Genomic DNA, 288,358 nt, shown 5'->3' with positions numbered 1-288,358 from the left:
GGTAGAGCTGCACCCGAGGGGGCGCAGGGCCTGGGCCTCATGCCTCCCAGCCCAGGAGGCCCTTCCCTTGCCCCCACTTCACCCAGAGACCTTCTGAAGCAGAACCAGCCTTCAGGAAAATTCCTCTGGGCTTCGGGCAGGGGCCTGGGGCTGAGCCACGAAGCCACAGCTCCTCGCTGAGCCTCAGTTTCCCCTGAGGAAGTAGCCATCGAGGGCTCCTGGAGGATACACACGCTTTTGCAGTGCACTCTACAGAGGGGAGGCCATCAGAGGGGACACTTGCAGCTGAGAAACCCTGTGATGAGAGGAAGCCCCCACCTCCCCCACCCCCATGGGCTGCACACCAGTCTCCCTGGCCTCTGGGTGACAGGCAGGCAGGCGGGGCCAGTGCCTGCCCCAGAAGCAGGGAAACGGCTCAGGCCCCAGCCCCAGATCTGCTCTCCACCCGAGGTGATACCTGTGCCCACCCCATCCCCTAGGGTCGGAAGTCTGGTGGGGTGCAGCCCTGTGGCCACGTCCTCGGCTGGGTGGTGCTCGCATGTGAGTGTGCAGTGGCCACCAGCCCTCTGGTGTCTCACGGGTTGTACCCTGGGGCGTGGGCCACTGCAGGCACCCAAGCCCATGGGGCAGATGGTGGGGTCAGCAACTTGGGTGGAGGCGAGGCCGGGAAAGCCCCAGCGGCAGGGCTGGGTCAGTGACAGGCGGCCCAGCGCCCAGGCCGAGGACGGGACACTGTGTTTTTATTATTTCCAGTTTCCTGACCCCCAAGTAGTGATTTAATGTTCCTGTTTACTCCGAGGGTTAGAACAGAAGGCGGGACAGCTAAGCTGGCCTCTGCAGCCTCCCCTGGCGTCACCCCCAAATTCCCAGCAAGGAAGCAGTTGGAGGGAGCCCAGGGTCCCAGGGGCTGGTGCGAGCCCTCAGAGTGCATGGGGACCTCCCATGGGCTCAGGCTGGGCCTTGCACAAAGCAGGTCCTGTAGGGGGTTGAAGGGCATGGCCTGCCCACAGGAAGCATGGCTGAGTGACCCCCAGAGCTGGCCTGCTAGGCTGCCCGACTGTGGGGGTCAGTGTGCCCAGCTCCACCTGGTTAAGGGTGGATGTGTCCACATTCCTGGACCTCCCCGACATTATCCGGGGCTTGGACTTTGGCTGGGACCCTGTCCCCACTCAGAGTCTGAGTACATTTCAGGGACTGCTTGGCAGGAAGAGCCAGGAGCCTGTGGCCGGCTGGGAGGGACTCCAGAAGTCATAAGCCCAGCTCCTTGCTCCTGAGATCTTGGCACATGCGGGCCTGCTTGTAAAACCACTCAAAATATGGCCTTCCATAGCATCCTCTGAGGTTGCGGCTACACAGGGCAAAATGAAGGGTGTAAAGTTTTTTAAATTACAAGTAATCTGGGGTTTTTTGTTGAAATCAACAAAAGCTTACTCCATTTTTGACAAGAAAATTTAAGTGCCCGTTTATTTTCTGCACAGGGATGTCCTCACCTACAGCGTCCATTGCTTTATTCAAGAAGTGGCCACCTGCACCAGGCAGGGGCTGGGATCACGGGCAGCTGGCCAGAGGGAGATGCAAGCAAGGGTGGGGCCCTGCTGAGAGGCCCCAGAGTGCGGACCGGGGAGGGCACAGCGGGGAAGCCGTGCAGGAGTGATGGGCCGGGAGCAGGGAGCCCCGGGACACAGCCGCAGAGGCGTCAGCTTTCCCGCTGCATGGCTCCTGCTGCTCCCAGTAAGTCACAGAGGACACAGCAAGGTCACAGACTATAGAGGAGGGGCTCAGGGACCCCAGCATTCAGGGTCCCGATGGAATAACAGGGACTAGCGTTCCTGTGCCACTTCCAGCCTCCAGCTGGCCCTGGGCAGAGCCCGTGATGTCAGGGGCGAGGCCTCTGCCAGGTGCTGTCCTGGTGCTATCCTGGCAGAGGGGAGCACGGCCAGCCCCCTGCATTGCCCTGAAGATCACGCATATCCTGGGGCCCAGGAGACCACAGCCTGGCCCAGTCTCCACCTCGGATGACCTGTTTGACCTCGGACTCAGCTTTCTCCTTCTGAAACCAGATTTGAGCCCAGGGAGCCCTCAAGTGCCCCACCACAGTGGGGTCAGGTGGATGGTGGGGGAGCTCATTTCTGGGGCCTGGCCCCTCATGTTCTCTCTTGAACCCCAGTCCACAGGCTTGGCCTAGAGCCAGGGTCCTTTGGGCCTTCTTCACCCACCCAGCATTCACTCTGCCCTGGTGTCCAGTCCCTGCCCTCTGCTTAGCTGTGGGCCTTCAGGCAGGTGTTCTGACCTCTCCGAGCCAGAGTCCACGATGCCTGGAATGCAAGTGAGTCAGTACTGGGCATCTTGAGAAGTCGAGACAGCAGTGGGGTGTGGGTGGCTCTGAAGGACGTTGAGGCCATAAAGGACTGTGCCTCTGGGAAGACCACAACACTTCTCGGCCCGGTTCCACTCCCCCAAGCACTCGGGGCAGCAAGACAGGTTTGGGAGATGACAGATTCAGAGCTGAAGCCCATCCTGCCATCTGCCAATTGTTCTTCCTCTGAGGCGCCCTCAGGGGCTGACCTCTTGGGGGAGCATGAATGATAGAGGGGGTGCTTGGCCTGCACCGCACACAGCTGGTGCTCAGGAAACATCCTCATGTGCCTACACACTAGCAATGGATGACTCGAGAGTGGCTGAGCCCAGGGCCCAGAGGTCAGCAGTCACTGCCCATGACCCCACTTCAGGGTGACCCCAGCCACTGTTTGGTCTGGAAACCCTTGGTGGGAGCAGCTGGAGGCAGGGGGATGCTGTTTATGGAAAGAAGTGGAACAATTGAAGCCAGCTTGTTCCAAGTTAGAGTCCCTTTTTCCAGAGTGGTTGTTTAGAAGGGAAAAACATTGTCCAAAGCACAGCCGAGAAGACCTGCTATTGCCAGAGAAATGGGGTTAGTGGCCAAGGATTGCAACACAGCGGCCCTGGGGAGCCACCCATTGTGCCAAGCCCTGCAGAGCTGCAGCTCTGGGCATCTTCCCGGGTGCCAACATGGCTCAAGGCCCCGAACCCAGACCCCTCACTCCAGATGCCCAACCCCTCCCCAGGGGCAGCAGAAGATGCACCATAGTGGTCACAGGTCTTCACAGTTTGCAAAGGGAATCCTGTGAGGCTTTGGGGGAAGGGTCCTAAACCAGGAGGTGGGGAAAGGGGTTGGACAGGGGATGGTTGGGGTCCAGGGGTCCAGGATGGTGGGTGAGAAGCACACAGGACCTGGGATAGGGGGGGCTCCCCTGGTCGATGCCATAAGGAGAAGGGAAGAGCCAGTTGCTGCATCCATGGGAAAGGCACCCATATCCCCCATGCCCTCTATGCCCCTGAATCATGCCCCCCGACTCCAATGGCCCAGCCACCGCAGGACACCCTGGCCATCCTGAGCTATGCAGGGTCCTGCTTCCCAGCCAGGCTGGGTGAGGGGTCATTTCCTGGATCCACTAATCCACAAATCCAACTACAGCCCAGCCCCAGGCCCTGAGAGCCCTGGCAGCTCCTGCTCTCTGGGGTCTTCACCACGGATCTAGGGTTAAAAGAGGCCATCATAACCATTTGCTGCCCACCTACTGTGTGCTAGACTGGGAGAGCTCAGGGGAGAAGAAGGCATGTGCCCCGTGAGGACCCAGGACTCACACGGAGAGAAGGAGGCAGCCAGATGTGCCAACGTGCTGTGATAGCTCAACTCCCAGAAGGGCTGGTGCCCGTGGACCCACTCTGCCAGGGCCTCCCTCCTCACCCTGCATGCCCAATGCCCACCGCCTCCACAGAGAAGGTCCAGGAGGAGAAAGGAAAAAAGAGGCTGCTCATTCAGTGCCAGCACCAGCTCCCACCCATGCATACCTGTGGTTGTGGCCCACATCCCACAGCGGGTGAGTTCACAGGTAACCCATTCCTGGGACAAAGGGTGCAGCCTCAGCTGCCCGCCACGCCCAGTGCCCCCCAGCCTCTAGAGCGTGGCCTGAGAACCAGGGCTCCATTCTGAGCCTCCAGGTTGGGACAGTGTGCCCTGAGCAAGGTCTGAGGTACCATCCAGGCACAGACAGCGGGCACCATGGCAGGGCCTCTAGACGGCAAGCTCCTTACATCTGTCCCAGGCCCCTACCAGCCTCTGGACAGCTCAGCTTCCCAAAGGTGGTGCATCTGAGTGAGGCCTCTAGGCCAGCAGAGTCAAAGGGCATGGATTTCATTCCAGGTGGAGGGCACAGCATGGTGAAGGTGAGAACCAGTGACAGGCCTGTGTGATGGGCATGCAGGGGATGGCACTGTGTACAGTGCGGGCTGCTCAGGGAGATACTAGAATGCCTGCACCAGTCAGGAGGTGCCACCTTGAAAGCACAGCATTGGTGATAGGGCTCTCCTCCCTGCCAGGGTCCTGCACAAGTGTGCCCACTTTACAGAAAGGCACAGGGAGGCCTCAGTGAGACAATGCATTTCCCCAAGGCTACCCCGTTTGTTGATGCAGGGCTGGCCAGGCACGGTCCCCCAGGTGGACACAGCTGCCCCGTAACCCTGGCTATCCGCCTCAAGGGTTCTCCTGGGCAACAACTTGGTGTCCATATGGTACCCCTGTGGGAGTTAGAGCAGGTGTGCCTCTGGGTGGCGTCCACATGCGTCCAGCTCCCTGGCCCCTCGGTGAGGCCTTTTGCTTGGCACAGCCACTCCAGGAATAGCCCCGGTCACTGGGACTGCCATTTCTTAGCCTAGCTGTGTATGTCCCTGCACAGCCCACCAGGTGTCTGATCCCACTTTTGCAGGGGTGACTATTTGAGCAAAGTTTGTCTCCCCAACTGAATGGTAAGCAATGTGGGGGCAGAATCCATGTCTGCGTCACCCGCCAGCACTGCACCTGCCTCACAATAAATGCTCAGCAGAAATGTGTAGAATGAAGGGTCTCTTTTAACCAAACAACTCAACCCCATTTTACAGAGAGCCTGGACAGGTGATGCGTCTCGCCCGAGGTCACACAGCTAGAAGTGACGGACTGGGTAGGAACCAGGTCCCCAGAGTCTTTGGCCCTCCCTCCGCAGCCCTGCCTGCTCCAGGCCACCTGGGCCATTCCCCACATATCACATGCAGAACCCCCACGCTATGACCCAGGCTGAGATTCCTCTCCTGACTGGGGTGGCCTCCCAGCCAGCAGGAAAGACAGGCAGCCTTGGCAGGGAAAGAGACTGACGGGCTGGGGCTCAAGCCCTGCTCTGGAATTACTTGGGATGTCCCTGCTCTTCCCTCAGCCTCCATTTCCCCTCCCGTAACAGAAGGGGTTTGGACCCAAGATCCTTCCCTATCTGATAGTCTGCCAGCCACAGTCTAGAGCAGGATCACTGAATCTGAAGCACACAGGCTCCCACTTGTAATTTCTGCACTCATGGCAGACATCACTAATCAATCACTAATCAATCTTTCCCACTGAGTTCATATTGAACATTAGAATCCTTAACAGCACAGTACACAACGCATCCATTGGATCGAAACTGACAAGTAAGGTAATTTTTCATTCTCCCTGGTGTGGGGAGAAACGGGGCTGGGAGCAGGCCCTGAGGAGCAAGCCCCAGCCTATTATTATCAAACAGCTCTTGCCTTTCCAAGAGAAGCCGCCATGAATGGAGATCTCTGACCCGTGCTGGCAAGGAAGCAGTAGGCTTGCACTGTGTCTGTGACTGCCTCCCCCACAGACTGGCAGCCTGTCGACCCAGCCCCAAACCCAGGCCGGGCCAGGTCAGTCCCTAAATGCACCATCAGCAGGGTTTGCCTTTCCTTGACGCGTCCTTATTTCTGAGCTTGTTTCATGCCAAGCCTCCTTAAGCCTCTGCTCAGAGCTCCTCTCCTCAAGAAACATCCCTCCAATTTTCCCTCCCGTTCAAGTTCAGGATTCCTGCAATGCTTCTACCATTTATGCACTTCATTAGTCATTCAACAAACACACCGTGTTGTATTTGCCTCTGCGTCTGTAAAGCTGCAGCCCCAACTCCAGGCCCGCCCGCTGGGACAGAGCACCAGTAAGCGAGCCTGCAATGAATGGGTAGTGATTTGACAAGTATGCGTCATTCATTCCCTTGCTCACTTAACAGGTGCCTTGTGCTGGGGCACAGGGCAGGTGCCATCCTCACCCTCCAGAGCTTACATTTTGGAGAGGAAAAGAGACATTTAAAACACAGTTATCATATTATTAAATGGCAATAAGCAAGAGACCGTTTAAAAAGGGGGGCTTACAGGGGGCTCCTCTAGGTGCTCAGGTGGGTCCCCCTGTGAGCAGAGCTGCAGGAGGGAGGCAGGGCAGGTGGGCACGACGACCGTGGGCTGCCCTGCCTGCCGTCTCTCGTGCACCTTCTCGTCCACCACTCTGCAGGGGTGGAATGGAGCCCTGAGGGACATGACCAGCCCGGGCCCCCAGTCAGGAGTAGACGCTGACACCCTCACCCAGCTGCCCCAGTGGCCGGATCCCAGGCTCCCCACCCACGGGAAGCAGCCAACCTCCAGCCAGGCCCTTCTGGGTCACTGCCAGCCAAGGTGAGGCCAGGAGGCCACCCATGGGAAGCTGCTGTCCTGGGGGCTCTGTGGGCCCCAGGCTGCCTGGGCTGGTGGCCAAGCTGGTCTCCTGGGGGAGGGGTGACTTTCACTGGCTGGGAAGGGTAGCAAAGAGGGCAGGGTCTGGGCGGGACCCGGACCCATCCCCCACCCCAGCCCATCCCCCACCCTGGCCAGCCTCGCCAGTGCACAGACTTAAGGGAGAAGCCACCAGACCACTTCCACCTGGGGTTCGCTCCTCCGTCGCTGACGGGCAGTGAGGGAGGCTCACAGTACCCACACCCATCCCCCTACCAAATTGTCCTTAATTATAATGGTAAACGATGGCAATCGTGGAGCATGACCAACCCTCCACACCGCGGGGCCGACGAGCTCCACTACGCCCCACCCCCAGTCCCCGGCAGGCTGAGGGGTCATCCCAGGCCACAGGCGGCCCCCACGCTGGCCCAGCCAGACCCCCCAGCCAGCTCACTGGTGGTGCTGCTGGACAGGGCCCGAGGCCCACAGCCACCGGAAACCTGGACCTGAACTCTGGCCCCTCCCACGTCCCCTGGTGTCCTTCCGTGTCAACTGCTCATGTAGCAAAGCATGAAAACCACAGCCCAGTACCCTGCAGGGAGGAGATGGCAAACGCGCCCGGCAGCCACCTTCTCCCTGGAGAAGCATCTAGAATCACGACTCCAGCCACGCCACCCCCGCAAGCGCTACCAGCCGCCCAGGAGAGTCTGCAAGGATCCAGGAAGGCTCCGTGACTGGGAGGCCTGGAGGGGTCAGTCAGGGCCAGCCGAACAGCCCCCCAGGGTGGGCGAGGCCAGGCTATGGAAAGCCAGGGGCTCCTCTCCCCACCCCAGCCAGCCTTCCTCACTCAACTGGGGAGCATAGCGTCAGTGGCACAGAGACAGGAAGACTGATGTCCCCTGAGAGGTCCCTGATCCCAATTCCAGCATTACAAGGGGGAGCCCTCTCCATAATCACCTCCACAGACAGCGTGCCAGACCCTGGTCCTGCGGTGTGGCCTTAAAATGAGCCGCAGGGCCAGAGCTCTGTCGGGGTCATGCCCCCTGAGTTCGCCCTGCTCCGTCTGCATGGGTGAGCGAGCAGAGCCAGAGAGACAGTGACAATGACAGCCGCTCTGACAGCCTCATGCGGAGATGTGAGAGGCCCTGCCAGCAGGGAGAGGAAGGGTGACCCCGGCAGAGGGACCACATGTAAAAGCCCCCAGGGTCAGACACCTGCGCTTGGATGGAAGGGAAAGCTGGGAGTGGCAGCGCCCAGCTGGCAGGGTGGGGTGACCCTGGGAAGGCCACGCTGCCCGCTGGGTGGCAGGATGATGGAAGGGGGGCCAGCCTGGGCGCAGAGGCCAGGAAGAGCTGCCTCTCTGCAGGGGACAGACAGGACTGGGACGGCAATGGCAGGAGCACATGGTGGGCAAGAGGGGCCAGCTGAGAAGTGTTCGGAGGTGCGACTTGATGGGACTTGATGACAGAGGAAGTCATGGCAGGGGAGAAATCTGGTTTGCACGACTTGAGATGGGGACAGCTGGGTCAGCAGGTGTTTGGGGCGTGTTTCCCCGGGGTGTCCCAGCTCAGGCGTCCATGTGGGTCACTGGGTCCAGGGAACATCTGGGCTCAGCACAGAGATGTTGGCAGTCAGCAGCGTCTAGCATCCACGGATACTTAGGCATAGGAAAGATGGCCCACGCAGGGGAGAGGTGGCCCTGGAGGAACCAGAGGAGGGGTGCAGAGCTGCAGCTTAGAGCCAGACGGTAGAGGTAGGGGGAGAGGCCTTGAAAGGAATAGTGTCTGGGTTCAGGGGTGCAGACAGCCCACAGTCCTGGCATGGAGGATGCCAGAAAATCAGTACCCCCAACGCACTCTGCTCCTGCCCTCCACCTCCTGCTGGTGTACCTGGAGACAAATCCAGGTGGAAGCCAGTGCACCTCGGAGCACCCTGTTCATGCGGCCCGCCTGGATGCACACCCCAGGACACAGAGCAGAGGGAGGGTAGGCATGGGGACACGGGGCACCTGGGAGGGCAGCTGCAGAGAAGAGGGGAGTGGAAGCCTGCTGTGGGGGCAGGTGGCAAACGCAGACACCCTTCAACAGGTTTTTGCACAAGTGGGAGTTGCTAGGGCAGGAGCCGGGCAGGTCGGGAATTGAGGGCAGGTTTGCTTTTGTTTCTAAGAGCTTCAAGCTGAGCCATCGATCCAGGAGTGTGAGGGAGAGAAGAGGGTGCCGGGAAGAAGGATGAAGGAGAGGGGGATGCAGGGGGGTGCAGGACAAGGAGCGGGAAGCAGTGCGGGGGACAGCGTGGTGGAGCAAGCCCGTGAACAGGCGGGTCTGAGCCCAGTGAGCTGTGGGCAGGCCCCAGGAGGCTGTGAAGTCTGGTGGCAGGACGGTGGCTTCCGCCTCCTCGGTGCACAGAGGCTGGAAACACAGGGATAGCTTCTGACCAGAGGGGCGGCTTGCTCGAGTGTGCAGGGCCTCGGGTGGCCCAGGGTTCGGGTCTGGCCAGGTGGGCAGGAAGGAGGGGCTTGAGTGCTCTGGGGGAGATGACCGGGGAGTGGATGCTCGGGGTGCAGCACTGCAGAAGCAGAGCAAGTGGGTGTTGATGGGGTCTGGGGCCATGGGAGTGGGGAGGGATGGTCGGGTGGGGGAGGATGGGGAGGCTAGGGTGGTGCCTGGGGCGCCCTCGGATGTGGGACCTGGGGTGGGGTGGGAAGGCTATCCAAAGCAGGGCTGGGGAAGGGCGAGGGGAAGAGGCCCGTCATGGCGCCTTATGGTGGGCACACCAGGCTCCCTTGGCACCACCAGCCTATTGCATAGATGGAGAGACAGGCCAGAGGCACTGGGGGGCCCGACCCCAAAGCTGGGACCTACAGGACCCAGAAGGGCCTCTCTGGGGCCTTTTCATGCCCCCTAATCTAGGGGGCTCATTTTGGGGGTGCAGAGAGGGTTCATGGGGGCAGATGGGCTGCCAGGGCCCATGGGAATGCAGGCTCTGGTTGTGCCCCGCCCACTGGGCCATGTGCAAGGGCTGGAGGTGAGGGGCATGTCTGGCTGGGGGCACTTCCCCTGTGCAGAGCTAGTTGCCGTGCTCACCATGTGGGTGATGTGACCACAGAGGCACCAGGGGTCGACAGGGAGAGCCGATGCCATTGTGTCCCCGGGCGATGTCGGTGGCAGGAGGCATGGGGCAGGCGGCCATCTGCAGAGGGTGTGGAGGGGTTTGGGTGGATCTGGGGCTGCAGGGTGCCATGGGGGCACAGCTGCAGTGTGCACATGCACCTGTGTGTGGCAGGTGGGAGGGTGTGGGTGGGTAGGAGCTCATTAGCTGGAGCCTGGTCTCTGCACAGAGCCTGGGCGCACGCCGTGTCTGGCAGCCTCATCTCCGCCCGCACCAGCACCCCATCTCACTGTGGCTCCCCATCTGCCCCAGAACCCCCAGCTGCCCACCAGGGATGGCCAGGCAGTCCTACTCAGAGTCCTCCAACACTGTCAGCTGGGTGGGATGGCGGTAAGCACAGAAAGCCGTCGGGGAGGGGAAGAGACGCTTCTGTTTTATATCCGAGGTTCCCACCCTGTGCCGGCTCCTACAGGGTACAGGAGGGCCTTGCAACCCAGCCCACGACGGTCTGTACAGGCAGCCGAGGCCCAGCGGCATGGCAAGGGCCAGCCTGGATCACTGCGCAGGTGGGAAGAGAACCAGTTCTCCAGCCCACCTCGCCCACCCATTCCGGCTCTGGCTGAAGCCCTGGGCAGCAGCTGGCCTCTCTGCCTCAGGGTGACCCTCTGCTCCTGAGAGGAAGTACATCTCTGCTGCCCCTCCCGTCAGTCCCAACAACCAGCCCCACAGCCAAGCTCCCAGGCCTACCAGCATGCTGAGCCAGGCGCTCGGCCGAATGCCCACCTGGCCCCGGGAAACGGGCCCACCTCTACAGGCTGCCGGGAGTGAGAGGGCAGCTGTCCCTGCTCCACCCCTGGCTCCCGATTGTCCCAGTGGCCTGGGTTGGCCCAGAGGTTAAGCTGGGACCTGGGAAGGACTAACAGCTGCTCACACCCCTCTACTCCTGTCCTTTCCATCTCACTTGATTAATAGTAACTCAAAAGCTGTTTGATGCAAAAGCTAAGAGCACCTCCAGAAACCCCTCTGTCCTCTGTTCATGCATCCGTCATCATCTTTCCATCTGCCCATTTATCCCTACATTCCTCAGTCTGTCGATCCATTGACCCAGTAAGCTTACTACATCCACCAGTGTGTCCAATTGTACATCTCCACCCATCCTCCCATCCATCTACTCATGTACCCTTCTACCCATTCACTGGTCCATCCAGCCACCTGTCATCCCATCCAGTCATCTATGGACTCACGGACCCGTCGATTCACCATCCACCATTCCCACATAGTTCACTCAGCCAGCCAGCCATCTGCAGACCCAGCCACCCACGTGCCCTCCATCAGACCATTCACCCATCCACTCACTGCTGATGCAGCTATCCACCCACTTGTGTCCTCACCCATCCATGTACCCACCAGCTCATCATTACAATCAAGCACTTTGGACCCTTCAGAAGTTCAAGGATGACCAAATCCCACATCCTCCCCAGCTTTTTGCTGACTCAACTGTGTGTCCTTTCCCTCTGCACCCAGGACCTGCTCTCTGTGCAGAGGGTGTTCCACAGGGCAGTCCTGGCTTCTTCTCCGGGTCCACCACCAGGGTCAGGAGGAGCTGGGCGCAGACAGAAGCCAAGAACAATGAGTGGCCCCACAGCTGCTCCCAGTGAAGGTGTTGATCCTGCCCCACCCCAGGTCCCTAGACCATACCTGTGCTCACTAAGCAGGAACCCCACTTCCTTGAAGAGCCTCCTCCACCTTTTCTGCCCACGCTGTGGCTCCTACGGTAATAGTATCAAGGCATGGACAGCAATCACCCTCGTGTACGTGGCCCTGGGGGCCAGGGCCGGCTCTAAGCACTCTACAGATACCGATTCACTTGGCCCTTGCCATCATCCAGTCATCCTACGAGGCCAGGGGTACTACTACACCCATTTTACAGATGAGGCACAGAGAGGCCAAGAGGCGACCACAGAAGCTAGCGTTGAGTGGGCCCTGCCTACAAACCCAGTATGCGCTTCACATTCATCAGCCATTTAAACCTTGTCACAATGGAAATCCCTACCCTCATCCCCACTTCACAGCCGGCTTCACTGAGGTCCAGTGACTCACGGTCACAGAGCTGGGAGGTGGAAGCACTGGGATTTAAATGCAGTGTTCTGACCCCAGAGCGTGTGCTCCTGGCCACCCAGGTTTCTGCTGGCAATGCTGTGGCCAGGCGGACCCTAGACCTGGTGTGGGTGGTGGTGGCCCAGAGCCTAGGCACAGATGAGCTCCAAGAACCTGCCCATTCCACCTGCAAGGAGCAGAATGGGTCCCTCCGAACCAGCACAGGGGAGTGGCGAGGAAGGGCTGGGGCCCAACAGGGTCAAAGCAGGGAAGGGAAGCCAAGAGGAAGGGAGACAAGACATGCCCAGAGACCAGGGCAGTGGGAAGGCCACGGTCAGGAGTGGGTGGGCACCAGGCATGGGAGCTGCCCGGGCGATAGGCACAAGGCTGGAAAGAGAGCCCCTCGTGGGGTTGGACTGCCAGAACTGACTGTGGTTAGAGGTTTAGGACAGGAATGAGGAGCGGGCTGGGCATTTTTGAAAAGTGCTCCAGGCCTGAGCACAGTTTGTGAGGTCCCACGGCAAACCCGACCTCAGGAGCTGAGGCAGCTGAGATGCTTCCCACGGCATTCGGTGGGTGTTCAGTGGATGCTGGGTACCCCCGGGCCTGAACCCCCCGGGTACAGTAACACTGTCGAAAGTTCGGGGAATAGGAAGGAGGTAAAGTCACCTGTGAATTGCCTCTGGGAAACCACTGTCGGCAGAGAACACCAAGAGCACCTCAGAGTGCCTGCGCAGGGTGGCTGGGAGGCAGGGCTGGGCCAGGTGGCTGTGCGGGGTGGCTGCATTTCTCCCGTGGCACCAGTGAAGCTCTGCCCACTCGTCAGACAAAGTGTGCAGAGACCTGCCACAAGAGGCCTCTGGTTTCGCTGTTCACCCACTCCTCAGCAAACATTTATTAAGCACACACCTGTTGTGCCAGGGGCCAGGGAGGTCCATGGCGGCCAGGCTTTGTGGTGAACCACAGCCCCACAGAAACCCAGCCCCAGTCCCTGGAACCTGTGGGTGTTCCCTTACATGGCAAAGATTTTGCACATGTCGTTGAGTCAATGACCTTGAGATGAGGAGATGACCATGGATCATGCAGGTGGGCCCCAAAAGCTGTCACGGGGGTCCTTATAAGACAGAGGCACAGGGAGATCAGGCATGCAGAAGGAGAGGACAAGAGATGCGAACTCGGACGCAGACACTGGAGGGACGAGGCCACAAGCCACATGCTGGCAGCACCAGAAAATGCAAGAGGCCAGGGATGGGTTCTCCCTTACAGCCCCCAGAGGCAGGGCGGCCCAGTCCAGGAAACTGATTTTGGACCTCTGACCTCCACAGCTGTAAGAGTACATTTCTGCTGTTTGAAGACACCAAGCTTGTGGAGAAATGTTGCAGCAGCCGTATAGGCTGTAGATAAAGACAGAAAGAGATTGGCTCGCACAGCTACTGGGGTGGGCCAGTCCCCGGGTCTGCAGGGCGAGTGGCAGCTGGAGGAGCCAGCGGGAGGAGCCAGTGGGAGGAGCCAGCGGGACGTCCGGTCTGTCCTGGTCTGTGTGGGCCGCTATAACAAAACACCACTAACTGGGGTGCTTATAAACAATAGAAACGGATTTCTCACCATTCCAGAAACTGGAAGTCTGGGATCAGCGTGTGACGTGGTCGGCTGAGGACCCTTCACTGTGTCCTTACGTGAGGGAGCCCTCGGGGCCTCTTTTGAGGGCACCAGTCCCATCCCTCCCAAAGGCCCCACCTCCTACACCAGCACCTACGCCTACACCTACACCAGTTTGGGAGACACACATTCAGCCCACGGCGTCCAAGACTGAAGGCCAGGGGTGCCGATGGCACCCTTCCATCCAGAGGCCAGAGGCTCAAGGCCCTGGAAGAACTGATACTTTGAGTTCAAAGCAGGATAAAGAGCCAATGTCCAAGTTCAAAGGCAGCCACCCAAGAAGCCTGTGTTGGGGAAGGTTGGCCTTTCCTCACTCAACAGGCCTTCAGTTGACCAGAGAAGGCCCGCCCACATCGGGGAGGGCAGTCTGCTTTACCCAGCCTACCGATTTAAATGTTCGTCTCACCCAGAACACCTTCCCAGAAACGAGCGTAATAATGTTTGAGCAGACATCTGGGCACTCCGAGGCCCAGTTAGGTTGGCATAAAACTAACCATGACAGCCACCATAGGCAAGAGCCAGTGTCAGGGTAAAGAGCTGCCTTGGTCCTGAGGGCGATGAGGAGCCATAGAAGGATGCTGAGCAGGAAGCATTGAGGTCAGACTGTCTGGGAGAAAGAGCTTGTGCCAGGACTGGAGGGGAGACCAAGGAGGCCAGGGCAGGGCTGCAAAGAGGGAGAGTTGGGGGTGTGTTTGGGAGGGGGATAAACAGGTCCAGGTGGGAAACAGGAGGCCTGGGGGTGGGCACAAAATGCGGGCGGCAGTGGGGTGGCCCGGGTGGGGCCGCCTTTGCGCCCTCTGACCTCAGCTGCATGCATGCCCATTGTTCTGACGGCGGCAGTGGCTGGCTGCCCGGGAGTGTGGCCGCAAGGAGACGAGGTCTGTGTCCCCACACGGGACTGCAACCCTGCAGGCCCCAGCCCAGCTCATGACCCTGTGGGTCTCCCTTAAACCCTGGCCTTATGGGGGCATGGAAAGCATACTTTTTACTGAAAAATAAACGGGAAACCTCACCTCACCTCAACTGTAATACACTAATTTTCTCTTCTAAATGGGGCATAATCAAATTCAGCCCCATAGTCTCATTTCCAGGCAACTTTATTCATTGTTATTTTTATTCCAAGAACTCCTTGGCATTTTCTGGGAGCCACTGAAGTGTTTAATAGCTGCCTAAGTAACAAAGTATCCCGTCCGGAGCAGCAGCCAGGAGCGAACAGTCAGAACTGGAGGCTTTCCTAGGAGGGCACGTTAGGTCAACAGGCCCCAGCACGGGACCGAGGGCCACCTGGCTGCTGGGCCGGCAGAATTCAGGCTGGGACAGGGCCTCCGGCTCAGCGGGCAGGGTGACAGTTCTAAAAGGCCTGGAAGCCCCAGCGGAGGAAACAGTCAGGGGCCTCCAGTTCGGTGGGAGCATACGGCAGAGCCGTCCTTCCTGAGAGACGGGTGGGGGCTTGACTCCTTCAGTGCCTCCCGCCTTCTACAGCAACAGGGCCCCGGAGAACGTGGGCCTGTGTCTGCAGCTCCGCCTCCCCGCCAAGCAGTGATCTGCGTCCTCTGGCTCCCCAGGCTGGCCCCACACCCAGCAATGCCCAGAGGTACCCAGCCTCTACCACATTTTCTTGGGGTCAAGGCAGAGGATACCTGCACCCAAGGGAGAGTCTGCATCCCTTTGTGCCCAGCATGGGACCCTGAGGCAGCACCTAGGGACCAGGAATGACCAGACGGAAGAGAGAGCAGCGAGGGGCCGGCAAGAAGACTGCCACCACAGCAGAGCAAGACCAGGGCTGGGTTCCGAGGACAGAGGGCCCACGGGACGGCCACACAGGCAGTGTCCACCAGGCTGAGGGGCCGTTGGGGTGCAGGAGGTTTAGACACAGGACTGGGTGTGAGGCTGGTAGTGGGCTGCTGGGGTGGAATGGGAGGCTGGGCACTGGGGGTGTCAGTCCAGAGAACTGCAGCAGTCACTTGGGGTGTTTGGAGGAATCTGGGGTGAGGACAGAGGTCGGGGTGGGAAGTCACACTCACCTGGGGGCTGCCCCGGCCACTCCCCAGCCCTGGGTCTCCTGAGAGCCCCCTCTTCCGCCTGCATCCCACCAAAGTGCTCCAGGCCCTCAGGACTATTTTTAGCTTCTCTGGGTCACCTCAGTCCACATAGACCATGGCCACCAAGTCCTTCCCGGCTTTGTGATTATTTGCAAGTGTTCAAGGAGGTCAGGCCAGTATGTTTCCCATTCATGTTACTTAAATCATTAAATGGCTCTTTTGTAACAATCATTTGACGTTCAGGAAGTCTTTTGATGCCTTTCAAAGGGCTTTTTAATAAGTGTTTCTAATCCTTTTCTCTTAAAAACAGGAAGTTACACTTTGCCAACCGTAAACACCAGAAGGTCCGCGTTTGGTTGGCGATGCAGAACCCACAGACTCCCGATGGGGCCATTAAACCAGCCCTGCCTCGCCAGGGCCGGGCGCCCAGGGAGCGTTTGGGCTGAGGACCGAGCCGGCAGCCACATGGAGACTCGAGCGGAAAGGGCTGGGCCGCAGATCCCCGCCACGGATGAGCCCTGCCCTGGGGAGGACGTGCCACACGCATGACCCACACCTGCCCTTCCCAGGGGCCCCTCCTCGGAGAGTGGCCCCACCATTTCCGACACCAGGAACCTGGGAGCCCCCTCAGCAGCCCCTCTTCCTCAGCCCCGCCCGCCTTTACCCCCTTCCTACTGTCTAGATCTGGCCCCACCTCCCCCCTGCAGAGACCTCCCCTGGCTGTCCCACCCTAGAGAGGTGCTTCATTTTGGGGGTGCGGGTGGGAGAGTAGGGGGGGAACCAGCATCTTCCCCCTCTTCCTGCCCCTCACTCCACTCCAACACCACCACAACCTGTAATCTCTTAACTACACAGCACCTTTGCACATGCTGTTTCCTCTGACTGGAAAACCCTCCTTCCATTTTCCCAGACAGCAAACTCCTACCCACCCTTCAGTGTCCCTCCTCTCTGAAGTCTTTCCTGGCACGCTAAGCAAACTTTGTCCTTGGATCCTCGGATCCTAGAGCCCACATGCCCGGCTTCAAGCCTCCGGTGCTCCCAGCACACACTGCAGGTATAGCAAAAGTACTGATACAGTTGTCACCCCACTAAACGGAGAACCCCTCAGAGGCGGGACTGTGTCCTTTTGACTCTCTCTGCGCCTGCGCGCAGCAGTCCCCAGCCAGCAGAGTCCCCGGGCCATCTGTCAGGGGGCTGTCCTTGGGCTCAGGACGCAGGCTCCGACTCCAGCCGCAGCCGCAGGCCTGGGCCTCCTCGGGAAGGGGCGGGGTCTGCACCCGCCAGGCCAGTGGCACAGCCCGGCCTCTCCTGGTCTTACCTCTCCTCTCAACTGTCTGCAGGATCCAGGCAAGGAAACCTTTCCCTTCCTCCTTTCTAGGATCTTTGGCTGGTCTAATAATCAAATTGACATAAGCCAGCTTAACAGAAAAGAAACACAAATTTAATTTCAGACACACAGAAACCCCTAAGATATGAGACTCAAAAAAGTGACCAAAGCTCGCAGCTTTTATGCTGTTTGGACAAAGCAACAAGACATTTGTGAAGAATTGATAAAACCAACGGATCGGGACCTGAGGTAACTAGTGAGCGAAGAAGTAACACGGTCTGTCTACACAGCTCCCCTGTCCCCGGCGGTACCCTCCCCCGCCTGGGGCCAGGAGGGGCCTCACAGCGCAGGTTTGCCTCCTGCTTGCGGGGCACAAAGGTGGTCAGCGTGTCCTTCTGGCACTTACTGTTCCTGAAATAGCTTAAATTCAAAATAATTGATATGCCGAAGTGGCATATTTGGAGGTAGCATATTTTGTTCCCCTTCAGGGGACTGAAGCAACTGGCTTGACTCATGAATTTTGGCAGGAAACAATTTCACCAAAGACTTACTAGGCCACGCCCACACCACCACTGCTCCCGGAGGCCAGGGCTCTTGGCCCCATTACCCTCTTGGCCCCGTGGCCAGGCCTGCTGCAGCCCCCGCTCTGTGGCAGCAAGAACCCACCTCTGACCCGGGGGAGCCAGCCCTCTCTCCCCAGTGCAGGAGGCCGGCAGGTGCTGGGGCCTGGAGGTGAGGTGAGCCGGCAGGGAAAGGGGCTGGAGGAGGGAGGGGAAGGGTGGTCCTGCCCTGTGCCTCAGGAGCCCTAGCTCGCGGCTGGATGGGCAGACCCCTCAGCAACCTTAGAACTCAGGTACTGATCACTCTTCATTCATTCAACAAGGACACTCATCCCCCCGTACCTGGGTGCTGGGGGTACAGAGGGGAACCAGGGACAGCCCTGCCCTCCAGGAGCCCCAAGCCCCTGGGCAGACGCATCCAGAAACAGGCAGTCCTACTCACTCACGGGGCTGAGGAGCACCCTGCAGACTGGGGCTGGGGCAGTGGCCCCGAGGACAGCGTCAGGGCTGGGAGGCAGGCAGGGTGGGAGCAGACCTCAGGGGCTGAGAACTGAGCCAGCAGCGATGGTCCGGAAGGCCCGGGAGAGTGTGGACAGAAGGGAGGCAGGGGTGCTGACCACTGGGCCCTAAGGACAGCCGGCCCTCAGCGGAGCAGGCAAGGCCAGGTGCACAGCTGGGGACACTGAGCCCCGGGCCCCTCCCAGAGGCCACCTGGGGAGGGGAGGGACTCCAGACCATGTCTTAGCCAGGATGTTCACATTCAGAGTGCTGACTCCAAGTGGGACCCTGTACAAAGTCTTCGTCTCCATGATTGTATTTGGCCCCCCAACAATCTATACTGCAGAAGAAAAAACTGAGGCCCAGAGAGGTGCCGGCTGTTTCCCGTAGGCAGCAAGGGAGCCTCCCCCAGGTGGCTGGTACATGACAAACTTCCCCACCCCTCTTTCCAAGACTAGAAAGCAGGGGCTCAGAGAGACAGGCTTTGTTCAAGGTCAATGCCCCGGGTCAGTTCTGTGCCAGTGCTGAGCCCAGTTCCAAGGCCACCTTCCTCCACAGTGGACCTATCCTTGTGCTGTGTGGCTGCCCCCAGTGAGCAGGAGAGCAGAGCAGACTGGGCTGCAGGAGCTCTCAGGGAGCCACTGGGCTCGAAACCCCACAGGGGGTTCATTCGGGCAACTGAGGACTGGGCAGGGGATCCCTTACCCACCTTCTCCCCTCTTCGTTGCTCCACTCTCCTCCTGCCAACACCTCCATAACCTGGGCCCCCCTTCACCCCTGCCCATGCAACTCTGGGGGCCCCACTGGGCCACTGGCTCCAGTTCCTGGAAAGGCTGCAAGTGAGAACGGCTGCCGCCCCGGCCCAGGCCACCAGACAGTGCGCCGAGGTCAAACCAGCACCCCAGGGCCCTCTGGGATCCCTCACATTTCCAGGAAAATTGCAAAACACTTGAAGAACAACTGGTCAGTTCCTCACAGCCCTTCCCATTGTCCTGAAAAGAGTGTTTTTCGGAGGGGGCTGCAGAAGAAAACGCCAGGGGAGGGCCTCCTGCTCCCCCAGCCACACCCGTCCCCAGGCAGCCTTGCAGGGCAGGGATGGCCACAGCATCAGGACGGCAAGGGTGGAAGCAGCCAGTGTCCGGGACGTGGGCATCCCTGAGGATCAGACAGCGCAGAACTGGGGGTTTCAGAACCCCCTGGCAGCTCTTGCCCAGAGCCTCTTACTACTCTGCTTTCACCACTCCACGTCGCAGCCCAGCCACAGCCCAGCTTCAAAGGACAGGAGCCAGGACAACCGCTTCCATTTGCCCCACGGCAGGGAGGGCAGGGGGTCAGATTTCAGGATGGCCCTTCCCAGTGTTCACCCCCTGTGGCCTCCCCTCCCTTTAAGTGTAGGCTGGAACCCGTGACTCCTTCGTAAAGCGATGAGACATCACTCTCACGCTTAGAGCATGAAAGGGTGGGACTTCCATCTCCCTGGCCGCCGCGGACTTGCAGGCTTCCGTGAAGCAAGCTGTGGTGGAGGGGCCCGTGTGGCCAGGAACTAAGGGCAGCCTCCAGCCATCAGCCAGCAAGGAGTCCTGCCAACCACTGCCTGAGGGAGCGTGGAAGTGACCCTTCCCAGCCGGGCCTCCAGATCAGTGCAGCCCTGGATGGTGCTTCGTTTCCAGCCCAAGACAGCCCCTGACCTGGGGCCCCGTTAAGTGATGCCCAAGGTGCTGAACCACAGAAACTGTGAGATCATGAATGCTGTTTTCAGCCATGAAGTTCTGGGATACTTTGTTACACAGCGATAGGTAACTAATAATACAGATAGCATCAGACCAGGCAGGCAGAACACTGCCTTTGTGTTCTTCCTGCTACCCAGTGACCTTAGAGTCACTGAGCAGCTTCCTCCTCTGCTGACTGGAAACAGCAATGCCTCTTCCCCACTGGATGCCGCCAATGACAATAACCATGATGTAGCTTGAGCACCCAGCGCAGCATGGGGTGAATAATGCAAATGTTCTGTATGTCCTCCTCCTCCGGGCAGCCCTCCCCAGTCTCCCAGCAGGGATCATACCTTCCCTCCCGGGGGCACCCCAGTGAAATGGCCTCTGTCTGGATACTGAAAGCTTTTCTTTCTGCTGCTGAGCAGTCCTCCAAGTCCAGGACTGGTACCCCAACACTCCAGTCCCACCCCTGGAGTTGACTTGATTCTTCCCAGAACAGCAAAAACATGCTGCAGGTCCCACAGCAGGTGCCCAGCCAAAGCTTGCTGAGGAAAAAAGGTAAAGGCATCCCTGTAGGTGAGACAGGACCTGGGACAGTGACCAGGACAGGCTGGGCTGGAGGACATGAAGTCCCTCTGCTCAGTCACTCCATCCCTGAGCCCCTCCTCCAAGCCCAGCCTTGCAGGCCTACAGGGTCCCAAAGCTGAGGGCAAAGGTGGTGAGGCCAGAGTGGTCAGGCAGGCCAACCAGGCCACAGCAAACACATCCCGAGGCTAGCCTGCCACAGAAGGACTCGGCAAACCCTCAGGATGGGAGGCAGCTGGCCAGTGCAGGCTGGAAGCTGGGCCAGTGGATGTCACTTCTCAGCAAATCACTTCTGCCCCTGAAATGTTTACCCAGAAGGCAAAACGCAGACACTTAGAAGGCAGGCAGACGCCCTGAGCCACTGACTCTCAGATGCTGGACCACTGGGCAGCTGGACCACTGACTCTGATGCACAGGCTCATCACCTCCCCTCACAAAGCCTCAGTTTCCCCAACCACGTAGTTCAGAGTTTCTCAAAGGGAGGTAATAAGGGATTTAAAATTTTCTATTTTAATAATTACTTATTTATCTCTGCATGTATTGAGAAATATATATATAACTAGCTTATCAAGCCCAGAGTTTTAGGTCCTGTTGTTTAGGTTATGACCATTTAAGGTTAAAAGGCAAGTTGATCTAAATAAAAAAATTAAGTAAATAATAAAACTGATGATACAAGGATATGACATAAATCATGTTGTGAGATTCTCTTGACCCATATTTCATGACCAAGAAATAAATTCCTCCTACATCTAAGCCATTGTTACCTTGGGTCTTGTCATGGCAGCCACTCATGCCAGAAGCCATGTAGCTAAGGAAAGACATTCAAGGTGGAGAAACTAGCAGGTGCAAAAGTCCTGGGATAGGAACAAGGTTGGTTCCCAGCTCTGGGTTTCAGGGGCTTCACACTTGCCAGAAATGCTTCCCTGTGGTAGAATGAGTGGAATACCTTGGAGCAGAGCAGCCCAACTGAGCCCAGCTGGAGCCGAGGGTCTGGACCCCAACAGCCTGGTCCATCCCCTCTCTGGGGTGGCCCATGAAGGCAGTCATCCACTGTGGGACACTGTCTGTGTCTGCAGGCGCAGGGGGCTCCCCAAAGGCAAACTCTGTGTTATCCGTGTGTCTCAGTACCCAGCCCCCACCCAGCAGAAAAGGTCTCAATGGGAGTTGCTGAATAAACAAAGGAGGGGCTCTGGAGACCTATGACCTCTGCATCCAACACCCAGTAGACAGAGGGCAGAGCCAGGAGTGGGGGCCAGGGAGGCACTAGGGTCTCCACCCCAGAGATGGGGAGCAGGGCTGCCAGGGGGCAGGACTGGGAGGCTGAGGGCAGTGAGTGCCAGCACAGGGAGGGACAGATCACAGGGGGAGGGGCAGGGCCCCCAGCAGGGCAAGTCTGGGGCAAAGGATCTGCCATTATCAGCCCAGTGGGAGGAGAGGCCAGAGAATTCCCTCTCCACAGCTGCCATGGCCTCCGGGGCCACAGGCTGGTTCAGCTAGGGTCAAACCCCACAGCTGGGAATGAGCAGAGCCGACTTCCTCTCAGCTGGCACACCTTGGCCCCGATGGCCTCGGGGGACCCCTGTGCCCAACCCAGGCCTGGCCTGGCAATACTCTCTACCAGTGATCCTAAGAAAATTGCCATCTTCAGTCTGCAGGAGGCCACTTGGGCCTCCCTTCACCAATGGGTTCAAGTCTAGCCCCCCAAGTGGGGTCTCTGGGGCCCTCCTGGCATGCTGGCAGCCCCCCACTCACTCCCAACCCCCACTCCACTCTGACAAGCCCAGATGGTCAGAGGTTCTCAGGGCTGCCTGAGGCAGGCCCAGCACGGAGGAGCTCACACTACCTCGGACACAGCCTATGCTTTAAACTACACTGCAGGGCAGGCAGCAGGGCCATGGGCACAGAAGACAGGCCTGAGCTGGGCCTTGAAGGAGGAGCCTTACTCTCCCAGGAGGAGCAGTGGGGAAGCGAGAGGAAAGGGTCTAGAGAGATGCTCCATGTTGTGGAACATTCCTGAAGTGCACAGCTGTTCAGGGAGGCCTGGGGACACAGGCTCGCGGGTACAGAGGACAGATGCACGGCTGCCCTCTGATGACACTGGTCCCCTCTGGGCTCCAGCACCCGCCCTCCTCCCCACTCTCCTGTGAACTCTCCTTTCCAGGGCCTGACACACCTGTCCCTGCTCCCAATCCCACAGAGCCGTCTGATTGGCTTAACTCAGTCTGACACCCTATTGGACAAAGCACAGTGGGCCAGCCCCCCTAGGCAGAGACCCAGCCTATGGCTGTCCAGCCTGCAGATCAGGCGTCCACCTTATCCAATCAGAGGCCTTCTCTAGCTCCTGGCTGAGCCTGAGCCTCGCACCTGAGACAGGGCAGGGCACTGGACGGGTGAGGGTATGGAGGGCATGGCGAGCTGGACCAGCACTGATAGAGTGTGATTGTTAACATGTGACATGCCCCACAGTGGTTAGGGCCGGAGCTTGGGGAAGACTCTGGGGCACCTTTCAATCCCTCCGCTCAGTTGCAGAGTGTTCCTGGGCCTTAGGAGCACAGCCCCTGGTCCTGAGCCCCTAACTCCTCCCCGGCAGCCCTTCCCCTCCTGCCCCTCCCAGCCTCCTCCCTTCCCCACTCCGGTCCCTTCTCTACGCTCCATTCAGTATTTTCCTTCATTCTATGATCAGTGACTTGCAGGCACTCCGGGGCGCTGGGTTTCGGCCGTGAAGGAGCAGACGCCTCCCGGGGGGAGCCTCTGCGGCAGCCTCACGCTGAGCCCGTCAGTCTCCACCGCAGCAGCGGCCTGGCATGGGGATGTTCCTCAAACCTGCATCTGACTGCGGCCTCCCTCTAACACCTTCAGTGGCTCCCCATCACCCTCCGGAAAAGGTCAGACCCCCAAAGATAATGGCTCCATCCTGATGCTGGGAACGTGGGTCTGTTACCTTCCTTGGCAGAAGGGAGCTCGCCGGGGAGACTCAGGGAGACAGGAGATGACCCTGCATGATCTGGGCAGGCCCAGCATCACCACGAGCGTCCTTCGAGTGTGCACGAGGGAGGCACGGGAGGCTGAGCCAGAGGGACACGATGTGACGGGAAGTCGGGGATCCAGGAGTCAGAGCAGGCAGCCTCTGGAAGCTGGAAAAGGCAGGGAAACAGGTTCTCCCTGAAACCTCCAGAAGGAACCAGCCCTGCTGGCCCCAGAGCTATAACATGGTGAACCTGGGCTGTTTGAAGGCACTGTTACAGCGGCAGTAAGAAACTCATCGGCCCCAACCCGACCCCCACCTCCCCGGGGCACAGCCTACCGGGAAGCCCTCCCCTCCCCACGCCCCGTGGCCTTCCCTCAGGCTGCGCCCTCTGCCCGGTGAGATCCCCCTTCCCCAGGGCCTCGCCAGCAGCTCCTCCCCTACACAGCCCTCTTCCAAAGGCCCCTGCCTCAGTGGAGCCTTCCAGATGCTCAGGATTCTCTACCTGGAGCAAATGAGGAATTTGTCAGAAGGTAGAGGAGTAGACCATGACCCCCGGATCTTGAAAGGGAAGGATCTGGGCTTTCTAACGTCCTGAGCCTCAGGAATGAAAGACAGTCCCTGGAGGGCGTCACCAGGTATCTTAGCAGTGACCATTCCCTGGCCTTGGGTCCTACCCCTCAAGACCCAAGTTCTGGTTTATCCTGGGCGGTAAACCCACCTGGGGTCAAGATGGAGCCGGGCACTTACCTGAGGGTCCCCTCCGATCTGAGGGCCACAGGAAGGGCTGGAATGCAGAATCAGCAGGTGTCCCTGCCCCATCCCGGTCCACCTCCTACAGCTGACTCACCCTCATCACAGTATGCCTCACACTGGCACCCCTGGGCTCCCTAATTACGGCCATGATTCCCTCAAGGGCACATAGCCAAGTGCCTATTCTCTGCTTAGATCCCTCACTGGGCAGGTGGCCCCGCACCTCGCTGAGCCAGCCTGATGGGGCGGCACCAGATGTGGGTGCTGGAGGAGAACGTGCTCCGGGAATCGCCACCTGTGTCTGCAAGGTGCTCAGAGGCTGACAGCTCTCAGGAAGGGCAGCAGCCTCCCCACAGGAGGACGCAGTCCTGCAGAGCGGACAGGGGAGCCCAGGGACCCAGACTCCCTGTGCATCAACACCCCAGACCCACAAGCAGCCTTGAGACCAGTCCCTCCCCTCTCTACATCTCAGGTCATCTGTAAAACGGGTGGCTTTGAGCACCTCACATCCATTACGATGGCTACTATAAAATTAAATTAAATCTTAAAAGAAAAAGAAAAGAATGAGTGTGGTAAGGATGTGAAGAAATAGGAACCCCTATGCACTACTGGTGAGAATGCAAAATGGTGTGGCCAAGGCAGAGAAAAGTGCCGAGGGTCCTCAAAAAGGTAAACATAGAACAACCATACGATCAGCAATTGCACATCTGGGTGCACACCCAAAAGAAATGAAAGCTACGTCTTGATGGGGTATGTGCACGCCCATGCTCACTGCAGCATTATTCACAGTAATCAAAAGGCGGAAGCAACATGAGCGTCCTCAGCGGATGAATGGTAAGCAAAACATGGTCTAGCCCATCAGGGACTGTCATCTAGCCATAAGGGTGAAGGGAATCCTGGCACGTTCTATGCCAGGGCTGGACCTTGAGGACATCATGCTGAGGGAGATAAGCCATCGCAGAAGGACAAATGCTGTGTGAGTCCACTCATATCAGGTTCCTAGAGTGGGCAGAGCCATAGAGACAGAGTATCGAGTAGGTGGGGTGCGGGCAGTGGGGGGGGCAGGGGGAGGGGAGATAGGGTTTAATGGGAACAGAGGTTCAGGTTGGAAAGATGATGAAGGTCTGGAGACGGATGGTGGTGATGGCTACATGACAATGTGAATGTGCTTAATGCCCCTGAACTGTGCACTTTAAGATGGTTGAGGTGATAAACTTTGTTATGTGTATTTTACCACAATTAAAAGTGTTTAGAAGGGGCTGTCTTGGAACTGCACTCTCTACTCTCAAAACTACTTTTTTATAGTCATGAAACCTTTGGCACCATACTGAAGCCAAAAGGTAAACCCTGTCCCTAAAGCAGAGAGGGCAGGACTGCCCAGTTTGACATGGAGGTGGGACCCCAGACCCTGTTTCTCAGACCCCCACCCTCAGCATCAGCACTGCAGGGAGCCCCCGGAACTCGAAACTCCCAGCTCAGGGCCCCTCTCAGGCTGGTAGGTAGGTCTTGGGGTCCGGGGCTCCAAAGGTGGGAACAGGGCTGGTCAGAGTTTCAGTGGTCCTTTATTCTCACCTGGAGGTTTCTGAGGGACAAGGGGTGACCTGCAGGGCACTGGGTGGCCAGGGACATGTGCGCAGAGGGCTCTGGGGAAAGCGAGCCTCCTCCAAAGGATCAAGGCCGGGTGGCTTAGAATGGAGCACAAGGGGGTGGAGGAACACATGGGAAAACTTTGGGGCTTGTGATTCCTCAAGATTAAAAACACCTTCTGGAAAGAAATTCCCCTTTCTTTTTTCTGCAGACATTTCCAGAGATTCTGAGATCATTAATTTAAATGCAGGAAAAATCCTGATGGAAAATGATCATTGTTACAAGCTGAATGTTTTCAGGTGGGCTTATTAAATCCGCAAGCCCCCACTACCCAGGAAAGGTGAGGGTGCAGGGGAAAGGAGGGAGGAGGAATAGGCAGCCCCTTTAAATAGGAAGGGGAAGGGGAGCAAGAAGAGGGGTGACCCCTCAGCTCTCACTAATGTGGGATCAGCCCTGGAAAGGGAACAACGCACACGAGCCTCTGAAATCAGGCCCTGTAAACGCACGGTCTCATCTGAGCTGCATGTGGGTGGCTGTCGCCCACGTGTCACAAAAGAGGCATCTGAGCTGCTGACCCACTGTGTGGCTTGCCCAGAGAGCCACAATCACAGTGTGGCAGAGTCAGCACTCAAAGCCATGGACACCCCCGTCTGTGACCCCAGAGACCAACGGCTCTGAAAAGCAGTCTTCAGGCTGCGGTTCGCTCACCGGCCACCGACTTAGTCATTCTGCAGTTGATCAACTTCTCTGTCTGGAGCTGTACTAATTAGGATACATTTTGGCTGCTGTAACAAATGCCAAATACCACTAGATTCAACCAGTTAGAAGGGTGATTTTCCCCCCTTTCTCATGTAACAGCCTGAGCTTCAGCCATCTGGGCTGATGTGGTGGCCACCCAGGTTCTTCCGAACTTACTGCTCTGTGACCCTCAGCACCCAGCTTCCATCCCATAATCAACAGGTCTGCTCCGGCACCTGCTGTCGTATGTGTCATCTAGCAGTGGGAACAGGGAGAAGGAAAAAGGGAAGCCACCTGTCTTCCCTGCAGGGGCAGGACCCAGCAGTTTCGCAGGTCACTTCTTACATGTCATTGGCAAGAATCTGGTCAAATAGCTACATGTGCTGCCAGGGAGGCTGAGAACGTGAATGGACAGCTATGTGCCCAGCTCAAATTTGGAGCTTCTTTTACTTTAGGAAGAGAATAGAATGAATATTGGGGGCAATTAGCAATCTCTATCACTGAACACCATCTCCCCCGCCTCCCAGAACCATGGTGACCCAAACGTGGTAAAAAGCAAGGGCAAACTGGGGGTGGCGGGGGGCGGGCAACATCAGGCCAAGCCTTGAAGGACTGCTAGGTTTGGGAAGGCGACGTGGAAAGCAGCTCCCAAAGAAGGGAAACTTGCAGGTGGTGCACTTGTGGAGAAATTGTGGTTCCACATGACAAGTTCCACGTGAACTTGGGGGCAGAGGGTCTGAGTCCCTGACATTGATTCAGCCCAGAGTGGCATCTGTTCCCCTTAGCACTGGTCAACGCCTTTGTCGAAAGGCTAAGGGTGTCTGTCATGCCGCCCTGGCTCTTGGCAGGGTCCCGCCACAATGTTTCTGGGGTGCAGCATTGGGTTGGTGCAGGCAGGAGCAGGAGACGGAACTGAGAAGGGGAGCCGAGGTCCGCCTGGAGGCCGACCAGTTTGGACATCACTCAGAAGCCGTGGGCAGCTGGGAGCAGCTTTTCAAATGTCACTCTGGGAGGAAATGAGGCAGGGAGAGTGGAAGCGCAGAAACCCACGAGGAGGCAGCTTCCAAGTCCCCGGGGAGAGAGAGCACGGTGTGGCCGCTGAAGCCAGGAGCTTCTACCCTGACTGCTTTGGGAGGACTGCCCGGGGGAGGCAGCCCGACCCTTTGTCAGCCAGATGGGTGAGGGAGGGAGGCTTGCCCTGGAGCGCCAAGGCCGGGCCACCCCCAGGGCAGACAGGCCCTGCCGCCACCTAGAGATGCCCCGCCCCGCACTCAGGGCGCCCCCGGGCGCAGGCACTACACCTGGCCCTCCGCCGCGTCCCCGCTGAGGCTCCCGGGGACCTCGCAGGGTGGACATCCGCACTCCCGATTCACCAAAGAGGAAACGGGAGCCCAGAGAAGGTCGATCACTTCACTGAGACCACATAGCAAGGGTCTGGGGCAACCAGCAATTGTCAGGACCCAAGGGCCCCACGCTGCTGGCCCTTCCCGTCGCCCCGGGATGTCCTTCAGGAACACTGACGTCGTCACCCTGGACTGGGGGCTGCTTTTCATCCTGCCGGCGAGGTGAAGACCAAGAGCTGCTTTGCCACCACACATCCAAGGGATCCCTTAGGAAGCAGGAAGAGGGTCCCCCACTGAACAGGGAGACACACTGAGGCCAGGGAGGGGCGGTGGTGCCCGCTCGCACAGCCAGCGGCGGCGGGCATCGGGGTCGCTCTGGTGCCCGCGGATCCCCGCCCCCCCGGCCCACTGGCTCCGCCCCCCACCCCTCCCCCGGCTCCCCCGCCGCCTTCCTGGCTCTCTCGGGGAAGGGAACAAGCCTGAGTCTCTGTTTCCCTGGGAGAAATCCATTTTCAGAATCTGGAGGTGTTGAAATGTGTTCTTTTTTCCTCTCCAAAGAGCCCTTCTTGAGGACAGAGGTGCCCCGAGAATCCCTCCGAGGCCACCACCAGCCAGGCAGAGCCAGGGCTGCCTACGGGCGCTGGGGGTCACGACCTGCGGGGTGTGGCCCGTGCAGGATCTTGGGGAGGTGCCCATGTCCATCCTGGGACGATGGGCTTCTGGGCCCGCAACCTCCGAAGGCCCTGGTCGGCAGTCCCGCCCTGGCGCAGCCGTCGTAGGGCTCCCGGGTGCAGCACGTTGGAGCCCATTGGCCCGGAGGGAGTTCCAGGCTGTCTCCCCCAAGTCTCCCTCTCCGGGACAGCTGTGCCCACGCTGGTCGTAGAAGTGCCCTGCTATAAAGGCGCAGGCGTCGTCACTGTGCGCATGTTCTAGCCCCCGGGACAGCCCCAGGGAACAGGGCCGTGGGTGCAGGACTGCCCACCCCACCGAGTGAGAGGAAGGGAGGGGCAGGTGTGGAGGGGATGCAGGAGGGGAAGAAGGAGAGGGAGGGGAGCTGGGGAAAGGGGAGGAGGTGGCCGGCAGAGGACGGAGGGAGGGCGGGGAGGGGCCTGGTGGCCTCCCACGGGGCGCCTCTGCCTTCAGGCCCTCTGTCCCAACACACTCACCTATACCTACCCAAACCCGTCCCAGCCCGTCCCCTTCAAAATCTGCTCCAGAATGAGGATCTGGCATCTCCCTCCCCACACTGGTCTCAGCCCATCCATAGGCACCCCTGACCACAGCTTCCTGTGGCGGGTCCCGGCCTCCTGGGCTTCCAGTCCCTCCCATGGGGGCGTTGTGTCTCAGGTGGGCCCCCACCTTCCAGCCACTCCCACCTATGGGTACCCATGGCAGGCTTGGGGGTCTTGGGTTCCTAGGGTCCATGTCTCAGAATTATGGACACATCAACCCCCAAGCTTGCACCTGGAAGGGCCTGGCAAGGCCAAGCTGTCCATGGCCCTCCCTCCAAGGCCCCATGGCACCCCCAGGAGAAGTTTCCAACCTAGGACATCACTGGACACCAGGGTGAGGATGTTTAGGGACCTGCCCTGTGAGAACCTCCCCACAGGGCAGCCACCTGGTCACTCTGTCTGTCCCCCTCCACTCCAGCTCAACCTGAACACATAGTACCTCTTACATCCCCAAACGATTTGCTCTGAAATTCAGCAGTTTGTTCACTGTGAGTCGTAGAAGGACTCATAGGAGGCCATGCCCCTGCAGACTGGGGTCTCTTCTCTGCCGTCAGCATTGGCATCTTGTCCTGCTGGCCACAAGGTAGGGAAGAAACAGGCCTTCCACAGGTTTGTAAGGACAGTCAACCTGAGACGTGACCACCGGTCATCTCTGCAGCACCCGCCCCAGGCCAACAGCCACGACCCCTGGTGTTCCAGCACTTGCTTCTCTGAGACCCAGAGCCCCTCCAGGATGGAAAGCTGAAGCACCGCGGGTGCTGAGCGGCTGCACAGATGAAGGGACAGATGCCCTGCCACACCACCTCGTGCCTGGACTTGGTGTGGACACTCTCGCAGAGCTCCCGCTCGAGGGCTGTGCAAACGACAGAGATTCCTACCACAGGACGAACATGTGAAAACGCTTTGCTCAGTCCTTGGCGCACAGGAGGGACTTGACTGAAGTACTGAAGCGCCCCTCACCCTCCGTCCACTAGGCAGAGTAACCAACACAGCTATTGCTCTGTGCCAGAAAAACAGCTCATACTTCCCATAGTCACCCGGGGTGACTTATGTCTAACATGTGGAATGGCTTCACCATAACAGGCTGAGGATGAGGGGCACGCGGAGCAGAGTGGGGCGGCCACCATCCCGGCTGGGGCCGTCCTTAGTAAGCCGATACCAGCCAACCCCCTGGAATGCCGGTCAGGGTCCAGCTGACTCGGTCCAGCTGAATGCCACAGCAGGTGAGAACCACGTGCTTATTGCTGCGTGGTTATTTGTTACCCAGCAGGACTGTGGCAGTAGATGGCCACAGGCTTAGCTGACTTCTCACCCGGTGGAGGCGCTGTGGGGTCCCTAAATCGCCGGTAACACTGCCTGATCTGAAAAGTGCCACACATCCCTCTGAGCAGTTGAGGTGCAGAACACCCAAGGGCTTGTCTGAGGTCATCCTGAGGGTGGGTGCAGATCCAAAAGCTATCCTGGAACCCCCCACCACTGGCAGACAGGGAGCCCATGGCCAGTGAGTGAGCCACAGGCATTTGGGAATGCCAGGAGTGGGGGCAGCTGTGCCAAGGCCTCAAGGATGAGACTGATTTCCACAGCTGGCGAATGAGGAAGCAGGGAGACCTTCTTGGCGGAGGAATCAGTGGGCTCAAGGAAGGACTCTCTTAGTCCACTCTGGCCACATGGCCACTACCACACCCCCCACTCACAGGTGTAGGTGACACCCTGTGGGGGAATTTCCCCCTCCCATCAGATCACAGACATGGCAAATGAAATGCAGTCAGACACAGACAGCTGCTGCTCCCCAGCCCCTGCACACCACCATAGAGAGGGCACCAGCACCCTCCTTCACAGATGAGTGGCCACAGCCAAGAGAGGTTCAGACACGTGCCCAAGGCCACCCACCTGTAGGAGGCAGTCACAATTATCTGAATCAAGTCTGTGAGATTCCCAACGTCAAGAGTCCCCTCATAAGGGAAGACCTAGTCCTTCCAGGATGGCCTCGACTGATTGGCACTCAAGGGTCCTGAATGCCATCCTCAGAGAAGTATTTGCACTGAAATGCTGAAACTGCCAGGGAGCTGCAAAGGCTTAGCCCCCGTGGCCAGGTCATGGAGGCCACGGGCTTAGCTGGCTTCTCCACCCGGTGGTTTGCCCTCCTGCTTGTCAGCAGCCATCTCACCACCCGACACCATGAAACTCCTCAAGGAGGGCAAGCAAGGCCCTTACCATTCCTGATGGGCTCACACCCCTGCCTGCCGATCCTGGGCATCTCCTCGGGCACATCCGACTCAGCGCACCCCCAAGGAGCTCAGCAGCCTTCCCAACAGACCTCCTCTTCCCTGGGGCCCCTGCCCTGTTGAAAGGCCAGTAACCACACCCCCTCCTCCCGGCCACCCCATTCCCACTCTCCCTCTTAAGTGGGACCCCCTGTCCCCAGAATACCCTGACCAAACATGTCCCATAAACTAGCAAGTGTGTGAGTTTTGGAGTTAGACATTAGCTATGTGTCTTTAGGCAATCACTTCACCTCTCTGATCTCTGGAATGGGTGTAACAAAAATACCTACCTCTTTAAAAGATAGAATTATGCGGCACACACTGTAACCGCTCAAGAAATAACAGCTGATACTGTTCTCATTAGCCTTGCAGTTAGGGAGGTCAGTGCATCCATATCAGCCAGCACCTCTCCCCACCCCTCCCCACCCCGAATGATCCACGCAGTTCACGTGAGAATGATGGGCGTGGAACCAGATATGAGCAAAGATGGCTGACCCCCCCCCCCCCAACGAGACACCTGGCATGGATAAATTATGCTCTCTCCTTTCAGGATGGCTAGGACGTGTGCTGCAACGACCCCAAGAGTTGGAGCTCCTGGGACCACCTTGCCAACATGGGAGAGGGATCCACTGGGAACAAAGCTGGTACATCAGAGACACAAGCTGAGAGCCTGAGGAGGCAGGGCTCTGGCAGCATCTGCCAAGGAGCTGGATACAGCTGTGCCTGAAGGTGTAGCTTCAGAACTTTTCACTGACTGGAACCAATAAATTCCTTCTTAGCTCAACTTAGTTTGGATTGAGATTCTGCCATGTGCAAACCTAAAGGTTCCTATCAAATCACAATTACTAGAGACAGAGACAGGAAGGTGTCTGATACCCAAAAAGCCTCACAGAAATAGACCCCCTGCTTAATGACCTGTCAGAGCCTCAGCAGGACCTTTTGTGGAAAAGGAGTGGACCCAGCTGGTGGGCTCCTGGACAGATGCTCCAGAAGCACCCAAGAGCAGGTGTTCCCAGGACAGCCCCAAGAGTAGGATTATAACATTAGCTCACAGTGCCAGTTGACACTATTATTTACACGGCATTGTCTCGCACTGGACTCCAATCCAGGGGCTGTGCATGCATGACCAAGCTTTTCTTCACAGTTATCTCCCTGCAAGGTGGGGATGAATGTTCTGCCAGATCACAGATGACAAGATGAAGGCACAGGGAGTTAGGTGACTTGCCCAAGACCACACGCTTGCCCACAGCAGACAGAGTGTAAAGGCAGTGCTGTGTCCTGGGGTGACACACAGAGCCGCATCCACACAGCCTGTCCACCTACTCCAGAGGGCCCTGGGGAAGAATACGACCCTCCAGGGCATGAGGAGAGAGGCCCAGAGCACTTCTGCCTCAGTGCATCAGCCCTGCCCCACCACGCCTGACTCCCGCTGTGCCCAGGACCCCTCCAGGAGGCTGGCATGGACCAGGGCTTTGGGGGACAGTAGGCTCCCAAAAGGACAGATGGCAGAGGGGGACGCTGTCACCATAAAACAGTCCCAGGCTGCGCTAAGCCTCCCTGCAAGCACCGCCCACCAGCACCCTGCGTTCCCAGACCTCAGCAACACCGCGCAAGGCCCCTCCTCTGAGCGCACTCCTCACCACTGCTGCCGGCAGCCTCGCCTCATCTCTTCTGATTCACACACAGCCCCAGGGCACCAGCCCCAAGAGTAGGATTATAACATCCCCATGGGCCCTGGGCCCTTACCTAATTTTTCACCTGTTCTTCTCATAGGGGGTACCCTGGTGCTCCACAGCTTCCTTCAAGAGGCCTGAAATGCTCTTGGGAGCAAGGCTGGGTGTAAATGGACGGGGACATACACACCCACACATGCACCTTGCATTGCCCTGCAGGACATGGTGAACACAACACATTTACGTCAGGCTCATCTCTTTGTTGAGGAAACTGAGTCCTGGAGAAGCAAAAGGGCTTTGAATACCTGCCTGCTGGTTGATTGTATCCCAGCTTTTTCCAGAGAAAGTAACAGATGGACAGGCCAGATGCCCCAGCCCCCCAGCCAGCCTCAGAGCAGGGCCTGTCATGGCCCAGCATCCCAAGGCAGAATGCAGGCACCCACAGGCAGCACCTGGAAGAGGCCCCAGGCAGGGCACCAGCCCACTTCCAGAGGGGTCTGGCTGAACCAAGGGCCATGGTGGATGCTGAGTTGTGTCTGACCTGGGGCAGTAACAAGTAAGTCAGAGCCCAGATGGGTCTACGGGGTGGGGATGGGCCAAAACAGGGGGCACCAGAGCTGTGCTGGGAACGGGGCAGGCAAGAGGGTGGGGAGCGCAGAATGAGGACACAGACAGAGGTGCCTTCTGCCCTCAGGTGAGGATCTCACCAGCCCCAGGGCAGCATGCAGAGGCAGGGCACATCCTACAGAACTTCGTAGAATATTTCAGAGTTACAGAGGGACAGCACGGAAAGGCATTAGAAAGCAGCCACCCACTCCCCATGTAACATAGACAAGGCCCAAGAGAGGGACAGGATGTGCCCAGGTCACACATGGCAGGTAGCCAGGGTATCACTTCCCAGGAATCCTCTTCCCCTTGACCAGGAGCCCCAGGCCTTCTCCCAGCCTGAACACTGCTCCATCTGGGCCCTGGGGCCCCAGTAGGCTCTCCTGGCCTGGCTCCCACTCTGTCTCTCCCACTCCCAGGAGAATGGAAGGATGCCCAGCTGGGGTCTGTCATCTGAGGAGGAACGGAGGCCTGCTGTCTTGAGAACACCTCCAACGACAGACCATTGAACCTTCAGCCACCGCCCCCTGCAGGGTGTCCACCTGTTCAGCCTAGCCAAGGTGACGGCAGGAGAGAGAGAAGGGAGTTTGGAAAGAAGAAATTATTCTTGAAGCATGACAAGTGTGAGCACATCAAGGGGGCCCGGGTACTCGTGGGCAGATCTGCTTATCCCAGGGATGGAGACAGATCAGCCCCATGGCTAGTGGAGGGGTTCCTTAGACCGCACACCTGAAGGAGACTTCCCGAGGATTGTGTGCTCATGGCCACAGGTCCTGTAAGACCGCAGTCAGCCTTGACTGCAGACACACCTACTTCGCCCACTGCTGCCAGTGTGCAACAGAACACAACAAAATACCTTGAAATCCTCGGGAAACGAGTTTTCAGTAAGTCCACACTGCACTCAGCGACTCATTTCACAAAGGTTTATTGGGCCTGTCCCGGGTGCCAGGTTCATGGTAGTCACTGCATAGGGTCCCAGCTGGGGAGAAGCAGGGCCTGAGCAGCAGGGGCACAGAAACCAATGGTGAAACACACCCCTGCCGGGGCTGTAGCAGCAGAGGGAGGCTGACGTCCGGCTGAGAGCACAGGAGGGCACACAAGGCTCAGCTCCTTCTGGAAGGTGGGGCAGGCTGGGCCCTGGTGGAGATGAAGGTGGTGGAGCAGGAGGAATGAGAGTAGCCAGGCAGAGGGCAGAGGGAATGGCATGAGTGACGGCTCAGAGGCCGGACAGTGCCCGGGAATTCCCAGAGCATCAGGAGGTCGGCAGAGGGGGAGAAAGCAAAGGGTGTGTGCCCAAGAAGGCCTGAGGTCCCAGGCAGCCAGGTCACAGTGGTGCTGGGCAGGGGCACAGACAGACAGCACACACCCACAGCTCTCCAGGTTTGCCAGGGGCAGCTGGCCCCTCCCCTCCCCACAGCCTCAGGAGGCACCCCTGCAGGGCAGCCCAACCCCCATGGGAAGTCTCAGCATCAGCCTCCCCTGGCGATGGGAGCTGCTCCCCTGGGAAGGAGACAGAGGCTGTGCCCCTGCACACCCACCCACCCAGCCCCACACAGGGCAGTGGGGAAAGGGGCCAGAGCCTGGGCAAGCCCCGCATGGGGATGCAGCCCCATGAGTACGGTGGAGGAAGCCAGGAGGAAGCCAGGAGGCTCCCCAACCACCCCCCGCTGAGCCAGGGCCCTGGCCGCTGCCCCTCCCCCTGCCCCAAGTTGCTTCCAGACACCAAATGGACCCAGTTAACTTGTGCTTCCTTTCCTTTCCCCTGCCCGCCCCCTGCTGGAGCTGTGAGGGGGCAGGCAGGAGGGGGGCAGGCATAGCCAGGCCCAGGGGCATGAGGAACAGCCCCAGCTCCACTCTGGTCCTCCCAGGGCTAAGCCAGCAGGCCCACCAATGCCTAGCCTCCGGGCAAGGTCTGGCATTCCCCCAAGTCCCAGGTGGGTCTTGGCCTTGGACCAGCGCTTTGACCGCTGACCCCTGGGACAGGTCAGGATAGGATGGGCAGCTGGGAGGAAGCACCAGGTCTAAGTGAGCTGGGCTCTGCTGGGGTGGAGGACCCAGGGGCTGCTTGGGGAGGAGAAGGGGCTTAGGAGAGGCAGAAGGTCAGGGAGGAGGGAGATGGTGGTGGCGGGAGGGTCACCAAGCTGGGGCCTGCGTCCTGGAGGCCAGTTCACACCAGGACTTTGGCTCTGTCCTTACCTGCACAAGGGACTGTGGGACCCAGAGGGGCCTGAGAGCCTTGTCTGATGTTCTGGAATCCTGAGGTGTGGGGTGCAACCTGTTGGCCCAAGTATCAGAAGCAGGTTCCCCAGGGCAGATGGGGACAAGCGTGGCTGTTGGGCCTCGGCAGGGCCAGGTTGGGTGCAGCTGCTTCTGCTGGGCAGGCTGGTGGAGGGACCAGAGGGGCCGGTCTTACAGCCCTCCCAGACCACCCCTCCCACACACACCCCACCTCCACTGCCACCACCATCACCCCAGATCCCAGGTTGCAGCAAAGTTCCCAGCTCAAGGTGGCTTTTTGATTTTCTGAGACTATAAAGGGGTGGCGAGGCCTGCGCCATGGCCCTGTCCCAGCTCCTGTGTGGGTCGGGACAGGGCACACAGGTCCTATAGACTGGTACCCCGCAAAAATCAAGGAATCAGGGCTTGAAAGTTCAACAAAAGCTGGGTCCCCACGTTGCCCCTGCCCAGGAGGGGTGACCACAAGCCCCCAAGCCTCCTCTCAGAGACATGCCAAGTAGGAGGCTTCTCTCCCCACCACCCAACCTCCAAAAAAGAGGCAAGGCAAGGCAAGGCAACCATTTGCTAACTCAGAGGTGCCCTGTGGGACCCCTGCCCTGCCATGTTTGGCTCAGGGAAAATTCCTGAACCCACGGGAATATCCTTACCCAGGATGGGGCGGGGCAGCGTGGGAGCCTAAGAGCCCGGGGCTCCGGCTGGCTTTCCTCTGGGTGGGGAGTTCCTGGGCTGTGCAGCCCCCGACGCCCCCGCCCCCGGCATCACAGCAATCGTGTGGCTGGGAGAGAGAAAAGAGGATACCTTCCTGCGTCCCCAGCCCCCTAAATCCCTCCTCTCATTTTCTACTCTCTTCGGGGTCTTGACCTGCTGAAGCCACGGGACCAGAAGCGAGCTTAGTGAGCAGAAGCTCCCGCCAGGGCCGCGAAAACCGGAGAGGAGAACCTCCACCCACGGCGGGCACCTACTCGCGCGCCCGCTGGGGGCTGGGTTCTGGTTGGGGGCTTCTTGCCCTAAGGTTGATTCCTGCGGACTTGTTTATTCGTCTCCGGGGCAGCAGAGAGCGATTTGCCCTCGCCTTACCCACCCAGCGAGCCGCCCCCTCGGCCCGCGGCGCGAGCGCCGGCGCTGTCCCGTGAAGAAGTTAGGTTGCTGGCCCCCACGGCGGGCGGCGCACGGGAACCGCCACCCGGGACAAGTCCCCACCACCACGAGGGCATCCCGGGCAGCTTGACTACGCAGACAGGGGACAAATCACTCGCCACTGGGCCCAGGCCGCCCCGGAGGGCAACGCAGACCGAGGTGAAGCGGAACTTGCTCCTGGCTTCGGCTTCGGGGACCCCAGGTAAACTCACTTCCCCGCCCCGCCGCCCCCGAGCTCCAGCCGCCGGTCCCGCGCAGCACTCAGCTAGGAATCCGAAGGTGTCAGACGCGGCGGCAGGGCCGACCAGGGCCCCCACGGACTCGGGGAGTTGGCCCGCACCCCTAAAAGCCTCAGCGCACATTCCCGGTTGAAAGCGCGCACTTGATGCGTCCGGGCGCCTCCGCAGTGAGTCGGCTGCAGCGCTCGGGGTCGGCGAAGGTAGCTCAGCTCGGGCGCTCCAGTCTCGACGTTCCCCGGGCAGAGAGCAACGTCCGGGGACGCACGGGACGGGTGCGCCCGGCGGCCGGGGCTGAGCCGGGCGAGGCAGGCGGCGAGAGGGGAGCGCTCCGGCGTTCAGGCAACAGCTACCCCTAGTGGGAGAGCCGCCCGGGGCCGCCGCGCCCCGCGCCCCGCGCCCCGCGCCCGCGGCGCCCCTTACCCGAAGCGCTCGCGGGCTTGGCTGGGACGCAGAGACGGCGCTGCTCTCCCCAGCCCTCCCAGCCTCCGGGGCCGGTCGCTAACCGCCCGCCGGCCCTGCCCTCCGCACCTCCCGCTGCGCCCCGGAGGCCGCTGACCCGTGCACCGCGGCGCCGAACACGGACGAGATGGGACGGGGCGGGCGCGGCCCGGGCTGGGCCGGTACGCGGCGGCCTCGAACAGCTGCTGGGGGCGCAAAGCGCGGTGTGCGTGGCGGTGCGGTGCGGGGGGCGGCCGTGTGCGAGGCGCGAGTGTGAGCGCGCGCGGGAGGCGAGCGGGCAGGCGGGCTCCGGGAAGAGAGCGGCGCCCGCGGGCGAACCGGGAAGGCGGCGGGGGCCCAAAGTTGCCTCCGCGCCGACCCGCGTCCCCGGCGGGGCGGGAGCCGGGGTCAGTGAAGCGGCGGCCGCGGACCCGGGCTCCCGCGGCACCTGGGCAGCGGCCCCGCACGAGCAGCAGCGGCGGGGGCGGCGTTGGCGGCGGCGCGCGGGAAGCTAACCGGAGCTCCGGCTCCGCGCGGCGGCCGCCGGGGAGCTCCGCTCAGGTGCGCGGCGAGAGGGGCGCGGGCCGGGACCAGGCGGCGGGCTCAGGGCTGCACGCGCGCAGCGGCAGGATCTCCGCTGCGGACGCCTGGGTCCCGGGGCCAGCAACGCGTCCGAGGCTGCAGCAGCGGCCGCGGTCCCCCGCCCCCGAGAGCTGGCCTCGCGGCTGGGCCCCGCCCCTCCGACCCCGGGCCCGGCCGCCCCTCCCTCCGGCCGCAGGCACCCGCCCTCGGCCTGCGATTTCTAAGGCATTGGCCGCGCCGCGGGGCGATCCCTCCGGGCTCAAGTTGCAAGGGGGCGTGCCGGGGCCGGAGGTGGAGTCTCCCGCCAATACAAGCCTCGGCTATAAATCGAGCTTCCCGCACGACCGAAACGCAGATGCCTCGCCAGGCCGCCCGGCCCAGCGTGGCGGGAGAAGGCAGCGGGTCCCGGGGGGCTTCGGGGGCCGCAGCCACCATGCTCCGCTCCCTGCTGCTTCACTCCCTGAGGCTGTGCGCCCAGACCGCCTCGTGCCTCGTGCTCTTCCCGCGCTTCCTCGGCACGGCCTTCATGCTCTGGCTGCTCGACTTCTTGTGCATCCGCAAGCATCTCCTGGGTCGCGGCCACCGGGGGCAGCCCGAACCTGAAGTGGAGCTCACCGGTGATGGCGAGGAGGTTCCTCCCGACGACCCGCCCGTCTGCGTGTCCGACGACAACCGCCTGTGCACCCTGGCGTCGCTGAAGGCCGTGTGGCACGGCCAGAAGTTGGATTTCTTCAAGCAGGCGCATGAGGGCGGTCCCGCACCCAACTCCGAAGTGGTCCTGCCCGAGGGCTTCCGGAGCCAGCACATCCTCGACTACGCGCGAGGAACCCGCCCACTGGTGCTCAATTTTGGCAGCTGCACCTGACCACCGTTCATGGCGCGAATGAGCGCCTTCCAGCGCCTGGTTACCAAGTACCAGCACGACGTCGACTTCCTCATTATCTACATTGAGGAAGCGCACCCCTCCGATGGCTGGGTGACCACAGACTCCCCTTACAGCATCCCGCAGCACAGAAACCTGGAGGACCGGGTCATCGCAGCACGGGTACTGCAGCAAGGTGCACCCAGCTGCTCTCTCGTCCTAGACACCATGGCCAACTCCAGCAGCTCGGCCTATGGCGCCTACTTCGAGCGCCTCTACGTTGTCCAGAGTGGCACCATTATGTACCAGGGCGGCCGTGGCCCCGACGGCTATCAGGTCTCCGAGCTGCGTTTCTGGCTGGAGCGCTATGATGAGCAACTGCGCAGCGCACAGCCCCGTCGAGTGTAAATAACCAACAAACGATTGACTGAACTTGACAGCCATGCCTTCGAATCTTTGAAGACCACGTGCAAATGTCCCAAAGGAAGTCAGGCTGGCAAAGGCCCAATGACACAGCTGTGCTGAGCCACAGGTGACAGGCTGAGTCTGTGCCCTCTCAGCCAAACCACTTGAAGACTTTCCCCTTCCTCCCAGGACCCTGCTTCTGTGACCGTCCCTCTCGTGTACCTGTGTGGCTGGCTTCAAGTCCCTTTCTGAATGTGGATGGGGCACCACCCTTGCCTGTGTGCCCCTGGACTTGTCCCTACAGAACCCCTGCCATGCTGTCACACACACACACACACACACACACACACACACCCTTTCAGTCAGGCATGGCAGCCTGGGCAGAGACTTTGGCCAAGCCTGCCCTCCTGAGCGCAGCTGGGCTCCAAGGGCATTTTAGACTTCCCCTAGTCGCCTGGCACCCACACCTGTCGCTCACCAGGAGGGGACGCCCTGCTGCTTTTGTGTCTATTTCTTGTCCCTGAGTTGAGGGAGAAACCTTGGGGTGGGGAAGAGTGAGCAGGGTTGTTTCCCCGCATTTTTGGGTGTTCACGAGCCCCACTGCTGATGACGAACAGTCTCTAACTGGTCTTGACCACGAGCTGGTTCTGAATTGCAGGGGCTTGCAGCGGCGCCTAAAACGAGAGGGGGAAAGGGCTCTGAGTGTCTGTGAGGGAACAAGTGTAACTGGGGAGGGAGAGGGAGGTTTGGGGACGGTTGCCTAACCAGAGAAAACGGTTTGAGAGCCATTGGCCGGGTTCGCAGCTCCCCCAGATAGAAGGATGAGGCTGGAGCTCCTGGGAAACGGGGGGTAGGGGGCTGGAGAGCGGGACGGGATATTGAGTGATGGAGTCCGGGGGCAGGGAAATGGGGGAGAGCCCGGAGATGCTGAGTAAGGGGCCTCTAGGCAGAGCTGCCGCTTGTGGGGCCGGGAGGTGTGGGACCCCTGATTCAAAGGTGAGTGTTTTGCTGGAAATACTCCCTGTATATGAACTTCAGTTACGCTGCGTTAATAAAGGTTGGAAGTAAACTGCTCTCGGGTTGCCTTTGGTCCCTCTATTTTTTCATGATTCTGAATAGAGGCAGGAATTAAACACAACCCTCTCCCTCGCGTCCCCATAGTGACCCGGGGGGAAGGGTGGCTGGAAGGAGCTGACGCTGGCAGGAATGGCGGGAGTGCAAAGAGGGAGCCGTACACATGCGGGCACCCACGCGGCGTAGGGAACGTGGGGTCGGAAGAGGAGCGCAGAAGCCGAGCGCGGCGGACTCCTGGTGGGGGGGAGGGGGCAGGAGAAACCGGGGGCCCTCACAAGCAGCTGCGCGCGCAGGCATACAAACCCAGGGACAGCCCCCCTGCAGCCGCGCGTCTAACTTCTCCCAGCGTTCGGCCAGGTGGGGGAGGGGGCGGGACGGGACACGAGGGGGCGTTGCACCAGGCAGGGCTGGGCTCCCCGCTGCGGCGCCCCTGCACACCTGGCTCCTCCCTAGCCCCCTTTCCGCACCCGGAATGTCTTCCCCTCCACCCGCCAATCCCCGCCTGACTGCTGGGGTCCTCGGGAGGCGCGACCGGTAAAGCGCACGGCAGCGGATGGATGGCAGGCACGCAGCGCCATCACTCCAGCAGCAGGTCCTACAGCCGGGCGGAGTCGGTGCAGAGGGCGCCCCCCGGCCCCGGACACCCCCTCCTCCTGCCGCTCCCCTGCCTCCCCGAGTCACAGCCACCACCGTCGCCACCACCCACACCCACACCCACACCCACCACCACCACACGCCCGGGGCCCGGAAGCCGAGAAGAGCAGCCAGGTGGGGGAGCAGAGAGACGACAGAAAGGGGGCCGGCCGGTGCCGGGAGGGGAGGGGGCCTTGGCGTTTGGCGCCGATCCCCGCCGACAGTCCCGGCCGGCGCTGCCGCGCGTCCCCGCCCTCCCTCTCTCTCCTGCCGCTCCCCGAGTGAGGACGACGCCAGGATCACCCGGCGAGCGCTGTCCTCACCACCTCCCTCTGCTAGTGACACCTCGAGCAGAAATGTGGGTGGCGGGAGGCAGAGGGAAGGGCGCGGAGGCGGAGGTCCGCGGACTGCAAGTCGGGGTGGGGGGGTGCGGGGGAGTGGGGCAGCCGAACCTCCCTGGCCCGGGGACCCGGGACCGTCCGGGTCACCGAGTGGCACTCGCGTGCGTTTCGGGGAGCGCCTGGGTGCGCGCGCTCACGAGGGCTCCGCGGGAGGCCGGGAGGGGGGGTGGAGCAGCAGGCGGGGTGGTCGGAGGGCCCCCTGCCGCACCACCCGCTCTCGCGGCCCGGCCCCTCGCCGCCCCGCTCTGAAAACTTTTTAGGACTGACTCCCTGAGCTGGGATTTTATTATTTTCTTTTTTTCTCCTTGCTCTATAACTATTTAAATTGAAAAATAACTTATGGGAAAATTTGCACAGATGGTATTTCTGCGTCTGCTCCCCCCGACCTGGCGCTACTTGTCACCCTGAGAGCCCCCGCCCCCCACCCCACCCCTGGGAAGGACGCGGAGCAGCAGGGACCGCACCGACCCCGGTGCGGGCTCGGTGGCCCTCGGGAAGCTGCCGGCCCAGCCCCCCGGGGAGCCCCACGCGGTGCTTCGGCCGCTCCGGTGCTGGCACGCCGCGGGAGGCCCGGTGGGACGTGCAGAGCGGCCGCCCTCCCCGCGGAGTCCGCGCCCTTGGGCCTCCCGCACACGACCCGCGGCGCTCCGCCTGGGTCCGCGCCCCCCGCCGCGGCCTCCGCGCCAGGTGGTTCCTTCTCTCCCCCCTCTCGCCCTTCTTCCCTTCATCTCTGTTTCTTTCTCTTCCTTTTCCCTCCTTGTTTCTTCCTTTCTTCTTTTTCTTTCTCTTTTCCTTTAAACTCTTTCCTTCTATTAAAATAATGGGTGTTCATCGAGCCATAAGCGAGAAAAGTCCAGAGAATAAACCATCTCAAAGTGACCTCCAGGTGTGTGCACTTTCAAACACCTCCCCTCACTCATGAATAGATGTTTTAAAAAAACAAGAGCAGGACAATCCTTTTGCAGCCTGACACTAACTTTGGTTTCCTGGCACCCCTCTTTCCTTGCCCCCCTCTTTCCCTGCCCCCCTCTTCCCACGCAGTAATCTAGAATGGCGCCCCTGCCACACTGCCAAATAAACGGCCGGGGAAGGCTCCACCGGTGCCCCAGGTGTGAGGGGTCTCATTATTATAAACAAAGTCGGGCTGAGCATCCCGTGCACAGAGCCCCTCCCCCTTACCCACCTCCACACCCCCAGCACGTTTCTTAAAGTGAAATTCCTGAGTCAGAATACATGCACCTCTATAAACATGTCTATTTTGCCCTATTTTGTTAAACTGCTTTCCAGAAGTCTATTTGATTTTTTGAGCCTTGTATTTTCCGAATGCCCTCTCTTGTCTTTATTTCTAAGTGAAACATATGAAGATAGCACATAATCTATTCCCAACACTACATTGTAAATATAGAAGAATATAGAGCAGAAAGGGCAAGCTTTGCTTAGAGCAGGAATTTTCAAACTGCAAGTCAAGACTGGGGTCATGAAATGCACTGATCATATCAAGTCAAGCATTGGGAAGGACTGAAATAGAACAAATACTATGTAAATACCAGCACACATATATGAATAAGTATTGTTTCTTGAAGCATGTGCTTGGGGTCAGGGGAGATGTCTGGATATCAGATGGCTGATGTGAAGTGTATTTCTCCTCAGGGAGGGATCAAGAATGTTTGGAATGTCAGAAAGCTACCACAGAAGAGTCCCCATCCTTCCCTCATCCAGGAGAGCCCCTGTGAACTGTGGGTGTTTCCTTCCAGGCTTGACTTCACCTCTTGACATTCGTATATGAGCACATTCCCAGATGCAGCTTCCAGAGTGAGGCTCGCGCTGCACATGTTTGATGGTCACCCCCACCCACCACACAGACCTTGCTCGTACCATTCCCCATCCCAGCACCCTTCACCCATCCATACACCCAGGCCATGCAGGTCTGTGCCTGCAGACATCGGATGTCTGAGTCCCCACTCCCAGCCCAGGAGGAACTCATTTCTGCCCTCAAGGAGTGCTTGGCTCAGTGGGGAGGATGGGTGAGGAAGCCATCCTTCTCACTGTCACCATCACCAGCCTTGTCATTAATTGGTATTTTGAAGGTCCACCATCGGGTTAGTACTCGGTTTAGCCTTAAGCAGGGAGAGGGGGAGGGGCATTAACAGAGTTTATAGAGAAGGCCTTATTTGCAGCTTGACCACACAGGTGCCTCTCCAGGAAGTCATGGAGGGAAAGGCATCCTTCGTGGGGGGCACAGCCAGAGCAAAGCCATGGGGGCCTGAAAGGACAAGTTGTGTTCAGAAAGCAGTGAGCCCCCAGCATGGCTACAAAGCAGGAGGTGGTGAGCGGGAGGAGGAGAAGCAGAGAGGTGAGTGGGGCCCGCTGGGGTCCTTGGGCAAGCCCCAGGCATCTGCTGAGCTTCTGTCATGTGAGCTGCAGACAGAACAACAGAGCAGTCAGAGGGAGAGGGAGAGGGTTTAGATGCCTGGAGCGGTGGGTGGACTCCACATCCATCTGCCACTGACCGACAGGTGGGTGCTTTCAGTGGGCAGACAGGCATCTCTGCCTTTCACCCAGCTACTATTCTCTAGTTTTCCACCTGAAAGAAATAAACTATTGGGCAAAGATAAAGGCAGATACCAAAAGACCATGGCCTCCCCTTCATATTTTCCATACTTTACAGCTGCAAAGAAGTAATGCTCCAATCCATGGGAACTTCCCACACATGCAGCAGTAAGAAATGACACCTGAGAGTTTGCTCGGGGCCAGGCACTGAGCAGAGGGCTTTATTGGGATTGTTTGCCACTAGATGAAGGAAATCATTACCCCGTTTCATTGATGAAGAAACTGAGGCTTGGCATGGTCAGAGTAAACTGGGATGAGTGTTATGGGCTGAACTGCATCCTCCTCCAGAATTCATATATGGCTGTCCTAACTCCTGGTACATCCAAATGTGACCTTATTTGGAGATAGGATCTTTAAAGAGATGCTTAAGTTAGGATGAGATCACTAGGGTGGCCCTGATGCAATCTGACTGGTGTCCATAATAAGAAGAGGACATCAGGAGAGACACACACAGAGACATCCATGAGAAGACGCAGGGGAAGATGGCCATCAGCAAACCAGAGAGAGAGGCTTCCGGAGAACCAGCCCTGCTGACGCCTTGATCTCAGACTTGCCTCCAGGACTGTAAGGAAATAATTTTCTGTTGTTTAAGCCCCTGTCTTGTCAGTGGGTTTCAGCCCTGAGCAAGTTCACCATGGTTTCAGTGTGACCAAAGAAATGACAGTAGAACGTTCTTGGGGTGAAAGGGTTATACCCAACTTTATTTCCACAGTGGCAGGTCAGTCACTAAAATCCCATCCACTCAGAGCGAGTCTGCACGCAGTAAGCCAGGCTCTGACTCTGGGCCTCTCTGCCCGCACAGCCTGTCCTCGGCGCTGCCACCACTCCAGCCACTGCTCTGCTCTCCTGCAGCCCTGCAGCCGTGCCCCCATGTCGCCAGAGTACTGGGCAGAGTTCTTTATATAGAGTTAATAACGTCGTATTGCCCACACCTGCGTAGTGAGCTAACCGACCAGGACCAGGTGAGAATCCTGGCCACAGGAACTTCCACTTTATCCACACCGGGCCCCTCCAAGATTCTCCCCTCTCAATCTATGTGCCCTCAGTCCTCTGCAATGGTCCCTGTGCAAGAAAGTTGGAGCATTGTAACCAAATCCCATACTAACAACAGAGGCTACAACAATATACAAATAACAAAAATTACAGCAAATTATAAAGCCCTCAAACCTGAGGAGATCCATTGCCACCAAGTGGTCATCCTGGCTGTATTCAAACCAATTCTACTCAAAGGAGTTAACCAAAAGGACCGAGGGTGGGCCTTACAGTGCCCACCTTCTCCAGCCTCTCCAGCAGAAAGTCTTGCAGACACACAGGCCGATCTTGTTGCTTCATCTCTGCCTCTGCTTCGTCCTCAGCCGGAACCGCTGCTCCGGTCTCAGTTGTCGCCACAGCCAATTTCTCTCTGTCTGCTCCTGCCTTTTCAAGCTAACCCACATCTGGGTCCTCGCGACCTTCAAGGGGCCCTTTAAATTCTTCCTCCGAGAAGCGGACCGTATTTCCTTTTGTGCTTGAGCCCGAGGATAGAAGCAGAGCGCGGAGCGCCCCACAGCCTGCGGAGGGGCTGCAGCGCCTCTCCTGGAAGGACCCGCGGTTGCCGAGTCCTCCTGGCTTCCCACCAGCTTCCCACCAGGCGGGGTCTCCACCGAGGAGGGGCCGATGCCTCCCGCACAGGCAGGTCCTCCACCCCAACCTGTTCGTCAAACCTCCGCTCCTCCATTTCTGGGGCTGACGGCCCCACTGCATCCCTCGCCTGCCCCACGGCACCTGGCGGCCTGCGTGCTGCTCTTTCTCGTGCTGCTGCTGCTCAGGCTGCCATGACATCCTTTACCATTTCCACAGCGCTTCGCAGTGATGCCATCCCAGTCTGCAACGAATTTTCTTTCTCTTGGGGTGGACCCTAGCCCTCCACCCCTTCCCAGCACCACACGTCCACCAGGGAACACTCGAATGTCTCCCTGTCCACAGGTGCAGCCTGCTGAACACTCCTCCCACGAGGGCAGCCTGTTCTTTTCCTTGGTCACCAATGAATCCTGCTGACGTCACCAATTGTCTTGCCAGTGGGTTTCAGCCCTGGGCAAGTTTGCTATGGATTCAATATGACCAAAGAAATGACAGTAGAACGTTCTTGGGGTGAAAGGGTTATACCCAACTTTATTTCCATGGTGGCAGGTCAGTCACTAGAATCCCGTCCACTCAGAGCGAATCTGCATGCAGCAAGCCGGTCTCTGCCTCTGGGCCTCTGTACCCGCACTGTCGTCCTCTGGGCCTCTCTACCTGCACAGCCGACTCAGTGTCTGTCCTCGGTGCTGCCACCACTCCAGCCTCTGCTCTCCTGGCCTTGCAGCTGTGCCACCGTGTCGCCCAGAGCACTGGGCGGAGCTCTTTATAGAGTCTATAACGACGTATTGCCCACACATGTGTAGTGAGCTAGCCAGCCAGGGCCAGGTGAGAATCCTGGCCACAGGAACGTTCATTTTATCCACAGCCCCCCAGTCTGCAGCACTTTGTTAGGGCAGCCCTAGCAGACAGGTGCGCAAGGCCCTGGTCTAGAAAGCAGATTTGACCACAGGTCTCTCTGGCCTAGGGCTTGGGCTTAACATCAGGCTTCCAGCATCCCCCTCATTGGCTAAAATGAATCAGGGCACTTGAATCAGGACCAGCACAGCCCAGGTCCCCTCTATAGCAACATGAAAATACAGCTTATAACGCAGCAAGTCTGAACTGGGCAGTGAGTGCATGCACTCTTTTTTAGTCTCTGCAAAGACACACACACATGCAGCTCTAGAAAAATCCACCCCAAAGAATTAAGAATTCACAGTAGCTGTTTCTGTGTGGGCAGAATTCTGAGTGTTTTCTTACCTTCTTCTTGTTGCTTGTCTGTAGCCTATGATTTTTCTGTAGTTAATGTGTATTGTTCTTAGGACAGAAAAATAAATCTAAAACCAGCAAAAACTGTGGCTCTGGCGAACAGAAGCCTGGAGGCAGATAGGCCAGGGCCCATGGAAGCTCCTGCTGAAGAGGATGGATTCCAGACCAGGCTGGCGGTGGGGGGCAGCAGTACTGAGATGAGACACATTTGGAAGGGAGAAAGGACGAAGGGCTGCTGAATAAAATACAGGGCACCTAGTGAAATCTGAATGTCAGATTAACAACAAAGAGTTTTTTTTAGTGTAAGTATGTCCTAAATATTGCATGGAAAATACACTAAAAAAGATTGTTTTATTCATAGTTTATATTAAATTCAAATTTAATTGGATATCCTGGGTTGTTCATTTTTCTGAATTTGACTATCCTAAGCAGGAACGGACAAGAGTGAAAGCTGAGGAAGTGGCTAGAGGCAGCCTCCGAGCTCAAAGCACTGTGGGTGGGAAAGATGAAGCCAGAGTCGCCAGATCTTCAGTTCCATGGCCCAGAGAAGACTGGGCCCCTGTGGCCAGACAGAGGCCCCCCAAACTCCTCAGAGAGAGCATTTGGTGACCTGGAGCTACATAATTTGCAAGGTCTGGTACAAAATGAAAATGCAAGTCCCTTTGCTCAAAATCAGGAGAAAAGATGCCATTAAGGGTACAAAATATAAATCCTTTTCCTTTCTCCCATGGTACCCCAGCTTGACATGGCTCTTATTTGCTATTTAATGTCATTATAAAGAAAACTTAACATTTTAAATTATGTATTAGTCTGGGTTCTCCTGAGAAACAGACCCAATAGGATATATGAAGAAAGATTTTCTGTAGGGAATTGACTCACATGATTATGGAGGCTGAGAAGTCCGAGGTCTGCAGCATGCGGCTGGCAAGCCAGGGACTAAGGAGAGCTGCTGATGTGAGCTCCAGTGTAAGTGTGAAGGCCTGAGACCCAAGAAGGGCACAGGTGTAGGTTCTGGTCTGAGTCTGAGTCTAAAGGCAGGAGAAGACAGAAGCCTCACCTCCAAGACAGGCAGGCAGAGAGAGCGGATGCTCCCTTATTCCACCTTTTATGCTATGTAGGCCTTCAACTGATTGAGCAAGGCCCGCCCATGCTGGGGAGGGCAATCTGCTCTACTCAGGCCACTGATTTAAACGTTACTCCCATCCAGAGACACACTTACAGACACACCCAGAAAAATATAGAGGCTCCCCTTGGTCCAATCACGTTGACACATAAAATTAACCATTACAAATTATTAGCATGAGTTTCACCATTTCAGTTTTAAAGGTAAGTATAAGAGCATTAATCCATATATGGAATGACTGAAGTTACACGATTTGTATTTCTCACTGGTACCTGAACATCATTCCATCCTTACCAGAATAGCAGTGGTGCTGCCCAAAATTGCCTCAGCTGCTCTCATTCCACTTCTTGGTACATGCACATTTTACCAACCCTCTCTGCCTCAACTTTCTCATGAGGAAGGAAGGACTGAATGAAAAGGAACCATGGGATGCCCTGTGCCATCATTCGCAGAAGCGGTTGACAGCCTGCAGACATTCTCACCTTGGACTCACTCTGAGTCCTGTGGAACTTGCACATGTTGTGGGTCCACAGACATCCTGTGCTCATGGGGCACTGCAGATGCTGTGTGCAAATGGGGTGGCCAGGATCAGGGCTGGGCACATCACCCTATCTCCTCTGCTCACAGGCATGCTCCGCGGTCCCAACCATTTCACTTACAAAGCACAATACAACGACTATAACTGTTAGGCAGGAAGCCAGAGGTAAGCAGGAGAAGAGGTCAGGTTGACCACAGAGAGGTCGAGATGACGGAGGGCTTCCACAAATTAGAAAATCCCCAGCAGGAGGGGTAAAACCACAGAGACATTACACAACCTACGGTCCAACTGGGCATGCTCCTGGGGTGCCCTAGAGTGACCTGTCCTCATTATAAATTCATTAAAATAAATCTGCATTGCAGTTTAGTCCCCCTTAGTGGGTAATCAGACAGAATTCTAGAAAAGAGCATGCATAGTAAAAACTAGCTTACATCATTGCTAGCCCGTCAATGAACACTTGTTTGCATAACACCACCCCTCCTAAAAACCCCTTGCAAACCCCATAGAAAGGAACGCTCCTGAAATACTTTGCACCCATCATCAGGTTGGCCCACTCTATTACAAAGTGTAATAAGCTTGCTTACTTTAACTTCCTTGACTTTAGCTTCGCTCTGTTCAGCTTCCCCGCTTCACCAAACCAAACTCCTTCCTAACATAAGAAGTTCAGGTTAGTGACAATGGAAGCCAAGCCTGGGGCCCTCTGGCCAAGCACCCTGTACAACCCAACTGCCCAGGAAGCGCACCCATGAGCCTCCAGACCGCCGGTCCAGGGGCCCTCAGATGCTCTCCACACACATGCCCTGACACACACGTGTGAGCACAGGGAGTGGGGCGGCTCCCCAGTGAGCACAGCACACCATGTTATGGTTGCTCCCAGCTCTGGGAAGGAGGGTGACGCTCATCAACATTAGCTAACGTTCCCAGAACACGCTTTCAGGGCCCAAAGTCACGCCCTCAGCTTTTCCCACTGCACTCGGCTGCCTCTTGGAGACAACACTTTACTAACTACTTGCCTGCGCTAGGCAGGGCACTGGGAAAATGGCTGATGGGCTCGTGCCATCATAGCACGTTAGTACTCAGCGGGATTGGAGAGGCTGTGGCCAGAGGCAGAGCCGGGGGTGGGTAGGGCAAGGTGCCGGGTAGAGGGAGGGATGTGAGCAAAAGCCAAGAACACAGCTCATCATTCAGCCACAGATGCAGTACAGGTGTGTGTGTGGTGAGTGTGTGAGCGTGCATGAGAGTGCACCATATAAGTTCACTCTCCACCCCCTTTCCGAGCCCACAGTGCCCACCGGGACCTGGTCCCAGCCTCACAGGGCAATGCAGGTGATTTAAGAGACAGAAACCAACGATGCAGAAGGCCCAGGAAGTGGGGAACACAAGGCCAGAGGTCAGGGAGGGCTTCCCAGAGGAGGTGTGCCATGAAGGCTTGGGAGCTCAGGCAGGAGGGGCCTTAGGGATGGAAAGAATGACGTGTGTGCAGCCTTGGCAGTGACGACATCCTGGCAAGTTTGAGCAATGGCAGTAAAGTTCATGAGGTCCGGGAGGGGGCAGGTAGGGAAAAAAGGTGAGGCTGGAAGGTCCCTTGTGGAGGTGACCTTGGAGGCCCTGGGGGGAGGCCATGAAGCACCATGGAGTGAGCAGAGGGCTTAGGGGGAACAAACCTTGGTCCAGGGTGGCTGTCCCTTGCGGTAGCCTGACCACCTGAAGGAAGATGCTGGGCTCCAGCCCCATCCTGGCCACACCCCTGCCCCTCTGGCCTGAGCTTCCTCCTTCGGCGCACCCCACCCCAGCCCAGCCCCAGGACAGCTGGACCCACCAGTCTGCTCTGGGCAGACCCAGGACTGCCAAGCTCAGTGGCGAGAGCATCCCGAGCCCCCGGCTCCAATGCCCCCTTCCCAGAGGAGGCGCCCAGCCCTCTCCAGCCCCACCTGCCTGGGTTTGCACCCCGACCCTGACAGCAGGATGGAGACTGTAAAGCACCCGCTTACTCAGAACACACCGAGCTCTGGAGAGGCGCCACTTAAAGAAATGTTCTGCTGGGGGCAAGACTGTGGGTGCCCTGGGTCTTCCCAGATTCGTCTGTGAACCAGTGCCATGCCATTCCACCCGAAACGCCCCAAGGGTTGCTCCCAGGTTTCTGCTGGCCTCTCAGGGAGGTGTGGGACTGGGGTTGGCCCCAGAATGCTTGAAGGTGGGAGAACTGGGAGAGGCAGCCTGCATCCATTCATTCCTCTGACGAGTGTGTGCCTCAGGCTTGGACTGAGCCAGCCTCGGTTCCTGCTTCACGGAAACAGAGCCAGCGGAGTCCTGCCCGAAGGGAGCCCACACTCAGGCTTGGGCACATTCATGAACAGGTGCACTTTGAACAGTAATGACCACCACGGCAACACTGAATAGTAAAAAGTGCTACTAAGAAAATAAGGTGAGCATTCGCTTATGCACTGCCGGGTAAAGGGCCACCCCAAATCTGAGGGGCCTACAGCAACCTAATGCTCTCACCCCTTCTTGAGATGCCGGAGGGGGGCTGAGCTCTGCTGGGCAGCTCTCCCCCATGGCCTCTCCGGCAGCTGCAGCCAGATGGGCGCTGGGGCTGCTGTCCTCTTGAAGGCCTCCTTACCTTTCCAGGGGCAACCACCACTGCCAGCTGAGACTGCCTGGGCCTGCGGCGGAAACACCTATATGGGGTCCCTCCATGTGACCAGGGCTCCGTCACACTGTGTCTGCTGGGCTCCAAGAGCGTGCATTCCCACAGAAAAGGCAGAAGTGCTTGGCATTTTTATGACTCAGGAAGTTCATAGCAGCACTTCAGCAAAAACTCTGTCTAGTCAGTCACAGAAGGCCGTCTGCTGGAGGGGAGGGGGCACAGGCGCCACTGTTGGTGGAAGGCAGGTCAGTGTCACTGGGAGCATGCCATCTTTGAGAGAAAAACATCCCACCACAGCGAGGAGCAGGGACTAAAGCAATTTACAAAGTGGTAAGAAACTAAGGGAACAGCCTGGGATGGACACACAGACCACAGAACAGAGCAGAGAGCCCAGACAGAGGCCATGCCCGTGGGGAGACACCGTGGGTGATTAAGGACACTGGCTGGCTGTGGGCCAGCAAGGAGGAAATCACACTGTCTCCCTGTCACACACAAGATACAACAATAAATTGCCAGTGGGATAAAGATTTAAATATGGAAAGCAACTGTTACATCTTCTAGAAGTTGTAGAATATCTCTGTGACACAAGGAGTCATCACTGCACACCCATCAGGATGGCTGCTATCCAATTAAAAAAAGCAGCAGAAAATAGCAAGTGTTGTCAAGGATGTGGAGAAATTCGAACACTTGTGCACTGTTGGTGGGAATATAAACTGGTACAGCCACTGTGGAAAACAGTATGGCATTTCCTCAAAAAATTCAACATAAAATTACCATTTGATCCAGCGGTTCCTCGCCTGGGTACCCTCCCCAAAGAACCGAGAGCCGGGAATCAGAGAGACACTCACACACCTGTGTTCACGGCAGCATGAGTCACAATAGCCAAGAGGTGGGGGCCACCTAAGGGTCCACTGGGGGACGGATGGTCACCCATAAACAAAAGTGAGGCATCCACACAACGCGAGATTATCCAGCCTTAGAAAGGAAGGCGATTCTGACACAGGCTACCACGTGGGTGACCCTTGTGGACATCATGCTGAGTGAGGTACGCCGGTCACACAAGCACACGTCCTGTATGATCCCCGCTGTCCCAGGTCCCTGGGGAAGTCAGGTTCACAGAGACAGAAAGCAGGTGGTGGATGCCGGGGGCTGGGGAGGGGTGAGGAGATGGTGCTCACTGGGGACAGAGTTTCAGTTTTGCAAAAGGAAAAAAAGTCCAAAGCTGGATGGTGGGGATGGCTGCACAGTATGAATGTGCTTAATGCCACTGAATTGGACACTTAAAAATTGTTCAGAGGGTGAACTTTATACCTCAGGTATTTCACCACAATTAAAATGTATGTACATGCATGCACACTCACACACAAAAATGTCTCTCTGGCCTTAGGATAGGGACATTTTCCTACTTAAAACAGAAAAAGCAAACAAAGGAAAATTGTATATGACAAAATTAAAAGTGTCTCATAACCAAAGGTGCTCTAAACACGGCTGAGTCTGTCCCAGTGTTCACACCTATCCCTTCAGCCCCATCACCTCCCTGCAGCCCGTCTGTGGGGTGAGCTTGACCAGCCGGAGGCAGGTGCTGGAGGCAGGAGGAGGCTGAGGCCGTAAGAGTTATTCCCAGATCCCTGCGGCCTCATGTGGGCTGTGGGTATAAGACCACAGCTCCTGTCGGGGGCCCCTGTCTCCTGGCCCTTAGGGCCTAGGGTGGCAGTGGCTCCCCACGTTGCCAGCCTGGGGTCCTGCCCTCTCTCTTCTTGTTTCTGTGTCCCTAGCAAATTGTCCTTTTGCTGAACTCTCCACAAATCCTAGATTTGAGGGAGCCTGCTGTTCCCTGCCAGCACCCTGGTTCTTACAGAAAGTTGAAGCAGGGACTGGAAGCAGGTCTGAGGCACAGATAATCAAGAGAAGAAAGAGGACAGCAAGGCGTTAGACAGTAGTGAGCTGGACAAGCAAAGCAGTGATCTCCCAAAGCAGGAAGGCGGACAGCAACAGATGTGAGGCCACCCACCCTCCCCACTGGGCAGAACAATGGCCCCCAGAGATGTCCTCCATCCTGACCCCCAGACCCTGTGGGTCTATCACCTTACATGGCAATGGGGACCTTGCAGATGTGACAACATGAAGGATCTTAGGATGGGAGGCAGGCCTGAATTCTCCCCGCAGGCCCCATGTCACCCCAAGGTCCTTGTGAGAGGGAGACTGGAAGATGCCACACTGCTGGGCTTTATGAGGCAGAAAGGGCCACACGCCAAGGGATGCAGGTGTCTCTAGAGGCTGGAAGAGAGAACAAAGGAAAGGATTCTCCCTGGAGCCTCCAGAAAGGGCACAGCCCTGCCACCCCTTGCATTCAGCCCACTGAGACCTGTGTCAGACTTCTGACCCCCAGAGTCGCAAGAAAGTAAATCTGTGTAGTTTTAAGCCACTAATTTGCAGCAATTTGTTTCAGCAGCAATAGGAAACAATTACCCCTTCACTAGGCATCCAGGAGATGCAGACTGAAACAGCAATGCCATACCCCTTCTCGGCTAGATGGGCATCGCGGCAGGGTGCAGACACAGAGAACCTGGGCACCGGCCCTCTGCCCCAACAGCGGCTCCACCCTGGGTAGAGGTTTGGGAGACTCAATCACATCCCAGGAAACTGAGTGTGCGTATACCCATGACTCGGGGAAGCCTCCTTGAGCCCCACACCCAGGGATGGCCCCCAAGGACTGCCGCTCCTGGTGTGGGCCCCCCCACACTCTGGCTCGCGGCTGGCTGGCCCTGGCTTTAGACTGCAAAAGGGACATTCTGGGCATCTGGGTCCAGGACTGAAAAAGAACTGGCAGCTTCTGTTTCTGTGCTTTTTGGGGTCCAGAGCCACCATGCAAGGGGTGGGCTCCATGCAAAGGGAGCCACCATGCAAAGGGAGAGAGACCTGGCCATCCCAGTGTCCCATGAGCCACTGTGACTGCAAGAGACTTTAACAAGATGAGGGGAGGCCTGCCTGGCTGAGCCCAGTCCAGCCCCAGAAGCAGACAGTGAACAATAAGGAAGCAGTTGTTTTAAGCACTCTGCTCTGGGTGGTCTGTCCTCCAGAACTAGGTAAGGAGGTCACCTGGGCTAGGACCCTCTGCAGGAGTGCAGAAAAGTCCCCCAGCTGGTGAGGCGTGGCAATGACATGCAGGAGGGGCGTGGGGGGGATCCTTGGAGCCACAGACCCCTCACACAGCTGGAATCTACACGTCTTACCCCAGCCGAACCTCAGAAACATGACACAGATGTTCTGTGGGACTCAGTAGGAAATGCGCAGAAGAGACAGAGGTTGGGGAGGTGCCTGGCAGAGGGCCAGCAGGGAGCAGCCGCTGAAGGGTGCCGGGTCTCCACTGAGGCCATGAAAAGTTTTAGAACTAGATGGAGGCCACGGCTGTGTGGCAGCACTGAATGTCACCAAGGGTGCACTTTAGAAGGTTGATTTTGTGTTATGTTACTTTTACTTCAATAAAAGAAAATTACATGGTGTGGAGAAAGTAAGCTGCAGACGGATGTATACAGAACACACCGTGCTTGTGAAAAGTGCACAAACTATGTAAAATATGTTTACGGAAATGTACACATAGACACATGTAAAAAGCATGTAAAAGCAAGCAGGAGAGATAGAGCCACCCCAAAAAGCTGTCTTCTTGGGAGTGGAGGGGTGAAGGAGGACAGGGGGGCTCCAGTCATATTAACGTTTATCTCATGTGCAAAATCAAAAGTGAATGTCGCTGTGCTTTGATCTGCATGGCAGTCCTGGACCTGGTGAGACCTCTGCATTCATCTGTATGTGGGAAATGTTCATAATTTAACATGAAAAAAGTGCGCTCGCGCTCTGCCACCCCACTTCACCTCCCAGAAAGGAGAAAAAGTCCTCGGCGTCCTGGAGGCCCTTAGGTGGCCGCCAGTCACACAGGGTGCACGTCCCAGGCACCCTCCTGAGCTGGGGCTGGGAGCACCGTAGGCCTGCTGGGGGTGTGGCACCCGTGGCCGCGCAGCCTGCCTCCTGACAGGTCCGGGCATCAGCGCCACGGCCCGCTTGCCGCCCCAGCCAGGCAGCAGCCAAGATAGCTGCGCTGTCCTCCCACTGCTTCGGCCTCTGCCAGGCGCAGATGCCGCCCCCGGGATCCACCCGAGGAGAGAGACCAGCTAGGCACTGAGTGGTGGCCAGGAGTGGTATTTCTAGGTACAGCAGTAAAGCAGGGCTCAGCGGCCACGAAGCAGCAGAGGTGGGACGTGAACCCAGGGGCTGTGGAACAGTGAAGCCCAGCCCTCTCCCTGCCGAGGGAAAGAACACAGACAGCACCACCCCCAGCCCCTGGGCCAGGCTGCCCTGGCTGGACCCCCGCCCTGCCTCGTAAGGAACTGTGTGATGGAGGACAGGTCCTTACCGCCTCCCTGGGCCTCAGTGGCCTCCTTTGTGAGGACTGGGGAGGCCAACACAGCGCAGGGTGCCTGGCGGTGCCTGGGCGCAGAGCACAGGACAGATGTGGGCCGGCGCTGCTGCCACACCACCCACACAGAGTCCTACCGCCCCCCAGAAGAACCTCATACCTCTTCAGTGAGACCCAATCTGAACAATACCGCTCAGGCCTAAAAGCCTCCAAGCATCGGAAGTGACTTACGATTGTCACTGCACGCCTAGAAAACAAATCGTTTACAGGAAGAGGCTTTTTCATCGCCTTCCATTCTTTTCAGATATTACACAGGCCACTTGAGAAAGAAAAGCAGCCAGTGGTTTCAACAGATAATCCCTGAGTTATAAATAGCCTCTGGGCACCTGAGCAGACAGGGGCTTGGAGGGCAATTTACCCAAACCCCTCAGCTTCCAGGTGACGCCCCTTGTCTGAGTGCTGAGGGTCACCAGCCCCATGGTGCTTCTCTCCCTCCCTCCAGGACAGATAAAGTGGTTTTCTTTACATCCATGACTTGTCCGTCTTCATGAAAAATGTACCTCCTGTCAATAAACTGGTAAGCCTGGGAGCTTCTGAGGCTCCTAGACACCCGGGTCGAATAGCAAGGCCCAGGGAAGGCTGCAGAGCGCATGGCGTCCGGGGCATGAAGGTGGATGCGAGCCCCGCCCTAGAGGGCCCAGCTTCTAGCTCTTGAGTATTTCTCTGTCCACATGCATTACCCAGGACCAGTCCAGTCCTGCCTGGGTCTCCAGTTGCCTGTGCCTGGCCCGGGGCTGGTTGTTGGCCTGGCTGAGTCAGGCTGGAGGAGCTACTGTGGAAGGCTCCCTTAGGTGGAGACACACAGAGGTGCCTCGGTCAGGTCGGTCTTCCCTGGGGGCCCAGGTGGGCCAGTGCAAGATGGCTTCATCACATGGGACAGTCAGGGAATGCTTCTCTGAGATGTGGAAGGAATAGGGAGGGCAAGAAACAGGGTGGCAGTGTGGAGGCACATTTTGAGTTGGTAAGGAGGTGGGGGGTGCCCATATATAGGTGTTTGAGAGCCCAGACTGCGGAGTCAATTCAAAATCTTTGCTCCATGCTTGTAGTTCTGCGGCCTTGGGCAAGCAACTTAACCTCTCTGTGCTTTGATTTCTTCTCTGAAAAAATAGGGTTGAAAGTGTCCCCTAGCTAGCTGCTAAGGTGGTTATGAGTATTCATGGTATGTGTGGTTCACATACCAAACGCTCACCAAAGATTGTCCGCTCCTACTACAGTGCAGGGCCTGCCCTGGCCTTTCAGCAAGATGTCCCAACGTCAAAATAAGGTTTTAGCAAGACCCATTAGAGGGCTTATTCTTGCTGCAGGTGGGGAAGGCAGATGGCAGTCTGTGGCAGGTATCTGGCATCTGCTCGGAGACCCATGTACCCAGCCACCAGCAGTCTGGGCCCACTAAGTCAGGGGAGCCAGGGAGCCAAGAGAACCATGGGAAATAAGGTGGGGTTTGTGGGGTCCCTGGGGATGGGGGATCCCCAGGACCCAGGGTGGGGGACCAGGAGGCAGATGCCTCCCTGTGCCTCATCCTCCCCATCTCCTCTCCCTCCTCTCAGCCTCTGGAAGGAGCCTGGGGAGTAACTGGGTGCAGTGACTGCATCCCGAACGCAGAGTGACTCCCACCTGCCCCTTTTTGAGAGTTGCCAGAAGTTGGGGTGAGGGTGAGGAGATACGTGTTCCTTGACAAGAGGCAAAAATGCTGCACTCCCTTGGAATAGCCTGAGCCAAGTCTGAGCCCCTGTTCCCCAATCGGACCCCTCAGCTCCCAAAGTCCCCCACCTCTCCAACCATCCAGAACCCACCCACTCACCCGTCCTCCAGCCAGCCACTCACCCACCCAGCCAGCCACCCACCACCCATTCAATTCAACAATCTGCTTGGCTGCGCTGGGGAAGATAATCCGCTCAACAAACAGTACAGTGGCCCCTTGCTCTGGGCTAGGCCCGGGGCCTGAAATCGCTGAGAAGACCAAAGTGGTAAGTCCCCTTGCCCAACCCTCAGATGTCACCCAGCCTCTTGGTCTCCCCTGAGCTTAAAGAGTTCAGAGCCCTGGAGAACGGTTAAATGATTTCCACTAGGCCCGCTGATCTCTGCATCTGCGAAATTCTATGAAAGTCCGTAAGGAAATGGGATTCCTTTTACATAAATATGATTTACACATCTCGGGGACCCCATCTGGGCAGCAAAACCCCTCCTTTACCCAGGCTGTGGGGTGGGGCCCGTGTACAGCCCCCATCCCCAGAGAAACACTTTTATAACTTCCGGAAATGAGATAGAGCTGTCAAAAGCTCATGAACTCGGCTAGTAAATTGTGAAACATGAGTCTCGGTTCTGTTCAGTGCCGCAGAAGACACAACAGCTGTTACCAATTAGAGCAGTTCCTGCCTCCAGTCTCGGTGGACTGAGTCAAACGGGTTTCCTGATGGCTAGCCAGGAGCCGGGAGGGCACCAGGCGAGCACCGGCTCCCTCCCTCTCCCCGCTGACCCCTCAGAGCTAGTGGGGAGATGGCAGCTGCCATCCTGTGTGGCATGCAGGCCCTATGCTGCCCAGAGAAGAAGAGAAAGTCTCTCTCCCTCGGGACTCTGGGAGGCAGGGGAAATTTCCCAGAAGCTCCCAGCAGAACTGGGTCATGTGACTCTTCACAACCACCTGCAGACAGGTTGGGACGTTGGGATGGTGAGATGGCAGTGACTCACTTTGTGGGGTGAGGATGGATTTGGGGGCCCCCCTACAGACCCCTCAGAGACATAGAGCTGCTACCCCATCCCAATAATCTGCGCCCTACATGCCACATTTTAACCAACGCACAGGAAGTGCACAGGGCTCTCACTGTGTCCAGCACCCCTCCCCTTCTTCAATAATGAACCCCCTTTCCTGCAGGAGAAGCAGTCAGTGTGGTTCAAGAGGGCTGAGCCTAGCCAGCCATGGGACAAGGCCCAAGACCGAGGCTGGCCTTATCAGACTTCCTGGAGATTTGCTCTATGGACCCGTGGGAGGTCTCTCCGCTTTGGCTGTGATCATACGCTAAAATACAGCCTCGAGGCCTTCTTACCCTCTGTTCAGAGGAGGCTGAGAGACAGGAGAGAGGCAGGTAGGAAGATGGAAGAGAGAAACTGTGTCTCAGGGCCATGGCTGGGCTCCTGGATTCAGCTCTTCCTGAAGTCAGAGGGGCACGCAGGCTTCCCAGTTTGGGAAGCCCTTTTGTTTTTTAGCTTCATCTAGTCTGAGTTGTGTTTATTTGCAATAAAGAGTCTGTCTGACACTTTATGGCTATGTTTACTCAGTCAATAGACATTTATCAATGCCCACAGCCAAGGTCCATGCTTTGGGCACGGAGGCAGACAGGTGAGTGAAACCCACTTCACCCAGTGTGAACAACTGCATACTTTTCATAAGAAGAGAAGCTAAGGGCTATGGCACCTATTCTGTACAGAGTTATTCTTGATATTTTTTATACACTTTCTCCCCTATTTGTTACAGTGCCACAGCTGGACGTCCCCTAGCCCGTGAGCCCACAGTCCAGTCGGGTGGAGGGGCAGACATGTAAACCAGCAGCGGGACCGCCTCACACATGATGAGCAGTGATCACACCGTCTCTGCAGGGCCAGCCCGAGAGGACAGTTTCAGACAGGACAGTGTGGATGGATGGCAGGAGGGACGTCAAAGAAGTGGGTATCCAAGACAAAGAGAAAGTAGAACCAGAAATGGTGCTACACCAGACCCGGGGGGATGGGTCAGTGAGCCCCCCAGGTGCCCTGCTAATAACACCCAAGGGGAAGTGTTATGCTGAGCCGTAGAAGCAACTGGAAACAGAGTGAAGGCCGGGGGCTGGAGGGCTGGTGTGAGCCTGCCTGGGCCCCTCCGGGAACCGCGGGCCTGGGGCGTATGTGGGGGCCACAGGGCTGGGGGAGAGGCAGTGACAGCCCAAAGACCTGGGCCAGTGTGGGGTCTTCACTACCCTGGTGATGACCTTGGACGAATCCTTGTAGACAACAGCAGCTTGGAAACAGGCCTGGAGGAGCCAAGGCAGGCGGCCAGGGCAGCGTGAGCTCGGAAGAATCCGCAGAGATTATCCAGATGGGCCGGGGGCTGGGCTCCGTCATGTGGCTGCTTCCAGTGATGGGCATTTGCCATTTCCCCAGAATGCTAATAGGATAACCACTCTCGTGGCTAAACCTGTTCTCCATGCTGTCGAACTGTCCTTAGAGGACGCCAGAGGCCTTGAGGCGGGCACAGCGTTTCAGGGCTGCTCTAAATACCCATTGTCCCTGTACAGTGAGCCACACAGGACAACACGGTGTGCGTTGTCAGGCTTCGGTGGTGTGCTGATTGCTTAGATTCAAATGAACGCTCAGCTCGGAGGGGCTCAGGTAGGACTTGGAGGCGGCAGAGGTGGCCAGGGTTTCGTGCAAGGGCTGCCAGCTGGGCAGCTGTGGGCATGCCACATCACCTGCATCACGAGAGCTCCATGGCCTCCTGCCCCTGTTGATGTGCAGCCTTGAGTGACCTCACCCACCCAGGCCTCAGCTTCCCCTTCTGTAAAATGGGGGCAGTCATCAAAATAAAAGTCCCTGTTCTTAGAGATGGGGACACAAAGGGAAACAGCCAGTGCAAACAGCCAGGCACCGCCCCAGTTCACAGCCATGCTCGCCACAGGCCGGCCGCAGCCCCGGGCACAGTCTCGGGACCTCTCTTGCTGCCCACACAGGGCAGCCCTGCCAGCGTGATGAGGCCGCTCTGGGCGCACATGCTCCTTCAGGCCGCGTCTCTGTTTTGTCTGCGTGTCGTTTCCATTTACATAAACAGCGTGTGTAGGAGCTCACATGCTTTCTCTTACTTTTCCCACTCAGCTCACTGTTAAGTCCATCTGTGTTGCTGTGTCTATTTGGTTCCAGCGGCTGCTCAGTTTCCATGGGGCACCTGCCCACCTCTTACCAACCCTCGCCCACCCCCTCTACCACCCCTGAGACGGATGTCCCGGCACATCACCCTTGAGGGGCAGCTCAGAGCGCCGTCGGGATATTCCAGGAGTCAGTCGCTGACACAGGGCAACCACACAGGCCATTCAGCCGATGTGTCTGCAGAACGGCTGTGCCCATCTGCTTGCCCACCAGGAGGCTGGGAGCAGTCCTGTGTCGCCCGTCTCCACTAAAGCTGGCCTTCCTTCTACAAAAGGGACCAGTGCAGTTATGACAAAGGTCACTCACTGACAGCTTACTGTGTGCCAGGCATTGGCTCATCTTATCAGCCCTGCTGCCCTAGAAGGCAGGCAATCTCAGGACTTCATGTAGATCTCATGGCTCCTCAGGGGCCTTCTCAGGTGCTTCCAACCCTCTCTCCCACTTCCCCGGGTAGCCAGTCAGAGAAGATGAGGAAATGAGGGCCTGGGAGAAGTGACTTGCCCAAGGCCCCCAGTGTGCTAGCCCCACAGCTAGGACAGCATCCTGTGGCCGCCTGCCTGCCCACCCTGGGACAATCACCGCTGCTCTGGGCCAAGAACTCAGGCCTCAGGAGGGTAAAGGGGGCGTTCTACAGCCTATAGAGGGCAGCTCTTAACCCGAGGTGCAGAGGCTTTGAAGTGGGGCTTCAGCCTCTGTGGCAGGCTCCTGTCTGCCCCTGCCCCCTCCAAAAGCAGGGACCCAGTGTTCACACCCTCCCCAGCTTCAGGACAAAAAGAAGTTACCCACCTCCCCTGCAAACCACTTTCCCATGCCAAGAACTGGATCCTTTTCCCTCATTCAAGGGGGAAGCTCACAGCTCTGGCACCAACCTTGTCCTGCCAATCATCTTGACACTTTTCAAGCATTTTCTCAGTGGCATGAGCCCAGTTCACAGATGAGGCTGCAGAGACTGAAGGGGGCAGGGTACATCCTGGGTCTGCCCATGGTCTCATAGGAAGGGAGCCGAGGACCTGGGAGGGTTGGCAGTGGGCTTGGGAGCCCCTGAAACCAGCTGGCATGCCTTCCCTTAGGAACCCGAACCGGTTAGACAAGGCACAGTGGCCTGGGAAAGAAGCACTTTGCATCAGAGACCATCGACTACTGGGGGTCAAGTGGGAGGTAATGACTGACCCAGGAAAGAAGGTCAGGCCTCAGGTCGGCTCCACCAGGGGCCACATCAGGGGACACAGAGGCCAGCCCCCCACACAGGCTATTAGACCTCCATCAAATCCTCCACCCTTTGGAAAATCCAGCACATGCTCCCAGAGGCGACAATATTCCAGCATTCAGGCAGCAGCCCCCAGCCCCCAGACACCTTCATATCCTGACAGAGGCCCAAACACCTCCATGGGAGGCTTTTAACCCAAAGTAGGGAGGCTCTGAAGTGGGGAGTCCAGGGACAAAGTCGATTTGAGGGTCTATCAGAGATAGTCTGAAGCTGAGGCTTGGATTGGATGCCTGGACACAGGGATGTGACAGGGACATGGCAGTGCCATCTGCAGAGAGAGGACCAGGGAGCCTGCGGAGAGGGCCTTGGCCCTCCCAGTCAGAACTGAGGGCCAGGACATGGCAGAGGGCTGTTCCCCCCACCAGGGCAGCCTGTGGTCCCCTTGGGATGCCCCACCATTGCCCAACCCCTCTGGCGAGGGTCAGGGACGTGTTGGGCCTGGTAAGGGAGGAAGGGGAGTGTACTCCCAGGGGGCCACAGGATGCTGTCAGCAGGCACCGACAGAGTCCCCGTGGGACTGCTGTTTGCTCATGTGGACCCAGAACTGTCTGGGAGGAGTTTGATGACCTGGTAACACTCACGAGACACAGGATCAATTCCCAGGGAGGACCCAGGAGATGGTGCCGACTCACCATCAGGTGCCTCCTGGGAGCCGAGTCAGCACTGGCCACTCCAGGTGGAGCCAACGCCAGGGACCCATGGCAAATGGTGATGACAGGCCTCCAGGGCCCAGGGCAATAGGCTCCTGCCCCAGGAAGAGGCCCAGAGGACACAGCACCCACAGAGAGTTGAACTGCACCTGCAGCAACAAGCGCTCATGGGGCCGTCCTCAGGAAGGAGGCCAGGGACAGTGGCAGGAAAGGCTGCACCAGATGCCACAGAGCCTGGCCGATGACAGCAGCGGGCCACAGGGCCCCAGCAGTGGAGGCCAGGTGGTGGCACTTATGCACGGGAGCCAGGCTGGAGGGCAGCCACAGAAGCCTGGCCTGCAGAGAGCCGGGACTGAGGGCCAGAGCAGATGACTGGACGAGGTGTTCCCCAGCTTGTGCCAGCAGAAGATGCTAAGTGCAGGTGCAGAAGGGCCAAGGGAGACCCCAGCAATACAAAGTCACCTGCCTTGCCCAACTCCCATCTCCAAAGCAATGTTTGGAGGCAGAACTCGCTGAAGTGGCTGGGTCCCAAGGAAGAGGGTCTCTGCCGTATAACAGCACATATACTCAGTAATATTTCCCTCCGTGTTTCCTCCAAGGGGACCTACAGCCACTTACTCAGCTAATGCAGTGAGGAGTGGGGTCACCCAAACGTTTGAGGGCTGTGGGACCCAGGGCCTGAGCTGACTTTGGTTCTGGGGACATGAAGGGTCATCATGTCATACAGCAGGGACCTGTGGAGGCCAGGTGCTTAATGAGTCCTGCCCAGGGTCTGCCTTCCTGTGAGGCCAGGGGTCTGCACACCCACCTGGAAGTGATCTCCTTGATCCCCAAATGAACAGTTGGAACTGGGATACTTAGCACCCGGTACCATGCCCACAGTGGGTCCTTGGTCTGTGGGGTAAGAGCTATTGGAATAGAGAAAACCGAAGGGAAGCCTTGGAAACTAACCCCTCCTTGGCCAACATAATAAAGCAGAAACCATGTCATATCCCAGAGAAGAGAATGACCGAGCAGTGCCGCCTTGCAGGAGATAAAGGATGTAGGTTTTGGTCCACATCCTGCCTGTGGTTAATTCACCCATCTGGCCCCTGCAGAAACTCCAAAGATCCGGAAGGGTGATGTAAGTGGCCCCAGCCCCACTAAGGAGCACCCAGACCATGCCACTGTGCCGGAGATGGTGTCTGCTAGAGCAGCTGATAGGGCAGCCACTGACTTGGCAAATGCATTCTTTTCTCTCCCAGACAGAAAGGAGGATCAGAAGTAGTGGACATTCACAAGGAATGAACAAGACCATACACCTGCAGCTCCCCAGGATGGTGCAACGTCTCCTGCCCTTTGTCATTAGGTAGACCAAAGGGTCTGGACTGTCTGGTCCCACAGACAATCATAGTGATCGGTTTCATCAATGGGGTCATGTTGATTCGACCAGATAAGCAAGAAAGAGCCAGACCCCTGACAGCTTTGGTAATATACATATGCCCAGAGGGCAGGAGAAAAATCCTGTGACATCTCAGGGACTCTCATTTCCTTATTCTTTTTAGGGTGTAGCAGTCAGGGGCATTCAAAGTAAAAGACAAACTGGGTCACCTTGCACTTCCTACCGTGTAGAAGGGAGCAGAGAGCCTTGGGTTCCTGAGGCAGCACACACCACGCTGAGAGCTGCCACTCCAGCCGCATCCCGGATATAAAAGGCCTGAGTAGGGCCCAGATCAGGAGCAGGTTCTGCTGCCGGCCTGGCGTGCATCGTGGGCTGTAGGGTCCAGCAGACTCACTGGGGTGGACGTGTCCATGGCAGGAAAAGATGTCACTGGAGTTTGTGGCCAGCTGCAGTGAGACCATGAGAGCGGCCCCTGAGCTTCTGGAGCAAAGCCACGTCATCTGTAATAGCAAGTTACGCTTTCGAAAAATAACTCTGGAGTGCTGTTTGTTCCCCCTAGAGACAGGATGTCTGACCACGGACACAGCGGCCATGCCCCTTCAATGCTTATCATCAGTTCTATCAGACCCAAAACCATCCGACTGAATGGGCCAAGCCCAGTGGGTCATCCCATGGGAATGGGGCTCACGGGCCAAGTGCCACGGGGCCAGAGGGCACAGGCTGTGGGCCCAGGAAGCCCACGTGAAGGAGCAAACACCTGAATGCGGCTTCTGAGCAGATCACTCCACATGTGAGCGCAAGCCCAAAACAGATGACAGTGACACTAGCCCTCGCTCAAGGCTGGCCTCAAAATGAGTAGGTGGCCATTGACTTTACGAGGAGTGAGAAGCAGCCAAAGGTCACAATATAAATATGGGCTTGTGGGTAGTGAGCCACAAGAGGCCAGGCTGCTTATCAGGACCCTGAACGGAAAAAAGGAAACAAGAGGATGATAAGGGCGAGAAATTTCGAGGCAGAGACATAATCCATCAGGGCACGGACACAGAGGGTGACACCGGGAAACAGCCCTCAGTTACCATGTAGACAAGATGGTCCAGCCAACCTCCACCAAGGGCCACCCTGGCGCTGGCACAATGGGCACCTGAATGCAGTGACCATGGCGGCTGAAACGCAGGGTGCACATGGTCTCCAAGTATCTAACCTGGTAGAGCCATTGGCACCACGGAACACCCAACATGACAGCAACAGAGACCATCGTTGACCCCCAATATGGCACCATCCTTAGAGGAAACCCACAGCCACTTGCTGGCACCTGATTGCCCTGGCCACTTCCCCTATTCTGGGTAGGGGTCTGCCTTCCCTGCCCTCAGGGCCTCAGTCCGCAGCACTGATCGAGGGCTGGCCGAGTGTTTGACCCACCTGCACGGGATTGGCCCAGGGGAACCATTTCACAGCCAGAGTTGGAGGCAAGGGTTCACAGTGACAGGGCCTGCTGGTCACATCACAGCACACCCTCTGGAGGCTGCAGCCTGACAGCACTGGCACTGCCCATGAAAGGCACCCCTGCTGCCCCAGCACGGATGCAGGACTGTGAGGATGGGGGCTGCTCTCCAGAGCAAGGCTGTGCGCTGTACCCACTCAACAGGCACAGCAAATGCATGGGGCCAGCAGCCAAGGGACGGAAGCAGAAGGGGCCCAGTGACCACTGGGAACGTTGTGCTTCCTGTTTGCACACCTCTGGGCTCACTCCCCAAAAAGACAGCCTTTCTCCAGGGGACACAAAAAGAGTCCTATTGGATTATGGGCTATGGCTGTCACCTAGGGGTTGACCATCTCAGATCCACAGGCAGCCAGGCAAGAATTACCTGCCTCAGCAGGAGTGACTCTGATAGAGAGGAAGGGGCAGGGCTGCTAGACACATGGGATTGGGTGGAACCCAGGGGTATCTCTTGGCACCCCCTTGCCAGCTGTGACTATAAGTGAATAAACGCCAAGAGTCCTGGTCCTCAGAAGGCTCTCTGACAGGGGCCCAGGCCCTCTGTGAAGGAGGGTCCAGGAAGCACAGGGCTCCCAGAGGGCCGCTGGGCCCCTCCTGCTTCCATTCTGGGAAGGAGGGAGAAGAGAAGGGGGTCAGAGAGAACCTCAAGGGGCTGCAGCATGTGTGGCGTGAGTCTGGGAAGAATTTCTGTTCCTACCAGACCCTGACTGGTGGGCGTAAGGCACAGCCACACTCAGACTGGCTGAACCCTGCATCACTCATTCGACATGCAATGAGATGGTGCCTGCTGTGCGCCAGCACCGCCAGCCCAGGTGAGTTGCACCTGAGAATTGGAAGCAGCTTAGTGGCCCCCCTTCTCAGAGGCCAGAGCTCAGCCATGTGGATCCACAGATTCCCACATCCCAGAACACAGCCCTTTCCTCCTCCAAGAAACCACAGCTTTGGGGTTTTCTGTGTTTGTGGACACCCTGAGGTCTTTCAGAAGTAGAGGAAGGAAAGAGTTTACCATGCCCCACCTCCATAAAACAAGATGCATATGATCGGGGAAATTACAGATGCCAGGACACCCCAGTCTTTCCAGAAATTTGGGTGGCCCCCATTTCCTGGGTCCCGAGGGCATCCACTGGGGGAAGAGGTTGTGTGGAGGCCTGGGTGGGGGCCCAATGGTCAGCACCCTGGAGGAAAAAGGGGATCTGGGGTGAGGAACACTGCTCCTGGTCCCACCGCTATGTGTGGGACCTGGACCAGCCATCCCAGAGCCGGCTCCATCTCTAAGAGCTGCCGATGCCCACCCTGGAGGCCGCCCGACGAGAGGGCACAGCCCGAACGTTGCTTTACCAAATCCATGCTTGCTGCAGCATCAGTGCTGCACCCACTGGCCAGCTGCCTCTGCACCGACCCTCCTTTCCTATAACCCCCAGAAAAACCTAAGGGGGTGAAATTTCCCCATCTTGAATACAAGCCAGTCTGAGGCTCTCCTAGTATGTTCCCAAGCACTTATGAAGTCAGAAGTGGCATAATAAGAATAAAGATGTAGATAAAGAAATAAAGGTAGAAAGTCAATAAGAATATTCCTAAAACCAGGCTCCAGTTTGGGCACTGAGCTCTCTGCAGCCAAGCTAAAACAGGTGTAAAACAGGACTCCCGCTGTCCACAGGACGGAGCCACGTCAAAGTCTCAGGAGAAGCCCGAGTCTATGACTTGCCCGTGGTGCCCCAGCCCCAGAGTGTGGGGAAGGGACAGAGATCCACATCTCAGGGAGCCAGGCACTTGCTGGCTGCTTTGCTGAGCCACTCCACTGTGTCAGACTCTGTACTGCTACAGGTGAGTCAAGAAAACACCTTGTTCTCCTACACACGCCCTGGCTACCCTCCCGTCACCTGGAGAACAGCATCCCAGCTATTGGATGCACCAAGTGTGTGGACATTTCCCTGTTGGAACAGAAAAAGGAAAAAGCTGTGCTCAGCAATGAAGGGAGTCCTACAGCCCTGTCTGCTGTGGATCGAGGGTCTCCAGGTGTGAAGCCCCCTGGAGCTGATGGGCAGCAGAGGACCCAGGGTTCCTTGGCAGCCACTTCACTCCATGGGGCATCAGGCAGTTAACTTAAGCCTGGCACTATCTGCCCTGCTTTGGGGACTCTGCTCCAGGAAATTACCCCGTAAAGGAGAAAAAAATCACCGGCCACAGGACAGGACAGGAGCATGGCTCACCACCAAGTAACCAGGAAGTTACTCGGGGAAAAACCCAGAGCCAGGGGACACCAAGTAAGCCCTGGGTTCCCACCTGGAGAGTGGCTCGTGGGTGGGGCTCACGTGTCCCCGGTGAAAATATCTATGTGTAGAAAAGGGGAAAGGGCAACACAGGAGTGGGCACACAATGGTGCAACCCCAGAGACCTTGGGAGTGAATTATCTCCTCGCCAAATAAACGTAAGGTCCCCACCCTCGCCACCCCAATCTGCTACCCCTCCCGTAGTCTCTGGCTCTGGCAGAGATTTCCGGTTCTCTTTTTCCCCCAGGGTAACAGAATGCCCAATTTTTGCTGGGCACATGGCCACCCAGAATAAAGACTGCATTTCCCAGCGTTCCTTGCAGCCAGGTATGACCATGTGACTGAGCTCAGGCCAATGGGATGTGAGTGCGAGTGGTTCCCCGTCCCGAACGGGAGTCGCGCCCATTAAGGCGAGTGGGGTGAGTCTGCTCCCTGCTCTGCTCATCCCCCAACCCCGGGAAGCAGAACCAGTGGGAGCAGCCCCTGCAGATGAGGATGTGGCACTGGGGTGGTGCCCAACCTGGGCTTCCTGGGAAGGTAATAGGGCTGCCTACACCACCCGCACATATGACACCAGCCCAAGCTGTGTCCCAGCCACACGCCATCACACTGAGGGCCACCGGGCCCCTCATCCCCCAGGTGAGAGGCCCCAACCATTAAAATAACTGCAGCTGCCCCTGTCTGGGCATCTGTGGCACACACTGAGCGCCCACCTGCGTGTCTTTGCAGCCCATGAAGACGTCGCGAGTCCAGGGCACAGCTGGACGAGGCTGAGGCTCAACTTCCAGCGTCACACAGCTAGTAACCAACAGGGCCACTGCTCATAGATCAGGCTGGACGCCCTCTCTCCTAGCGCCTCCCCTCTGCGTCTCCCTCAAAGCCACTCCCGCCCCTCTGTCCCCCGCCACCTGGGCACTGCCCAGGGCCTGGCCACCTCGGTCCCTTCCCATCTCACAGCCTGCTCTCTCTCATCCCAGCAATGCAGCCTCCACATCTCAGGCAGAGTGGCCCTTCAAGAGCAAGCTGAGGGCATCGCCACCCTGCTAAGCCTTCTGTGGCTCCCCTTTGCCCCGGGGAAAAGGCAGCGCACCCCCCCCCCCCCACCGTCTCACTGTGACCTTTAAGGCCCCTGGTAGTCTGGCCCAGACTCGCCCCCCCACAGCCACCCTGACCCAAGCTGACTTCCCTCCCCAACCCCTGCCACGTTCCCCCACGGTCTCAGCGATGTGCTGGGCCTCTGCCAGACACCAAGAGCCTACCCCATGCAGGGCCCTCCCATCCTAACCCCTGCCTTAGGGCTGGTCCTCCCAACGGGGTTCTTCGGCCTGGTCCGTGGGGTGTGCTGGTGGGAACTGAAGCCTGGGTCACTGGGCAGAAATGGGGCGAACAGGGAGAGGTGGAGGAGGGGGTGGAGTTGGGGAGCCCATATGGAGAGCAGCCAGAGGGCCAGGCCCAAAGCAGACCCCCCACTCCCACGGGCCTGCCCTGAAGGGATCCCCAAGACTCTCTGAACTTTGTTCTCACACCACACGCTTCCCGGAGCCCTCCCTCCCCAGGATGGAGCTCCGCTGCGCTCCTCAGCCTTCAGCCCCTCTCAGGAGAGGCCTGGCCACTTCCCTTCTCTTCACTCCTAGAGGGCGGGGAGGTTCCCTACTGACCAGGGCAGGTCACCTGGGGCCTGCTGAGTGTCCCCTGTACCCTGCTCCCCAGCTCCCATCCCAACCCCCAAATAGATGTTGCTGGGGTGGGGTTGCAAACCACACTTGTGATAGGGAAGTTCCTATCCAATGGCTGCTCTGTCTTTTGCCTGGCCAGGCCCCTGGGGAGGCAGGAGCATAAATCGGTGCTCTAGGAACTCCATATTCTGGGCTCAATGCCTGAGATCAGCCATATCCAACTGTCCATCCATCCATCATCTACCAATCCATCCATCCATGTGTTGAATCAATAAATATTGTTTAAGTACCTGCTTTTGCCGAACCGTCCTGGCCCAGCAGCTTTGGGGCACCAGAGACACGCAGAGAAGTATTAGCATGGTCCTTCTCTGATAACAGACACATCAGCACATAATGACAACATAGGGCAAAGCCTGCTGTAGGGGAGCTGCATACCCAGTGTAAGGGGATCTCAGGGGAAGAATGAAAAATACTGCCTAGGAGCCAGAGAAGGCATACCAGAGAGGGAGAAACCAAGCTGGGCTTTGAAGGATCTGTTGGAGTTCACTCAGTAGGCAGAATGGGACAGGATGTTTGAAGTGGAAAGGTGTAAAGGATGATAAGGAAGGACAGCTTTGGTAAGGCTGGATGGTCAGGCTGGGCACAGAGAGAATGGGGGCAGGACGGGCCTTCAGCCACTGGGCCCAGACAGGGAAAAGCCTTTACCCTGGGCTGTCTCTGAAGTACAGGGTTCACCAAGGAGCCTTGTAGAGGGGGTGGCCTGTGGGAAAGGCAAGGTAAAAAGCTCTTCTCCCCCACCCCAGCCCATCAGAAAGCCCCATGTCTTATCGGCACTATGGGCTTCCAGCTACACTTCTTCTAAGGAAAATGGAGGGTAGGTAACGTGAAGAAAGAAGCTTGGGACTTGGAACAGGGGAGGGGAAGGATGCTGGTAGATCGGGGACAGTGCTCTGACCCTCCTGGGAGGACCCCGATCTGCCAGCTCTGAGATCCAAGTCCCTAGAGAACTTGGAAATCATAAGTTCCAGATGTAGGGCCCAGCCACACCTGCTCCTCTGCCTCCTGCCTTCTTGGCCCCCAAGCACCTGCTAAGTGCAAGTGACCCTCAGACCAGTCTCCAAAAGGCCTCCCCCCCACTCCCCAGCACTCACCTTGGGGGCAGTAGCCCCCACTCCCCTTCTGAGCCCCTTCGGACCCATCTGAGCCTGTTCTCTTCATCTCCCCCACCTGCCTCTCCACCCTCTTGATGACCAGCAGCTCCATCTGCCCAATACCCTAGCCAGAGACCCAGGCCTGACTCCTGGCTTCTCCCCAAGCCCTCACCCCAAGTCACAAAATCTTCCTTCCTCGATCCACTTCCAGGCCAGCATAACTTTCACTCTGGCCTGAAGACAAGCTCTATCTGACCATGTCTCCCAAATCTCTTTACCCTGACTGTCCAATTTGTATTCATAATTAGCACTTTCATCTTACTGTGCACCTGTTCAGAAACCATCCATGGCTCCCTATTGCCGACAGGGTCACATCCTAGCTCCTCTGTCTGCCTCTCTGGCTGTCTCTCTTGCCACTGCCTCTCACATATTTTTGAGAAACTTGACTTGGACGTTACTCTCAAGCTCGTCCCACAACCTACGATGCCTGTAGCACATTCCATTCCCTAGTGAACTCCATCATCAGCTCCAGATAGCCTTTCTCAATCTCCACCTATACCCATGAAAAGACAGACATGGTAACTCCCTCAAGACCCTCACAGGTCTTACTGCATTCTATTCTGACATCTGTGTAAGTGCTTAGAACACAGTGATCACTATATAAATGATAGCTGTTATTGATCACTAATTTTTCTGGTTGGCTTCCAGGTTTTTTCTTATAGCTCTTTGTATAGTCTAGACATTAATCCTTGGTCAGCTTTAGATGTTGCAAGTGTACTCTCTTCATCTGCCACCTACCCATTAAATTTACCTGTTACAGACTTCAGAATTGTCAGATCAGGAATTTAACTATGACCAATATGCTAAGAGTCTAATGGAGAAAATAGACAACATGCAATAATAAATGGCTAATGTACACAGATGTAAAATCTAAGAAAGGCTCAAAAGGAAATCCTAGAAACTAAAAACGCTGTAACAGAAATGAAGAATGCCTTTGATGGATTCATTAGTAGTTTGGACACAGCCAAGGAAAGAATATACGGAGCTTGAAAATACGTCAGTAGAAACTTCCCAAATTAAAATGCAAAGAGGAAAAGGAGTGGGAAAAAAAAAAAAGAGAACAGAACATCCAAGAACTAGGGAACAGTTTTGACAAGTGTAACATACACATAATTGCAATACCACATGAGTGAGAGAGAAGGGAGCAGAAGAAATATTTGAACTAACAATGTCTGAGAATTTTCCAAAATTGATGACAGACAGCAAACCACTGATATAATAGGAAGTTCAGAAAACACCAAGCAGGAAAAAAATACCAAGAATCGTACACCTAGGCATATCATATTCAAGCTAGAGAAAAAGAGAAAATTTTGAAAGAAGCAAGAGGAAAAACACTCCTTATATAAAGAGGGAAAAGAACTAGAGTCACATCAGACTTCTCTTCAGAAAGCAGGAATAGAGTGGAAAGTAACATTTAAAGAATTCAAAGAAGAAAATAGCACACACGTATTTCTATACCCAGTAAAACTATCCTTCAAAAGTGAAGGAGAAACAAAAACTTTCTCAGACAAATAAATATTTATGGAATTCATCACCACCAGACCTGACTTGAAAAAGATATTAAAATAAGCTCTTCAGAAAAAGGGAAATATATATACAATCAGAATCTTGAACCTACATTTAAAAAAAAGAAGGATTTTTAAAGGTAAAATGAAATCTTTCATTTTTATTATTCTTAATTAATCTAATAGATAACTGTTCAAAGTAATGGTAGTCATGTATTTTGTACTTAAAGAATATAGATAAGCGAAATTAATAGCAGCAATTTTAAAAGATACAGGAGGGAGAGTTTGAGAACACTCTGCAATAAGGTACTTGTACTACATATAAAGTAGTATACTGTTATTTGAAGGTGGACTTAAATTGGTTATAAATGCAAACCCTAGGACAACCACTACAAAATTTTAAAGTAGAATAGATATGCCTAAGAGAAGAGAGAAAATGGAATCACAAAAATGCTCAATTAAAACCAGAGAAGGCTGAAAAAGAAGAGAAGAAAAAAGAAACAGTAAGTATGATGAACAGAAAACAGTTACAAACTTGGTAGATGTTAATCCAACTCTATCAATAATCACTTTAAATGTGAGTAATTTAAAATATACCAATTAAGAGAAAATTAAGGAAACATGACCCAACTATAGGGTATCAACAAGAAAGCCCTTTAAACATAATGGCACATAGATATTAAAAGCAAAGGGATGGAAATAGACCATACTAACACAAATCAAAAGAAAGCTGAAACAGCTTTATTAATTTCAGACAAAGCAGACTTCAGAGTAAAAATTATCAGGGATAAAGACAGACATTACAAAATGGTAAAGGGGTCAATTCTTCAAGACCTAATAATCCTTAATACATATGTGCCTAACAACAGAGCATCAAAGTATATGAAGCAGAAACTGATAGAACTACGTGGAGAAACAGACAAACTCACCACTATAGTTGGGGACTTCAATACTCCTCTTTCAGTAACTGGTAGTTGAAGCATACATAAAATCAGTAAAGATATAATTGTCCTGAACCACACTATCAACTTGATCTAATTGACATTTCTAGAATATTCCACCCAACAACAGTAGAATACACACTTTTCTCAAGCTCACATGAAACATTCACCAAGACAGACCACATTCTCAACATAAAACAAATCTAAAAGAATAGTTTGTCCTACAAACCATCATCTCAGGCCACGGTGGTATTAAACAAGACATCAGTAATAGAAACATAGCTGGAAATCCAAAAATATTTGGAAATTAAACAATACACATTTATATAACACATGGGTCATGTAAGAAGTGTCAAGATAAATTTTTAATACTTTTAAGATAAAATGAAAATTTGACTTTCAAAATGTGTGGGATGTAGTGAAAACAATGCTTAGAAGGAAATATCTAGCATTAAATGCATATATTCGAAAAGAAAAAATTAAAATCAATAACCTAAGTATCCATCTTAGGAAGCTTGAGAAAGAAGAGAAACTTAAGCCTAAAATAACCACAAGAAAAGAAATAATAGAAATTAGAGCAGAAATCAATGTAATCAGAAAAACAGCAGAGGACATCAGTAAAATCAGAAGCTGGTTCTTTAGAAAGATCAATAGAATTGATGAACCCCTAGCAACGCTAACCAAGAAAAGATGAGAGAAGACACAAACTACTACTATCAGAAATAAAAGAGAATTCATTAGGAGTGATCACATGGACATTAAAAGGATAATGATAACAGAGGAATATTCTGGAAAAGATACAGAGATTAATAATTAGTGACCTTCCAAAAAAGAAAGCAACAGACCCACATGGTTCCACTGGTGAATTCTTTCAAACATGTAAGGAAAAAACAGTACTAATCTCTAAATCTTTTCCAGAAACTAGAAGCAGAGGGAATACTTCCTATTTCACTTTATGAGGCCAGCATTATCCTAATCCCAAAAACAAATAAATATATTATAAGAATGGTACAGACCAATATCTCTCATGACCATAAAGGTAAAAATCTGAAAAAAAATAGTACCAAATTGAATCCACTAATACATAAAAGATTTACATACCATGATCAAGTGGCATTTATTCCAGGCATGCAGAACTGGCCCAACATTTGAAATTCCATGTAACCCACAACATCAACAGGTTAAAGAAAAAGCGTATGACCATATCAATTAAAGCAAAAAGCATTTGACAAAAGCCAATACTCATTTGTGATTTTTTTTAAAAAATCTCAGCAAACTAGGAACAGGGGGAGCTTCTTCAACCTGATAAAGAATATGTATTTTTTTAAAGCCCTACAGTTAGCACCCTTCTTAATGGTGAGAAACTGGGCGCTTTCTCTCTAAGATCAGGGACAAGGCAGGGGTGTTGCCTTTTACCGATCCTGCTCAACGTCATACTGGTGTTTCTAGCTATTGACTAAGTAGAGGTTAAAAAACATTGCACAGATTTTGAAGGAAGAACTAAAGCTGTCTTTGTTCACAGTTGACGTAAGTGTCCATAAAGAAAACCCGAAGAATTCACAGACATATCTACACACTCCTGGAATGATAAGCAGTCACAGCAAGGTCACAGGCTGCAACGTTAATACACAGAAGCCCGTTGCTTTAGGATAAGCCAGCAATGAACAACTGGAATTTGAAATTTAAAACAATATCATTCGGAACAGCATCAAAAATGAAATACTTAAGAACACATCTAACCAGATCTGTTCAGGATCTATATGCAGAAAACTGCAAAACACTGAGAGGAATCAAAAACCAAGTAAATGGAGGATCGTCTGTTTTGAAAGATTGGAAGACTCGGTATTTTGAGGTGGTAATTCTTCCTAACTTTAGAGGTTCAACACAGTCAAAATCAAAATCCCAGCAAGCTGTTCAGTAGATAGCCGCAAAATGATTTGAAACGGCGTGAAAAGACAAAAGGTCCAGAATCACCGAAGCAGCGCCAAAGAAGGAAGCCGGAGGACTGACACTACCCGACACCAGGATGGGCCATAAAGCTGCAGTGATCCAGACAGCTGGCGCACGTGAAAGAAGAGACAAGCAGAGCAACAGAACGGACCACAGAGCCCAGAAATGGACTCACATTTACACGGTCACCCGTTCTTTGACAGAGGAGCCGGGGATTCAGTGCAGAAAGTACAGTCTTTCATCAGATGCTGCTGGAACAACTGGACGTGCGTATGCAATAAAAAAGATTCTAGAAACAGACTTTATACATTTCACACACAAAAATGGATCAAAACTGCAAAACTATGAAACTTCTGGAAGAAAACATAGCAGAAAAATCTAGGAGACCTTTGGTTTGACAATGAATTTTTAGATACGATGCCAAAAGCATAATCCGTAAAAGAAAAAAGTGGTAAGTTCGACTGTATTAACATTTAAAACTTCTCTGCAAATGACACTGCTAAGAGAATATAAGCAGAGGCACAGGCACAGGCACAGAAAATATTCACAAAATACTTATCTGATAAAGGACAGGCATCCAAAATATACACAGAGCTCTTAAAGCTCAACAACAAAAAAAGAAGAAAACAGCCCAATTTTTAAAAGGGTACAATGATCAGTAACCCATTTTACAGATGGGGAGGCTGAGGTTTGGGGAGGGGAAGTCCCGTGCCTGGGTCACAACACAGATGGTAGATTCAGAGTCAAGAAAATGAAGGTAGGGGGAAGTTCAAGGTGGAGGGGACAGCAGTGTTGAAAACTGGACATGGCTGGGTGTTTGGGGAGGATTCTGGCCAGTTTGGCACCGCCTGAGCATGGGTGGGAGGCCAGGAGTGTGAGAACTGAGACTGGAGAAGAGGCAGGGCTGTGAGGGCCAGTCTGGGCACAGGGAGCCACAGATGGTGGTAGGCAGGGAGGAATCTGGTCAGGTGGGTGGTTTAGATTGACAGTTACAGGGTGAGAAGGCAGAATCTCTGAAGAGGGGAGAAGGGGATGTGAGGACAAGGTAGAGACAGTGCAGGCCTAGGGTCGTTGGCCTGGAGCCCAGGGGCCACTCCTGGCTCTCAGAGCAAGAAGAGGGAGTGAGCACCTCTGGCAGAAGCTTCCCTCACTAGGAGGGGCCCACCTGCCTGCCCAACCCTCCAAGGCCACTGAGTGGGCGGCTCAGCCAGAACTCTGCACCACCCAGCAGGTTCCACCCCTGCCTCTCCTCTCAGCAAGCGGCACCTCCTTCCTTCCAGGACTCAGACCCAAGCTTGACAGTCACCTTTGACTTCTGTCTTTCACCCTAAATTCAAGCCCCTCAGGTAGTTTGGCTGTCTTTGTCTAAGTTTCACCCCAAATCCAGCTGCTTCCCACCTCCCCAGCCACCACCCTGGCCAAAGCTATCGCTGCGCCTCACTTGGGTCACAGCCCTGCCTCTCAGCTGCCCATCAGCCTCTCCCCTCACCCCCTACAGCCTGTTCCTCAGACACCCAGAAGCACCCTGAAACCCCAAGTCAGACCACATCACTCAGTCCTCACTGGGTCCACACCACAGGCAGCCTCTAGCCCCACCCTGCCTCCCTGACCTCATTCACCACTTCCTCCTCCACCAACCTGCTCCACTGTGCCTCCAGCCCTCTAACCAACACCTGCCTCAGGGCCTTTGCACTCGCTGCTCCTTGCCGGGAATGTTCTCTCCGGATGCAGGCATGCAACTTGCCCCTCCATTCACTCTGTCTGAACGGCTCCTCGGTGGCTCCTCTGGAACCTCCCTTCCCATTATTCTCCATCCCCTAGTAGAATTCTCTTCAAAGCACTTAGTCTTCCCATTGTATCTGATCATGATTTGCCTGCTTCCCTCTAGACAGTCCATGCCCTAAAGTCAGGATCCTGACCTCCTTACCCGCTGCTGGAATCCCAGCACTTAGAAGGGTCTGGCAGGCAGCAGGCAGAATATATAGTCATTGAATGAATGAATGAACAAATGAAAGGCAATTCCAGTTGATGACACTTTCCCATCCATAGCATTCTTTCACATCCACCGATCGCCCTCAGGAACGGGAGGCTTAGAGAGGGTGAGAGACTGTGCAAAGTCACACAGCTCAAACTCTGCCCCCGAGTCTGTCGGGCATCCCTTACCCCCTCACGGGGTTCACGGTGTGCTTGGTGTCTTAGAAGGCCTGTGGAGCAAGGAGGCACATCATCGGATGCCAGAGGGGCAGAGAGACCCTATCAGTGTATTCCAGGGACACTGGGCAGGCAGGGCCTGCAAAGAGTCCCACAGGCCGGAATTATTCACTGGGACCCTGAGCGCCCATTTCCTCATCTGTAAAATGCAGGTTCCTGCAATAAGAAGGGCCCACATGTTGCCTGTAGGGTTTCATGCATGGGATCCGGCATCAGGCTGCCCGGGCCCCCAATCTGCGTGCCTAGGATCACTGAGCCTAGGTGCTCCCGTCTGTGAAGGCAGCGTAGTGATTTCCACCTGCTGGAGGATCGAGTCGCTACGTGAACATGTGTAGCATAATGCCTGGCCCATGATAAGACTCAGCACATGTTAGTTATATGATAAAATAGAAAGCTCCTGGCCCTGTGTGGACTGAGCAAGGTGGTACCTGGCACCGACTCCTGCTTACCTCAGGGCCCCTGGGAGTAACTGCCACACAGATGTCAGCGCAGGGGCTGTACCTCCCTTTTACTCCCTCACCCTCATTGCCCTAACCAAGCCAGCCTCCCAGCCCACAGAGGGTCAGGACTTCTCTCTCCTGTGGTTTGAAGTAGGAAGCAGGGTGGGAGACACGGTGCACTCACCCATGGCCACGCAGAGCGCAGGTGGGGGCCAGGATCCACCTCCTTGTGACGGCGTCCCTGAGCCCTGCCCTGCACTCTGGCTGCTCTGTCATGTGAGCCTAGGAGAGCCTTGGCCTGGCCTTGCAGCTGAGTTGTCACACCTGCGCTCATTTCTCTGCCGTCTGCCCTCCCTGCAAGAGTCAAAGCTACTCATGCAAAATTCCTCCTCCTGGGCCTGAGTCAGCTGGTTCTCGGTAAATATTTCTTGAATGGATGAGCAGACATACATAGGCATCCCATCACCTGAAGGGTGAAGGGATTGATGGGCAGGTGGGTGAGTGGATGGGCAGATGGGTGGATGGTGGATAGATGGATGATGGATGGATGGGTTAGTGGGTGGGTGGATGGGCGGACGGATGCATGGGTGAATGCATTAGGGGTAGATGGAATGAGTAGGTAGATGGAATGGGTGGGTAGATGGGTGGGTGGTGAGCTCCTGGATGAATAAGTGGATGGGTAGATAGGTGGGGAGGGGTACGTGGATGATAGATGGACCCCAGAGTTTGTGCCCTCTCAGTGACATTTCACTGAGCCATTCCCCGTCATCTGAACTACAAAGAGTCTTAGATGGTCCCTGAGATCTAAAAAAAGACTCTAAAATTGTGTTTGTCAACTGTACTTGACCTCAATGGGCCTCAGTATCTCCACACATGAAACAGTAAGAACCACCCTGACTGTGCTTCCAGATTCCAGATGTACCCTGTGAACACTCGGTGGCAGTCTGAAAACGTGGCAAATGCGGTAAGGAGCCTAGTCAGAAGATAACGTCAGCTTCGGCAAGGGCGCCAAGGGTGCGGGAGGGAGACGGGCCAGCCAGGCCTGCCCTGGGAGTGTGCACCGGTGTGCCCCACCCTCGGGCACTCTGGCAGAGGGAGCCAGCAGCCTTCAGGACACTCGTGCTCGCTGACCCAGTAGATCCACTCTAGGGATAGAGGTAACCAAGGATGCCCACAGACTCACACGCACAGGATGGCCATTGTCAGGGAGAGGTCCAGGCCATAGGAGCTCGGCCTCTAATGCCAGGCGGGCGTCTGTGGTGGAATATCACGCAGCCAGACCAGCTCCGGTGCGTGAGGAACGACTCAGCGACATGGGGAAATGCTTGGAGTAACACACACGTGAAAGAAATCAAGATGGGAAACTGCCTGTGAAGGAAGATTGCATGCCTATTAGGGAAGAGTCCCTTTTTTGAGCATTTGCATGGAAAAAGCCCTAGATGGATATAGACCCAAATGCCTGGTTATGTCTACATGGGGAGCCATGGGGCCTTTTTCCCCCTGAGAATTATCCGTATCACCTATATGAGGTGCAGACCAGAAGGGTGGCCCGGGGTGGGCCTCAATCTGTGACCTTTCCCTGGGGGCCAAGCAAGGAAGCCCCCACCTGCCCTCTCAGAAGGGGGATCTAAGGTCAGAGTAGGAAGGGAGAGAGGTGGCCGCCCCCTTGATGCCCTTTAGTAGAGGCCTCGCCCCCCCCGAAATGGGGTGGTAACCCCGCAGACCCAGCAGCCGTCCCCTGGGGGTGGGATTCCCCAGCCTTGCTCACTCTGGATTCGCCCTGACCCCCGCAGCCCTCCGGGCCCGCCCGCACCGGGCCTGCTCCCACCTGCGGAAGGGCCAGAAGCAAGAACCAGCCGGCAGCCCGCAGACTGTGCGGAGCCCGCCTCTGCCCCACCAGCTGAGGGTCAGGGAGCGCCTTCTGCCAAGACTCAGTCTCCCCAGGGGCACCGTGAGGGTGCTCACAGCCCCAGCCTCAGGAGAAAGCATGAACTAAAGAGGGCACCTCCTCCCTGACTCTCTCAGGAGAAGGTGGGGGGTTCCCAGCCCACCTACCCAGGGGCGGGGAGAGGAGGAGACGGGGCAGGAGGGTGGAAGCGGGAGAGAAAGAGGTGAACGGCTCTGCTGATGGGACCCTAGGATGCTGGGCGGCAACAACTCTTGGGAGTGGTGCTGGGGTCCTGTGGCAAAGGGTCCCCTAAATGCCAGGGGCTCTAGAAGAGGGGAAAGCAGCTGGTTCAGAAGCAGAGGCGAAGGCGGCATCGGCCCGTCAGAGCACGGTAGGTGAGGGAGCCTCAGTAAGTAACGCTCTGCTGTCTCAATTTATGAGGAAATAGACAAGACATGTAATTGCCTTTGTATTTTGGACACTAATTAGGAAATTAATAAATGTTATTATTTATTAACATGGTCATGAATCATTCCGTTTTTGAAATTAAACATTAAACCGCTCGCAAATTAAATGTAAATTACTGGGCAGGCGTGGAGGAGAGGGCTCCCCGGGGAGGGCGGTGGGCTCAGCGGCCCGCCCCGCTGGTGCGCACGCGGGCCGGGGACGCGGGGACAGCCTGCCTCCTGCCGGCCGCGGGACTGCGCTTCCCGGAGCAGCGGCTCCGCAGGTGCGGCCCGCAGGCAGCGCGCCACGCGCGACCTCGGCGGCGCAGTCTCCCTGGAGAAGGCGTTTGCCCGGAGCCTGCTCCCCAGGGACGGATGCGCTCCGCGGCCGCAGGCTGGGGCCGGCTCCGCGCAGCACAGCGACTCCAAGCAGAGGGGAGCTCAGAGGTGCGAGGTGGCTGGTTGAGGTCACACAGCCAGAATCTGGTGGGCCTGGAATCCAGCCCCTGTGAACGTCCCAGAGGCTGTTCCCTCCTCCTGTGCGGCCTCCAGGGCAGCTGAGTTCCCACGCCCACCCCCAGAGACTGTTCCAAGCTAAGGAATACGGCATAAATAGGGTAAGGTTATTGTTTCCTGAGAGCTGGCACTGTGACAGGCACCAGGTCAGATGGTGCACATGGTTACTTCAAAGGAAGTGGGCCAGGTTCCCTGTGCCCATCTTACAGATGGGAAGACTGGGGTACGCAGAGGCTTCCCTGACTTGCCTAGCTCAACAGCAAGGAGGCCGGGATAGGAGTTTGACGCAGACCTTGCCAAGTCCAGAGCCTGGGCCCTTGACCACTCCAAGGCTAGACCGGGTTCTTCTTGTTCCCAGAAGGAGGAGGGAATGCCCCATCCGCGCCCAAACCCAGGGCACAGGGTGACTGCATCTTACCAGACACCTGAGTTAAAGCAAAAAGGTGAATCATTATTTACCTAACCAATGCGTGATCCAGGGCATGCCTGTTCCCAGCTACTATGAATAATGAAGGCAGCTGTTGCCACCTTTGGGTTTAGGATTATTTCCCTAGGAAAGATTCCCAGAAGTCAAGCTATTAAACCCAAGGTTGCGACAGTTTTAGGTTTGGGATGCATGTTGCTAAATTGCCTTCTAATAAGAGTTACCGACTTACACTCATGTGGGGAGGTATTTTCAAGAGGGTGCCTCCCACCTCCCCCACGGTGGCAGCAGCCCCTGAGAGACCGATGGTTGCCGAGGCCCCCCTTCTACATCCAGGCTGGAGACCCGGCTCGCCTATGACTCGGCCTCTCAGCTGTCCGTCCCAGGTCTGTCAGGACAGGCAGGCGCCCCTTAGGCCTACCCAGCCCACCCCACTCCCTCGGGGGTTGGAGGTGACCCTGGCCCCCCTCACTTCACTCCCCGAGTAATCCCAGCCCAACACCACCCACTGGCCCTTGAACACAGCTTCTCCAGTTGACCCTCCCGTGTCAACCTTCAGGGTAGAGTAAGTACTTAGTGGGTACCCTCCCCCCCAGAAAGCCCTTCTTCCTCACCCCAACCGCCTCTCTCTCTCAGATCATTGCCATAGTGATGGCCAGTGAGCCCTCACCTAAGGCTCTACATGGCCATGACCTTTACAGCATAACCACAAGGCTTCCCATCATTACCATGACCTGTCACAGGTGAGGCACCTGCCAAATGGCAGAGCTGCTATCTGACCCCAGAAGCCATGCTGGGGCCACTTGGGAGCCCACTGTGTACCCAGGCAGTGCCCAGCCCCTGGGACACACCCAGGAAGTACTTGCAGATGAATAAACGAAGGCACATGAAGGCTGCGCTCAGTTGTCACCCTTTTCCTCGCCAGCTGGGAGCCCCCCTTGGGGGCAAGCAGGGCTGGGTTTGCTTTTGGACCCGCATCACCCCTTCAGAGAGACAGGCTGGGAGCAGGTGCTGCAGGGTGCCTGAAAGGACTCATAGCTCCTCCTGGGCTCGGATTCCCCGCTCAGGATCCCATCCTCATCCCAACACGTTGCAGGAGCTTGGAGAAAGCCCCGCTGGCCGCGCCCAGGCCCTGGGGTCCATCCCAGCTTCTTCCCACGTGGCCTTTTGTGGCCCTGGCCCCGGAAGCCCGGGTCTCAGGCCCCTCTATCCCCAATATCCGGTTTGGGAGACAGGTTTCTCTGTCCTCTACGATTTCTTTCTGCCCCCCTGCCCCGCGCACCCCAACCACGGACCAGAGAGTCCACTCCCGCCTCCGCGGGCCCCAGCGCCGCCGCCGCAGGGGGATAGACGGAGCACTCCTGTTAGGGCTCTTATCTCTCGGGAGCTCAGACGCCAACTAATTTGTTTCAATCTTGCCCCCTCCCTTATTGATCAATGCTTTAACCCAGTGTTGTGTTAAATGACTTGTTCCCATAGCAACCATCAGATACACACGCGGATCCGATACGTCTGTTTCCTGAGCCAGATCGCCTCCTAAGAGCTCCGAGGGAACAAATTTTTCATATCCGCGGCTGTTTTCTGAAAGGCACAGGATATTGTTCAGAACAAGTCATTTTTAACAACAATATTAAAAAAAGAACTGAACCAGGTTTCTTAACAGATATAAAGTTGTTTCATAAGGTGCATCACTTTAAGAAATATGAAATTGCAGATTTTTTAAAAACCTTTGACTAAGTTCCTCTTTCTTCCGAAACTCACTCCTTAGGAAATATGCTGAAATACGGAGACGGCTCTCTGCATAAAGATATCATCAGCAAGCCATTTATAGAGAAAATTTGAAAACAGTCTAAAAGTTCAACAACAGCAGATTCAAATAAACTATGGTTCACACACCCACGAGGATATAGTAGAGATGTTTAAATTGCTACCTACGAGAGGGAAACATACGTGCCCAACGACGCGAAGGGAAATAAGGTAGAAAGCTTTCCCGCGGGGAGAGCCTGCTGACTGTGAGCAGGCCTAAGCTAGGCGACGAGGAACGCGCAGAGACGCGCGCACCGCCGCGCCGACGCCGTTCCTTGGTGGACCCGGGGTGGGGCTTTCCTTATTTCACTTATTCAACAGATATTCGTGGAGCACGGGCTTCAGGCTTGGCCCTGTTTGAACACTGGGACTGCAGCAGTTACCTGTACTTCCTAGAGTTTCCCAAAGATGTTTAATGAGGATGTGTTGCTTTCAAAGGAAAAACAACAGTTTTTTTTTAAGCCAGGGTATACGTTTCATCTCTCTGTCGGCAACAAAATAGACAATATAGTCCTTCGGCGAGGAGAGGATTGGGGGCGCACGCCCCCTGATGGTGGAATTGAGAATGACAGCTGCCTATTGAGAGCTCCCCCACTTCCCATAAAGGCCAGTTCTCCACTTAAGGAAATTTGGGAGTGAAGCACCCGCGACTTGACATTCACTGCTCTCCCAGGGAGCCTGAATCTCGGTGATTCGCCTCAGCAGAGGTGGAGAAGAAAGTGCTGGAGAGCGGCCACCACGCAGAGCAGATGCCTCACGTTTAAGCTCAGGGTGGGGGAGCCGGGTGGGGAGATAGGTTTTGGCGGATCCCCATTCCAACCACATTTACCTGGTGTTCCTTGGCATGTCCCTTCACCTCGCTAGCCTCAGTTTCCTCATGTCTCCCTGGCAGGCTTCCTGTAAGGATTACATGAGGTACAGTGTGTGACATACCTTCCACACAGGCACGAAAGGACTTCGTTTTGTGCTGTGTTTTGCTTGCTGAGATGGAAACGGGATGGTAGTCGATGCACAGTCACCAACAAGCTCTGAGCCACGACCTCCCTCTCTCTTCCTGCCGACCCCCCTGGAGCCTGGGGAAGGGGGCTCACCGCCCGAGGTCACTACCAACCCAGCCGAAGGGCTTCCCTGGGAGGGGCTGCCAGCTCCTGCCTACAAAGTGCACAGTGTTTTCTTCTTTTCATAGCCAGCAAATACCCCAGCCTGGCATTTTCTAGTTTTGGCATATAGGACCTCAAGGAAGAGTGCCTTTCTCATTCCCAAGGCTGCCCCTTCTCCAGTCTCAGATCTGAGACCCACAGGCTGCCACTCGGAGCCCCTGTCCCCTCAAACCTGGCCAGCAGGGGCCACCCTGGGGCCCACTTTCATTCTAAGTTTATTCAGCTGTTTCAAGTTATTTGAAAACTTATAAAACCTTTTCTTTAAAAAAAGGCAAAGTCCTGTCTTCCACGGGAATTCAGTGTTTTCGTAACAGTCCTCACTCAGCAGCTGCAGGAATTTTCCAGACCTGAAAAGAGGAGGGAGGGGGGGAAACAAAGATCCCCTCTGGTTTCTGATGGAACATGCGTGACCCTGGCTGGACTCTCGGCTTGGAGCAAAGCAGAAGCAGGGCAGGCAGGTTCCGGCTTCCGGGCCCACACGCCACCCTCGATTTTGATTTCAGAGGACAGCCTTCTAGGCCCTCTAGGGTCATGATTCAGCAGGAGGGAGCCTCAGAGGGACAGGGAATGGGGGCCAGGCAGGGACGGCGGTCAGTTGGTCCTCAAGGGAAGCTGCAGGAGAAGATGGTCCTAGCCCCAGGCTGGCGCCAAGTCTGCTCCACAGAATCCCATGCCAAGAACCAACCTGGCTGTGTGGAGGTGCCGTGTGCGGACGTGACTCTGCCCTGGGTGTGATTTGGGGAAGCCAGACACCTGTGGGTCCCTCCGCCAGACAGGCTCTGGCACTGCTGATCCCCAATCTTAAAACCTTGCATGCCCTTGGACCCAGGAACTCCACTTCCAGGAAGGGACACAGCAAAGGAGGAAAGACCTGCAAGATGCAGGAGGACTTGGCTGCTCTCCTGTTTATTGCTGCAGTGCTGTAAATGGTAACTTGGATGGTCCTATGTTTGCCAGAGGGGCTGAGTTGAGCAGATTGCAGTTCAGCCAGACCCTGGAATATGAATAAAAACATTTTAGGTGATGTCATGAAAAGGTGGTCTCATCAAACTGTCCAGTGAGAAAAACAGGCTGCCAAGCACCTCGGGCAGTATGTTGCCGATCATGTTTGATAGACTATTAGGGACACCTAATCTCTAATTTGTACGTAAGCATAGGAAAAAGCCTAGGAAGAAATATAGCAAAATGTTCCTGGTGGTCATTTCTGCAATTCCCTGCATCTCCTGATGTTTCTCATGATGAATAAATATATCTTTTTGCCTATTTCTGAGCGTGGCTTGGGGGACAGACTGCCTGAGTTTAGCCCTTCCTGTGTGTCCTCGAGGAAGTTACTTAACCTCTCTGAGCTTCCATTTCCTCGCCTGGGCAATGAGGACAGCACCTGCTCTGTGGGGGTTGCTGAGTTAAAACTAATGTATGCAAAACACTCAGCTCGCTGCCTGCAAGATAAGAAGTACCCAAATGTTCACTGTTTTTATTACTCACTTGTTTTTTTACATGTAAACATGTCATTGCACTCGGTGCTGAGAATATGGCAGTGACAGCTAAACTCCAGTAGGGAACAGAAATTAAACCAGCATTCATACACAATTAATTCGCTGCAGTTAGGGGCCATGATTAATTCATTACAGTTCAGAGCAGTGCTGTACACGCGCTTGGAGAGCACTTCCCAGGGGAATCTTGTTGAGGGTCTTGATCATTATCTTAGGAGCAGTGGGGAGGCTGACAGTGAAGGGTTTCAAGCAGGGCTGTGAGATCAGAAGTGCATGGATTAAAACCTTGCTGTGTCTACACTGTGGATGAAGAGGGACCCGGGGAGGTGCCTTCTGAGCAGGTGCTCTGTGGGTGCAGCCCAGGGAGAGGACGCTCCTTGGAACCTGCTGGGGACCAAGACAGACGGAGCTGGTGGGTGAGGCTCCAGCACCCTGCAGGAAGAGGGGTATGAAAATCTTGAGTGATGTCTTTGGAGGAGCAGGAGTGAGGTGTTGGGGAGACCCCAGGCTTCTAGCCTTAGGAACACGTGGATGGCCCCCAGATATAGGAGGCATCAGGGAAGGAGCAGGCTTGGGAGCAGAGTGCTAAGTTTGGGAGACGCTGAGTCTGGGAACAGGGGCTGTCCTAGAGGTGGTGCCCTCTGTGGGTGCGTGAGAAGCCAGGTGCAACCCCACTGCACAGAGGAGAAACCCCGGGGCCTGGCATGATGACTCCCCAAGCCAGGAGGACCAGGCATCGGGGTAGCTGGGGGGGCAAGATATGGGCCCCTGGAAGTGGAGGGGTGCCCAGGGCCAGGCTGGGGTGGGCTCCATGTGCATCTCTCTGGGCCTCTGAGCCCTGTGGACACACAGGGCAGCCCAGCCCACTGGGCTCCCACAGGTCCAGACCCCTGTTGCTGCGGGCTGCTGCGCTCTACGGGGGGTATGTGGTCTCCCTCCCACCTAGCCCCAGGCTGTCTCCAAAGCCCAGGTCCCCTGCCCGCCCACTTCTGAGTTCGCACCAGGAGTCCACATCTCTACCTGCCCAGCCCGCCTCCCCTCCCCTCCCTTCTTTCCCCCTGCTCAAGCTGCAAGGACTTCTGCCCCCCAGTCACCAAGGACATCCACATCTCAGAACTACTGCTCTGGCAGCTCCCCGCCCCCAGAACACTCACCCCCCTGAGCCTCCCATGGCTCCCACCTGCTGCATTCAGATCCTGCCAAAATGCCTCCTCCAGGCCCTTCCTGACCATCCCACAGAGCAGCCCCCCATTTTCCCACCCCACCCCCCTGTGCAGTGTTACCAGGGCCGGGAGAGTTCCTGGGGCATAGTAGATGCTCAGCAAAGGTTTGTGGAATAAATGCATGTAGATCTGTGAGGCAAACAGATTTCAAAAGAAAGAAAGCTGGAAAGAAGATAGACCACATGTTGTCAGAACTCCTCTCAGGGGATTATGAGTAAGTTTATGTTCTAACTTACACACTTTAGCACTTCCCAAATTTTCCACAGTGAACTGGCATTTCTTTTGGAGTCAGAAAACATGATCTTCAATCACTGTTTTTGAATATGTGCTGCATACCAACTGAACAACCAGGAACGTTGGGGAGGGCACAGGGCGCCGCTCTAACTTTGCAGGCTGGGATGGGGAGGGGGCCTGCTCCTCCCTGCCTGCAGGTGTTTGCCTGCCCTGGAGGCCTCTGGTCCAGTGTGCCCTCCCCCGCCTCTGGGAGGAATAACCAGGCTGTCCCAGCACCCAAGTTCTGTTCACGAGTAAGGTGTGGGTGTTCTCCAACCGCCTGGCAGCTGGCCCACACCCCGAACCCCCATGACTTGTTTATGTGTTTTGTTGTTGTTATACGTCTGCCACATACACATGTTGCAGACATGTGAGGGTTGCCCAGAGCCCGGGATGATCTCCTGGTGGGGAAGCAGTGATGAAATTAGCAGCTGAGAGCGTAGACCCTGGGTCCACACTGTCGGAGCATGATGCGCAGCTCTGCCCCTGGGGCATCCAAGGACATCCCCCAGCTTCCCAAGCCTCCTTTGCTTTAAGTGGGACTCAGCACCCACACCTTTCCGAGTGGCCAGGACATTAAGCACTGGGCGCTCGGCGTGGTGCTGGCCCACAGAAGCACTCAATACATGTCAGCTGTTGTTACGCTCAGGAAAGTTTAGAATAAAGTGGCTGAAATTGGATTCAGCACTGGCCAGCGCATTCCCCAAATTGCCCCATCCTCAGGGCTTGTGTGGCTTCACATGCTGGCCGGGCCAGTTTGGAAGGCCTCCAGGATAACTTATACCCTGTGGAAGGACACCTGAAAGTCCGGGAGACAGCTGTGACAAGTTAATGAATACTGCCGTGGTTACCCAAGGCACACGTCTGGGCCACCGGCCCCCTGTCTGTGTACTGACCTTTAAAGGTGAGCGTTTAATACCCACCAATCACTCATGGTCTGATAGAAGGTTCGGAAGATGGAACCTGTCTGAGAGGAGAGTGATCACTCCCTCCCTCCCACCCCCACCCCGAAACACGGTCGCTTCTTCTGAGTCATAATAAAACTTTGCAAAGCTGTTTGCTTCTTGCACAGCCTTGCTGGGAACACTGAGGCACCTCCTTCCCCACTGGGACCCGCAGCAGCCACACCCGGGAGGGGCCTCCAGCACCCCTTCCATGCAGAGATTTATTATCATCTCTTAATCACCTTCTCATTCAACTCCCCACTTATCTAGTGAGCAAACGTTCACTAAGGACCACGCAGTTCAGGGGTCTTAGGTTACAAGGAAGTCAAAACACCTGACACGGGAAACGACCAGAACGCGCATCAGTTCACACCACGGGAAGTCCAGAAGTCCAGCGGGTTTCAGGGTGGGTTGATTCAAAAGCTCAGTGCTGTGGTCCGAGAGCCCCGCCTCTCTGCTCTGCGCCCCCACCTCTCCCTACCTCAGCCCTGACTATGCCTGCAAACCGGAACCCGGATGCTCCAGCTGCCCCCCCACCCCATCCTCGCTGGACCTGACTACCCCTCACAGCTCCTTTACTAGGGGAGGAATCGAGACTAGGCAGCTCTTCCGCCAATGTCCTCAACCCGGTCGTGATTCTTCTGGCACCTCCCCGTCCTCTGTAGGGCACCCGGAGAGGCTACGCCCGACCGCAGGACCCTGGCCTTCCATCAATCGTTCAGGAACATTGACTTTAGTCTCCCAGTGTCTAAGAGGGAAATTCTTTGTTTTGCAAAGGTATGAAATATTTCTTGTTTTATTTGCTTTTATTTTTTCGATTTTGAATTCTCTCATCAATGGTCTGAATGGTTTTCTTCTTTATCCTGATAGCAATGAATCTTGGTATTAAGTGTTTCCAAATAAAGCATAATTGACATTTTGTTTAGTTTCCTGATCTCTACTTCATTTATATTTGTTTTTAAAAACTGACATTGACAATTAGCCTAAGTCTGAATTTTAATAACATTTCATAATGAATTATTATTTAAGTTTTAGAAAGTAAGAAACCATGCTTACATACTTAAAAAACAATACTTTAACATGCTTTGGGCAAATCAATTCGTTAAAGGGGGCTGTACGCATTTATAGCACCAGGAAATCTGTCTTTTCAAAATGTATTTTATGATATATGTGTGTAGGTAATGGCCATATTTTGTGAATTTTTCAGAAATTTAATTCCTAAATACAGATCAACATTTTGTATTATTTTGTACTTAAGTTTATCTTTATTTTTATTTGTTAAACACAATAATGCAGACACCTTTTTTAAAAACCCTTGAAAATTTGATTTTCAGAAATTGCAAAGGCCTCAGGTCTCCTTGATCATTTTATATCTAAATGGATGTACTTTTACAGATATTTATATTCCCTCCATAATTGACAACTTTTTAATTAGAGCTGGAAAGTTATCATAGTCACAAGACAAGCAGTAATTCCGCCCCCCACCAAAAATCTAAGTCATTAATTAGGCAACATAATGAGAATTGTGGTACGTTGGGATTCGTGTGCCCTGACAATTATCCCCCTTCTCAGACTGAATGTCTTATTTGGCTGGAAGAATTATCCAGCGAGGAAGGGAGACAGGCAGGCCTCACCAGCACCTTACCTCACACCATGCCTGCTCTGCAGAAGAAAAGCCGGGACCCTTCATTAGCACCCACAAGCATGAATTAAGAGACAAAGTTCTTTGCCGAGATCGATTGCCCCCATATGGGATGGAGCCCAAGGAGCCGGTTACAAGGTCGAGCAATTAAGAGCTAAAGCTGAAATGACACACATAATTACAGAATCGCTCATTTTAACAGCCTGATTGGAAATCGTCAACGCTGTACCTAAGACTAACGAAGCAAAGGAAATGGAAAAGGTGACATTTTCAAGTAATATTATTAGTAAATGAATTGACAATATGTCAGATGAGAAAGACAGTTCTGATCCATGGGTTTATGAAGTCCAAAAAAGTTTTCATTGCAAATTGATGAATCCATACATAATGCATACTAATGCACCTCAGTTAATAGCATTAATTAGAATCCCTAAAGGAAAGAAACTGGGAGACAGCGACTGCCCTTCAAAGTAGTCCCATAACAATTGCTGGGAATGAAACATTGGAACTGGTAAATCACTACTCTGAGATTCAGAGCTCATTACTGGGGGCCCTGCTGTATCACGTACAGATGTACTCTAATGTTGAAAGGTGTGGCCACTCCTCATCAAAAGTTTGTTCTAGAAAGCCCTGAGATCCAAGTAATGTCATGCATTATTCACGGCTTCTTGAATAAAAAGTTTGCACGTAGATCTGATTTCCACATTAAATGACATGATCAAATGGGTGACTAATAAAATCTAAGTTGTGACAGTACCATGCGTTTCAATGTTATGTGGGGGGAAAAAATGACATCAGAATACCAGGCTCGGCTGTTCTATACTGAAGTGGCTGTCCAAAGAATGAGATTTGTCATGAGTTTAAGAGCTAAGAGAAGAAATGGGGGTGGAAAAGTGCAAATGACTCACTTAGCAGATCTCACTAGGCTTCAGAAAATGGTGTACTTAACCTGACATTATGGGAATGAATGAACTTAACTGGAAATTGCAAGTATTATCTGGCCAAACTGTCCTTCAACTATCCAGGCTGTGAAAAACAGTTTCAAATGCACAAGAACCCAGGAAACATCATATTCTCTAGCCCTTCCAGAATAATCTTCTAGAATGCCTGCTGTTAGAAGGCATTACGCATGTTTAATTGTAGACCTGGAAGAATAACATGGAAATGTTATATGTTCTGACCAAATAGAAAGAATACAGTTTAAAGTAGGGGGAGGGGAGAGAGAGATGGGGAGGGGAATGGAAGGAACTCATGGCTGTCACATAAATAAGGTGAGAGACAAAGGATGCCACTTAACGCTGGAAACCAAATAATATTGGTTTGCGCTGTCAGAAATTGCCGATATCTGACTATTCTTTGACCTCCAAAACATGATGCCGGGTGAAAGAAGGCAGACACAAAAGGTCACATATTATCTGATTCCTTTTATGTAAGATCCCCAAAATAAGCAAGTCCACAGAGACAGAAGGAAGATTAAGAGAGGGTAGGAGAAAGGAAAATAGGAAATAATTGCTTCATGGGTAGAATGATTTTTTAATGGGATGATGAAACAAATTCTGAAACTAGAGAGAGTGGTGGTCACACAGCCCTGTAAATACGAGGTACCACTGAGTCATTCGCTTTAAACTGGCTCATTGTATATTATGTGAATTTTTCCTCAATTTTTTAAAAGAAATTGAACTGGACAATAGAAAAGACATAGAATGAATTATAAATCAAGTTTCTGACCCTTTGAAAATTTTAACAAAATAGAGAAGATTTTTATTATCAAGAATAAACGGATAAGCACATGTATACAAAATAAGATGCTAAGAAGATAATACACATTGCCAAAGAAGGGGGTTTTTTTCATTGTAAGACTACTTGGCACAACCCTATGAAAATAAATGTGAAAACTTAAATGAAATGGACAGTTTTCTAAGAAAGTACAATTCACCAAAATTGATCCCAGCAAAGACAAGAAATTAAAACAGCCCAATTTCACAAAAAAGATAGGGAAAATTCTGAAGATCTTCAAAAAGAAACAGAAAGAATAAAACAGAACTCAGTGAAATTGGTTAGCTGTAAGAATAGAAACCATAAATATATTTGTATTTTTAAATGCCCAGATTCACTCATAGTAAGGGAAAGTGAAGAACTCTAAGACTTCTCTGAATATACCTTTTAAATTATTTTGACTTTCAAACCATGTTAATATATTACACATTCATAAAATTAAATTAAATCAACAAAATTTGGGAGAAACCCGACAATGGATACAAACAGAAACAAATGGATATAACTGTGTATCCATTTGATAAAAACCACATAGAAGAAAACAAGAATTAATCCAAATACTGTTTGAACACATCAATCTGTTTGTATAAAGATAAGAAGGACTAAAAGAAATCCTGAACTTTACTGAGACATTAGTTGCTGGTAATGGATTTGGAACTGCAATTCCTAAAGTATTTTCTGTGTAGGGGAAGGACCAAGGAAAAAGCAAACACAATGATGTGACTGAAAACCAGGGTTCTCACTAGGAGAAGGGGGATGCAAAAATAAAATGCGATAGGGGTGGATGGGAACAAGTCCGACATGCTGGGATGCAAAAATAAAATGCGATAGGGGTGGATGGGAACAAGTCCGACATGCTGGGATGAAATTAGAGGTATGAGTATGAACTACTTTTTTAATATTTATTTTTTTTGTTCTCTCCACTGAATTGGCCCAGAAGTTAGTAACAGGTCTGGGGCAAGAAAAATCCAAATTATTTGTGCCGGACAGTGAGGAAGAATTCACAACTGATGGAGACATGTCAAAATTTCACAAGAAGCAGGTTGAAGAACCTCTTACCGGACACATCTGGAGAAATTGTATCATCAGTGAGCATAATGAATTGAATTTAAAAAATAAATTTTAAAAAGGAGAGGGATTCCCGCTTCCAGTCATAATAGAATGCTGTGTAGAGCTAATCCTCTTGCTGACAACAACTGAAAAAGGTGGGTAAACATGTGACACCACGTGAAGGAGATGGAGAAGAGCCGAGGCAGACAGAGTTTGAACGGCCATGCCACCGAGAGCGGAGCATGTGGGAATCCCACGGGCATGCCCGCTTTTTCCACAGGGCATTTTCTATTCCCCATCGCTGGGAAGCAAAGTCCAGCAGAAAGCGGAAGACCCTGTGCGTTGATGACACAGAGGCTGGGGTCCGGAGCTGCCCGATCAGCTGGGACTTGAGGGGTAAGATTACGAGGTGGAGAAGACCATGAGGGGGCAGGCATCAGATCCCCTGTACAAATCCCTCCCTGGTTGTGCTTGCTTAGACTGAGGCACTAAGAAGCCTTGCAAGAAACATCTGGTGGGCTAAGGCGCTGAGGAGCCAGCCCTGAAGAATTGGGGAGACGGAAGTTGTAGCTCACACCCTGTGAGACTGAGGGGCTTTGGAAGACCCCCTGGGCCTTCAGATGAGACGGAAAAAGACCACATCTTAGAAGCAAGGGCAGTGCTCCAGGAGCAAGGACCTCATTCAAGGAGCACAGATCATATCCTAGGAGTGGGGGGACGACTGGAATCGGCCGACCCTAATAGAGCCGAAGACCATGCCCAACAAGGACATGGGCATCCTGGTACCCTGCATGCCCGGAGAAATGACCTCTTTGGAGGAAAATAACATTTCTAGAGTCTCTTCGCCTTTATATTTACTGGCATCCAGTAAATGTCAGGCATCCAAACAAAAGTTACAAAGCATGTTTTTTTTTTAAAAGGAGCAAATGACTGAAAACCAAGAGATAAAAACAAATGATAGATTTTGAACCACAAATGGATTTTGTGAATTTTTGAATCACAGATGATTCAGACATCTGAGCTAACAATGAAGGGATTTTAAAATAACTTTGATTAATATGTTCAAGAAAATAGAGGAAAAGCTAAATTCACTAAGGGCCTGGAATTTAACTTTTAAAAGATGCTAATGGAAGTTCTAAAAATGAAAAATATTAAGATAAAAATTCAGTAGGTGGTATTAGAGCAAAAGAGAAAGTCAGAGAAAATCCAAATTGAATCACAGAGATAAAAAAATCTGTGGTGTTCGCATCCAGTGTCCTGCTAGAGGAAGCGGTCTCTCCTGCACATAAAACGGACCGCACCCTCAAGATACTCGGAAGCAGAGACGAATGAAACTAACTAAGCTGGCAACACAGACCTGACCCAGCTCCTAGCCCCGCCTGCCTAAAAGGCGAAAGAGCATACTCTCTCTGGGGGAAAGTAATATTTCAGTGTTTAAAGTTTTTTTTTTAAACAAAATGATCAGCATAAATCAATATTTACAAGACATGCAAAGAAGCAGGAAAATATGACCCCCATACAAGATAAAAAAATTGCCAGGGGAAACAGACTGATAGATGACGTAGATGTTGGATTGAGGACTCAAGAAGTTTAATATAACTATTATAGATATAAAAGAATCAGATTAGAGTAGAAGATGACCAAATGACCAACATGTATTAAAAGATGGGAAATGTCAAATACTTTCAGGTAAATGGAATTTCTAGAAAAGAGTGAGAATGGGCAATTTAGAGTTTAAAAATTCTTTACCTGGCACAGTAGAAGAAAAGATAGGTGAACATGAGGAAAAGTCAATAGGAATTAATAAATCAGGAATGCATATTGAAATCTCCAGTCTATGGAAACCATTAAAATGATATTAAAATGTCTCTCTCAATACCTGAGGTCAAATGTACTAATACTTGATAATCTCTAAATAAAGTAGGAGAGATCAATTAAGGAACAAGAAACAGATGGAAATACAGAAAATCTAGTAAGGTGATAGACTTAAATCCAACTACACTAGTTAATTTTATCAAATGTAATGAAATAAATGCTCCAGTTAAAATATTAAAATGTCAGACTGGATAAAAATAAAGACCAACTTCATGCTATGTGCCAGATCCGCACTCTACCTATAATTGAAGGACATGGAAGGTTGAAGGATGGAAGGAGACATGCCATGCCATCACTAACCAAAATAAAACTGGAGTGACTGTAATATCACAATGCAAGGTAAATTTTAGGCTAGAAGTGTTACTAGAAGCAAAGAGGGATAATCCATCATGATTAAAGAGTCAATTTGACAGGAACACCTAAAAATAAATACTGAATTTGTATGTGCCTGATAATATAGCCTCAAAATATACAACAAAAAGTGGACAAGTAATAAAAAAGAGAAATAAGCATATATGCAATCCTAATTGAAAATTTACCTCTCCTCTCTCAGGAAACTGGTAGAACAAGCAGAAGAAAAAAAGTGTATAGAGGAAAACTTAATTAACTAGCTCGACCTAATGACATATACACAGCTCCACTTCCAAAAATTTTCAGAAATGTTATTTTTAAGGACACATGGAACATTTGCCAAAATAGACCATATATTCCATAAATGAAATCTCAATAAATTTCAAAGGATTAAAATAATACAAAGTATGCTGTCTGATCACAGTAAAATTAAACTAACTCAATGACAGAAATATTTTAAAAAACACTAAATGTTTGGAAATTAAACAATGCATTTCTACATAAACATCAAAGAATAAATCACCATAAAAATTAGAAAATACTTTGAACTGAGTAATGGAAGTGCAACACACAAGACTTGGAATACAGCTAAGCCAGGGCTTAGAGGCGTTCGGTGCATATTTTAGAAAAGAAAATAAGTTGAAAATCAAGTATGTAAGTTTCAAAAAAACACTATCAAATTAAATAAAGTAAAAGAAAATTCTAAAACTAAGAGCTGAGATCAAGACGTATAAAAACAGACATATAGTAGAGAAAATCAGCAAAGCCAAAAATTGGTTCCTTGTGAAGATTGAACACTTGGCAAACCCTCAGTAATGCTGAGTTTCAAAAGAGGGAAAATACAAATAATAAATAAAAGAAATGAAAAGAGGGGCACCAATATAGACTCAAAACACAGTAAAAAGATTGTGAAAGAATACTGTTAATGATTGTATGCCATGAAACTAGACAAGTTAAATAAAAGGGAAATTTTTCTAGAAAGACACAAAATAACAAAGCTGACTGCAGGAGACATTTTTAAACCTCACTAGACCTATAACAGGTTAAGAGATTGTATCAGTAGTTGAAAAACTATTAACAAAGGGGGAAAAAAATCAGGTCCAGGTGGTTTCACTGGTAAATTATATCAAACATTTGAGGAAGAATTAATACCAATTCTTCATAAAACTCTTCCAAAGAAGGAACACTTTAAAACTCATTCTATGAGGCTAGTATTACCTAAAAATACACTGAAATCAAAGACATTACAAGAAAAGTACACTCCAGTATCTCTTGTGAATATATAGACACAAAATCCTCAATGAAGTGTATGCAAACTGAACTCCTCACCATAGTAGGAGGATCATGTGTCATAACCAAGTGGGATTTATCCCAGGAATAAAAGGCTGGTTTAATGTACAGAAATCAATTAATGTAACACACCATAGCAATATAATAAAAAACGAAAACAAAAGCCACATGATCATCTCAATAGACGAAAAAAAAAGCATTTGACAAAACCCAACACCTCTTCATGAAAAAATACTCAACAAACTATGAACAGAAGAGAATGTCTTCAATCTGATATAGGACACCTGTACCCCTGGCTAACATCATACCGAAGGGGGGAAGACTGGGTGCCTTCCCCTAAGGGCAGGAACAAGACAAGAACATCCACTCATCATTTCTATTCAGCATTTTACTGGACATTCTAGGCAGGGCAACGAGGCAAGAAAAATAAATGGAAGGAATCCAGATTGGAAAGGTTCCAGTTCACAGATGACATCATCTCGTATGTAGAAAACCCTAAGAAATCCACTAAAATGATTAGAACTAATAAACTAGTTCAGCAAGCTTGCAGAAATCAGTTGTAATTCTATATACTGGCAATGAACAATCTGAAAATAAAATTAAGAAAGCAATTTACTTATAATAGCACCAAAAATAGTGAAATATTTCAAATAAATTTTTAACAAAAAGTGCAAGACTTATACTCTGAAAACTACAAAACAGAGTTGAAAGAAATTAAAATTTTAATAAATGGAAATAAATCCATATTCATGAATTAAAAGACTTCATATTGTTAAAACGATAATATTTCCAAAATGGATCTGCAGATACAATGGAATCACTGTCAGAATCTCATCTTCTAGAAATTAACAAGCTGATCCTGAATTTTATGTGGTTACTCAAGGGACCCAGGATAACCAATTGTTGGATATAGAATTAGTGGCAAGCATAACTTTTCTTTCAGCAATTTAAAGAGGCTTATCTATTATCTCTGGCTTCCATAATTTCCACAGAGAACTCACCTCTCAGTTTTATTGTTGCTCTTTGAAAGTAATGTTTTTTCTTCTCTGGCTTCTTTCCATATTTTTTGCTTTATGCTTGGTTCTGGCAGTCTTGTTACGATGTGTCTAGGTGTAATTTCTCCTCTTTAAGATTTTCAGAGCTTCTTAAATCTATGAATTATAAGTTTCATCATTTTTGGAAAAATTCTCAGGCATTGTCACTTCAAATATTAATTCTTCCCCATTCTCTCTTCTGGGACTTCAATTAAATATTATTTAATCCTGTCTCATATACCTCTAACCCTCTTTCTGTACTTTCTTTTTATTTTCCCTGTGTGTCACAATTTGGATACATTCTATTAATCTGATTCTTTATTCCTGTCTTCTGCTTTGTCTAATCCTTTGTTAAATCTTTCCAGTGAATTATTTTATTTCAGATAACCTATTTTTCAGTTCTAGAATTTCTATTTGATTCTTTTTATGGATTCCAGTTCTCCCTTGGAATTCTACATGTTTTCGTGGGTTTTGCCAATCTTTTTTCTGTTCCCTTGAGTATTTTGATTATCGTTACTTTAAAGTCCATGTCTGCTAACTCCAGTGCCTAGATCAACTTTGATGCCATTTTTGTCCAGTTTTTGTCTAAACCTGTTCCCAGTTTAGATTTATTATAAATAATGTTTTTGTCAATATATGTATACCTGTGCTTAATATGCCTTTATTTTTCTAGTTTAAGGTAGAAGCTGGTATTTTTCATTTGAGAACTTTCTTCATTTTTAATTTTTATGTTTATTGCTATCAATTTATCCATAAGTAGTGCTTTTCCAGAATCCTACAAATCTAATATGTTATGTTTTCATTCGCATTCAGTTCCCAATACTTTCTAATTTCTGTTTTGATTTAATCTTTGATCCATGAATTATTTACAAGTGTGTTATTTAGTTTCCAATTATATGGGGATTTTCCAGAGGTTTTTCTGTTACTGATTTCTAATTTAATTCCATTGCTGTCAGAGAGCATATTTAATATGACTTGAATCCTTTTAAATGTATTCAGACTTGCTGTATTGCTCACAGTGTGATCCATCTTGGTAAATATTCTGTGTGAGCGTGAAAAAATGTGTGTGTTCTGCTGTCCTTGGGTAGAATATCCTATCAATGTCAATCGGTCGAGTTAGTTGAGAATTCAAGGTTTTCATATCCCCACTGATTCTCTAACTGCCCTCATAAACTGTTGAAAAAGAGATATTGAAATCTCTGAGTTTTATTGTGTCTATTTCTCCTTGCAGTTTTTATCAGATTTTGCTTCGTATACTTCAGATCTCTATTATTGGCTGCATAAATACTTAGGATTATTATTCCCCTTGATGAATTGAAACCTTTCTCATTATGAAATGAGCTTCCTTATCCTTAGTAATATTCTTCACTCCTACATGCACTTTGTCGTATTTTAATTTAGTGACTCCAGCGTTCTCTTGATTGTGTTAGCAGGGCACGCTGCTTTCCTTCCTACTTTCAATCCACTGGTGTATTTACATGTGAAGTGAATTTCTTATGGACAGAGATAGTTGGCTCTTACTTTTTTATCCAATCCGACTATCTCTGATTCTTAATTGGGTATTTAGATCGTTTACACTTAACGTGATTACAGTCGTGATTAGGTTTAGGCTTATCTTGCTGTTTGCTTTCTGTTTGTTCCATCTGGTCTCTGTTTCCTTTGTCCTCATTTTCTGCCTTCTTTTGGATTCCTTGAGTATTTTTCATGATTCCATTTTATCTCCTTTTTTGCCTTGTTACATCTCCATCATTTTTGTGATTGCTTTAGAGATAATAGTATATATACATCTTTAATTTATCACAATCTGCCTTTAATGATTCACCATTTCACATGTGAGAATAACGTAAGAACCTTACCATAATATATTTCCATTGCTCATGACCTTTGTACTATGATTGTCCTACACCTTTCTTTCATAAATGTATAAAACCAACAATACATTCTTATTCTTGTTATTTTTAAAAGACAAATAATTCTTTAAACTTGCATTTTTACCCATGTAGCTACCATTTCAGATGCTCTTTGTTCCTTTGGTGTGTCTGTATTTCTACATAGTGCCATTTCCCCTCTGTTTGACATTTTCTTTAAAATTTTCTTTATAGTGCATTGCTCATGAATTTTTTCAGATTTTGTATTTCTGAAAGTCTTTCTTTCACCCTCATTGTTGAAGGAGATCACTGAATATGGAATTCTAGATTTTTTCTCTTAGCACCTTGAAAATATTGCTCCACTGTATTTTTGCTTTATTGCTTCTCATGAGACATCTGCTGTCCTTTTTAGCTTTGTTCCTCTGTATATAACATGTCTTTTTTATCTGCTTATTTTTAAGATTTTTCTATCGCTGGTTTTGAGCAATTTGGTTATGATGTACTTTAAGGTAGTTGCATTCAGATTTCTTATGTTTGGAGAGTTTGTTGGGTTCTATAAAAGGAGAATTTTATAGTTTTCATCAAATTCAGAAAGAATTTTAGCTATTATTTCTTCACATATTTTCTATGTCCCCTTCTCTCTCTGTCAAGGCAGCAAACTGAGGCCGTAACAAGGCTCGCCTCACGGACTTCTCATCTCTCAGGGGCCACTACTCTCTGTGCCTAAGGCCCTGTGTCTTGAAAACCATTGCTTTGTGTGTTTTGTCCATTCTTTGGCTGGTCCAGGTGTTAGAGCATATCTGATCCCTGTGACTCTGTGCTGGCTAAAATCTGAAGTCTCCAGCCCTTCATCTATCATGCTAAGTATTGATATATGTGGGCTTCAATAGACTGGTAATTACTGATGTATTGGGGCTTTAATCGGTTCTTTACACTCTCGCACTTGATCACTATTTCTTTTTCTCTCTTTTACTATTGACTTTTGAATGAATTATTTTTTATTATTCTATTTTTTTATTCTATGAGCTTGGAAGTTATACAGTCTTTTATGATTTGTTTAGTGGTTACCCTAGAGATTATAACATGCTTCCTGAACTTATCAAAGTCTAACAGTAAATGACACCTTTATGAACAAAGCAAAAATCTTAGAATATTTTAGCTATCTCTACCCTTTCACAAATTCTAAACCATTGTTGCCGACATTTTCCTCTTTTCTATGTTTTTAATGCAACAAGATGTTATTGTTGTTCTGTACTATCAAGATTCACCCCGATTTACCTATAATTTCCCATTTTGTTGCCCTGTATACCTTCCTGCACCTCTAACCTTCCTCCTGAATTTATCCTTTCATTTTGTAGTATTTTCTTTAGAGTGGTTCTTCTTAGGCCAAACTGTTTTTGTAGTCTGAAAATGTCTTTATTTTATCCTTAATCTTGAAATATATTTTCTTCGCATAGGAAATACTAATTCAGCAGCTATGTTTCTTGTAGCACTTTAAAGGTAGCATTCTAATATCCCTGCCCATCTTATATTTCTGTTGAAAATCGGCTGTAAGCCTAAAGGAAAAGTGGGATCCCCTTGCTTTGGACGGGGGCCTCTGGCTTGGTGTAAGTGTAACCCAGAAATATTCCAGCCTTTGGGGGTTGGGGAAGTAAAATTCACCTTTGAATCAGCTTACTCCCCAAAACCGAATTACAGCGCCCATAGGGTTCTGGCGCCCCCTGGTGCCTAGCTGGCACAAACCTCATGTGGAGGGGGACTTCCTACATCTTGATGTCTTATAATTTGGCGAATACGTCTGTCCCACAGAAAGCCTACAAGGTGGCCAGAAAAGTGAATGGGATAACAAGAGAAAACAGTAACAAGCCCACAGACACCCAGATATTGGAACTGTCATAAATTATCATGCACAGATCTCAAAATAAATATCTATCATTAGTTTGAGGAGATAAAAGACAAGCTTGTGAATTTTGGTGAAGACCAGAAAACTGTATATAAAAGAAAATAAAAGAAAAAGAATTTTATCATATGCCTCTGAAGGTTAGTGCACTCTCTTGACCTCACCTGTTCCAGAGCCTTCGGCCATTTGTTTTGCTCCCACTGACACCGTGGAAACTGGTTCCAGGTGGGCCACACCCGACTCCATGCAGGGGCAACTCCGCAGCACCACACCTCAGGCCCACGCCAGGTCCTACCCCAGGTGTCCCCCGTGATCACCGAGGCGTGAAAATCCCCAGGACTCTCTCAGCACTCGCTGTGTGCAATATAAAAGGAGGGGTTAATACCCCATGGGGTAAACCATTGAGGAATGGGACTTAGGCGCCGTACATGCACTATTCCCCCTTCCTCCTCCTGTCTCACCACAGGGACACTGGCGATCATGCGAGGTGGCAGAGGCGTCAGCTGATCCCACCGTGGTGACCATTCTGTGATCTATATGTGTATCAGATCATTACACCACACACAGGCTTACACAAGGTGGTATGTCAATTAGATCTCAATAAAGCGGGGAAAAAAAAGATGCTAAGAGGAACAGAAGATAGAGTGAGAAGGTCCAGTGTGTGTGTACCTTCTTTATATATGAAAAGAAAATAAATATGCAAAGGGGCAAAACAATAATTAAAAGTACATATTAATAGGGCAGGATAATAATTGAACATGTCGTGCCCTAGAATTAACCCAAACTGATGAAAGAGATCAAACACAGATTTAAGAGATTTTTCAAACCCAAACAGAGAAAGTAAAAGGAATATACTCCTGGATACCTCACAGTAAAACTGCAGAAAATTAAAGAACAAGAGAGAAAATATCAAAAAGAGCCAAACTATAAAAGACATTACTTTCAAAGAAAGAATCATTTGGTTTCTCATCACATCTCAAACAAAATTGCCAATTTCCCCCAGGGAAGAAGCAACCCGAATTTTTAATGGCCCATATTGTGCCAATCCTGCCGAATTCTGGTCCAGTAATTCTTCACTATCTTGGTATGTCTCCAATACCTCCAGGTAGATTTTTTTTTTTTTGAGAGGGCATCTCTCATATGTATTCATCAAATGGTTGTTAACAACAATAAAATTCTGCATAGGGGAGTCAATGCTCAATGCACAATCATTAATCCACCCCAAGCCTAATTCTCGTCAGTCTCCAATCTTCTGAAGCATAACGAACAAGTTCTTACATAGTGAATACGTTCTTACATGGTGAACAGGGCAAGGGCAGTCATCACAGAAACTTTCAGTTTTGATCACGCATTATGAACTATAAACAATCAAGTCAGATATGATTATTTGTTTGATTTTTATAGTTGATTTATATGTGAATCCCACATTTGTCCCTTATTATTATTATTTTTAATAAAATGCTGAAGTGGTAGGTAGATGCAAGATAAAGGTAGAAAACATAGTTTAGTGCAGTAAGAGGGCAAATGTAGATGATCAGGTCTGTGCCTGTAGACTATGTGTTAATCCAAGCTAGACAAGGGCAACAAAACATCCACAGATGCAGAAGATTTCTCTCAAAACAGGGGGGGTGAGGTTCTAAGCCTCACCTCTGTTGATCCCCATTTTCTCACCTGATGGCCCCCCTGCAACTGTGCCTGTCTTAGGTTGTTCCTCCCTTGAGGAATCTTACCCGTCTCTGGCTAACCAGTCATCTTCCGGGGCCATACAGGGAGATGTAAAGTTGGTAAGTGAGAGAGAAGCAATATTCTTTGAAAAGGTTAGCTTTTTACTTCTTTGCAGATTTATGCCCTGTGGCTTCTATGCCCAGCATTTGTCTTGAGGTGTCTTTACCACTTGGAAGAATTATGATACTCGGTAATTTTCGATATGAGGCACGAATTCTACTTAAGGGTTGTAGTTAGGAAGGAAGAAGAAAAGCTATAGAAGTAGCAGATGGAAGAAAACATGGGAGGATTGATTATTTCTTTGACATATCTTCTTGTAGAGTAACATAAGCATGTATAGGTTTTAACACACTACTAATTAAATTGCACACACACATTAACATAATAGGAATACAGCTACATAACCAAAGCAGACCTACAATTACCAGCCATATCCAGTGAAACCAAGAAAACCAGTTAGGTACCCTAGGCATTTGTGAAAACTTATCAATGATATGATGGATATTGTCTAACTGAATTTGAATAGTTTGAAAAAAACCAGACAAATTAAAACAACACATTCCTGGGAACTGTTCACATCCCATATGTCCTTTTAACAGTAGATAGTCTATAGTCGCACGATTTTGGAGCGCTGCAACTTGCACTTCTCCTAATTCTTGGTTGAGTTCCGACAGTACAGATCCAGTCAAATTTGTTGTTTTACTGTATGCACAGGCCAGCTTAGATATCTCCTTCTTCATTTTAATGGCAAGTCCAGGAACCAGTAGGATGACTGCAGCTACAACTGAAACAGCGCCAGGATCTTTGTTGAAGTTTTTTGATGATCATCTTCTGTCCAGTTAGATTTTTTTAATCCAGCTTTTCTTGCTGCCATTAAAAAAAGAATTGTTCCAAATTATTGGGTTTCAGGATTATCAGAAGCAAAATCCAAATTAGTTTGAATGTTTAAAACATCTAGATGATGGTAGCCCCTATAAAAGAGTTTGAGGCACAGATATCTTTACAATTTAGTGCTGGCTAACATTCAAATAAGGATACTTTCTATGACAGTCAAAGTCTTCCAAGTCATAGAAAAACTTAGTCTGTGTCACTCCATCTCACTGTGACCTCTTCAAGGACAGTGTCGGGTCTTCCCTGTTGTGCCACCCCAGACCATGTGCCCTCCATATGGAGCCCTCAGTAAGCACTTGCTGGTTGAGACAGACTCTGGGGAAAACACTGAGGCACTCCCCTTTCTGCCCCCTCCTCGTCCTCTCTCGGCGTCTTCTCTCAGTGTCCTCAGATACCTCCTCCCCCTCCCACCCACCTCATCCCTGCCTACCACAGAGCAAAACTCCAGGACGTGGGATCGAAACACATGGGCAGGAAGCCCTCACGGGTCCATTGCTCATTAAATAGGCCAAGGGAGATTGGGCTTCAGACCCAAGCAAGAAGTGCCCACCCTGTGGTTCTCCAGCCTTGGGGAGCACTGAAACCCCCCAGAGTGAGTGGGGTTAACAGATGTTGGGCCCCACCCCCACAGCATCCGATTCAGCAGACATGAGGAGGGGCCCGGTATCTGCATTTCTCACAAGTTCCCAGGTGAAACTGGTACTGCAGGTCCAGGACCACTTTGAGAAGAATTGAGCCAAAGGAAGATTAAGGAGGCTGGTGCCCCAGAGGAATGGTGGGCTGGGTGAGGGCCTGGAAATCACAGCCCTTTGCCCACTTCTGCCATCCTATCCCAGGGGTAAAAGGGACAGAGCTGGGTGCCTCCGCCAGAGGTCAGTGCCCCCCAACCCTGGTGGTTCCCACATGGCACCTCCCTCTGTGGGTAGCCTGAAACCAGCCTGGCCTCTGGTCCCACATGGGCACACCTGTGTCCCTGGCTGGGTGTTTGGGGCTGGGTAGGAAGACCCAGCTGCAGGGTGGAGTCCCAGCTCAGGGTCGAGGTCCAGTGCTACCCCAGCAAAGGGCAAGTGGGTGTACAATGGGCAGTGGCTTCCCCTCACATGGACTGAGCAGCTCCTGTTCTGTTTGAAGGGTCATAGTTAATCACACACATACTATGGGCTATCCACCATTTACACACTTCCACATAAGGCCTAATTTACACTTGGGGACAAAATCCACCTCTTGCGCTGTCACTTTCAGTTCCTCTGTCCTCCCAGGCCCTCCAGCCCCCTCCTTAGGCCATATATTATGGGCACTGCCAGAAATACCTCCTTTAAAATAGTTGTGGGTGCCGTGGGTGGTGTAGTCTGTTTCTTCTCTTCCTGGTCTGGTTCAAGTCATATACACACCTATATACACACCATACAACCCTACCATCCCATATCTGGGCATTTACCAAGAGAACAACAGCACATATCCACACAAAGATTTGTACATAGGTGTGCAAAGCAGCCTTATTCTAATAGCCTAAAGCTAGAAATAGTCTCCAAGTGTACCCAATGAATAAGCAAACTGGTGTGTCCTTACAATGAATTTTAGGCAGGGTACTCCAGAAAAACAAAACCAATAGGAGATGATAGATTAGATGATTGATTGATAGATAGATAGATAGATAGATAGATAGATAGATAGATAGATAATAGATAGACAGACTTATAGGAATTGGCTCACACAATTATGGTGGTGGGGAAGTCCCATACTCTGCCATCTGCAAGCTGGTAACCCAGGAAAGCTAGTGGTATGATTCAATCTGAGTAAAAAGGCCTGAACACCAGGGGAACCAGTGGTGTAAGTCCCAGTCCTAGGGCAGGAGATGAGATAAGATGACCCAGTTCATCAGTGAGGCAGAAAAGAGGATGAATTCCTCCTTCCTTCCCCTTTTGTTTTGTTCAGGCCCTCAATAGATGCTGCCCACCCATTTTGGGGAGAGTGACCTACTTTACTGAGACCACCAAATGAAATGCTAATCTCACCCAGAAATACACTCACAGCCACACCTAGAAATAATGTGTAATCTGGGCCCCAACTGACAAATCAAGTTAACACATAACATTAACCATCATGCAATGGAATACCACTCAGCAACAAAAAGGAGCAAGGGAAACACAACAATACAGCTGAAGCTCAAAACAGAGAATGCAGAGTAAGCAGAGTGGAAAAAACAGACAAAAATGAGTACACACTATAAGAGCCCTTGACAGAAGGTGAAACTTGTCTATCCTGACAAAAGGCAGATCAATGGTTGCTTGGGAAATTAGAAAATATCTTGAGGCAAATGAAAACACAACATACCAAAACTTCTGGGATGCAGCAAAAGCCGTCCTAAAGAGGAAGTTTATAGTGATAAATGTCTCCATTAAAAAAAGAGAAAGATCTCAAATAAACAACCTAACTTTACAATTTAAGGAACTAGAAGAAGAAGAACAAACTAAGTCAAAGTTAGAAGATGAAAGAAAAAATATTGAAGCAGAAATAAAATAGAGAATAGAAAAAAATCAGTGAAACTAAGAGTAAAATTTTTGAAAAGATAACAAAATCACTTGGGTGGTGTAGTCTAATAAACCCTTAACTAGACTGACTAAAAAAACATGAGACGGAAAAGTCAAATTAATAACATCAGAGATTAAAGAGGAGACATTACAACTGATTCCATGGAAATGAACAGAATCATAAGAGACTATTATAAACAACTATACATCAACAAATTGGATAACCTAGAAGAAACTGATACATTCCTAGCAACATATAACCTACCAGGACTGAAGCATGAAGAAACAGAAAATCTTAACAGACCAATAAAAAAATGAGGATATGGAATCAGTACTCAAAAATCTCCCGACAAAGAAAATCCCAGGACCAGAATATCTTTACCAGTGAATTCTACCAAACATTTAAAGAACTATTATCAGTCCTTCTTAAACTCTTCCAAAAAACTGAAGCAGAGAGAACACTACCAAACTCATTTTATAAGGCAATAATTACTGATACCAAAGCCTCATAAAGACACTGCAAGAAAACTATAGACCAATATCTCTGACGAATACAGATGCAAAAATTTTCTTAACAAAATCCCAGTAAACTGAACTCAACAACACATTAAAATGATCATACACAATGACCAAGTGTGATTTATCCCTGGGATGCATATGAAAATCAATTCATGTGATATACCACATCAACAAAATGAAGGACAAACATCACATGATTATCTCAAGAAATGAAGCATAAGCATTTGAAAAAATTCAACATTGCTTCATGATAAAAACTTACAATAAACTAAGTATAGAAGGAATTTGCCTTAATATAATAAAGGCCATATATGAAAAAGCCCACAGCTAACATCATACTCAACAGTGAAAAATTGAAACCTTTTCCTCTAAGATCAGAAACAAGACAAGTATGTCCACTCTCACCATAGCATTGAAAGTCCTAACCGGAGCAATTGGAGAAGCAGAAGAAATAAAATGCCTCCAAATAGAAAGGAAGAAGTAAAATTATCTCTGCAGTTGACAAGATCTTATATGTAGAAAACTCCAAATACTCCACCTAAAATATTGTTAGAGCTAATTTATGAACTCAGTAAAGTTGCAGGAAATGAAATCGACAAACAAAAACCAGTTGTGTCTCTGTATACTATGAAATCTGGAAGTTAAGAAAACAATTCCATTTACAATAGCATCAAAAAGAATAAAACATTTAGAGATAAACCTAACCAAGGAGGTAAGAGATAAATGCTGAACACTATAAAACACTAATAAAAAAACTAAAGAAGACACAGACATCCCATGTTCATGGATTAGAAGACTTGTTATAATGTCCATATTACCCAAAGCAATCCACAGATTCAATGTAAACCCTATCAAAATCCCAATGACATTTTTTTCTAGAAATAGAGAAGACAATCCTAAAATTCATATGGAACCAAAAAAGACCCTGAGTAGCCAAAGCGATCTTCAGAAAGAACAAAGCTGAAGGCATCACACTTCCTGGTTTCAAAATATACAGCAAATTACAATAATTAAAACAGCATGGTACTCACAAAAACAGACATAAAGACCAATGGTTCAGAATAAAGAGGCCAGAAATAAACCCAGATATATACACCAACCGATCTTCAGTAAGGGTGTCAAGAATACACAATGGGGAAAAGATAGACTTTTCAACAGATGGCTGGGAAAACTGATATCCACACACAAGAGAATGAAGTTGGACCTTTATCTTATACCATACACAAATCAACTCAAAATGGATTAAAGATTTAAATGCAAAACTTGAAGCCATAAAACTCCTAGAAGAAAACATAGGGGAAGATCTTCATGACACTGGTTTAGCAATGGTTTCTTGGATATGATACCAAAAGCACAGGCAGTAGAAGCAAAAATGAACACGTGGGACAACATTAAATTAGAAAACTTCTGAACATAAAAGGAAACTATTAGCAGAGTGAAAGACCACCTATAGTATGGGAGAAAATATTTGCAAACCCTGTATCTGAGATGTCCCATCCCCCACCAACCCTGACCAGATTCCCAACCTTACCACACACACCTGGGCCAGCCGGGATGCAGAGCCCCTGGGGAGGACGGGGGTGGTGCCGACACCTCAGCAGAAGCCAAGGAGCTGCAGAGGGGGGCGGGAAAGGGGCTCGGCTGCTCCCCACTCCCCCCAGCAGCCCGCTCAGGTCCAGGAGAACTGTTCGCTGGGAGATTTTGTCGGGGCTTCTCAAACCATGCCGTGCGCACGAGCCCTCAGTCCCGAGGCATTGTGAGACAAGGCTGATTGATATCCAAAATATATAAGGAACCCCTACAACTCAATAGCAAAAAATAAACAACCCAATTAAAGAGCAGGCAAAGGACCTGAACAGACATTTTTCCAAAGAAGACATACAAATGGGCAACTGATATATGAAAATATTAAACATTACTAGTTGTCAGGGAAATGCAGATCAAAACCATAACGAGGTACCATCAAATATCCACTAGGATGGTTATTATAAAAAATAACAAAAGATAAATGTTGGCAAGGATGTGAAGAAATTAGAACCCTTGTACAAGTGGTGGGGATGTAAAATGGTGTAGCTGTTATGGAAAACAGTCTGAATTTTCCTCAAAAATTAATAATAGAACTACCATATGATCCAGCAATCCCATTTCTTGGTGTATATCTAAAAGAATTAAAATCAGTATCTCAAAGACATATCTGCATTCCCATGTTTCTTGCAACATTATTCACAATAGCCAAGCCATGAAAACAACCTAAATGTCCCATTGACAGATAAATGGATAAAGAAAATGAGGTACATCTACATTGGAACATTATTCAGCCATAAAAAGGAAGAAAATCCTGCTATTTGTGACAATGTGGATGAACCTGGAGAACATATGCTAAGTGAAATAAGCCAGTCACAGACGGACAAATGCTCAATGATTCCACTTATATGTGAGGTATCAAAAATAGTCAAAACTCATAGAAACAGTTTAGAATAGTGGTTGCCAGGGGATGGGGGAAAGACGGAAATAGGGAGTCGCTTGATGTTCAGCATATGTAGTTTCAGCAATGCAAGATGGATATGTTCTACTCCACAACATTGTTCCTATACTGTTCTGTGCTGTGCATTTAAATTTCATTGCAAGGGTAGATTTCATGCTAAGTGTTCTTACAGCAATTTTGTTTTTAAAGAACTCCTCCCACCCAGCTATTGGTGACCATGGACCAAAAAGGGCAAGATGGAGCCATACATGGAGATGGTGAGGACAGTGACAGGGGAAGTTTGGGGGATCTTGGATAGGGAAATGGGGGGCCCTGGAGCTCCACCTCATGTCACCCCACCCATCTCTGCCTCCATCCCAACACAGGCCCCCTCCTGCTCCCCTGGGAACAGCCTCTTTTCCCTCTGCCCTCCTTCCCCCATCAAAACCCACCTTCCACCCTCACATCAGCCACCAGAGTTGGCTCCATGCTTGAAAATCTTGCTCTCTTTCTCACTCACCCTCCCTTCGGCCTGGAAAATAAAGTCTCACCTCCCCCCAGAGGGTGGGTTCTCATTGTGAATAAGGAAATTGCTGCTGGCAGCCATCCTGCGTCTGTGAAGGGGAGGTAGAACCTGCCTGCCACAAGAGCCAACAGGAGAGAGGAGCCAGGATCCAGACACGTGCTTGAATGCTGGATCAAGCCACACCTGAAGTTAACCCCTGAGCCAGGAGAGTCTTCTTATTGTTTACACAGTTTGAGTTGGATTTGTGTCACAATAGTGAGTGCCAGTGGTTATAAGCCCCCATTAAAACACAGAGTCCAAGAGGGCAGCACTTTGTCGCCTTGGTTGCCCTGGAACCCCAGCATTTAAAACATAGCAGGTGCTAGATAAAAGTTGGTGACATGGGAAGGTGCCTAGAGGGAAGCGTAGGTAAGAGGGCGCCCACAGGCAACTGGGAAATGTGGTGTGGGAAGCAGCCTACAGCACGCACTGTCAGGCATGGTCCCACTGGGCTCCTGCCTTCCCACAGCTGTGCCCCAGGCCCTCTCAGCCCACTTCCTGACCTCTGCAGCTCAGAGAATCCTGACACATCCCCCAGCCTGAAAACACCTCCCATCGCCCAGACCCTGGCCTGGTAACAGGGACTTCCGACACGTCATCACAGTGGGGGCCCGACTCAGAGGCAGCACTGTCTCACGGTGCCCAGGACCGAGGACTCGCGCACACGGCATGGTTTGAGAAGCCCCGACCAAACCTCCCAGTGAACTCCTGGACCTGAGTGGGCTGCTGGGGGGGGTGGAGAGCAGCCGAGCCCCTTTCCCGGCCCCCTCTGCAGCTCCTTGGCTTCTGCTGAGGTGTCGGCACCACCCCCGTCCTCCCCAGGGGCTCTGCATCCCGGCTGGCCCAGGTGTGTGTGCTGAGGGTGGGGGGCTGTCAGGGTTGGGGGCGGGGCAACATCTCAGGAAACTCCTTTCCCTGACCCCCTGCTGCCCATCTGACCCCTGACCCCTGGGCTGTGGGGGTCCTCACATATCAGAGCGAGAGAGTGGGAGGTCCATCCGCCTCCCAAAGTGGGGACCCAGGCGCTGGCCTCTGCCTCTTCCCCCTCCAGACTGTCCCCCTCCAGGTTGCAGAAGGGAAGGGCCCCCTGACCCCCCTCCCCTGCTCTGAATCTGTCACTGGCTCTGCTGCCCTTGACAGTGGCCGCACATTCCAGCTGCCCTCTGCAAATTGGGTGGAAGGGAGACAAAGCAGAACCCGCCCACCAGGGGGATGCAGGGAGCTCAGGGCATCACTGGGGAGGGTTTCTGGGCAGCCGCTGGTCCCTGGGAAGTGGGCGGCCAGTGGGGTCTGGGGCCCGTGGTCAGGTCCCAGGCCAGGGGATTGGGGCCCTTGCGGCCAGGGGATGCCTTGTGGGAAGTTTGACCTCCAGAAGATGGTCCCAGGTCCCCCTGAGGGAAAAAAGGGTGTGTGTGCCACCTGCCCATGCCACAGGACCTAGTGGGCGAGCAGCTGGGGTCTCGACATGGCATCGGGGTGGGGGCTGGGGCCGGATTCTGAAGGGCCCCAGCTGCCCCCCAGGGGCCAGCCACCTTGAGCAGTGAGGCATCTCTCTCAGCACCGTGATTGCCGCCTCCCCAGGAAGAAGGGGGACATGCCAGTCCCTGAGGAGTGGGTGCCTCACCCCACAAGGTGGCCCCTCACTGAGGGGAGGCCTCCAAACCCTCATGGGTTCACAGCCCTGACCCCAGGCCCCTTGCCCTCACCTTTGCCCCCTGCTCCCCGTTGAGCTGAGCTTCAGCCGAGACCCTCGGGGCTCCTCCCTGATACCCCCAACGCCTGTCCCAGAACTTGGTCTCTCCCTTGAGCTACCCTGACGCGTCCTCTGCCAGCCCCAGGGCCCTGAAGCCTGCCCCCTGCCCCAGGCAGGATCTGGGCTCAAGAATGGAGAATCTTGACCCCCTTCAGCCTGGAGAACCCTAGACCCAGAGGGCCCCCGTGGGCCTGTGATCTATGTGGGACACAGGCTGCCCAGAGTGGGCAGGAATGGGGGTGGGGAGGGGGAACCTGGGGAGCCCAAGCGTCTGGGAGCAACAAGGATGACCCCACTGAGTCAGCAAATGCTCCCTGACAACTCCTGGGAACCAGCTGTGCTGGGTGCTGGAGACACAGGAGTGGGTCGTGTCATCCAGCAGGAAGGGACAGGCTGGGGCTCAAAACTTCCTTAAGGTCAGAGGTCCCAGAGGAGGGCTGCCCACGGGGAAATCAAGAGGGTCATCCAGGAGGAGAGGGTACCTGGCCATGCCTTCCAAGATGGGAGAGATTTGGCCATTATTATTATTGTTATTGCTCTTGTTTGCCGGGCTTGGTGAGGATGTCCTCAGTGTCACTGTAGCCAGTCCTCTCAGTGACCCTGTGGGGCAGGGTTAGGGCCCCGTTTGCTAAGGAGGATATGTGCATGTGCGGAACCAGCACAGAGCCAGAAAGGATGAGGCGAGCAATGGCAGGGGAGTGCAGGGCGCTGGGCCTCTGGCCCAAAGAGGCGGGGGCTTCAAGAACGAGCCCCGCCCCCACCCTCTTGGGCGACCTTTAGAGCTTCACAGCGCAGGAGACAGTCAGGGCCTGGCCTTTGGCCCCTGGGCTTGACCCCTTGGCGCCTTCCTCCTCCCAGAGGGGAGGCAGGTGTGAGGGCCTCCTGGGGCTCTGAGGGGAAATGCCTGCAGGTAAAGCCTTGGGCTGGAGGCTCAAAACCTCAGCTGTTACCGCATAGGCTGCCAGGGAAGGCCCAGGCCTCATCCCAGGAGGGCAGGGGCCCAAACGACCACGGGAGGGCTGGGGTCTCTGTGCCCCTGCCCGCCAGGCAGAGACCCAGGGGCGCCACAGTGCGGGGGGACAGCCGGACCCGGGCACGGGCAGCCCCATCCCCAAGGTATGCGCGTGTCCCCTGCAGAGCCTGGGCCCTCGTCCCCGTGTCCCAGCATGCAGCGCAGCACTGGGCACACAGTAGGACCGCTGCCCAGGGCGGGAGATGGTGTGGGGAACCCGCAGGGAGCAGCAGCCCTAGGGTTTAAAGGTCTGGACCCAGCACCTGCCGCTCACCCAGAGACACGAAGGGGGCCTGCCCACGCCGCCCCCCACGCAGGGCCGGGACCCTCACGGCAGGCCCCGCCACCCCCCACCATCCCGGCCCGGCTGCCCAGGGACCAGCTGTTAACCAGCTTGTGAAGATCCCTAGTTTTGAAGAGCAGGGACAGGGTGAGAGAGAAGAGGCCTGTCCGTCAAATCCTCTTTCCGAGGAGGCTGCCTCTTACAGGGGGCAAGGGGCTGAGGGGAGTAAGGGACCGGTGACCGGCCGCCCACAGCCACGTGTGAAAAATTACCCACCTGCGCACAGTGTAAGGTGTAATGATAGACTTTCACCACAGGATGGCGGGCAACGATCATCTTTTTCATCTGAAAAATTGAGAATTTCTACTGCAGCAAGCGAGAGAACAAGTCTTATACTTACTGATCATTCAGCACGTGCAAGACACTATTGCAAGTGGATTCCTTTATTCACTCAGTCTTCACAACCACCCTATGATATATTTGTTGGCACCATTTTACAGATAATGAATCCAAGGCTCAGAGAGCCTAAGCAACCTGCCTGAGGTCACACAGCAGTGACTCAGAAGCAGACCAAACCCAGGCCTTGTCTCCAGAGTCTGTGCTTTGCAACTGCTATACTGCTTCCCATTTCCCTCTATGACTTCTCGTGTATTCAGTTTATTTTCTGGCAAATTCTCTCCTTAAAACGCCAAACGTTAACTTGAAACACCCGGGGGGCAAGCATGGTGCAAAAGAGAAGGTCCGCTGTGCCTGGGGCACACAGTCCCCTCCCGACTCCTGGGGGCTCTTGCAGGCTCCGGAAGGGGGGCAGGAATGGAGTTCTCAGAGGGCAGCAGAAGCAGAGAGAGCAAGACTGTTTGGGGGACCCGCGTGTGGCTCCAAGGAGTCGGCACAGGGCACGCTGAGGGGGGTGCGTCTGTGGGCAGCAAAGGGCTGCCCTGGTAGGCCATGGGAAGGGGTCTGGGCCGCCTCGCGGTGCTGGGCACTTGCTCTGGCACTCCAGCTGGAACTCTTACATTCAGACCCGTGGTCAAACGCAGCATTATTTAAAATTAAATTACATGGATTTACAATTCAGTCACATTCAAAAGAGAGGTAACAAACACTCAAAACGTCCCGCTTTGCTTGTGATTTTGCTACGTTTCCGCCGTGTCTGCTCACCTGCAGTGCGGACGCACTGGCACGGCCCAGGCACGGCTCCTCCCCAGCGCAGACCCCCAGCAACTCCTGGCCTGTCGCCTGAAAGGGGCCGTGTGGGCGCGCGAGCACCAGGGAGAGCGGCGAACACGACAAATCGGGGCTTTTTATGCACAGGGTCCGCTGCTAATGGTCCACCCATGAGCGCACCAGTGCCTGCGGAGCGCAGTGTGGGAAGGTTTTGTGCTTTGAAAAGATCTGGAGGGCAGGGCAGCCAAGAGGAGACTTTCAAGCAAAAAGTGGAGCCCTCAGAGCACTGTGGGCTTAACAGGTGGGACAGGGGGGACAGGGGGGTGCCTGAAGTTCCGGGTTCTTTATGAAGAGCCCCTGGCTGACACCCAGACACAGGAGACGAGGCCTCCCCAGATCGGGTCCCTTGCTGGCCACCAAGATGGTTTAGGCAGCTGGTGTGACTTGGGACACAGGCCTGGTGGGTGGGTGGTGCCCCGCTGCCTGGGACCCCTGCCCGCTCTGCCTGGGCTCAGGGCACCTGCAGCCCAGGAGGGAGCTCTGGGCCCCACCCCAGGGTCAGCGCAGATGGCTGGGGAAAGGTCTCTGAGAGGTCAGTGAGGCCCAGGTGGAGACAGCTGGTCAGCAGCTGCGAGTGGAAGGCGAGGTCTCTGCCCACGAGGACACCGTCAGGAGCCCCCCTCACAGCCCGGCTGCTCACCCCGCACGCAGTGGGCATCTGGCCCACTGCCGCCTCCTGACCATGGTGGTTCTCCTCTCAGCCTGGTTCCTCCTCTGTAAAATGGGAAGCGTATGTTGTGGTTTTTGGTTTGGAGTGTCTTTCTTGCCAGGAAACATTAGCAGGAACTTCAAGCACCACGGGTGGCCTTTGGCGGCACGTGGCCGGGGCTCTGCTCCCTCAGCCAGCCCTGCCTCCCAGAAGACGTCCCTGGGAACAATGAGCAAACAGGACACAGTGCCCTGGTCACTGGGAAAGCTGGGCTGGTGGGGAGCCCAGCTCAGGCCCAGGGCCCTCTGGCCTAAAATCTGGTGATGGTCACTAGAACTGAGGGGACGGCAAGGACCCCCAGGAGCACCTCCGGGGTACCGGCAGGCTCTCGGGACAGTCACTCAGTCCTTTATCCACCTGCCCCATGGAGACTAGCAGCCAGGAGGCCGGACAGACCCCGTAAGGGGAGAGCAGAGATGTAAGCAGAGGCAGCACTCCTGACTTTAACCTATCTTAGTTTTTTATTGGACTTTTTTTTTTGCAGCAGCAGAAGCAGCAGCAGTTTTAGCTTCAGAGCAAAACTGAGCAGAAGGTGCAGAGATTTCCCATATACCTTACTCCCTACCCCCGCACAAACACAGCCGTCCCCTTTATCAACATCCCCCACCAGATTGGGACACTTGTTACAGCTGATGAACCTACACCGACACATCACTGTCACACAGAGCCCATAGTTCACATTAGGATCCACTCTTGGTGTTGCTCATTCTACACGCTTGAGCAAACATTTGATGACATGTGTCCATCATCATGGCACCACACAGAGTACTTTCACTGTGCTCCACCTATTCATCCCCCCTCCCCTCTATCCTGTGGCAGCCAGTGGTCTTTACTCTCTCCATAGTTTTGCCTTTCCCAGAATGTCATATGATTGGAATCATACAGTTGCAGACTTCTTTCATGTCCTTTCATAGTTTCATAGCACATTTCTTCTCAGTGCTGAGTAATATTCTGTTGTCTGGATATACCACAATTCACTTATCCACTCACCTGCTGAAAGACATCTTGGTTGCTTCCAAATTTTGGTAATTATGAATAAAGCTATTATCAATATCTGTGTGCAGGCTTGGTGTGGACATAGGTTTGCAACTCCTTTGGGTAAATGCCAAGGAACACAGTTGCTGGATCATATGGGAAATGTACCTTTAGTTTTATCAAAAAACTGCCAATATAACTGTACCATTCTGCATTCCCACCAGCCATGAATGAGAGTTCCTGTTGCTCCGTGTCCTCATCAGCATTTGATGTTGTCAATGTCGTGGATTTGGACCATTCTGCTAGGTGTGCTGTGGTATCTCTATGTTCTAATTGGTAGTTCCCTGATGACATAAAATATGGAGCATCTTTTCATAAGGCTATTTCCCATAATATAAGGTGTCTGTTCTGTTAAGATACTTGGCCCATTTTTTAATGGGGTTGTTTGTTTTCTTATTGTTGAGTTTTAAAAGTCCATTTTATATTTTGTGTAAGAGTCCTCTATCAGATACATCTTTGGCAAATATTGCCTCCCAGTTGTGGCTTTTCTTTTCATTCTCTTGTTGGTGTCTTTCACAGAGCAGAAAGTTTTAACTTCAATGAAGTCAAGCTTATCAATGATTTCTTTCACAGCTCAAGCCTTGGTGTTATATGTAAAGAGTGATCACCAAACCCAAGGATTTTCTCTTATGCTATCTTCTAGGAGTTTCATAGTTTTGCATTTTACAATTAGGTCAGTGATTCATTTTGAATTCATTTTTGTGAAGAGTATAAGGCCTGTATCTAGATTTTTTTACATGAGGATGTCCAGTTATTGCAGCGCCGTTTGTTGAAAAGACTGTCTTTCCTCCATTGTGTTGCCTTTGCTCTTCTGTCAAAGATCAGCTGATACCCTCTGTGGGTCTATTTGTGGGCTCTCTATTCTGTTCTACTTACCTGTGTGTTCATTCTTTTGTCTTGATTCCTGTAGGTTTATAGAAAGGCTTGAAGACAAATAGTGTCAGTCCTCCAAACCTGGTCTTTTCTTTCAGTATTGAGTTGGGTGTTCTGGGTCCTTTGCCTCTCCATATAAACTTTACAATCAGTTTTTTAATATCCACACAATAACTTACTGCGATTTTGACGGGGATTGCATTGAATCTATAAATCAAGTTGGGATAACTGACATCTTTACAATATTGAGTCTTCCTATCTATGAACATGGAATATCTCTCCATTTATTAGTTCTTTGATTTCTTTCATCAGAGTTTTGTGGTTTTCCTCATGTAGGTCTTATGCATATTTTATTGGTTATAAACCTAAATATTTCATTTTGGGGAGGATGCTAATAGAAATGGTATTATGTTTTAAATTTCAAATTCTACTTGTTCATAACTGGTACACAGGAATACAATTGACTCTTGTATATTACCCTCGTGCCCTACATCCATGCTGCAGTCATTTATTATTCCAATTTTTGTTAACGTTTCACATATTCTACATAGGCACTCATATCATGGCAAACAAAGACAGTTTTCTTCCTTCCCTCCCAATCTGTATACCTGTTGTCTCCTTTTCTTGTCTTACTGCTTTGGCCAAGACTTCCAGTATTTTGTTGAAAAAGAGCAGTGAAAAGGGACATCCTGGCCTTGTTCCTGATCTTAGGGGGAACGCTTCAAGTTTCTCACCATTAAGTATGATGGTGGCTCTAGTTCTTTTTGTAGATACTCTTTATCAAGTTAAGGAAGTTCCCTCTGTTCCTAATGTAGTAAGAGTTTTTATCCTGAATGGATGTTGGATTTTGTCCAATGATTTAGCCTGTTGATGTGATAGGTTGCTTTAAATGGCTTTCAAATGTTGAACCAGCCTTGCATAACTGTGATAAATTCTACTTGGTCATGGTGTATACTTCTTTTTATACATTGTTGGGTTCTCTTTGAGAATTTTTTTTTAGGATTTTTGCATCTACATTCATGAAAAATATTGGTCTGTAGTTTTTTTATAATGCTTTGTCTGATTTTGGCATTAGGATAATGCTGGTCTCATAGAATGAATTAGGAAGCATTACCTCTGCTCCCATATTCTGAAAGATATAGTAAAGAATTGGTATAATTTTTTCCTTAAATTCTCTGTCTCTTCAAACTGTGTTATTTGCCTTTTAACATGTTCTGCAATTTTTTCTTCATAGCAGGGCATACTGTGCTGGGCTTAAAGGAACTCCTGTAAATCAGCTGCTAGTAATGTGGTGGTGAGGTGTGGGTGGAAGAGAAAAGCTCTCTAGTCCCGTGAGTAGGTGTCAGTCTTTTAGCAAGGGCCTGTGCAGACGGTGAACGTCACAAGCATTCTCAGTACCCAGCCTGGTAGGTGGGACAGGATGGCTAGAGGGGGCTGCAGGTGGCTATTTCCCTCCCCCCAGGTCACTTAGGCTCTGATGAAACCTCAGCAGGCTAGGCTCTGGTGACCAGATTTCTCCTGAAGGCAGATCTTCTTAAAAACAGAGTGCTCCAGAGTATTTCAAGATGATTTATTTTTGTCTCCTCCTGCCGAAAGCATGAGGGGCGTTTTCTCTGACATTCCCTGAAGAACCCGGTCAAGCTCCTAGAGGTAAAACTCACAAACGTATTGGGGTCCTCCTATGGCTGGGTCCCCCTGGAGTTTGAATTCTTGGACTTGTCCACACCAAGCCCCTAGCAATGCATCCATTACAGTTCAGATTTCCCTGCCCAGCCCTGGTTCCTGGTTCCCATGGAGCTTCCTGCCCCAGTTAGTTATGGTTCTCTGTACGCACCTCAGTCTCTCTAACTGTGGGCAGCGGTTTGCCCTGGGTCCTCATTTCTCTCACGGAGCCAACAGTTATTGCTTTTGCAGTTCGTTCAGCAATTTACTTGTTATTAGGATAGAGTGGCAATTTCCAGCCTCTTCTATACTGAACTAGAAACCAGAACCATTACCTGTTTTTAAAGCATTCTGACCACCCTCTTCAACCAATGAGAGACTATTTGCTGTCCCCAAAAAGCCTCTGAAATGGATCAAAATAGGACATCCATTATCTCAGCTCGAAGCCACACCTAAAACCCATCTCCAATCGTAACCACCACCACCCCTGATTCTTCTTCCCATTTGAATGATGCTCAGCACTGGGGCCAGACAGGATCACGGGAGTTGGGGGACAGCCCTGCCCAAATTGTCCCATCCCAAAACAAGGCAGGGGAGACCCCTGTGACCCCCGCCAGTAGCCAGTTACCATGAAGAAGCTGAAAGTCAGAATATCCCCGCAGGAATCAAAGTTCCAATGGCACAAAAGCACCCCCAAACCTGGCGGAGACTCGTCTGTGAGGCCACGTGTGGGGGGCCAGTGGCGTCTGGGTCTCGGTTATCTTTCACTCGCCAGGTGGACCCTCAGGCCTACTTCCACAGGAGGAACGAATCCGCTTCAAGAGTTACACACTCCCTACAGTCCCCCAAAGTGGTCGGGGCGGTGAGGACAGGCCCCCACACCCCAGGACCAGCCCAAGGAGAGGCGGGGTCTCCCTGTGCCCTGCCCAGAGCAGGGGCGCTGCAGAGGGACCTGGGTGGAAACAGGAAGCCAGGAAGAGGGGGCTCCTGGGCCCAGGGCACCGGCGGCCTGCTGCTCTTCATTCACACCTTGCGAGCTTAAACTCAGAAGAAACCTCCCAGCAGGACACACGCCAGGACCCCCTGTGCTTACTGAAGAGGGGCCTCCTTCCAGCACTGCTTCTCTCAGAAGCAAGATCCAGAACATTCTTCCTTCCTGCAGATGGAGGGATTTTGCCTGTTGGGGGTGGTGCCTCACGCCCGGTCTTACCTCAGTTCTCTGGGGGGTGGGGAACGTCTGCTGCTTTTATGCCCTGTGTTCCCTTCTAGAAACTGCACCCCATTTTCCCTTAAAGAGCCTCGCTCTTTTAGCCAAGCCCACTGTGAGGCCACCCCAGAGTAAAAGGGGGTGATGGCCCAGAGACAACAACCCAGAACATTCCATCAGCTCAGAAAGGGGCACAGTACTCTGGGCTTCGGGTTGTAAGAGCATGGAGCTCTGGGGCCACACTCACAAGGCCTAAAACAGCCCAGCCACGATGCCTGCTGGGCCCCCCGGAACCCCAGTCAAGCTGCGCCTGAGCCAGATCTAGACTTTCATGACCCAATAGATTCCCTTTTCTCTTAAGCAAGGCCGAGTCACATTTTCTGTGGTTCACACAACTAAAGCCTTCTTCCTCTTAGAGTCCTGGGTGGTAAAACTGTCTGTTTCCTCTTTGACACCCCTCCACACACACATACACAAGGTACAGAGTGCCACGTACACACGCACGCAACAGGACAGCCTCCACGTTCTAGACCTCACGTCCTGAGCCAGTGGCCTGCTGTGCCCCTGCTCTGCCGTGAGGCTGGAGCGGCTGCCACCTCCTCTTCTAGGACAGTCCTTCGTGGATGAGGCTGCCCCCAGGCAGAGTTCTCCCGGCTGCCCACCCCCAACCTCACTGGAAAGTGACCCTCCCTATGTTGGCCACGACCTGGCTAATCCTCAGCTCCCGACTTGCCCTTGAATTTTCCAGGAGCAGCTGAAGGCTCCTCCCTCCGCTCTTCTTCCTGCCGCCCTGGGCCTCCCTGGGGTCCTCCCCCACCCCAGGCCGCCAGGCCCACAGCTCCCCATCTCCTTCTGCCTCTGTGCCTGCCATGTGGACAAGCGGGGTTGGAGGGAACGGGCTCACCCGGCTGTTCCTGTCCGTGTTTTGCCCACAAGGCCGATTCCTGGCTTAACTCAGACGTGCCCCCTGAGCGGCCGATGCCCTGTGCTGCCCCAGCACCAGGATGGCAGTCTGTGCGGGGACCGCCTTCTGAGGCCTCCCCACCTTTGCCCGGGCCTTTCCCAGCCTCGCGGTGCACCTGAGGCACACCTGTGGTTCTAGCTCTGGGCCTTTTAAATTTCCTTCTCCTCCTCTGGTTTGCTAACATTTCCCAAGAAGTTCTCCCATCTCAGCCCAAGAAAAGCAGGAGACAAGGCTGTCATTCCCCCTTACCTGATCATGAACTGAGTATCCACCAGCCCCCGGGGCAGCCCCCACAGCCGCATCCCTGAAATTCACCCACGAGACTAGGTACTCTTCAGTCAACAAATGCCGATTGAGGGCCTACTGGGTGCCAGGCGCAGTTCTCGATGCCGGACCTGCATCTTTGAACAAGGCAACAGAACCCCCACCTGCACGGAGCACACAGGCAGGGGACAGTGGCCCCGATCACCCAGAAACTGTGCGATGGGTCAGGTGAGCGCCATAGCGGAGAACAAGGAGGCAGGACCCGGAGGCGGCACGGCCAGCGTGGCGGGATGGGGCTTGCCTGGTGCCCAGGCCTGCGGGTGAGGCTAGGCCACGTGGCAGGACAGCGATGCCTGGTGCCCAGGTCCCACTCAGAGGCCAGGGGCTGGAGCCCCAGATGACAGAGATCTACAGACCAGCGACAGGACTCCTCTGCACAAAGAGAGGAGCCATCGCAGAGTTTCAGGTGTAAAGGGACACGGTCTGACTTGCAATTTAACAGAACTCCGCCAATTTTCAAGGAATGAGTATGGGGAGCCGGGGCAAGCATGGAGGTGGGGCCCCAGTGAGGCAGCCGCTGCAGGACCCGGATGGGGTGACAGCACAGGGCCGCAGGGCAGCACAGGGTCCTGGGAGGTGAGTAGGCACTGCACAGATTTTGAAAGAGGATCCAGTGGGATTTTCCGGTGGCCTCCCATGGCACATGAGAGAAGAGAGAAGGCAAGGTTGACTCAGGGTTTGGGTGAGCATGGGGAGCGTGGCATTGTCACCCACTGGCCCCCCACTGTCAGATGAGGCTGCAGGGGACCCTGGGGAGGGCAGGGACCAAAGCCGGGGCTGAGTTTCGGGCGATGATCCTTTGCGGCGTCATCAGCCACACTAAGTGAACAGCTAGAGGTGGGTGGGAGATGTGCACGCGGACGATGTTGGCTTGTGGATGAGACCTCCCAGGGGCGGGTGTAGATAAAGGAGGGACCAGGGACTGAGGGTGGGCAAGGGGAGCTCAGAGAGGGGCCAGGGGCTGGGGACACTGTGGGGGCAGAGGGCCCCCTCAGAACAGCCCATCCGTGGCAGGAGATGTGCGCCAAAAGGAAGGGATGGCTAACTGGGGAGGCCAAGCTAACGCCACCTGCCAGTGCCCTGCACTTGGATTCCAAAGGCCCAAACCCCATGTGCTTGGCGATGCAGCCACAGTCCTGGCGAGAAAGGGGCATAAGGACACAAGCACTGGGACAAAAAGTCCCACTCGTGACACAGCCCCACCTGAGTGCTGCCTTTACTGAAGCAAGGCCCTCTGACCCCATAATGGACGTGGACCCCACCTGGCCACCACCAGCTATCTCTGCTACCTTGGCTGGGCCAGCGGACGCTGCGGCAGGAGCGAGTGAGAAGGGAGGGACTCTGCCTGGGACTAGGGGCTGCACAGCCGAGCCACCACGGCCTGTGGATGACTCTCGGGATGGACAGCAGCCCAGGCTGAGTGACGGACGGGTGGAGAAGGCCAAGCGATCTCCGGGAACCTGTTCCTGCTACCACCAATCAGCACAGGGCCCCAGGAAGTGAGAGGCAGAGAGATGCCCGGACCTGTCACTGACCACGCCCACCGGCCACACCCACTCCCAGAGACCTGCTTGGGCCAACAGTCAGCATTTGTCCCCTGGGAAGCACTGTCAGAGAAGAGCTGGGATTAAGAGGACCTCCTCCCCAACAAACACCTCAGGTGGGTCCCCACACAAAAAGACACACAAAGCTGCTCTGGCTGGAAGGGTGGGGCGCTCAGAGCTCACTCAATCCTCAAAACCATGCTGTGAGGCCAGAAACATCACTGTACAGAAGAGGAGACTGAGGTTCAGAGAGGTCAACTATTGCACCCAAGGTACTGGCCCCTGAGTAGCAGCCTTGCCAGTCTGCAAAGTTGGGCTGGTTCTTCCTGCGCTTTCCTGGGTGTGCCTCCCCAGGCGCAGGTTATCTGGGAAGCTCATGCCTTGTTTGGGATAAGTGTCATTTTATTTTATATTTCGTTTTGTGTTTTGTTGTATTGCATTGTGTTGTTATTATTTTTAGCACCAAGGACCCAGAGCCACTTCCTGTGCGTATCTGCAGTTCCGGCCCAACATCAGGAGTGGGGCTGGGACAGGCACTCTAGTCTCGGCTCCACCTGCCACCTAATGGCTCCTCCAGTCATTGGATTTCCATCATCAGGACCTGTCCCTGGGCCCCCAAGATGGGTGTAAAATAAAACAAATAAAATGTGTATGCAGCCGACCACAAGGAGGCCAGCAACTCAAAGGCAGTGGGGCTCCCCACACCCAGGAGGCAGTCGGGCTGGGCTTGGACACCGGCTGACAAAGGGGGAAAGCAGACTCCAGCCCCCGGCAAGCGCCCCGCCCCAGCCCATTGGCATCTTTGTCTGCTGCCTCGAAGGGGGACCCAGAGGCCCTGACCTCCCCAGCGTCTGACCCTTCTCTGGATTGCTCGGCCTGGAATCCTGCAGACCATGCTCCCAGGGGCGCCCGTCCACCTGGCACTCCCGCTCCACCACAGGGAGAGAGCCTGGCCCCAGCCTGTCCTCTCTTGCTCCCTGTTCCCTCAGCCTTATGATCTGCTGGCCCAGAGGTCTTACTTCCAGGGGGAGAACTGCTTCCTCCAGGGGACATAATAATGCCCCCTTTGAACTGGAAGTTAAGATGGCCACCTGGCCACTAAAGGTTCCTCAAGCCTCTGACACAACAAGCAGGAAGGGAGGTACGGTGTGGGCTGGGGTGATTGATCTTGACCTCCTAGACTACTGCTCCACAGAGGAGGGAGGGAAGAGCGTGTCTGGGGTACAGGAGACCCTTTAGGGCGTCTCTCAGTATTACCATGCCCTGTAGTTAGTGTTGAAGGAAAAATGCAAAAATGCAACCCAGGCAGGACCACTAACAGCTCAGGCCCTCGGGAAATGAAGGTCTGGGTCGCCCCACCGTGTAAGCGACCATGACCAGCTAAGGTGCTTGCTGAAGGCGAAGGGCATACGGAACGGGCAGGGGAAGGCCTCTAGCAGAAGTCGGTCGTTATAAACACCAGCCATGACCCCACCACTAGGCACAGAAGCAAGCGCTGTCACTGCCGTGCATGTCTCCTCCTTACTCGGCAATGAGTGTGTGTGTGTGTGCGCACGCGCGTGCACACGCTTGTGCTTTCTTCCCTTGCTCATTCCTTTATCCAGTACATCGGATGTATTGACTCACGTCATAGTATTTAAGTTACAGGGAATCAAGAAGAGTAAACATCGCTCAAGTACCTACTTCCTCTTCCAGGGAAGGAGTTGTGAGTTTTCGTTTGTAAATTGTATAATTTTCTGTGTCAGGAAGAATTAGGGCCTTGTTATTGTTTATTTGGAGACAAAGTATGGTTTTAGGAGATTTGTACAGGTGCCAAGTTGACAAAGGACAGCTTGTGATGGTGACTTTTATATGTCAGTTAGACGCCACAGGGTGCCCAGCCTAAACACTGTTTGCGGGTGTGCCTGTGAGGGTGTTTCTGGATGCGGTTAGTATTCGAATCAGTGGACTCAGTCGACCGCCCTCCGTTATGCGGGTGGGCATCAGCTGATCTGTTGAGATCCTGAATAGAACAAAAGGTAGAAAGAGGAATTTCTCCCTTTTCCCTGACCCGTCGTTTGAGCTGGGACACCTCAGCTCTCCTCTCCTGCGCTCCGACGGGGATGCGCGCCGCCAGCTCCCCGGGCACCGCCGGCTCCCCTGGGTCTCCAGCCTGCAGAAGGCAGGTGGGGAGTTTTCTCAGCCTCCAAAATTGTGTGAACGATTCCTCCTGAGAAGTCTCCTACCACGTAGACAAATATCCTGTTGGTCCCGTTTGTCTGGAGAAGGCTGACCGACACAGGTCCTTAAAGGAATGTCAGGCACCCAAGAATTATGTATGTGCTACATAATCATAAGCCTCACATCTAAATACATCCTGGATTCAGGGTGGGTGTAAGATTCAAAAAGATTTTTTTAATGAAACCACAAAAGCACTAAAAGAAAGAGGTGGCTAATATTCATATAATCTTGAAATAAAGAAGTTCTTCCTGAATATCGCTCCAAAGGCAAAACCCACAAGAGATAGCTTTGACTGCATAAAATGTAACCTCTATCTCTATATGACCAATCAGAAAAATCAATAAAGATTGTAACAAAAAGCGCAAATAATAATCTTATATTCACTGTATTCTAGGCACTGTTATAAGCACTTTACTAACTTATTCAATCCTCATAACAAGTCTACAAAGTATGAACCTTTCTCCCAATGATAGATGAAAACACAAAGGCTACGGGAGATGAGAATGGATCAAAGTCACACAGTCAGGAGGGGGTATGACAATGTGACCGAGTCTGTGTTCTCAACCACAGAAGACATACACCACAGACTGGGAAACCTGAGAGCAGTCCATGACCACATACAAAAGGCAAAGATTACCATCTTTATGACGGTAATACATACATGCACTTAAACCAATGAGAAAAAGAACAAACACCTCAATAGAAAAAAAGGCAAAGGAAGTGATTCAGCCAAAGCCACATAAAAAAAAAAATTCAACCCAACCAGTTACTAAAGAAAGGCAAATTCAAACCAGACCCCTTTGCACCGAACTGGCTAAGATTCAAGAGGATCCATCTCTGCAGTGGTGAGCACCGCGACCTGGGTTCTTCAGGAAGCTGAGTCTGAGATGGGGCTAGTGAGCAACAGGGTGTTTATCCGGCTGACCTGACGATCAGTACCTGTGGAAGGGAGGAGGGGACGCACCGGGGCGGGTGGGGGAGGACCCGGGGTCAGCGGCACAGGTAGCCTGAGTGGGAATGGTCCCAGGAAGGGTGTCCTGCGCTGGGCAGAGCTGACCGACCTTTAACCCCCGTGCTGATGTGTCACTGAATGAAGCTGCCCCAGGGAAGGTTCATGACTTGGGAGAGGTGGCTCTCTGCAGCTGAGCAATCCCAGAAGAGACTAATAGCTGAAGGCACTCCCAGCAGCTGGGGTGACAGGTCCTCCCGAAGAGAGATCTGGGTGACTCATCACAAAGATATTTTTTAAAGTGCATATTAAAAGCTATTTAAATAAGCAGCCCATTTCTCCATACTCTATGACAGCAGTTAAAAGTGGGTAGAGTTCTCAGCCATTCTGTAAGGCCTCCCTGGCTCCCTCCCCAACCTCATCCCCTGCTCTCGTGTCCCTCCATGCGGCCTGCTTTGGGGACCACCAGGGCCTCTCCTCTGATACCCTGCACCAGGTGCCTGCTGCCACAGCCAGCTAGTACTAGCTTGCAAGAGCTGGTTGCTCAATTTTTACGCATTCTGCAAGCCAGGGATTGAAACATTGGTGGCTTAAAATGAGCCATGGTGGGCGTATTTACACCATGGCAAGGGGAAATGTTACAAGTCGAGCCAAGAGAGAGTGTGTTAACTCAGTACACCCCTTTTCTCCTCATCACCAAAAATGCCAGGGACTCCAGGTCATCCCTTAGGACCCTAGTCCCTGTAAGGACTCCAGCCCTCTGCTCATCTCCTAACCCAGCCTCTCGCCCCTCACTGTGCCCTCTGGGACTTACAGTGCACTGTGAGCAAAAGCACCCTCCTCCCGCAAGTTCTCTCCATAGTCTCGCTGTCTGGAACCCAGGTCTCACGAGTGTCCTCCCTCAAGTTTACAATCCCAGGTTACAGCCCTCCCTGCTTCCCTAAACCCTCCAGCTCTGGATTGCAACTATCGGCAAAGCCTAGACCCTCTTACATGTTCCTAGATTTTCACTCCTGGCTCATTGTCACTCACTCTAAACCACTCCTGTCCTAATTCTTGGTGATTTGAGCATCCACAGAGATGATCTCTCCCTTCCTTGATCTCTGCTCCCCCAGTGACTTTGTCTTCCACCCACCCTGGACCACCACTCCGCACAGGCATTCTCTTGATGTGCGTTGTCCAATACAGTGGCTACAAGACACTGGAAATGTTGCTGGTCCAAAATCATTTATGCAATCAGTATGAAATACACACCACATTTCAAAGACTTAATACACACAAAAAAGTGAAATATCTCATTAATCATTTTTTTGAGGCCTCAATTAGTCTAAGATTTTTTTTTAATTTTCCAGCTTTATTGAGGTATAATTGACAAATAAGAATTGTATTTACTTACATTATACAATGTGATATTTGGACATATGTACACATTATGAAATGATTACTATAATCAAGCTAATTAATATATCCACCACCTCACATAGTTTTGTGTGTGTGTGAAGAGAACATTTATGATCTACTCTCTTAACAAATTTCAAGTACACAATACAGCATCATTAACTACAGTCACCGTGCTGCTCATTAGGTTTACAGCACTTAACTCATCCTGCATAAGGTAGTTTCGTCTCCTTTGACCAGCATCTCCCCCTTCCCCAAGTCCAGCCCCTGGTAGGCAACATTCTACTTGCTGCTTTCTGGTTCTCCAAGTTCATCTTTTTCGATTTCACACATAAGTGAGGTTATAGAGTATTTGCCTTTCTGTGTCTGACTTATTTCACTAAACATCATGTCCTCAAATGACCATGTCCTGTGTCACAAATGACAGGGTTTCCTTCCTTTTGTGGCTGAATAATAGTCCATTATATAATTTTTCTTTATCCTTTGATGGATACCTAGGTTGATTCTGTATCTTGGCTGTTGTGAATAATGCTGCAGTGAACCTAGGGCGCAGTTATCTCTCTGAGGTACTGATTTCATTCACTTTGCATACCCAGAAGGAGGACTACTGGATCATATGATAGTCCTATTTTTAATATCTTGAGGAAATGCCATACTGTTTTCCATAATGGCTGCACCAATTTACATTCCCACCAACAGTGTACAAGGGGTCCCTTTCTCCACATCCTTTCTAACACATGTAATCTTTTGTCTTTTTGGTAATAGCCATTCTAACACGTGTGAAGTGGTATCTCTTTAGGGTTTGATTTCCCTGGTAGGTAATGATGTTGAATCTTTTCTTCTGTACCTGTTGGCCATTTGCATGTCTTCTTTTGAGAAATGTCTATTCAGATCCTTGCCCGTTTCTTAATTGGGTTATTTGGTATTTTGATATTGAGTTGAGTTCCTTATACATTTTGGATATTAGCCCCTTATCCAATGTATGGTTTGCAAATATTCCCTCCCATTCTGTAAGTTGTGTCTTTACTCTGCTGATGGTGTCCTTTGCTGGGCAGAAGCTTTTTAGTTTGATGCAATCCCTGTGTCTATATCTGCTTTTGTCAGTTGTGTTTTGAGAGTCATATCCAAAAAACCATTGCCCAGTCCAATGTCAAGAAGTTTTTTCCCTGTTTCCTCATTACTAATTCTTAAATTTTAATTACATGTTGAAATAATTATATTTGGGGTGTACTGGGTCAAATAAAATGTATGTTTTAAATTAATTTTGTCTCTTTTTTTTAATGTGGCTATTATAAAATGCTCAACTACATGACTCACATATGTGCCTCCCATATCTCCATCAGGCCACACTGCTCTAGACCTTGCCAGTACCCAACTGTACCCCTTCCATAACCTGGGTTTCAAGTACGCCACCTATAACCATCACCTCTCATCTTTCCAGTTCACACCACTGGTACGCCCACACCAATGATTTTCAAACCCACTGAGAGATACAGGCCATTAATTAATCTTTCCACCTTTTAATTGTCTTGCATCCTCATCTGCCCTCTCTCCCAGGCGAGCTTCCATGGTCCTTCATTGCAGCCCCTGTCTCGTGTAATCATCAGCAAATTCTCCTCTCTCCTGTTATTGTATTCACCTGGGAAAACCTCAAGCCTGGGTAATTATAACACTACAGCAGCACCTGTTAAGTTGTGTGATGCTGAAGGAACACTTGCAAACCTAGTAAGTGGTCTCACTTTAATTCTCATGTGCTGAACTCAAGCACTCCCATAATGCAGATGGACAATCTTGTCACATTTCCACTCCATTCGCCTCAAAACCCCAATGCCTCCGTCAAGACTTTACACTCGACTGGTGGACTTGTTTCCCATTTCACTGGGAAATGGAAGCCACCTGAGGAGGATGTCAAGAGGCTCCCCAGCACATCAGCCAGCCAGCTGCCCTATCACGCCCTGGCTGTGCCCTAAAGCCGGCCCCACCTATGCACTAGCTCCCCCACCTCAGCAACTTGCCGTCACCTCTCATTTTCCCTCTGCATTGGATCAATCCCATTGTCTTCCATTTTTAAAATCTCTTGATTCCTCATTCTATTTTCCTCCTCTTTTCAGTAAGACTCTGAAAGTGTCAATTCTTTCTGTCTCCAATTCCTCTCAACCTATGTTTCCCTTGAATCCATTTCAATCAGGCTTTGCCTGTTAGCATTGCAGGTGAAGCCCTCCAATGGCACCTCCATTTCACTTGGGATAAACTATAAAGTCCTTAAACTGGCCTACAAGACCCTACATGATCTGGTCTCCCATTATCTTTGCCCTTCAGCAGCCACATTCCATGGAGCAGCCAGACCAACTATTTTTCAGCCAAAATCAGAGACAAGTTGGAGAACATGTGAACGAGATGACCCCTCCTTCCTGGCTACCAGGAGGATCCAGAAATCCCAGAGCCCACCCCCACCCTCACCCCCATGCACCAACCACAATCTTGAGTAGAGGAGTAGAGGGTGGGAAGAGTACAAAATTTGATTAACTGAGCATTTCAGCCTAAGAATCCTGAGTCTCTCAAATAATTATTTAAATGATTGTATTTAGATTAAGGTTATAGAATGGACTTCCCCCTCTTTTTTATTACTCAAGAAAAACCAAATTAATTAAATAGGAAAATAAGGAAGCTCTGTTTTCTTTGCATTTCTCACCTATTACAAGTGATTTTGTGACCCTGCTACATACACACATATGCACAGGGGAATAAAGGTGGCAGAGTACAGACCAAAATATTAGCAGTAGCTGTGGATGAGTGATGACATTAGGGAAGGGTTTTTTTCTACTTTATATTTTGGTTATTTTCTGATTTTTTTCCTGATTTTTTTAATGAGTATCAACTAATTTTATAATAAGAAAAATATTCCATTTTAAAAGAAGTTGGAAACTTTCACTTCCCAGCAAGATAGAGTAATAAGACTGGATTTGCTGTCCTGCCTGAAACAACCAAAATAAACTGATCAAATATATGAAATAAGAGTTCTCAACTCACTGGATACCAGGCAACAAACACAATAACCCTTGAGAATGTGGAAACAAATGAAGTGAACCCTACAATTACCCCCTGTTTATTTTCTTGAGAGGTTTCCAAGGTACAGCACAGAAAGTGATACCTGGGGGGAACTTGGAAGACTCCTTGATTTGAGACAAAGTTGAGAGTCCCATGATAGAAGGCTAGAACTCTCAGGAAGAATACCAGAAGAGAGAAAGCTGAACAGAGACATAACCCATATATTTACAGAGAGTCCCCCTTAAGCATTCAACAGAGAATTGATCAGCACATGCCTCTGTGGAAACAACCAAAAGTTTGGGAAGAACTCTCTGAAGGAATTAGTGGTGATGGTACCAGGCATTCACATAAGGCTGGAGATAGTATCTGTTCCAACCAGCCAGGCTAGAAAAGTCACAATTCATGAGACATTGGTTAAAAAAAAAAAAACTCAGGAAGGCCTTGCCTCAGTACTGGGAAATAATCAGTCCCAGAATAAAAGCTACTATGCACCACCTAATATATTATAAAATCAAGCCCAGAAAGGCTAAAACTGTGTCTAAACAACTATATTCTGAAACAAAGCTCAGAATATTTATAGCAATACAAAATATCTAGCACCCAACAAGGTAAAATAGACACTGTCTGGCATCCAATCAAAAATTTCCAGACATGCAAAAAAAGCCAGAAAATAGAAGAATACTCAGCAAATCAAATCAGAACTGGGATGGACTTTAGAATTAACAGAGACATTAAAACAGTTATTAAAATTATATACCATATATTCAAATGTTATAGAGAGACATGAAAGACAAAAAAGACCCAAATCAACTCTTTAGAGATGAAAGCTACAATGCGCAAAATAAAAAGAACATTGGATGTAGTTAATGGTAAATTGACATTAAAGAGGAAAAGATTAGTTAATTCAGAGACACAGCAATAGAAACTGTCCAAAATGAAGTACAGAAAGTGAAAAAATAAAAAAGAATTAACAAAAAGAGCATCAGTGAGCTGTGGGAAAACTTCCAGTGGCCTAACGTACATATAATTGGAGTCCCCAAAAGACAGAGGTTCAGAAAAATATTTAAAGAAATAATGACCCAAGATCTTCCAAATTTGATAACTATAAGCCCACAGATCCAGGTATCTCAACAAATTCAAAGTCCAAAGAACATGATGAAAACTCCATCAAAGCTCATCATAATCAAATTGTTCAAAACCAGTACTAAAGAGAAAGCCTCAAAAGCAACCACAGGGGGTAAAAAAAAACATCATGTGCAGAGGAACAAAGATAAGACTTCTTTCCAGAAACAGTGCATGCATGAAGACAATAGAGCAACAGCTTTAAAGTATTGAAAGAAAAAACTGCCAACCTAGAGTTTTATACCCAGCAAAAATAATATTTAATGAAAGCAAAATTAAGACAATTTCAGATATACACAAGCTTAAAGAATTTACTAGCAAATCTGCACTATAAAACATGTTAAAGAATGTCATTCAAGCAGAAGGAAATGATATCAGGTAAAAATACGGGCCTGCACAAAGGAATGAAGAACACTGGAAATGTTAGCTACATGGGTTAACAGTTAAGAGTTCTTCCTTATTATTAATTTATTTAAATATGATTTATTATCTAAACAGAACAAAATGATGTTTTGTGGAATCTTATAACATATGTATAAATATATGTTATATGACAACAACATAAAGGCCAAGAGGCAGTATATTATTATAAGGTTCTTATATCATATGTGAATATACATGATATGACAGCACATAAATGTAAGCTGTGATAAGTTAAATACGTATATTTAAGTCCTAAAGCAGCACTAGAATAACAAAACAAATGCTAACAGCTAAAAAAATCAACAAAGGAATTAAAATGGAATAACAAAAACTACTCAATTAATGCAACAGAAGGTAGAAAAAGAGAAAATAAACAGAACAGATGGACAAATAGAAAAATAGAGCAAGATTATAGGCTTAAACCTAACTATATCAGCAAGCACATTATATGTAAGTAGTCTAAACACCCAAAGTTAAAGACTAAGATGGTCAGACTGGATCTCAGAGCAACACCCAATAATTTGCTACCTACAAGAAATGCAATTTAAATACAAACAAATTAACAGGCTAAAAGTGAAAGGAAGGAAAAAGACATACCATGTAACCTTGGTTCAAAGAAGTTGAAGTGGTTATATTAATACAGACAAACTAGATTTCAGTGAAAGAATGTTTCCAGTGATAACAAAGCTCATTTCATAATGACAAAGGTGCTAATTCTGCAAAAGGATGTAACAACCCTGAACATTGATACACTTAATAACAGAGCTTCAAAATACACAAAGTAAAAACTGTTAGAACTGCAAGGGAAACAGAAAAACCCACAATTACAGCTGGAGACTTCAGCAACCTTTTTCAATAATTGATACAACAATTAGAAAATCAGCAATACATCCGACTGGAATGACATGATCATCCAACTTGACTTAATTGACATTTATCAAATGTTTCACCCAACAACCAGAAAATACACATTTTTTGCAAGTTACACATGGAACGTTTATCAAGATAAATCATATTCTTGGCCAGTAACAATAAATTGTAAATGATTCATCTAAATCAAAGTATGTTCTCCAGCTACAGCAGAATTGAATGACAAGTCAGTAGTAAAAAGATACTGGAAAATCTCCAAATATTTGGAAACTAAATAACATACTTCTAAATAACCATGGACCAAAGAAGAAATCAAAAGAGAAATTAGGATTTTGAAATGAAGGAAAATGAAAGCACAACATATGGAAATTTGGAGGATGCCATTTGTTATACACAGAATTGTGTTCCTCCCAAATTCATAAGTTAAAGCCCTAGCTCCCACTGCAATTGTATTTGGACATAGGCTCTTTAGGGAGATAATTAAGGTTAAATGAGGTCATAAGTGTGGAGCCCTAAATTTATAGGTCTGGTGTCCTTATAAGAAGATGAAGAGACAGAGATCCATCTCCACACATACAGAGGAAAGGCCATGTGAGCAAGTAGGTGCCCACCTACAAGCCAGGAAGAGAGTTCTCACAGAAACCAACTCTGATGGCATCTTTATCTGGGGCATCTAGCCTCCAGAACTGTGAAAAAATAAATTTCTGTTTTTAAGACACTCAGTCCAGTCTATGGTATCTTGTTATGGAAGCCTGAACTGACAAATACGTCATTAAAATAGTACTTGGGGGAAACGTCTAACATTAAACACCTATGCTAGAGAAGAATGATTCCAAATCAATGACCTTGAAATCCACTTTAAGAAACCACAGAAAGAAGAGCAAATGTAACCCAGAAGAAAGCAAATAATAACAATAATTAAAATGAAAATCATCAAAAGAGAAAACTGAAAAAACAGTAAATAAAATCAGTAAAACCAAAAGCTGATTCTTGGAGAAGATTAATAATACAGACTGATCAAGAAAAAAAAAGAAGGAAGATAAAAACTACCCAAAGCAGGGTCAAGAAAAGTGATGTCACCAAAGGCAACAAATATTGAAGGATAATAAAGGAATATTAGGAACAACATAAATTAGACAGTTTGGATTAAATGCACAAATTCCTTGATTGACACAAACTGTCAACATTCTCTCAAGGAGAAATAGATAGAGGAGGATTCTCAAGATGGCAGCATGAGTAGGATGGTGGAAATCTCCTCCCAAAACCATATATATTTTGAAAATACAGCAAATACAACTATTCCTAAAAGAGAGGCCAGAAGATACAGTGCAACAACCAGGCTACATCTACATCTGTGAGAACTCAGCACCTCACGAAAAGGGCAAGATACAAAGCCGTGGCCGAGCGGGACCCAAGCACTGCCCCCACCCCAGCTCTCTGGTGGGAGGAAAATAATCAGAGTGGGGAGGGAGTGGAAGCCCAGGACGGCTAAACACCCAGCCCTAGTAATCTGCACCGGGAGCACAGACACACACTGCATGGTGTATTGGATACTAGAGGAACAGAAAAACAAAATCCAAAACTAAGACTGTGAACAGATTCCCACAGCTGGCTACCCTGGGAAAAAAGAAAAGCAGGCGCTTTAAAAGTCTTAAAGGGACAAGGGTTTAATAGGTGGACAAAATCGTCCTGGCACACTCAGCCCAGCAGGCTGGGAATTTAAGGAACTTCAGGCACCCTAACCCCCTGGGTGGCAATGCAGCTCCAAAGCCCATCATGGCAATAAGCTGCCTGCCATTCATTACCCCCCTGCCAGCACTGCAAGCAAACCAGCTGACCTGCCATTGGTGTGGAGCAACCAGGGAGCAGTTCCACCCACAGCAACCACAGAAAGCCTTCCCCCAGCATGTAGCTAACCAGGCCAGACCCAGAGGCTGCCCCCTGCACCGCACCTGCCTCACCAGCACAGGCAGAGGAAACCAGCACGCAGTCTGTGAAACACGTAGGGGCTCTGTTCTCATGGCACTGCTCACCTGCAACTACCACCAGTGCCCATGGCCATCCCAAGGGCCACCCTGCCCATGGAAACTCAGGGAATTAATCTAGAGGCTGCTCCCTGCACCTGCCTGACTGGCACAGGCAGAGGAAACCGGCACAGAGTCTATGAAGCATGTAGGGGCTCTGTTCTCATGGAAAACATGCTGCTCACCTGCAACCACTGCCAGTGTCCTAGGCCATCCCAAGGACTGCACCGCCCATGGCAGCTCAGGAGATAAACCCAGAGGTTGCCTGGCACAGGCAGCGGAGACCAGCGCAGAGTCCGGAAAGCACAGAGGGGCGCTGTTCTCACAGGACAACACACGCCACTCGCCTGCAGCCCCTGCCAGTGCCCTACACCTGAGGGAAGCCCCACCCACAACAGCTCAGGGGATTAACCCAGAGGCTGCTCACTGTGTGCGGTTGACCAGCACAGGCAGGGAAGATGGACAAGGCAACCAGCAAGCAAGAAAGGACAGCTAACACATGCACCACTCACCAGCAATCACTTCAATCACCATGAAAAGCCAGAATAACCTTGTTCAGTCCCAAATCCCTCAAACAGCATAGAGAGGGCCTGGTGAGACCAAAATCACTGATCTTCCTGAAAAAGAATTCAAAATAAAAGTAATAAGCATGCTGATGGAGCTACAGAGAAATATGCAAGAGCTAAGGGATAAAGTCCAGAGGGAGATAAGAGAAATGAAACAAACAATGGAAGGATTTAAGAGCAGACTGGATGAGGCACAAGAGGCCATTAATGGAATAGAAATCAGAGAACAGGAATACAGAGACACTGAGGCAGAGAGAGATAAAAGGATCTCTAGGAATGAAAGAATATTAAGAGAACTGTGTGACCAATATAAATGGAACAATACTCGCACAATAGGGGTACCAGAAGAATAAGAGGGAGAAAAAGGGATAGAAAGTGTCTTTGAAGAAATAATTGCTGAAAAATTCCCCAAGCTGGGGAAGGAAATAGTCTCTGAGACCATGGAAGTCCACAGATCTCCCAACACAAGGGACCCAAGGAGGACAGCACCAAGGCATATAATAATTAAAATGGCAAAGATCAAAGACAAGGAAGGACAGAGTATTAAAAGCAGCCAGAGAGAGAAAAAAGATCACCTACAAGGGAAAACTCATCAGGCTATCATTAGACTTCTCAGCAGAAACCTTACAGGCCAGAAGAGAATGTCATGATATATTTAATGCAATGAAACAGAAGGGCCTTGAACCAAGAAAATTGTATCCAGCATGATTATCATTTAAATTTGAAGGAGGGATTAAACAATTTCCAGATAAGCAAAGGTTGAGGGAATTTACCTCCCACAACCATCTCTACAGTGTACTTTAAAGGGACTGCTCTAGATGGAAGTGTTCCTAAGGCTAAATAGATGTCACCAGAGAAAATAAAACCACAGCAAAGAAAGTAGATCAAGCAAATACTAATTAAATGCAAAATAAAATCAGCTATTCACAAAATCAGTCAAGGGAAACAGTAAAGAGTACAGAATAAAACACCTAACATATAAAGAGCACAGGAGGAAGAAAAAAAAGGAGATAAATAAAGAATCAACACACTGTGTTTATAAAAGCATAGTAAATGAGTTAAGTTAGATGGTTAGATAGTAAAGAAGCTACCCTTGAACCTTTGGTAACCACGAATCCAAAGCCTACAATGGCAATAAGTACATATCTATCGATAATCACCCTAAATGTAAATGGACTGAATGCACCAATCAAAAGACACAGAGTAATAGAGGATAAAAAGCAAGACCCATCTATATGCTGCCTACAAGAGACTCACCTCAAACCCAAAGACATACACAGACTAAAAGTGAAGGGGTGGAAAAAGATATTTCATGCAAACAATAGGGAGAAAAAAGCAGATGTTGCAATACTTCTTTCAGATAAAAAAGACTTCCAAACAAAGAAAATAACAAGAGATAAAGAGGGACACTACACAATGATAAAGGGCTCAGTCCAACAAGAGGATATAACCATTATAAATATCTATGCACCCAACACAGGATCACCTACATATGTGAAACAAATACTGACAGACTTAAAGGAGGAAATAGAAAGCAATGCATTCATTCTAGGAAACTTCAACACACCACTCACTCCAAAGGACAGATCAACCAGACAGAAAATAAGTAAGGACACAGAGGCACTGAACAACACACTAGAACAGATGGACCTAACAGACATCTACAGAACTCTACACCCAAAAGCAGCAGTTTACACATTCTTCTAAAGTGCACATGGAACATTTTCCAGAATAGACCACATACTAGGTCACAAAAAGAGGCTCAGTAAGTTCAAAAAGATTGAAATTTTACCAACTTCTCAAATCACAAAGGCATAAATCTAGAATCAAATTGTACAAAGAAAACAAAAAGGCTCACAAACACAAGGAGGCTTAACAACATTCTCCTAAATAATCAATGAATGAATGACCAAATTAAAACAGAGATCAAGCAATATATGGAGACAAATGAAAACAACAGCACAATGCCCAACTTCTGTGGGACACAACAAACACAGTTGTAAGAGGAAAGTATACAGCAATCCAGCCTATTTACAGAAGGAAGAACAATCCCAAATGAATAGTCTAAATTCACACTTAATGAAACTGGAAAAAGAAGAACAAATAAGGCCCAAAGTCAGCAGAAGGAGGGACATTATAAAGATCAGAGAAGAAATAAATTAAATTGAGAAGAATAAAACAATAGAAAAAATTAATGAAACCAAAGCTAGTTCTTTGGGAAAGTAAACAAAATAGATAAACCCCTAGCCACACTTATTAAGAGAAAAATAGAATCTACACACATCAACAGAATCAGAAATGAGAAAGGAAAAATCACTACAGATACCACAGAAATGCAAAGAATTATTAGAGAATACTATGAAAATCTATATGCTAACAAACTGGATAACCTAGAAGAAATGGACAACTTTCTAGAAAAACACAAACTTCCAAGACTGACCCAGGAAGAAACAGAAAATCTAAACAGAACAATTACCAGCAATGAAATTGAAGTGGTAATCAAAAAACTACCATGAACAAAATCCCTGGACCAGATGGATTCACTGCTAAATTTTATCACACATTTAGAGAAGACATAATACCCATTCTCCTTAAAGTTTTCCAAAAAATAGAAGAGGAGGGAATACTTCCAAACTCATTCTATGAAGCCAGCATCACTCTAATACCAAAACCAGGCAAAGACCCCACCAGAAAAGAAAATTATACACCAATACCCCTGATGAGCATAGATGCAAAAATACTCAACAAAATTTTAGCAAACTGAGTTCAAAAATACATCAAGAGGATCATAAACCATGATCAAGTGGGATTCATCACAGGGATGCAAGGATGGTACAGCATTCAAAAATCCAACATCATCCACCACATCAACAAAAAGAAGGACTAAAACCACATGATTATTTCCATAGATTCTGAAAAAGCATTTGACAAAATTCAACATCCATTCATGATAAAAATTCTCAACAAAATGGGTATAAAGGGCAAGTACCTCAACAGAAAGGCCATATATGACAAACCCACAGCCAACATTATACTCAACAGTGAGAAGCTGAAAGCTTTCCCCCTAAGATCAGGAACAAGACAGGGATGCCCACTCTCCCCACTTTTATTCAACATAGTTCTGGAGGTCCTAGCCACGGCAATCAAACAACACAAAGATATACAAGGCATCCAGATGGGTAAAAAAGAAGTCAAACTAATCACTATCTGCAGATGACATGATATTGTACATAAAAAAACTCTAAAGACTCTACTCCAAAACTACTAGAACTAATATCTGAATTCAGCAAAGTTGCAGGATACAAAATTAATACACAGAAGTCTGTTGCATTCTTACACACTACCGATGAACTAGCAGAAAGAGAAATCAGGAAAACAATTCCATTCACAATTGCATCAAAAAGAAAAAAATTCCTAGGAATAAACCTAACCATGGAAGTGAAAGACCTATACCCTGAAAACTACAAGACAGAAATTAAAGAGGACACTAATAAATGGAAATTCATCCCATGCTCTTGGGTAGGAAGAATTAATATTGTCAAAATGGCCATCCTGCCCAAAGCAATCTACACATTCAATGCAATCCCTATCAAAATACCAACAGCATTCTTCAATGAATGGGAACAAATAGTTCTAAAATTCATATGGAACCACAAAAGGCCATGAAAAGCCAAAGCATTCCTGAGAAGGAAGAATAAAGTAGGGGGGATCTCGCTTCCCAACTTCAAGCTCTACTACAAAGCCACAGTAATCAAGACAATTTGGTACTGGCACAAGAACAGAGCCACAGACCAGTGGAACAGGATAGAGTCCAGATATTAACCCAAGCATATATGGTCAATTAATATACAATAAAAGAGCCATGGATAAACAATGGGGAAATGACAGCCTCTTCAACAGTTGGTGTTGGCAAAACTGGACAGCTACTTTTAAGAGAATGAAACTGGATCATTGTCTAACCCCATACACAAAAGTAAACTCAAAATGGATCAAAGACCTGAGTATAAGTCATGAAACCACAAAACTCTTAGATAAAAACATAGGCAAAAATCTCTTGGACATAAATATGAGCGACTTCTTCATGAACTTACCTCCCCGGGCAAGGGAAACAAAAGCAAAAATGAACAAGTGGGACTATATCAAACTAAAAAGCTTCTGTACAGCAAAGGACACCATCAATAGAACAAAAAGACATCCTACAGTATGGGAGAATATATTCATAAATGACATATCTGATAAGGGGTTGGCATCCAAAATATATAAAGAGCTCATGCACCTCAACAAACAAAAAGCAAATAAGCCAATAAAAAAATGGGCAGAGGAACTGAACAGACACTTCTCCAAAGAAGAAATTTAGATGGCCAACAGGCACATGAAAAGATGCTCCACATTGCTAATCATCAGAGAAATGCAAATTAAAACCACAATGAGATATCACCTCACACCAGTCAGGATGGCCAACATCCAAAAGACAAACAACAACAAATGTTGGCGAGGCTGTGGAGAAAGGGGAACCCTCCTACACTGCTGGTGGGAATGTAAATTACTTCAACCATTGTGGAAAGCAGTATGGAGGTTCCTCAAAAAACTCAAAATAGAAATACCATTTGACCCAGGAATTCCACTCCTAGGAATTTACCCTAAGAATGCAGGAGCCTAGTTTGAAAAAGACAGATGCACCCCTATGTTTATCGCAGCACTATTTACAATAGCCAAGAACTGGAAGCAACCTAAGTGTCCATCAGTAGATGAATGGATAAAGAAGATGTGGTACATATACACAATGGAGTATTATTCAGCCATAAGAGAAAAGAAATCCTACCATTTGCAGCAACATGGATGGAGCTAGAGGGTATTATGCTCAGTGAAATAAGCCAGGCAGAGAAAGACAAGTACCAAATGATTTCACTCATGTGTGGAGCATAAGAACAAAGAAAAAACTGAAGGAACAAAACAGCAGCAGAATCACAGAACCCAAGAAGGGACTAACAGTTACCAAAGGGAAAGGGACTGGGGAGGATGGGTGGGAAGGGAGGGATAACTGGGGAAAAGGGGGCATTACAATTAGCAGACATAAGGTAGGGGGGATGGGACACGGGGAAGGTAGTATATACAGAGACGACAAGTAGTTATTCTACACCATTTACTAGGCTGATGGACAGTGACTGTGATGGGGTGTGTCAGGGGGACTTGATGAGGGGAGTATAGTAATTGTACATTAATGATACCAAAAAATTTTTAATGTATAAAAAAAGAAGAAATAGATAATCTGAATAGATTTATCTATTTACCTTTTCTCTATTAAGGAAATAGCATTTAATATTGAAAAATCTTCCCTCAGAGAAAATTCCACAGCCAGATACCTTCACTGGTGAGTTCTAGCAAGCATTTAAGGGAGAAGTAATACTCACTGTACAGAAACTCTTCCAGACAACTGAAACTGAGTGAAACGGTATTTCCCAGCTCTATGAGACCAGAGAAAAAAGATGTGTTGTCAAACAAAGAAAAGAAAGGAGGGAGGGAGGGCGAGAAGAAGGAAGAAAACTACAGACCAATATTCTTCATGAAAGATGATACAAGTCCAAGAAAACTGTAGCAAATGAAACCCAAGCGCGCACAGCCCAGACGGCGCAGCCCCGGCCGCGGGCTTGCGCTCCAGGACACGGGGTGCAATCGCCGACGTGCGCTGCGGTGTGGGTGACTCTCAGAGTCATGGAGCCGAATGAAAAAAACTGAAAAAGAAAGAGTACACACACTGTATGATTTTGTTTATATAAAATTCTGGGAAATTCTATAATATACAGTAACAGAAAGTAGATCAATGGTGGCCTGGGAGGCCGGGAACCGGGAGAAACAGGAGGAAAGACGCCACACGGACACGGGGTGTCGGGACTCCCCGAAAGGCCTGAGCCCAAGCCTGGTTCCCGATGCTCTCAGCGGCCGCCCAGACCTGGGCTTCTCGCATCGGGGGGCACGTCTGCATCGAAGGCATGGGGGGGAGGGGGAGCTGCTGAATAAAGGCCCTGGAGTAAACTCGGGAATTAGGGTTTTAACAAGCTCCCCGAAGAAATTCTGATACCCACAAATGTTTACAAACCCCTCGCTCAGCATCTGGGTGACCAAACCAGTGGTCACACCTTGTCCCTCGGTGCAGTGTGGAAAGACCCAAATTCTGGTCGTCCCCCGAATTCTGGAAGTCCTCCGAATTCTGGTCATCCCCCAAATTCTGGAAGCCCCCCGAATTCTGGCCTGAGTGCTGGCTCAGCGGGGGGCTGGAGGAGGGCGATGCTCAGCAGTAACAGGAAGGATCGGTTCAGTGGAGGTGCTTGGGGCACGAGCCACGACCAGCGTGGTCAGGGAAGGTGTGAGAGGAAGACAGGCTTCCTGGCGCCCTCGGTACCCAGCAGGGAACAGACAGCCTTGGCCAGGCCACACAGGAGCCTGTTTTCATTTTCAGAGGAAGAGAAAGCCACCTGTCAATAGCAGAAACATCACGTTTTCCCTGCCTTCCTCACTTAAATGCTTTTGAGAGGTGGGAGGAGGGAACTAGAGGCTGGAATGAAGACCCTTTGTGCACCTGGGGAAGCAGAGGAGGCGCAGTCGGGAGGGACATGAGGGCTGTAGGGTGGAGCAGTCCCTGGGTGACAGCCCCTGGTAGAGGGATAGGGCGCACGTCCCTGAGGTGCCATGACACTGGCAGCAGTGGCCACCGTGCAGCGGGCAGCCTAAAAGCAGAGGCCCCCTCCCACTGCCCACCCTGCAGACCCGCCCGCTCGGAAAGTGATGCGTCTACAGTCTGGACTCAGCCCCCTGCTGTCACCATCATCCGGGAAGAATGCTGTGTCACAGAAAGTCCTTGGACTTTGCACCCGACAGACACGGCCTCAAATTCCAGCGTTATCACTTCAAGGCTCAAGGTGCATTTACTGGGAAGCCAAACAAGCTTACGTCTGCGGGGTCCCTGGCTAACACGAGCCTTCTCCAAACCCTGGGCCTCACTTTATATCTGAAATGGGCTCTTTCCTTTCAAAGAGCCTCCCTAACATAACTCACCAAATTGGACCCAGCCTAAGAGGTGCCCCTATGGCATGGAGAGAAGAGTTGCCATCTCTTGGAGGGTCATTCTAGAGAACAGGGGCTGAACCCTGAGCACCGGTGCCTCGTGTCCTCGCCGGAGCGCGCTGCAGAACCTCCTTCACGAGGACCTGTGCCATTTGGATTTCTCTCTAAAACATGGGGCTCTGGAGAGAAAATCTCGTTGCAGGGTTACCTGTATATCTCAGCAGCCTTGTGAAGCAGGCATTTCAATATTTAGACACTGCAGTTTTCTGATGGGCACTGGGATCAAAATAACAAAAACTCAGTCTGCAAAGGGAGAAAAGAAATCAGCAGGTTTATTATTTCACAGATTGTTCCTCTCAGGTAAACTGCCTAATAATATCTGCTTAACTACATTGTCTTTGGGATTTCAGCTCCCCAATGTTCTGCATTTCTATTAGGCCCCCACACCTACCCATCTCAGAGAGCAGGGCTGACAGTTAAGTGGGGCAGGTGTGACTATGCATCTAATATGCAGCATTGTGTCTACATGTTGAAGTGTAAGCACTGTGTGTGCAGTGTAAGCAACTGTACAAGATCAGCTGTGTTCATTTAGTGGCTTGCATCCTGTACCACTATCCCCATCAACCCCAGTGACATGAGCAGGTCAGGAAGGATGGATCTGGAGGGTGATGGGGTAATGAACTTAACACCCTTCAGGTTGCACCAATCACATGGTTCATTTTGCAATTTCCTTTCACACGACATTCAAAGGGAGGGATCAAGTATATCTAAAAATCATACATGTCACAGATCAATGCATCTCATACCGATCACAATGGATGGTTTGGGTCCGGGCAGTCCCCATCAGCCTCTCGTCTGTCCCAAGCATGCAGCAGAGACAGTTCCAGGGGAGTGATGCATCCGTGATGGGGCAGGAGCTCAGGCAGAAGAGCAAATCTTGGAGCACACGTCTGTGGTCTGGTGTCAGGGCCCTCTGGGGTGAGCTTGCCATGGGGGCTCTGTGTCCAGCCCCTCATATAGTCCAGTCCATCCACCCAGGGGTTGGAGATAAGAGGGGACAGTCCACATGTGTTATCCAGTTCGGGCGTTCACCAGCACACCTAATATATGGAGTTATCTGGTTTGGGCGTTCACCGACACACCTGTTAGGGTGGGGTATGTTCACACAGGCAGTCAGCAGGAAAGCAGGCAAGCCTGAAAGAAGCAACTCACATCACCCAATTACTGGCTGCCTAATTAATAACTAATCATCCCCAAACTTAGAGGCTGGACACAACAATAAGCCTATGTCATCATCTCCCTGTATCCCGGCGGCTGACTGGGCTCAGGTAGGTGGGCCTTGCCCTGGGTCTCTCACAAGGGTGCAGTCTTAGAGGTCTCCGAAGGTTTCCTCACCAGCAAAGCTGGTCTTGGTGTTTCCTATCAGCTGAGACAACGGCTGGCAGCGCTGCCAGAACATCCCCCCACACAGTCTCCTCGTGTGGATGGGGCTTCCTTCTGGCATGGCAGCTGGGTTCTAGCACCAGTGTCCTCAGAAAGCCTTTTATGACCCAGCCTCAGAGTCACAGAGCATTACTTCCACCAGCCCTGTTTCAAGGGAAAGGAAGATTAAGTCCCACCTCTCAACGGGAGCAATGTCTTTGTCACGGGTGGGATGGGAGACCCTCGGGCCACCTTGGAAAGCCCAATTTGCCACACACACCTTCCAAGCACAATTAGTAAATCACTACCTCTTCCTGCAGTGTAGTCTCTAGGGAAGCCTACGACGTGATTCTTTATGAATACAGTTTTCATCAGCATCTACTTTATGAACTGATTGAGCATGCATGTTTTATAATAATCTATAACTCTGACTTTCACCGTTCAAATTCATCTTCTTCCTGCTTTTACCAGTAAGAGTGGTTTTGCCATATTTGAGAATAGATTTGTCCCTCAAATAATTCTTGCTGCTCCTGAGGCTGGTAGATTTGCCCCAAATGAAAGGCGTGTCCCCAAACACGGAGCCTAATGCCAGTTTGGGTATCTCTCCGTAAGCCCAGAACAGACCACAGCTGAGTCTCAGATGCAGCAGCCCTAGGCTTTGCCCATCTAAGAGTCAAATCAGCAGAGATGTGGGATTAAAGGAAGTGGGGGTGCCGACAGCATGTCCCTGCAGCTCCAGGCCCCTCTGTGTGAGCAGCAAATGTGGGCAGGAAAGGCTCTGTGTGCCTGGCAGGTGCCGCACAGCGGGCCCACAGTGCCAGCGAGCAGTACCCTAAGCCAGCTCCCGCCTCTGTGCCAAGGCCTTTCATTACTAAAGGGAACCCACCTGAGCTCCTTTTTTTAAAGGCTAGTTTCTTGTCTTTCAACAAATGGACTATGTTGGAATTAATACATTTCTGTAACTCAGACCCTCACACTGAGGGGCCACTCTGGGCAGGTCTGAGCTGGGCCTAGAGCAGGGAGAGGATTCAGACATTGCTTTCCCCCCCAACAGGTCACGGGTCAGTGGAGAGCAGGGGTCCCTGCACAGTGTGACAGGCAGCAAGTGGGGTGAAGGGAAGAGCAGGGGCTAAGGGAGCCCAAGAAAGGTCCCCCCCTGGGTGATGGAGATGAAGTCCAAAGAGAGTTTTCCAGAAGAGGTGGGCAGAGCACACTCTCCCAGCACAGACAGGAGCTTACAGAAACCCAGGGGAAAAACTGCCAGTCGTTTTATTAAGACTGGAGTGAGGAGAAGGGTGGGGGAGTAAATGGGGGCGGGGGTAAGAGCTGAGGCTGAAGAAACCAGCAGAAGCCAGACGGCCAAGAGCCTTAGATGCCTAGCAGGGGCATGAACCTCACCGTGAAGGCGGCAGCAAGCTGCTGTGTGGGTTTTAACAGGGAAGTGACACCATCAGGTTTGGGTTAGAATAGGAGGTTCTGGCTGCTGGGCGCAGTGGAATCGGAAGAGAAAAGAGTGGATTCCAGGCTCGAGATGGGCACTTAGAAGCCACGGGACTCAGTCTGAGAAGCCCTGGTGTGCATCAGGTACCATATGTTAAAATATACCCACAAGCTATGCTAGAAATGTAATCCTGCCATGCTGTAAGATGTATTTGGAAGATTTTTAAATTTTGCTTTTGAAAGTCTTCACAGTGATACATTTCATTAGCTCGTGGAGGTGACTTGATTATTGCCCACGCCTACGGGACCACTCCTGTGTGTGAGCTGGGGCAGGAGTCCGGCTGGACACCAGCCTGCATCTGTAAGGGCCTCACGTGCATGGCGTGGACATCCTGGACCTCACATCCACGCTCCATCCTCCCTGTCCCTTAAACAGCTCCCCCTGGGCCTAGGGGGAAACACCCAGCAGTGTGATCCGCCCTTGGAGGAACGCTGGCAAGAGACGTAGGGTGTGTGGCAAGGAATTCCAGGATCGCAGATGCCCAGGGTGTGGTCTAGAAGGGCAGGGGTGTAAAATCAGAGTGGGCTCCTGCCCATGGCACCCCAGCCAGGTGGCTCTGCTGGTGTTGGGCCAGTGAGGGGCCCTCGGAAGCACAGGGCCCCAGATCCCCAAATGCCTGGATTGCAGGGTGGTAATATATGTGCTAGGGGGGATCCCTGCAAAGTAGGAAAAGCTAACCCAGCAACTGGTTTCAAGACGGATTTCTGTTGATACTCAGTGTAACCAATTAATGAAACTGATATAATACCAACATAGCCTGGAGGTGTTTAGCCTTCCCAGCACTTTGTGGGGACTCCTGAGTCACTCAGTCCCTGTATTTAATGATGTAGGGGCCTGGCTGGGACCCCTGCTGGGAGGCTGGTGCAGTGATCCTGGTGAGGGGTGGGGGCAGGGGCGGGGGCCAAGCCAGCCATACTAGGGCCTCACCAAATGGTGCCAGAACACTGCCTGCCTCTAAAGTCTGTCGACTTTCTGAACAGGTCACAAGCATTTAGCAGAAGGTGCAATGCATCCTCCCCTTCTACTTGCAGAGCCCTACCTGTGGGCGGGCAGAGAGGCTGGGAGGCAGGGCTCCTGGGCAGCAGCGGGCAGAAGGCCACCCCTAAGAGGCCAGGGTGCTCCTGGGCCTGGGCACACCTGGCCCTCCTAGCGCAGACTGCCCTTCTAGAGGATGCCCACAGTCCCTTCCTCTCTGGCACTCCCGTCATGCAGGCATCATTTCTGCCTCCTGTTCATTGCCTCCAGAGCCACTCAGCATCCCAGATTCGTGCCTTTGAACTTTTCCAAGACTTGCAGCTCTTAAGATTCAGGGAGTGACCTACTTTTTCATGAACTATCATCCCTCTCTACCTTTGGACTCCCAGTCAACCCCTCCCCACCTTGTCTCCCCTTATTTTGACTGCGTGGCTCTTCTCCTCCAATCCCTACATGGCACATTTTAGAGCCTGATTGCAGAGGCTTTCATACCTGAAAGAAACCACTCCAACAGTCTCAGTTGCCTCAAAGCCACTGGGAATGTCGTGTAGACCCCATGTGGAATTTTGCACCCCCTCCAGGCCAGCCCTCTCTCTGCCCTGCATTTCCACAACACTTTCTGCCCTGCTGCCCAGTTGGTGCCAAAGGGCCTCGTGGGACAGTGAGGCCCAGGGTCCTGAAGTCAAAGACTGATGTAGACGCATCCTACTCGTGGGGCCGAGACAAGTTGTCACCTCTCTGACAGTCTGGTTATTCGCTAGAACAGCCCTACAAGGGTGCCAATCCTGTCATCACGTATTGAGTTGTGTCCCCCCAGAAAAGATATCACGGAGTCCTAATCCCCCGTGCCTCAGAAAGTGCTTATTTGGAGATGGAGTCTCTGCAGAGGTGATGGAGTTAAAGTGAGGTTATGAGAGTGGGTCGTGGTCCAATCTGATTAATGTCCTTGTAGAAAGAGATACTGGGCCACAGACACACACAGAGGGCAGACCACGTGCAGACAGAGGGAGAGGAGCTGACAAGAGCAGACTCTTCCCTCACCTGCCTCAGAAGGAACAGCCCCCACCCCACACCCCACACCCTGACCTCAGCGTCTGGGCTCCAGAACCGTGAGGCAGTAACTTCGTGTCATTCAGGGCACACGGTCTGGTGCTCTGTTACTGCAGCCCTGGGACAATGGTGCACCTACCCTGCTGACTTCCCAAAAAGAGAACCACATATACGTGCTGTGTACAGAGCAAGTGCCATGATCCATCACTGAGCCCCTCCGGTGTGCCAGGGGCCATGCCCAAGGGCTGGCGTCTGTGCGACCAACTTCACAAAGCCTTTTATTTGCTTCTTTTACGTGTGTCTTATTCTTTCAGCCACCTTGCAAGTGGAATCCAGCTCAGACTTACAGTCCTCAACTCCTAGTTAATCATTAAGCACATAGTGGGTACTTAGTAAATGCCTATAGAATTGATCTAACATGGATTTGTAATAGCTACAAATTATTCAGTGTACAAGTCTATATGTGGGCGTGAATGAATATTTTATAGTCTCCAGCAACATCCAGAAAAACTAATCATAGTTAAGGTCCAAAATAGCCTCGTTTACTTTGCACCACAATGGGCCTGCCTTGTTCTGTGGGGTGTAGGGTACTGGCACTGGAGTGACGGCATCTCGTTTGCTCTCACGGCCTCATCCCACTGGGCACGGGTGCAGATTGGGGCTCTGGAGGCTGTTCGGAGGAGAGGTTACGTGCTGGAGGTGTAGCCAGCTACGGATAAAAGGCAGTTCATACTACGACCCACGGCGACTCTTAATAATGGAAGACATTTTAAGCTAGCCTTTCAAAAGCTCTGCTTTATTCTTTAATAAGAGAGGAAGGAAGGAGGGAGGGAGGGAGGGAAAGAGCAATGTATTTGGGGCAAAAGCAGTCCCTGCAGCAGACGGACACTGGGTGACCCCAGGCGGGAGGGTTGGGGCACGGCACGAACCAGCGCGCCAGGCGCACCCATTACAAGGCCGTCTATTCCCTGCAACAATGAATGATCATAGACAGCAAGTGTCTCGGGAAATGTGCCGGGCATATGGCCCTTTTCTGCCTTCATGCCGCTTTTTCTGGCTCCTTCAGGGTCCGAAGAAACCAGCATGAATGAGCAGCTGACCCAGGAGCAATGAATGAAGACACGGCCCCAGGTTCCAGGGGAATTGTCTCCCCCATGTTCAATCCAAAGCACACTTACTGAGGGGCCAAAGGACCCGCAGAAATCAGGGTCCTTCACACAAGGAGTGTACAGCCTTGCCTAACAGCCCATTTCCACGATCACTGACTGAGTGACCACTGTGCGCCAGGCGCTGTGCTCAGTGGGATGGGGGGGACGCCAGAAGGAGGGCACCGTGGTTCCTGCCCGAGGGGATTCTAGGTGCATGCGGGGGAGACAGTCATCATCACGTATTTTCTTTTTCATCTTCGTAGCAATCTACAAAGAAGGCGCCATTACTGGCCCATTTTACAGATGTGGCCACTCTGGAGCAGCCATTCAGTCTGTGAGGGAGGGGGAGCACAGGCCGGTGGAGGCAGGAGCAGAGGCGGGCCCAGGGGCAGGGCTGCGAGGACAAGGAGAGGTGTGCCAGCGGAGCGCAGCCCACGGAACGCAGAGGGCTCTGCCGCACGCACGGTGGGGAGGCAGGCTTGTCCTACTGGTGCTGCAGAAGTTCTTGGAGGCAGGGTTTGACGTGACCCAGCCTGTCTGAGGAAGTCGCTGACAACGGTGGGCAGAATTGATCAGGTTAGAAACCGTTAGAGATCCAGGGGCCGTTTAAAAGGCTACTGATGTCCAGCCCCTTCCTCTGGGGAGCAGACGGCCGAACCGGAACACTGACCCAGGAGACTGCAGGGGCCCCTGGAGCAGAGCAAGGGCAGATGTCCCACCCAAAGCAGCCAGGGTGGGAAGATCCCGAGGCGGAGTATGCGGCCAGGATCTCAGTGGCCACGAGGAGTTAGGGAACCCACATCCACCAGTCCAAAGATGGAAAGGGGAGACGATGGCAGAGGCAGGGGACGGCAGAGCTGGAACATGACCTTGGACAAGAGCCCACACGGCCCTGGACGGTCCTGCCCTGGGCTACAGGTCCTGAGCAGCAGCCTGGGGTGGTGTGAGAGGCGCCTCAGTCTCAGTGAGGGGAGTGACGGGGGTGCTGGTGACTGTGACGCAGGCCGCAAGATCAAACAGGAGAACCAGTTTCCTGGGTGGGAGCGTGCACGGAGAACCCACGGGAGCAGGTTGAGGGAGCCACGAGCTGCTCGCAGTATAACGCTAAGCAAGTACATACAAACCCAGATCATATGTTCACATGTAGCACAACTTTACATGAATATATATAAATACATGTTATACACATTCATGTTACAGTATAACATCAAATGAAATTCAGCTATGAAACTGCAGGTTTGGGTTGATCACATTTGTGTCAATGAAAAAAATATATATGCATAGAAAAAAACAGGGACTATATACACAAAACATGGACAACGATCATCTTTAAAGGTGGGATTATGAAGTTTGTGAACTTTTCTTTCTCTTGTTTAACCTAGCTTGCCACAGTCTGTGCAATGAAAATTACTGTTGGAGTGAGTTAAATTTTGGTTAAAGGAGAAAAGGTACATGCTCTAAGCAGGCTCCCCACCACGCCAAAGCTAATTCCAGCAGTGGTCTGTGAAACACTTAGAGTAGCTTCATGCTGTTTAGCATCATCTCAGTAACAGAATCAGCCCAAAAGTAATGAGAATATGAAATTATCCAGCTCAATATCAGAGGCAATTTATGATGGAAAAAATAGCCCAAGTCAACTTTGCATCCCACTGGCCAGAGCTACTGTGAAAGCTGCCAACTAGCATTCTGGCTTCCCCATCTTTGCACACTTCCCTCATCCACCAGCCAGTGAGCCTTTCATGGGCTAAGTCAGACTGAATGGCCCCTATCAATTTATGCCTCTGGGCCTTTGCACTGGCTGGTCGTAGACTGCAAAACTCTTTCCTGATGACTTACACGGCTGACTCCCTCTTCAGGTTTCAGTTCCAATTCTACCTTCTCAGAAAAGCCTTCCCTGACCACTGATGGTAAAGTAGCCACCATGTCCCCACAGGCACTCTGTAGTACAAGCCAGCACTGCCCACAGAACTTCCTGTGTTGATGGGAATGTTCTCTATGGATACGGCCCATTGAGGAAGCCACTAGAAACTGGCTGCTGAGCCCTTGAAATGTGACTGGTGTGACTGAATAACTGACTTTTAAGTTTCATTTCATTTTAATTAATTTAAATTGAAATGTCCATGCAGCAAGTGGCTACTATAATGGGCAGCATAGGCTAAACCATGATCCACTTTGTTTTGTTTTTGTTTATAACACTTCAGTATCTCAAAGGATTTCACTCACCTGTTTGCTTGCAAATTCATTGTCAGTCTTTCCCCATTACAATGTAGGTTCCATAGGGGAGGGGTCTGTCTGTTTTCTTCACTGCTACAATCCCAGCTCCAGTCACGCACAGTAGTACAATAAATGATGAACAAGTAACAGGAAAAAAGGCAGACTTCTTAGGTTATCACCTTTACTCTGATGTTTGGTTAGATCCTGTATCATATAGCTATTGCCAAATGTGCTGTGTAACAAAAAATACCCCACAACTCAGTGACTTAAACATCTTTTCATCTCATAGCTTTGCAGGTTCCCTGAGGGTCACAGGACCATCACCTGACCCAGGCTGCACTTGGTGCAGATCACGCCCACAGGTGTGGCCACCTGGGGGTGCTGACCACACAGAGCTGTTGGGAGTGTCTATGCACCAAGGACCATCCTCCTCTGACACCAGCGCCTGGCTTAGGCACATTCTTGCCAAGACAATGGCAGAAGCACAAGGGACAAAGGGAAGCACTCAAGGTCTTCGAAATTTAGGCTTAGGACTGAAACACCTTCATTTCTGCCTCATCCTACTGGCCAACACAAATCCATGGCTGACCCCAGAGTCACAAGGCAGGGACACACACTCCGCCTGCAGTGAAGCGCCTGCAAAATCACATGGCAAAGGCTGGGGATACAGGGCGGAGGGAAGGCTGGGGCCATGAATGCAATCCACCTGTGCACGTGCTGCAGCAATGTGGTCTGCTGTGGCAGAATACCTTTGGCTGGGGAGGCTTAATCAACAGACTCTTATTTCTCACAGTTCTGGAAACCGCTAAGTCCAAGATCAAGGTACCAGCTGATGAGAACCCACTTCCTGGTCTGTTGTGTCCTCACATGGCAGAGAAAGGAAGAGAGAGAGAAAGGAAGCAAGCTCTTGTCTCTCTAAGGCACTGATCCCATCGTGAGGTTGTCACCCTGATGACCTATTTCCCTCTCCAAGGCCCCACCTCCAGATACCATTATGTTAGGGATCAGAGTTTCAGCTTAGGAGCTTGGGGGGATACATACCTTTGATCCACAGCCTAGCCCAGTGGAGGGTCCACAGTATGGACACACAGAGGATGGGTTTGCAGGGGAAGCCAAGGACGGAAGCCTGGCCCCTGGCATCTGGGGAGCAGGCACACATGTAGCTCAGCCAGCGCTGGGGCCTCAGCAGCTGTGACTGTCCCAGCATGTCTGCCCTTTCCAGCCCCTTGGCCCTTTAGCCTCGGCACCTTCCTTCAACCTCAGGACCCTGCCAGCACACCTCCACTTTCCACGTCAGTCAGCTTGGAGGGGCTCCTGATGCCGGAACCAGAGAACCTGAAGCAACACTGGGTGCACGCTTGGGGCAGCGCTCCTTTACAACAAACTGGTAGAGTGCGGAGACCCAGTTCAGACCGTCCCGCTTCTGTCTCAGTGGGAATGGGTCACACGGTCTCCTCCTACATCAGCTGTGCATCAATCAGCGCTACCTAGGTAGGAAAAAAAGATGCAAAGGGAAATTGGGAGAACTAAAGAAAACTTTCTCTTGCTTCAGAATTTTGACTCAAGCCAGCATATGGAGTCATCTTGGAAAAGCAGAGGGCATTGCTGGCTCCAGATGTGTTGCCCCAAAAAAGACACGGGAATGCATAACCTCAAGCAAATCAAACATCAGACAACAAAAATGAGGGAGGTTCTATTTTTAAAAAGGGATGGGGAGCTGTATTCTTTAAAAATGTCAATCTCAAAAAAAGACAAAGGCGGTAAAATTTTCCAGCTTGAAGGAGACTGAAGAGATACGCCAAGCTCAGCCCATACGAGGCCTCAGGCTGGACCCGACGGGAGGGGACAGAGCTCTAGAAGGTCTGATCAGGTCAGCTGGCAAGATGGGAATATGGGAAGCAGTTTCAAGGACTGGATCAATGTAAATTTATGCACTGTGCTTATATAAGAGAGGATTCCTATTCTTAGGACAAACTCAAGTATTTAGGGAGAAAGGACCGTAATATAAGTGACTTACTCTCAAGTGGCTCAAAGAATTATGTGTGGATGGATGGATGGATGGATGGATAGATGGAGAAAGAGAGAGAGAGAATGTAAATGGGGTAAAATGTTAACAGGCAAATCTGAGCAAAGGGTAGAGGGTGTTCCTTATTTTATTTTTGCAAATTTCTATAATTTGGAAAATATTTCCCAATAGGTATTTAAAGGTAAAAAGTTGATGAGATGTTACAGAATGGCTTTGATGGATCAGACTGTAACTAGCTTTTAATATTTCTATCTTGTTTTCAGTGTAAGTCACTTATACACACAAACTATTGATTCAATCAATGGCAGCTGATTTTACGGGTATTGGTGACAGTGATCTTTAAGTATCTACTGACCGCATGCCCAGCGTGTTCATATCTCACTTAAGCCTTACAACAGTCTGGATGGGGGGCTATGATCTTTTCCTGTCTGCACGTGAGCAGGAGGCCCAGCCTCGGCACCCTCTGCAGTCACCCACGGGTCGGTGTGCTCCCGCAGACCCACGCCCATGGCCTGAGGAAAGCAGCAATAGAAACACTTCGCCACTAAAATCTCTGTGAGCCCCAGGAACCCCAGGCAGGAGGCAGCCTTGCTCAGGAACGGGAAGCAGAACAATGCAAGGAGGGGGCCAGGGTCCTCACCCCTCCAGGGAGGGTGCAGAGGCTCCAGCACCCCACTCACATCACCCCTGGGTGTGCACACACTGTGGCTCACAGCCCAGCTGCTGGCAGCGGCAGCCTGGCGACGCCCTCCCCTCTGCGCCTCCCAGGAAGCCTCTCAGGACTCAGAGGGCCTGGTGGGGAAGGCAAGGAAAGAATGGGCAGGTGCCAGAGGGTGCAGAGAGGGCAGGAACAAAGACTTCCCCACCACCACTGCAGCTTTTACTGGATCCCAGACATGACTTGGGGAGCCTGGTGAAAAATGAACATGTGGGACCCCTTGTTCAAAAATATTAATAACTTCAAGGTGATAATGTCTGAGCATTTATCAAAATGTGGGGCCATTTGTCAATATATGGGCCTGGTATAATCCCAGGACACAAACCCATGAAGCCAGCCCTAACCAGCCCCTGGGCTGCCAACTGTGTATAAACTATTTCTCATTTTACAAAAGTCTTCGAGGGGGGCTGTTTTTATATCCACTGAGCTGATGAGGAAGTTGAGCCCCAAGATACTTAAGTGAACAAGGCCTAGCTAGTGGGAGCTCCATAAAAAAATGAATGGGTGAATGAATGAATTGATAAATGGATGAAAGTGGCAGATGGCTCTGACTTCAAAGCCAGCATTGTCTCACTACACCACAAGTTCATGTGAGGGACACCCCTGAGGGCTTTACAAGCTGGTGGGGCCAGAGCTAGTGGAATCCTGGGTCTGACTCCTTCTTCTCACCTTGCTTTATACACAGGTTATTACCCCCTGAGAAACCACAGAAACTCAACCCTGAAAACTTGCTCAAGATACATCAACAGCAAATGGCAGAACTTGGACTCAAGCAGGACCTCCTGTACCAATCCTCAATCCTTCCCACGGATTCAAGCTGCCAGGGCCTGTGGACACCCTTACCAAAGAGCTTACCATATGAGAGACCCTTTTGTCATTAGCCCTAAATCCATTACTGTGAGTTAGACCTCACGGTTTTATAAGCCTGCGTCACATTCTATAAATCCCTGAAATGTATTTTTGAGTGTGAATTTCATATACGGAAAAGCCAAGAGTCACTGTGTGCCAAGTGGGGTAAAGGCGAGACTAATGTCTGAGTTTGTTTTTTCCTGTATAAGAAGAAAACAAACTATGGTAATAAATGACTTTAGAACTTACTATTCCAAAAAAGTTGCTCTAAAACTCTTCTGAGAAAAGCCCATGGTTATAAAAGGCACATACTCTTCCAAAGTGAAGAATTATTCCTCTGAAGGGAAAATTTGTTTGGATATAATAGTTATAACATGGCATTCTTTCTAAAAAGACAGTCTCCTTGAATCGGTAGTCAGAACCTCTCAACAAGTTGGATGGCTTCCCTGGGGAATTCTACCAAACATTTAAAGAAGAACACCAGTCTTGCTCAAACACTTCCAAAAAATTGAAGAGGAAAGAACATTTCAAAATTCACTCTATGGAACTAGCATGACACCAAAGCCAGACAAATACAGTGTAACAAAAGAAAACTTAGACCAAAATCCCTGATGAATACTAGTGCAACAGTCCTCACCAAAATAGTAGCAAAAAGAACTCAACAGCACCTTTCAAAGAGTTCATGCCATGACCAATTGGGATTTCTTCCTGGAATGCAAAGATGGTTCAACATATGAAAATAAGTCGACATAATAAACCACTTAACAGAATATAGGGGAAAAGAACACATGATAGATCAATTGATACAGAAAAGGCATTTGACAAAATTTAACACCTCTTCATGGTGAAAACACTCAACAAACTGAAGAGTAGAATAACTCTTACGTAGCATAAACTACTTCGCGATGATAATGACTATATATATATACATAAAGGCAACAGCTAAAATTATACTTAATGGTGAAAGACAAAATGTTTCCTCCGACATCAGGAACAAGACATGGATAACTGCTTTCACCACTTCTAGTCAACATAATACTTGAAGATCGAACCAGAGTAATTAGGGGAGAAAGAACATCCAAATTGGAAAGAAGTAAAATTATCTGTTTGCAGACAACATGATCTTATATATAGAAAAGCCTAACAATCCCATGTAAACCCCAAAACTGTTTGAACTAACCAATTTATCAGCAAAGTTGCAGGATACAAAAACCAACATACAAAACTCAGTTGTGTTTCTAAAGACTAACAACGAACAATCCAAAAAGGAATGAAGAAAACAATTCCATTCAGAATAACATCAAAAGAATAAAATACTTAAGAATAAATTTAACCAAGGAGGTAAAAGACTTGTACACTAGAAGCCACAAAACATTGCTGAAAAAAATTACAGACACCCTGTGTTTGTGGATTGAAAGGCTTAGCATTGTTAATTATGTTAAAACTACCCAGAGCAAATTACAGATTTAATGCAATCCCTATCAAAATCCCAATAGAATTTTTTGAAGAAACAGGAAAATTCATCTTAAAATTCATATGGAATCTCAAGGGATCCTGAACAGCCAAAGCAATCTTGCAAAGAACAAAGTTGTAGACCTCGTATCACCTTATTTCAAAACATCATACAAAGCTATAGTAAACAGAACAGCATGATACTGGCATAAAGACAAACATATAGAAAATGGGATTGGACAGAGCCCAGAAATAAACCCTCATGTATATGGTCAAATGATTTGCAACCAGGGTGCCACCCACTCAATGGGGAAAGGACAGTCTTTTTAATAAATGGTTTTGGGAAAGCTGGATCCATGTGCAAAAGAATGAATGACCCTTATCTTTACATTATATACAAAGTTAACTCAAAATGGATGAAAGATCTAAACATAAGAGCTAAAACTATAAAACTCTTAGAAGAAAACAGAGGAAATGCCTCATGACATTGTCAATGATTTCTTAGATATGAGACAAAAGCACAGAGAACAAAAAAATGGATAAATTGGACATCAAAATTTTAAACTTCTGTGCATCAAGGGACGCAATAAACAGAATGAAAAGGCAATCTTCAGAATGATAGAAAATATTTTCAAATCACCTATCTGATAACCAGAGTATATAAGGAACTCCTACAACTTAAGAACAACAAAAGAACAAACATCCCAATTAAAACATAGGCAAAGGACTTGACTAGATACTTTTCCAAAGAGGATATACAAAGAGTGAACAAGTGTATGAAAAGAAGCTCAACATCACCAATAATTAGGGAAATGCAAATCAGAACCACAATGAGATATCACCTTATACCAGATAGGTTGGCTACTACCAAAAGAGAAAAAAATAAGTGTTGGTAAGGATGTGAAGAAATTGGAGCCCTTGTGCACTGCTGGGAAACATAAAATGGTGTAGCCTCTACAGTGAACAGTATGGTGGTTCCTCAAAAAATTAAAAATAAAGTTACCGTATGATCCAGCAATTCCGCTTCTGGGTATGCACCCAAAAAGAACTGAAAGCAGGGTCTCAAAGAAATATTTATACACCCACGTTCATCACAGCTTTATTCACAGTAAGCCAGAGGTGGAAGCAACTCAAGTGTCCATCAAGCAATGAATGAATAAACAAAATGTGATATATCCATATGATGGGCTATTATTCAGCTTTAAAAGGGAAGGAAATTCTGACACATGTTACGATAGGGATGGAACCTTGAACACATTATGCTAAGTGAGATAAGCTGGTCACTAATCACATGCAATATGATCCCACTTGTATGAGTACCCATAGTAGTCAAATTCAGAGACAGAAAGTAGAATGGTGCTTCCCAGGCCCTGGGGGAGGGATAATGGGAAGTTGTTTCAGTTTTGTGAAATGCAAAATTCTGGATGTGAATGTGTGAATATACTTAACAGTACTGAACTATACATTTAAAGATGGCTAACATGCTGCTTTATATTATGCATATTTTACCACAAGTAAAAAAATTTTTTGGAAAGGCAGTCTCATTACCTCTCAGATGTAACTGGGATGGCGGCTCAAGCAGAAAGGCAGTCTTCTCGGGTCTCCTAGGATGGAGTTACCTTGAAGGGAATTCTCTCACTAGGGCAGGTGTTGCTCTCATCTTCCTAGGCTGCAGTTGAGGTTTTCACTTTCTCCACATGCAGGGCAGAAAGACAAAGACAACGTGTGTGTGTGTGTGTGTGTGTGTGTGTGTGTGTGTGTGTGTGTGTGTGTGTGTGTGTGTGTGTGTGTGTGTGTGTGTGTGTGTGGTACATTCAGCAAATGTAGAGTTCTGTCTGGATGGAGAATTTTCTTCTAAAATGAAGTCTGTAGACACATTTCCTCTGAAATGAAAGTCTGGCTTTCATGCCCATTGTCTTCTGTGGCACCCACAGTAACCATGGAGGGCAGGAGAAGTTGAATCAAATCAGTTTTACGTGGGTTTTGGCCAGGATTTCCCCACCTCGGCACTGATGACATTTGGGTGGGAGGATCCCGTGCTGTGGGGGCTGCCTTGTACACTGTAGGACATTTAGCAGCATCCTTGGCTTCTACCACGAGATGCCAGTAGCACCCTCCCACCCAGCTGTGACAACCAAGAATACCTGCAGACATTACCAGATGCCTCCTGGGGAGCAAAATCGCCCTAGTTTGAGAACCATTGGTTTGGAGGGTATGAGCCAAGGTCACAGTGAGTCTGCACATAAATCTGAGTCCTCTAATTCCGAACCTTCAATTCCTCCACAATACCAGTGATTCTCCACAGAAGGCCCCTGGAGAGCCACCCCCACCCCCCAACCCCCGCCTTCTCTGCCGCCCTCCGTGCCCTGGAGCAGGACGTCCAGGGAGCACCTCACTGGCTCCCTCACCCTCTGGGAGGCACTGGGGGAAGCGGGTGGCTGGAGTGTTTACTCCCCTCCCCCACCTCCCTCCCTACCATGCTCTGACGGCGACTCTGCCAGCCTCTGGGAGCAGCGCTGCCTTCCTCCACCCAGTTGGCATAGGAATGGAAAATTCATTTATTTCCAGTTAGAACTTCTTGACTGAGCCGTCATTTCCTGCCTGTTAAAACCAATAACCCCAAACTTAGGACAAGAACTCAAATTGAACCCATGAGCATGCTGCAATTACTTACCAACGCCTTGCCTTCCAGCAGGCATTCTGCTGCCCCCTCCCTTTGAACGTGCCCCCCTCTCTTGGACACCTTGGATCCTGGGGGTCTAATGCTCTTAGGGTCATCTGCTTTCTCCACCTCGCATTATTTCTATCCTGTCTGATCTCCTCCGCTGGACTTAGGCATTTGGGAAGGAATAAAGGGGGATTGTATTTCACCCTAACTATATTTTGTATAGTCTCCCATTTTTATCAATACTAAGATACATAATTTATTAAAATATTTTTTAGAACTTTCATAGATTGTTTTAGAACCATCTATGAAACTTCAAGTTTGAGACCCTTCATAGATTTCTCACCTCCTGGGTTTTACAGGGAAATTACTCCAGGCATGTTCTGCATGATTGAGGAGTGTGTTTTCCCAGTTGGTGGGGCTGACTGGCTCATGGCATTTACCAAAGCTCTTCAGGGTCCAAGGAAGAGCCTTTTCTCAGTCACTCAGAGCTTTCCAGGTGCCCTTCCTTGAGGCGGTGTCTTTGGTTGTTTCCTCGGAGGCTCAGAACTGAAGAGCAGCTCACATCAAATCATTGTCCACTTGGTGACAATTAACCTTACTGAGTGCTTGTTACATGCTAGACACTGGGCTCAGCACGTTTTACACGGATATTTCATTTTGATGTAATCTTATGTGAACTTATTCCCCACTCCTCCACCCCAAATCTGCAGGCAAATTTGCAGTGTGTGAATAAACAAATCTGAATTCAACAAGTGTTTAATGACATTTCAGTGGAAATGAAGTGAGGAAAGGGGGGAATAAAGGAGTTAATTTCTAGGGTGGAGAAGGCCTCAGGTGCACCCCTGAAAAAGTTACCGAACAGTCCAGCCCATGAACAGCCACTCGCCAGGAGAGGTGAGGTGTAGGGGCTGGCACCTGGTGGGGCTAGCGACGTGGACAGAGCTGGGGCAACGTGGGACTTGTAAGCACACCCCAGGCTGAGAGGGAGACAACAGCCAAAGAAAGGCAGCAGAAGGTCAGAGAACAGTCTGAGATGTCTGGCCAAACCACAGACGCAATGGAATCAGTCTCTTCAACAAACGCTAGGCACTGGGAAACACAGAACGCCTAAGACATGATAACTACCCCAGAAAGCTGAGCCAAAAGTCCGAGTATGCAGGATTGCCTCGGTGCCCAGAGAGCCCAGCTGGGCAGAAGGACATGAAGAAGCCCAAGCCCACAGGCTGGAGTCCAGAGGGCCAAGGGAGGAGCGTTCTGGCTCATGGTGACCAAAGTGGCAGCACGTCAGGCTGGGCTGGGACTAACCTCAGAGGAGACTGGGAGGGCAGGGCTGCTGTATCCTAGGCATCTTTAGAGACAGGCCAGGGGAAGAGCTCCTGAGAGCAGATGCAGGAAGGGGAGCCACAGCTAACTCTGGATCAAGGGCCATCTTCTCTCTGCCCTGCTTTAAGCACCACTTCTGCTCCCCAGAGTGAGGCTGCAGGACTCCGCGGGTCTGTGGCTGCAGTGCGACCAAAGACCCAGGTCCTCTCTGATCCTCCAGAGAGGCCTCAGGGGCATAAATGAAGCAGTCTACTGCACAGAGCGGAGGGAGACATGGAAAGAGCATTTCTAGTTACTGAGGGCCATCTCAGAAGAGTGTCTCCGAAGGGTGAGGGTCTGAAGAAAAGGGGTTTGGCGTGATAGGGGCAGTGCCTTTATGAATCTGGACGATGGGGCATCTCAGAAGAGGTAACTCTCAGGCAATGGACACATGCTCACACACACACGGGTATGAACACAGACACGCACTCTCCATATCCCACTGATGGCCTATTTTGAATCCCTTCTTTTGAGAGCAGAAGCTACATGTGTCTTTAGTGTTCCCATAAATGCCACAGCAGACAGGACACTGCACTATACCCAGCGTCCTCTGTGGACACTGAGACTGTGCACTATGGGATGGCCCTCTCTAATGCAGGCAAATGAACATTAGTTCAATTGCCAGTGAGGAACACATGTGCCTGGGGATGGTGGTGATGCCCAGTTCTCTAGCCACTATGGTTTCAAGGTCAATGGACAGTAACTAGCCAGCTTTTCTGGTGTCATGCCTCTATACATTCCCTTAAACTGAAATTGACTTGATATATACCTGACGTGACACTATCCTGAGTGGCAGATCTGTATTTCCACTTGCCAACTAAGACAGCTCTCCCAGCATGCTGCATATGCAGCTAAAACTCAGCATGTCTCAAAACTGAAATCATGTTCCCTCAAGAACTTGCTGTCCACTTGCATCCCCTCCTCATTACTGTGCTGCCCAAACTACATAAAGGCATCAGCCTTTTACCCTCGGTTCTGGCTCTCTCCTGCCTGAGCAACTCTACCTCCTGGGTGTGTGTGATCCTTTCTCCTGTCAGCCAGAAAGATGCCTCATTGGCATGCACCTGGACCATAACTAGATCCTGGTTGCTCTTCTGGCCTCCTACTTTGACCCCCATCCCAGTGTTCCTGTCACGAATATCTTCTAAAGTGCAAATGTGAGCACGTCACTCTCCAGCTTCATATCCTTCCGTGAGCCTGAATTGCATTCAAAAAGAAGTCCCATTTCTTGGCAAGGCCTGCTGGCATCTTAGCAAGACTTTGCTCTTGCACTTTTTTTTTTTAATCACAAGTTGCCAGTGGCCGTCTAGTTTTTCCTTGGCCCTTTTTGCCCAGAGGTTTGGCACGGGCCGTATGAAGGCTGCTGAAGGCCTTGAAGGTCCTCTCCTCCTCTGTGATGACTCTGCCTTCACCTTCTTGCACATGTTCCCTATAGGCATGCCTGATCCTGTCAGCTGGGTGGCCAACTTGAGTTCTTCAGTAGAGCCGTCTCCCTTCTTGGGGACTGAGGGCTTCCTGAGAAAGAAGATGAGCTTGAAGCAGTAATCCTTCAGCCACTGCATGTCAGCCTGCAGGAACTCAGCGGACTTGTTCCGACTCCTGAAATCCACTGAGATCCCAGTGGTCCATGCCACCTTCTTGTGGGTGCTCCTCCAAGCTGAAGCGCCTGCCCGCTTGCACTGTGGTGTGGTACTGCACCATAGGGCCCCTCACGATGGCCCAGATGGTCCAACATAGGGCACGAGGCCCTGCGTGTGCCTTGGCTTGCCAGGCCTTGTGTTTGAGTATCTTCAGCACAGGCTGGACAAACCATGTCCTGTGGAAGTGCAACTTCAGGATCATGCCATTCCACTGGGGGCCATGGCTGCTGCCTACGGGCCTCCCCCCGAGTAAGAGGAGCAAGTGGTAAGGATGCTCCTGCACTCTTCAATCTGGCCATGACAAAATGCTCCTGTGCGGTGCATTCTCTCTCACGCTTCCAAGCCAGACCACTCTCACCCCAGTCCTTGCAGATGTGTCACATGTAGTGTCCTGACTGGTTTCCTTCTATTTCCACCCAGAGAACATGGAGTGCTTGAGGACAAAGGCAGTGACTTGTTCACCACGGAATCCCTTGCACCATACTTTACACATAGCAGGTATCCAACAAATGTCTGTTGAATGAATAAATGATATGCAACACTGCATCGGGGGCTATAACACAGGGCTACCGGCAGCGTAGACTTGTCTTGGTGAAGCCCCTCAGCCCTCTTCATGGTCCATGGTCACAAACGCAGAGTTTCAGAATTACTCTTCTTTGATAAGGCTTTATACTGGGTTTATTGATAGAATAATCTTAACTTTTAAATGTTATTAAATTAAATAGGGGCATTGGTCTACTCCTCATGCTTTTTAACTATGTTCTGGAGAAACTATTAACCCAGTTAACAGACCAATCAAAAGTCATTTCTTCTGCACAAATAGCTGTTTGAAGCTGTATGGTTTACCTAAAGATACTCGTCTAAAGGCACTGAGACACCTGCGGGTAGAACTTAACTTTCAGGACCTCCCACGACACTCACTTTAGGTCTTTTTTATCTTCTACCTTTTAGTTTTCCCTTTGCAGATGCAGCATATAACTGAAAATGCTTTGCCTGGCAATTTTCAAGAGCGAAAGCTGGGGCCTAAGAGAACACCACGATTTCTAAGTACCCAGTTATGATCCAGCTCCTTAATAACCGCGGTGAGACACCAGTGCTTCTCACAAGTGAAATCCCTTCACCCCTAGAGTTTTACTACCCAAAGCGCTTCTGCAGTCTCAATGCCTGTCATTAGGGTCTCCAATTGTTCTTGCCACTGCACGGACTGCGGAGTTACTGTATCAAAGTTAACCACCTTCCCTTGGAGAACGCCTCTCCCAGAACTAGTCAGGCTGAAATCACGTGACTCCCGATCAGCTTGCAGAGGTTTATGATCAAGACAAATTAAAGAATAAAATAAAATGCCATTGGTGCAGCTGGAGCCTGGTCTGGGGCGACCTCGGTGGGCGGAGCCTAACACGAGGAGGCGGTCCGGGAGGTGGGCGGAGCCTAACGAGGGGGACACCCCCCCCTGGTAGGCGGAGCCTGGAGGACCCAGCGAAACCGCTGCTCGCCTAGCTCCCAGGCCTCCTCAGCCGTTCCCGTGCGCCGGCGTCTTCGAACTCCGCGAGAGCCGAGGCGGCAAGGGGCCGAGGCCTGGAGACCTCCTTCCGCGCCGGGCCGCCTGCAGAAGTTGCTGCCATCCGTTTCAAACGCACCTTTGCACGTTTCGGCTGCCCCCTGCTCTCTGCGTCCCGCACTCCACTGCGGACGCCGGCCTTGTCGCCGCAAGTGCAGTTCATGCCTAAACTCGGCTCGGCTCTTCCGGCCGCTCCCCGCCGCCAGGCCGAAGGGTTCTGAGAGTCGGGACGCTGCAGGGCACCCGCGGTGTGAGCGCGGCCTTGCCCAGAGGGCGGGGATGCGTGGGGGGTAAGGGAGCGTTAGGGCACTTGAGGGCGTCTCGGCCAATGGCGAGGCGACAGAGGCGGTGGGGCGGGGCCCATAAAGGGGCGAGCCCGGGGTGCGCGGGCGACAGGCGGGGCGGGGACTGCGGGAGGGGCGGGGGCAGGGACAGGGGCGGGGCGGAGAGACGCCGCTGCCGCCGCGGCTGCCGCCGCAGCCTCTGGGAACCTGAAGAAGGGGAAGCGCGAGCGAGCGGACGACTCATTCCCCGGGCGGCGGCGGCGGCGGCGGCGGCAGCGGCGGCGGTGGCCGGTAGGGGGCACCACGGCCGGGGCGGGGGCGCTGTTGCTGCGGGGGGCAGGCGGCCGCGGCGGCGGCCCGCACCAGCCATGCCGAATAAAAACAAGAAGGAGAAAGTGAGTCCGGGCTCGGGCCGCCGGATGGGAGGGGCTGCCGCGCGGGGAACTGCCCCGGGGCTGCACGCGGCGCGCCTCCGGGGGGCACAGTCCCGGAGCGGGGGCGGAGGCGGGGGCGGGACGGGGCGGGCAGGGTTCGGGCCGGGGTCCCTGCGCGGCGGGCATGGGGAGCGGGGGCGGCGGGGGCGCCCGCCCGGGCTGCCCGCGGGCCTGAGGGGGCAGGTGCGGCTGCGGAGGTGGTTGACCCAGCTTCGCAGCCGCCCGGAGGGGGACCCGGGGGCCGTGCCGGCGTCTGGAGGGGCCGCCCGGGAGAGAGGGGCCGATGGAGCCCGCTCAGTGCTGAGGGGGGACAGGCTGCTCTCCGGAGGGACGCGCCGGGCCTCGGAAATACTATTATTATCCCGGGTGGCGCGTTGATGGCTGTGAGTGCGCTGCGCTCGCATCTGGGGGCTGGTACGTGTTGGCTTCAGGGGGAGCTCTGCAGCGGCCGGGATCACCCCAGAAATCCTGCTCGCAGGGTCTAGGGTGGGAAGGAAAAAAGGGATGTGGGTCTTTCAAAATGCCGAGGGCACTATGTAAATTTGGGTGTATCTGCTTCCGCTGAAAGTTTTCAACGCCAGATACATATAACGAAAACAAGGAGAATCTGAATTTGGGGGGTGGGAGGGTCGCCTCGCAATGTTGCACCTTTAAACAATATGATGAGTGTCTTGATGGTGTTGATTGAAACTATCAACAGCCCTAGTCCAGTTGTTTAAGTCAATCTTCAAACCGCTTTTTGGTTTATCTGATGTCTAGAGTCTAAAAATTGAGAAGCTTAATCGATTCTGTTTTTTATTTCCCAGGAATCACCAAAAGCAGGGAAAAGTGGAAAAAGTTCCAAAGAAGGACAAGATATAGAATCAGAGGTAACTGTTCTCAAATACTTTACTTTTTCTCATGAATACCTTATAATTTAGGATTGAAAAACTGAGGGTGGTAAAACCCAGGGTCTCCTAAAACGGATGAGGTTTTTTTCTAGTGTCTTTTATAACCCTCAGTTTTAGTTATTTAGGCTCTTCTTATTTGGCCTTGGGGAAATAAGAATGTTTTTATGAAAGTTGTGCATGTCTGTATTTTTAAGGTCATCTGCCCCACCTCAAACCGAGCAGCGCCCTGCAGAGACTGGTTTCATGGGCTCCCTTGGCTGTAGCTGCCCGGGTCCTCTGGCTCCTGGTCCTTCCCCTTGCTTTCTTTGCAAGCAGCAGGGTCCCTCCCTCAGGGGCTCATTCTCCTTCCACCAGGCTGGCTTTCCTATCTGCAGCCTTCGCTGCTGGCATCCTGCACTAGTAGCCCCTTTTCTCTGTTGCTGTCTGATTCCCTTAGCCTCTTTCCCCAGTAATGGTGGGATAGTTAAGTCTATCTGGTGTTGGTATTTTTATACCATCTTCCATCATGTTTGTCCCTCTCTCTGTGTTGGCCAGTTCTGACTTCGTTTGCTGCTTGACTTTGTGCCCCTTGAGGAACAGGTGGATACTCAGTGAGGCTGCTGCCTGGTGGGGCTGAGGATGGTCTGCAGTGCGTCTGAGCTTTGAGTGCATCTGCCGAGCCAGCACTTCACTTGACCTTGTCATTCTGTGGAAGTTGTTGAATTAGAGCCCCTTGGGCCAAGGGTCAGGGGCCGGGTGGACCCAGGCAGAGCTGATAGGCCCTGGTGAATTGTTATTAGCAGAGAAGCTGCTTCATTTAGTGTCATGTCCTCCAGGGCTGGATCTTTGAGTTCCCTGCTCTTATCACAGATGACATTAATTTGCAAGTGTCAGGCCCCTTCCTGTAAACCGCATTAAGAGTTCAGTTCTGTCAGGGAAACACAGTTAACTGCGATTCTCCACAGAAGCCTTTTTTTCTTGGTCCCAGGTTATCTTTCCCTTATCATTTGGCGTGTCCTAAGCCTCCCTCCTCAGCAGGTGGTTTATTCCAACAAATATGTTGCCCTTCGCAAAGTAAAAAGCAGACATCCAGAGGCTCCTAGGCATCAGTAGCTAGGGATGATTTGTGCCAGTCTCTCCCTGCCCTGCCGTTTCCGCGATCAGGTTTTACCGTGGCATGCTGGCATTTGACTTCTCTCTTCTGTCAGTCTTTAGACTAAATTGACCAAGATGAAATGTAGCAGCTGTGCAAGGTGTGTGCTTTTCCTTTCTTTTTATTGATATTTCACTAAGACTGCTAAGACTTCCCGGTGCTTCCACAAACCTTTCTCGCTCACATAACCTGTTTCTTCTCACTGTTAGTGTTTCAAACGAACGTCAGTGTGTATGGTTCACTTACTCCCATTTTAGCGGAAAGAGCCAGGCTGTAAGGATGGATAATGTTAACCTGAGAAATGTTAATTCAAAGATACTGAAACCACTAATATGTAAAAGACATGCTTGTAAGGTGCATTGGGTTCCTGGAGAGACTGTCAGTTGCGTAAGACTTGCGGAGTGGCCTGCAGTGTCTGAGCGTGATGCCCCTCCTTGTCTTTTTGTATTTTTTTTCTAGTGCTACTAAGAGCTGGAGCTACAGAGCTTGAAATTGCCACTGCAAAGTACTGAAATGTTGGGCCCTTCACTCTTCCTCATAAGGATACCAGAGGCAACATGGCAGATAAAGCCTGACAGTTGGCAGATCGCTGTGTCATTTGCTTTACAGGGATACACGCTGAGGCACTTTGGTTCACCTGAACTTTGGGCTGACCCTTCCTTTTTTATTGCTGCTGTTCTCTCCTCCGTCTTCATCTCACTCAGCACTGCTCGTTCCACCCACTTACCAAATATGATTGACTCATACAGGTGAATTAAACCATTATTGCACACCCTTTTCTCTCCTGTCTCTCAGCGTTACTCTGAACTTGAGTATCTGAACCTGAACAATTTAAATCAGTTTGCTATTCCCATGCTGCTTTTCAACCCTTTTTAGCGTCACGTCACCTTCGCCTCCAGCCCTGGCTCAGGTTCCCCTGTGAACTCATCTCTGTCAGGACAGTTACCACATTCGGGGCTGCAAAGCCCAAGGGGCATGCAGAACAGGTGCCCAACAGGGCAGAGTAGCCAGATTTGGGGAATAATACCAACAGAGAAAAGGGCAAAGCACTTGGCCTACAGTTAGTTGACTTAATACACCACCTCAAGTGTGGGAAAGTCCTTACACTAAAATCCCAGCTGGCTATAACCTAGTGCCACTGAAAACAGAGCACGTGGCTTCCATTGCAGAATGCTTTTTGGTTTTAGAAGAGGGAACATTTCATGGCATGGGTTTTTAGTAAGGAAGGTGAGGTCCTGTGGTAAAGGATAGAGTGGCATAGGGGAAAGTATTTCAGCCAGGGCTTAGATAATAAAAACGCTGACTTAAACAGCATCACCTAACTTCAGGGCCTTGTTTCCTCATCTCTGAAATGACTTGGTGAGTGTCAGATTTGGCCGTTTTTAACTTTATGGGCTAGATTATGGGCAACCCCTCTTGAAAGGAGTAGTCCCTGGAAGATGTATGGCAAAATATATCTTTCAGTGTAACACAATACCGCTAAAGTTCGTAACTGCTACTGCCTAACTTTTGCCTTTATCTAGAAATTTCTGCTCCTTAAATGATGTGTATTGGTTTTTTTTTTTCTCTTCTTTCAAAATTAGAAAGTTTAGATTTGATTTGCTTATGCATGTGTGTCCTGGAATTAAAAGTTTCTGCCCAGTACCTACTGCTGGTTTATGTCATAGCACACGTTAAAGGAGTAAGGCCGCAAATGGTCTCCCGGGTAACTCAGAGCTGGAGAACTCTGGCAGCTGACAGGAAGGACACACCTCTGAGCTGTAACATTCGGATCTGTGGACACCTACCAAGGCACGTTTGATGAATATTTAGACTCTTAATAAATTGTTCAGAGATTCCTAAAGTCCATTTTTGGAGGATCAGACCATGCAGTGGTATTTTTTGTAGTAGTTGTTGTTTTAACTTGTGTACTAGGTGCAGAGTCATATTTTAAGAAGGGTTAATGCTTTCCATAAAATGATTTGCTTCAAGCACATTAAAGGTCATTTGCACGGTGTTTTCCAGTCATGTATTTTATGTATCTTGCTCAGCTTAGTTTTGTTTGAAAGTCTCTACAGCAACTCTTAGATAATATCTGTTGCTGGAAAGAAAACTGAACAATTCTCTCCAACTTGTTAGCTTATTTGGATACCTTCTGCCTTTAGTACTAACTTGTTCCTCTTTATAGTCCCTTGACATTTCCCTACCACCCACCCTGGTGCTGCGGAGCCAGGCAGCTGGCTGAGGCCAATAGGTGTAGGTGGTGGACTCATGTTTTAGATATTAAAACTGAAATTTTAAATATATTTATAAATTCATCTAATAATAACACCTATCACATGTTAACATAAGTAACATTTTGTGAAAAATATCTTTCCAAAAAAAATTGTTTTGACTTCCTAGTCACTTGTCTTGGTAGCAGAAGTTATAACCTGCATGAGTTGGAGGACAGTGAACCTCATTTTGCTGGGATGTATCTTCTAGGGAGGCGGCCACGATACTCACCGCCTGAGCAGAGAGTCCCCAACTCATCTTTCAAACACCAACAGCCACTGTCCATGGGCTGAATTCACTGGGGGCCTCGTTTTCCATCATTCTCTTCCCAACTTTCTTCGATAGCAGCTCTAAAGTAGACTCCCATGAAACTAACAGAGGGCCCAAAGGAATCGTGCTTAAATTTTTTTTAATTCATGTGCAGTTATGACATAGGAAATGGAATTCCCTGCTTTGAATTGCCACATCTTGGCACACTCTTCCCCGTCACTCTGCGTCATCTTTGCCCAGAGCCCAGGTGTTTAGGAAAGTTGGCGCCCTGCAAAGGCGCTCCTCAGCTGCGGGTTGGAGGGCAGTTGAGTTAGGAGGAGGTGCCTTGAGCGTCCTACCCTGAGGGTCATGAGGAAGCAGTTCGTTCATCCCTGAGCTGTTCCCTTTCCAGGGCCCATTCCTGTCCCGTGCGAGCAGCTGGACGCTCAGTGGCCCCCAAGCGCCTCATGTGAGATCGGCTGCTCTCAGCAGGCACTGCACCCTCAGCATGGGCATTGTGCATGGGAGGGCCCACCACATCCCCATGGGGCTGTCCTGGTCCTGTGCACTGTAGGGAGTTCAGTGTCCACCCCTTCCAACTGTGACAACCAAAAGTGTCCTCCAGACATTGCCAAAAAGGCCCCTGTGGGACCACGCTCTAGGAAGACTGCTCCACAAAGTATGTACATGTGCTTACAAATCATGCCTGGCACACGTCTGTCTGGGCATATTTCCTTCCTTTAGGATAGCAGTGCTCCAACAAAGGGGGCATCCGCACCCCTTCACACTCTTTACAGTTGTAGCTGTCTGGTGTTTTTCATATTAGAAGTAAAACTGAAAATTTTTACATGCTCATTAATTCACCTAATAACAGTAACACATATAAGCACAGATAGCATGTTTTTATGAGAAATAACTTTACAAAAATTCACTGAGAAAAAAAAGCAGTGCTCCGTGTTTTTGCAAATCTCTTCAAGGTCTGGCCTCATGGAGGAGAGCCGGCTTCTCCAGTCTGCTCCTGCATGCACTCTGTTTTGATACCACATGTCTTGTAGCCTGTGAAAAATTGACATAATAATGACTATAAAGGCAAGTCATATCTTAGTATTATCAGAAAACGCAGCAGACCCCAGGAAGGCGTACCATATGGGGGTCCCCAGGCTGCACTTTAAGAGCTGTTGTAGAATACTCTTCTAATCCTCTTTACTGCCTATCTGAATCCTTTTATGTTTTTAGCTCCAACTTAGGTTCATTCATTCTGAAATTTAAGGGAAGCTTTTTCTCATCATTCTGGACCATATTTTTTCCATCTTATAAATTTGAATAGCAGTTATTTGATCTGTCAATTATTTGTCATTCATACTGTCCGGACAACCTTTGTTTCCCTAATTTGCCTCCCTAACTAGATGTCCTTGAGGACAGTGATGTAACTTGATTCTTCTTTGCACTTGCCATTATATATTAGAATCTGGAGTTAAGAAATATTTGTTGGTGGATTTTAAAAGTGCTCAGGAAAGAGAGAACTTAGCTTGCTGATTTTTCTGATACTGTAAATTAGAAAAAAAATCCCATGTTAAAGGCTTATTTCTTTATCACTTTTTGATCCTTTCAGTAAATTTCAACACAAGGGTTTTCATTCAGTATAATTTGTTTTAAATAAATGGCATTATACCAAAGCAGAAGATTATGGTGCTTAGGTCTTTTTCTAATGTTCTGTGAAAGTTTTTTAAAAAAAGAGTATTTGGGGGGTTTTGTTTGTTTGCTTTTACATACCCCCAGAAGTCAGTGGTAAAAAGCACAGTCTCATAAGATCTTAACTAAAGCATTTCAAAATAGGATTTCCATTCAAATACAAGGTTTTTAATACCTTCAGTGCTTTTTATTTCTTATTTTAAATTTATTTGCAAAATATATCTCAGTAGAACATTAGAACATACATATAAACATTTTATTTATAAGGTTTATATATATAGAAAGAGAAGTTTTGAGTATGTCTTGTTCTGTGCAAGCAGTGGGGAAGATACAAAAAATGATATTGTCTTCACATGTTAAGAACTTAAGTATTGTCTGTTCCTATGATTTTTGAAGTGTCACACCTGTTGCTTGGGGACATTCAGTAGGCTTGAAGTGACTTGGCTCTGCATTCACTCACACCCTGCAGCCACTGAATCAATGGGACAAGATGAAGCATGTTTCTTATAAAGAGCCCAGAGGAGGAAATCAGATGCTTTAAAGCAACTAAGCAAACACAGGGTCACCGTTATTATTATGGAGTTGCAGAAAGCATGTTGGACCTGGGGTACGTGTTGTAAAGCCAGCAGATAAAATGAGTATGCATTCCTCTCCCATTTCAATAAAAGCTCCGTTACATGATGTATAATTCTAGGAAGAATTCATCAAGTAAATTATATGAAATGACCTGAAGGTTCCCAGTTCATGAAAGAGGCATGGAGTTCCTATGTCAGAGCACCTGCTGAGTGATTGCAGACCCCTAGGCCTGTGTGTAATGGTGGAGAGGAGCTGGCTGAGTCAGTCTGCCACCAACATGAATCATGGCGACATTTTCCTAAGTCACAGGAAAAATTCATCTGAAAGATTTCAGCTATAAAAAGTCTCCAATGTTTCCGTAAGACACTGGGAACCTTCCAAGGTCTGGGCCCAGTGGTGTCTGGTTTGGTGCAGTGTTATAGGTAATTTTCTTGCATGTCCTGTTCAGTATGTTGTATTAAGCAAAGACTTCCCCGGGCCCTGCTTCTTGGTTTGAGAACAGCTGCTGCAGGCAAGTGCTGCTTCCCAAATCCAAACAATACTGTCATGTTAGTTTTCCCCACCTGGGGGAGTGAGAGAACAAGCCTAGGAATTCAACTCTCCGCAGGGAGAATGCTTTAGTACTTTGGGGACGCTGGATTTTCCTTCATCTTAGTATCTTTTTTAAAGATAAGATTTTGCATGACTCTAAAAGGATGTTAGCTCTGACCTAACGCTGCTTTTGCCCAGTGGGAATGTCAAAGTACCTGGTAGCTCTGAGGCATTAGAACTGCGCCATCCAAGATGTTAGCCGTTAGCCACATGTGGCTTTTTAATGACAATTAAATTTTAAAATTCAGTTCCTCAGTCATACTAGCTGCATTTCAAGTGCTCAGGGGCCACATGTAGGTAGTGGCTACCCTACTGGACAGCAGATACGGAACACTTCCCACTTCACAGAAAGCTCTAGTGGATAGCACTGCCTTCGGCACTGGCTGGCTCTTCCAGAGTAATCGTAATGTGAGTGTATTTGACTTTGTTAGCTATCATTCTTCTTAATGAGAGATACCAAATTCAAGATCAACTATAAAGGAAAAGAAGACATAAATTGGCAAAAGAGAAGGAAGTGGATGAAAAGGGAAGGAAGAAGGAGAGAAGAAAACGGAACCCGGCGTGAGGCAGGAAGGAGGCCCGTTCACCGTGTCCACGCCTGAAGCCCTCACTGCCCCTCAGACGGGCCACACCAGCTCCCACAGCCGTGGGCTGCAGACCCAAGGGGAGCAGTGTCCTCGTCTTCTTCTGTAGGCATTTTATCTTTACTTACTTGTTTTGGGATCAAAACACACATGGTTAAAAAATAAACTAGTACAGAAATCTATACTGTTTCACCTAATCCGCTCTCAGCCGTGTGTCACAGCGCAGACCTCTTTCAACTATGCTACTGAGTAGCTCCTTGTCCACAGGGGAAGCAGGGTGCGTGCGCAGCTGGCTCTGGAGCAAGACGCCCTTTTGCTCACGGAGACATTCTCGTTCTCTCCCTCTCCCCACTCTGTGCCCCCCCACCTCCATCTTTCTCTCTCTCCATCTCTGTGCCTCTCTGTCTCTCTTTCTGAGCCATTTCCTCCCTTTACCTTGGCCCATCCCATTTGCTGCAGGCTTCTTTCCAGCTGATTCGGTCATTCACGATCACCCAGCAGGTGCATTCTGAGGTCCTACTGTGTGCTGAGTGCCGTCACTGGTGCTGAGGATTCGCCTCTGCACACACAGTCTGCTACCAGTGCTGGGCACACTACTGTTTCTAAGGGACACTGAAGAGTGTCTCACACTTTGCAGAGCCATGGTTCTGAGGCTTTGGACACCAGAGCACCCTCTGGTCATTGTGATACTGAAATTGTACTCACATTTCCAGACCCCCTGGTGGGGCAGAACCACATCTGGCAGCCCCTGAACTAGAGACCTGGGAGCTGTTCCAGGTGATTGTGGATGGTTCACCAAGGAGATGTAGTAAAGGTGAGGCCTGAATGTGAAGGATCCGGCAGTGCAAAGATCCGGGAAAGGCCATTCCGTTCAGAGGAAGTGGTGGCTGGTGCAAAGGCCCTGAGGCAAAAGTGTCCCCTGGAAAGGCCAGTTTGGCTGAAGAGAAGTGAGGGCGGATCGAGCGGGAGGGATGGAGTCAGAGGTGGGCGCAGCCCCCGGCAGGGTTTTGTATTTTTATTCTAAAGACTATGGGAACCACTGAGGTGTTTGATGAGGGAAGTGAGATGACGTGACATAAGTATTTAAAAAGGTCTCTGCAGCTGCTGTGAAGTAGATAGAGGGGCAAGAACTGAAACGGGGACACTGCTGGGACCAGGTCCTCCCAGATGCCTGGTCTCCTTGTACAGGCAGACGTGGGGCCCTTGCACAGTGGGCCGTGGTTTGTCAGCTGACCACTTGCGTTACAGGCCTGAGCCGAGAGCTGCCTCTGTGGCTTCTGACCCCAGACGGCCAGAATGCAAAGAGCGGTGCTCTGAGGGGCTGGCTTCCACACTCACAGCCTTAGTTTTTCCTAAACAGTATCATTTCTTTCTTCCTCCCCACACCCCCCCGAGGCTGTCAGCGGCCAGCAGGGCTGTCCTGCCGCCACCTGGCGAGGACACTGTTCTCATTCCATTGAGTTGCCTGGGCTCTGAATTCTGTCCCGCTGATCTTCCTGTCTGCCTCTGTGCCGGGACCCCACCGCTCTGATGGAAATGCTCTTTCAAAAGACCTTAGGAAGCATGTGCATATGGGACTTGTTAAGTCTCTGGTACATAGCGGTGGTCACTCGGTCTGTGCATTATAGAACTGCGGACAGGGACGATATTAGAGGACATTGGAGAGTAGAATTCCAGGGTGTGTGGTGCAAGGTGGTATCCGAAGTCGGGGAAGGAGCAGGGTCAGGTCTGTGATCCCAGGAGGCAGCCTGTGCCTCCGCCACAGAGGGTGGGCTCTGTGCGGTGGGAGCACCTGGGGGCTGACCCTGCCCCCCAGAGGCTCAGGGCCGTGGCTGTCCCTCCCAGTGCCTGACCCAGATAAGCTGGGGGCCCCAGGGACCTGAGAGGCTGCGGGGAGAATTCTGGGTGGGCAGCGCCCTCTTTGGGTGCTAACCCTCACGTGTCCACGTCAGGCTGGAGCTGAGGAGAAAGAAGCGTCCAGAGGGGTTCTCCCTGCTCAGTGACCCCAGGCTTGCCTCTCCTCCTCAGGCCCGGCCTGAGTGCCGCTTGCCGGGCCCTCCCTGTGTGGGAGGCCATCAGAGCCCTCGTACGTTTGAGCCAGCAGGTCGGCAGCGTCTCCTCCATCGGGCCACCATCTCTGCCTGTGCCCCAGTTGCTCAGGCCCCTGGCGGGGCCCTGCCTCACCCCAGAACCTGGACTCCAGGTGCTGGTAGTCTGGGTCTTCTCGCTTCCCCCTCAGTCTGGTGGTTTCTCCCGCACCACAGCCTCCCCGCCTCTGTGATGCCGAATCCAGCAGAATCTGGCCCTTGGAGGCGTCCTTCCTCCCAGAAGGCCCTCTCTCCTCCCTTAGACCCAGCGGTTCCCCGCCCCACCCTCCCCGGCCTCGGCCCCTTCACCTCCCCTCAGGTTACCCTCTCTCCGGGGTCTCCCTCACTGGGACCGCAGTGACCATTGGACATGCTGACGTCCAGCTCAAGTCTCAGCACCACCGGGTGGCTGCCAGCCGTGCCAGGCTCTGCGACCCTAGGTGGAAGAGGCAGATGAGGGTAGGCCATGTGCCACTCACATCTGCAGGGCCAATGGATCAGACAGTAGCCAGGGGAGCGGAGACAGAATTCTGGCTGCTGACTGGCAGAGTAAAAAGCGCCGCGATGGAGAACTCGAGCCCCTCATCACGATGCACTGGCATCGCCAGGTCGGACTCGGCGTTGCGCAGCGGAGTGTTTCCCCTGTCTCTCCTCCCGACCTTGGTGACCCATGCTACAATCTGCCTGGCTGCATGCGAAGCCCCGGAGCCCTCGCGGATTCCCCATCTCCCTCATCCCACACGCCCGCTCTGTCAGCTGGCACGCTTGGTTTCACCCCCAGACACGTCCGCTCTGGGCAGCCTCCCGTTTACTGCCCGTGCCCTGGTCCAGGCCAACATTCCATCTCTGACTAGTCAACTAAAACCGCCCTGTGGCCCCCTGGGCTTCCATCCTCTTCAGTCGTTGGTCCACACCAGAGCCAAGGGGCCCTTTAAGAGGGACACCTCCTGGTGGCGCTGCCCAAGCCCTTCCACATGATTTCCAGTTGCCCTTCAGGTAGAGGTCAGACTATTTCACCCACGCTGGTCACTCTGAGGGCACCTGCGGCCGCTGCACCCCCATCCGGTGCTTGCCTCCCTCTCTGTGCTGTGGCCTGAGGTATGCCAACCCCAGGCCCACCCCCGCCTCACACCCACACTGCTCCTCTCCCGTGGGTGTCCACGTGTCCTCAGAGGAGCCTGCCCGACCTGCCTTGCTGGCTCCTGGGGCTCCTGCAGGGACTGGGCAGCCCAGCATTCTTTATGGAACTGGACAGTGTGGTCTCCAAGCCAGACGGGCCCTGCCTTCCTGGAGCCGATTCCTTGTCGGGAAAGACATCCATCTTGTAACAGACAAGTGACTGCAAAGTTACAGCCGTGACGGTTACAGAAGAGGCACGGGGCTAACAGCATGCATCAGGACACGGAGCTGACGGGGGGCTGCTGTGAAGGCCTCACTAGGAGCTGAAACCGGGGGCAGGAGAGCAGAGCAGGCGCAGAGGCCAGGCGGAAGGGAGAGGATGCCAGGCCCAGCAGAGGGAGCTTGTGACCAGAGCATGGGGGGGCCTTGTAGACCACCGTTAAGCCAAGGGCTGAGAATCCTAGGAAGTCACTGGGGCGGGCCAGCCTGCTGTGCTGGGGCTGGGCCTTCTGTGGCAGCTCCCTCTGCCTGCCCTCGGAGGGTGCTCTGGGGGGAGGCCTGGCCAGCACGGCCTGCAGGAGAGGAGGCAGCAGGTCTTCAGAGTAACTTCCTGTCTTCTCAGACATTAGAAGCCCTACCTCGGTGTCCACCTGCTGGGCGCACCAGTACCCATGGGTCTGCTTGTTTGGTGAGTCACCAGATCACCCGGTCCTGCTGTCAGGAGCTTTATGGCGTGAGATGTGCAGCCCCACCTGTCAGTAGGAGCAGCAGAGGGGCTGTTTTGTGTATGTGCCTAGCTGCTCATCAAGGTCATTATGTGCATAGCGTTGGATTTTGGCAGTGTAGAAAGATAAAATGATGTCAACTTCAATCTACGGACACATGCATACACTTAACATTTCAAACAAGTATATTCCTGGGAGGAGCTGTTTGTGACTGAGACGTCAATGCCAGCATTTCCTGGGGATATCTGGAGAAAGCCGAGCAGAAACCTAACTTAGGGAATTCTGTGGAGGAGTTATGGATGGGGTTTTTTAAGGAAGAAAGACCCTTGAGCAGGTGGAAAAGGTGACAAATGTCAAGCGCAAAGGCCAAGAAAACTGCACACCGTGGGAGGGAAGGGAATGCAGACCCTCGTCCCCAGCTCAGATCTCTGCACGGGCTGTCTAGCACCTTGGAAAAGTCCTCCCGAGAGTTCTTAAGCACCTTATTGAAAAATAAAGTCACTCTTACCTCTTAGTAAAAATTCCATTCCAGGATGAGAGCCAGTAGTTGGAGGCTCGAGGTGATGTGTCTGCTCTCATTGGTCCCCTGTGACTGGAAGAAGCTTGGCAGATTTGTGTTTCTAGGACAAGTGTGATAGGCTTTTTTAAAGCACGTGTGCTGATACAGCCTCATTTCTTTGGGTATATTGGAGACTGTGCAAGAGTGAGTACAATGACCAGAGATCTGGAGGGTCCGCACTTGAGCTGCCAGCCACCACTGGGGAAGCACAGCTGAGGTCCATGAGGCTCCCTGGCCAGCTCATCCCCTTAGGCCTGGACAGGTGACAGGGACACTGCTGAATGTGCCCGCAGCTCTCGTCTACCGCTGAGTGTTGTGCTGCACCTTCTCACCCTGCATCAGCCCAGTTGTTTTGTGCAGTCTGGAGATGAATGCCAGGATAGAAGCCTGAAGAGGCTCAGAAAAAGCGCATTAATGTAGCCCGCACTGACGTGGCGAGCTAGCAGGGAAAGCTGTCACTCCACGAGGTGTCCAACTCGACTACTGCTGCTATGCAAACGACCACAAAGTCAGTGGCTTAAAAGGAGACAAATTTATTGTCGTACAGTTGTGGAAGTCAGAAGTCTGAAGTGAGCCGAAGCTAAGGTACCTTCTGGAGGCTCGGAGGAGAATCGGTTTCCTGGCCTTTCCAGCTTCTAGAGGCTGCCTGCACTCCTTGGCTTGCAGCCTCTCCTCCGCCCGCAGAGCCAGCAGCGTGGCATCCTCCAGTCTTTCTCCTGCTCTCTGACTGTGCCTTGTCGTCTCATTACCTACTCTTGTAAAGACCCATGTGATCACACAGCACCCAGCCTGATAGCCGAGAATCAGCTGCCGCCACGGCAGCCTTAACCTCATCGTATCTGCTTTTTTGTCAAGTAAGGAAGCATATTCACAGGTTCCAGGGATGGGATGTGAACGTCTTTGGAGGGTCATTATCATCACCTACTTATGTAGCAGCCTATATGGTGAGTATTTAGAAGTCACAAGTTGGAAGGGAGACCCAAGAAATGAGGAGTATCTGTGAATGTCCTGACATCTAGCATTACGGCAGGTGGGACGTGCCTCAGACTCCAGCCTCCGTAAGGAGTGTGTTGTGTACAGCGGAGTGGAGGAGACTGTCCCCGAGTGCAACTCTCACGTCTGCCTCACCCATACCCTAAGTGTGCTCTAAAACGTGACCATGATGTCATTCACGTGTTTTTTGTTTTTATTTTTGCAACAGCTTTCCAGCAGGAAAAACAGCCTGACTGCTGCTCCATCTGCAGTACCTGCTAAAATAAAAGTGCCCGTCCTTCAGCCCATAGTGAAGAAAGACAAACGGCCAAACTCCTCCAGGCTCAACGCCAGCAGTAACAGAGAGCTGCAAAAATTGCCATCCTTAAAAGGTAACTTTTGTTACTTGTGTCTTACAAGTTAAAGTTTGCCTGCTGGGGGCAGAAGTAATGTTTTGATGGTGTGTTAGCTCTTGATACCTTCCCTGGGCTCATCTCTCTTACGACTGAGTTTTTTGAAATTGAATGCCACTAACTTACCCAACTAGTATTTCAAATTCTGGAGCTTTTTAAGATGAAAATGTAATCATGGACATATTATAGGTGTAATGCATTAAAAAAAAAAAACAGAGGAAGAGAGGAAAGGCTTTGTCTTTTCATGTTAATTGTAATTAAACCAGTTTTCCTCTGCTTCTGTCATCTGTGGTGGAGCTCCAGCAATTCACGGGAGAGTAAGTGTGAAATCCGCAGCAGAACCTTGCCATTTGCGGGTGTCAGGGAGTGTGGACTGCAGCCACGGCCCTTTGTGGACCTCTTTGGCAGCACGTAGGAATGGCGGTGTCTGCCCAGGGGGGTCCTGTCTGAGAGTAGCCGGGAAGCAGTGCTCTTTGCTTCGAATTTCCTCCGGAATGGCACCATCGCCCCTTTCCATCTGAGGGTGTTCAATCCCTAAGAGCACTTCTCTAGGAAATCCTGAGTTGAGGTACATAAAACCTGATCAAGAAAAATAGGGCAAGGACGCCAAAGTCAAATATGAATCAATATTTACTAAAATATAAGACTAGTATAATAAATAAAATATCAGACATGTTTTATACCTTAAGTTCGTAACAGTGGGTCTTTACGGTTAATTCTCATTGCATGTGATCCAAGAGCAGAAAGCTTATCATCTTCCTAGGGGTGTTCTTGTGCCAGAGCTCATGCAGGTGTGGCAGGCGTGTGCGCAGGAGATGGAGGAGTGGGTACCGGGAAACAGTTGCAGATTCGTGGGTGCACTTCCTGCCCTGTGCTTGCTGAGAAGCCAGCCCTCTGCCCACTGCAGTTTACAGAGCTTGTATCCATCTGGCGTATATTTGGTTTAGTTTTGTAGCAGATAATATGCATACTAAGTTATTTTGGGAGGGCTAAATCGATGGAGCACAGGAGATTTTTGGGACAGTGGAACTATTCTGTATGACACCCTGATAGTGACTATACGGCACCTTGCCCTTGTCAAATCCCATAGAAGGTACAACCCAAAGAGTGACCCCTGACATGAACTGTGGTCTTTAAGTCACTGTATCAGTATTGGTTCATCGGTTGTAACGGATGTCCTCTGCTATTGCAAGATGTTAGCAATGGAGGAAGGGGGGGGTCGGTTGTAATATGGGAATTCTCTGTGCTTTGTATTCAATGTCTTTGTTAGTCTAAAAATTAAAGTCATTGATTTAAAGAAATAGTAACAGTAGGCAGTGCTGCTGCGGCTGTGCTCAGGTGCCTCCACCTGCGGGCGTTTGAGTGCCAATCTTTCCAACTCCTCACAGCCGTGTTACTGTTGTGTTCTGCCGGTGGTCATTTCCATTCATCCACTTATTTATCACGTTGCCTTCCTTCCTTTTGGCATCTCAGACTTTCTGCATCTCAGACTCTCTGTCTGGGATCATCATCGTCTGTTTGAATACATTATTTAGAATTTTCTTTAATGAGTGTCTACTGGTGGCAAAGTGTTTATTTATCTGGAAAATGTCTTTATTTTTGCCCTGGCCCTTGAAAGACAGCCTCTGAGCATAAACCTGTAGGCTGTTTTCCTTCAGTACCTTGAGGATCAGCGTTTTACTGCCTTTGACTCCCATTTGCATCAAGGAGCCACAGTCTTTCTTTGAAGGTATTGTTTGCGATTTCTCACCACTTCCCTGATTTTTGTCTGATGTTGATTTTTCAGTGTGTGGGTCTCCTTTCTGCCAGTCTGTTTGGGCTTCGTCTTGCATGTGTGGATCGCTGTATTTCCTCCGTTTGGGAAAGTTCCCAGCCTGGATTTTTTCAGTTGTTCCATTTTGTTTCTTTTCTTTCTTCAGCCCTAATCAGACATGTACTGGACGTTTTCATTTACTGCCTGTCTTTTTTAATCCTCACCTGTAATTTTCAACCTTTTTGTGACTTACACCATGCCACATTCCCATCAGAGAGTCCCACGTTATTCATAGCAAAGGACCAGTTTTCTTTTTCTTAATTTCAACCCATCATGGACTAATACTTTCATAAAATGCAGTAAAAATAAATTACTGCAAAAATGAAATATAAAATAAAGCCGTAAACTTTTATTGTGCCAGTAGACAAAAAATTGCTTTTTTAAATAACTGTCAAAATTTCTAAACACTATGCTCAATTTCTGTTAATTTCTTTGAGAATTTTCAGGTTTATCTAATGTGTATTAAACCATCTGTGTGCTTTGAATTTCAGATGTACTTTTTCATTTATGGAAGTTCTATTTTTAATCTACAGTGTGATTTTTAGTATTTTCCTGTTCTTTTGCAAATACGCTCAAACTTGTCATTTCTTTAAGTGTAGTAAGCACTGCTGTATAGTCTGTGTCCGAGAATAACGAACTGAAGTCTTGTCACATGTTGCTGATGATGTCTGATTTCCTTGTGTACCTGACTGTTTTTTAGTGTATGCTGCTCATTGTACTCAAATGTTTGAAATAAACTGAAACCTAAAATGCAAGTCACAGTAGGGATTTGTTTTCGCTTCTGCCGGACACCTGGGGTCACTACCTGTCTAGGAGTATCATAAGCCACAACTCCGGTTTGTGACTTGTTAAATTAGCCAAGCCGGTTGTCTATAAACTATGCCCCTTAATCCCTGCAGTTCCTGTAATTAGAAACCTTTTTTGGATGGAATACATCAGAAGTGATGCTGTGTAACTCAGAAGATTGTGTCATTATTGTGGTAGATGCTTACTATCTGGTGACTGTCAGAAGGGATGCTAAATTTTACCACTGTACAAGGGTGCAGACAGGTTGATTTCTCCATTATCTGATGACGTCGCCCTTTGCAACTCAAAAAGTAGTGGTAATCTGCAAGGTGCATTTTGGCATCCTGCCATTGTCTGTTTCCCACCAACCATATGCTAATACTTTACATACCACTTGATAGTCCTTGCCGACTCAGTAGTTCCCCGAGAGATATCAACATTAAGTCTGACATTCTTCTCAAAAGCAGAGCTGTTTTTTACCAACTGGAGATATTTGGTTACCTTGACATATAACTCCTACTGGAAAGTCAGGGTAAGCTTAATTCTCTGCCTTTTAGTTACCAATTTCCCTCAAATGATGAAAACTAAAAAATTTTTTCCTGGCTTTTTCATTATTATGGACTCATGTATTTTATTGATTTCAGTGTGTTTTAATCTACTAAAATGATTCTTTCTGGTCTACAGATTAATCATTTTAACCATTGGATACCCTTTGGGCCAGTGCCTGTGTATTTTCTGACATGGCCCCATTTATTTTTGATTCCTTGATTTCTAACACAGTAAGGTGTCCCCTGGCTCGTTTTGTACCTTCCTTGCCCCAGACTTGGAATCAGCTATTTTTTTCAAAGAACCCTGATTCCTTTCAGTGAAGAATGATATTAGAGAGCAAAACCTGGGAACTGGGGCTGATCATTACTACCGAACTGATTTTGCTTGTAAGTGCTTTCACTGGAAGAAGCTAGAATATAAATCATATTGGTATTTTCAGTTCAACTTTACCATTATAGTGTTTTCAGTTGTCTTGAATTTTTATAGCTTTATCTATTTTACATCGAAAATCTTGATTTCTAGCATCACATTGACCATTGACAACAACAATATCCATGTTATTACAAACAGCAGGAACTGTGAATTGGCTCATTTAATTGCAAAAACAGCTTTTAGTGTTTTTACCTGGATCCCGTCTTTAAAATATCCAGGAAGGATTGGCATCCTTAGAATGTATCTCATCTGAGTGTGTGCTATGGCAAGCCCGCCTTTGTTTCCTCCTTCCTTCAAAGAGAGGGCTTTGAAGTCTCTCTCATGTGAGTTTTACACATTTCTGATCATGTTTATGCCCATCTATTCTATTATTACTCTTGTAATTGGGATCTTCTCTTCTACTACGTCTTCTAGATAGCTGCTCGTTGTTTACCTGAAGGCTGTGGGTTTCTGGGCCTCGCTTTCCCATCCTGCTCCCCCCGCCCCCCGGGATTATCTTACTGTTTATAGTAGCTTTCTAGTTGGCACTTTGGGCTGTTCCAGGTATTTAATTGGATCTGCACATAAGGATAATCTCATCTCTTTGTCCCTAATTCTTTGACCTCCAGTACCTTCCTCTTGAGTTGGCTGAAAATTCCAGGAAGATGTTACATGTGGTGGTGTGAGTGGACGTATTTGTCTTGTTCCTGACCCTACTGGAGACAGAAGCATGATTTTTCACAACCATTTACTATTCCACTCTGTGCTGACCCCAGGTTTTCAGGTGTTAAAACTGTTCTGTAATGTAAATCTTTTGTTCACATCTTTGAACCTTTTCTTAAGCTTGATTCGAGGAAAGGAAGTACCGGATTGAAGTACACGTTTTCAAAAGCCCTTTATAGACACTCTGCAGAGAGGCTCCGTGTACATTTCTACCCAGAGCTTAGGAGGCTCCCGTCCCCTTGCACCTTCCCAATACCGGCATCACATACAAGCTTTCGTCATTTGTTAAGTGGAAAATACTATTTCCTATCTTTATTTATTTAGCAGTGAGGCTGAATGTAGTCTTCAGGCCCAGTTCATCAAAGATTTTTCTGAATTAGTGCCTTCACTTAATATTTTTGGTCTGGAAGGTAGAAGCGTTCAATGTTAAGTGAAGAGACCAATTTTTTTAAGTGACTTACAGGAAGAATAAATTAATCATGGACTTTGTTTCTTGAGGCCTTTCTCCCTAATTTAGAAAAGGCAGGCATGGGAGAAGTCAAAGTTATCATTAAACAGCTAGTAAACAACCACTGGAGACCTTGGGGTAGAAATTTAGAGTTGCTAAGTAGTTGTCCCTTTGCAAAAGAAGTTGTTTCATTGTTCGGAGAATTTATATGAATTTTTAAAAATTGGCTTTTGAATGGCAGTTAAAATTTTACATTTCTTGCCTCCTTTTGTGAAAATATTTCAACCTCAGTCAGAGAAATTTATTTCTGACAACTGGAAGTTTTGCCATACAAGCAGATCCTTTTTACTACTTACAGGTGAATTTTGCATCTATTTAAAGGAGCTTTGCCTCTTCCCGCTAGTGGAAGAATAGCAAGTGGAACGTGAGGAGCTTCGGGGTGCCCGCTCTAGTTCTCCTGGGATGGGAGGCTCTGCTCTCGTCAGTCTTGTCTCCCATTGCACGCTTTGATGTCCTGATTGCCCACAATAATAGAGGGAACAGCTCCAGGCTTGGTGAGGTGTCCATCGCCAGCAAATATTTACTGACCATCTGGCTTATCTGGAGCGCAGGGAGGGGGTCAAGACCGTGACAGTGACCAACGGTAGCTCTTGCCCCCAGGGAGCCAACAGATCTAGAACCACCCGGGTGTTCTGACTCCGGCCCCTCTGGGCTGGGTTCTGCCAGCAGCAGGGCCGAGTGCCATTGCCATGTTGAACTGAGACCTGACCCCAGGTCAGCCAGCCTCCAGGGCACTCACTCCGGGGCCACCTCTGGCCCACCTGTCAGTCATACTCTGCAGGCCCCCCTTGGGCAGAACCTGGGGGTTTGATTTCATCTGACAGCAGTAACCTCACATTTAATGTTTAGCTCAGGCCATCCCCAAACCTCACTGGACCTCTCCCAGAGCCTTACTTTCAGCTCATTATCTCTCACGCACGTGGAACGTGCACACGCATGCACAGGCCATTCCGTGGATGTTCCCGTCTCTGTCCAGTCCCTCCTAGCCCTGGAGGCCTGGGTTTCCTCCTCCACATGCTGCCTTCCTGGAGGCGGCCACCATATCCTGCCAGTTCTCCTCCGGTGCTGTCTGAGCCACCTGGATCAAGCCCGCCTTATCTTTCCTTTTTTAGTTCTGATAAAATATACATAGCATAATATTTATCAGTTTAACTGCTCGTAAGTATACCGTTGGGTGGCATTAAATACATTCACGGTGCTGTGTTCCTGTCACCACCACCTGTTCATCAACAAAACCCTGCCCCAGTTAAACTCTGCCCCCCTCTCCCTGCCCCCATCACCAGCTGCCACCGTTCCACCTCCTGACCCTGATTTCAGCTCCTCCAGGGACCTCAGATAAGTGGATTCATACAGGATCTGTCCTTCTGTGACTGGCTTATCTCGCTTAGCATGATGGCCTCGTGGTCCCTCCATGTGGTAGCCTGTGACACGATGTCTTCCTTTTTAAGGCTGAATAGTATTCCATTGTGTGGAGAACACCACAGTTTGTGGTTCATTCGTCTGTCCTTGACCCTCAGGTTGCAGGTGCTGGACACGTTACTTCATTCACCGCCTGTGTCGCTCTTGTGCGGTGGCCCTGCAGGCAGAGGCGGTTTGCCTGTCTGCTTGTGGCGCCCAGGCCAGCATCTGCCAAGGATCCAGAACACACACTTGCTGAAGGAGCGCAGAGCTGTCAGGTCCCTGCCCGCTCTCCCTCGCCCCTGCCCCTTCCGTCCCCCGGACTGTGTGGCGGCGCCTCTCGTGAGGCCAGGCTCTTCCTTGTGAACAAGGGCTGTTAGAATAGGCACGGGGGTGCCCTTCAGTGCATCCCGTGTGCTCTGCATGCTTCGTGTGGGTGACCGGCCTCCTCAGAGCAGGGAGAGGTGTAAGGACCTGCTTGGCTGCAAAGGCTGCAGGCACAGCTGTGGGGAGACCTAAGGCTGCTCAGCATGGAGCTGCTCCGCCCTCCGTGCACCTCCACTGGCCCGTCCTGGGCGTAAGCTTGGCGCCCTCCGAATCACTCACACGACTCACTCAGATCAGGGCAACAAGTGCCTGTCCCTTTGTCCTTGCTGTTGGCAGCAGAAGCTCCCTGGCAGCCTTTGAGCACAGCCGGGTGCCAGCTACCTTTGATCTGCTGAAGGAAAGGTCTATTTTAAACTGTAAATGAAGCCAAAATTTTTAGGTTAGATCTATTACCCAACAAAACATATATCACCCATGCTCATATAGTTTCCAGTTTTAAAAAATCACACTGGGCAGCAGGATGTCAGCACCTTGGAATTACGATTCTGCAATTCTTTAAGTTCAGAAAAATAACTTTCTTGTAATGAAACAAACTATAAACTCCTTCACTGAAATAGGAGCCTGTTTAATTTGCCTGCAAAATTGCCTGAGGGGATGAAAAATAAAACCTTCAGGTGAATTTAGAAATGAAAATTTGGGAGTTTTATTCAGAAATGCTACCTAGAAATAAAATCAATGGGATGCACTTACAGGCATATTGTTTTTAAATAAAGACCAAAACAAAGTGACAGAGGGACCAGGGAACAAAGAAGAATTCTTTTTTAAACCTTCATGTCTGTATGGTACAAAGATGCCCGTATTTACAGTATTTGGTGGGAGAATGCACTAGAACTGTGGGTCTGTCTGCCCACCTTGAGTTTGGAAGGCGCACTGCGCTGAGCACAGCCCGTCACAGGGCAGCCGAGGCAGCAGGCAGGGACAGAGGAGCGGGTTGTCACAGGAGAGTCTAGAAGCCTGGCTGAGAGGCCACTGTGGAAGGCAGGCTGGACTAATCAGACGACATTGGAGGATGTGGTGGGAGACTGGATAGGGTCCTGCACTCCGGGGTGGGAAGTGTGACTCCAGGTGATTTGATGGCATATCACCCTTAGTTATATTCTGCAGGGAAGAGGTTTAAAGAGTAATAAGCAGGATTTGTAGAAGGAGAATTGGTTTTTACTGTGTGATTGGCCCATTAATTGGGTACATTTGATGGAGCCCCTGTCCATGCCAGGCCCTGTCCAAGGCCCAGGAGTGACAGCTTGGTCTAGGCAGAGATGCGTCGTGTGACCCTGCTGCACCCTGACCCTGGAGCCCCGGGACCCTTGTGGAACGCCATCGGTGGAGGTTCCAAGGGCCGCAGCACCCACTGCCTACTGCATCTGCCTGTCGTGGCTGGACCCTGCCTCAGTCGTGGCACCCCTCCCAAGCTCTGCCCTGGTCCCCGGCAGGGCGGTGTACTCTGTCCAGCGTGACGTCTGCACCTCCTAACCACCCGGGAGCTGGGGGGGTCACATAAACCCCCTTTCTCATATAAGGAGAGAAGCACCAGCCCAGGGTCACTCAGGGCGGCTCTCCCCAGGCCAGCGGGGGGCTGGTGACCCGGCTGCTCCCTGAGCCCTGGGGATGGGTTTGCTGAGTGCCTGTCTGGTCCGCAGGGAAGGTGCTCCAGAGACTGAACTAGCCGAGCCCTGATGGCCCAGGCGCACGTGCGGACTCCAGGCAAGGGACAGACGGAGACAGGGAGTCAGCATCTGCTAATTTGTTGGTTCACTTCATATTGCCTAATTTACATTAATTTTTGTTTGTGTATCTTTATATACATGATCTGCTTATGCATCACAAAAGGTAAGCCTTTTGTGCTGTATTTCCTCGGTCCCCTCACAGCCCTTTCTTTGTTCTTAGCCTGCCCCTGAGAGGCATCATTCACTAAGGGGTTCTCCTGCTATAATGTAATCTGTATGTCTCTTTAAAAATTGTTACTTTTAATTTTCTTGAAAGTATTATGTGCTTATTTTAGCAATCTGACAAATATAGAGACATTTCAGAAATATAAACCACCCAGAGCATCCACCAGTGACTGCCATTGAAATTTTGGGAATGTCTCTTTATGATCATACTCTTTCTGAGTAATTATACACTTCCCTTTTCACTTATACTTTCATTTTACAAACCTATAAATATTCTTGATGAGTATATAATATTTCAGTGTGCGGGGTAATCCCTTTGACATTAAGGTAGTTTGCAGTGTTTTCGAATCATAAATAAAAATGTGATGCTCTTAAAAAGGAAAAAAAACTTAGGAATTAACCAAGAAGGTGAAAGACTTGTACACTGAAAACTGTAAAATGTTGCTGAAAAAAATTAAAGGAGCCACCAATAAATGGAAAGACATCTGTGCTCATGGATTGAAAGACAGAATGTTAAGGTGTTAGTGTGCCCCAAAAGGTATCTAGAGATTCACCACAATCCTTATCAATATCCTAACAGTGATTTTCTCCAGAAATAGGAAAACATATCCTAAAATGCACATGGACTCTCAAGGGACCCCAGACAGCCAAAGCAATTTTGAAAAAGAAGAACAAAATTGGATGCCTTATATTTCCTGATTTCAAAACCCACTGCAAAGCAATATTCATCAAAACAGCTTGACCCTGGTGTGCAGGTGGACACAAACACCGCACACGCTGGAGTGAGACAGAGCCCCGGACAGGCCATCACCTACGTGGTCAAATGATTTTCAACAAGGATGCCACCCACTCAGTGGGGAAAGGACAGCCTGTCCAACAAATGGTGCTGGAAAAACTGAACATCCACCTGCAAAGGAATGAAATTGAACCCCTTACCTTATACCACATACAAAAATGGACTCAAAGTGGATCAAAGACCTAAACATAAGAGCCAAGACTATAAACTCTTAGAGGAAAACATAGAGGAAAAACTTCATGACATTGGATTTGCCATTCATTTCTTAGATATGACACCAAAAGCACAGGCAACAGAAGTAAAAATAGGTAAATTGGACATCATCAAAATTTAAAACTTCTGTGTATCACAGGATACAATCAACAAGATGAAAGGCAGCCCACTAAATGGGAAAAAATATCTGGATATGATTGATCTGATAAGGGCTTAATATCCAGAATTTATAAGGAACTGAAACTCCACAACAAGAAACAAACTGATTTAAAAATGTCCAAAGAACTTGAATAGATATTTGTAGATTCACAAATGGCTAACAAGCACATGAAAATGTGATCAACATCACTAACCATTAGGAAAAGGCCAATAAAACCACAGTGAGATACTACCTCACACCCATCAGGATGGCTACTATCAAACAAAACAAAACAAGACAGAAATAACAAGTGTCAGTGAGGATGTAGATAAACTGCAACCCTTTTACACTGCTGATGGGAATATAAAATGATGCTGCCCCTTTGAAAAACAGCATAATCCTCAGAAAATTAAAAATAGAATTACCATATGTTCTAGCAACTCTGCTTCCGGGTATGTACCCAAAAAGGAGGGACTGAAAATAGACATTTGTACCCTCATGTTATAGAAGCATTATTCACAGTAGCCAAAGGCAGAAGCGACCCAAATGACCATTGAGGGACAAATGGAACAAAAGCGGTATATCCACAAATGGAATATTATTCAGCCTTAAAAAGGATGGAAATTCTGATACAGGCTCCAGTGTGGATGAACCTTCAGGACATTATACTAAATAAGATAAGCCAGTCACAGAGAAACAAATACTGCATGACTCCATTTATGTGGGGTCGCTAGGAGTCAAATTCATGGAGACAGAAAGTAGAGTGGTGGGTGCCAGGGGCTGGGGGGGAGGGCAAAGGGGAGCTAGTGTTTAATGGAGACAGAGTTCCAGTTTTTCAAGATGAAAAGAGGCCTGTGGCTGGACGGTAGTGATGATTGTACAACAGTGTGAATGCGCTTAATGCCACTGAACTGTACACTTAAAAATGGTTAAGATGGCAAATTTTATATTTGTATTTTAGCACAATTTTTTAAATAAATATTTTTAAAACATGATGTTCACGTATGACTACTACATTTCTAGAACAATTCCCAGAAGTAAAACTGTATAAGCAAAGAACCTTACTGCATATTGCCAAATTAATTTCCAAAAGGATCAGAACAGTGTAGATTTGTTGGCAAGGTTATAACACGCCTTTACCAGTACTGAGTAATTACCATTATTTAAAATTATTGCTGATTTGATAGGTGAATAAATACTTTTTCATACAAATATCGATCAATTCCAGTTGAGCTGAGTCATTTCAACATTAAGGTCTCAGTTTTTTTCTAATCGGTTAGAGTATATTTTCAAGTCCTTGTACTCATAGTATTTATATTTCCTTTGGTGTTTTGGAGGGAACATATAGAATTTGTGATTTTTTTTAATGTGGGTAATCTCCTTCAGGGGTTTGTCCAGTGTTTTTATATGTCCTTTTCTAGCTTGAGAGTTGATGTTCACTTCCCTTTTCTTCCAAAAGCTGTGGGGATTGGGGGACGGGGATTTGATTGATTTAACTGTTTTTATTTAACCCATCTCAGATTTTAGTTTGGTGTGAAGACTGAAATTGACTGTTCCCCAGCAATAGCCAATGCATTGTTTAATCTTCCCCTTTCCATTGATTTGAGTTCCACCTTTGTTGTAATATTCCACCGTTATAAATACACTTCCCAGTTTAGGGGCTCTTGCTTCTGTCCCACAGACCTGCCTCTGACGCCCATATCACACTGTCATTAATTCATACGCTTTACAGTGGGTAGGACGAGCCTTTTATTATAATAAGTGTTCTCATTCATCTGTATTTTTCCAGAATTTTAGAGTTATTTTGTCTAATACACAGAAAAAGAGACCCCCAACCAAAGTGTGACTGCAAGTGCTTTAAGACTATAAATCACTGTGGGGAAAAATTAGCATCAACATATTTATAGTATTTATGCTTCCAGTCCAGAAACATACCTTGTCTTTATTTGTTCAAGTCTTTTTTTCCTTTTTCCATATTATTTGTTGGCTTGCTTATTTATATTTTAGAGTTTGTTTCATTAGTGATTTCCAGACCACAGTCTTTGAGTTGTTCAAAGAACTGCTTTATATGCTTAAGTCTTCAAAAGAGCATGGGGGAAAATCACTAATAAAGTTGAGATCCTTTGAGGTCTTTGGAAAAAATACACCAAGAAGTGTCTTACTTTGTCTTGACATCTAATCTGTATATTTTATTCAAAAATTCTAGGAGTCTTTCCCCCTTATTTCTGCATTCCAACTCATCGGCACAGTCTTGGGACAGACACATTTCTCCATTTCATCTTACATTAAATACCAAAATATTTGAGGGCAGGTCTCTCTCTTTTTAAAGTACAGATCTGCAGTAATCATGCTCCTGGACCCCTCCCCAAGCCCCCTGCATGCCATGTTCCTAATTACACTCAGGTCTGGGTTCATCTGGCATCCCTTCTTGGGTGAGAAGGTGCTGGTGAATCCCAGGAGAGCCATCCTGGCTGCATCTGACAGCCCCGAGCACCAGGAGCCAGAATTTAAATCCATTTACCTGACCCAAAGCACAGGCTATTTTTGTTACACCATGTCTGCTCTTCAGATAGCAGAAGAGCTGGGCAGGTGTGAGGCCAGGCGTGCTCAGACGGGGAGGGCCCGCGCACGCACACAGGGCCCTCCTCTCCTAAATGCCTTCGTGGCTTGCTGTGGGATCCAGCAGCCTTCAGCTCTGCGGGAAGAGCAGCGCACGGTGGGATTTGGTTTGCTTATACATGTTTGTTTTTTAATGGCTTTTGATACACATAGTAAAAACAGCATCCTTACTAGGGAGAGGGACTCCCTGAGCCCCTGAGGGACGCAGCAGGGCATGCATTCACCGAGTGCCAACCCACAGCCCTACGAGCAAGCCCCAGAGGGCTGCCAGGTGTTTCTGATTGTTGGGAGTTGTGTTTAGGAACCAGAAGTCATTTCTTTCTTGTTCACAAGCGGGTAAATGGGTGAGGGAGTTGTGTGAGAAAGTGTAAAAAGAGAAGACATGGTTTGATCAGACTTGGTTGTGGGTGTGAAGTGAGGAGTTCTTTTCAGGTCTACCTGCCAGAGATTTTTTTTTTATGGTTTATTGGTTTTCATTTGGAACAAGTAGTAATATTTCTTACTGTAGGGAGCACCTCTCCAACTTCCCCATATTTCAACTCAGAAATAGTGTCTTTTAGCTTGCAAAAACTTTTTACATTAAACTTTTTTTGAAGACAGTCTACTAAGATCTAAATGATAGCCTTTAATACTAGCCCCATAAAAACAAGTATATCATTTTTAGTTCAAAATTTTGTAATTTAAATAAAATATCTAAAACTTAAAAATATCTAATGTGTTGACACCTTTAAGATACAAACATAAACACTGCATTTTTCATTTTATGGCTTTTTTTTAACTCCCACAGCCAGGTGGTATAAATACCTTTCATTCGTAGCACATTCTAGCTATTAAATTTGAAGCTTTCATTTTCCACGTAATTTGTAGCTTAATTTTTCCAGTAAAAAAAAAAAATCTAAAGAAAAACCAGTGTTTGAGGATCAGCTCATAACTTGGCAGCAGGAGAGGCTGAGGAAGAGGCCACAGTAATGACTTGAAATTCCAAAATATTCGAATAGCCATTTGCTTTAAAAAAAGGAAAACAGAAAAACCCATGTTGCCCACCTGCTAACTACGATGCAGATAGTAAAGTACTTCGAACCATGAGATAGAAGGTGGCCGGGTGGGTATTAAGCCCCACTGAATTTGGGGTGCCGGCTAGGGAAAGTCTCTGATGCAAACTTCCCGGAGCCCACGCACGCACTGTTTCCGTAGCTCCCAGAATCATCTTCTCCCCCTCTGCCCGGGGTTGTGGCCTCAGCCTGGCCCCTCAAGAGATGGGATCTCTGCCTAAAAGTTATCAAGAAACGGAGCCTGCAGACAGCTGAAAAATGCCCCCAGCGTTTCCTGCACACTGACAGCCAGACCGAACACTCTTTCCATTTGCAGTTTTTTTAGTGTCATTTTAAGTTGCAGCTTCCAGCCAATCAGCAAGCTCCATGCCTGCTGACATCACGAAGCAGCCAGTTCCCTCCAGCTGCAGAGCTTCAGTTTGTCTTTTTTTTTTAGCTAAAATGGAGGCTGGTTTCTTGCCTTAAGGAGTACATTGCCTTTCCCGCTGAAGTCTAGATGTTGACATGTAATAAAGCGGGCAGCAGGATGGTGGTGGATGCGGCCAACTCCAATGGGCCTTTCCAGCCCGTGGCCCTTCTCCATATTCGAGGTAAGTTATTGTGTGTTTCACTGAATCGGAACCTTCTGTGGGTAGTTAATAAATGGCTATTGTGCTTCAGATAAGAAAAGCAGGAAGTCCTCTCCAGCCGAATTCATTCTGTTTCGCTGCAGCCTTAACAAGAAGAGGTTGGTTATGGCAGTGCAATTTAGCATTTTAGAAACTACTTACAGAATTTGAGTCTTGAGAGAGGCCTTGCATGCATAGTTCAAAGCTGGTTTTTCTGCTTTCTGCTCGCTCTCCCATCCCCCTTTCAGAGCTGTGCTGATGTAAAAGGATGTGAAGTCACTGCCCGGGGAAGGTATTGGGTGGAGGTAGGAAGGAGAGGCGGGCGGCAGCGCCGGGCCAAGTTGTCCGTATGCAGAGTTTCTGTTACATCTGTGTTGCTTGACACTGCAAAGGTTTCATCAGGGACTCATCTCTGAATTAAAAATGTATTGCAATCCAAAGTATGCAGAAATTATTAAAGAAGAACTTCCTTTAAAAGGATTGTTTTCATCTTGCCGTGGAACCTAAGAGAAATGTGCTCGTGCTTTGAAATACTGAAATCCATTGTGGGTCGTGATACCTGAGATGTTAGCATTTCCATGGAATAGTAGGAAACGTTTTATATTTAAATAGCCTCTGTGTTGACAGTTGACTCGTAGGCTTTTTAAATGGCAACAAGTTTTCACTGTGCATATAGATCACTTGTAATAATTACAGTTTGCCTCATAGTTGATAAAAATTTGGGTTCAAAATTTAGCTTAAAAACAATTACCATAGTAATAAACAACAGTATTCAAATATGGACATCAGGGTACCAGTACACTTTATTCTTCGTTTGTACTTTAAAATTTGTCATATAAATTTTTTGTTCATATTCGGGTGAAATAGAAAATGGATGTGAAGCCTCATCAGCTCACATTGAAATTTACAGTAGCACAGCCAGGCCCTGACAAAACAGTCATACCTGTCAAGTCTCCCTCAAGGGCCCACGTTAAGGAAGGGTGGGGGCAGGATTTCCAGGTGACTAATAGTCCGAATGACTAAAATGCCGGACAGGATTTTTCAGATCCTAGGGTGTACCCAGGGAAGGTAAAACCGCATGAATCCCCCATCTGTCGGAATAAAATGGGTGTTGCTTTTCTCTCCAAGTCCTCTTTAATGAAGCTGGCGGAAGTTACTGTCCACAGTGACCAACTTGTAGGTCGGGCTCCGGATTTGTCATCTGTGGTGCGCCCAGGAAAGAGTGAGGGAAGGGTTGTCCATAGACAGCATTTAGCTATTTTAATTGTAGGAACCAAATGGGCAAAACAAAACATGTTTGTGTTCAAATATAAATTCTTAAGTACTGACTAATTAGTTAGCAGAAAGGTAATTTTATTACATATAAAATATTTTTTATACTTTTAAGGTATCTTCTTATAAATACCATAGGTTTTTTTTGGTTTGTGAATTTCCTGATTTTATTAGACACTTAAGTGGAACAGTCATTTTTTGAACTGTGGATTTATTCTGAAATGGAGAACTTGATTTTGTATTTTATACCACGTTGATTTTTTTTGTTTTTGTTCCAAGACCTTATGGCCAGTTCATTGCTGTCGGCTGAGTGGTTGGTTGATTGCTAATTATGGAGGGAGAAAGTAGGGAAGTGTGTTAACCTGAAAGAGACCTGAGTGTTTAAGAAGGGGTGCCCTTTAGGGGCCTTAGACTACTTCTGATTCAAACAGTGTGGTTAATTTCTAATTTCAAAACTTTGAAGAGCACTTGATTTACTCATAAGGACTTTTTAGAACAAGCATATTTATGTGTGGATTAGCAAAATTTGTTTTATTTATATTGACTTTTAGATTCTTGATCAACTAGCAGCTCTGTGTATGTCCAGGTTCATTAAACAGGCCTGAGACAGCCCCGCCCAGACGAGGACCACTCAGGGGCCCTGTGCAGTAGGGACACAGGAGGAGCTAACTGGGCAGGTGCTACGGGAGCAGGAGCTGATGCAGTGACGCCGGGAGGAGGCCGCACGAGGGATCCTATCTGGGGAGGGGCAGGCTCCCTGCCAAGGTCACGCAGCCCGTAAGCGTTGGAGTCAGAATCCAAACCCAGGCAGTTGTTTTGTTTTGTTTGGAATCTTTAAAACAAAATGAACTCATCTTAAAATAGAAATTTTGGCTATTTGTAGAACCTTTTGCCGCAGGGTTATACTAGCAGTTTTTCCCAATGCTTTATCAGCAGCCATCTGTTTCAGCGGCCTCTTGTGTGACAGTTTTGTGCCCAGGGTTAATTTCTTCATTCATTTTACAAATATTTGTCAAGTCCCTGCTGCCATGTGCCAAGCAGGTTCCTAACTGAGACTATGAAGCAAGCACTCTGCTCAGTTCCAGAGTTTACGGGTCCCCTGAGGGGTGGGGCAGCCGAGTAAACAAATAAACCAATGCGATCATTAAACCGATTAATAGTCTCAATTGGGTTGATAGTTATCTTTTATTAAATGGTCTATAGTTTGCAATGAACTTAGTGAATTAGCATATCCAAAAACTCAAGTGTGAAAGGGACTTTGAAGTTTGTTCAGAGTGTATTCATATTGTTGAAACAGTGTGAACTTCTCTGTAGGAAGAGAGGGTCACCTGGAACTTGATGGCTGTAACTTTAGCTTGGTGACTTAAATCCTGTACCTCCAGTGCTGTCCAAGAGAGCTGTCTGTGGTGGTGGCAGTGTTCTCTGGGCTGGCCACTGCAGTGGCCCCGGCCACACGAGACTGATCAGCACTTAAGATGTGGCTAGTGCAACTCATTCTGGATTTTTTTTTTTTCATTTTGGTTATTTTAAATTTTTATGGATACATATGTCTCATGGCTACCCTATTGGACAGCACAATTCTAGGCTGGGAGTGACAAACTTTCAGAAAAGGGATGGATAATAAACATTTTTGGCTATGAAAGCAGCCACAGATAGTAAGTAAATGAATAGGTATGACCATGTTCCAATAAAGCTTTATTTACCAAACCTGGTGGCACACCAGATTTGGCCCATGGGACATAGTTGGCGACCCCTATTTTAGACCATTCCCTAAATTTTTTAATTGCCTGGCAGTGTGGTAAAGTACGTGTCACTGCAGAGCCAGGTTTAAGGCAGGAATGAACAGTCCAGCCAGAGAGGTGTTGATGGCCAGAGACGACACCAATCTCCATCATTTTCCAAGCTGCTTCTCTTCTGGCCTCAAGAAAGTTTTTAATCTGCTCTAATCTTGTTCTGGTTGTTAGGAAACTCGGCTGGTGAGTCTATCTTTGAAAGACTGAGAAGTGGCCGTGGCCGTGGGAGCTGCAGAGCAAATTATTCTTTTCGTGTAAACCCATTTTTCCTGAGAAGTGGGGGTCTGACTGTAGAAAAGTTCGTTTCCTCCCAAGTGTTCCGTGAGGCACCAGTGTAATGCAAGTTTGTCTTCATCTTCCCATTAAACACTTGGAGGAAACCGTGCACGAGACAATGTGGAGGTCAACCACGTGGTCCTGCATCCTGCCGCTCTCAGTCTTACACCTCAGTAATACTGCTGCCCACACACAATGCAGGGGCTAGCGGCGCAGACCCCGCGGGCACCGGTGAAAGCCATCAACCTGGGGAGCATGGGGACCTGGTGTTATCCTTGCTCCTCAGAATGTTTCGGTGATGGCCATACGTAAAAGACCCCTCAGAATATCAAACCAGTGATTCCTTCTTTCTGAATAGTGCGTCAGCTCCTCTCAAGATGTTTAATTAACAAGCATCTAAATGCTGTACACCTGTCACTCATATGTAAGGTGGTTTCTTCTGTATTCCTGAGGTGTAGAACGTAACCAAAGCAACAGGTAGCTCTCTGGGGGATGCATGTTTGTGTGAAGCCCGCACACCTTTTGTTAATTAGTCTTCTCTTGAACTTGGGTGTAATGTATACTCAGGGGTTTCTGACCCTGACTCCTACCTTGCAACAAAAACTAAGCTCCTCCAATTTTTTCATTCAACTATGTTAATTGTGTAGAAGAATGAGGAAAAAATAAAGAGGTACAGTTGGTAGTCAAGAAAAGGATATGTTTTTAAACCTAGGCAGAGGGCAGGCTCCTCACAGGCAGAGTGGTTCAGGGACATCCTACCTCAGGTGCCATGTGTCAGGTTTAATTGCAAAGTGTCTCTGTTAACCGTACTGCGCTCTGCCAAGTGGAACAAGCTTTTGTGAACACCAACTGGCTTGTTCCTCCCAACATTCCTGCCTGGGAGGTGAACAAGACATAGCCTAGTGTCTCTCCTCCCCAAGGTCACAGCCCTATAAGGCTGAATCCAGGTCTCCTGCCCCCTTTGCCGGCTGCATGTCCCCAAGTCCTGCAGGTGGCTGTCCCAGGAGAGGCAGCACAGTAAGTGTGCAGGGCCAGGGCCGTATCGTCTAACAAATGCACCTGGTGCTGGGAGGCATTATGCTCCCGTTTTGGTCTTGAAGAGAAGGGAACCCCTTGCTCAGAGCCACAGAGGCCGGATGAAGCCAGAGCCTGAGCTCGGGCTCTCCTCTGCACCACCCCGGAGTGCTGCGGGCTGCGGCCATGGCGTCCACATCACATGGCCCTTCTGATTGTCACTGTTCTCTGGTAACAGTGCGTCTGAGTGTCTGAAGTTCAAGGCTCATCTCAGGTTTAAATGAGTGTTTGTTCATCTCCACGCATACATTATCGGTGTGTGTGGAGAGAGGGAGGCGGAGTTGGTCATCTCCTTCCCACCTGTCCTATTTCACATACCACATCTGCCAGGTGTTAGTTGTTGGCTTAATGTTCTTACCTCTTGCACACATGATAAGCATCCTGGGGAAGGCGGTGGTCTGCGCACGTTATTTCTCATGATCTTCTAGCATCATTCCTGGAACGCAGGCACTCAGTCCGTGTCAGTGGATTGAAAATAAAAGGTTTTTCTCTGAATGCTGGTCAGTAACAGTTACCCCTCAGCTAATATAACAGTTCCCCTTAGCTAATTACTCGATCAGTCAAAAAGTACTTGTCAGGCTCATGAGAAGCTGGACACAGTAAGTGGTTGAAAAAGTGGGCACAGCTAACCACTCAGCTCAGGGCCTTGCTTCAGACTAAATCTCCTCTCCCCTGCGATGGAAATAGGACCATCAAGGATATGGAGTCATGGAGAACTCTTAAAGATGGGGTAGATCATTTCTCTAACTAATGTATTTAAAGAAAAGTCTCTTTCTGATCTTGGAAAGACATTGGCTGAAGTGCATGAGGACAGACCGGCACCAGAGCAAGTGCAGTCCAGCTTTGGTTTAGGCCCTTGGATTGTTCATACAGCAAAACCCTTCTAGTTAAAAAACAAAAACAAAAAAAACTAGAGCTGTAACAGTTGGACACACCGAGTGACTCTCTATCAGATCTTTGTTCTAAAGCACAGAAACCTGTGGAGGACCCTGGGGGGCAGGCAGAGCAGCTGTGCGGAGAACAGTAGGGATGATGTGGAACTTCTGAGGGTCTCATGGGCGCCGGGGCGCTGTCGGGATGGCCCTTGGCTCGGGGATTGCGGACGGAAGTGAGGGTCTTGATCTCTGCAGCTACTTCCAATAGTAAAGAGGAAAATAACTGTAAAGAAAATATGCTAAAATAGGATAGTTTGCTGGATCTAGGGAAGTGGGTACTCAGGAGCTCATTGGACTTCCGGGTAGGTTTAAACTTTCTCATAATGTGTGAAATATCTTTAAAACATTCTGCTTTAGAAAAAAATGTGCAGAGAAAATGTAATTATCTAGAAATTGTTTCCTAAATGGTGAACATTCCTTTCATGTCCGGGCTTTGGCTTTTCCTATATTTTTTCCTTTTATTCCATTGTTAAAATAGTGGCCTTGATGGAAATAATCCAATGAAGGCTTGCCCATTCAGGACCGGGCAGGGTGAGACCCTTCAGCCCAGCGCCTGGGTGCTGGTGTTCCCTCAGTGCTGCCAGCCCCAAAGCAGGGGGCCCCTGCCAGTTGGCTGGGTTCCCTCATTGCTAGCTCATATGGCTGCACGCACAGCTGCACCACCTTACCAAATGATATTTTTGGGGTGTTCACCTATTTTGGTGTTTATTGGCTCTTTTACTGGTCTTTTAAAGTGTAAGAACCCTTAAGGCACACTCTAAAATAAGACCCAGGCACCCTTTGAACTTGAGATGCTGCCTCCTTAGTGATTAAGGACAGGGATCTGAGGCGACAGGGCTAGGGCCGGACCCCTCCCCGCTGAGCCATCCTGGGCAAGCTGACTCATTCTCTATGCCTGGAAATGGGAATTAAATGGGAACAAGATGGCCCGCTTGCCTGGATCTCCGGAGGTTAAAGAGGTGAATACACAAGTGCTGAGGGTGCCCAGGGGGCAGAAGGCTCCAGAAGTGCCCTCACTTCCGTTCTGGGTCATATGCACTACCTCAGAGTCCCAGATCTTAACCACAGCCTACCTGTATTCGCTCACCTTGAAGCTCATCTCTTCTCCCTCCCCCACTTACCACATCATCTCTCCCCTTGCAGTTTGCTTGTCACTTCACTGCCTGGAAGAGACGCGTGTCATCAGTCATCCAGGCGCATGCTCCATGCTCTTCCTGTAGATAGCCGGTGTATGAAATTACCTAAGAGCTCCCAGGCACGACCTCCAGGCTTCCCCTGCTGGCATCCTTACTGACCCACTCAGTCCTTCAGTTCTCATGGGTCCCATCTGCTAAGTAAAAGAAGAAATCAGCATTTATGTGCATTACTCCTCTCCCAACATTTTTCACTCTTTTGAAGATCAGAGTTTAGCATAATATTCATAAGGAATTCTGTTTTTAGCAGTCAGAGATACACTATCTGTAATTCATCCCAAATAGGGTGACTTCACTTGTCACTTCCCTGTACTTGTTTTAAATGTAGATGTAGCTTTCTGATGCTTTAGCGGTTTGACTTCCAAAAGTTTACTTATTGTCAAAACCCATTCCAATAAACTTACCTGAATTTCTTTTTTATGTAGGGATATTTTAATTGAGATAATGTTTGAACTCGGCAAATCTCAACTATATATCTTATTGTTTGAGGTTTTAATATTGTGGTGTTTTTAATAGAACTTGAGCTAACACTGATGAGGTTTTCCAGTCTCTGTCACTGATACATATGAACTTTTTATATTACATTTGGATTTTTGTCAGCTGGTTGTGTTATTCATGAACAGTGTATTCTAATTCAGTATTTTGACTTCTGCAGTTTTGAGAATAGTGATGTTTCCTGTAGGAAGAAGGTCCAATTCTTCCTAAACTTTTGGCCCTTTATTTCTGGCAGGCTTCAAGAAGGAAGAGGTGGAAAGGGTGTGTGCATACATGTGTATTTTCATTTATAGGCAAAACATATACAACTAGGAATTGTTTTTTTCACCTTTATGTAGTAGGCCAAGCTTTTCAGGGGGTGGCATGTGCCAGCCATGTTTTCAGGGCTGTGATGCCTGTGAAGGTGTCCTCAGTTTTGCATAAGGCAGTGTCCATGGACCCCTGGAGGCCCAGAGATACTTTCAGGGAGTCTGCAAAGTCAAATCTGTCTTCATAAGAATACCAAGGCCTGTCTGCCCCTTGCCCTGTGTGGCCATCTGCCCTGATGGTACAAAGGCAGTGATGGGCAAAACAGCTCCTTCCATAGAACAGGCAGTGGTGTCCAAGTAGAGGCCACTGTGTGCTCTACCACACGCACACCAGTCTGACCTGAGAATGTCCTTGATGAAGAATGAAATGATGAGTTTTATAAGTTTTGCCCCTTGTGTACACACCTTGTAATATCCCTGTGATGAAACGCAAAGTTCACATAAATCCCTCTGGCATGCTAGAGTATGGTGGCTGTCTCAAGAAAAACTGTGTAGTTGTTTGAGTTGCAAGCTAAACTAGCCACTTTTTCAGTAACATCACTTTTACTTGAAAGAACAAAAGGCAGACAAACTGTGGTTATGAAGACTTGAATATTTGACAATTTTCTCAAAAGGGAATGAAGCAAGCCTATCAATTCAAGCAAAACAAACAACACTGGTACGACTTGTTGCCCAAGATAAAATTTGAGCTTGCAAACAAAAATCTGAATTTTGGAAAACTTGAATCTGCCAGCGTGAGCTTGACAGTTCCCAGTGCTGAAGACTCCTGGTGATATTAACAAACAGGGCTTCTTTATGTGTACAGTAGAAGGTCTGCATAACCCCAAGTGACACCACCTCCCAAATGAACAATAAATGGTATTTAAAACGTGGGCAGAAGACAGCAGGACGCACCACACCATGCAATTTTGTATGATGGAAACATCCATCCATATATGGTCTCAGATTCAACATTGCAGCTAATCTTTAAGAAACTATCACTTGTTGAATGTTAGTATAGAATCAAAGAATATCCACAATTTTTTTTTTAAAGCCATTGAAATACCTCCCCTTTTCAGCTAAACATCTGCGTGAGGCTGGGCTTTTTCTCATTCATTTCAGCCAAAACAACACATGGAACAAATTGAACACAGAAGCAGAAGTGCACACTTCCCTGTCCTCTGTTACGTCAGACTTTAAAGAGCTGTGCAAAAGTGTAAAACAGTGCCATTCTTCTTGCTAATTTTTTTTGCAGGGGCGAGGGGAGGTAAATTTATTTTCATAATAATATTTAACACAAAATCAACCTATTCTTGTCATTTTGAATGAATTAGTAAGTAAATATTTTAACATTCTCTGATGTGGCAAATATCAGTAGCTGTAACTCACATGGTCCAAAATGGTTTGGGTCCTCTAGTCCTTAGGGTGTGCGTGGGTCCTGACGCCGACAGAGTGGAAAGCCCTTGGCCTAGGGAATCTCTCTAGTGTGGGCTGGATCTGACCCTGACCTTAACCCTGACCCTGTCCCTGTTTTTTATTAAGCCTCTATTTTCTCTTCCCCTCTCAAAAAAAATTCTCAAATCAGCTACTTTGCCAATGACGTAAACAGGCCTCTCTGATCAGTGTGCGGTGGAAACAGCACCAGGCTTCTGTGCCGTGGGCAGTAGTCGCCCGGAACCCAGAGCCTCCCTTGCTGCCTAGGCCGGCCTCCTCTTAGCTTTTCCGCATCTACTTTAAAAGTCCAGACTTGAATGTAGCCACTTCAGTTTTGGATTTTTTTGTGTTATTTTTATTACGAGTAAAACTAGAATTCTGCCTGGCCTTATCCCCTCAACCCAAGTGAATTGTTTGGAATTTGCTGCGTGTCATTCCAGTGTGTGTGTGTGTTCACATAAATAATATAAATGTGCATTTATTTAGTCACAGAAAGTATATGAATTTTTGTTTATATCTTAAGAAAAAAAATTGACAATATAACAGTTAGAAACCTAAGCCTTTCACAGACATTTAGTATCTTGATAGATCTCTAAAATGATCTGTGATGCTCTGAGCTAACGCTGTTAAAATGATCTGTGATGCTCTGAGCTAACGCTGTTACATGATATTATCTGGTATTGTCTTAGATATACGTGCACTGCGGAAACTAAGTGTGGGCCTCTGCCTCTTTCTGTTACTTTGGTTTAAACTCTTGGATAAGGAGGTGGCTTCCCGCACACCCCTTCCTGAATCAGATCCAGTCACAGCAGAATCCGGAGCTGTCAGGTCCAGGGTTAAGGCCTAACAGTGTCACTTACTTGATTAAGCACCCATTCCTTCCTGAACCTGTGAATGCGTTATGCTTAAAAATATGTTTAATTAAGTTACTTACTTTCAAGGGAATTGAAAGAAAGGAGCCTAGATTCACATTCCAGTCTATCATCCCCAAGAACAAAGAAACGCGTAGTGAGAAGGAGCAAATTTCTCCTTGTCTAAAACCTCAGTTAAGAGGAGTGCCGCGCTGTAGAAAACCTGGGTGAGTGTCCAGTGAGAAAGGGTTTTTCAGACTGATAAATCCAGAAGCTTTTTTTCTTTGCGATAAAGTCAAAAATGACGTGATATTGCAAAGTTATTATTAATCTTAAATGAAGGTTAACTTAAATTTACACTTTAAGCTGAGTTCAGCTTATGATGTCCTGAATTTTTTCCTTTTCTTCCCTTCTCCCTACTTCCCCGCCTTAAGCTTTCTTGTTTTATCTCGTGTTTTTTCCAGATGAGGCCTCGAGGCATTGAAACTGACCTTTTCTGGGGATGTAAACTTGCTTCGGATTGACTTGTCTTGCTCAAATAGTACAATATCAATGGCTACGAATCCTGCATTTTTACTTTAAAGTGCTGTGCATCCGTTAAATGTAAACATTCAAAATACTAATCTCAAGTGTTTGCATTTAGTTATGACATGAGTTGCAATTATTAGTATCCAATTAAATGAACATTGTCCTGCCTACATGGTCTGGAAAAATATCTTTTGGGGGCTGTGTGTGTGTGTGTGTGTGTGTGTATGCATGCATGGATACATGTGTTTATGTAAAGCCAAATGTCAATTTAAAATTAAGAACCATTTCAGCCTGTAGTCTTGTTATTTAGTACATGGGCTTAATCATTTATTGATTTGAGCCTTTTCTCTGTTTTCAAAAATGCAGAGAGCCTTTAAGTGTAAGCTAAACTTGGAGCCCCCAAAATAAATTTTTAATACTGTACTTTGTGTTTAACTTTATTTTAATGATAATAAAGGGAAGTTTAGGAAGCATGTCAGTACAGTGTTCTTTGGCAGGAAACAGAACTGACAGCCCATTGATAGCCTTGACTCTGGCTTCCATAGCAACTGAAACATGTTGCCCGTGTAAACATTTATAAGGGTTCGGAGGGTGCAGAACTGAGGCGGGGCTGCCCACGAGCTGTGCGGTTCCAGCGGCTGCCATCGGTGGGTGCTTCCTTGCACCTGTCACTCATTTCTTCCAAAGCTCTTCAAGATCATACAGCCTTAAGCAAATAGTTTCAAAAGACCAGTTCACTTGGAGCAGTCTGATACTCCCCATCCACAGGGTGGTAGGTCCCTGAGGAGATTGCTTGTCATTAGTATCATAGAACCTTTCTCATCTTCAAAGCTCCTTGCAGGTGTTCATTAGCCATCCTGTTTCCTACGAGGTAGCAGACAGGTATTATTAGTCCATTTTTACAGTTGTGGAAACCAAAGCAGAAAGGTCTCCCGACTTGCCTGAGGTCCCAGAAGGAACTGGTGGGAGAGGCTGGACGTGCACTTGGGTTTTGTGGTGCAGAGTTCCGAGCGAGCACCACAGCTGCCCCCGCAGGCTCCTTTATCGCAGGGGTCCATCTACACAGTGCCCGCTGTCAGGTTTGTACAGGGGTGAAGAGTGCAGTGCTGCTGAAACCAGCTTAGCTGATCTTATGGTGTCATCTAGAAAAATAAGATGCAGATTCTGGGTCACAAAGGTAAGACTGTACCCTGGGGTTTGTGGGTACGGATGAAATTAATTCAGCAGAGCCTTAAGCTGCACCCACTTGCCCCTTAGCAGAGCCTGAAGCTCCCGTTAAAGAAACATAAACTCTGACTGTTTTCCACTTGGTTTAAGGACCTTGTACATCCTGAGAGATTCACACTGAAGTTGCCTTTTCAACCTAGCTGAACAAGTATTTTGGCTACAAAGCATAAATTTACCACTAGTAAAGATTCTTCATGGATAGTTCTTAGAATTTGGTACGAAACCAGATGTTCTGTTGGCAGTAACATGGTGTGGAGCTCTTGGAGGGTGGGAAAGGCATTCTTTATCTGAAAACCGACTGTTTTAGTATAGGCAGTTGTCCAAGGACAACAGCAGTAAAAACAGCTATTTCTTGATGATGTATACAATTGAGGGAATGTTTACATTATAGCAAAAAAAGTCTGTGAACTCATGTCCTGACTTTCATAAAGCTCTGTACATTTCCTTCCTCATTTTTGCTCTTAAGTACTGTACATGTGCTCTTGTTGATTAAAGTGGTGGTGGTATAGCAACCTACATCCTTTGTTATATCAAATATGGTTAAAATTAAGACTAAAATATTTTAGTTAACAGTTCATTTCGAAAGGAAGGAAAACTTGATGGAATATACCTAACACAGAAAGGAGAACCAAATTTGGTTTTGACTTGCTGCCTTAAAACCACCTAAAGCTTTGTTTCATTTTGACAAATACTTAGGCATCACCCATGGTGGTTGGTGCTGTGCTCAGCGCTGAGGGTGCACGTCTGTCTGTACCTGCTTCAGACAGACACAGGGGAGGAGAGGTGGGCCCTGCGAGTGGGGCGAGGCTGCACAGGAACAGCAACAGCTGATAAGCTCTTCGGTGGTCCCAAAATGCTGTCAGGGACCCAGGGCGACTGATTTAGCACCCTCAGGATCGTGTGGGGATGGGGTGTGGCGATGGCCAGAGAAATCCTGGAAAAGGTTTCTACCAAGTACGTTGTATCTCTTTACGGACTGAGAAATGGAGAGCGTCAGAGGGCGATTATTGGAAAGGCAAGACTCGGAGCGGTGGCGCAGCCTGCCGCCTTTGCGAGCGGGACGAAAAACGCATTTGTGCTGGGGCCACAGCGAACCTCAGAGGACAGACTGGAGGCTAAAGCGATGCCTTTGATGAGGGACTGTGCGGGTTCTCGGCGAGCCCGTGTGTCTGCACCGTGTGAGTGTGTTACCTACGCAAAGAATGAAAGGTGTGACATCACAACGGGGGGGCATATGCCAGTCGCCCATCCTAGTCAGAATTGGGGTGTGGTCTTTCTGCACCTCTGCAGTGACAGCTATGCTTTTAGTCGGTTGACTGGCTGGGACACAGTATTGAAAGGCCAAGATCATGGGTTTAGACTGGAGACATAGCCAGAAACTACCTTTGCTGGGCCTTACCCTGGCGCATACTCCCAGCTCCTGCCCAGCGCACTCTAGGGCACACCCTCACTGGTGAGGGCCAGAGCACGGGGTGCAGGTCAGCACCCCCCTTGCCCCTCTAACCAGGACCTACTCAGACTGTGTCCTTCTGGTTGAATGGACCTTTCCTGGCTGCGTTTCACTGAGATAAATGAACCCGCCCTGCTGTCTTTCTGACATGGTCACTGAACAGTCAGCCCTGTTCCTGTCTTAGGGAATGGTAAAGCTGTCAGAACCAGATGTGCTGAAAACCAAAATCTTCAGTGGCCTCTTCAGCAGAAAAGGTTTTCAGAAATTTCTGGGGCAGGAAGGGGAATTTAAGAAGGGAGTTGGCGAAGGTAGGGCCTAATGGCTTTGGTTTTCCTGGTGGCACAAGAGGGGAGGCCTCTGCAGGAAATGGGGTTGGCACGGGTAGTGGGATGGGAAGTGTGCAGAATGAGGAGGGAGCTGATAAAAGATGGGTGGCAGATGGAGGTGTGGCCGCGGGTGGCGAGCATGACTGTCAGGGCAGCGACTTCACATCTCTGATGCCAGCCCCTCATCACAGGTAGGCTTTGCAAATATTTTTTCCCAGTCCATGGGTTGTCTTCCCATTCTTGATGGTATCATTTGCAGCACAAGAGTTTTTAACTTGGATGAAGTTCAGTTTATCTGTCTTTTGTTGCTTATGTTTTGGTGTCATAGCTAAGAAATCGTTGCCTAATCTAAATATTTGCCCCTATGTTTTCTCTCAAGTTTTATATCTTAGCTCTTACGTTTGGTCTTTGATCCATTTTGCATTAATTTTTTATGGTGTTTATGGTGTTAAGTCAGGGTCCAGCTTCATTCTTTTGCGTGTGGATATCCAGTTTTCCCAGCACCATTTGCTGAAGACACTGTTCTGACTCCATTGAATGGAGTTGGCATACTTGTGGAAAATCAATGGACCATAAATTTGAAGATTTACTTCTGGACTCTGTTCTGGTCCATTGGTCTGTATGTCTGTCCACAGCCTTGATTACTATAGCTTCGTAGGAAGTTTTAAAATCAGGAAGCATGAGTCCTCCAGCTTTGTTCCTTTTCAGAATTGTTTTGTATTCCCATGCATTTCCATGTAAGTTTCAGGACCCCTTGTCAGCGTGTGTGCAGCCTGTGTGTGCAGGCAGCCCTGTCTGGGCTGGAATCAGAACAGGACAGTGCAGTCCCGACCCTCCTGGGCAGCCCCTGTGACTCTCAGGGGAGGGCCCACTCCTGTTGGGGGTCTGGGCTACTGAGAACCTCCACAATGTCTCTGAAGTCTCCAGTTTTGTCATAAAAAGCGATTTGAATTTTGTATTAAACTCCACAATAGTCATAGTTTAACGTAAAAGCGTTAACAGTACCTGCCTGAATCCAGAAGCATGTCGAGTTTGCCCTGTGCCCCTGCACACCCCCAAGGAAGCATGGCCTGGCTAAACAGGCCGCGCTGGGGAGAAGCGCTGATCCTCCTGCCGTCTGACCCCTCCAGGCCAGGGCCAGGCGTGGCACGCTGCCCAGTGGGCAGTGTGTCGGTGGCTCTTGCAAATCTGCGACCCATTTCTATTCATTTTTTAGGTAGATTAAGCTTTTGTTAGTCTCGGCCATCAAAAAGATTTAATTCTTAGAGGATGAAATCCATTTCGTCCCCAAGTTACCTTTTTTTGGAAGTTCTTAGGGAACAAACGTACATAGTTTTCTAGGTCCCGATTTTCCGAAGGTGGCGGTCCTAATAGCCATTTCCGAAGGCCTGCGCTGCTGTGTGACAAGGCTTTTACCTGTCCAAAGCAAAAATAAAGGTGAAATAGTATCGGTTTTCATAAAGCTAAATTTATTCAACTTACAGAACTATCCTTTTTTCTAAGTTGTCCTTTTTGGTATTAAAATATATTTTCTGTTACGATTTTTTTTATTAAGATATCATTGATATACACTCTTATGAAGGTTTCACAAGAAAAACTATGTGGTTGTGGTTATTACATTCACCCTTATTATCGGGTCCCCCCCATGCCCCATTGCAGTCAGTGTCCGTCAGTGCAGTATGTTATGATTATTTTTCATGTTCTTATTTGTCAGGGAAAAAATAAAATCTGAAGCTTTTCAATCTTCAAGATTCTTTGTGAAATTTTACCAGTCTGTAAAATCCTAACTCAGAATGTCATTGTAAACCACAAATCCCAGGTTTTTACCTTGTTTACATTTATAATTACCATATAATATTCAGACTATTTAAATGACTTAAAAGCCTAGTTTTTATTTCTTCTATAGGAAATGTCCGGAACAGGCAAACCCATAGAGACCAAAAGCCGATTCAAGGCCGCTGAAGGCTTCGGGGAGTGGCTGCCTAAAGGGGTGCGAGTGTTCTGGGTGGTGGAGAGGTTTGGGGGCTGCACAGCAGCGTGAATGCTCCAGACACTGCTGAGCCTGCGCTGTACAGAGGCTAGCTGTGTGTTATCTGAATTTCACCTGCATTTTATTCAGTGGTGTAATTATATATAACGCCAGAAGGTGGGTGGGTGGGGGTGTCCTATCAGGTTATATGAATCCAGGTGAGCATGGGATATGTGCTCATTCCCACTCGAGTACATATTATTAGTTTGTATCTCTAAGTGTGGTGACTCTAAGTTCATTAGGTAGACAGGCTTTCTGCTTTGGGACAGCAGAAAGGTTTGTTCTAAACACCAGAGACTCAAAGATACTCTTTATTCTCACCTCAGAAACAATGTACATTTACCCACTTTTTGTAACTGTTCATGAAGCTGGAAAATTGACGTTTTGAAATCACTTCAGGCGCATCTGAATGAAGTGTCCCTTAGTGCCCCGTCTCGTGGCTCTGTCCTTGGAGTTTACCAGGATGCAGGACACCAGGCTGGAGGACACCAGCTGGCTTCTGCATCACAAACCTGGAAAGGGAAGCATAAGATTTGTCCCCTCTCCCCAGAGGAGAAAGGATGGGAAAAGGAAGCTCTACGTTACTGTTCAGGGAGAACTGTCATTATGAATTCTGAGTGCAGCATTTGTTAGACTTTGTCTCTTTGCTGCTTCCAGAAGGAAACCCACAGCGGGAAATAAGTACCGGGTTAGGGCCCCACCTGGCCTGGGGGCTGGGGCAACCTGGACGCTCGCCTGGACGCTCGCGCCTCTTCAGGTCTCTTGGTTCCCTGGGATAACTGACTTTGTCGCCTTAACTTCAGTTGAAATACTGAAGTGCTTCACTTCAATGAAGTGAAATACTGAAATACCATAGTGCTTTGCTTTCAATAGAACATTAAGATCTAATAGCCCGTGAGCTTGGGTTTTTTCAAGGAATATGATTTTTCCTCTTAACTTTATAAACATGTTGTGTTTCATCGGTGTCTAGGAGGTTTCTCATGTATTGTATCGGCCCTGATCATGGAGGGACCGTCCAGGCCCACAGCTCTTGCGGGGAGGAGTCCAGACCCCCAGCTCCAGGCGGCTCCGGGAGGCGGCGGCCCTGACCCCCAGTCCCCACACCCCGCCAGCCCTGAGTGGCGCTGGCAAACTGCCTTTCTTCAGGAGAGAGCAACTCCGCCTCACTTTGTTGTGTTGTTCCTGTTATTGTTGGGGTTTTTTTTGTCGTATTGAAATTACACTCCTGGATGCTGAATGCTGGCTTAGTGGTCATAGTGAAAAAAAAAGGAAAGTTTTCTGAAGCTGTTTCTGTTCATTCTTCGGCTGACCCTGCTGACTGCCTGGCGATCTTGCCTTGTAAGAGGCAGAACTGAAGTCAGGACATGTGTGGTGGTGTCTGGACCTCAGGTTCTGTGAGTGTCATTTTGTAAAGGAAATGTGTGCATTATTCAGGCCTGTCGCCAAGGCAGCTGTTAGTCAGTTAGCTTTATGACTCAAAGAACCAGGGCGTGATTCCTAAAAATGCTGAACTGTTCTCCGCTCCTTCTTCAAGACTCAGCGTGCTGTAGTCCGCAGAAGCTGAGGGTTCAAAACCCCTCCGTTCAGATTCCCGCTCTGAATTCGCATTTACAACCCATCTCGTTTTGTTCCAATGAAATCTTCACGGCATGTAGAATTAGGTAGGGTTTGTGAACTATATGCTACTCTCTTGAAATGAGACCAGGGTTTCACTTCACGCAACAGTGGGTGAGTTACCTCAGAGCCGCGAACAGATTCTCAGTGGTGGCTTGGAAAGTCCTGCCCTGATTCAGGCCACCTTGAGGCTGGGGCAGCCGGGCTGGTCCAGAGCAGCAGGAATCCACCCTGAGCCAAGGCTCCTCTTGCAGACGCGTCTGCTCCAGCGACGTCCTGTGAAACGTCTCGTTTCTAGCAAAGGCATTCAGTTAAAATGTAACGTAGCTGTGTTATCCTACTTTAAAAATCACAATTTCTATTAAGTTGGGTCAAATTATAGCTATCAGATACTTGATTTAAAGGTGTGAATGGGAAACTGACATCTGTTAGGCAAGGAGTGCAGAGATAAAAGAGCCTTGCCCGAGACCTCTGAGTGTGGTTCCTAGAGAATAGAGATACCTACGCTGGGAGGCCAACTGGAAGGGCACCGAGCTGCCTGATGCCATGGGGCACCAGGCGGAGAGACACTAAGTGTGACAGCAGTAGCTCTCCAAGGTGGGGCGGGTGAGTGGCGGAGGTGACTGCACAGATGCTGAGAGTGGCAGGGGTGCCACTGATGTGGGTGGGGCTGAGTGCATGGCTGTGTTGGGGGCTTTCTTGCATATGCACCCACCCAGCAGCAACGTGCCTGTGTCAGCCGTGCCATGTGTATGTGCAGGAATGGACCAGCATGTGGATGGCAGCAGAGGCGGAGGAAGGCCGCCTGGCTCGGCTCCAGGGAAAGGGATGTGGCCACTTGCTTTGTGTGACCACCGATGAAATGCAGTCCTTCTGGCTGGTATCTGTGATGTGTGTAAAGCTCACATACTTACATTGGACAGTATATTATTTCTATTTTGGCTACTTACATTAAAAAATTTGATATCACCTAAAATATTAGAAAATATGCACAACAATGTATGAAAGGGAAAAACTGATGAGAAGGCAGTTTGGAGGGTCAGTTCAACTTTCAAATGGAGTGACTCAGCGTCATTTCGGAAAAGCATTTATGTTACAGCGGGCCAGCGTAACTTGTGCGACGGGACTGCCACTTTATCCTAGTCTGTTCCTTAAGTAGAATTAGTCTGTTATTTACACTGATTCAATTTGAATTTAATTTGTCCAGGAGCATTCTTAATATTATGATGTAAACTTGAATGCAAAACTTAAAAGAATTAATGGACAGCCCAGGATCAATGGAGAGATTCTAACTCTGGGTTCTGGAATATTTTCATGAATAGCATTTCATTTATAGAACCAAAGGATGGCAGGAGGTCAGCACAGCCAAGGGGAATTGTCTGTCTCTGTTGTGTCAGTGGAGGAAGCAGCACATACGACAAGGGCAGGTGCCCTCACTGCTCTCCATTCAGGACGGTCAATAGACTTATATGCAGACATCGTTAAATCAGGCGAAATGGGATTTCTTGTTTGGTTCTCCCCTTTATACTGTGGAGAAGCCTGGACTCTGAGTGTGAAGGGCACCACTGGTGCATAGGAGATCATTTTAAGTGACTCAGAGTTGAAAATTATTTTAATAATTATATATTGATGAACATAAAAATGTATAATTAGCATGGCAAATCCATGATTTCTTGGGGTATTATTGCTTGGGGCAGGGCTTATTAAAAAGTGTCCATTTAAAGAAAACAACAAGTAAATAATGACTATGCACAGACGTGGCAAAATCAAGAAGGTGTTGGTGAGTGTCTGCAGCGTGGGAGACCCCGGGAGGGCCTCTGAGGTCATTCCAGGAAGACTGTTCCATCTGGTCCAGAGCAGAGCAGCTGCAGTGGGGCTGGACCCTGGGGGCAGGGCTCGGATCCCAGCAGCCCTGGCCCCACAGCCCTGCCCACTCCTCTGTCCTTGTTCCTCGCCTGCCGCCTCCGTGGTCACCGCCCCTGTGTGCACCTTTGCTCAGTGGCACAGCTCCAGAAAGTCACCGCACCTGCTGAGAAGCTATTTCTTCTTTTGCAAAATGGGGGTGATATTCTCCCCTGCGGAGAATTTGTGAGCACTTGGCACGGAGCATGGAACGTACTACACTCAGTTATGTTAGCATGATGATTGGACCCCTGCTTCTTCCCACGTCCCCAAATTCAGAGTCCAGCTAGTGAAACGGGGTTGTCGGCAGCCTCAGTGTTCAGGAGAAAACTTTGACCGGGCCAGAACTGCCCTGCAGTCAGGTTGTTTACCCCCGGCCCAAGCTGCCTGAGGGCAGGGTTTCCTTTAGCGTGAACCGTGAACCGGGATGTGAGTGCGGCTCCAAGACACCGTCAGCCCTCCAGGGGTGAGGAGGCTCGTCTTGGGTCTGTGCCAATTCTTGCTCTGGTCATCTAGCCCTCCCTTCTCTCAGTTTCTTCCCGAGAGGCCAGTGTGTTGGGGTGTAAGAGGCCCTGCCTGCGAGTCCCACCCCTCCCAGCTGGCCGTCAGTCGGTTAACCAGTCCAAAGTGGAGTTTTCTCATGGCGCTGTTCTAAGGGTCTGCAGCATGATGTCTGTGAATACAGCGTCTAAATAAAAACATCAAAGCACAGTAAATATGCTTTTGTTTCAAACTTTCTCTCATGTGGCTGGGAGCGCTTTGGTTTGGACTTCCTGTCCTCACTGAATCCAAAGTTTAAAAATGGTCTGTTCCTCTGACCACAAGCGGTCCAATCTGGCTGTGGTGGCTCACGTGCCGGTCACCTTGACAGTCCGAGCAGTGCCCGGGCGCCCTGGTCTACGCCTCTTGCCCCCAAGGTCATCTGTGAGGGTAGAAGCAGTGACAGTGACACCCAGCCAGCTTCAAGAGGAAATGGTCTTTTCAATGTAAACAAAGAACAGTCTTCTCAAAGAAGGGAGGTGAAGAAAGGTCGTGACATTAAATGACCCTCGATGTGGCATCTGAGTGTGGCTGCTCCTGTCCACAGGCCGGTCATTGAACTGAGTAGGGATTTTCCTCTCTGCTTCTGGCGCTGTTCCAGGACAAATAGCTCGAGGAGAATTCTCTTCCCAGACTCTGTGAAACTTGAGAGGCTCATGGCCAGCCCTGGCATCCAAGTCTCTTAAAATTACGAGGTCACATACATACTTATACTCACTCACGTATACATACTTAATGCTCAAGGGTGCTTTGTACAAAGAACTTACACATCAAGCTACCAGTTTGGTCTTATCGGGAATCTGGATTAGAGGAGTGAATCTTTATTACATGCTGGGAAAATCAGAAATTAACCCTCTAATTAACTATCACTATCCTTTCCTCTCCCAACATGACTGCCAAAAAGCTGTGAGAAAAGTCCTCAAGGCTTGGAGAGTCGCTTTCTTAAATTCAGCTCGCTTCTAAGCACGTGATTGTAAAAAGCCTCAGAGAAAGGTCAGAAGGTCTGGCAGGACCTTCTGTTTTGCTTTCCTTCCTTGCCAGGTTCCTGGAGAAGCGTTTGCTTTTAAGAAGGTGCTCAGAGCACAGGCACAGTAAGAAAGAAATGCAGCCCCTGTCTTTTGGGCTTGGGGTCTCTGGGTCCAACCTGGCGGATGGCCTCCTGGCCCCGGAATGGCCCCTTACAGGGCCGAGAGCATGCTGCTCTGTGGGCAAGGCGGGGACATCTAAGGAAGCCGGTGTGACAGGTGCAGGGACGCAGGTGAAGTGTGGCCTGGGGAGAGGGCGGGTTTGAGGAGCAGGCAGTGGCCCTGTAGGTGAATTTCACCAAGGGACTGACACCCGGTGGATCCCAGTGACTTCCCGCTCGGCACACATCTTGCAGTCAGCTGAGTACTCAAGAGTTAGTACCTGCAAGATGGTTCCAGTATTTGGTCTGTGGTGATGTCATTAAATCAGACTTGGGGTTAGGGCAAAACCCCAGACATTGGGTGGTTTAAGGGTTCCTTTGTGAGCCCCACCTGCTTATCTGTGTGCGCAGTGGGGAACTCGGCCTATGCCTAAGTCATGTATGTTAGGCACCACGGCGTGTAATTCACAGATTAGCTCACTGAGGTCTTTTAAGGTCTAGAGGTAGTATTTTTATTAAGGCTCTGAGGTCTCCTGGGGGACAGGCACAGCTTTTATCTTGAGCAGGAATCACGAGGCCAGGCTTCTCCCTGGGAGATGCAGGCAGTGCGTGGTGGCCACCCTGGTTGCTATGAGAGGGCCTCTGCCAAACAGTGCCATCGTGGGGCCAGAGCTGTCCCCTCATCAGGGTGCTTCTTGCTCCCGCGCTGCCTGGGCTCAGACCCCAGCCCTGTCACCTTGGCCTCGGTATGGATGGATCCCTTGCCTCGTCTGTGTAGCAGGAGAATAGTAGCCGTTCGGTGTGGCTCTGTGAGGATTTGTGGGCTTTGGGGGGTCACAGTAAAACTCGTGCATAGTAAGTACTCGGTAATAGTGCGCACTTGGTGTTCCTTAAAGGAGCCAGAAGTAAAAATTGTACAGAAAATTAGGTAAAATACAACAGGAAATTAGTTTTTCAAAATTCTTTAAGGAAATTCTTTGATCCCCAAGCCAAAATAAGAACCTTAGACTTCCAGCAAACAGCAGCTAAAATGTGCTATGTAGTTGGTGCCACAGTGGAGCCAGGCGGGATTTCAGCTGAACTCCGGGTGGGTCTGTAGGGCTGAAGCCCCCTGACCTGCAGTGGGGGGCCCCACCTCCAGGGCAGCCACGGGGAAGGCCCCACCTTCCCTGCCCCTGCCTTCTCCGCTCCTGCCCCACCAGCCCCGGAGCCCAGAGCACAGCTTCCGGGGGCACACCCACATGGAGAGCTAGCTTTGTGACGTTCAGTTATTATTGTCAAGGAGTCATTTTGTTATTTTGGAAATTTGTATCTCAAGGATCAGAAGATAGTTCTTTTTCAAGATGCTATGTAAAGTGAATACATTTATTTAAATATAATACCTCAGGGTTAACCGTCTGGCTGGGGTGTTGCATAAGTTATTCTAAGATAGCAAAATTTAGGGATTATTAACATAATCATAAAAGCTAACTTACCCTTGTACATGCATTACTGTATATAACACATTTTTAAATGTAGTTCTTGTAACTTCAGCTGTAAATCCTAAAACGAGATGGTTACATGTAGGGGAGCATTAGGGCAAGAACGGAGAGAATAAAGGTTAGGCAGATGCGGAAGAGAAGCAGGGGTCACGACGTCAGCAGTGGGCAAGCTGAATTTCAGGCACAAAAGGTTCGGTGGCCAGACTGCAGCACAGCTCGTCAGGTGGCGGAACTGCCACAACCCCCCGGGGGTGGTGATCCGGTGGGAGGAGCTCGGGGACCTGAGACAGAATTGATGGGCCAGTGGTGGTGGGAGCCACACCTCCACAGAGCAGCCTTGGCCTGCACAGGCCTGATGGTGACAAGCTTATGACGGCAGGCCGGGATCCGGGAAACTGCCTGTGCCTATTTTGAATTTAATATAAAATAGCCTGAAGAGAAAACCTCTGCAATGTCCAAAGCCTTGAAATAAGTAGAAGCCATGCTCTGTCATCGTGATGTAGTAGAAACTGGAATAAACACAGAGGCGGAAGCCCCTCTGGGAGGCCTCCGGGCGGCTGCCTGCCTGCGCAGCCCTGTGACTACAGCCCACGGTTGTCTCTGGATGTGCCGCCTGGCCCCGTCTAACCCGTCACTAGTGTTTCTTCTTTCCTAAAATCATCTTGTTTATTGGCTGTTTGGCGTGGGGATGTACTTGCTCGTCTCTCTGGGTTGAGCGAAGCTTCTGTACAAGCAGGGACCTCCCTGCCTCGTTGGAAGCTGGCCTCAGCGTCCACAGTGCTGCGCAGCGCTCGTAGGTTTGGCACGAGGTTACCGAGCGAACAGCTGCTGCGCGGTAGGACTGTCGCAGGCGTCTCCCTCTGCCAGCTCCAGCACTCTGGACATTCCCCCTTGAAGGGGGACCTGTCGTGGCCCCATTGTACGATCAGGGGGACGAAGTGTGGGCTCCAGAACTGCCCAGGAGTTGACAGCTGGTGAGGAGGAGAGCTGCGCCCTCAGATGCCGCTTGTGAGTGAGTGAGGTCAGAGGAGGCTTAGGACGGCCGTGCGGCGTGCTGACTGAGTAAGAGGGGGAAGACACTTAGAGATAGAAAAGAACCAAAAAAAGAATCACTGTATTCTGTAAAGACAGAAGCAGAAATGAATGGATCAGGAAACTGGGGAGAAAATAAAAAGGATGATACCCGATAGCTGGCTTGGGAAGGGGTGGGCAGGGAAGGAGGGAGAGGGAGGGGGGTGAAGCCAGCCGTCCCGGGCTGAGGGGCGTGCAGCCAGAGCGCGGCAGCTGTCCGCAGGCCGCAGGGCCACCAACCGGAACATCTGAGGATCTGAATGTGGCATCTGGTGAAATTCAACCTCGACTCCTGATTGGTGGTTATTCTTTTTTTTATTATTATTAAGGTATCACTGATATACACTCTGATGAGGGTTTCACATGAGCACCATTGTGGTATCTGCATTCACCCATATTATTGAGTCCCCCCCATACGTCATTGCAGTCACTGTCCGTCAGCGCAGTAAGATGCCAGAGTCACTACTGTCTTCTCTGCTGCACTGCCTTCCCGTGACCCCCCTCCATCATGTGTGCTAATCATAATATGGTGCTTATTCATTTTTAACTATTTGAAACAATTTCATACTTACAGAAAGTTGAAGAATGGTATAAAGAATCTTCTTTATGAAGTTTCGCCCATTTCCCAACATCTTGCCACACTCGCACTGTCATCTCTCTCACTTTTACATTCATGTGGGGCAGCATCCCCCCCCCACCGCCAGGGCCCTGGGCTCCTTTTCGCCTCGCTCCCCGCAGGAGGCTGCACCCCACTCCAGGAAGAGAGCAGAGACCCCAGGTGAGGGCTCATCTCCGGGTTCCTCCTGTCTGTTGTTGGCCCTGTAAATCCCCACTGTTCTGAGCTCATCTATGTCGTCTTTGACATTTTCTCAAGCTTTCCTTGCTGCGTGGACAGGAGACTGGCCGTGACCAACTCTCGTGTCTAGAGCGCAGTCCCAGGGGTCACCGGAGCCGGTGCCCGGTCCTCAGAGGAGAGGCCTGTGCTCTGCAGCCCCTGTCATCGGGCCGCACAGGGCCCTCCGGGGGTTGGCAGGAAGCTACTTGCCCTGTCCTCCCGTCCCTGGCACACGGGGCCTTTGGGGCCTCCCCTGTGCATCCCAGGTCACCTCGCCGCCACACCGGGGCCCTATCATCCTCTCCTGGGGCAGCCGGCCGCCCCCTCCTCCTGCTCCCCAGCCCAGCCTGTTGCCTTTGAGGTATAAGTCCTTCGCGAAACTCACTGTTTTTTTAGTGAGGTTTTCGAAGGGAGTCGTAAGATAAACGTCTTCCATCTACCATCATAAAGCATTATTTATACCTTTTTTTTTTAAAGAACTCCATGAAGAGACTGGCTTAAGTCACCAAATTATGGCACACTCGGACAGTGAAGTCGTGGTTTAAAATGACAGTGGCTTACTCATCGACCTGCGTGACTATTTATTGATCCATAAGGCACCCTTGACATAGGGTGGGGTAGGGCCCCACCCGAGCACGTGGAGCGTGGTTCTCAGCTGCACACTCGTGCACTTCAGCACACGTGGGTGCAGCCGGCCTTGGTCGCGCGTCAGATGCTGGCTCTGCTTATCCCTATCTTCCATTCTCGTGCTCGGGTTCTTTTATGTTACAATGAGCCCGTATTTTTCTGAAAAAAAAAAAAATTTTTTTTTTTAATATGTCATACACAATACATTGCATATTAGTAACTGAATACTAAGCATGAGTTTCCTCCTCGTGGCACCCACATACAAGGTACTCTCCTGGATTTAAAAAAAATTACTATCTCCCCATGTCTATCTGGAGACCCTGCTGTATTTTCACCTTTTCCCCTGTAGGAACTGCTGCTGGCCCTTGTGTCTCTCAGAGAAACATTCTTCCACAGCCTTGTAGAACCAGAAAGAACCTTACTTTTCAGATGTGGAAATCGAGGCCCAGAAATAACAAGCAACTGGTCGCAGCCGGCTCGCAGCCGCGTCCTCCTGCCACTCTAGTCTGCTTGCTACTTCCCAGTTTTGTTTCTCATCTTACCCATGTGAGCTTCCAGGACCTCCAAAAAGAACTAGCACCACTATAATCCTTTGTAAACCTATCGAATTTTAAGCATATTTTTCCATTCAAATCTGGTTATGCCACGAATTGATAGTATTAAACGTCCATGAACTCAGCAGAGAGATTGGTTCCTCCGTGACCTGCAGGCACCTGTGCGACAGTTGGATTTGGGGTTCATTCAGCGTCTTCCAACCAACATTTAGGTAGCTTCTCTTGCCCTGCTCTGTTTTTAGAACCAGAAGAGCAGAGCGCTGTCACTGGCTCTGCTTGCCAGGACCTCCGTGTAATTGTATTATGCACAACCAGACAACAGCAGATTGAGATTCTGCCTTTTGTTAAGCACAAATCTAGTTGCTGAGTGCACTGCATTAGTGGCCTGCTTGCAAATGTCTGGAGAGGATGAAAAATGTTGCTTCCGAAACAGACATATTTGAAGGATAGGAGCATAAACAAGATTGAGTGACAGGAGCTAACAAGTTAGTGCATCTCATTACCAAAAATAGAAACACATAACATTCATCAAGGACACAATTTATTTTGGGCATTACTCTAAACATTGTCACAACTCTTAAATCACAGCAGCCCCTTTGCTAGGTACAGTTCTCCCCACTTGCCAGTTGAGAAAATTGAGGCCCAAAGGAATACACTATCCTGCTCACGGTCACTAAGGCAGTAGCAGGTGTAACAGGTGTTCCAACCCAGGTATTCCCGCTTCCCACCAAGCTCTTCCTGCCTCTGCTATGCTGTCCTATGTCTCCGGGGCTTAATAAATACTTGCTCAGTAGAAGATTCAGAGTTAGGAGCAAGGGGCAGCTGCACTCAGTGATGAGCTCACAATGCCATGACTATAAGTTATTTTGACTTAATGGCAAGTTTTTGGAGGTACTTTGTACAGAAACAGAACTGGAAGGACTGCATACCAAGGTCTCCCCAAATGGCAGCAGCTCAGATCATCAGACGCTGGAGAGCTCATCTTGGGGCTACAGCCTGACAGCCCCCTCGAGTGCGCTTAGTGTCCAGACAGGCCCTTCCGCTGGTCCATTAATGTGGTGCTCCTTTGATAATAAAATCCTTCTGGTTGCAAACAGAGCAGGGCAAAGGTTCCTGGGAGGCAGGGATGGGAAGAGCCTGCGAGGCGAGTATCCTTGGAGGCTGAGACCTCAGGCCAGGCCGGGGGCAGGGCCCCAGTGTCCCCACAGCCTGCTCAGGCTTAGCCCTGCAGGACGTGCACGCTCGCTGTACCTGGTCAGGCTCTGTCTGTCTTGCCTCAGAGACAGCAAGCCTGCAGCTCCCCCATTCGCTTCCTGTGTGTGCTTCTTGCTGGCAGCGCCCCTTTGCTGGGCCCCCAGGGGCCCCTGAAGAGCCCTCACCGGACCGACAGAATTTCCCCCTCGCCAAACCCTGCCATGTCAGGAAAATAGGAATTGAGTGGTGTTTGTCATCCAGCCAGAGTTCCCTGAGCATGCAGCCTCCCTAAGGAGAGGGGTGGGGGTGCCAAGGCTCTAGATTGCTTACCTTGCACAGGTGGTGAGCCACCCCTGGAAAGGTCCTGGAGAGACGGGAGTGGGCCACGAACCTGGCTTACATCCTGGTGCCTCAGCTGTGAGTGATGGTGGATGTGCTGTGGGGCCGAGTGTCACCCCTAATTACCCCTGCCACCTCGCCACAAAGGGGCCAGCAACTGGGGGCAGGGGGGCATGCGCACGGGGCTGCGTGTCACCAGGATTGCCTTCCCAACCCACAGATCTGGGGCCAGGCCACACCGGCTGCGCCCGGCAAGCACAGACCTGCCACAGGCCTGTCTTCCTATCAGCAGCCTTCCGGGTTTTCTGTCTCCCTGTGTCCAAAGCCTGAGTCTTAATCCTTCTCTTAATAACTGATGTTCCTCAAGATGGTAAAGTGACAGGTGTAAGTGTGCAGAAGTTTTCATTGTAGTTTGTGCCTCAGAATTCTTTCTTGCCCCTACACACGGGGTGACCCATCCGGCCCAGGGGCACCCTGTGTCAGAGGGACGCCCACCCCCGGCGTGGCCCTGCGCAGGAGCATGGGGGTCATAGGTTGTGAGCACCTGGGGTTTTGTCCTTGGCAGATCATCAGTTTGGGGGACACATTGCAGAGTCGCTGTTTGCTGGGGTGCAGGTGGGGGATATGTGCCTCCTCTCCCCAGAGGGTGCAGGCCGCTCCGCCATCAGAGTGCCACTGGGCCCTGTCATCCCTCCATTGGCTGAGATCTTTAATACTGTTGGCCTCTTAGCAGAGCTTCAGGTGGCCAGGTGAGGTGAAGACTGGATGCCAGCATAGGTACATATTTATGTTAATCAATTAACACTAATGGGGGAAGGGGCTTGTGCAGAGGTGAGGTCGGCAGCTCTGGGGAGGGGGAACAAGAGGGGTGGAGGCCCGATTTTTATCTGCTTCACGTCCCCAGAGGTAGACACGCATGCAGGTGAGCCGGCCCTGGCCTTGTGCCTCTCCATATGTGTCCTGGTGCTGGCATTTCTGGGGGGCCCTGATTCCCAGGGTGCTCTGTGCAGACTCTGGACACAGCCCTCAGGCCTAGCTGATGGTGTCCCTCACTGATGCTTCCTACTGTCGCTCTGGGCCAGACCTCGTGTGAAGAACCCAAAATTCATTGTAAAGGAGCTGAAGTCCAGGAAGAGCCAGGCACATCTATTGGAGACACAGGGAAAGGAAGTTAAGAACATTAAAAGTGAAAAAAAAATAGACATGTATTTCACTATATCCTTCTCACAACTCTGCACTTCTGTCTGCTGGTAAACATATGGAGCATTCTGGAATCTTTGGCAGTCTCTTATTTGTCACATGTAAAAGCAGTTCCTTTTTCTGGAACGAAACTGCTTTTATGCTTCAGATAAATGAGCTACTACATTGCTGGAGCTGTCAGTCACCAGGTGCTGCAGTATTGTTTAATATTTCATCAAAATGCTGGTCCGAGTGTAAGATGAAGTCATAAAACCAGAGGAGGCTAGTGATACAACTGGAGGTGCTGAACATTTACTGATCTGTACAAATGGCGAGTATCTAACTTTGTCCCCTACAAGGCGTTCTAGAACCAAGTCAAGCAGGAAATTTGGCTTTGTGTCAAGAGATCACACTGTTTGGATTGACATCTTTATTCCCAGGAGTTTGACTTGTCTTAATCTTTCCCTATAAAAAAAGCCAAGGTTTAATTCAGCTAACATCTCTTGAGTTCCTCTTGCGTGTCACCTGTACTAGGCAGTAGGGACACATTCCTAAATGTACATGTGTGTCCTCAGAGGTTCTATAGCTTAAGGAACCTGAGGCTTAGGATAATGTCGTGACTTCACCATGTCCCTATTTTGGTAGAGTCTAGACTACAAGTCAATTTGTTTCTCTTGTGTGACTTCCTTCACTGAAATACTCACTTGCCTTAAACAAGGGCTTTTCCGAGAAAACCAGTCTTTCCTGGCCTTTATCTTACCGACATCTGAGCGCGCTGGTGGCACCCTTCCTGCGGACTGGCCTCGCCTCCCCCACTGGTTCCCTGTAGAGGCCACCAGTTCTCAGGGAAGGAATGTGAGTGGACCAAACCTTGCTCCAGCCACTGCATTTCAAAATGAAAATAATCTGCCTTGAAATCACGCTGTAATTTCATGAGAAAGGCATGGTAGGTTGGGAGTTGCAGGAGGAAAGATGAAGGAAAGTGATCAATACCCCTTTCTTTGTATGCAAATGCAGAAACCAAAAGGCAGGGAGTAGCCCCACGTGCATGGAAACCCATGGCTGTGGGATTTGGTGGCTGTGGGATTTGTGCGAGATCTGCTGGTCCTGAGGATTTCCACCCCGGACCGGCTGGGTTTAGCAGACCTTTTCCTTCGGGAGAGAGGATGTAAACTTGGTGACTGTGTATAATAAAGCTGAATAAACTACAGAATTGGGGTTTGAAAAGGGAACATGCATAGTGGGTTTTGAGCTATAGGCTGTCTCTCACAAAACAAGTTTAAGCTGAAAGTGTCCATGCAGAAGCTGCTGGCCGGACCAATGTCACCAAATTCATATTCAGAGCAGTGGTTTCGTTTTACCCAAGCTCTGGAACGCCTCCGGAAGGACTGGAAGGATGGCTTCAGTGTGGGAATGGGGAAGAATGCTCCCTACTTTTCGATCAGTCAACCTTGGAGCTCCATCAAACACACGCTGGGCATTCTTAGACACCAACATGTGGGTGGTGGCATCGGCTGTCACAGCCCTGCCTGCTTTGTGTACCGGCGCAGCTTTGCTCCTTTGTACTCGGTTGTGTGACAGAAAGTGAGCGGGCACCTTGGCTGTGTTTGGCTGGAGTAGTACCTCTGAGAACCTGCACAGAGGCACAGCACGGACGGTGAATTAAACCACCATCTCGTCAAATCTGAGACACAACCTGTTGATTGTAGGTCAAACCATGTCTTAAGGATCACCAAGAAGAGGAAATAGCCATCAAGTGAAAGACGAAACTTGCTTTGGGGGCGTTCACCTGTAAGATGCATGTATCAGAATGGGTAAACCATGATGCTTGCGTTTTGACATTGAGAAAGATTGTGCTTTTGAAAATCATCGAGTTAGAACAGATTGAGAGGATCAACTTGATTCTGAAATGATGTGGGTGCTAAGGCTGGACGGAAGTCAGACCCATCACTTCATCCACATAGAAGCAAGTATTTCATACACTTAAGCCTGTTTCTCATGGTTTCAAGTTGTGGGAAAAACTTCATTTTGGATTTTAGAGTAACAGAAAATTGTTACCAAAAATGATGCTGCCCAGACCAGCACCCCAGGGAACCAGACCCTGCGAGTCAGGCTGCCTCGTGAGAAGACAGAGATTGGCCCCCAGACAAGGCCCAGCCTGTCCCTGGAAAAGCAGATCTCCTGCTCCAGGAGCTGGATTTCAGGCCTTCCGTGTCCCTTCTGAACACATTTCCCTTATTTCCAGATTAAGTTGTTTCGTTCCTCTGCTTAAAAACTCACTCTGATTCTAATCTACCACTCTCGGTGCTTTTGCATATTTTTGTCCAAGTACCTCTGAGATCCCACAGCACTGAAATGCCTATTACAAGCAGATGGTGTCTTTGAAGACCTTCGTTTTATCTGAAAAGCTTAGGTACCCTTCATGTTCTACTCTGATGCACGTGGCATTATTTTTATGTACATGCTTTAGATTACAGTACCTCTCGATTAAATCACCTATGTTTCCCTCAGGTTTATCTGTTCATTCAGCAAATAACTGAGGTCCCACTGTGTGTTCTGCCAGCTTCAGGCACTGAGGAGAAAGTAATAAATGAGACAAAGTCCCTCTTCTGTAAAAATGTATGATTAAGGATCCAGTGTGATTAACTGAGGGTTTGAAATATAGACAGTATTATCCTCATTTGGAGGAAATTTTCCTCTTTTGGAGGAAAATTTATTTTCCAGGAAAATGCACCCTTTTTAATTCATCCTGTAACTTCAGGGCCCTCTGATTTGAGACGTGGGTACCTGTGGATCGTCTTCCCTGCTGGGTGTGGCCTCAGCCCCTGCACAGTGGGCCTTGGCCTCCCCGTACTGACATGGCTCCTCCTCTCCCTCCAAGGCCAAGCTCAGGTACCCCCAGGAAGCACTTTCCTGAACCTGCATCCCCACCTCCCACCTCTGGGTTCCCATAGTACCTCACAGGTCCCTGTCATAGCACTTCTCCCATTTTAGTGGTTGTTTTTATTGTAAATCAAGTATCATGTTTTAATTGATCTCAGTGTTGCCAGTGCCTAGTAGACTGCCTGACATGATTGTGTTAGATAAATTTTTTAATTAATTCCTTATTATACAGGCAACATAGTCAAGGTCAGGGCTACTCTGAGATATTAGTTTCTATGTCTCAGTCCCCCCATATCAGATGCTTTAGATCTGATAAACAAGTCATGCCACCATTTTTATACTGCACATTTGGGATCATAATTGCTGATCTTTTCTTCAAGAGAATGAGAGAGAGAAAGTTTATATAACTAGAAAAAAGTTAGAGATCACTTAGAAGTGCATCTTGATGGAGAACTTCTCTCAATTAAAAAAAGATATCCTTACTCTGAAAACAAAGATATTGATAAAAGAAACTGAAAATGACACAAATAAATGAAAGAAATACTGTGCTCGTGGATAGGAAGAATTAATGTTGCAAAATGGCCATCCTGCCCAAAGCAATCTACAAATTCAGTGCAATCCCTCTCAAAATACCAATGGCATTTTTCACAGCTAGAAAAATAACCCTAAAATTTGTGTGGAACCACAAAAAAGACACCAAATAAAGCAATCCTGAGAAACAAGAAACAAAACTGGAGGTATCACACTGTTTGATTTCAAGTTATGCTACAAAGCTATGGTAATCAAAACAGTGTGGTACTGGCACAAAAACAAACACATAGATCACTGGAACAGAACAAAGAGCCCAGAGATAAACCCACACTTACATGGTCAATTGATCTGTGACAAAGGAGGTGACAGTATACAGCGGGGAAAAGACAAGTCTCTCCAATAGATGATGTTGGGAAAACTGGACAGATACATGGAAAAGAATGAAACTGGACCACTTTTTTATATCATACACAAAAATAAACTCAAAGTGGATTAAAGACCTAAGTATAAGACCTGAAACCATAAAGCTCCCAAAAGATAACATAACATAGGCGGTATGCTCTTGAATGTCAGGCAAGGGAACAAAAGCAAAAATAAACAAGTAGGACTATATCACACTGAAAAGCTTCCGCACAGCAAAGGAAGCCATCAATAAAACAAAAAGGAAACCTACTGAGTGGGAGAAGATACTCATTCACAACTGGTATATCTGATGAGGGGCATCAATATACCAAAATACATAATGAACTCATGCAACTCATCACCAAAAGCATAAATAGTTTGATTTAAAAATGGGCAGAGGATCTGAATAGACATTTTTCTAAAGAAGACATACAGATGGCCAACAGACACATGAAAAGACGCTCAACACTAATCATCAGGGAATGCAAATCAAAACCACAATGAGATTCCTCCTCACGCCAATAAGAATGACTCAAATCAACAGGAGGAGAAATAACAAGTGCTGGTGAGGATGTGGAGAAAAAGAAACCCTCTCTCACTGCTCGTGGGATTGCAAATTGGTGCAGCCACTATGGAAAACAGGATGGAGGTTCCTCAAAAAATTAAAAATAGAAATACCATACAAACCAGTAATTCCACTTCTGGGAATTTACTCAAAGAAAACAATTCAAAGAAAACATAATTCACAGAGCTGTGTGCGCTCCTGTGTTCACTGCAGCATTATTTACAACAGCCAAGATACGAGAGCAGTCATACCCAGCAACAGATGAATGGATACTGAAGAAGTGGTACATATACACAATAGAATATCACTCAGCCATAAAAAGTAATTAAGTCTTGCCATTTGTGACACCATGGTGCATGTAGAGTATTCTGCCAAGGAAATAAGCCAGAAAAAGAGAAACACCATATGATTTCACTTATATGTGAAATCTAAAAAACAAATGAAACAGAAACAGACTCATAAATACAGAGAACAGACTGGTGGTTGTCAGAGAGGGTGGGTGGGTGAGACAGGTGGAGCGGATAAAGAGAGAGAAATCCCCAAGTACAGAGTAAGCCATGAGGACAGAAGTATAGCACAGGGAATACGGTCCATATCGCCATGTCTTTGTGTGATGACAGACAAACTGCACTTACTATGGTCAGCATTTTGTAAGGTATATAAATGTCAAATCACTGTGTCATACACCTGAAACCAATAAAATGTCAACCTCACTTCAATTAAAAATTTTATTTTTTTACTTTTTAAATAAAAATTTTTATTTTTTTTCCTTTAAAAAAAAGAAAGAATAGGCAAAATAAATAAATATATGAAATTTTGTAAAAAGATATCCAGAGCTTAAATTCTTCAACATGTGACACCCTGTAGAGGAACACTAGAAAATGTGTTGGGAGTGTGTCCGTGTGTGTTCCAGTCCCACGTGGATGGAGGTATAGAGGTTGTCAGCAGGGATTCACCTCAAGCGGGCGTGTAAGGACTTACATGTGTCCACGCAGCTGGGGCGAGGGGCTCTGGGGGAACACGCAGCCTGAAGACCCCGGCTGCCTTGGGGAGGGGGAGGGGGAGGTCGAGGTGGTGTGGAGGAAGGAGCTCACGTCCCGCTGTGCGGTTTAGGTGCTTGTGAGGGGCTTTGTGCCACATGCACATACTTTGTAGTCTTTTAAATTTGAAATAAGCTCACATACAGAAGCATATAAAACATATAAAGTATAACGAATAAATATAAGCAAATACTCATGTAACTACCACCCAGACCAAGTATCCCAAAAGCCCCTGTGGACCCTGTGTAGGTTTTAGGGGTGCCTGTTTCTATGTTTGATGTAAGTGAAATCATGATGATTAAATCCTTTTTATCTCTGCACGCAACTCCATTTTGTAAGATTTATCTGTATTGTGCAGAGCTGCATTTCATTCCTCTCCACAGTTCGGGAATATTACTTGATTCCCACTGCGGACAGACACGGGCTGCCTGCGGACGGGCCATGCTGCTGTGAGCATCCCCTCAGGTACGCCGCGGGGCCGTGGGCAGGAGGCTCCCGGGTTGTGCGGCAGGAGTGCCCTTCCGGGCTCACAGGGCGCCAGTCCCTTGGCTCTGGGTCCTCACAGTCTCCTACGCTGTGGCCTGCCTTTTCATTCTTGGTGGTGTCTTGATGGAAAAAAATGTTTGATTTTGCGTAGTTCAATTTATCAACCTTTTAATGTTTACTACTTTTTGTCCTAAGTCCTTCTCTGCTTCTTTCTAGACCTAAGGTAGTCTTCTGTATTACTTTCTAAAAGCGTTACGCTTTTGTCTTTAAGATTTAAGTCATAATCCAGCAGCAGTTTATTCTTTATTTTTATATACAATGTGATCCAATTTCTTCCTGTCTTTCTGTCCCCTTCCTTCCCTCCCTCCTTCCCTCCTGTCCCTGGGCACCTGGTTACTCCAGCACCATGTGTTTGTGGATGGACTTGGCATCGCTGTTCTGCAGTACCGTTCGGTCATGCATCAAGGATCTATACGTGTACAGGCTTCTTTCTGGGCTTTATTCTCTGGGGCTTGGCTAGCGTACAGGGCTTGGCTGTTTTCATTAATGAAGCTTCACACCAAGTCTAGATTTGTGGAATAGCAAGTGCCCCAACCTTGTCCTCCTTCTCCAGAGGTCTGAGTGTTGACCCTTTGCATTTCCACGTATGTTCTGGAATCCACTTATTCAGTTCCATAAACGTCTGTTGGGGTGTGGACTGGATAGCACTGAATCTATAGATCAATTTCTTAATATGGCAAATGTGATCTGCAAGAGTCCTAGTGCAAACAGCAAGCCCGTGGGTGAACTGTACCCACTCTGAGATGGGGAGAGATGCAGGGGGCCGCACCCACCACTTCGTGCAGCGTCGCTCGGGCAAGAAAAGGAGCAGCACCGTGACGTGTAGGTAGAAGGACGGCGTGCACAAAAAACACGAGAGGCCGCAGACGCGCTGCAGGTTAGGAAGAGTCAAGCAAGGTGCTGGGTACAGAAGTGATATCCCATAATCACATTCGCAGTTAGAGAATTAAGTCATGAAAGATATTGTTTACAAAATCATCAAAACCACAAATACCCAAGAATATATCTTAAAAATTATGTGTTAGCACATCTTAGGAGAATTTATAGAACTTTATTTATAGACATTTTAAGGAAAATGTGAGTAATTGGAGAAACACTCCTGTATTCACGGATTGGAAGACTCAGTATTGCAAAGACTTCCATTCTCCCCAGATCAATAAAGAAAATTTAAAGGGCCATTAATAGTCAAAACGTGAAGCAGGGCACGGTGAAGGAACGCCATCTCACAGGTACTGGGGGTCGCTGCAGGCCCTGGGCACGCAGGCTCCACGGTGGCAGTGCAGTGCAGTGGACACACAGCAGGCACCCCTCTGCATCCTCGGACACGTGTTCCTGGATGGCTGGGACACAGAAAGTGGTGGGGAGGTGGTTGTTTCAGAAAATGGTGCATGAGTTTTTTTCTTTCAAAAACAAAACATATTGCTGAATTTTTTTTCTTGGGGGAAATGTGCCATCTCCTAAGTTTCCTCATATGGGAAATAGAGCTAAGTAGAATTCAGTACATATTAATAAAGAATCCCAAATTTACTCCCAAATTTTAGTAATTGGCTTCAATACTCACTGTGTACTAAGAATAAGTATATCAGGGAATATGACACCAAAGCCTACAGGTCTGGCCTTTTGCTCTGCGGGAGGCGCTCGTTCGCCTCTGCTGTACATGGATGTTCACTGGCCGCGGGCTCACGACTTGCGTGTCTTCATAGACCCTCGTGGGACCTGTGCACAGGCCTCTAAGGAGGGAGTGTGAGAGCGGAGAGGTGTGTGCTTACACTGCGGGGTCTTGCCTTGAGGGTTGAGCTGTTGCAGCTGCTTAGCAAATACCATGTGAGTGGCCAGGAAGCTGTTCGCACCGCGTGAGCACGTACCTTCCGAGGCATCTCTTGAGTTGACGACTCTAGGCTTGTGGTTTTGCAGCTTTGCTCGCTTCACTGGGGTCACGTTCTTTGGGAAAAGCCATCAATAGTCTGCATGCCAGAAGCGCCTGGTTCTGCTTGTCTCAATGCAGCTGGTCCTTTATTGTGTCTCGAGTGTTTCTTTTTTTTTTTACCACCAAGACTTGTTATGTAGAGGTGGACTTGGCTTTTTTTTTAATCCTTTTTCTATTCACAAACAGTTCCCATGATGCCTCTTCACATATGCCTACGTTCAGCGATTCAGCCTTATATCCATCCTACCATTTGGTGGTCTCATGTACTACGCATGTCTGTCAGTCCCTTCTGTAACCAGGGTGCACACACGCTTGCCTCCCGTGAAGGTGGCTGCGCTGTTATCAGCCGTTTGAGATCCCTTCCGAACCCTCTGCAGCTCCTCACTGCCAGCAGTGGAATCCAGACCCTTGAGCGCCCTGCCTGGCCGTGGAGGAGCCTCAGGCATACCTCCAGCGTGTGTCAATTATATGTTAAATTTTAGCACATCTTACTTTTTATTCTTTGCCAAAGAAGAAAATACCAGTACTAGAAGTTGTACTGTTACCGGCTTGGGGAGCCCCTGTGATTGTCGCTCAGTGAGGTTGGGGACGAGCAGGATCACCCAGTCCTGATAGCCGCTCCAGGGCAGCTGATGTGACAATGCTCCCCTCCTCCCTGTGGGGACCAGGAATGTTTGTAAAGCTGGAAGCGGGGTACTCCCACCCGACTCTATGGTGACCTTCGTTAACATCTCTATCAGTTATAAATTACAGCCTTCCCTTTAATAAATAAATTTTTCAAGGAATAACACATTCCTGTCTCCACCCTCTTTAGGTTATGTCACATGCCAAGGGCCAGTTTTGTTCTGCTTTTTGGTCCCTGCAGGTTTGCATGAGTGCACCTGTGTCCTTTGCTTCTGGGCATCACTTAGCATGTGCCTTGAGGTACTCGGGAAGGATCCTAGGCTCACAGTAACAACCTAATGCGGACACTTGACAGGGTGGGGCGGCGGAGAGAGCTACACGGACCTAAAGTGTAGGTGATACTATTAGTGTAGGAGAATGTTATAGCTCTTAACTTTAAAAAGAATCAAAGGAAACATTGATTAATGTTAATGTTCTCCAGGCAAAACTGTGATGGCCTCTTTGATTTTCCTCTTTCTCCGAGGGCAGCGATTTCAGCATTAGTGCTGGACTTTCCAGTGGTGTCATGGACATTTTCCTGGGCAGGTATCTTCTGTAACACCCTTTCTTAGTTAAGGAACCCTGTCACTGGGGGTCCTGCGACACCCACAGGCTGCAACAGAGTTTTGTCTCATGTGGTGCTAGTTAGTTACTATTCTCTGTTGGCTTCAAGGCTGCTCATTAATATGCTATGAAACAAGTTTGTCAATGTTACTAGTCTGTATACAATTTAAGTAAGCCACTGTCATTCATGGGTAAAATTCAGAGTCCATTATTTTTTTTATTCTGCTTCACAGAAGTAATTGTAAGATTTGGGTCAGATCCAGGTCATGTTTTATTACTTAAGAGCCAGGCAGTCTTGAAAACCAAGCACTACAGTGTGATGCACCAGCAGCGACAGACCTGGTTTTATAACATTGGGTTCACATTACATGGATGTCAGAAGACAAAGTCAAGTTCAAGCTATATTCTGTGATACCCTTTTTCTTCTTCCAAGATCACAGTGCTTGCTTAGTAGTTTTTAAAGGCTTTGTAAACAGTTGTAAAAATATCCAAATGAAATTTTTAAAAACTTTTAAAAGAGCTTATGAGATTTTAATCACAAACTTTTTTATAAACTATAAATGAAAATAGTACAGTAACACCTTAGCTGGCTCTCTGTGACCCTGGGAGAATTGACATAACTTCTATAATGTTAAGATTTTCTTGCCTTTTAGAAGAATTGAAGATAGAAATTTTATTTACTCAGATTTTACCCTGCTCTTCCTAATCGTAACAGCTTTGTTTCAATCTCGGGGACAACTTAGTCTTTATTCTGAGAGTCGGCTACTGTATGGTGTTTAAAGAGTGAGTAGTGCTCCAGGGCCTTTGGATCATGTAGGACGTCGTTGACGCCTCCCTGAATGGTCCGAGCATCCTGCTGTGTGATGCCCTTGTTTCAGAGTGCATTATACTGTCATACCTGTACTCTGCCGCGTCACTGGAGTTGTGGCCTCAGACAAGCCATTTGGGCCACGGTGTGTGGGTCCCCCTCCACATGGGCAGAGCAGAGCAGTGCGGCCTGCCTGTCCTTGGAAGGGTTCTCAGGGAGGCGTTCTCAGAGGGCTTGCCTGGCCACCTCTCAAAGGCCGCGAGCTAGCAGACCCCGAGTGGGAGTGTCAGGTGGCTCTCAGAAGTGAGCAGACCCCGAATGGGGGTGTCAGGTGGCTCTCAGAAGTGAGCAGACCCGGGGTGGGGGTGTCTGGTGGCTCTCAGAAATGAGCAGACCCCGAGTGGGGGTGTCAGGTGGCTCTCAGAAGTGAGCAGACCCCGAGTGGGGGTGTCAGGTGGCTCTCAGAAGTGAGCAGACCCCGAGTGGAGGTGTCAGATGGCTCTCAGAAGTGAGCAGACCCAGGGTGGGGGTGTCAGGTGGCTCTCAGAAGTGAGCAGACCCCGAGTGGAGGTGTCCAGTGGCTCTCAGAAGTGAGCAGACCCAGAGTGGGGGTGTCTGGTGGCTCTCAGAAGTGAGCAGACCCCGAGTGGGGGTGTCCGGTGGCTCTCAGAAGTGAGCAGACTCGGGGTGGGAGTGTCTGGTGGCTCTCAGAAGTGAGCAGACCCCGAGTGGGGGTGTCCAGTGGCTCTCAGAAGTGAGCAGACCCGGGGTGGGGGTGTCCGGTGGCTCTCATAAGTGAGCAGACCCCGAGTGGGGGTGTCCGGTGGCTCTCAGAAGTGAGCAGACTTGGGGTGGGGGTGTCTGGTGGCTCTCAAAAGTGAGCAGACCCCGAGTGGGGGTGTCCAGTGGCTCTCAGAAGTGAGCAGACCCAGGGTGGGGGTGTCTAGTGGCTCTCAGAAGTAAATGCAGGCCTTTTAGTTCTCATCAGGGCCAAGAAGGTGAGGATGCTGACGGGTTCCAAATATACAAGCTGTGACTACGGGATGAACTCACAGTGATCCAGGCAAACCGGAGGATGAACAAAGCTGTAGAACTGAGTGAGGATTGAAGTCAAGCAAGCAGATAAATCAGAAAATGAACCTTTTCATTGAGAAAGGCTGGATATTTGAATGCTAATAGGCACTGACTTGTCATGCCCCTTGCTCCTGCAAAGCCATTAAGTGGTTGCTGAATACTCGAAATGTCTGTGGATCCAGCTTTGGTGCCCACGTCTGCCAGATGTCATCAGGCAGTGTCCCCTAACCCCTCACCCTGCTGTGTGCTGTGTATGTCTGCGTGCAGAACAGGAGGTGCTGTTTCCGAGATGGGTCCATTCAGGGGGCAATACCCAAGTGCCTGCCATCTGCAGTGCTGATATTGGGCATTAGGGAGACAGGGAGCTAGAAAACATAAGCTCCCGGCCCCTGCCCTCCAGGGCCTCAGTTGGGGCAGTAACAAATACTCAGCCAGAGAGCGAACTGTCCACAGCAATAGGAAGCGCTGACCGACTGGCTCAGTGTGATGCGTATTATCTAACTAGGAAGTAAGGGAAGTCCTAGGAGGAGAAACCCCAACAGGAAGCAGGCAGTTAGGGGTTGGAAAGAGAGAGTGGAGTGGACTGTGAAGAGGGGCAGATGGCAAGAGCAGAGGAACACAGGACGGCCCATGGCAGGGGGGCCCCCTTCACACTCCGAAAAATGATGGACGTTCCTACAGAACTCTTGTTTATGTGGGGTAGCTACCAATCTTAACCGTGTTCAAAAGTAAACCAGAAAAAGAATTTATGTATTTAATTAATTTAAAAAATAATAAACCTATTCCCTGTTAGCAGAAGACATATTTTTATGAAAATAACCCTATTTTATAAAACAACAAATTTAGTGAGAGAGTGGCATTGTTTTGTTTTTGCGAATCACTTTTATGTTTGGCTTAATAGGAGACAGCCGGCTCCCCCCGTTTGCGGCAGTTTTCAGGCTGTAGCCACATGTTTTAGCTGAAATGTAGGAAGACGTGTTTGGGAAAAGGAGGGGTATTTTATACACTTTTCAGACAGTTAGGGACGTTTTCTTTGATATTACACCAAAAGTTAACAAATGGGTAGTTTCTTGAAGGAATCTGCAGTGTGGAGTCTGAGACCGTTATCAGTGGGCTGCTGTGCAACTTTACTGCATTGGGGTCCAGCGGGCTGACTTGCACTTTGAATGGCTCTTTGCTCTTGAATGATACCGTGACACCATTTCTTGGTCACTTAGAAAACAGCAGTTCCCTGAGTCACGCAGACCGTGAGACAGTTTGCAAGTCTTGGGCACGTTGCAGTGGATAAGCCCCATTCATGAGTGTCGCCACTCATCTTCTCACCCCAGGAAAGCTGTCAAGCACACACTGGCAGATAGGAGCTTTTCACACTTCCTGAAATACTAGAAAGGCATACAGAGCTCATCACTCTCCAGCCTACAGTGACCCTCTAGACCTGTTTCTCTACCTCTGTGTCAGTGTAAAGATTACACGGAAAGAAATGTGTGTAAATATGTGTAACTGTGCCTGCCTGGCCAGGTAAGCGCCAAGTCCTAGTGGCTACTGCTGTTTGCCCTGTTTCCACATTGCTGTCATCAGGACGAACGTCAGTCATGGTGTGTGATGCGTGTTGACTGACCGTAGCCCAGAATGAGGAATGGAATGTGCTTTGTGAGCGCCTGGGTGGTGACTTGCTGTGTGTTCGTAGCAGCTCATCTTGACAAGCTTCAGCTAATGCTACTTGCTCTGTGTTTGCCAGCCGTGGACCACAGTCCAGTGCTTCCCCTTCTGTGAGTTCAGAGCACAGCAGACCTGGGAGGGCACCCTGCCCCTGTGACCTTTTCTCACCTTGCCCAGCCTGCCTTTGCAGTTGTCAGCCGTAGCAGTGTCCTTGCCCCTCCCCCCATTCCGGGGGTCTGTGGTTCGCCTCTGATTCCGTTGCCCAGCACGGTGCCAGTGTGTGATGATTGGTACTCGGATAATGTTTGTTGATTGAAAGCATTTAGAGGGAATTTATTTTGAACATAGTTTTGACATAGTTTTGTAGAGTTAAAAAGTATAGAAACTTTTTCATATGCAGGACATGATCTGAGCAGTGGCTAGCTGTTGTTTCTTTCTTTTCAGAATGTTTAACCTCTGTTCACCCCTGCGCCATCTCTTTTTTTTTGAATCTCTATTAATTCGAAATAAAAACAGGAGAAGGCTTACAAGTGTTCCACAATAATTTTGAGTTAAGCATCTTTGCAATCAATATCCTTTGCTTTCTGCTTTTCAGATGTTCCTCCTGCTGATCAAGAGAAGCTTTTTATCCAGAAGTTACGTCAGTGTTGTGTCCTCTTTGACTTTGTTTCTGATCCACTAAGTGACCTAAAGTGGAAGGAAGTAAAACGAGCTGCTCTAAGTGAAATGGTAGAATATATCACCCATAACCGGAATGTGATCACAGAGCCTATTTACCCAGAAGTAGTCCATATGGTAAGTGATTACAGATTGACCGGCACGTCCCAACTCTGAGTCACAAACAGGACTCTCATATTCTTAGAATAAGCTAAGATGTCTGAGCCTAACATAACACCTCTCACAAAAAAATCCACCTCTTCTAAATTTGTACTTGTACCTTGAAGAATGAAAATCTTTGCAATGTGTCTTGGACTGCAGTAATAGCCCCAGGGATGGAATGCGGTGCCTGCTGGGGATCAGAGTGTCCTACACTCCCATAATTCTTACAACTGCCTAAGGGGCTGATCTGGTAGAACTTTTATTTGTATTTATTATCTTCTTTAAATTTGTTTTATTTATTTAGCATATATACATTAATGTAATAGTGCTCATATATAATATAGAAATAAGCATGTTGTCCATACATGTGCAAGAGAATTCTAATGATGGGACAGTTCAAATAGTGATGGAGCAAAGCTGGTGTCAGGACAGTCCACCCTGATTGACTGACAGCCTCCGCTGTCAAGACAGTCCACAGTGATTGGCTGAGATGGCCTCTGTCATCCTGCAGCTCACAGCTGGTTCAGCCTCTCTCTAGTCTCATACTCAACAGCCTGTTTCCAGGTCCTCTGCCAGGTCACATTGTCACCTCAGTCACTACTGCCTGGAAACATTTCATGTAATGCCATTTTCTTTTAAAACTCTTAGTGTTTGACACTGAATTCCAGTTTTCTGTTGAGTTTTTTTTTTTGAATTGGTGATATTTTATCCACCTTTGAAATTAGTACTCCCCAGTTATTAAGATGTCCTTGTTTCTTAATATAAAATTTTAAATCTTGATTTTCATTGAATTCCTTCAGAGTTACTTATTTTTTCCCCCAAAGCTATATATTTCAGAGCTGACTAACCTTCTTGACCTAAAATTTGTTTATTTCTTACTTTAGTAAGTTTGCTTTGGAAAAAGATGAAAGTAATGTTCTTTTCTGTAGTTCACAACCAGTTATGTCAGAAGTTGAGATCAACTTGATTATTTTAATTTATTGTTGACTCTTAAAGCTCAGAATTTACCAGTGTGTAGTTAGCCTGGCACTGTGAGGGCCATTTGGGGTCCTTCCCCAGACTGACATGTAAGGAATAGTCAGTGCATATACTGAGCAGGAAGTACCCTAAAACCTTACCCATTCAGACTAAGGAAAATGGGAGAATATCTTATTTTCTCTCCTTAATTTTAGCTCTCAATTACTTTGGAAGACCTCCCAGGCTCCAGAATCACAAAGAAAAATCTCTAGTATTTTCTTCTAATGCTTTCATAATTTTGTTGTTAAGAATACATTTTATAATTTATAACAATCTATTTTTTTTATGGTGCAGGGTAGGGATGTAACTTTATTTTCTTCTAAAATGATTGAAAAAATCATTTGTCCTTATATCATGTATTAAGTATTCCATTTTCCCCATTGATTTTAAATGCATCTTTATTATATATTAAATGTATTTTAAAATTAAATGTATTACTGTATTATATATTAAATTTTAAATAGACAGTCTGATATGTATTATATCACATGGAAGGAAGGTTTTCTGTATTTGTGGAGCCTGGGCTGCCAGCAGTGCCTGAGCCCTGCTCCTAAACTAAAAGAAAAGAGTGTGCAGAGAGCAAGGCCGACTCAGTTTGGTTTGGGTCAGATGCCCGCCCCTGAACCACGTGTGGACCTGCGGGCATTTCCCAGTAGCAGTGTGCTTTCCAAGAGCCACTTAGGATACTTAAAGCCCTTGAGAGTATTTTTAGATTAAGTAATCATTACTTCTCCTCTCCCTGTGAGAGTCGCGTCCTAACCAGATGTTCTTCCTGCTGCCTGGGCTTGGTTCCCCACCCCGGAATTCAAGCCGGTGTTCAGAGTCATGGGCAGCTTGCCCTCTGAAGACTTAGCACACACTTACCGAGCGTCCACTCTGGACTGGGCCCTTTTTTAGGTGATGAAATAGAGTCACAAACGAGATTTCTGCCCTCCCAGAGCTTCCCTGTCCATGGGGGACAGGCATAAAGGAAGCACACCAGTGATGTGGCATGTAGCTTATGGGGCTGCTCCCAAGGACAGTACGGCCAGGGAGTGGGTGGTGCTGCAAGACTGCCACATGCGGGGAGGTGTACAGAGGAGCCTTGTACGTGAGGGGTTCAGTGGTCCCTGGAGATCTGCGACCGCAAGGTGCTGTTCTGCGTCACTGAGAGCAAGGGCAGCCGGGTCTTTCCTCTGCCGGGAACGCATGCTGGGGAGGGCATGGCGCCCCCTTCCTGTGCATTTGTCTGGAGCTCTGGGGTGAAACGAGGGGCGGGCAGCAGGTAGGATTTTCAGGTTTATGTGATGACAATTACAGTGCAGGAAGAAAGAGTGGCGGGGATGGCACGTGGCAGTGCTTCCTGGCGTCTCAGGCAGAGCAGGGTGCAGAACTGGAGCAGTGCCCGCACCCCGCCTGGCAGGTGGGAAGATGCCGCCTTCTGGGTGCCTCCCTCCAGTACCCCCTGCCGTGCTGATCACAGAAGCAGCTCAGAGCCGGCTTGCTTGAAGTATCACTGATTGTTTGTGTGCACTTTGGCTTTGTCATAGCATTTTTAAAGACATTAATTTGCATTTTGAAGCATGCAGAGCTCTACAGACGTTCTATGCCTGTGCTGAACACTACTTCTTTTAAATATATGGCCTGTTAGGCTAGACTGCCCTTTGGCTTTCAACAGATTTATTAAGAGATAATTCGCATGTCACAAATTCACCCATTTGAAATATACAGTCAGTGGCTTTTATTGTTCACAGGATTGTACATCGTCATCACACCTAACTTTGTAATATTTTACAAAGTTCCCCCTTTTACAAACATCCCCCTAAAAGAAGTCCTGTGCCCATTAGCAGTCACCCCCTTTCTTCCCTAGCCCCTCACCCCTAGCCCCAGGCCAACTTTCTGTCTAAAGATTTGCCAAACCTGGACAATGGAATTATTCAATGTGTGGCCTTCGGTTGCTCAGCATCATGTTTTCAGGGTTCATCCATGTTGTAGCTTATGTGGGTGTTACTTTGTATTGCTAAGTAGTATTCCGTTAGGTGGTTCTGTACCACATTTCATTTATCTATTCCTTTGGTTTATTTCTGCTCCTATTTCTTCAGCCATGAATAATGCTGTCAAGAACACTCATGTACAAGCTTTGGTGTGCGTATAGTTTCCATTTCTCCTGGGTATTTACCTAGGAGAGATACTGCTAGGTCACAGGTGAACTGTGTGTGTCTTCAGCGTTTTAGAGAACCACCAGGCTGCCTTCCCAAGCGGCGGCTGCACCATTTCACAGTCCCACCCTGGTGCACACGCCCTGGTCCCTCCGTCTTCACTGCCCCTCACTGTCTGTCTGACGGGCAGCCGTCCTGCTGCACTGAGGTGGGGTCTCGCTGTGGTTTCGGCTTGCATTCCCCTAGCGACTAATGATGGTGAGCATCCTCTCATGTGTGCTCTGTATTTTTATACACCATAGACTTAGTCCTAGAACTTAACAGAATCTTACAGGTCATCCTGCCTGACCATTTTATTTTTCAGATTTAAAAAGATTTAGATTCTGGACAATGAGGATAAAAAGGACAATGCCCAGGGAAAACACTCCTGGAATCTAGACCCAGGCCTAAATTACATAGACTCCATTATCTCTTAATTTCAGTCATATTTTAAATATAAGTAGCCATCTGTCTTTTCAATTAAATTATCTAGTTATCTTTTTGGCATTGGAATTTTTCTTATAGTCAAAACACTGATAGCAAAATCAAGTAATAGTGTAACCACTTTTATTTTTCATGGAATTCCATTTTTACTTGAAGAATGACTGGACAAACTGGTTACTCAAACTTGAATATTTAGCGAGCATTTTCTCAGAAAATTAAAAAATGAAAATGTCACTTTAAGGAAAATAACTGACAAAATTTGTTGTTAATGACAAAATTTGAGCTTCAGGTGAAATCGGAATTTTGAAAAATTTCTATCCATCAGCGGGAGTTTCGGCTTCCTGGGGCCACAGGCTCTCCTGCCCAGATCAGTGGGACTGAACAAAAAAGTGAAATGAGTCCCCACTGGAAGATCTACATGATTCAGTGAACCAGTATTTTCCAAATGCCCAGTAAATGGTATTACAGAATCATTCATGGACCACAGAGCTCTTCAAAGTTCAAGACAGACACACCACTGGATTTTAATAGAGTAGAGAACCATCACTGATGAGATGTCAGATTCTGCATAATAGCTGACCTTTAACATAAACTACCACTCGTCAAGTTTTGGTGTAGTATCAAAGAAACCCAAGTTACCTGCAAGGGCTATTAATTACCACTCCTGTTTCCAACTACATACCTGTAGGAGACGGGTATTCTTTCTATATTTCCACTGACCAACATTCTGAGCATGGAAGTAAATATAGAAATCCAGCTGTTCTCTATTAAGCCAGACAGCAAAGAGATTTGAAAAAATGTAAAACTGCCACTCCTTTCACTGAACTTATTTTTGTTTGGAGAAATATTTATACTTAATGAGTTATTTTATGAGCTTACTAGTATTATGAAAAATCAGTTTATTTTCAGAAGTGTTTGTTATTTATATTAAGACATAATGGGTTTATTATTTTTTAATGAATTAATATTTTTAAGTTTTTCTCATTTAATTTCTAATACTGTCAATAGATATAAACGAAAATTCTCTGGGATCTTTAATAATTTGGAGAGGCTCAGCAGGGCCCCGAGACCAAGGAGCTCATGCACCACTCCTGTAAGAATGCTCGTCAGAGGCAGCAGGAGCCAGTGGGGGAAATGGCTTTTCTGCAGCGCAATCCTCTGTGTTCACATGTTCTTCAAGGTGTGCTTAAGCTACCAAGAGCTTAAGAATGACTTCTGAATAACCTTCCTGTGCTGAGATTAGTGTCTGTGACAACCCTAACTTCCCTAGACCCAGTTGCCTAAGAGGAAGGCTTGGCACCCTCTCGCTTCCTCCGCTGAGTTTAGTATGGTGCCTTTTTTAACTCAGTAAGTGTTCACTCAGGACAGAACTTTCTGCATAGACAAGGGTGGGTAGTCTTTGTAGTCACAGATGCATATAACCTGTAGACCAGAGAAGGAAGTGGTAGATGGATGGTTGAACGAGTTGGATGGCTCAAAGGTACTAAAGGTCAGAGCAGACGTCTCTGGGATTACCCACATCTGCTGGCCTGGATTGCAAAGCAAAAGACAGGGAGATACAGTCAGTGTTCACCCCTACACAGCCCAGCCTTACTTTTCTGGGAGACTTTATTCTAGAGGATTAGAGTGCAAACTCTTAACAAAAGCTGCCTTTGGGTGGTGTATTTAAGTTGAATTTTCCCTTTGACTGTATGTTTGTAATTTAAAATTTTTTAGATGATAATTGTGTACCACGTTGTCATCATCAAAAATCAATAAATATGTTTTTATTTTTAAAAAAGGGAAAGAAGAAGGAGAAACAAACTCTCAACATATAGTAGAGTGTTCTTATCAGGCCCCATGCTGCTTTTCTGCAAAAACAAGCTCATCGCAGTATTTTAACCAGTACCACCTGGTGGATGGGGCCTTAACACATTTTTCTTTCTTTCATGCTTGGAGTTCACAACAGCATTTTCTGCAGGGGCACAGGAGTCTTCCTCGGTCCTTGGGGGAGGTTTCATGCCCACATCCCCAGGGTAACTGTCTTGTGTTCCACTTAAGGACTGACATGGAACACTGTCCTTCTATTTTTATACCTGGTATTTACAGTGTGTTCTGGAAAGTACTGCTTGTTGTAAGGGTGAAGGCACTTTGGAAATGGGAGAGGAAAGAATGTTTTGAGTTAAGGAAGGTAGAATATTAATCTGTAAAGCTTCAAATAGATGATTCTTTCTTTCCAGTGATGATTTCAGTCATGCGTTCCCCTTTGTGCTTAGCTATCATTTCTCCAAGTCACAGTAACGTGGTTAAAGATGCGCTGACATCAGCGATGAGCTCGAGGGAGATTAAAACATGAAGTGCTTTTTTGAAATCCAGAGAATGAATTTTCTACTTTAAATAGCAGTGAGCCATTTCTTGGAGATTGGCTCTTATTATTTTGAATTTCCCTTTATATGGTTTGCTGTTCTTAAATTAGAAATGCATGCTCATTTTATAATAAGTGAAATAAATATACAGAAAAACAGCAAGCAAAGCCTAACCTTTTTCCTTACTCCACCCCTGCCCAATTCTACATATTTCCACACCATCTCCAGCCAACCAATTTGTGTATGTTACTTTTTTTTTAATTTTCACAATAAGGGATATGTTTATTACCTTGATTGTATGATGGTTTTACAGACATATGCATATTAAACATCAACTTCTACACTTTAAGCATGTACAGTTATATCAACTATCCTGCAGTAAAGCTAAGATTTTCTTTTTTTTCAGGTGTAGTTTTTTCTTGAGGTACATACAATAAAATGCACAAATCTTAGTGTACAGTTCAATGCATTTTGATATATATATATATATACATTCATGTAACCATCACCCAGACACTCATGTACCAACCATTCTCACTAATCTTTTTCTACCTCCCTTATTTCCCCCACCTACCCCTCTCCCCTGCCCTAGAGCACCCACCAGTCTGTTCTGTGTTTATGAGTCTATTTCTGTTTTGTTGGTTTGTTTTTTAGATTCCACAGATAAGTGAAACCATATGGTATTTGTCTTTCTCTGGCTTACTTCTTAGCGTAATAGCCTCTAGGTCCACCCATGTTGTTGCAAATGGCAAGACTTCATTCCTTTTTATGGCTAAGTAATATTCCATTGTGTATGTGCACCACGTCTTCTGTATCAATTCATCTGTCACTGGATACTAGGTTCTTCAATATCTTGGCTGTTGTAAATAATGCTGTAATGATCATAGGGGTATAATGATATAGCCCTTCAAATTGGTGATTTTGTTTTCTTCAGGTAAATTCTCAAAGTGTAATTGCTGGGTTGTATGGTATTTCTGTTTTCTTTTGTTTTATTTTTTTGGTATCATTAATCTACAAGTACATGAGCAACATTATGTTTACTAGACTCCCCCATCATCAAGTCCCCCCCACATACCCAATTACAGTCACTGTCCATCAGCATAGTAAGATGCTATAGAATCACTACTTGTCTTCTCTAAGTTGTACAGCCCTCCCCATGCCCAACCCCACATTATGTCTGCTAGTAGTAATGCCCCTTTTTTTCCCCCCTTATCCCTCTCTTCCCACCCATCCTCCCCAGTCCCTTTCCCTTTGGTAACCGTTAGTCCATTCTTGGGTTCTGTGAGTCTGCTGCTGTTTTGTTCCTTCAGTTTTTTTCTTTGTTGTTATACTCCACAGATGAGTGAAATCGTTTGATACTTGTCTTTCTCTGCCTGGCTTATTTCACTGAGCATAATACCCTCTAGCTCCATCCATGTTGTTGCAAATGGTAGGATTTGTTTTCTTCCTATGGCTGAATAATATTCCACTGTGTATATGTACCACATCTTCTGTATCCATTCATCTACTGATGGACACTTAGGTTGCTTCCATTTCTTGGCTATTGTAAATAGTGCTGCTATAAACATAGGGGTGCATATGTCTTTTTGAAACTGGGCTCCTGCATTCTTAGGGTAAATTCCTAGGAGTGAAATTCCTGGGTCAAATGGTATTTCTATTTTGAGTTTTTTGAGGAACCTCCATACTGCTTTCCACAATGGTTGAACTAATTTACATTCCCACCAGCACCCCTTTCTCAACAACCTCACCAACATTTGTTGTGGTTTGTCTTTTGGATGGTGGCCATACTTACTGGTGTGAGGTGATATCTCATTGTGGTTTTAATTTGCATTTCTCTGATGATTAGCAATGTGGAGCATCATTTCATGTGCCTGTTGGCCATCTGAATTTCTTCTTTGGAGAACTGTCTCTTCAGATCCTGTGCCCATTTTTTAATTGGATTATTTGCTTTTTTTGTTTGTTGAGGTACGTGAGTTCTTTATGTATTTTGGATGTCAACCCTTTATCCGATCTGTCATTTATGAATATATTCTCCCATACTGTAGGATGCCTTTTTGTTCTACTGATGGTGTCCTTTGCTGTACAGAAGCTTTTCAGCCTAATATAGTCCCACTCATTCATTTTTGCTTTTGTTTCCCTTGCCCGGGAAGATATGTTAATGAAGAAGTTGCTCATGTTTATGTCCAACAGATTTTTTGCCTATGTTTTTTTCTCAGAGTTTTATGGTTTCATAACTTACATTCAGGTCTTTGATCCATTTTGAATTTTCTTTTGTGTATGGGGTTAGACAATGGTCCAGTTTCATTCTCTTAAAAGTAGCTGTCCAGTTTTGCCAACACCAGCTGTTGAAGAGGCTGTCATTTCCCCATTGTATGTCCATGGCTCCTTTATCGTATATTTAATTGACCATATATGTTTGGGTTAATATCTGGGGTCTCTATTCTGTTCCACTGGTCTGTGGCTCTGTTCTTGTGCCAGTACCAAATTGTCTTGATTACTGTGGCTTTGTAGTACAGCTTGAAGTTGGTAAGCAAGATCCCCCCTACTTTATTCTTCCTTCTCAGGATTGCTTTGGCTATTCGGGATCTTTTGTGGTTCCATATGAATTTTAGAACTATTTGTTCCAGTTCATTGAAGAATGCTGTTGGTATTTTAATAAGGATTGCATTGAATCTGTAGATTGTTTTAGGCAGGATGGCTATTTTGACAATATTAGTTCTTCCTAGCCAAGAGCATGGGATGATTTTCCATTTACTAGTGTCCTCTTTAATTTCTCTTAAGAGTGTCTTGTAGTTTTCAGGGTATATAGGTCTTTCACTTCCTTGGTTAGGTTTATTCCTTGGTATTTTTTTTCGTTTTGATGCAATTGTGAATGGAATTGTTTTCCTGATTTCTCTTTCTGCTAGTTCATCGTTACTGTATAGGAAAGCAACAGATTTCTGTGTATTAATTTTGTATCCTGCAACTTTGCTGAATTCAGATATTAGTTCTAGTAGTTTTGAAGTGGAGTCTTTAGGATTTTTTATATACAATATCATGTCATCTGCAAATAGTGACATTTTGACTTCTTCTTTACCAATCTGGATGCTTTGTATTTCTTTGTTTTGCCTGATTGCCGTGGCTAGGACCTCCAGTACTATGTTGAATAACAGTGGGGAGAGTGGGCATCCCTGTCTTGTTTCCGATCTTAGGTGAAAAGCTTTCAGCTTCTCGCTGTTATGTATGATGTTGGCTGTGGGTTTGTCATATATGGCCTTTATTATGTTGAGGTACTTGCCCTCTATACCCATTTTGTTGAGAGTTTTTATCATGAATGGATGTTGAATTTTGTTGAATGCTTTTTCAGCATCTGTGGAGATGATCATGTGGTTTTTGTCTTTCTTTTTGTTGATGTGGTGGATGATATTGATGGATTTTTGAAGGTTGTACCATCCTTGCATCCTTGGGATGAATCCCACTTGCTCATAGTGTGTGATCCTTTTGATGTATTTTTGAATTCAGTTTGCTAATATTTTGTTGAGTATTTTTGCATCTACGTTCATCAGGGATATTGGTCTGTAGTTTTCTTTTTTGGCGGCGTGTTTGCCTGGTTTTGGTATTAGGGTGATGTTGGCTTCATAGAATGAGTTTGGGAGTATTCCTTCGTCTTCTATTTTTTGGAAAACTTTAAGGAGAATGGGTATTATGTCTTCTCTGTATGTCTGATAAAATTCCAAGTAAATCCATCTGGCCCAGGAGTTTTGTTCTTGGGTAGTTTTTTGATTACTGATTCAATTTCTTTGCTGGTAATTGGTCTGTTTAGATTTTCTGTTTCTTTCTGGGTCAGTCTTGGAAGGTTGTATTTTTCTAGGAAGTTGTCCATTTCTCCTAGGTTTTCCAGCTTGTTAGCATATAGGTTTTCATAGTATTCTCTAATAATTCTTTGTATTTCTGTGGGGTCCGTCGTGATTTTTCTTTTCGCATTTCTGATTCTGTTGATATGTGTTGATTGTCTTTTTCTCTTAATAAGTCTGGCTAGAGGCTTATCTATTTTGTTTATTCTCTCAAAGAACCAGCTCTTGGTTTCACTGATTTTGTCTATTGTTTTATTCTTCTCAATTTTATTTATTTCTTCTCTGATCTTTATTATGTCCCTCCTTCTGCTGACCTTAGACCTCATTTGTTCTTCTTTTTCCAATTTCGATAATTGTGACATTAGACTATTCATTTGGGATTGTTCTTCCTCTTTAAATGTGCCTGGATTGCTATATACTTTCCTCTTAAGACTGCTTTCGCTGCGTCCCACAGTAGTTGGGGCTTTGGGGTGTTGTTGTCATTTGTTTCCATATATTGCTGGATCTCCATTTTAATTTGGTCGTTGATCCATTGATTATTTAGGAGCATGTTGTTAAGCCTCCATGTGTTTGTGAGCCTTTTTGCTTTCTTTGTACTATTTATTTCTAGTTTTATACCTTTGTGGTCTGAAAAGTTGATAAAATTTCAATCTTTTTAAATTTACTGAGGCTCTTTTTGTGGCCTAGTATGTGGTCTATTCTGGAGAATGTTTCATGTGCACTTGAGAAGAATGTGTATCCTGCTGCTTTTGGGTGTAGAGTTCTGTAGATGTCTATTAGGTCCATCTGTTCTAGTGTGTTGTTCAGTGCCCCTGTGTCCTTACTTAATTCTGTCTGGTGGATCTGTCCTTTGGAGAGAGTGATGTGTTGAAGTCTCCTAAAATGAATGCATTGCATTCTATTTCCTCCTTTAGTTCTGTTAGTATTTGTTTCACATATGCTGGTGCTCCTGTGTTGGGTGCATATATATTTAGAATGGTTATATCCTCTTGTTGGACTGAGCCCTTTATCATTATGTAATGTCCTTCTTTATCTCTTGTGACTTTCTTTGTTTTGAAGTCTATTTTGGCTGATACTAGTACCTCAACACCTGCTTTTTTCTCCCTGTTGTTTGCCTGACATATCTTTTCCATCCCTTGACTTTTAATCTGTGCATGTCTTTGAGTTTGAGGTGAGTCCCTTGTAAGCAGCATATAGATGGGTCTTGATTTTTTATCCATTCTGTTACTCTGTGTCTTTTGATTGGTGCATTCAGTCCATTTACATTTAGGGTGATTATTGAAAGATATGTACTTATTGCCATTGCAGGCTTTAAGTTTGTGGTTACCAAAGGTTCAAGGTTAGCTCCTTTACTATCTTACTGTCTAACTTAACTTGCTTATGGAGCTATAAGAAGCACTGTTTGATGATTCTTTATTTCTCTCCCTTCTTATTCCTCCTCCTCCATTCTTCATATGTTGAGTGTTTTGTTCTGTGCTCCTTTTAGGAGTGTTCCCATCTAGAGCAGTCCCTCTAAGATACCCTGTAGAGGTGGTTTGTGAGAGGCAAATTCCGTAAACTTTTGCTTGTCTGGGAATTGTTTAATCCCTCCTTCATATTTAAATGATAATCGTGCTGGATACAGGATTCTTGGTTCGAGGCCCTTCTGTTTCATTGCATTAAATATATCATGTCATTCTCTTCTGGCCTCTGAGATTTCTGTTGAGAAGTCTGGTGATAGCCTGATGGGTTTTCCTTTGTAGGTGACCTTTTTTTTCTCTCTGGCTGCCTTTAATACTTTGTCCTTGTCTTTGATCTTTGCCATTTTAATTATTATGTGTCTTGGTGTTGTCCTCCTTGGGTCCCTTGTCATGGGAGTTCTGTGGGCTTCTGTGGTCTGAGAGGCCATTTCCTCCCCTAGTTTGGGGAAGTTTTCAGCAATTATTTCTTTAGAGACACTTTCTATCCCTTTTTCTCTCTTCTTCTTCTTCTGGTACTCCTATGATGCAAATATCGTTCCGTTTGATGGTCACACAGTTCTCTCAATATTCTTTTGTTCCTGGAGATCCTTTTATCTCTCTCTGCATCAGCTTCTCTGCATTCCTGTTCTGTGATTCTAGTCCATTAATGGTCTCTTGCATCTCATTCATTCTGCTTTGAAGTCCTTCCAGAGATTGTTTTATTTCTGTATTCTCCCTCCTTAGTTCCTGCATATTTCTCTGCAAGTCCATCAGCATGGTTATGATTTTTGTTTTGAATTCTTTTTCAGGAAGATTGGTTAAATCTATCTCCCCAGATTCCTTCTCAGGGGAGGATGTGGAAGATGTCTGGATCAAATTTTTTTGCCTTTTCATGTTGACTGATGCGGTGGTATGCTGTTGACTCTGCTTTCAGCTGGGAGAGCCAAAACTCTTCCCACTCGCTCCTGGCCTTTCTTTACTGGGACAACGGCGACCCCTAGTGGCTTGTGTTGGGAAGTTGTGCGTAGACTGGGTCTCTGTTTCTCGCCCAGCTGCTATGGAGGAAGCTCCCTTGCTGTGGGCGTGGCCAGCCTCAGGCTGCTCCTCTGCTATGGCGGGGCTGTGCCAGAGGGGAAATGGGTGGGGGGCTATCACCGTGAGGGGTCTCAGATCTGCTACCCAGGGGGTTAGGGTTCCCGGAGTTCCACAGGATTCCCAGCTGCTGGGCTAAGTGTCCCGGGACACTTCCGTCCAGCTGTGGGGTCCCTGTCCCTTTAAGACTTTCAAAAAGCATTCACTTTTCTTTGTCCCAGGGGCGCCGGCTGCGGGGACCCGCTCACAGGTCTTACTGTCCTGTTTCCTTAGTTTCCAGCACCCCACGCATGCACTGTGTGTTTGCGCTCTGGTGCGGGTGGCTGGGGCTGGGTGTTCAGCGGTCCTGGGCTCCCTCCCCCTCCCGCTCTGACTCCTCTCCTCCCACCGGGACTGGGGGGAGGGGCGCTCGGGTCCCGCCGGGCTGCGGCTTGTATCTCACCCCCTTCGTGAGGTGCTGGGTTCTTGCAGGTATAGATGTAGCCTGGCTGTTGTCCTGTGTCTTCTGGTCTCTCTTTTAGGGATAGTTGTATTTGTTGTATTTTCAAAAATATATATGTTTTTGGGAGGAGATTCCCACTGTCCTACTCACGCCGCCATCTTGGCTCCACCTTCATCTTTCTTTATTCTTTGTCTCTGAAATTAGACATCAGTTTTCTTGTTTGGAGCACATGCCTTCACCCCTTAAACCTGTATGTGCTCTGCTGGACTGCAGCTATGTCACGGCATGAGTGTTTGATTACCTCGCCCATCGGTGTGAGGAATACAGATACAGAAAGGCTTCGCGATAGATAGCACTGAATTGTAAAAATTTTCCATAAGGTACTGGTCCCAGTCATCTGGGTTTGCATCTAACTGAGTATATTGAGCACTTGGGAGAAGAGCATCTGCAGGGCTGATTTTAATACTGAAAGTAGGAAAATCAGGAAAGCTATAAAAGCAGGTGCTTCCCAATATTACAGAGTCAGTCCATGCCACACGCAGTAGCTGTGTGGAACCAATGCACGCATGCCCGTGTGCATGGTGGCTGTTTATATATACCACTTTTCTATTTCACACATGCCCAATGCAAAGAAAGGATTTAGCCTCTTTCAACTGATGGGAAAACCAAGGCTTGTGCAGGTTTTTGGTCTGAGGTCTTGTTCTGGTTAAGAAGAGAGCTGAGAGGCTGCCCCACTCAATTGTGTGCTCTGTGTAACCTCTGAGTCAGTGTGGTTCTACCGAGAGGTTATGACAAATCCTTCTGATCCACATCAGACCTGGGACTCCAGACCTACAGGGAAGCAAGGTTCCCTTTGTGTCCATTGCATGGTACTGACAGAGGTCGCCTTCTGTGGTTCTCAACCTGAACTCCACGCATCTCGTCAGCAGGCACTCCCGCCACACCCAAGGATATCAGCACCACAACACTTGACTGGTTTAACCCCTGAAGCTTTTGTGCTGAGAAACATTGCTAGGTTAGAAGCCCAAGAATAATTTGAGATGGCATGCTATTTGCCTTCTGCTCTTTTTTCCAAATATTAGTTTTAGTGTGTTTAATCTTTTCTAGGGATGACATTAAATTAACGCAATGTAATATAGAAGGAAAGGTGAGTAGAAATTACAGTGAAATTTTGTTGTTGCATGAAAGAAATAACTTCTTTAATTAGAGCTGGCCAGTAATAAAACTTCCTCGCTCTAGGATGAAGGTCCCTCAAGGACACTGGAAAGAGGAATTTGGGTTAAAAGTAGGTCGATCTGCATGCCCTTGCAGACTCCTAACTCAGCATCTGGGATTCCGTGAATGTGCACAGCACGGGGACCGTCCGTAGCGGACCAGACACCGCACAGTGGGCCTTCAGCTGGAAGCTGGAACCATTAGCTCTACTGCTGGGAGAATACGACCAAGTTACTGGAGCGTCCCCACTTGCTTTGTGTGTCAGAGTTCTGCCGGAGAGGGGGGCCAGCAGGATGGAGAGAAACAGCCAGAGAGAGATGGATCCTGTGGGCGCAACTGTCTCATGCTTCTGGGGTCCGACTGGGCAGCCCGAGCTCTGTGGGCTGGAAATGGGCAGGGGCTGCCTTGCTGGCCACAGCGGGATTTTTTCTTCAAGGAAACCAAGTTCTGCTCTTAAGACGTTTGGCTGAGTGGGGTGGCCCACCCACGTTCTGGAGGGTGATCTCGTTTACTTAAAGTCAGCTGTTAGAGATGTGAACCACACCTCCTAAACACCTTGCAGGGACACTCAGATTACTGTCTGACTGGATGACTCTAAGGCTAGCCACCACGCTGGGGGCATTTTATTTTTTTCAGCCATTGCTTAGCCATGATCTGTTAAGTCTTACTTTGCTGCCCCTTCACAGTCCCCTCTGGGTGTGGCTTTTCCCTCTAGGCTCACGCTGGAATCCCAGACCCACAACCTCGTCTTTGCCCCTCCCCCGAGACAGCCAGGCCTGGGGGTCCCGCAATTGGGGTGTGGAGGCAAGGGCTGGCCCTGGGTAGAGGGGAGAGCAGCTGCCTGGGGGCGTGGCCTCCAAGCATTGCCAACAGTGCCACAAGGCCCCCCGCCGCACCACCCTCACCCCGAAAGCCGAGCACTCCCGTGGCAGTTCCTGGGCGGCCCCTGCTGCCGTCCCCTCTGACCTCTGTGTCCCTCATGTGAAGGCACGGGAGCCTTGCAGGAGGTGGCCCACAATCCCCTTGAGCTGCACTGCACACCAGTGTCACAGCTACTCCAGCAGGTCCCTGGAAGAGGCGAGCACAGTGCTCAGACATGTCCACCACCCAGGGGCGCTGTGGCTCTGCCTCCTGCATGGAGCAGGGTGCCCCCTCCCTCTTTAAGGCACCTCCCACCTCCATCTCTGGGTGCCTCTTGGAGCCTGCCAGCATTTGGCTTTGAGGGAGAGGGTAGAAATCCCCAGCTCGGGAATGCCACAGCCCATTCAGGGAAGGACAGGGCAGTGGCTGGCGGTGGCAGGTCGGTTCTGCTGCCCCTTGCAAGCCCGGGCATGGCCTTTCCTTGGTGGGCAGGCCCTTAGCGTCACCTTGTTCTCTCCCGTGGGCTTGGGGAAGAGGCCAGTGACCGAGGATGAGCCCTGTCTGCCTGGCAGCACCCGTCACGGCCTCTGTCCTCAGTCACCTGTTTGGGAGGACGCTTCCAGGATCCTGGACACATACCCACTCACAGGTCCCAAAGTTTTTTTCTACTTACATCTTAGGAGCATTACTCATTTCTACCAGAAGATGTTTTTCACCACTGGTTTCTGGAGGCCCCTTCCGTTCTGTGCTGCCTCTGTCCCGTCCCATTGCTCCTTGTCCCAGAAGATGCATGCAGACAGCAGGCGCCGGACGTCCGGGCTCTAACAGCAGAGTTTTGAAGAGAGAATCTTTTTCTTCGTGAAAAATGGTGGTGAGGTTTGGAGTTGTAACCACACAGACAGGAAGAAACACAATGGGTGTCTCTGAGCTTTAGCTTGGTCTTTACAAGACCGTATGTCTGCCCCCCGGACCTTCCGCTCTTACCTTCTGCGTATCGCAGTCAGACTTCATCTTATACATCAGGTGTTCTGATTTTGTGCTGTGGGAGCGGGGCTTTCGGTCGTCCGTCAGAGCCGCGCCCAGAGCCCAGCTCTGTAAGTGGCACATGGTGGGTTCAAAGATTCAGTCAGGTAAGTGATAGTTAAGTCACTATGTGAACGAAAAATAGACCATAAATCGATATATAAGAAAACTACTTTTGTATTTATAGACAAATCTCTCAATGTATGTTGGGCTTTGATTAGAGATCTCAGTTTTCATGTTAACCATACAGGCATTAAAATGTACCTTGCATCAAAGGATTCTAAGTTTTATGTAGAAAACGTCTGTTGTAAAACACACTGATTTTTTGCAGTTGAAAATAAATGAGCCGGGAGTGGGGGGCAGTGTTGACGGGCATCAGAAAGGTGCGAATCAGAGAAAAGGTAGTGAGCATACAAGGGAATCATTCAAACTCCTGAGAAATTTCTTCTTTCTGAGTCACTTGTTTTTAAGTCCAAACAAAGAGAAACCCTTGCCATCCATCCTGGACACACAGCCAGGCTGTCTGCTAGCGTGCAGCTCCTTCTCTGGGCACGATCCCCTAGCTGCCCGCTCAGAAGCCGCTCTGTCTCAACTGTTCCCGTCCTGTTCGGTGACCACAGAGGGCCAGGAGGCCCGGCGCAGTGCAGCCTCTTCCACCGCCCCCGTCCTCAGTTCCTTGAGCCCTGCTTTTCCTTCCCAATCTCAGCCTTTTCTTACCAGCACCTTGAACATGCTCCTTGCTTTCTACTTACGAGACGTGACACAGACCTTAGAAGCCACCACTGCCCGTCAGCACTGGTTGGCAGCCCAGAGCCAAGTGGGAGTCTTCTGTGGCCACCTGTCCATGGCCGTGCCTCCTAATACCATAGTGACCAGGTTCTTATTGGGCTTCTGGGTTTTAGAATAAAGGCAAGCCAGATAACTCCAAAGCAGCTATCACTGGAATTATGTAAGATTTTTTTTTAACGTTCTCTGTAAATATTTTTAATGTCCTGGTTATAATTCTAGAATATGTGGGTTTTAGTTTGCAGTTAATATGTTTCGAACATTACCACCTTCCTCCAATCCTACGGGAGCAGAATTTGACCCAGAGGAAGACGAGCCAACGTTAGAAGCAGCCTGGCCTCATCTACAGGTACTGAGCTCTGGGAGTGCCCAGAAACGGGTGTGGGTTACATGTGGGGTTTTTCTCCAAAGCAAGTGCACTCACTCTGGCTGTGTACAAGTGGGCCTCTGACCCACAGGGCCACAGACCCACAGGCCTGTGCGTAGGTCAGAAGTGTTTTAGCAGAAGAGAGAAAACATAATGGTGTTTAGTTTGTTTGAATACTTTACACAAACTACAAAGACAGGGAATTGTTGATACATTTTTAATGGAAATAACAGCCACTGAACGGAGGCCTGGAGGACACATGCAGACATTTCCCCATTTTGGTACTTAGACTTACATGTGCCCGCTGTGTGCCTCAAAGCCCACCTGCTGACGGACACCTTTTTCTCACACATTTTTTGTAAGCTGAAAGGTTGACTGGGCAGGACACCCACGAGAAGGCAGGGCCTAGTGCGAGCGGAGTGTGTGCTCACATGCTAGGTCAGGGGTCTGGGCCGCCGTAGGAGGGAAACGGAGAGGAGAACACGGGGGGAGCTAGGTGGGGAGCAAAGGGAAAAGCAGCAGCAGAGCACCCCACCCCTCCCCAGGCGTCTGGGTCGCTGTGTGACCATGGCGGCATGCCTCCCACTCGGGAAGGGGAGGAACATCCCAGCCTCCACAACTGCGTCTGTGACCTGCTCTCTGCCAAAACACTTGTAGGTGACAGGCTGCAAATCCACCCAGGATTTGGTCAAAGCCAGCATGTGGCTCCTGTGCACTGTGGTCTCCGAGCAGGATAATTTAAGCACTGGTGACATCAGCCATGAAAATCATTTTGTTTAAATGCCATTTAAGGGTATAGCCTGTGGTTCTTAGCTAAATAAAACAATGACCCTCATCATTTGTAATTGCACCATGTAATTTGGCAATAATTCTACAGATAAATGGCTTTTTCCTAAAAGGCTAATATTTGCAGACAAAGATTGAGCTCATGGTATATTTTTAATCTCCATCTAATAAAATACCATGTTATTTGACTCACTGTTTTTCTTTTCTCCTAGCTTGTTTATGAATTTTTCTTAAGGTTTTTAGAGTCTCCAGATTTCCAACCTAATATAGCGAAGAAATATATTGATCAGAAGTTTGTATTGCAGGTAAGGCACAAATTAGCTGAATCTACAAAACCCCTAAGGCGCAGGAGGGAACACTGGCTCACTCAGTATCTTTTTCTCCGTGAAGCTTTTAGAGCTCTTTGACAGTGAAGATCCTCGGGAGAGAGATTTCCTTAAAACTACCCTCCACAGAATCTATGGAAAATTCCTAGGCTTAAGAGCGTACATCAGAAAACAGATAAATAATATATTTTATAGGTAAGTCAGTGTGTGCGAGTGACCTTTCTTTCCTTTCTGGATAATGTCGGCTTCCACGCTTCCACGGTCCTCAGCATTTCCTTTGACAAGTGACTGGCGAGTGTGTGGCTGTTTCTGAGCAGCCTGCCACCGGGCACAGGGGACCCCAGGCTGCAGCCAGGCCCCTGCGCTGGGCTGGGCCGGTCCCCTCCGCCGCCGCCCACTCCCCTGCGCCTCCCCACGCTCCCGCCCGCGTTTGGATTTTCACTGAAATGTTGGGCTCCCGCGGGTGTGGTTCCCTCCAACGTGCGGGCAGATCGATCTGTCCAGAGCCAGCTGCTTCCACCCGCCTGCACCTTCCCTCAGCCTCTCTGATGAACTCAGTGAAAGAAGGGGCGTGAGGAGCAAAGCAGTGTCTTTAGCAAATCTCAGAAGGTCTGAGCTTACTCAGAGGTTTGGAGACCCTGCTGGAAGCAGCAGGTGGAGGCCTGTGGCTTTTTAGCAGCCATGGCCTCCCCTAGGCCTGCAGGAACAAGGGGCTGGTCATCTGGTCACAGAAGCTGTCCTGTCCGAGTTCACATGGAGGAGGGCACAGCCCCATGGCTCAGGAAGAACCTTCCGTCACATTCCAAGGGCCTTGAGCCCTGGACCTCTCTGAACTAACCGCATCCCTTCATCTCTGCTGCCGCCAAGTGGCCCAGCATTGATGCTCTTTGGGTGCATATGTGTGGGCCCTGGGTAAGGCCCTGGGGCGCCACAGGTCCCAGCGGCCTTGTGTCTGCCTCTGCGCACACTCCAGGCCCTCATACCAGCACCTGGCAACCTCCAGAATGTTCTTTCCTGCCACCCCTTCTCAACCCCACCCTGCATCACCCGCCAGCTTCCAGAAACATCCCTGCACCAGGAAGCCTCCCTGGCTTGGTGGACAGGTCAGTCTGCTATGGGGCTTTAGCACACACCCCCAGTGCCTGGCCCATGGTGGCACCAAATGGATGTTAGAGATGGAACAGTTAACTGTAGTTTCTTACCAACCCTGGAAGATACCCTAAATAAAGGAGCAGTTTATCCTGCGGATTTTGGCTTTTCAGGACAGCCTACCTCTTAAGTCCGATGGCCCAAGGTAGTGACGAATCCTAGTAGTGACAGGCACAGTGTGCCGGTCCCTCTGGGATAAGGGGGCAGGCAGATCAAGTGGTCAAGCCGCAATTCCAGGGTGAGGGCGGTGTGCAGGCGGAGATGGCGACCGGAAGTGCCCCCAAGCCCCACAGAGGCCAGAGGGTCCCTCCTTAGTCGCCAGACCAGGAAGGGGAGAGAGGGGCAGAGGCCGATGGGCACAGGACCCCACAGCCGAGACCGCTGGGAATCCCAAAACCAGGCCCTGTCCTGCCCCCGCCGGCCTGCGCTGGTGTGAAGCACCCCGGGTCCGCCCCTGCCCGTCCTCACCTGCAGTGTACGTGGCTTCCCTCTGAACGTCCAAGTTCCCCACAGGCCGTTTACATAATGGGGGTCCCAGCTGGGCACGCGGCTGCAGTCAGAACAGGACGCCGTGTTTCCTAGATGCTGTGTCGCCCTTCCTTTGCACCCAAGTCGTCCCCGGCCCACCCCTGCGCCCTGAAGGTCTGTCTGCAGCTGTGCCAGCCCTCGGGACCCTTAGCCGCGCCCGCGGGAGGCCCAGGCGCATCGCCGGGGCGCCGCTTCCCGCGGCTGGATCACCCCCATTTGTTCCGAACAATGACCCTTAAGTCGGACCCTTTAGTGGGCGCAGACCCCCGCGTCTGGTGTGGAGCTGCCAGGGCTGTGGTCGGACCCTTTGCAGACGCCCACCCCCGGCAGAGCGCCGCACCCCGGGTCGGACAGACGCCGGCAGCGGGGCCCAGCTTCCGAGGGCGGAGGCGTTTCCTGCCTCGTGTCACTGCCCCTTGTCATCCCCACTGTGTTAGGCACGCGGGTTTCCCACCCCGGGCCGATACCAGGCTCGGGCCTGGGACGCAGGCTGCGTGCGCCTGGGGCGCCCCGGCGGGGGAAGCGAGCTGCTGCCGGGGACCCCGCGGGGTGCATGAAGCCGCAGGGGATGCACAGGGGTGTCGGGGAGGAAGCAGGCAGGGCGGCCCCAGTGGTGGGGAAGCACCCTCTGCCTTCGCGGAGACTGGGCGAAACGCTGGGGATTTTAGAGTTCGAAGACGCCAACCCCTGCTGAAACGCGGCCAAAACCTAAGGCAGGTTAGGGACGGACAGTGGGATGTGTGAGAGGCAGACGCGGGTTGGTGCTTGTGGGATGGAGGGGGTGAATGAAGTACCGGTGCTCACTGTGAAAGTCCTCCAACTTCTCTCTGTGTTTGCAAACTTTAAAGATAAAATGCTGAGGAAAATTGTGAGCAGACCCATGCTCTCTGCCCCCCACACTTCCACACGTCCGCACTTCGAGGAGTCTCTGCTGGCAGTGAGCTGAGCCCCGGGATGGCTTTCACAAGTAGATAACGCTTGTTGTCATGTGGCTGCATGGCTTTCCTCCTAAAAACACTGTTTTTTCTTTAGAGGATTTTAGTCTTTCCAAACATTATTTCAGTGTCTAACTAACTCTAAATGACAATTGCCTTTTCTAGGTTTATTTATGAAACAGAGCATCACAATGGCATAGCAGAATTACTGGAAATATTGGGAAGGTAAGTCGTCTGCATTATGGGGAGATAATGTCCATAGATGGAATTCATAGCAGAATGAGCCTGTTGGTGGGGGCCACCCACACCCCCAGCCAAAGCAAGCAACTTAAACTGTTCTCCAAAAGAAGTAAGATCTCACTTAATTGAAAATGCTCTTGGATTGTAAGTCACCAAATGGCAGATCTCCCATTAGCATGGGTGCTCACGTACATGTTCATACACCTCAATAGCATTACTGTGGAAACACTATTTCAATTTTATTTCCTCAAGAGCAATGTTAAAAATAGTCACATTAAGAAGATTTATATTTGACCCTTAGAAGAATAAATCATTTATTATACTTTGGGGTAGTGAGTAAATGCTACTATTTCAAGTTGCTTTGATTTTATAAATTATTCACATGTATACTTATAACGTTTCAAAAATTTCATCTTAATCCAAGTCTTGCTTACTAATATTTTTTAAAATCCGATGACCTGCAGATGTTCTGCCCGACTTCCTCACCCAGTGTTTCCCAAGCAGTGTCCCTCAGCATCCCGAAGCACAATAGGCTCGGAGATGCGTTCTCTCCAGCACCTCCCTTGGGATTCAGTGCGTGACGGGGTCTGAGGGACCCTGCAGGAAGAGTCTGGTGTATTCCTGTTTCATCTAGTGATTCCCGAATCTATGAGCACAGGAAGCTTTTCTCAAGGAATACTGTCATCTGGTCCATCTGTGATCCAGTAGTTCTGAGAACAACTATCCTTGCTGTTTTAGGTATAATTTGAAAAAAGTGTTAGTCCTGATGGAGAATTCTACCTTAACTAGTTTTGCCACACTCCGCAGGTTTCTCTCTCTGAGTAGAGCGTAGTGAGCGGTCCAGTGGGTGGCCTTCCTAGTTGTGCAGCCTTACTTAACCACTCTTTGCCTCTGTTTCCTAATCCATGAAATGGGAAGACAGTCATATTCACCCCCTGGGTTTACAGGGGTGGGGGTCCATGTGAAGCGTTCAGCACAGCCTGCCGCATCACACACAGGGCCTCTGTGCCCTCCCTCTCCTAGGAGTGGTAGTCTGTCCTTCCAGAAGAGATGTGTGATCCTGAGGGTCCTCCCCACACAGGAGTGAGCACAGCAGCTTCCACAGCAACTTAAGACTAACCCCTCAGCTCTCTCACGGGCCCGAGCTGCATGAATGATGGAGGACCACTTTTGAAATCATTTTAACTGCCGCTGTTGCTCTCAGTAACATTAATCTGGTCTTGCCTGATTTATAAAACCAAGTAGATAAACTATTTGATATCAGAGACAAAAACTTTGGTTTGCAGGTCAACAGTAGGACCCCTTTCTTTGAAGAAGGGAATAGCCTTCTTGCTGATGTTAACTGGTACCCGTGCCACGCACTCGGACTCTGTTTTGCCTCCATTACACTAAAGAGCCCAGGTTTCCACAGGAAAGCATGAATTCTTAGAGAAAGGCGAAGGCGGAGGGAATGTGCTGGGTGTGGGCGACACTTGGGGCACAGGAACCCCCCTGAGCTGCCCCGTCTTCCCGGCCTGCCCAAGGAAGGAAGTTTCAGCCGCAGGGATGCCCGCTGGTCTGGGCAATGGCCTGTAAGCGCAGAAGTTTAAAATTATGCTGTAGTTGCACAGAGGAAAATGACTATGTTTCCTTGTAGGTGTTTAGTTTTCTTTTTAATTTCCTCTGATGTCCTCTTCTGAATCATATATTCTGCTTGCTGGTTTTCATGCTGAAAACAAAACTAAGGAAAAAAGCAGAAAGATTTATTTAAATCGAGAATGTGTATACATTCAAATTTTGGGTAAACTGTTTTTCACAGTATAATTAATGGATTCGCCTTACCACTGAAAGAAGAGCACAAGATTTTCTTACTGAAGGTATTACTCCCTTTGCACAAAGTGAAGTCTCTGAGCGTCTACCATCCACAGGTAAGGGGGGCCCCGTCGGCACAGTGGTCTCCACTTGAACATTGTTGAAGTCGAGATACTGAATCCCAGCCTTGGAAGGGAGTGTTTTCGTCCCTTTATCACATTATTGATTTAGATTCTAGTGACCACTGAAGGGTCAAGGGGGTAAAGGGATTGTTTTTCAAGGAAGTCAAAAAAGTCGCAGGAATGGAGAATTCAAAATCCACTCTAAGCATAGAAAAGGGAGCAGCCAAGTCGAGGGACAGAGTCAAGGACGCCTCCCCCAAGGGAGGTTTTCTACAGCACAGTTTGAATCTCTCATACTTTAAAGAAAAAGCCTAGTCTGTGGTCAATGAAATGACCTAAGAGAAAATTGTTTTTTAAAAAAAAAGCTATGGGTTATGACAGCTAGAGGTTACTAACTGCTTAGTTGCCTCCATTTACTGGGAGATTCAGTTTTTCCTAAACTCTTATTCTAAGTTCTGTGTAGCCAGAACTTAAGCTACGCTGATTATGACACCTGAAGATTTGGGGGAGGTTTGGTGTCAGCTGCAGGCACTGCAGGCTCACAGGCAGAGCTGGTCACAGGGCCTGGCACCGCGGAGGCCTGTATGAATTAAAAGACACAGCCACCCCCTTCCACAGGGCCTCACTGTGCGAGTTTGCAGCATGGGATAAATTACAGAAAATATGTCTCTGGATGAATTTAATGACATCGACTTCCAGGGAAATAGTTTGCTTAGAGTTTTTCTCGGATTCTGTTACCTGGTGATATCTTCCCATCCATCCGGGTGGAAAGTTGTTTTACCCTGTCAGTTGTTCTAGAGAAGCAATTAATAGTTCAGAGATTTAAGACAGAACCAGAGTTTAATTTAGTTTTCCCAGCCATTAGGTCACTTGTTCATTACACAAATCCAAAAAGATCATAAGAAAGATCACCATCAAAACTGAACTGACTTGTTGATACTGGTCTGAAAGACTGTTTCCCGATTTTTTTTAGCTTTATGCTGTGCCCTCCAATGTTGATCAGGGCAAATGACCTTTTGTGTATCAGTCCAGGTGTCCCTCCCTGCAAGTCCCACTCACAGCCTCCCGCAGGGCCTGTTGAGGGGAGTCCACACCCACCCAGCTGGGGGACACACCCAAGGGGCAGCACCTGATCATATCAGGCCCTGTATCCCCAGAGGATGGTGCTTAACAGGGATACTAGAAGAAGCACAGAGCATTCCCATCAAAATGGGATGTTAATCCTTTTTCTCCTTTTACTTTTTAGCTGGCATACTGTGTCGTGCAGTTTTTAGAAAAGGACAGCACCCTCACTGAACCAGTAAGTGAGCTCTCTGCTCAAGCCTCGATCCCGTTGACTGCACGCCTTGTCATGGGATGCGTGTAGTCACAACGTGAATATTGCAAAACGTCGACTTTGCCAATAGCTGTGCAGACAGCTTTTTCACCTCAAGTTACAATACTCATCAACTGACCGATTTCATCCCTGTGTTAGGGTTTTCAGAGTGCAGCACTTTTAATCACAAGTTGCCGTACTGCGGTGTGTTTATGTGATAACATTGCCAACCTGTGCCTCACCCACACGGCCCCTTTGAACACAGGGCATTGAGTGCTCGTGGCTGCTGGGTCCTATGCAGTTTAACGTGTTCCCTTCTTGGTTTGACAACATACGTTACTGACTTCATCCGAGGAACCTTGGTAAAGACAATGTCTGTTGTGCTGATGAGGTTTGACGCCTGGGAAATTCTTTCCAAGTCAGGGTGTGACTATTTTATTACATCGTGACTGAATGTTAGGTCTTTGCTACCATTCGGCTTTTAGATTTCTAAATTTCTTGGCATTTTACCTTTATTAAAAAGAAAAGGAGCTATTGTGGCCCCTAGACTAACAAAGTTGGGCCTGTCGGATGTTGGTTTAAGCATTTGAATGCAACTTTTTAACAGCTGTATTGAGCTATAATTCTCATGCCACACAATTCACCCACTGAAATGTACAGTTCAATTGTTTTTGGTATATTATGCTATTAATTTGTTAATTGTGATAAAATGCAGATAACATGAAATTTGCCATTTTAAATGTACAATTCAGTGGCTTTAATTTCATCATAGACTTTTGCAGCTGTCAACATTGTTTCTAAAACTTTGTTAGCATCCCAAACAGAGACTGCCTGTGTCACGGTGATTCCCACCCCCACCCACCATCTACTGCCTGTCTCCACTAATTAAACTCCTCTAGGACCCCACATAAGTGGAATCTTACAGTGTTTTTCCTTCTGTGTCTGGCTGGCTTCATGTGGAATCATGTCCTCGGGGTTCATCCATGGCAGCATGAGTCGGAACTTCATTCCTTACTGTGGCTGAACATAATCCGTTTGATGACTATACCACCTTTTGTCTATCCTCCTGTCAGTGACCCTTGACTTGTTCCCACCTTTTGGCTGTTGTGAATGGTGCAGCTGAGGACACCAATGTGCAAAATACCTCTCTGCCACCATACTCTCAGTTTATTTGGATATCAGCCTAGAAGTGGGATTGCTGGATCACACAGTAACTCTTATGTTTAGCTTTTTGAGGAACCTCCACAGTGTTTTCCACAGCAGCTGCACCTTTGCACATTCCCACCACCGAGGCACAAGGGTTCCAGGTTTCCATGTCCTCGGCAACACTTGCCATCTTCCATTTTCCTGATTGTAGCTGGTAACCTAGTAAATGTGAAGTGGGATCTCCTGCAGCTTTTTTTTTTTTAATTTTTTTTTTTTGAGAGGGCATCTCTCATATTTATTCATCAAATGGTTGTTAACAACAATAAAATTCGGTATAGGGGACTCAATGCACAGTCATTAATCAACCCCAAGCCTAATTCTCAACAGTCTCCAATCTTCTGAAGCATAACGAACAAGTTCTTACATGGTGAACAGTACAAGGGCAGTCATATCACAGAAACTTTCGGTTTTGATCACGCATCATGAACTATAAACATCAAGTCAGATATGATTATTCGTTTGATTTTTATACTTGATTTATATGTGAATCCCATATTTCTCCCTTATTATTATTATTATTATTTTAATAAAATGCTGAAGTGGTAGGTAGATGCAAGATAAAGGTAGAAAACATAGTTTAGTGCTGTAAGAGAGCAAATGTAGATGATCAGGTGTGTGCCTGTAGACTAAGTATTAATCCAAGCTAGACAAGGGCAACAAAACATCCACGGATGCAGAAGATTTCTCTCAAAACAGGGGGGGGTGAGGTTCTAAGCCTCACCTCTGTTGATCCCCAATTTCTCACCTGATGGCCCCCCTGCGACTGTACCTGTCTTAGGTTGTTCCTCCCTTGAGGAATCTTACCCGTCTCTGGCTAACCAGCTGTCTTCTGGGGCCGTACAGGGAAATGTAAAGTTGGTAAGTGAGAGAGAAGCAATATTCTTTGAAAAGGTTAGCTTTTTACTTCTTTGCAGATTTATGCCCTGTGGCTTCTATGCCCAGCATTTGTCTTGAGGTGTCTTTACCACTTGGAAGAATTATGATACTTGGTAATTTTCGATATGAGGCACAAATTCTACTAAAGGGTTGTAATTAGGAAGGAAGAAGAAAAGCTATAGGAGTAGCAGATGGAAGAAAACATGGGAGGATTGATTATTTCTTTGACGGATCTTCTTGTAGAGTAACATACGCATGTATAGATTTTAACACACTACTAATTAAATTGCGTACACACATTAACAGAATAGGAATACAGCTACATAACCAAAGCAGACCTACAATTACCAGCCATATTCAGTGAACTCCTGCAGCTTTTTGACTTGTGTTTCCATAATGACTAAAGACGTTGGGCTTTTTGTGTGCCTGACAGCCATTCGTGTATCTTCTTTGGAGGAAGGTCCTTAAATCCATTGTCTAGTTTTTAATTGGGTTGTTTTTTTACTATTGAGTAACAAAGTAAGAACTATTAGGTGCCAGTTTAAAAGCTTGAATTTCCTGTTAAAAGCTACTATTGGAGTAGGATGGGTAAACATGGTACCCCCTGAGTCTTGTCCATGCCTTAGTCAACCACAGTTTTCTTGAGCAATGACAATTCCCACCGTGTAAACACATGAGAATTCTTCATACTGTGTCCCTGAGTTAACTGACTTCTGATCTCTGCTGTATTTTAAGCTTCTAAATTCTGTGTGTGGTCTCCCTATGTAACCCACAAAATCAGAAAAGCCCTTGACCACGTCCCTCAGCTGCCACCTCAGGCACTGGGGTGCCCCTGCTTCAGGGTGGCCCATACCTGTGCCTGCCTCCCTGGGGTCCCCTCATGCCTCTGCCTCAGCTCTGCCTGAGGCTCTGGAAGCCCCCAAGAAAATGTGCCAAATCTTACCAGATACAAAGTGTTTACTCCAATTTAGAGAGAGGACATGTTACTTTTATTCTTAACTAAACTGAAGGCATGTTCAGACAGGGAAAGAAAACTAAGGCAGCATTAAGAGTAAAAAAGCCTTCTTTGGTATAATTTCTCCGCTGGTGGCACATCCTAAATTCCTCTGTCTGCATTTGGAGGTCTTGTAAATGTCTTTGATCCCCACTGATAAGGCTGACTCCGCGGGGTGAGCGCCCTCAGTGTCAGCCGTGTGAGGGATGGCGGGATGGGCTGGCTCCCGTGGGCACCGCAGGCAGAAAACCCCGACTCCGCAGGGGCGCAGAGACGTTCACTCGCCCAGTCCCCAGTGTCTCCACCTAGAATCTCTTCATTTCTTAGTTTCCTGCAGCCCAGGTAATAGTATTCTTCAACTATAGAAAGATTTAATTTTCTGCACATCAAAAATGTTCAGACCCTTACCTCAGTAATTTCTTTCTGTGAAATTCACATATTACAAGAATACAAAGGCCATTTGTCCTCAGCACTGCAAGCTTGTCGACGATGCGGTGAAAGCATAGGCTCCCTGGGCAGCGCGCAGCCCGCACCTGAGGCGCCCTGAAGTCTGCATGGCCGAGGACGGGATTTCAAAGCGCCATCTGTTAAATGACAGTTATTGCTCCCATTTATAATCTGTGATTAATACTTTTCATTTGCAAACTCCGTACAGTGCTCAAAAGCTGTGTGGGCACACACAACGCACACAGTATTGCTGTGAGGAGAACAGAAGCCCCCAGACTGCACACAGAAGGAAGATCACATTCCCTCTGGCCTGCTGTCTTTACGCTTATCAGTAACTTATCAGGTTTTACTGCGAGACCTGCTGGGCCTGATGGGGACTCTCCTTCCCCCTTATGCCAGGACAGGAGAGGCAGCTCCCCAGGACACGGGGCTCGCCCGCCCTCCCCAGCCCTCTCCAGAGAGCGGGCAGCCCCCCGGGCCTCTGGAGGAGAGCTCAGTCCTGACGCGCGCCCAGCAGCAGGCAGCAGGCAGCCGTGGCCGCCGGGATTAGCCTTCCCAGAGCAGGAGCCCTGCTCGGCCAAGTGCTCGCCACTCAGAGCCAGTTGGCTATTGATCGTAGGCCGTTCCAAATAGTGTGGAGAGTGAGTGCAGTGTGTGATCGGACTCCAAAAATAATATCTTTTACAGAGGCACTGAATAGCTAAATGAGTTGTGTTTTATATTTTTCCTAATAAAATTCCATTCCAAATGACAATAAATAGTGGATTTGTGAAGTGGTTGCATCTGCTGCCTTCTTAATAGTTGTTCTAATACAGAATATTTAGCAAGTACTTGATAAATGTCTAAGTGATTTTGAGCAAAAAGGAGGGAAGGTCATTAAATGATGCAATTTCTAAAATAGTTCCTTTTAAAGACAGTTGTGTTGTAAATTTTTATGTCAGACTTCAAAGCTAGGAGTACTTTCTTTTCTGTATTTTTGGAGTTTTATATAAACTATAACATCATAAAAGATTATCTGGGAACCTGAATGCCAGAAGCATCAAAACTGATCATTCTAAATAGATGCCATCAAAGGCCACCTTGTTTTTAGCCACAGTAAGAAACAGGCTGGCCTAAGTGCTGAGCGGGTGTGGCCTGCAGAGCAGGAGATGACAGAGAGCGGAAGGCTCCAGTCAGCCTGGGGGAACAGACACCAGCAGCAGTCACAGAAACGGCTGTGACGATGCCAAGCAGCCACTTTAACGTAGGAGGCTCAGGTGTACAGCCACATGTGCACATGTCTTCACCTGGACTTACATATGCGTATTTGGACCACTGTACTATTTTAGACTCGAAATAGCTAGACTCTAGAAATACTATTGATCTGCACTGAGTGAAATCTGGTATTTTGGGTGGATAATCTTTATGGTATTAATAAATCTGGAAACATGATAAAAGTTACCCACAGAAACTCTTTCTACCTGACTTGGGTAAGAGATGTTACATCTACCACCCAAAAATCAGAAAGCTGTTGCCATTCCACTGGACGGGCCTTGCGGGGAGTGGGCTGGGGCAGGCCACACAAACGCTCTCAGGAGGGTCCTGGCTAAGGCCACACAACCAAGCTTCCTGCACTCATGTAGGCAGTTTGTGGATTTAGTAAAGTTCTCACGGCAGCCCCAGGAAGTGGGGACTGTTCAGCCCCTGGTCTCCAGTGAGAGGTCGAGGCACGAAGGGGTAGTGACCCACCCAAGCCCACACACCCAGAGCGGCAGAACGGGCCGAGCCCAGGTGCTGCCACAGCCCCCTGCGGCATTAGCTGATGACATCAGCTTATTTCATGTCTCCCTTTTTGATATGTTTTAGCACAACTGAAAGTACTGTGTATGCACACATAACGTGTGTATATTTGTGTATAAATATATAGGAATGGTCAATTAATTTGAGAAAGAAACGATTGTCCATATGTGTATATGTTGCCACCAGCGTCAAAACTGACCACTTCTACCCTAAAACGTGTGTGTGAATTCATTTGCTCTGTGTTTCTCCATTGGTCTTTTTCTCTCCAAACTTTCCTACCCACCTATTTTTCTCTCTCTTTTTTTTTTAAAGGAACCGACTTTTACTGAAACGGTGGTTAATCAGAGAGTGGGTCCCATAAATTAAAATTGTGATTCTTAAGTAAATAAATTTATTTTCTATTTCTCTAATCATAAAAAACTCATGTACTAATTTACTGACTCACTGTTCCTTCTCCAAGGAAAAAAGCACCTTAAGTTTGTGGCTTTACAACAGGGACACCTTTGTGCGAAAACCTCTTCAGTCACAGATGTCGGGGCCTGTGGGCTTCACACTGCGCGTCTTCTTCTTTTAGGTGGTGATGGCACTTCTCAAATACTGGCCAAAGACTCACAGCCCAAAAGAAGTAATGTTCTTAAATGAACTAGAAGAAATTCTAGATGTAATTGAACCGTCAGAATTCGTGAAGATCATGGAGCCCCTCTTCCGGCAGTTGGCCAAGTGTGTCTCCAGCCCCCACTTCCAGGTGCGCGGGCTGGGTGGGGAGCGCCTCCCGCGCCCGGGGAGCACCAGGAGTCAGTGGGGGCTGGTCATGGTTAGCTTGTCTTGTGACTTGAGGGTAAACTTCAAGGTTTTAGTTTAAATGTACTTCAAAATAAGATGCTGAGACTTTAATTCTACAAAATAAACCACAGCATCTTGTCCCCGTCACTGAAAACATTTCTCAATGAGAATAAACCTTTGGCTCTGGAATTCTCCTTCCATAGCTCTTGTTTCTGACATATACAAATCCGTCTCCCATTCTTACCATCCCGGTTCTGTCACCGCCGTGTTCCTGTCTGACAGGGCGCCTCGGTCAGGCTGCCTCCTTCTTACTCTCCCCAGTTTCCTCCTTAAGCCCTTTAAGCCTCTCTCCGAGTGTCCCACGGGCTCTATCCGGCCTCCATTTCACTCCTTGGAGACCCCATCCTTCTATGTCATGAGGGGTATTTATTGTGAACTCACAAGCAAGGCAAAAATCTAGGCGCAATATGAGCTAAACCTCTGTCTTGAGGGAGTTGGTGACCCAGCAAAGGTGGATGATATGTGGGCACAGCCCCCATGACCCATGCACATGTTGCCAATGATTTCAGACCTGGCCCGCTGGGCCCGCGTGGCTGCTGGGCCTGCCCCAAGCCAGGGCCTCAGTTCCCCTTCCCTGCCCAGCTGCTCCCCCCTGCTCCCTCGCTGTCGGTCCTCAGCCCACCACCTACTGTCCTTGCACGCCCTCCTCCCGAGGTGCACCACCACCCAGTTTAAAATTGAAGCCACATGTCCCACACACACACACACATACCAGCAACCCCCATTCCTGCTGCTGCTCATCACGTGACTCACCACTCCACTGCTGGCTTCTCAGTGCCACACGGCACTGCCCAGTTACTAAGGCCGACTGACCACGTGGGTGGCAGGCGGTGGGTGGGCTCCTGTGGCTTGTGTGTCCTCAGCGTTTGGCGCAGAGCCTGGTGTAGACGTTCATTGAGTAAATGGAGAAACGAGGGGCAATGTTCTTGATGGGCCAGAAGTCATTGGCCTCTTTTGCTGAAGGCTGTTCAGGGTCACAGTCCAAAGTATTCTGAATCTGTGAGATGCTTTTCTAATCAGTGTAATTCATTATCCTTTTCGCGGTGTAGAAGGAAGGATATTTGCCGAGTATTTTTAATGGCGATCCAACGACGCTGCGCATCGCTGTCTTGCAGGTGGCAGAGCGGGCCCTGTATTACTGGAATAATGAGTACATCATGAGTCTGATCAGCGACAATGCAGCCAAGATTCTGCCCATCATGTTTCCATCCTTGTACCGCAACTCCAAGACCCACTGGAACAAGTAAGAAAGCACCGACCAGCCCTGGGTCCAGGCGTTTCTACATTTTGCATTTTTTGGTGATACTTCAAGTGAAATAGGATGGAAATCCAAGTCTGAAATAACAGTTAAAAAATGAAATGTTTTATTTGTGGACTTAAGCGGCAGTGTGGGTGGGCCTGGGGGCTCACACCACCGCCCTCGCCTCAGCAGCGGCCAGAGGAGCCCAAGGTGGCCGCTGGGCTCAGGGGCCACTCGCCCCTGGGGGCTGGAGTCCCACTCCCTGGTGAGACCCTCTGCGACCACAGGCTGCCCTGCTGAGCTCCCTGGAGCTCGGGGCTGAGAGGCGGCACCCCGCCTGCTCTGCTCCCTTCACAGGGGCACGGGGCTCCAGGCACTCCGGGCCAGAGAGCCGCAGAACACGTGCTGTTCACAGGGTGTGGGTGTCAGAGGCCCGTGCGCCCCGCCCTCGCCCACTTCTTCCCTTGGTAAGGCCCTCAAACGGGAGGAGCGGCACTTGGACGCCTGGTGCTGACCCAGGTTTGCAGGCGGGAGCGGCCCTGGCTCAGGCCCCCTGCACCCCCGGCTCCACCGTCTTGCTCCAGGCCACCCCTCACTCTCAGCCGCAGTTTTCTCATCTGATAGAGAAAATGTCGGCACCCACCTTAGTGTTTTGTGATGATCCATCAAGGAGAGTAACGTCGATGTCCATACAGCACCTTGCTTTGCAGTTGCCTTCACTGTGTTGTGAATGTTAACACGGAGGTAATACAAGGTCCCTGGCACCCAACAGGCTTCAGGAAGCATTGGGGCCAGTGCCACCACAGCAGGGCGCACAGTGGGGCTGACAGTAGGAGCAGCGGCTGTGGCTGGTACACAGGCTCTGGCCTGCCTTCCATGTGTAGCACCCGTTCTTTTACTGAGCTCAGCAGGTGAAGTGAAGGCCCCGGGGCTTCGCCATGGTTCTGCGTGTAGTTTAGTACAACACGGACATCAGCAGTGATGGCTGACTGAGAACTCCTGCCCACCACAGAAAAGAAATGTTCCTTTTAGTAAATATTAAATGTGATTGGGGTTTTATTACAGAGTGACTTAAAAAGTAGCTGTGATTTAGGAGTCAGGTTTTCTGTTGTTCACAGCTCTGCGGTTTGACCAGGTTCTGCTAGGCAGCTTCTCTGCCCGTCTCCCTGGGGGCCCTGTCATGGCTGCAGCCGGGGAGCCCGCAGGACCAGACTCTTGGGCTCCACGGGGATGGGGGCAGCTGGGCCTCCCTCCCTCCCTCCCGCACATGTCAGAGCCTGGGAGCCAAGTTGGATTGAGCTGTTCTGTGGTAATTTTATTTTCTACCTTCCAAAGCTCTTCTGTGGCATTGTTAAAATTAATTTTTCTGTCCTCAATAGGATTGGAAGGAAACTGATACTTACAGGAAATAAAATGTTTGTTACTGCCTTCCATATAATGAAGTTTGTCTTAATCTGTTCAAGTTTCAACCTTTTCCATTCAGTTATGTAAGGTGGCTTTTAGCTGCTGCTGTCCAGGACTCTAAACTGCGAGGCCTCAGGTGCTCAGTGAAACTGCGCAGTCTGTGGCTGACTCGAAGGAAACAAACGAATGAATCAAAAATACAGGCTTTTAATTTTAAAGTTTAGATTTGTAAGATAGGGGACTGTTGAAACAGCCCAAGTTTGGAGAGGAAACCGAGTGGCCGAGGAGGGGAGGGAGACAGATAAAAAAGCAATCATTCTGGGTCTGATCACGAAGTTTTCTTGACAGGACAATACATGGCTTGATCTACAATGCGCTGAAACTCTTCATGGAGATGAACCAGAAGCTGTTTGATGACTGCACCCAACAGTTCAAAGCAGAGAAGCTGAAGTAAGTGCCTCTTCCAGAAGTTACTCTGCCAGGGGTTTTCTTCTTACTCCTGAATGAACCTCTCCCGTCGATTTGCCCTAAAACACTCCTCTTCACTCAGAAGCAAAGTCACTTTCATGCTTGAAAACAAATTAAAACTTTGTTGTGACGACTTATGTTTAAAGAACATGTGTTTGAAGTTAGCTGTTCTGTATCGCTACTAATTTAATCATCTCTGCAAAAAGTGTGTGTAGTCAGGAATTTAATTCTCAGAATTTTTGCTCTTCTCAGGGGACCGTTAGAGGCTGTGAAATGTCATGATTTTTCATGTTTATAGGCAGGAGTTTGAATTGTGTCCAGTAAGATAGATGAGAGAGCAAGAATCTTCATCTCAGTGTAGTCCTACTGTTCTAATTGAACGTGGGCACTCTCTGGAGCCCACCCGTGAGCTTCACAAACAGGGCCCCACTGTCATGCTCGGAGGACTTCAGAGCCCACATCTGTCCAGGGACGGTCTAGGTGACAAGGCGCTCTGTCCCCAGGCAGCGCTAGTAATAATGTGATTGGTTAGGAAAAGGAAATCTATTTCCAGAGTCAAGCTTGGGCAGATTTTATTCTTTGCTTGTGTCTTAAAGCCAGTTGAGGTGGAAAACTCTGAATGAATGTAATTCAGATTAGAGAATATATGTAACCTGCTGTCATGCCCATTCTTCAGTTAATGTGTAAGTGTTTCCCTGTGTGCCAGGCCAGTTCCAAGTTCTGGCAACGAGGCAGTGAATAAAACAGACAAAAGCCCTCGCCTCGTGGCATTTATAGCCTGGGCGGTGTGGGAAGAAAGCGCAATGCAGACGAGTAAGTTGTGGTGTGGTGGTAAAGAGCGGGATGGGCCAGAGGGACAGGCAGATGGTTTCTTTAAACCGGATCTGCAAGCTCCCCAGCCATTCCAACCTCAGAGCTGAACGTGGTGTCCAATGTGAGGTATGTGACCACCGGGCCTCCGATGCAAGTCCTCCGCTCATAGCATACCTCAGTTTTCTGACAGGACCTCGAGGGAGGTGTGGCACGTTTTCTGGATTTTTTTTTTAAAAAGCCGAGTCCAGAAGAAGGGACCTGCTGAAGGTCATGTGACTCAGCGGTGGCATCAGCTGGGACCTGAGCCCCCCGGCTCTGAAGACTTCCTCCCCGTGTCGCCGGTGTAGGTGCTCCCTGCCTGGCTCCTTCACACCACGTGTAATCTCACTGTTCGTGGGTACATAAGCTTCTCGTCAAAAAAATTGTGTAGGTCCTGTGAAGAAGCCACTAAACAGGGAAGGACGGAGACATAAGATGCACTTCTTTAAGTGTTTTTATGAACATAAATTCTTAGACATGTTAAAATTTTAGCTTTTTCTTTTTCTTTTCTTCTAAGTTTCGGTTTTTTCCGTTTCGTTTTTCATGTTGCACTCATCGCGATCACCACTGTGACGCATGTGGAATGAGACCAGAAAGTAACAGAAGAGAGGGTGGCCATGCTGCGGGCCACACCAGGGCTCTCCCCTTTCAATTTTTCTTAGGAAAACTTTTTATTTTTCTCAGGCCTAGAAAATTGATTTGTCTCACTAATACCAATGACATTTTACTGTTTTTCAGAGAGAAGCTAAAAATGAAAGAACGAGAAGAAGCATGGGTTAAAATAGAAAATCTAGCCAAAGCAAACCCCCAGGTACTCAAAAGGAGAGTCGCGTGAGAATGTCGAGGGTGTTGTTTGAATGTTTTCATAAGACAGGAGTGTGGGAGGGGAGCCTAAACCCACTAACATGGCATATGGAATACCTGCAGTACAACTACTTTTCAGCTTTTGTACAAGTACTTATTTTGCCCCACAAAGTTTTTACCACAGAATTGACCTTTCTTGCTTCTGCTTTTTAACTAAGATATGAACCTAACAAACATACTGTAGTAAAAAGAAAACCAAGGTACCGTCTCTGTATTGGGCCAATGTGGTAGATGCTGTAACTCAAAGGATATGTCCCTTCCTTCCAATATCAAGTAATTCTAAAAGAAAAGAAATTAGATTTGAAATCTATTATGTGTGAAGTTGATGTCCTCATCCTAAATTAGGTTTCTATAAGCTGAGCCTTTTATCATGAAAAACTGACTGAAAAAAATTCTGCCGTGTTAACAGTTCGTCCCTCCTCCTGTCCTAATGAGGTGGCCTCGGTGCCCTGGCCGGTGGCACGAACACCGCCTCGTCCTCTGGAGCTGCCGCGTCCCGCGAGGCATTACCTGGCTGATTCCCAGGCTGCAGGGGGGTTTGCGTTGGGGCCGTTCGCTGCTGTAGGTGGCCCGTGCGCCGTCTTGCAGACCTTCCCTCTGGTCTGTGTGCCTGTCTGCCAGCTGCTCACCAAGAGTCACCTGTGTGAATCTTTGCCACACAAACCTGCAGGCTGCCCTCAACTCCACAGAAAAGAGAAGATTTTACTTTATGAGAACTACTTAGCTACCCCTGAAGTCCTAGAAGGTTCAATAAAGTAGACTAGATTATAAGCAGTCTATCTCCTTTTGTAAGAGGTGTAGATAAATAATTATTATCTAAGTTTATATGTAGGTTTTCACATCTCTGGCACTTAATTTAAAAAAAGACACATGAATATGAAGTTAAAAGTATGTTTTTCCTGTATAATCACATAATGATTTGTGTTCCCTTTGATCAAACCAGTCAGAAACATAAACCATAGAAAAAACTGATGTTCTTAAGTAACTGTCCTTGAATCCACCTAAAATAAGTAACCAGCATTTTTCTGACAGTATTTATTCCATGTTTGTACATAGGAATGCTTTTTAAGATTACTGTGCAAGTGTGCAGCCCTTAATTTAGGTGGACAACCACAGGTCTCTACTCTAAAGAATAGAATTTGTGTTGAAAGTGAAGTTAAAATACTGACATTTGTTTTAAAACACTGTAAAACCATAAATCTGGGGAAGTTTTGGTGCCCAGGCCTGCGTGTTGGCCCCACGCAAAGGGCAGGCAGGTTCCCCTTTAGGATGGCCAGGGACCCTGTCACACATGCATCCAGAATCAACACCTGAGAAAAATACAGAAAATTCATCCAAATCAGAGGGTCTAGTTTTATGTTACCTGGAATATAGAAATAACTTCATGAAAAAGTGCGTAAAGCTTTTCTTAAAAATGCAGAAGAGCTGAGAGGATTCAAGATGTCGGTCTGAGAAATGAGACACAGAACTCCTCCCAAAACCACAAATAGTACAAACATATAGTTAATTAATACAACTAACCCTAAAACAGCAACCAGAAAGAAGGCTGAACCAGACTGCATACGGACTTCACGAACAGAGCGAACCTCACGAAACAGGGTAACATAGAAAGCCTTGATCCAGCGGGACCCAGGCCCTTCCCCCACCCCAGCTCATCGGCGGGAGGAAGAGAAATGGAGCAGGGATGGGGGGGAAGCCCAGAACTGCTGAACACCCAGCCCTGGAGGTCTGCTTTGGGTGCAGAAACCTACACTGTGTGGTGCTCTGGACACTGGGGAGCTCGGACAGGTGGAGTGCTTGAGAGACTTGGACTCTGGCTATTTGTGGACGAGGGGATCCACACTGTGTCAGAGGAAAGGCAGGCGGTCTGAGAGGCTTCCTAGCAGCAAGAGGGCTGCTGAAGGGGCAGGGTTTGCACGGAGCTTGCTGTGTGGGGGAGGGCAGAGCAGAACAAGATTGCCTGGGTGTGCTTTGCCCAGCTGGTTGGGAACTTTGAGGAGCCTCAGGTGCTCCATCTCCCTGGCTGCCTACTCAGCTCCGAGGCCTCCCACCGTGACACACAGCCTGCTGCACCTCCCTCCTGGCCTGACAGCACCAGGTTGCAAACCGGCAGTCACTGTGCTGGCATCAGGCCAGCCACAGGGAGGCCCTGCCTACAACAGCTAGAGACGCACAGCACAGAGGCTTACACCTGTGTGCTCGGCCCACTGGCTCTGACACTGGAGTCAGGCACCGCAGACGGGAATTAGGAAACAGATCTTTCCTCCCCCAAGGCACCAGCTCCGCTCCCCTACAACCCGCAACCTCACCCTAGGGGCTGAGCAGCTCCAGAGACGGGAGCTTCTGGGCACTAGAGGGCACCACACAGAAATATGAAACATCAAAAGAACATGGTTCAGACCAAAATCTCACAAAGCCCAGAAAAAGGACCAAATGAAACTGAACTCACCAATCTTCCTGAAAGAGAGTTCAAAATAAAAATTATAAGCATGCTTATGGAGGTACAGAAAAATATTCAAGAACTCAGGAATGAATTTAAGTCAGAGCTTCAATCATTAAGAAACTCCATATCTGAAATCAAACATACAATAGAGGGATTTAAAAGCAGATTAGGTGGTAGTACAAGAGATGGTACATGGAATAGAAATGACAGAAGAGGAACACAAAGAAGCTGAGGCACAGAGAGAAAAGAGAATCTCCAAGAATGAAAGAATATTGAGAGAACTGTGTGACCAATCCAAACGGAACAATATCTGCATGATAGGGGTACCAGAAGAAGAAGACAGAGAAAAAGGGATAGAAAGTGTCATTGAGGAGGTAATTGCTGAAAACTTCCCCAATCTGGGGAAGGAGATAGTCTCTCAAGCCATGGAGGTGCACAGATCTCCCAACACAAGGGACCCAAGGAGGACAACACCAAGACATGTAATAATTAAAATGGCAAAGATCAAGGATAAAGACAGACTTTTTAAAGCAGCTAGAGAGAGAAAAAAGATCACATACAAAGGAAAAACCATCAGACTATCGTTAAGACTTCTCAACAGAAACCTTACAGTCCAGAAGGGAGTGGCATGATGTATTTAATGCGATGAAGCAGAAGGGCCTGGAACCAAGAATACTCTACCTGGCAAGGTTATCATTTAAATTTGAAGGAGGGATTAAACAATTTTCAGATAAGCAAAAGCTGAGATAATTTACCTCCCACAAACCACCTGTACAGTGCATTTCAGAGATACTCCTATAGATGGAAGTGTTCCTAAGGCTAAATAGATGTCACTCAAGGGATAGACAAAGAGTACAGAATATAATTCATGACATAGAATGGAGGAGGAAGAAAAAAGAAGAAGAAGAAAAAAAAAGAACCTTTAAGGTAGTGTTTGTAACGGCATACTAAGTGAGTTAAATTAGACTGTTAGATAGTAAGGGAATTACCCTTGAACCTTTGGTAACCACGAATCTAAAGCCTGCAATGTCACTAAGTACATACCTATCGATAATCACCCTAAATGTAAAGACTGAATGCACCAATCAAAAGACATAGAGTCACTGAATGGATAAAAAAACAAGACCCATCTGTTTGCTGCCTACAATACACTCACTTCAAACCCACAGATATACATAGACTGAAAGTAAATGGATGGAAAAAGATATTTCATGCAACTAATAGTGAGAAAAAATCAGGAGTTGCAGTACTTGAATCAGACAAAATAGACTTCAAAACGAAGAAAGTAACAAGAGACAAAGGACATTACATAATGATAAAGGGATCAGTCCAACAAGAGGATATAACCATTATAAATATCTATGCACCCAAGACAGGATCATCTACATATGTGAAACAAATACTAACAGAATTAAAGGGGGGAATAGAATGCAATGCATTCATTTTAGGAGACTTCAACACACCAATCACTCCAAACAACAGATCAACCAGACAGAAAATTAGTAAAGAGACAGAGGCACTGAACAACATATTAGAACAGATGGACCTAACAGACATCTACAGAACACTCCATCCAAGAGAAACAGGGTACACATTCTTCTCAAGTGCACATGGAACATTTCAAGAATAAATCATACTAGGCAACAAAAAGAACCTCAGTAAATTCAAAAATAGTGAAATTGTACCAACCAGCTTCTCAGATCAAAAGGTATGAAACTAGAAATAAATTGCCAAGAAAAAAAAAATGAAAAAGCCCACAAACACATAAAGGCTTAATAACATGCTCCTAAATAATCAATGGATCAATGACCAAATAAAAACAGAGATCAAGCAATATAAAGAGACAAATAACAATAATTCAACAACACAAAATCTGTGGAACGCAGCAAAGGCCGTGTGCTAAGGGGGAAATACACTGCAATACAGGCCCACCTCAGGAGAGAAGAACAACCCCAAATGAACAGTCTAAACTCACAATTAATGAAACTAGAAAAGGAAGAACAAATGAGGCCCAAAGTCAGTAGGAGGAGGGACATAATAAAGATTAGAGCAGAAGTAAATAAAACTGAGAAGAATAAAACAATAGAAAGAATCAATGAAAGCAGGAGCTGGTTATTCAAGAAAATAAACAAAATAGATAAACCCCTAGCCAGACTTATCAAGAAAAAAAGAGAGTCTTCACACATAAGCAGAATCAGAAATGAGAAAGGAAAAATCACTACAGACACCACAGAATACAAAGAATTATGAAAGAATACTATGAAAAATTATATGCTAACAAACTGGATAACCTAGAAGAAATGACAACTTTATAGAAATATACAACCTTCCAAGGCTGACCAGGAAGAAACAGAAAATCTGAATAGACCAATTACCAGCAAAGAAATTGAATTGGTAATCAAAAAACTACCTAAGAAAAAAATGCCTGAACCAGATGGTTTCACTGCTGAATTTTATCAGACATTTAGTGAAGACCTAATACCCATCCTCCTTAAAGTTTTCCAAAAAGTAGAAGAGGAGGGAATACTCCCAAACTCATTCTACGAGACCAACATCACTCTAATACCAAAACCAGGCAAAAACACCACAAAAAAGAAAATTACAGACCAATATCTCTGATGAACATAGATGCAAAAATCCTCAACAAAATATTAGCAAACCGAATTCAAAAATACATCAAAAAGATCATCCATCATGATCAAGTGGGATTCATCCCAGGGATGCAAGGATGGTACAACATTTGAAAATCCATCAACATCATCCACCACATCAACAAAAAGAAGGACAAAAACCACATGATGATCTCCATAGATGCTGAAAAAGCAGTGGACAAAATTCAACATCCATTCATGATAAAAACTCTCAACAAAATGGGTATAGAGGGCAAGTACCTCAACATAATAAAGGCCATGTAGGACAAACCCACAGCCAACATTAAACTTAACAGCGAGAAGCTGAAAGCGTGTCCTTTAAGATCGGGAACAAGACAAGGATGTCCACTCTTCCCACTTTTATTCAACATGTACTGGAGGTCCTAGCCACAGCAATCAGACAACACAAAGAAATAAAAGGCATCCAGATTGGCAAGGAAGAAGTCAAACTGTCCCTGTTTGCAGATGACATGATATTGTACATAAAAAACCATAAAGAATCCACTCTAAAACTACTAGATCTAATATCTGAATTCAGCAAAGTTGTGGAATACAAAATTAATACACAGAAATCTGTTTCATTCCTATACACTAACGATGAACTAGCAGAAAGAGACATCAGGAAAACAATTCCATTCACAATTGCATCAAAAAGAATAAAATACCTAGGAATAAACCTAACCAAGGAAGTGAAAGACCTATACCCTAAAAACTACAAGACACTCTTAACAGAAATGAAAGAGGACACAATAAATGGAAATTCATCCCATGCTCTTGGCTAGGAAGAATTAATATTGTCAAAATGGCCATCCTGTCTAAAGCAATCTACAGATTCAGGCAATCCCTATCAAAATACCTACAGCATTCTTCAATGAACTGTAACAAATAGTTCTAAAATTCATATGGAACAACAAAAGACCCTGAATAGCCAAAGCAATCTGAGAAGGAAGAATAAAGCAGGGGGAATTATGGTCCCTGACTTCAAGCCCTACTACAAAGCCACAGTAATCAAGACAATTTGGTACTGGCACAAGAACAGACCCATAGACCAGTGAAACAGAATAGGGAGCCGAGATATAAACCCAAGCATATATGGTCAATTAATATACAATAAAGGAACCATAGATATACAATGGGGAAATAACAGCCTTTTCAACAGCTGGTGTTAGCAAAACTGGACAGCTACATGTAAGAGAATGAAACTGGATTATTGTCTAACCACATACACAAAAGTAAACTTAAAATGGATCAAAGACCCGAATGTAAGTTATGAAACCATAAAAGTCTTAGAAAAAAAATATAGGCAAAAATCTCTTGGACATAAACATGAGCAACTTCTTCATGAACATATCTCCCCGGGCAAGGGAAACAAATGCAAAAATGAGCAAGTTAGACTATATCAAACTAAAAAGCTTCTGTACAGCAAAGGACACCATCAGTAGAACAAAAAGACATCCTACAGTATGGGAGAATATATTCATAAATGACATCTGATAAGGGGTTGACATCCAAATTTTATAAAGAGCTCATGCACCTCAACAAACAAAAAGCACATAAGCCGATTAAAAAATGGGCAGAGGAGCTGAACAGACACTTCTCCAAAGAAGAAATTCAGATGGCCAACAGGCACATGAAAAGATGCTCCACATCGCTAATCATCAGGGAAATGCAAATTAAAACCAAAATGAGATATCACCTCACACCAGTAATGATGGCCACCATCCAAAAGACAAACAACAGCAAATGTTGGCGAAGTTGTGGAAAAAGGGGAACCCTCCTACACTGCTGGTGGGAATGTAAACTAGTTCAACCACTGTGGAAAGCAGTATGGAGGTTCCTCAAAAAACTCAAAACAGAAATACAATTTGACCCAGGAATTCCACTCCTAGGAATTTACCCTAGGAATGCAAGAGCCTAGTTTGAAAAAGACATATGCACCCCTATGTTTATCGCAGCACTATTTACAATAGCCAAGAAATGAAAGCAACCTGAGTGTCCAAGAGTAGATGAATGAATAAAGAAGAGGTGGTACATATACACAATGGAATATTATTCAGCCATAAGAAGAAAACAGATCCTACCATTTGCAACAACATGGATGGAGCTAGAGGATATTATGCTCAGTGAAATAAGCCAGGTGGAGAGAGACAAGTATCAAATGATTTCACTCATCTGTGGAGTATAAGAACAAAGGAAAAACTGAAGGAACAAAACAGCAGCAGACTCACAGAACCCAAGAATGGACTAACAGTTACCAAAGGGAAAGGGACTGGGGAGGATGGGTGGGAAGGAAGGGCTAAGGGGGGAAAAGGGGCATTTCGATTAGCACACATAATGTAGGGGGGCACATGGGGAAGGCAGTATACCAGTGAAGACAACTAGTGATTCTAAGGCATCCTACTATGCTGATGGACAGTAACTGTAATGGGGCATGTGGGGGGGACTTGGTGATGGAGGGAGTCTAGTAACCATAATGTTCAAGTAATTGACATTAAAGATAGATAGATAGATAGATAGATAGATAGATAGATAGATAGATAGATAGATAGATAGATAGATAGATAGATAGATAGATAGATAGATAGATTAGATAGATAGATAGATAGATAGATAGATAGATAGATAGATAGATAGATAGATAGATAGATAGATAGATAGATAGATAGATAGATAGATAGATAGATAGATAGATAGATAGATAGATGATAGATAGACAGATAGATAGATAGATGATAGATAGATAGATAGATAGATAGATAGATAGATAGATAGATAGATAGATAGATAGATAGATAGATAGATAGATAGATAGATAGATAGATAGATAGATAGATAGATAGATAGATAGATAGATAGATAGATAGATAGATAGATTAGATAGATAGATAGATAGATAGATAGATAGATAGATTAGATAGATAGATAGATAGATAGATAGATAGATAGATAGATAGATAGATAGATTAGATAGATAGATAGATAGATAGATAGATAGATAGATAGATAGATAGATTAGATAGATTAGATAGATGATTAGATAGATAGATAGATAGATAGATAGATAGATAGATAGATTAGATAGATAGATAGATAGATAGATAGATAGATAGATAGATAGATAGATAGATAGATAGATAGATAGATAGATAGATAGATAGATAGATAGATAGATAGATAGATAGATAGATAGATAGATAGATAGATTAGATAGATTAGATAGATAGATAGATAGATAGATAGATAGATAGATAGATAGATAGATAGATAGATAGATAGATAGATAGATAGATAGATAGATAGATAGATAGATAGATAGATAGATAGATAGATAGATAGATTAGATAGATAGATAGATAGATAGATAGATAGATAGATAGATAGATAGATAGATAGATAGATAGATAGATAGATAGATAGATAGATAGATAGATAGATAGATAGATAGATAGATAGATAGATAGATAGATAGATAGATAGATAGATAGATAGATAGATAGATAGATAGATAGATAGATAGATAGATAGATAGATAGATAGATAGATAGATAGATAGATAGATAGATAGATAGATAGATAGATAGATAGATAGATAGATAGATGATAGATAGATAGATAGATTAGATAGATAGATACGCCAGTGTTCCAGCTGAGACGTTTCCTGCTCTCGTTTCCCTTTTTCTGTACTTCCCTGAGTTTTCTTCTGTTATGTTTTTATTCATTTGGCTGCTCTTTCCCAGTGACTCCGGTAAGAGCACAAAGTGTGGGGTGGGCTGTGGCGATGCTGCAGTCCGAGTGCCGTCCTGGCTGGCCCCCGTGTAGAGCCGTGTGTGCCCCCGCAGAAGGCGTGGAGGGGAATGGTTGCCCTGTGCACGTGCTGCGGCCCTGGTGCAGCGTCTATGAGGTGGAGGGCGCCCCTCGGCCAGCGTCCCGGGGCTGGAAACGGGCCCCCCGCACTCGCTTGTCGTTCTCTCGAGAGCTGCTCTGAGTTCTAATCACTGCTTGCCATAGGACAACAAAAAGTAATTAACTCTGTTTATCACTGTGATTTGTTTCTTATTTCTGTATCAAAAATAGCTGGGTTTTGGAGGCTTGGTTTTCTATCTCAAATCTGCCTTTTTGGAAATGAATCGCTTCCTTTTCTAGGGCCGAGTCCCAGGGATTCACCAGCTGCTCACCGACGTGTGTCTGGACGGCTTCCTGGTGCCGCCATTACTTTTGTACAAACCAAGTGTTTCTCCTCCTCAAAGACATGAAAGCACGTCCCCAGGAAGCCCACTGGGATTTGGGAAAACCAATTTTCAGGCGTGTTTGCTTTAGAGCAGTGGCAGCTTCATTGGGGTTTTTTAATGTCATACATGGATGAATTTTTTAGAATCAGGAAATATGGAAGATTTCTAACATAAATGTGCTTTTTCTAATCCACCAAAAGAGGCCACATAACTTTTATGACTTACTTCCTCCCGACGTTCGTGGGAATCGTGTGAGATAAAGTCAGGCAATTCGGGAGGTTCCTCCACAGTAACCAGAGAGATGCCTGGGAGGCCAGGGCCCTGCTCTGCCGGATGCCTTTGTTTTGAGAGATGAGCTTCGGGGTCGGGGGGGAGGTGTGCATGCCTTTACCCCACTTGGGACCACAAGCCTCTGCAAAGGGTTTTATTGCTGGTAATAGTCCTCTCTTGCCAGGGCCTGCCACGTGACATTTATTTTCCTGTGAACATTTTGTAGCACCCCTGTTTGCTTTGATCCCCAAGACTAAGAGGCCCACACTGCTCTAAGAGGCCATTGGCAGGTCCCATGGAAAGGACTCCGTTTTTCTCTCGGAGCAGCCAAAGGCCAAAATGATGGTTAAAACAGTGCCTGCGCCGTTGCAGTATTTCTGCTCTGTCTGTCCCACGTGGCTGTGAGCCCCATGAGGACGAAGCCCTGTGCCGTGCCCCCTTCTCCCCATCTGCCTGCATCGAGCAGGCAGCCACCTCACCTGGCAGGTGGGTACCAGCTGTGTGTCCTGAATCCTGGGACTTCCCTGGGATACAGAGATGAGAACAAGACGCAGCCCTGGCTTCATGGAGCTTACGATCCATGAGGGGAGGCCGACTGAAGCAAAGAGACTGCAGTTCAGGTGGTCAGATTATAACAGACGTTGGAACGGTGTGCTGCAGATGACAGGACTGACGGGTCCATGTCTCTAAAGAGAAGTACGCAAAAAACACTGCAGTTACGGGAAGGCCACAGTCGAGGTGTCCTCGGCACCAGGGACCTCAGCCCAGCAAAGGGCTTCACCCTTCAAGGTGAAGTCTCAACTAGGGGAACTTAACCAGTCTGAATTCAGGGCAAGGGGCTCAAGGCAGAGAGAGGGGACAGTGGGATGCACAGGTACAGAGGAGGGTGTGATCTGTTTGGGGGCAAAGCTGGGGAGGGAGAAGGGTGGGCTTTATCCTCCAAAATGTGTCCAGGTGTTAAAAGTGTCCCAGAGCAAATAGCCTTGTCAGACTTGCATTTCAGAAGCTCTTCCGGGCAACGGCAGGGATGGCGACCAGAGGGGCTGAGCCCTGGGGGCGCATGTGAGAGTGGCGGTGCAGCGCACAGAATGGCGGGCAGAAGGCGCGTAGGGAATGGGTGCCCGCTGGGGTGGAGGATGTGGCTCCTGCAGCCTGTTTGCAGGGACTGTACCCAGGGCACCGGCTGGGCCCAGAGCTGAGGCGTGGGAGCCGCAGGTGAGCAGAAGTGGCTGTGGGCGTTGTTGGTCAGTGAGATCCCACGGAGCGTGTGCGCACGGGCAGATTGTCCTCCGAGGAATGGGCAGGGGATGGGCAGGGGACGGGACCTGAGGTGCGCCAGGGGTGGAGCGGAACCGGGAGAGGCCAGGGAGGGTAACGTGCCGGGGGTGGCTGTGTTCCATCGTCATGTATGGGAAGACCTGGGAGGATAAAAACCAAAAACCAGCTCTGCAGCTGAGAAGTCGCCGATGCTCTGGGACCTGTGGTCCCGTCAGTGAAGAGAGCTGGAAGCAGCTGGGGGTTGGGAGGAGGCACCACAGATGCCTGGGCTGGAGGGAGGTAGCGCGGGCGGCGGGAGGGCGGGCAGTGTGGGTGGCGCCTGTGGTGGGCAGAGTGGAGAGCGCGCTGGAAGACAGCACATGGGTCCCAACGCCCTCCTTACAGTCCCTGGGGTGTCAGGCAGGTTACCCCCACCCTTGCCTTTGTGCCCCCAACAGCCTGATGAGATCATAGCGCACACCATAGGTTTGTTGCCAGACATATGAATACTTGGCCTAGCCCCCAGCCCCCAGCAGGCACACACAGGTGTCTTCCTTCCCCTTGTCCTCGCCTGGCAGAGGAAGTAGACACTAAGCACTAATACTAACAAGGCCCTCGCACATACAGCTCTGTAGCCATCAGGGCAAACCCCTGAGGCGAGCCCACATCATGCTCACAGAAACAGCCAGGCCAGGGACGAGGCCTGGATGCAGCTCCTCCCGCTCCTGACCCACCCCGGAGCCTGAGGGGTGGGGAGGCCCAGGGTCACCCCATAGGGAAGGCGGGGGCACCCAGGCTGACACAGGAGACCCGGACCCACAGGTCACGGTGCCCAGCCCAAGAGGGGCAAGAGCTGTGGCCTAAGCTGGTGGCATAGTTTGGAGAGAGACCAGAGGCTCCCAAGGGCGTGGTCAGCAGTGGGGCTTGAGCAAGTTAGGGAAGTGCTGAGAAAATGGGCCAAAGGAGCCATCCCTCTAGCAGGGTGCGGGGAGGGGAGCCCCGAGGCTGGGAGGAAAGACGGAGGTTCCAGCTCAGACCGCTCCTGGTGGCCAGATCCAGGGTGTACCCACCGTGTTGCTCTTGTGGAGTCCACACCGAGGGCCGGGAAGCACCAAGGGGTCGGGAGACTCTGGAAGTGATCTGTGTCTCTGCCAGGCCCCACCTGATCATGGGAGAAGGGCCAGCCCCTGGCATCGGGACACGGCAAGCGAGGGCCTGTGTGCCCTCTGATGGGCTCCGGCCATGGGGAGGCGTCGGTGGAAGTTGTGGCCCTGGCCAGGATGAGCCCCCAGAGCTAGAACCGCGCTAACAGGGAGTGATTCCGCGCCTTGCATTGCAGTACGCGGTGTGTAGTCCAGCGAGCGCCGTGAGCGTTCCACTTTCAGTGGAGACAAGGGGCCTTTGTTTGAAGATGTGCAGATGCTGAGAAAGACAGTGAATGAAGAGGCCCGCCAGGTAAACGTGCACAGAGCTAAGCTGGACGCTCGTGGTAGATTTGCTTAGAGATGTGCAACGAGTAGGTGATGTGGTGCACCAGTCCTGTGTGCGCTGGAGTTAAAAATTAGGTGGAGGGAATACACATTTTACGGTGTCTTGGTGATCAGGTTACTAGAACCGTTCTCTAAGATTTAACCACAGGCCTGAGATTTGTTTCTTCACTTACCAGTAATAATCTCAAAGCTTAACTAATCTTTATATGTCGGCCTGAGTGAAAAATCAGAAGCTTCGCAGTAATGTCTTACCACGCTTCCCTCTGTATCCCTCCGACCTGCGCTTTGGCGCCCCCAGGTCTGCGAAGCGGTTGCTGTCGACCCCCTCGGCCCTGGACACCAGGTGGGGAGCCCTTGTTTCCCGTCCGGCCACGGACTCACCGCCGCAGGCCCAGGGCTCTGCTGGGGACGTGCTGGGCTCGGGGCTCTGTCGGGACCGCCTCATGCGGCACTCCTGCTCAGGTGGCTTTGCTTCCCTGGTGGTGGAAGTGCATACCTAGATCTCCGTGATCCAAAGACAGCTTACTATAAAATAGGGAATTTAGGCTTTAAAGAGGGTGCTGTGCTGAGTCCCTGCCTGTGTGTGAGTTTCTTTGTATTGCTGTGTCTCTCCAAACATGCCTCCATTTTCAGTCCATGTAAATGGACATGATCGTAACCGGATCTGGGGACAGGGGCTTTTCTGACTTCGAAACTTTAGTTTCCTTCAGCCAGTTTAAGAATTCCTAAAGACATCTAGTGCTAAAACTCTGAAATGTAAAAAGAGTGGCTAAAATTATTCTGTATACTGTGTACAGATACTAGTGTCATTCAGAGCTCAATTAAATAGAGTTTGGGGGTTTTTTTAATCTACTTGTTTTTAATTCAAGTAAATTGTATTCCCCGGCTGATCAGACAGGATCAGGTGTTACCAGGAGCCCACGCACAGCAGCCACAAGCCTCACATGGCTGCTGAGCACTGGAAATGTGGCCACCTGCACAGAGCCGTAGTCTGTCTAAAACACAGGGATGCCCAGGCTTAATCTAGAGAAAAGAACGTAAAAACAATTCGTTCATGATTTTTTGTTATTAACTATATATTGAAATGGTAATATTTTGGATATACTAGGTTAAATTAAAAATACTAAAATTAATTTCACCTATTGCTTTTGACTTTTTTAATGTGGCAACTAGAAAATTTGCAATTATGTAACACAGCTGGCATTATTTTTCCAGCTGAACAGCTCTGGTCTGGGCTTGTTCTTCATAGCCCTGCAGAAGGAAGGCACCAGTGCCATCCACATGCATGCCCAGCCAGTTCCTAGCCTTAGGTTACAATAAGCAGGTGAAGGCATGCGTCTTTCAGCCCATCAAAACTTGAACATACTAAACAGTGGAAATATTCGATATACTCCTAGTGAACAGCAGCAACTCATTTTATACTTAATTCAATTGGATTCCATAATTTCCTCTCAATCAATATTCTTAGCAATCCTGATTTAATAAAAAACAGCACATTTTATTTTTCTCTGTGGGGATATTAATTTTCCTACTTCTTGATTTCTTTTAACTTGGAAAGAAATTCGAGGTCACCTCTTTGATTACCATGTTGATACTACAGCTTACAGTCTGCCAAAGACACAGGAATGACCTTGTTAACTGCAAACAGGAAATCAAGGTCAGTGTTCCTCCCACCAGGAGACCTACCTGTGAACTGGCAGCCACACGTTAGTTTTTAAGTCGTTTGGGCCATGCAAAATTGGAAGAAAATTGATGATTTACAAGCCGTTTCTTATGCATTAAATATTTTAGGGTAGGAAGTTTTTTTTCTTTTTGGTACATCCTTTGACTTATGCCATCGTGAAAGCTAGGAAAAGAGTAAACTATGCCCAAAATGTAAGGAACATGTAAATCATGGTCATATTTAGTATTTAGGGCCTTCCAACGGGTTGCCTTCCCCCTGCCCTAGAAAAGGGCAGCCTCCGTCCCGGGAGGAGCGCCCGCACAGCGGGCATGGAGCCGTCTACTCGTTTGGTCCTGGGTGATAGACAGTTAGGGTAGTTCTTGGCCAACTCACAGCATGGGTTCATGACTCTTGAAATCAGGTCATGTAACTGAGCTTTCGGTGTAATTGATACTCTTACAAAAATTCTTTCTCTGCCCTTCCTATAGGTTACCATAGCTCCCATTCCTGGGTTGGAAGAACCAATGCTGCTATATTGAGTTCTCCCCAAATTAACATAATTGCAAAATCCCGTCAGGCTATTTTTTGTAAATAACGAGCTGATTCTAAAACTCATATGGAAAGCAAAATACCTAGAATGGGTTCAAAACAACTCTGAAAAAGAATAAAATTGGAAGGCTAACACTACCCAATTTCGAGACTTAGAGGTTTCTATGGATCAATTGGACTTCCCCCTGAATCTCAACCTGTCTAGGTGGAGATATTTAAAGTGCAATCTCTTAGCTATAATATCTGGGACGATAGTTCTTAATTTGAAAATGTTTGGGGTTTTATTCCTGGAATTCTCAAAAACAGTGTTGTTAAAGCAAAGAGAATATACCAGCCGAGATGCAGGAACGTTTATGTATGTGCTGTAGAGACCACATCAACGTAAGTTAGGGCTAGCAACTAAACATTGACTATTTCCAGTGCCCTTTCTATTTTTGGCTCATTTTATTTTTCCAAAATAATTCCACATTTCTTTAAAATGATTGGAATGTTGGCTCGGGACGGTAGGCATGTGAGAGGTAAATGATAACATGGCAGTAGAAGAGGGGACAGGAAATCCTAATGGTAGTGTATGTAGGTGATGGGGATTGTGTGCGGAAATTCAACTCTACTGACTGGTCAGAACCATAATTTGCATTTCTTTTGAGAAGCACCCATAACCCTATGTAGAACACCCAAAGAAAAACTAGTAAATTTCATGTGAATGATGTTTATATCAGAGACATTTAAAATGTTTACAATTCTCATTTTTCACGGTCGGGAGAAAAGCCGTGTCAACCACGCAGATAAGGAAGGTGTAGAAAGACAAAAGGTGGGAAGGGAAGGTATTCATTACTCAATATGTAGAGTGTACTTATGGCTTTTATATTTAGGAAAAGACTTGACATTAACATTGTGTTCATGAAGTATTTGCCTTTTCTTCCGGTCTTCCCAGCATGTGGTGGTAGAGACAGATCTGGTCCCTAAAGAAAAACTCTGATTGGCCATGTCCTAAATTAAGTAGTAAAAACACACACAATTATGCATGTCCAACCTGTGATGTTCTTTTGACTCTTTACTGTACAAATTTAAGGTCTGTCATTCTGCCAGCAGAGGCCGTTTCTTCCCGGCTTACACCTCCCCAGCAGGGATGTCTCAGGGCTTTGCTCTCCGTCGGTCCCTTCGGCCCCCCCAGTGCCAGCATGTTCGCAGCACATCCCTCCAGGTGCTGTTCATTCAGGGTGACCGTGTACATGATTTTCTCATCCTTTCCTGCCTCCTGTTTTTCTGATTTTTTTCCCCTCATGGTTAGTGAAATTATTCTCTTCTTTACACACCAAGTTCCAACGCTCAGGTGTGCCCTCCAGCTTTCGGCCCTTCCAGGGTCACATTTGTGTCCTCAGTTTGCAGTCATTGGGTCCAGCCCCAGGGTGGCCAGTCATTTAGGTCTCATGCCTATGTGAGCAGTGATTAAATACTTCAATAATGTGAAAAACTTAGCTGTGCTTTGCTTTGCTTTATAGCTCAACATGGAAGGGACATACAATCCAGGGTCGAATTTCCCCAAGTTTCTCACGGCTCTCAGGCAAACACGCTGCCCGCCTGAAAGCACTCTCGTGTGCGGTGACTGCAGCAGCACGTCCCCCTTCAGTCTCCCGAGGCATCTCACACTAAAACAGTTCCTGCCCTTACCATGGATGAATACAACATCTCAACATTTCTAGAAGTAATCTTAAAATGATGTCATGCAAAATTCTTTCTAAAACCTGCCCTTACTGCTGTTTCCACAGATAAATTTGCAAAGAACTCTAAGAAATACTAGCTCTGCAAAAAATGAGAGCTTTTCATGTATGACTTCTGTGGGTCCTTGACTTTTTCATTTCAAAGCAAAGCAACGTGAACTTTATCCTACCCAAATCAGACACCTGGAAACTGTGAGAAGTTGTTGCAGTTTTGTTCTTTCTGCTGTTAAGTGTTTGACTTCCATTTTCTCCGCTGGACAATAGTTCACCACCACAAAAGTAACCTTACTCTGTAAATAAGGTCTCTTTTTTGATGGAGACCCTAAACAGAAAGGAAGCCTTGGCTCTGGTTAACATTTCCAATAACAGTCTTTAGATGATTGAGGAGGCTTGTTTTGTCTCAAAAATACTGGTATTAACACAATGGCCCTACTTCAAAACTGAATGGAAATGGGTACTTTGGGTGTATAAACTCCTCATATCAACCCCCCTTTCTTTGCAGACACACTTCTCCAAATCTTCATACAAAAGTGGGATTCATTTAATTTTTTTTTTTTTAAGTAAAACCCAAATGTCCTGAACTTCAGGAAGAGGGTGGGGTGGAGAAGGGGGTATTTTATTTCTTAATATTAAGAAAGGTTATGTAAATAATTAGTTTTTCTAAGTTCTAGGGAACTTTTTCCCCACAAATGACCCATCTAATACTTATTATTTTAAGTATCTTTTCTCAAATTCAATAGAAGTTTAGACTTTGTGTTGGCCTCAATGTTTTTCATGCATTCCTCCCAAGAAAATTTCAACTTTCTGAAATGGCCATAAAATAGCTTTGGTAACATTTTATGAAATTGGAGGGCGGGAGTTGCTATTTAGATTTACTAAAACCGGTGGATTTGCAAAACAGAGGGGCTGAGTACTCGGTACAAAGCTGTACATTTTGGAGGCCCAGCGTGCCAATGCCATACACACAGCGCTGCACGCTGGTCGCGGGCGATTTTTAACAGAGGTGACGTTCCGGGCTAATGACGGAGGTGGTAGATGCCAGGCCCCCTGCGGCGGGGCCCTGCGGGCAGCCGCGGGCGCACGCTGCATGCCTGGCTCGCGGCTGCCCTCCGGCCTTGCGGGGCGGCGGCGAGGGCCGGCCAGCTCGCCCGCAGCCAACGCCCGGCCTCTCTGCTTGCAGGCGCACAAGGACGGGAAGAAGGAGCGGCCCCCCGCGCGCCGCCGGGCGGAGCCGCCGCAGGACCCCCACACCAGGAGCGCCTTGGAGGCCCGCTGCCGGGCCGACGAGCTGGGCCCCCAGGACGGGCGCTAGCCCCCCGCGGGCCGGCCGCCGGCCCCTCCCTGGACTCTGTAGGAAATACATACTTTCGTGCCATACCGATCAGTTACACTCAAGTCAAAGCTCTCTTGTACCCCGTCTGTAGGCGATAACGCCCCCGGCCTCCGCTCGAGACCCGGAGTTCAAACAATGGTGACTTCGCAGACCCCGCCGCCGCCCGGACCAGCCGAGGAACCGCCCGGGCACCGTCCTCGCGTTCTCCCCAGGTGGACCCAAGCTCATTTAAATTTGAAACAGGTGGTTCTCTGAGAATATCAATGTTTTTCAAGTCAAAGGAACACCTTAACCAAGTATTACCTATTTTTTAAGACTTTACAACCTTTGGAATTGTTTCCATGTGATCGTTATGCCAGCAGTTTCTGGGGGTGGGGGGGGGTTGTTTGTTTTTTAGTTTATCTCATTGAAATGGTTCTTTGCCGCCATTGTTCTAACACAGCTTTCTGGGAATAGTGACACGACAATCCTCAGCCACCGTTTCTCCCCCAAGGTGTCTCTTTTCTTTGACTAATGACATGGCCCCATGTCGCTTCCCTCGTGTGTAGCTAAAGCCATATTTCCCAGTCTGTGGTCCAGCCCCAGGGTTCCAGGAGAAAGCTCACAGGAGAAATTTATTTTGAAAAGAGCTTCCTCCGTCTGCCTTGACTGGAATTGGAATTTTAAAGTGATGTACGTGTTAATTTTTTTGTTTGCCGACTTTTTTTCCCTCTCCTTTCACATTGTTGCCCTTTAACAAGGCTCTTGTGTTAATAAAATCATAGTCTCCAAGAATTCCACATTTTGTAGAAAGTTAGAACGAGATCATTCTGAGATAGGCCAGTTCGCGGCCGATGCAATCAATGCCTTTAGGCATCGGTAACAGAACAGCCCTGCGTGCGCGCCGGCCGGGCCCCTGGCCCAGAGCTGTGACGTGGTTCTGAGAGCCTAGAGGAAACAACAGTGGGGGTGACCTCAAATGAATCCGTTTCTGGTGAAAAGAGCGCACGTTACAAGCACGTCTTCAGGAAAGTACGGTGTCTGGGTTTTTGCCGGCCTTCGAATGCTGCTATGTGTTTCGGACTTCTTGCGCGTACTGAGCTCTTTGTTTTCGATGGAACAGCACGAGGGGGGAAGTCCTTAAACGTAGTGCTTTCTCTGGTCTTCATTTCTCTCAGGGTGGCCAGTATTTTGACTGATTTGTCCTGCTGAGAGCTATCTGAGATGTGCACAGCTATTCTAGACAAGCGATTCTAGTTTCTCTTGTCTCGGGCATAAGATTAGATAACTTGATGTTAAATGTCTTGATGCATAAAAGTTACAACGTGGCTTCTTTTAGGATCTGATTTTCAGTCGAGGTCTTGGGCATCCATCCGTCAGAACGCTGTGAAAAGCAGACGTCACTCCGATGGGGCTGGGCACCTGCTGCCCGCGGGCTTCACGGAAACCAGCTGACAGTGTGTGTGCTTCCTGCGTCCTGGTGGGGAGGGGGTTTCTTGGGCTAAGAGCAAGTTCTAAATTGAAAGGCTGCCCCCACGGAAAGTGGAAAAGCCTATTTTGCGCGAAGAAACGCTTCCTGAGAAACTTGACAAGTATCTATCCATTTTACCATTATGAAATTTATAATTTAAACAAGTTTAGATGCCTTCTTCTGAGGGAAAAAGGGTGCTTTTTATTGTATAAAGCAGCGTCTTACGTATTTTGATATACCATTGTTTGAACTTCCATCTTTAGCTGATAGATTCTCAAATATCCTTGATTTTTTGGATGTTCAGTATGTTTGTGAGAGATTTCTGGGAAGGCTCTCTTTTGCCCTAGGGAAAAAGCAAAATACCAGTGTTCGGGTGATTGTGTAAAGTTCAACGTATAAGAACATCTTTTTTGTCTAGTTTTTATTTCTGCTCTTTATTGAAGACAAACATTCACCAAAAAGGGGGAAAAAAAACTTTTGAGAGAAACTAATTTTCTTTGACATGAGTATTATTTAATATTTTGGCCTATTAAAGTTTTCCTAGTTAGTACTCAGATTCCCTGTGCTAATCATTCACTTATATATTATTATATAGATACACTGCTTATTCTGTACCAAACCGATTTCAAAAGTACTACATTAAAAATAAACTGGTGACTGTTTTTCTTCATAAAGTTCTGAGTTTGGCATCTTCACTCTTTCCAAAACGTAACTGTGCATCAGAAATGTCACTATTCTGAGTGTCTTTTTAGTGTGGCTTTAGTATGGCTTCCTTTTAATATTGTACATACATTGTATCTTTGTTTTATGGTAATAAGTAATAAAAATGTAGACTTCATATTTTGTACAAAATGTCCTATGTACAGAATAAAAAAAGTTCATAGAAACATCAAGAATAGGTAAGTGGCACAATTATTTTTCTTTAGAAAATATCTGTAACTTTATGCTTTAGTGAAATGTTAAGTACCTACATATTTTTTAACATTTTGTAATTCAAACCTTTTGGTTTTGACATTGTTTATGAAGAGAAACTTCATACACTTGCCATTTAATATGCTCTTTTATCTAGTTTTAAAAACTCTAAAAATGGTGTATTATATGGACTAAATAAAGAACATGTGAATTTTATTGCTCATCATGAAACTAAATTTAGCCACATTGCTAGGCAAGCTGGTTCTGATCATTGTTATCAAGTTACCCGTTAGGTCGAGCACAGCCACGCCAGGGACGCAGTGCGAGGCGGGGACCAGGAGTCTGTGGGCACCTCTGCTACTTGCTCCAGCCCAGGCTTTTCCAAGCATTTTGTAAACTCCATGTTTGCTGCCCTAGTGGAGGCGACTTTATTGACACCGCTCATTTTCTGAGTAGGCAAATGTGAATCAGAATACAGTTTACAGAAAGGTAGCTAGTGGAGCCCTAAGCAGGATGTTCACAATGATCCTGAGAGGAAATTAATGCCTTGAGAACAGCAGAATCAATGAGCGTACGTGAACTTGGCATCTTCCCAACTCTCCCCTCATGGGGAGCGCATGCCCCTCATGATGCTGTTCTGAAAAGTCCAGGAGGGTAGGTCTGGGATAAAGCTACTCCCCTGAGGCACTGCGACAGGCCTCGCCTCTCCTGGGGGCTGGGCTGGTTGTGACCCTGCCGCTTCGCTTCCTTATCCATCCAGGGTTCCCGGCGCCCTGCCCGTGGACGGGGTGCAGACGTCACTCTTGGAGCAGCAGTGCCCTGGAGAGGCCTTGTGGCCTCCAGCGTCTGTGACCTGAGCATCGGGTAACTCCGTGGAGTGTTGGGAGAACCACACACACCCCACTTCCACCCAGGAGCAGACGTGCCGGTCAGAAGACACTGGATCTGGCGCAGCTCCTGAAACTGCTGACTCCTCAAACTAGCTGCCCCTCGCCCCCCAGCTGGGGGCCGGGGAAGCTCGGGGGCTGGGTAACGTCCCGCCGCGCCAGAGCGCCTGAGGGAACTTCCAGAACAGACGCCCTCTGAGACTTGAGTCCCTTCGTTCTGCTCCTGGCTCAGGGTAGCAAGAGGCCCAGGAGCAAAACCGAAGCGGCTTCGTCTCCCTGTGAGAAGTGGGCAATGAACCACCAATCACGGCGCTCGCGGAGGCTGCGGCGCACGGCCCTCCCGGGTTTCCTTGGCTCTCAGCACCCGCCGAGGTATCCGCCCTGGCGTCCTCACCGACAGATGAGGAAAGCAAGGCACACAGGCCGCCACTTGCCCAAGGTCGCTAGCACTGAGCGGGGCCGGGTTCCAGCCCGAGACCCCGCCGCTGCCTCACCCCACGGGATGCCCAGATCGCCTAGCGGGAGGCGGGGACACTGATGGGGGCCCAGGATCCCTGGCAAACCCGCGGGACCCACGGCTGAGGGTGGCCGTGCGCGCAGGAGGGCGGGCCCGAGCGCTGCATTCCTGAACCAGAACTACCTGAAAAACACTCAACCATGACGTGCCAGATTTCAACACTTCCGCTCTGCTGCATGGACCTATAAGTTTACCCAAAATTCAGCTCTTTAATAAATGT

General features: G+C 49.0%; 2 protein-coding genes, 2 long non-coding RNA genes and 1 pseudogene across 4 annotated transcripts; 3 read left to right on the top strand and 2 right to left on the bottom strand.

Annotated features, from left to right (window-relative positions):
- The first annotated feature begins 17,431 nt into the window (after window positions 1–17,431).
- On the top strand, window positions 17,432–24,756 carry LOC140843233 (uncharacterized). Its single transcript, XR_012120831.1, has 3 exons — window positions 17,432–17,546; window positions 22,848–23,049; window positions 24,078–24,756. It is a non-coding gene; the product is annotated as an uncharacterized lncRNA (long non-coding RNA).
- A 13,137-nt stretch (window positions 24,757–37,893) lies between these two features.
- Window positions 37,894–40,300, top strand: DIO3 (iodothyronine deiodinase 3). The gene has a single exon (XM_017651518.3). The coding sequence runs from the start codon at window positions 38,315–38,317 to the stop codon at window positions 39,227–39,229; it is 915 nt and encodes a 304-aa protein (XP_017507007.1). The 5' UTR covers window positions 37,894–38,314; the 3' UTR covers window positions 39,230–40,300.
- Window positions 40,301–140,104: 99,804 nt separating this feature from the next.
- On the bottom strand, window positions 140,105–142,539 carry LOC140843232 (uncharacterized). Its single transcript, XR_012120830.1, has 3 exons — window positions 142,220–142,539; window positions 141,405–141,716; window positions 140,105–140,792 (listed from the first exon to the last, which is right to left on the bottom strand). It is a non-coding gene; the product is annotated as an uncharacterized lncRNA (long non-coding RNA).
- Window positions 142,540–157,698: 15,159 nt separating this feature from the next.
- LOC108391762 (large ribosomal subunit protein eL13 pseudogene) lies at window positions 157,699–162,246 on the bottom strand (annotated as a pseudogene).
- A 271-nt stretch (window positions 162,247–162,517) lies between these two features.
- Window positions 162,518–286,720, top strand: PPP2R5C (protein phosphatase 2 regulatory subunit B'gamma). Its single transcript, XM_073241848.1, is given in 17 exon segments — window positions 162,518–162,675; window positions 163,521–163,583; window positions 176,373–176,535; window positions 231,337–231,536; window positions 248,473–248,583; window positions 249,600–249,692; window positions 249,778–249,908; window positions 252,491–252,550; window positions 254,364–254,472; window positions 255,725–255,778; window positions 261,670–261,840; window positions 263,054–263,181; window positions 264,931–265,032; window positions 266,641–266,713; window positions 278,956–279,007; window positions 279,010–279,071; window positions 284,220–286,720. Coding segments are annotated over 17 exon segments (1,731 nt in total). The 5' UTR covers window positions 162,518–162,648; the 3' UTR covers window positions 284,352–286,720.
- The last annotated feature ends 1,638 nt before the right edge of the window (window positions 286,721–288,358 follow it).

This window comes from Manis javanica, chromosome 8 (genome assembly GCF_040802235.1).
Source record: "Manis javanica isolate MJ-LG chromosome 8, MJ_LKY, whole genome shotgun sequence".
Lineage (NCBI taxonomy): Eukaryota > Metazoa > Chordata > Mammalia > Pholidota > Manidae > Manis > Manis javanica.
This window is presented reverse-complemented; position numbering and strand designations above follow the sequence as displayed.